Source organism: Galleria mellonella, unplaced genomic scaffold (genome assembly GCF_026898425.1).
Source record: "Galleria mellonella isolate WM207_F2 unplaced genomic scaffold, CSIRO_AGI_GalMel_v1 utg36, whole genome shotgun sequence".
In the NCBI taxonomy this organism is placed as follows: Eukaryota; Metazoa; Arthropoda; class Insecta; order Lepidoptera; family Pyralidae; genus Galleria; species Galleria mellonella.
Window position 1 is genome coordinate 4,080,710 of NW_026442086.1, and position 238,143 is coordinate 4,318,852.

Sequence of the window (238,143 nt, forward strand, 5' to 3'; positions counted from 1 at the left end):
ATAGAAAGCGACCTAATAGTGGCTTTATACTGTGAATACAGCCTTATTAATATTTAAAAAATGTTTTAATATAGCTACATAATATACAGAGACTCATGTAAATGTATATTACGTCCTATCGACATATTTTCTTTTTTTTTTTATTTGATTTGTAACAAATGACGACAAATCAAAAAACGAAAAAGTGGATATAATTAATTAAATTAGATAAAATGAAATAAGTTTTGTCCATATGGCAATGTTCCCAAGATGTTGGCGGTATTACCTACCTTATTTTTAAAAAGTTATAATTTAATTATAATTATAGGTAGATACTTATATGAGGACATGGTAGTCATTAAGTAGATTAATGAGGTAAAAGTATTTATGCCAACACTAACCTATCGCCCTATAATCACGTGTAAATATTTGATCGTTTGAACAGTTATTTTTAATGTAAAAATACAATTTATATTGACGTGAACATCAACAAACCGTCCTTGGTTGTAAAGGGGTCCTATTAAACGGTGAGACATATTATTATTTTAAATAGGGCGCTTTATATTATTTTTTATATAAAGACAGTGGTGATTGAGTATATGTAGGATCTGCCAGCGTCTATAGCAGAATGGCCAGATAATATTTTTTATTCTTACCAAAATGTCAATTTTTGTGTCTCCAAATTGATCCAATTTCGTTCACTTTTACCTAATCATAAACTTATGTCGGTTTTCACTACCCTTTGCTATGTAACCACTACGCAAATAACGAAAAAACACTCCTCATGTTGCTAGCTTCATTAGCACATCCTATTGAATATAATATATACTGCTATTTAGTTTGAAAAAATTTGGATAATTTTTTTTAATTTCCCATTAAATTTTTCCAATAATTTCTCGAAGAAAAATATATTATTTAAAATTACAATAAAATACCTAATTTGGCAAAGCTGATCGCAAACAGCCTATGAACGCTTGCAGCACTTGAATTACTAGTGCCGCATTTTTTTTTGATGGGTGAAAATGGAATGCGCTAACGGGATATGCTGGCGGAGCACCAGTGAAGGGTGATTGATGAGAATGTAAACAGGCCCGTTAGCTCATCATGATGAATTCATCAGGAATTAACCATGATAGTTTTCAGGGGGAACCGCGAGGAGGTCAACTTGGTTGGGTATATTGCTAGCAATGGGATTCTCAGTCTCCATTACTAACAGTCCCTTTCCCCCCAAAATACTAGTGCCGCATTGACCATTACCACTATTTGTTGAGCATGGGATTTATCCTATGAAAGAAAAATATTTATTATTACTATGTCTTTCAAGTGAATTGGACAGTATTATTACGAGTTTTCCACCTCTTGCACTTCTATATCCGTCGCTTCTTACAATATCCTGAGGGGGGGGGGAGGGACGGCATTGTAAGTAATTTAACTTTAGACATACATCATCAGTAGAAATAATGAAAATATTCAAACAACTTAATAATAAAAAAACAGAGGATCTATGGGGTATATCTGTTAAAATACTGGATAGTATAATGGAAATTATTGCGCCCTCTCTTGCTTTTATTTTCAATAAATGTATAGATGAAGGTAAATTTCCTAACATAATGAAAATTAGTAAAATCATACCGCTTTTTAAATCTGGAGATAGGAGTGACCCAATATATTATAGACCTATATCCATACTCCCAGCACTCAGTAAAATTTTTGAAAAAATAATCCTTATGCAACTTGTCAGTTATTTCAATTTAAATAATTTAATCCACAATAGTCAATTCGGTTTTTCCAAAGGTCGTTCAACTACAGACGCAGGTGCAGAGTTGCTTAGACACGTATTTGCTGCATGGGAAACTAAAATGGATGTGATAGGTGTTTTTTGTGACCTTTCTAAGGCTTTTGATTGCGTTGATCATAATACATTGCTAAAAAAACTTGCTTTTTATGGCGTCAAAGACAATGCTTTAAATTTAATAAAATCTTATCTATCTGATAGAATACAGAAAGTGAAGATTAGCAACGCTACGTCTGACGGGTCACTTGTGCAAATGGGTGTACCTCAAGGATCTATTCTCGGTCCATTTTTATTCCTAGTTTACATTAATGATCTCCCATATGCCATGCAGGATAGATGCGGCATAGTATTGTTTGCAGACGATACTTCATTGATTTTTAAAGTTAATAGAATGACTAATAATTATGACGATGTAAATAGTGCTTTGCGGCGTCTCCTGCACTGGTTTACAACTAACAATCTTATGTTAAACGCTAAAAAAACAAAATGTGTTAATTTCTCTCTATCTAAAAGTTTTAATACTAATTGCAATATTAAATTAAATGACGAATCTCTCGAATTTATAGAATCTACTGTCTTTCTAGGAATCACACTAGATAATAAAACACAATGGGGTGCACAAATTCAAAGCCTTGCAGCGAAACTAAGTTCAGCAGCTTTTGCCGTGCGTAAAGTTAGACAGTACACTGATACTGATACTGCTAGATTAGTCTATTTTAGTTATTTTCATAGTTTACTCTCTTATGGAATATTACTATGGGGAAAAGCGGCAGATATTAAGAATATATTCATATTACAAAAACGTGCCGTTCGAGCGATCTACTGTATGAAGAGTCGTGACTCATTAAGAGAGAAATTCAAAGAGGCAAATATTCTCACCGTTGCTTCTCAATTTATATATTCAAATATTCTATATGTTCATAAAAATCTTGACTTATTTCCAAAAAACAGCAATATTCATAATATTAATACTAGATTTAAAGACAAACTTGCTGTCCCCAAGTATCGTTTAGAAAAAGTTAATAGGTCTTTTATGGGAATAGGTATAAAAATTTACAATAAGATACCAAAGGATATGTTGGAATTACCCTTAAATAAATTCAAAACATCTGTTAAATCATATTTACTGAGCAAAGCCTATTACTCACTAAACGATTACTTGAATGACGAGTGTGCATGGCAATAGTTGTTCATGCACTGAATTTTCATTTAATGTTAGACATAGACACCTATATAAATATACATTGTAAATAAACTGGCTTTAAAAAAAAAAGTAATTCAATTGAGTTTCTTGCCAGTTCTTCTCAATTGGATCTATATACCGAACTGGACGGTAGGGTAAATATAAAATTATAATGTAAAAATTTGACGTTCATAAGCGGCTAAAATGTCCTACATGAATAAATGATTTTTGAATTTGAATTTGAATGGGGATCTAAAAACGTCATTGTTAGTAGTATACTCTATTAGATCAACTTCCACTCATCTCCCCCTGACAACAATCTTGATTAACTCTTGTGGAATTCGCACGATATGTTAAGTGACCTGTTCTCATCATCACCTATCATAGCGCCCTGCCAGTGTATATCGATAGCGTCGGCGATGATATCATTCCATTATCACTTATTAAAAAAATCTTGCGATTTAGTGACGTTTTAAAAGGGTTTTACGAGTACTCGCTACATTTAGCAGGCGAGAAGGCAACCCTGAGTTAGGCTTTAGTGATATTTTAAAAGGGACAACGCAGCTTATCTCTGGACCATCAAACTCTCTTACTACATCCACGGGGAAGGAAAGGATGAAGGTTATAAGTGAATATTAAATTTACTTATAACTTGCAACTTTACACTTATGACACGAACGGATCATTAATAACTGCTTAAAGCAGTTTCACACAAACTATGTCTGATATCATTCCTGTACTGTGTATTTTGGATACATTTGTATTCATTATTATCCATTCAGTCTTTAACTGTCAACTGCTGAACATAAGCTTCCCCCTTTGGGGGTGTCTTCCAGCAGTTGCTACCCTTGACAGGGGGATTGGCAACCGCAGTTAGGCTTTAGAGATGTTTTAAGAGGGACGTTGCTGCCCTTCCCTTGCCCTCTCTTAGTTGCCTCTTATGACACTCACGGTAAAGGAAGGAGTGGCCTATTCCATGCTGGGACCACACGGCAATAATTTTGTATAAAATAAATTAATAAATAGATAATTAATTGGAAATAGAAAAATCTGTTCATAAATGAAAATATGTCTATTTTGTCAACAATGATATCCTTATTTATTTCATTCTTAAATACATCGTGCCTCTTAGGCGTGTAAATGTAATATGATATGTATGTAATGAAAAAGTGGTACGGGTGAAATAATTTTCAGACCAAAAGACGTGCAAATACTTACTACAACGAGTACTGAAACTCATTACAATAGTAGCAAATTAATTGGAGTTAGAAACCGTTATTTTTTATGTAGTTTTGAATAGCAATCAAGCCGATGGTTGTAAATAGGGTACATTGGGGGGAAAGGGATTGTTAGTAATGAAGTTTGATAGCCCCATTGTTAGAAATATGCCCTATTAGGTCGACCTCCACGTGGTTCCCCCTGGAAACCATCGTGAACAATTCTTGTTGAATTCGTCACGATGGGCTAACTGACCTACTTCATCCTCATTTATCATCCTTCACTGGTGCCCCGCCGGTGTATACCGATAGTACGGGTGGGGTTACCATTCCATTTTCATCCATGAAAAAAAAACAGGGTACATTTCTTAGGTAGTACTGAGGACTAATTTATACAAATCAATTTTTTTTTATTTAAGAGTTACTTCTTGTCAAAACAAGTAATTTGTGAACTCTTCTCCATTTGGCTCTATCCGAAGCTTCTTGACCTCCCTATACGATATAACACATAGCTTTTCTTTTGTTTCATGTAGTTATTCCATAGTCTTCTTCTTCTTTTGCCATCTCTTTTTCTTTTTAAAATGTTTCTTATGAAGTTTTTATATAAAGGTATTTACAATGTATACAATATCTACATAATATTATAACGTGAATGAATAGATTTGTAAATAATGTTTCTTTGTCCGATAAACTATTATCAGTCAATTGAAAATTAATGGAAATTGTAAAATGTGCGAGTAAATATAATAAAATCTGTTTCAATAGAACTAAATAGTTTTATTGAAATTATTAAAGAAAAGCATTCTAAAAGAGATTAATTAAAGATCAAAATATTCAATCAAAAGATTTTTTATTTGAACTTCTATTGGATATCAGCAGACCTTATTTATGATAGACTCATTTCTTTATTTGATTAATTCGATAAGATTTACGCTCAGCTCTAACAAAGCATCAGTACAATTTATTTATTTACTTACTTATTTACTATAAATAAATAAATTATTTATACATTTATCACAGAAAATTTACAATGTGAGTACATTGGACCCCGCACTAGGCGAAGCTTTATCGCGGGAGTCCATAAGAGATTACCAAGACACGGTGATTTACAAATATAGATCAGTGAGCCAATTTTACGGAAACAAACTTGTTATAATGACATCGTTAACTAATGTAAAAGCGCTTCGTGAAGACATACGCATAAAACCGAAAATTGTATCAATAATAATAATAAATAATTGTAAATTTATTATTTATTATAATAAAAGAATAACATTAATAGAATTAAAATACCATACAAACACACAACAACAGAAAATAACATAGAAACAACATTTATATCTTGAATATCTTAACATGAACACTCTGTCGTCATTTGATGAACTTCCAGCAAGTTGGAGGCAAATACGTCTAATAGTGAATACTAGCTCAAAGCATCATTAAGTAGTTTCAATGCAAGAGAGAGGAGAGAGCTTGCTTATGCAACTCTGTTCTCCTTAACGTCAAATAAGTGTTCTCTACGTGTTCGCACTTTAATGCGATAATGAAATTAATGAATTAAAGTCCCGTGGGAATAAGACACCTTTTTTCATATATAAATGTGTGTTTATTTCACACTGTATATACTCGTATACGTTTCTAAATATAATAATATCTATTTATATTCGTACATACATAGTTTTGATTCTGTAACAAGATAAATATCTACCTAATCTTAAAATCTTTGTTTTACTAGGGATAAAGTAGGTAGATAAAAATTCAACACGGATAGCTCAAATGATCACTGTTTTTTTTTTGTTTTTACGGATGATAATGAACATGGTAACTCCGCCTGCGTTAACGGTATACGCTAGCGGGGCACCAGTGAGGGATGATAGATGAGGATGATAAAGCAGGTCAGTTAGCTCATCGTGATGAATACACCTGGAATTTAGAATGATTTCCAGGGGGGGGGGGCGCTACTTGAAGGTCGACCTGACAAGTTATATTGCTAGTAATGGGGCTGATAGTCCATATTACTAACAATTCCTTGGCCCCAGTGATCACTGTTATGTGGCTATAACTCGACTCAACTAACTATCTACATTTCCGTATCAGTTTCCTTATAAGATAGGTAAAAAGTACACAATTGGGGGGAAAGGGATTGTTAGTAATGGAGTCTAAGAATCCCATTGCTAGCAATATACCCAACCAGGTCGACCTCCTCGCGGTTTCCCCTGGAAACTATCATGGTTAATTCCTGATGAATTCATCATGATGGGCTAACTGACCTGTTTTCATTCTCATCGATCACCCTTCACTGGTGTCCCGCCAGCGTATCCCGCTAGCGCAGACAGGGTAACCATTCCATTTTCACACATAAAAAAAGCAGTATACAATAGTATCAGGGAGTAACAACTATCCTCACATACATTCACCTTTTTAAGTAATCCTTTTATAACTCGTCGTTCAATATAGAATATCGCTTATTGATTAATTGCAGACTCCATTTAAAGAAGGGCCTAGGTAATTTAACTACGATGGGGAAGAAGGGATTGTTAGTAATGTCGAATAAGGCTCCATTGCTAGCAATATATCCTGTCAGGTCGACCTCCACGCGGTTCCCCCTGGAAACCATCGTGGTTTATCCTAATGAACTCTTTACGATGGACCATCTGATCTGCTATCATCCTTACCTGTCATTTATTATCGGTGTTCTGTCAGCGTATACTGATAGCGCTGGCGAGGTTATCGTTTCAATATCATACAGTAGAAAAAACCTATTTACGAAACTGAAATATGTAGTTGGATTCCATAGGTAATGTTTCAATTTCATTCGAGAAAATTCCCTCGGGAATGTCGAAAATCGGGGACTAAACAGGTTCTATAGAGACGAATTCACAGGCATTATTTAAATATATGTTACGTGTTTTATATCTTTATTTCATAATGATAAAATTATCTTATTTAAATAAGTCTTCATAAGCCCGTAGTTGAGATTTATAGACGAGTACTAATGCAATACTTACATACATTTCAATGTAACAATAAATATTAAAACACATTGACAACTAGTTGTGCAACAATAATGTAATTTTAAAATTAAAAAATATGTAATATGTATATATAAAGCAAATTTTCCTTGTGAAAATTTATTAGTGATAAGTATGTCAAACAATCGTGTCTACCTTTCGTATAATAGTAATTAGTGTCAACAGTGAATTGAGAAGATTCAGTGAAATAATTAAAGAAGCAAACAAGCAAGCAGAGAAATTAAGTTCAAGATTGTATTGATTGGTAAAAAGGATAAAAAATATTTAAACAAAAAAATGGGCAAGTAAGTTATAAATAATTGTAACTTTTATCGATTGAAATATTAATATTTTATAACTACAGATAATAGAATTAATAATTTCTTTGTTTCGAACGACTTGTAAAAATTATACGTAATTAAAGTACCCTTTGTATTTTAATTATAATTTTCAATAGTCTCCTGTATTTTTTAAGATTATTTACAATTATCTTTACGTAAATAACGGTACTTCATGCCATTGCTTTGTGTATCAACTAACTGTTACGCGTGACTTTATGTGGTTACGTGTTTCTCTTTTAATTTAAATTTTTAATAATCCTTCCTTAGACAATGCTTGCGTTATAAAATAAATGTATATATCAAATCTCAGATTTCTAGACATATTTATGGCTGTGTATCGATAGTTAGGATAATCGGTTTTATAAGTATCTTATTTTACTAATATAATAAAATTGTAACTTGACGATATCGGTATATGGGAGATATTTAAGAAAAAATAATATGAAAGATTCTAATAAAATCAATACCTCCTAAAACAATAATTTTTGTAAAAATTATCTGTCTAATAAACTTACAACTATTGCATCAGATTGGAGCTGCTTTTCTGAAAATTTTACTTAAAATTTAGTGCATATTTTATTTTGATACACCATCTAAAAGCGATTTATTTAATTGATTTTTACGTAGGATATAGCGAGTAAGAAGCTAGTGTATAACAAAACTTCAAATTAACTAAAAGTTGAAGTAAAATAATGGCTATAGAAACATTTTATTAAACGAGTTATTCTTAGTTTATAATTAAAAAGTTTTGTGAAAAATATTCTTATGATTTCTAAAGAAAAAAATTGTGCTTGTTTGGTGTGTTCGTTCATCACTTAAGTTAATTACCAAAATTGCTTTTTTAAAACTATAATTACATAATAACTTATTTTAAGTAATTAAGACCTAATTACTAATAAGCAATAAATTTATTTTAGAAAACATGATGACGTGGAAGCGGAAGTGTCAAGTATATCTTTTTTTACCTTGGTAAGTACTCGTATATGAGACGATTTAGAGATTGTATTGTATGTAGCAATAGAGACTAGCATATTCACAATCTCTTCCCTCTTATTATAAAGATTAGTATGATTTAGTTATAAAAATGCAGATTTTTTATATAACTCGTATAAATTGAAATTAAATTATCCTTTAGTAATAATAACAATCTAGTATATTATGATTTATTTTTGAACCAAACTTCCTAGGTTAGGTATCTACACTACTACATTGGAATATCTAAATGTATTTAGATAGTTTCAAGTTTAATTACTAGGACATAAAACATTTTTCTCAAGGGTAACAAGATAAATGGTAGAGGCTTGAGAGTTTTATAATTATTGCTGATATAAGTGTTTATCAATATTTACGCATTCGAGCAAATATTTATATAATGCTTAAACGTTTATTGGCACAATTGTTTTTTTTTTTTAAATAAAGAATTGTTAAAGTAATAGCTATCCATGTTGCAGTAGTCTATTACTGTATATTCTAATTGTAATACTTTTTAGCGAGTTCAAAAATAGAATATTCTCATTAATTGTTTTTTGTGTATACTCGTATTACTTCTTCCATCTTTGCCTATTCTAAAGTGGTGTTATTTTTTTTTTTTTATAAATACATTAATATTTAAACTTAAAGCCTGAATTGGTTTTGTTAAATTTGTCACATAGGTATTAGTAATTTACAACCCTAAAAGGCTAACACAGACTTCTATGTCCTTTTTCATCTTAAATACCAGCTACTGCTATGTATATTTTTCATAATAATCGGTTGAAGATAAGAGGTACAAAACAAACTTTCAAGAATGTTTTAACCTTTAATATCTAAAAGGTAGATAAGTAACAAGATATATATATTCCCATCGTATCTGGGGGGGACAAATTTCTCATCGACGGCGATGCGTTATGCCACGGGTCACGTCATGTCTCCCCTGTATCCCCAAATGGCAAAAAGAGGGCAAAGGAATGCCAAATTGCAACGATGAATGTTTGTGGAGGTATGGATAGTAAAATAGACGAAGTATGTGAGATGATGAGTGAAAGAAGAATTGATGTATTAGGAGTAAGTGAAACAAAAAAGAAAGGCTGCTCTATTACTACTTATGACCGATATACTGGGTACTGGTCCGGAGTTAATGACTCTGAAAGAAGCAGCCAAGGAGTGGGAGTTATTTTGTCAGAGAGAATGAATGCATCTGTTAAAGAATTTGAATTTGTAAGTCCTAGACTCCTCTGGATACGACTGAAAGTTGGTTTGACCCGTATTTTTCTCCTTTGCGCTTATGCCCCGGATATGTCCAAGCCACCAAAGGTCAGGGAGGATTTCTGGGATAGTGTAAGGGAGATTATGACTAAATGTAAGGAGAATGAAAGAATTATTTTGATAGGTGATTTTAATGGCTGGGTGGGAATCCGTCGCGATGGATATGAAAGGAACTTAGGAATGTTTGGAGATAAAAGAGTGAATGAAAATGGTGAAAGTTTATTAGAAGTATGCCTGGAGAGAAATCTGGTGGTGACTAATACTTTGTTTAGTCACAAACTGATTCATATGTATACATGGCAAAGGCAAACCGAGAGAAGTATGATTGATTTTGTAATTGTGGATGAACGATTGAGAGCGAAAGTGAAGGATACAAGAGTCTATCGTGGTACGAATGTCGGAACTGATCACTTTTTGGTGATATCGAGAATAGGTGGCTTATTCAATAAATGGCGACATCGTCCACGTGTTCGTATGTCAGAAATAGAAAGAGTAAGAGTAGAGAGACTGACAGAAGAACAGGTTCGAAATCAGTATCAAGAAAGATTGAATGAAAGATTTAGAGAGCTACTGAAGAAAGATAACTATGAGATAGAAGAATTTTGGAAGGAATTTAAATGCGGAATCTTTGATATAGCTACTCAAGTTTGTGGTGTAAGTAAGAGGAAGGATGTTAAGATGAGAATGAATGTATGGTGGGATGGCGAAGTGAAAGAAATGGTGGCTCTAAAGAAAAAGGCATGGATGGATTTGTTAGCTACCAGAGCTAATAAGAGAATGCAAGGTAATGTAAGTGACATTGAAAAAATTGCAAAAGAGAAGTATGATGTAATGAAAAAGAAAGTTAAAGAATTAGTAAGCAAAAAGAAAGAGGAATGTAAGGATGAGTATGAAAGGAAATTCTCTAGAAATTTTCGAGCTAATCAAAAGCTTTTCTGGCATTTAGTTCGAACAGCTAGAGGTAAAAAGAGAGATCCGAAAATGGGCGTGATAAGGGATATGGATGGTAATGTTATCACGGAACAAAAGGAAGTCTTAGATCATTGGAAGAGATATTTTGAAAGTTTATTTGAACGTGGAAGTGAAAGAAAGAATGTTGAAAATGAAATAATGGACGAAGAAGTTGACAGTGAAAGTGATATAAGTATGGATGAAGTAATGAATGCAATGAAGATTATGAAATTTGGTAAAGCAGCGGGATTCGATAGAATATCTGCCGAAATGCTTAAAGAAGGTGGAGAAATCATTGTAAACCTGCTGTGTCTGCTGTTCAATAAATGTTGGCGGTCCGGTTGTGTTCCAGGTGACTGGAGCAAAGCTGTTATTGTGCCACTATATAAAGGCAGCGGGTCACAGCAGGAGTGCAAAAATTTCCGCGGAATAAGCCTTCTTAGTGTTGTAGGCAAATTGTATGCTAGGATTTTGATTAAAAGAGTGATGAATGAGATGGAAAGTAAAATTTGGGATGTGCAAGCAGGGTTTCGAAAGGGTATGGGATGTACGGATCAAGTCTTTTCCTTAAGGTGCATAACAGAGAAAACCTTAGCTCAACATCAGAAGGTTTTCTGCGCCTTCATTGACCTTGAAAAGGCTTATGATAGAGTGGAGAGGAATGAACTGTGGTCAACACTGGCAATGTATGGGGTGAGCAGCCATTTGATACGGGCATTCAAATCTTTATATAAGGATTCAAATGCCTGTGTCAGAATAAATGGAGTCTATACAGACTGGTTTGGCATTGAACGCGGTGTTAGACAGGGCTGTGTAGCGTCTCCTTGGCTGTTCAACCTATTTATGGACAGTTGCTTGACCGATTTGAAAGGATCTAATTGTGGATTCAGGATGAATGAGTCTCTGTTTAAGACTCTTTTATACGCCGACGACCAAGTACTTTTTGCATCGTCGGAGTATGAATTACAACAAATGGTGACTATAATGAATGAAGCGTATGCAAGAAAAGGTATGAAAATAAATGCGAAGAAGACGAAGGTAATGGTTTTTGAGAGGAATGAAAGTTTAACGGCATGCCAGATTATGATAGGAGATGAAAAAGTGGAGCAAGTGAGTGAGTTTCTATATTTAGGTTCTTTGTTTACGAGGGATGGGAAGTGTGAAAGAGATATTGAGAGGAGAGTTAAAGCGGGAAACAGTGTTAACGGTGCACTGCTCTCGATTATGTCAAGTAAAAATGTATCGAGCAAAGCTCGCCTTGCTATAATTCAAGGAGTACTGACACCAACACTCATGTATGGAAGCGAATCGTGGGTATGGCAGAAGAAGCATGAAAGTAAGATAAATGCTGTACAGATGAGAGCTTTGAGAAGTATGTGTGGTATTACTTTAAAAGATAGAGTAAGAAACAGTGTGATTAGAGAGAAGTGTGGACTGAAAGTCGATGTAGTGACCAAAATCGAAAAAGGAATGTTGCGTTGGTTTGGTCATTTGGAGAGGATGGATGAAAGAAGAATTACGAAAGAGATTTATCGAGCAAGAATGAATGGAGATGTCGGTAGGGGCCGCCCTAGACGGACGTATGTCGACCAAATAGGCGACGTGCTGAAGAAGGGCCAAATTAAAAGTACCCGTAACCGACGAGCGTGTATGACAAGATTGATGAATGTGGAAGAAGCGAAAGAGGTTTGTTTGAATCGAAGCATTTGGCGTTCCATTGTTTCTGCCTACCCTAATGGGAGACAGGCGTGACAGATATGTATATGTATGTATATATATATATATTTAATTTACTTACAGTACAGATTCGCAGGCACTAAAGATATCATTTACATAGTAACAGCACTATTATGTTCAGTTGCAAGCGGGTGTATGATGCCAGTTACCATGATCTTGTTCTCAAATCTATCTCAAAATATGGTGGACTACGGAATTTCTTTGAAAAATGGATCACCAGAAGATGATGTATTCTTGGAAGGACTACGATTCTTTGCGACAAGAATATCTATTGTGGGCGTTGTAGTTATTATTTTATCCTATGTTTCGACAGTTTTAATGAATGTAGCAGCACATAATCAAGTGAGTGAATGTTCATATAAATAAAGAACAATATTTTAAATTATTGATTTATTTATGCACAATAGGTGCAATGAATAAAACCTTAGAAATATAATGAACCATTAATTGATAAATAAATACCAAATAATAGATGGACAGAATATTATAAGTTATATACCTATAAAAATGTTGCATCCGAAAGATGCATCCTTTAGACCAGAGGGAGACTTTGTACAAAAGTCGATTGCTTGGGTACCTCTGTCCCATTCGTGTTTCAACCGTGAAGCAGTTGTGTTTGCATAGCTGTGTTTCGTTTTGAAGGGTAGAATATGGCGTGAATTTACTGGGTACAGAGGGATAACACCCGAGTCCTCAGGTATGGCAACGCATGGGGGGTATCATGGGCGAAACAGTATACTCTGTTATGTCCATGATACTGCTCATTTCTATAGGCTACGGTTACCCGTTTCCATCAGGTGGGCCGTCAGCTTGTTTACCATTCTAAGTTGTATAAAAAAAAAGTATATTAAAAAAAAACTGGCTGGCAAGCTACTTATTATCAATAATTCCATCCCATTGTGTACCACATCCACAGCAAATAAATATCATTTTATTTATTTTCATATCGGATCATTATATTATATGTTTTATTTTGTTTCGTTTCATTTCGTTTCAATATTTTGATTATTATAGATAATTTCATAGTTACAAAATTTAGTAATTTCTCAAAATCTAAGTATGTATTCTATTTTTATAGATGCAAATATCAGACTCCATTTCTATAAACGTAATATTTTACACAAAGTTAGAGACATCCGAGTCGATAGGTAATTATTAGTTTTCAGCAACTTGCCTATTTATCAGCATTTTCCAGACGTTAAAAAATAAAAAAAAGGTACTATGGGTACTCACTTAATTTTGTAACTTAATTAATACTCTATAGTGAATAATTCCATTATGACTTTCTGTAACATTTTAAAGATTGTGGCTGCACATGTAGTGGAATGTCACCGTAAGACATATTTTTTCTTTAGGTTACCATCCATTACTTTATAATACCACATACACTCTCCATAGATAAATCTTTATAATGCAATGCTTTGGGAATCTTATGGTGAGATCACAGATTAACAGGCTCTGTTTTCAGGTGTATTTTAAATATTACGTTTTTAAAATGTTGCTTAGGAACTCTAGTTTGATTTTTTTTTACAACACAGGGGGCAAACGAGCATGCGGCTCACCTGATGCTAAGTGACTACCGCCGCCCATGGTCACCCACAACACCTACGGCATTGCAGGTGTGCTGCCGGCCTTTTAAAAAGGAAAATATGCTCTTTTCTTGAAGGTTATGTTGTCGTATCGGTTCGGAAATATTGCTGCTGGAAGTTGATACCAGAGAGTCGATATCGTCCTATATTTAGTAGTAATAATAACCTTGTGTTATTTTGTACATGTTGACAGGTATATAAGATAAGAGAGGAATATCTAAAAACAGCACTAAATCAAGATTTCGGCTATGTTGATACACATCAGATGGGCGACTTCGCTGCAAAAATGAGCAGGTACAGATAGTATTATCCGTGGTACCAATATAAATGATTGGTACAGTTTTAACATGAATTATAATGGTTTCAACAATATCGCCACGTAAAGTCTATAAAAGATAATAATGAAACAACTAATTACTAATGTATGTATTAAGCAATTGCTTTTAAAAGCTTCTAAGGAACTTTTGCAATTGATAAGAATTTTTGACATCATGTATTATGTAATGACCTGAAGAATATTAGGCGATAATAACTTTCCTTTACATCTATACTATCTATCTATCTATAATTTCAGCGTATGGTTTATTTACTTGTTCTTTGTATAGCCAGCGGCCAAGTGTGGGGGCTAGAATACCGTAACATAGGGTTTCCTAGTCCATCCACTTCCAATGGCAGTTTATATATATTTTATTTTGTAAAATGTATAAATAAAGTGCGATGGTGATAGAAATAAAATAAACACAAGCGCTTATTTGCTACAATTTTTTTCTCGTGAGGTTACAAAGTAAGATTACAATATGAGTATAAGATGAGTAGGGGAACAAAGCACTCTATCATAATACAAAAGAAGGATAAGTTGACTCAGATTTTGTTAATATAAAAAGATACTATAATAATAGTATCTTTTTATATATCAATTTCATTTAGAGCAGAGAAATTAGTAACAAATCTAAATATTTATTACATCAATTAGTCGATTTTTATTTGTACTACCATTGAACATAAGTAGACTATCTTATGTTCGTGTTAACTATTAGTTTGTTTTTTGTTTTTTTTTATATTGTAGTTACAATATCTATATACTGATCCAATAACGAAAATATTAAGTCTGTTATATAAAAAATAATATTGGATTATGGACTTTTAACATATTTGAAAATAGATACTGAAATGGATGATGAGCTTTTTCCCGCCATAAATGTCGAGAACAAACCGATACATAGATATCGGATTGGTGTCTATATTATATAGACATGGGGCCTACCTTGTATATATTTTCATTAATTTTAATTTCTGTTCCAGTGATATTATAAAGCTGGAAGATGGTATCGGTGAAAAATTAGCGACCGCTGTCTTCTATTTAACAGTTACCGTCAGTTCAATTGTTACAGCTCTGGGATTAGGATGGAAACTAGCATTATTATGTCTAATATCATTTCCTATTACATTTGGTCTACTTGGACTAGCAGGATGGGTAATATTTTAAACTAGTAATTACAGTAATATTTAAATCCTATCAAATTACCTACTCTAAATAATAATAATATGTCTCACAATCTAGCAAAATAAACAACGACACTCTGAGGCGAACCTCAACACATCCAAATTCTGGAGAATTTAGGACATTATTTTTGGCTCGACGAGAAACGAATTCGGCATCTAAATTGTGCAGAGCGATCACCGTAACGCTAGCGAATCATATATTTTATATACTTAGAATTTTGATAAAATTTAAAGAACACATTGTTAGATATCAGCATAGTCACTGTACACCTGAATAGTTACTAAAGTGTATTTTCTTAAGATGGACTGTGAGAGTTTATCGACTCTTGAATTTGGTATCATTTTTATGTAACATGGTAAAGTAGCAGCTAATGGCTTTTTTGAGATAACTTTTCTGCAAAATCTTCCTATGGCCTACCTGAAAATAGTACATATTATTTTGCAGTTGAGCTCGAGACTCTCTACGAAAGAAGCTGAAGCATCAGGCAAAGCCGGAGCGGTAGCTGATGAAGTTATATCGGCAATTCGCACTGTATATGCTTTTAGTGGGCAACAAAAAGAAATAGAAAGATATGAAAGTCATTTGAGAGATATACGAAAAGTTAATATAAAAAAAGGTAAAACCAAAGTTAAGTAAAGGTAGTTAGGGAATTATTTTCTTATTTTTATTATGTTATCTTAAGAAATTAAGTCGTATTTGTCATCTGCAGTTTCAATTAATAGCAATAAAATAAAATCGCTAATAAAACATCACATTTCAGGCTTCTACAACGGTTTATCTATGGGAATATTATTTTTCTGTATCTTTGGTTCATATGCTCTCTCTTTTTGGTTTGGATACAAGTTAACGGTAGATGAACCTGAAATATACAATGTAGCTACCATTCTCGCTGTAAGTATTAGTAAATTATTTAAAATTAACTATTAAATCTACTTACGTACTATCACATGAGTTTTAAATATCTTTTAATTACATTTGAAACGCATAAATGTTTACGACTCGCCTGATGAAAGATCATCATTTCCAAGAAATATGTAGAAGTAGAAATGGATAATATATCAATATGTATATATTGTAATCACATTATTTATATATTGGCTCAATAAAAGATATGTTAAATTTCGGTTGTCCAAAGTTACGCAAGCACAGAAATATGAGTAGGGTAGAGGAGATTTGTTTAGAAAATTAACTATTAAGTTAGTTATTTCGATGAGTTTTTATGTAAGCTTATCAATAAAATTATTATATAAATTAAATTTATTCTCATGTTTTAGGTGTTCGTAAATGTTATGACCGGTTCGGAACATTTCGGTATGTTGTCGAGTCTTGTGGAGGTGTTCGGTGTCGCATGCGGTGCTGGTGCACAGATTTTCAGTTTGATCGACAACGTGCCGACTATCGACTCGTTACTAAACAAGGGCGCGGTGCCCAAACATATCGATGGGAATATTGAACTGAAAAATGTCGTGTTCCACTATCCTTCAAAACCCGACGTGCCAGTATGTAAACATTAAAATTTTTAATGTGCTTTTAAATCAGTAATGTTAATTAATCAATGATACTGAATTATAATATATATATATATATATATATATATATATATATATATATATATATATATATATATATATGTATATGTATATATATATATATATATATATACATGAGGAATATTTGAAAACAACTGACGTAAGGGGTCTTAATAAGAACTATAAAAGTCAAAACAATAATTATTAAAAATTTCATCTGTGTGTCTTTCTGTTTGTATGTTTGTTCGGCATCATTCAAAAACTACTAAAAACATTAATCTTCTCAGCATCATAAGATTTTCATACTCGTATATCAGAAGGTCTAATTTTAAATGTAGTAGATATATGTTTTATCTTGATACACAATCTAAAAGTATAGTTATACTCCATTGTTTATCCTTCTGAAATATACGCGTGTGAGGTGGCGAGCAAAAAGCTAATTTGCAATAAAAATTAAAAAGTTTTTTCTTTTCTTCTATAATCTCTATAATGGAGACCTATTTTAGGAAGAAGTAATAATAATAATTATGTTTTTGCAGGCGACTGCATCTTTTTAATTCCAAGATTTTCTGTTTCGTTAACTTTATATAAAAATAGTTTTACGTCATCTATTTATCAGATTTAAGGACATGAAAATAGCCAGACTATTAGCTTCCTTTCCCGTGGGTGTCGTAAGAGGCGACTAAAGGAACTTAATGATCGAAAGATGGGCAGCAGCGTTTATATATCTTCAAATATCATCAAAGCCTAACTGTAATTGCCAGGGGGAAAGGGATTGTTAGTTATGCGGACTAATGGCCCCATTTCTAGGAAACCCCGTCAGGTCGACCTCCACGCGAAAACCATCGTGATTAATACTTGTTGCATTCGTCACGATGGGCTAACTGACCTGCTTTCGTGCTCACCTATCATCCCTCACTGGAGCCCCGCCAGTGTATACCGATAGTGCAAGCGAGGTTACCATTCCATTATTTTTCATTAAAAAAACTGCGATGACCAACCTGCCCGCCAAGCGTGGTAAAACCTCTCTTATATGGGAGGCCTATGTTTAGCAATGGATCTTCTTATCTTATTTTTCGCAGATGGGGTCAGCTAAGCCGATGCACGTCGACCCATACGGATCTTTTATGCTTCCCCCTGCCTTATACCATCATATCATAAATCTTATGTGTTACCCTAACGATATCTCGCAGTTTTTAGCAGTGGATAGTTTACGGCTGATATGATGATGATGGAAATAGCCAGATTTTATGAGATGATGATTCAGAGATTATATGAATTTAGTAATTATAATATACTACAACAATTTTTAAATTCGCAATATAGGTACTGAAAGGTGTGAGCCTGAGTGTGAAACGCGGTCAGTCAGTAGCGCTAGTGGGACACTCTGGATGCGGCAAGTCAACCATCATACAGCTAATATCACGCTACTACGACGTTATAGACGGAAGCGTGAGTACTAAACATCTATTGTATTATTAAAATTAACATCACACTGTAATTACAAATGTTAACATTAACTAAATATCTGTTATACTATAGGTTTTTAATTCGATGTTTTTTTTATACTACTTAGAATGGCAAACAAGCTGACGATCCACCTGATGGAAAGTGGTAACCGTCGCCTATAAACATGAACAGTATTGCCATTCCTGAGGACTCAGATGTTATTCCTCTGTACCCGGTAAATTCACTTTGTAAATTTAAAACACACAATGTGTTTTAAATAAGTTTCCAACACATGGTAAATGCCATGGGAATGGCTGTGCACTCTGTTATGTTTATGGCGCTATTCATGTTTATAGGTGACGATTCCTACTTCCTATTTTTTTATTATAATAAATAAAAACTCAAAAAAACACTTAACTGATATTAAAATTTTTTTCATTTGTAGAAAGCTGCATTATTAACAAATAATATGGGTTGTTTTTATTTAAAATTAAAACGTGCAAAGTTGGTGCGTGTCGCTAGTTTTTGACAACAAATGAACAAATTCTTAAGTAAGTTCTTAAGCAGATTCTTGTAAAGATGTGCAAATTACAAACAATCTGTAGGTTTGTGTGGACGACACTGATGTCCGTGAGTTATCCGTTCGATGGCTGCGCGATCAGATTGGCCTGGTGGGCCAGGAGCCAGTGCTGTTCAACACGACCATCAGGGAGAACATCCGCTACGGACGGGAGGACGCCACCGATTTTGAAATCGAAGCCTGCGCCAAACAGGCTAATGCGCACATTTTCATAACGAAATTACCTGCGGTAAAATTTAATTTTACAATTCTAAAAAAATATACTTTTTTTTACTATACATATTTCTCTATAAAGATTATTCATTTACTTACTGTTATTATTTTATGATATGAATAGTAAATTATAAAGTAGTATGGACCATAGTTATAGGTAAAAAAGAAAGAAAAGAAAATGTTGCCAGAAATAGTTTGTGAAATAGTTTTCCTTTAAGAGACATTACGAGAATACCCCGAATGTAGCTAGTAATACTTTTGATTGTACAATTAGAATGTAGCTTGAAAAAGAACACTAATCCAGTTATAAAGATCGAGTCCAGAATTTAAACCTAAGCCCCTTTTTTTTAATTACAAAGAATCTTGTTTCAATGACATTATATTATTAATTTAAATATCAGGTATATTTAAATTAATAAAATAATGTCATTGAAACTTATGAAATATACCTGTTATGGTTCTATTATATATTCTGTAATTTTATGATCAGTAGTTAGTAGGAGTCAGTATGGCATAGTAACCATATTTACCAAAAAATTTAGTTTTTCTTCAATTATAGTACATAAAATCGTTGTCTGGTAAGTCATTTTAAAGACCTTTTTGTATGACGACGTTCGTCTGAAAATTCTTGACGCTACAGAATGACACCCTTAAACTAGAAGTAGAAATACCAATACACTATTCCAGGGTTACGACACACTAGTGGGTGAAAGAGGCGCATCTCTGTCAGGCGGACAGAAACAGCGTATCGCTATAGCACGTGCGTTAGTACGAAATCCACATATCCTACTCCTTGACGAAGCTACCAGTGCACTTGATACAGAATCTGAAGCAAAAGTGCAAAAAGCGCTGGATAAGGTAATTGTATCAGTAAAAAGACGCATTCAATTCTGTCTGACCAGAAAGCTATATAGATAGAGAGCTATTTTCAGAATTTTATTGCGTGGTAGAATCCAAAATTAAAATTTGTTCAGAAGAACCAAAGTAATCAATGAGTTAAAATGGTAATGAGTACAATTACATAACTAAATACAATACTCCAAATGCATATATGTACGCATAAATTTATCTTTATCCAAAATTACAATTCGTATTCTACTGTAATTCTAATTTTACCAGAGAAAGACTTTGTACACAAGTCGTTTGCTTGGGCACCTCTGTCCCATTCGTGTTTCAAGCGTGAAGCAGTTGTGTTTGCAGGCCGTTTTTCGGTTTGAAGGGTGGGGATATAGCAGTGAAATTACAGAGTACAGAGGAATATCACCTGAGTCCTCAGGAATGGCAACGTATGGGGAATATCATGGTCGAAACAGTATACTTTGTTATGTATATGGTACTGCTCATGCCTATAAGCGACGGTTACCACTTTCCATTAGGTAGGCCGTCAGCTTGTTTGCCATTCTAAGTTGCGTAAACAATACTGAAAAATTAAATAACAAACCTCTTTTTTATAGATTTCTTAGAATTTCCTCACATTTAAAAACATGCACCTAAATACTAACATACGTTCTGCGGCGTATGCTGTATGCAGGATTAAACGGCATAATAATATTGAAACTGTCGGATTAATTTCTTTTAGTTTCTTTCATAGTATACTGTCCTATTGAATTTTATTATGGGGTAAGACAACCGACATCCAAAGCATATTTGTATTATAAAAAAGTATAATTTATTCTTTGGAAAGTCGAGAAATTTGAAATTTTACGCAGGAATCCTCAACTGCTTCTTAAAAACAACGATCTTAGTTATCTTAATACTAGATATAAATTCAAACTTGCTGTTCCAAAGTATCTTTTAGAAAAAGGTAATAAATAGGTCTTTTATCAGAATGGGCATTAAATACTATAATAAGATATCGAAGGAGATTTTAAATCTGCCTTTTAATAAATTTCAAAGTTATTAAAAGTTTGAATTTCTTGTGGTCTCTTTAAAAAGATATCAACTTCCCGAACTGTACATTTATAAAAAAATACGATTAAAAGTGCTTGTAAATAAGTCTATTTGAATAAGGATGATTTTAATTTGAATTTATAGGAATGGGCATTAAATGTTATAATCAGATACCGAAAGATAATTTGAAACTACTTTTAATAAATTTAAAACTGCTTAAACTAAGAGTATTTTTAGATGATTATTGTATACAAATATTTATTATGTATTTGTTTAGGCACAAGAAGGCCGCACGACTATTATAGTAGCACATAGATTGTCAACCATAAGAAATGTTGATATGATATACGTATTTAAAAGTGGAGAAATAATTGAATCTGGCAATCATGATGAATTAATGGAGAAAAAAGGGCATTATTACGATATGGTGATGATACAAACACCTCCTGAAACTGAAGGAATCTCAGGTAAGATGTTAACATAATATTCATTTGTGATTAATTTTAAATATATTATTTAATAATTAGCCATTTTTCTTTATAGAAAAACCAAACAATACTCGTAAATTATCCATAATGAGTGAAAAAGATGATGATGAAAGCATGCAATCAAAGTCTACAGTGAGTATATGTTGTACCTATTATAAAACAAGGAAGAACTAGGCACTTCTCATTATCATTCTAAATAACCTTCTGTTGAAAGCAGGTCCTGACTGAAGTCGATATAATATAAAATATCCAAAACGGTTTTTGTATGAAAGAAATATTTGTTTATGTTTATTAATATCATTGTGACATCGTTCTTTTATTCTTGCCTGACAATTATTATTATTTATTTAAGTATATTTAAAATTAGAATGTGATGACGATTAATTGTATAAAATTGACTTTGTACAATTAATCGTCATCACATAATGTATAATTTTGGACTGGCTGTGTAACTACATATTTTTGTATACCGTACAGGCTAAACATGTTGAACGAAATTGTATTGTTAACATCTGCATGTATTTACAAATAAATATTCTTGAATCTTGAATTCTGTCTTCTAAATTTATCTCTGCAAGTTGATCTGTATTCAATAATTGGAATTGTTAGTTTATCAGCATTTTTATTTATTGCGTAATTAATACAAACAATAAATAGCGATATTTTTATCATGATTATTTACAGGAAAGTATACAAGTAGAAGAAACGATTCAGGACGTATCCTTCTTTGAGGTGGTAAAATTAAATTCTCCAGAATGGAAACCTATTATTGTTGCCAGTGTTTGTTCTTTATTGAGCGGGTTTGCTATGCCAATTATCGGTGCTATATTCGGGGATTTTGTAGGGGTAAGAAGTTTGTAACAGTCTTTTTGATAAACTATGTTCATGTATTTTATTATTACTTATTAAATTATTTTTTTCAGGTGTTCTCTAATTTTGATAAGGATGAAGTTATATCTGAAATACATAAATTTGTAATCATATTTATTGTCGTGGGTATACTTGCTGGAATTACAAATTTTATTACAGTAGGTGTTATCTTTATTATATAAACAGACATTTACATATACTATTTTAGAAAATCCTTTCATTTATCATTGTTTTTAAAAGGTATATTTGTACGGAGTAGCTGGGGAATACTTGACTGAGAGACTACGGAAAATTATGTTCGAGAAACTTCTGCAACAAGAGATCGCATATTATGATGACAAGAATAATTCCACAGGTGCATTGTGTGCGCGGTTAGCTGGTGAAGCTGCGGCGGTGCAGGGAGTTAGTTGATCTTACATTATTTACGTTTTGCAAATACAGAACGGATCTGTTTATATTTATAACTAGCTTTTGCTTATAATTTTCTCATAATTTTCATAAGCGTGGAGACAAGTAACATCGTCAGAAATAAAACTGTAAAAGTTACATCCAATTTGGTGTAGAAGTTTTTGCGTAGTGCCGAAAAAAAAATTATAAATATTATTATTTTGGTTTATATTGCTCTTATTATAGAGATAGCTCTCGTATAGGGAGATAAAGGATATGGCCTGGGATAGAGCTGGCTGGAGGAAGATGCATGAATTAGTTGCACCGACAAGAGGAAACTCTTAAATGAAAATTAAAATGCTCTTATTAACACTTCCGATATCAGTATTTTATTTAAAGATATTGTCTATGATATATTAAAAAAATAAAATTTTAATAATGTTCTACATTTTTAGGCTACAGGACAAAGAATTGGAACAGTTTTGCAGGCAATAGGAAGTTTAATTCTAGCTCAGATTCTTTCACTTTATTATGAATGGCGAGTGGGCTTGATCGCATGTGCTTTTGTACCATTTATGGCTGTAATAGTTTATAAAGAAGGACGAATGTTGAACGCCGAATCTTTTGGAAATGCTAAGATTATGGAATCCAGTTCTAAGGTACGCTAACATTATTATTTTCTTTTCTTTAATTTCCTACTTACCTGGGTTCCCATGTTGTTTTTATCATATCCTTAATTTTTCTTTATTGCGATGAAACATTTTATTATAATCTTTAGTAATACTCAAAGTAAAACAGAAAGTTTGTTTATGTGTTTGAACGTGCTCTTGTCAGCTTTGACTAATTCTTTTTGCATATCATAGCTCATTTCTTAAAGAAAGTAAATATAGGTTATTGAACGTCATAACTTTTTAATAATAAAAATATTATTGTATTATGTATAACCTATAAATTACATAAAAGAAAAATATATCATTTATAATATCTGCCTCATGAGATATCGTCATCGTCTTCATTTAAGCTTTTATCTATCTACACTACTTTTATCTATATCAGTGATTCTCAACCACTGTGCCGCGGCACTTTTGTGTGCCGCCAAATTTTAAAAGTGTGCCGCCAAATTTTGCATATATTTAAAAATTTTGTCATAAACTATTTATGCAGTGTGTTGTAGTAAGTAAATAATTTTTATCTTTTTCTTTGTGTGCCGCCAAATTTTGAAATCGTTAAATATGTGCCGCAACAAAAAAAAGGTTGAGAATCACTGATCTATATACTACTGGATATCAGCCTTCCCCAATACCTTGCAATGTGCTATCCTCTGCTCTTCATACTGGGGGTCATAGACTGTTTGTCCTTTTCATCGGAGAGTTTATGCATATTATCACCACCACGCTGGGCAAGAAGGTTGATGACGGGAAATTTTGGAAGAATTTTTGAGTAGATTTTTGAAAGGGTTTTTAAAGAAGTTTAGGGGATGGGATGTGATGTCACTGTGATGTGGGATATATAAAGAATATTTTTCGTAATTTATATTTTTTTTGTGTAGCTGGCCGTTGAAGCAGTATCAAATCTACGTACCGTTGCGTCACTTGGCAAAGAGAAAATGTTCTTGAATAGTTATTCTCTGCTACTTCGCCCGGGTTTGGAACTCGCTAAACGAACAGCACATTGGCGAGGAATTGTCTTTGGTCTATCACGAGGCTTCTTCAACTTCATTTATGCAGCAGCTCTATACTATGGCGGAATACTCATTATAACAGAGCATATAGAATACGCAACAGTTTTAAAGTAAGCTAAATGCCTAGATAGCGGAATAAACAAAATGTTATATTTTTAATCAATTATCCAGTATTATGAACTTACTAAATACCTAATTCAGTAACATATTACCTTTGTCGATTATAGATCAGCTGACTCACTTTTAATAGGCGCGGCGACAGCAGCGCAAGCTTTCGCTTTTGCTCCAAATTTTCATAAGGGAATAAAAGCAGCTGGACGTGTTATAGTCTTGCTTAGATTGCAATCTAAAATAACGGATCCTTTACAACCTATAAAAGAATTTGTAAGTATTTATTATACTAGGTATTAATATCTAAGTACCTATCCACGGAAGAACATGAAAAGTGGATATTTTTAATAAATAAATAAATTAATGTTTGTTAAGTTGATAGATATATTCAATTATGCTTAAAAATAACTGAATGTGTGAAATTTAGTAAATAGATAAGTCTTAGATGTAGTATAACGTAATGTGCTTCATAATCTAAGAGATAAACCATGTATCTCACCTTGTATATATTAAATTGTAATTATAATATTTTTTAGAAAGGAAATGGTGCAGCATGTCTCCAGGGAGTATATTTCAAATACCCAACTCGACCAAATGTTCAAGTTCTTAAAGACATGAACCTGAAAATAGACCAGGGTCAAACAATAGCATTGGTCGGCGCAAGCGGCTGCGGTAAAAGCACAGTTATACAACTACTCTTGAGATACTATGATCCTGATGTAGGAATTGTGGTAAGTTTCTTATAATTAGATATTTCCACATAAAAGGCCGGCAGCATACCTGCAATGCCTATGATGTTGCGGGTGTTCATGGGCGACGCATGCTTCTTTCTCCCCTATGTTATAAAATAAAAATAATAATAGATATCATTTGGATTTCGACAAAATGTGTTAGAATTACGGTAGCGGTTAGTTATTAGCGAGGCTCCATTTATCATCAGACGGGCTGTATGCTTGTGTGCCACCATAGTAGTATAAAAAAAGAGTGTAATCCAACACTATTTTATTATTATTTTTATAATATGAATATCTACTCGTATTATTCAAAGGTTAATGTTTGGACTGATCCATTCTCCACTACTGATGATGACCTATCTTGTATCTCCACAAAGTACGTGCCATTTGTGTAATTCTCTCAATATTATGTACTCGTTTCATCAGGCTCAAGATGGTGTACCCATAAAACATCTAAACTTAGCAGATGCTAGAAGAACAATAGGCTTCGTCCAACAAGAACCGATATTGTTTGACCGAACCATCGGCGAAAACATTGCGTACGGGGACAATTCGCGGCAACCAAGTATGGATGAAATCATAGAAGCTGCCAAACAAGCGAATATACACAACTTCATTATATCATTGCCTTTGGTAAGTAAATTAAATTAAATATTGGTATAAAACCAAAATTTATATTAATTTGGATTTTAATTCAATATACATACCAAAAACATTATTGACAACGTAATATTAAATCATATCGACCATAATTCTTTTTTTATGAAAATCAAAATGGCAATCAAGCTGGCGAACTATACAATGGGATACGGTAACTGTCGCCTATAGACATAACTAATACTATGGAGATCATAGAATACACTTTGATACCTATGGTACCCCTCCTCCGTTCTGTATCTCTGTATCATATAATTTCACTGCCATATTTCAATCTCCAAACTCGAAATATAGCTATAGGTCGTCACAACCACTTCACGACACGATCACGAGTGGGACAGAAGTATCCAAACAAATAACTTTTGCACTGTCCTACTGTTATCATCATCATCATTAACTTTCCACTGCTAAACATAGACCTTCCCATTTGCTGGTTCTGCCAATAATTGCCACGTTTGGCGGGCGGGTTGACAACCGCAGTTAGGCTTTTGGTGACATTTTAAGAGGACCATAAATCCTTTAGTCGCTTCTTATGACACCCACGGAAGAGGTGGCTTATCCTATTTTTAAATACCTATTAAGATTGATTTTCGAGTTGGCATGTAGTGTGACTAAAATGTTTTAAAAACAAAATTTCTATGTTATAAGGGATACAATACAAACATCGGTTCAAAAGGTGCGCAGTTATCCGGTGGACAAAAACAGCGTGTAGCCATAGCCAGGGCATTACTAAGACGTCCACAAATATTACTACTTGACGAGGCCACTAGTGCCCTCGATACCGAGAGTGAAAAGGTAATATTTATTCAATATTTTTTTCTATATTAATGTCAATAGCTTGTGGGGTAGCCAGAGGGAACCGCTTCCAAAGTCCCTTTATACAGCTCTCATGATACATCCAATTTTACAGCTAGTTTCATGCATATGCACGCGCAGGTTTTGTTAAGTCATAAAAATTTTAATCTCTTTCTATAGAGTTCACAGCAACCATAATACCTATGTATGAATCGAAACTGAGGAACACTATTTAGTTAAATAGATGTTCGTACAAGTTGCATGGAAAGAAGTATATTACTTGCTTGGTCTTGGTCGAATTTTGCAATGCAAAAGCCTTCGCATCGAAAAAAAATTTTATAGAATTTATAACTCGCTCCATAAAAAAATTACGATGTAAGCTCACATATTATAGTTGTTTTCTCCCATTAGATACAATCGATTATTTTAATTTTTGTTGTACCTAAAGGTAGTGCAGGATGCGCTATCGGCGGCGAGCGCGGGCCGCACATGCGTGACGATCGCGCACCGGCTGAGCACCGTGCGCGACGCGCACCGCATCTGCGTGCTCGGCGACGGACGCGTACTCGAAGCCGGCACGCACGACCACCTCATGCGGCTCAAGGGGCTCTACTACAATCTTAATAGATCGGGCAATAGTTAACATGATGCAAAATTAAATGTTACTTTATCTACTTACGTACTGATCGTGGACTGTATATCAGCTTAACTCGAGAACATACCAGCCTGGCGTTTTACAGAGTTATATTTAATATTATTAAGTATGTAAATAAAGAATCAATTTCATAAAGAAATATAATTAAATAAGATTAATTGAATTATGTGTCAAGGAGAACTTATTTTTAAATATTTTTTATTTAAATCTATCCTTCTGTCCAGGTACTATCCTTAATCTATATCCTTGCTTATCACTTCTATTGTTTAAATTGAAGAGTGATCCCTAAGAGTGATTCTTATAATAACAGTTGGGGTTAAGCGAAAATTGCACGATATTTTTTATATGTTTTATATATTATCATTGACAATGTAAGTAATTTTAATGTACCGGTTTGTAATAACTTCTGAAACTAGCTTTTTTAAATGTAATTGCACCTAAGTTAAACCAGTTATTACATTAACATATAATGTGTACTTACAAAACTTAATAATAAAATATAAATATTAGTACAAAATATTACTTAAAAGATACTAATGAGCTAACGTTAATACAATTATGAAATTTATATTTATATCGTAAATAAATAAATAAAAAATCTTAATACTATGCTCAATGACCTCGATGGTGTTTCTCAATAGGTAAGTCTTAAGATGAACATGGACAAGACTAAAACGTCATGGACGTTAGACATGATTTTCACATCAATACCGGTTATGATTAAGAACACTAAGCTCGAAGTTGTTGATGAATATGTATACCTGGGACAAATTGTCAAAATGGGTAAGTCCAACTTCGACCGAGAGGTAAACCAACGAATCCAACTCGGCTGTGCAACGTTCGGGAAACTACGCTACATCTTTCCATCCAAATTACCTCAGAATTTGAAGACGAAGGTTTTTAACCAGTGCGTGTTGCCAGTGATGACTTATGAAACCGAAACATGGTCCTACACGATTGCCCGTATACAAAAGCTTCAGGTTACTCAATGGATCATGGAGAGGGCTATGCTCGGAGTCTCTTTGCGTGATGGAATCTGAAACGAGGATATCTGCAAAAGAACCAAAATAACCGGCATAGCCCGAAGAATAACCAAGCTGAAGTAGCAATGGGCTGGTCACTTAGCTCGAAGAACCGACTACCGATTTGGAAGAAAGGTTCTTGAGTGGTGACCGCGTACGGGCAAATGCAGTGTAGGACGACACCCTACTAAATGGAGTGACGACCTGAAATGCATTGCAGGGAGTCAGTGGATGCAGGTGGCTCAGGACCGTTCTTTATGTCAGTCTATGGGGGAGGTTAATGTCCAGCAGTGGAATGATGTGAGTGGAAATGATGATGATGATGATCGTAAATAACGCTTGTTACCTATCGGAGGAAAAGAATATCGTTCACGCAGTATTCGTTTTTTAAGGACTAGTGGCCCGTCCCGGCTTCGCACAGGTAGACATTTTTACATTTTAAAAAGTGGCCATTAAGGCTGTATACGAAACGGAACCTGCCCAGCAGTATGAAGAATAATTGTACCAAGTTTCGTTAAAATCCGTCGAGTAGTTTTTGTTTCTATAATGAACATACAGACAGACAGACAAAAATTTTACTGGTTGCATTTTTGGCATCAGTATAGATCACTAATCAACTCCTTATAATTATTTTGGAAATATAATTCATGACAGAATTAACCTCTTTACAGATTTATTATAAGTATAGATAATCTTAAATTTACTTGTCATTGTCAAGTGTCCTGTCAATTAATTGTCAACATAGTGATATAACCTAAAATATTGTTTTTCCAATTCCTATATTTTTAATTTCTTTTTTTTAATCAAGAAAACAAATATTTTTATTCAAGTTGATTTTATTTAATGCAATAATTCCGATTGTATTACATATATTTAGGTAATGTTAAAGTTGTGGTGTAAAAAATGTATCCCGGTTCTTCATTCATATTAAAGAACATAGTATAAATATGTAAATTATTTCTGTTATTGTCTGTTCAGTCGAAGGACGATTCATTCTTTTCATTCCACTTCAGTTTAGTACAGTTCCATAAACAAATAGTATTTTTATCATTCACTTTTATTGCATAAAAATTTGATAACATTCAACCTTTGGACCTCATTAGAATGTGTAACATCTCATATGGTGTATCGTTTGCTGTACTGTTGTTTTCAGTTATTGTCTCATATATTTTTGTGATGAATCTGAAACAAACAGGTAGGTTTTGTAGTTAAAAAAGTGTTTATTACTTTACATTTTAGGTCTAAGCTTATTTAATATAGTGTATAAATTTTAAAAGTAATTAGGATATATCTATAACTATTATAAGAATTATAGTAGGTAAAGTGAAGGACTAGATTGATAGAGTATGTAATGGAGAATTAAATATATTTAATAAACTGAATAAAGTATTTTTTTAAGATATCTATATTGCTGGATAATTGATTAGAATTATTTTGTTTCATTCCACTATTATTAAGTTATGGACAAATAAGCAGAATAAATAATGTTGAAATGTATTAAATAAGGAGTTAAGTTGGATAATTTTTCCTCAATAAAATAGCCTTTATAACAATAATAATAAAACCTATATTGCTTACATAGTTACATATAATAGTTTACATTTATTAATGCTATGAATTATTTATATTTGGTCTAGAAATTAATTTTAAATATTGAGAGTTTAGATTAAGTGTTAGTTGAAATATTATTGAAAAGAGATATGAGTATGATAAGGATACTGAAGTATATACAAAGGTGAATTAAGTAGTATTAGAAGAAAGTGCTTCAATTCTGTAATGCTGTAAATTTTTTTTTTAAATATTCAAGTTATTCTTTTAAAGGTGTATAGTTTTTTTATGATATTTAAATGATACTGATGGCAAGTACCAATCATTGCCTACTGACATTCATTAAAAATTCCAGGGCTTTAATATCTTTATTGGTAAAATTTTATCATGACGATGAATTTGGCAATAGTTGATCACATTTATTGTATATTCTCTATTTGAGAAGTCATAAGTATGTTTGTCAGATAAACTATAAACTTTGAAAAAGCAAACACTCAATTTTCTCTGCCTACTCAATAATGTATCGGCAATGAAGATGTTACATATATTTAAAATTTATATAAAAGATATAAAACTTCATACATAAAATTTTTGAAACAGTAAAAATATTAATTGGTTATCCCATTATTTAGTCATATGTAAATCAATAATCAAAAATATAATCATAGTATTTTTGATTCAATATTTGTGTTTTTTAATTAAAGTTTTTCTTATCAATTTTTACAGAACTCATGGCGAAAACTGGATTAATTTTTTTATCCAATGTTACCAAAATAAATGACATTTGTTTGAAAGCTTCAAAATATGTTAAGAATAGATTATATATTAAAATAAATGGTAAACCTGACAATATGTTGCCAGTTGTCAGTAAGCAAATTGTGGATTTATATTCACAGGTAATAATATTTTATAATATGTATTTTTATAACGTATAAGAGGTACTATAGGATTTACAGTGTATTCTGTGATATATATTTTAAAATATTTATAAGCAGTATACAACTATATATCTGTATTTATTATCTAAATTGAATTCTGCATATGCTCAGAACATGTAAATAGCATATAATTGACATTGGCTACTTTTTACTTCAAAAAAATGTTTGCTGTGAATGATGGTATAAATTAATATCTGGGTAATTGAACAGTCTATAAATTAAAACTGATAAGGAGTTCATAATGTATTCATTAATCATCATTTAATTAACATAATTACTATTAATTTGATTGTATTTAGAAATCATTAATAATTCTATTGCTTCAATATAAAATACTCAAAAGGCATATATTTTCATGCATGCCAAAGTATTGACAAGAAATTTGAATGTATTTAAATTTAATTTTATATTATAAATGTAGTAATGAGTTGAGACATTTGTTACCGACTTTAAAGAAGTAAGTAACAAATGCCTAAAGAACTATTATAGTTGAATTTAGGATACTTTTTATCCTAGTCGATCAATATGTTCTCATCCACAACTAATATCTATAGGACTGAAATCTAATATTTAGTTTTAAAGAATATGCACATAACTATAATTCCTAATGAAGTAATCAAGACATTTGATCACTATTCCTCATTGTGGTGAACATAATATTGAATGTGTCAATAAATGTCGTATTGTAAACAATCAAGCCATTTGTCTGACCTTTAAAATATTCTTTTGTTTTCCAAAAACTGTATGACTGATGAGAATTGAATTCTTATATATTTAATAATTTTCAGGCCACATCTAAATGTAACAATTTAGATGTAAGATTATTATTAAAGTCTACAGAATCGAAAAATATCAAAACAAACTACCCAATTGATCTAATACTGTATGACAGTCATTTAACAAAGGATATTAATAGTTTGCAACAATCAGTACTATCTCTAAATAGTGGAAGTAAAGTACATAGTATAGGTAAGTAAGGATTATTATTATGTTCATTTAAATCAATTCTCAATACACCTATAAATAAAGTTAAAAACTTAATAGGCAACATATATATATTTTTTATACCACTGAGGTGGCAAACAAGCATACGGCCCACCTGATGGTAAGTGGTTACCGTAGCCTATGAACGCCTGTAATACCAGAGGTATTACGCGTGCGTTACCGACCCTGCAGACACCCTTTAGGGTGACAACAACTTGAAAACCACCCTTTTTTACAAATTAAAAATATTGTGTTTAAAAAAAACAAATTAAGATAAAACCAGTTCCTTTAAGTTAAAAACTAAACTACTGAACCAATTTTGATAAAATTTGTAATCCAATCTGTAATTATATTTGTATAGATAAGAATTATCCAAATTGGCTTAGAACTGACGAAGTTATGAAGTAACAAACAGAAAAAATTACAACCAAGTTGAGGACCTCTCTACTTGTGATGTCGGTTGAAAAAATCAGGTCCCTATGGGATAGACTGAACCATGTTTTAAATTCTTTCTCCTCTTAAATATGAAGGAGAACTTGAATCACTAATGTGTATTTGGAATGTATATTGTAATTTATGTATGTAATTTAATAATTTCTTTTTTAGAATTAAAATTAAATGATTTTGGAAAAACTAATGAAGAGCCTGTAAAAACGTATGAGTATGTGGCTCTTGGCGGTACCTTCGACCGTCTACACAATGGACACAAGATCCTGCTCTCGCAGGCAGCGCTCCGTGCCACCAAGCATGTCACGGTGGGAGTTACTGATGTTAATATGATTCAGTGTAAGGAACGCATTTGGAAATGATGTTTTTTACTTATATACATATGCACTTTCTTTAAAAACACTGTTTAGTCTAATATGAAGCTTAGTTTAAACTGGAAAAGTTTACCGACACCTTTGTGAGATGAAAATCTTGTGTCCAATTATTTCACTATCATTACTATTATTAGTTTTTTTTTCTATACGCTGATCGTATACCAGTGATAGATGATAGGTGAGGATGAAAGCAAGTCAGTCCCTTTTAGTATCCATTGTGACAAATTCCACAAGAACTAACCACGATGTTTTCCAGAGGGAACCGCGTGGAGGTTAACCTGATAGGATAATTGCTAGCAATAGGATTGGTAGATTCCATTACTAACAATCCCTTGCCCCATCGCTATCAAGCTTACCATTCATATCGCAACATAGCATGCGAACAAGTGCATAGTGGTCGAAATAATAGATGAGTTTAATTACGAAAAAGTTTAATATTTATAATCTGGTCACGCTTTCCTAAACTTAAATAGGCATCTACATATATTTATATTACCGAAAACAACAGGAAAAATCAAATTCACCAGATAATCAACATTACTTGTTAAAATTTTATAAATGTAAGGTACTATGAGTGTCCCTGTGATGCCCATAGTTTTGTTTTGTCATATATCAGCTTCTTTGCTATTTCAAGCCACATAAAATCACCTTTGCATTAATTATCAATATTTTGTAAATGTAATTATGAACTAGCCTACTTATTCATAAAAACAAAAATGTTCAACAAATTTCTTAAAGTTTTTGTCACTGTTTATCAAATTAAGAAATTACTGCAAAAGAAAAGAACAAAACACTTCAATGGATAAAATGGGTTTATGTGAGGTTTTACATTTTTTTTCGATAGGGGGTAGATTTACAACAATAGTGTATTTATTATTTTTAAATAAAATATTTACTTTGCAGCTAAGAAGTTATGGGAATTGATAGAACCTATTGAAAACAGAATAAAGGCTGTTGTGGATTTTCTCACTGACATAAATCCAGATTTGGAGTACAATGTAGTTCCAATAAGAGACTTATATGGGCCAACAAAAGACGATCCCAGATACCAGGTATTTGATGGAAAATTATATTATTATTTGATGTACTCAACTAATTAAGAAAAAAAGAGGTGGGCTTAATGAACTGTATGATTTTTATATTTCAATTTGCGAAATTAATCATTTTACTGATTAATATTGCAAATTGACTGTTTACACCCATCTTAGTTTCATATAAATTCCGTCACTATTGAAATTGTTATTTATGCAATAAAATTAAAAAACTCGTGAATATTGTAAATGTTAAAGTTTATAAAGAGATTTGTAGGTTTGTTTCTCAGTCACACGTAAATGATTGAATGGATGTAAATGAAACATTAATTCATAAATAGAACATATTTCTGACTAACCTAACACATCTTATTTTAGTTCACTCAGGCAAAGCCCATCTTTGTCGGAGGTCCTTACATGAGGTAACATTAACATTTCTTAATAATTGAATTGCAGTTAATAGTAGTTAGTGAAGAAACGGCCCGCGGCGCAGTGAAAATAAATGAAAAACGAAAAGAGAATGGTTTGCAGCCATTAGAGACATATGTGATCAAGTTGGCTCAGGATTTACATCCTGAACGCTCTCATGAGGAAGAGGAGAAAGTCAGTTCGTCCAATCATAGAATGAGACTGCTTGGCACCATTTTAAAACCACCAGTGGTAAGATTTTATATTTATATAAGAAAAGAATTAAGCATATAGTTATCCCAATAAAACATCGGCTAAGCAGTTGTTTCTTAGCCGATGTTTTGTTGGGACGGGGTGTTCAAAATCACTGGCAGAACACTCCCTACGATACAGAGTGTAATCTAAAACCTACCACTTACATCCTGCAATGACCTGTGCCACTGCAGCCTACGCTAGCATCACAAATGGAATCGCTTGCATTTTACCGGCGTAAAGATCTTTACTTTCGTTTCATTACTCAATCTCATAAAATCAAACATAGTTTTGGCAAAAGCATGATGAGACAGAGGTAACCAATTGGTGATAATGAAATAGTTACCTCGCTACGCTATCGGTGTACACTAGCAGGGCACCAAGTGAGTGGTGACAGATAAGAATGAAATCAGGTCAGAATTAAATACTATAGTTCCAAAGGGTAACCGCGTGGAGGTCGACCTGACAGAGTAAAGCAGAGAAAAAAAGACAAGAGTATTTTGGGGGGAAAAGGATTGTCAATAATGAGATCTAACTGCCCCATTGCTAGCAATATACCATACCAAGTCCACCTCCTCGCGGTTTCCCTTGGAAACCATCGTGATTGATTTATTATTAAATTCGTCATGATGGGTCAACTGACCTGCTTCATTTTCACCTATCATCACTCAATGGTACCCCGCCAGTATATACCGATAGCGCAGGTGGGGTTATTAAACCATTCATTTTTATCAAAAAAAAATAGAGTAAAGCTAGCAATAGGATTTAACATCCTAATTATTAACGATCCCTCTTGTCCAATGAGACAAAGGTGTCCAAAGGTTTCTTTTTCTTTCTAGCCTAATCCTAATATTCCTGACTGGCCATACGTAATAGGATTAGCTGGCGGGATTGCAAGTGGAAAGAGCAATATAGCAGAAAAACTAAAGTAAGTTGTCTATGTTTTCGGATTTTCTAAGACGTTTTTGTTTTCTGATTTCGTCTATAAACAATCAATATTCCCTCATGCTCGCTGCTCTCGCCTGCAACTCTAGTCATCGAAGAGTCGCTCATAATTTGTAGACAAATCAACACAAGATTGTATATATTAGCAGACACTAAAATCACTGGCAATATAAGCTGTGAGACTCAACACCAAAAAAAATTTGTAATCCGTTGAGTTTTTGTTTACATCCATTACAGATGATCCATATACAGATGAAGAATTAGGTGTTATTTTGCGGAAGTCAATATCACTGGTTAATTGATTAGAATGAATTTTGTTTAATTCCGCTACCTAGTGTTCGTATTCGCAGTATGGATGCCAAACGGTCGACAATAAGCTTCGAGCAGTGACCTATTAATTTGCACGAAGATACCTCATTTAGAGATGCTAAACGTGTCGCAACACGTGCATAGACTAAATAACGGTCAGAGGTTGATGACTAATAGGGAAAGTTGTAGAATTTTCACTAATAATAATTGTAGCCAATCCTTAAATGTTGGCAGTCATACGCATATTAATTGTAGCGAAATTTACCAGAGGGGGACTTTGTATAAAAGTTGTTTGCTTGCTTGGAATTAACCGATTATGTACTCTACGTGAAACAAATTCAATTCTTCGAAAAATTTTTGCTGTATTAAAGCAACGCAGCGCAACTTTACCAGAGGGAGATTTTGTATAAAAGTCGTTTGCTTGGGCACCTCTATCCATTCGTGTTCTTACCGTGAAGCAATTGTGTTTGCATGGCTGTGCTTCAGTTTGAAGGGTGGGATATGGTAGTGAATTTACAAGGTACAGAGAAATAACACCTGAGTCCTCAGGAATGGCAAAGCATGGGTGTATCATGTGCGAAACAGTATACTCTGTTATGTCCATGGTACTGCTCATGTTTATAGGTGGCGGTTACCACTTGCGTTCAGGTGGGCCATCAGCATGTTTGCCATTCTAAGTTGCATAATAAAAAAAAGAAATTAAACAAAATAATTCTATCTAATTAACCAGTAATAAAATATTTACAGCAGTGGACGGATAATAGCAAAATGATGATGATGACGATGATGAAAATATTTACAGGGCCAAAGGAGCTGCCATCATCAACTGTGATATCATTGCACACGATTTGTACAAACCAGGGTTGCCGCTTAACAGCACACTGTCTGAGACATTCGGGCAAAATATAATAACTGAAACTGGAGAAGTGGACAGGAGGAAACTCGGCACGATTGTGTTTAGTGACAAGGTATCTAAAGGTTACATAAAGTTAAGACCAATAGATGCCAAAGCAATAATTTTTAAAAATTGTATCTGTCTATCTGTCTGTATGTTAATTCTGGTGGTGATACCGGATTCTTGTGCGAAACCTACTGCAATTGGTTGCGGTTTTCATAGTTGTATTCCTGAACAATATTTCCCGTGTCAGCTAAGCAGTTTTAATTCCATATAACTTACGTCTGTCATTATTGAACAATTAGGAACAACTGGAGAAACTGAACTCGATCGTGTGGCCAGCGGTCATCGAGGAAGCTCAACGGCGCGTGAGAGCCCTCGGCGAGGAAGGGCACAAGGTGGTTGTAATGGAAGCAGCAGTCATGGTACGCGCCAAGTGGTACACACACTGCCACCAGCTGTGGTCCGTCATTATACCGCCAGAGGAGGTGAGAGTTGTTTATTTCTCAAATGTAAAACTATCATCATAGGATCAAATTTCTATAGTACATTTTTGTTTAATGAAAATGTAAATAAATTAATAATAATAAATAGTCTAGCCATTGATAACCTGCTGATCTTCAAATCGACTAATTGATTTACTATTTTAAATTTGATTTAGAAAGTTTCTTTGTAACAGTTTCAACAAAACTTTTTATTATTATTCATTAAATTTCACTGAAACAACTATAAGTATTTAGAATGGCAATAAAGTGACAGTTCACTTCATAAAAAGTAAGGATAATGGGATAGATTGTGTCTCTATACCCTGTAATTTAAGTGCCATATTCCACTAACTAACAAAAATACAACTGTTCAATCAAAGCAAAATATACGACATATTTCCTTTTCAGGCTGTCAAACGACTTCAAAAACGCAACGGTTTATCTGAAGAGGAAGCTAAGCAGCGGATATCATCGCAACCATCCAATCTAGAGCAAGTTGCGAACGCTAACATCGTATTTAGCCCGTACTGGAGCTATGAATACACTCAATCGCAAATCGATCGAGCCTGGAGCCATTTACAGGAGTACCTTCGTAGTAGAAAATGAATTTAATTACATAATACTAGACTTTATACGATTCATTTTAGTATTTGCTTTGCATAACCCGTCGAGTTAAATGAACCTCTCGTCCTTAGTAACATTAACAGGTTAGTACTGTACACTTACAACGACAGATTATACAAAATAAATCCTATTACGATATGGGCTCTTTCATCGAATTTCACTATTTATATATGTTAATGATACAGCTAATAATAGCCCATTGTTGAACATTGGCCTCCACCTTGGGAGGTTTTTCTAGTAGTTGCCACTTTTGGCAGACTGGTTGGCAACCACAGGTTTTTATTGCTGTCCCTTAATCGTTAAGTCCTAGACCTGTATCTATATCTGTTCACCGATAGCTAAATTCTAGAAGTCAATAAGTTTACAAATTGGAATGGCAATGCATGGGAATATCATGGGCGAAACAGTACACTCTGTTATGTCTATAGTACTGCTCATGTCTGTAAGCGACATTTACCACTTTCCATTAGGTGGGCCGTCAGCTTGTTTGCCATTCTAAGTTGTATAAAAAAAAATCATTATAAGCATGATAAAAAAATATAGCTGTATACGTAAATACCTTATGGCCATTTCAGTATGTAATTAATACCAGTAGATCTAGGTAGTATGTCCTATAGGATTAAGAGTGTAAGGTGAGTGTAAATAATATAAACTATCTAATATACCCTATATTCTTAATCTGAGTTACGCTTCATTAGATAGTTTATATTATTTATAAGCGGAAAATTTCTAAAAAGAATGTGATCGATTTTGTTACATATAGCATATTTTATGCCCTAGAAAAGTGTTTCCGTAATTGCAATAAAATAAGAATTTAACCAGAACAAAGTCATAGGCACAGCTAAAGTGTCCTTTTTATGCATAAAGGTGATGTTAAAAAATGCAACCGCTAATGTTTTTTATTAGATGTTTCGATACTTTTATAAAGTATGAGGAGACTGTTACCTCTGCATTGCTTTCTTTTCATTCATTATTAAAGAGGAAATGTACGTTAATCTTAATTAATGTTCTTATTGGTACTGAAAATTTGTGAAAAATGTATTCGAAAAATTCGGAAGCAAATTATGAGCAGGTGCAAATTTTTAGTGATTGGATTAATATATAGCGTGTTCTACGATTGTTAATTTTAAATAATTTATCAGAAACATTGTAAATATTCAATTATTATGAAAATCGACAGGTCATTGCAATGTTGCCTTGCTTCGGTGATCTAAAGTTATAAACGCTCTTAATTCTATCGGGGAAGTTATTTAAGATAATTTGGTCTTATGGCTCTATAAAGTTGCCTGTATTGTTTATCCCTGTCTATGATTTAAACACAGTTCGCCGCAAACAATTTGTATATAACTATAAACATTGAAGTTTGCAATGTATATTTATAATTCTATTACAGATCACGTAATACAAAATAGAATTTATTTGTTGGCAATATAAATATAAAAAAAGCATATGTATTATTGCATACCTATCGAGCTTAGATTGTAAAAATATTCATATAACGAACTATCGGTGGCCCATAGATATGATTTTATTAATTTTGATATTATACCTCGTTTTACTGTAAATTACTAATAAAGTAATAATTTAAGAAATTGTTGCACAAAAAACACACTTCTGTCTTCAATAAATATAATTAAAATAGGTTCATAAAAGGACAGATACATATAAAAAAAATACAGTTGATTTTGATGTTGATTGGGATCCTTTGCTTTTTTTAATTCAGCTGCAACTTTTTACATAGATAGATAGATAGATACTCTTGTTTCCTTCATAAGATTATAATAGTAAACTTATTATAAATACATAATATGCTACTTAAACTTGTTATAAATACATATATAAACTCTCAGACTATATATCTACTTCACAGCAGCATATTGAAAGTATATTATATTTAATTTATATGTATTTTGTTTTAGTTGGATACTTTACAATACCGAAGTTTTGCGTTGTGTTCATAATGATGTTTTAAAATTACCTAAATGTAATATTAAAAATATTTAATAAATCTTTAACGACAATAACCACTACAATTTATATAATATGTGTAAAATGTACAAATATGTAATGTACAATATGAATAGGTAACATGTTGAATAGGATATTTTTGTAAATATAAAGAAAAAAAGATTTTATAAGATTACATTCTTTTAATTTTTTTTGTGTATATAAGTATGTGCACCTATAGAGTTTAGATAGAATGTCAGAATAAATTATGTACCTCTACGTAATTAATTTCTTTGACTGATCAGTCAAAGAAATTAATTACACAGCATGTAATAAAAAGCAAGGTGTTTTATGTAAGTAATTGTAAATAATTACGTTACAATGCGATTCTGTTATTTATTTATTATCAGGGTTAATTGAAATGTTATTAAAAGAAAATGGCATTTAATTAGGTATTTTTATTATATTTTAACATTTAAAAATATTACATGTAATATATATAACATACAAATAACATATAACATAAAATCCTTTCTTTTGTCAGCCACGAAATATTGTCCGTTATACAATGTAATTTTATGTTTTATCTTTTGACTCCTGTTACTACATATATCTACATTTATAATTTTTTTTTTCTGTTTTGTAAACTTCTTTAAATTCTGGCCTAAAAATAAAAGTCTGCTCCAGCTCGCAAGTAAATGTCATTTTTTACTCAACCAAAGATTCATAATGAATACTTAGCCCAATTTAGACTAACCATACTGAAAAAAAAAAATGTACTAGGCAAGTTTAGCAACTTTAAAAGTTTGTGTTTTTTTAATAAGGATTCCACAATGGTATGGCACTTGCTAAATTATTTCTTTTCCAAATATAAACTAGTTTCAAACAAATTATTCTTACTTAAAAATTATATGTACACGCGGTTTTTCTTGTGGCTATAACTTTAAAAATTCCAGTTAGAGAGAGACAGACAATGACATTTTAGGAAGTGCGGCGAGATAGATAGTGACGCTATCGTGATGAAGACTTCTTGTGGCTGTAACTTTAAAAATTCCAGTTAGAGAAAGACAGACAATGACATTTTAGGAAGTGCGGCGAGACAGATAGTGACGCTGTCGTGATAAAGACGGCGAAATTCATTTTACAAAATGTGAGCGAGACAGTGATGCTAGTTATTTGCTATTGCATACACAACTGAAAAAATATAAAAGTAAATATCTGTAGTAACAGCAGTGAAGACACACAGTATGTTGATTTTCTCGATTTTATTTCTAAATGTCTATAATTTTTAAAATATGTAACTTAGATGTTTTATTTTTCTAATAACTATTATGAATTATCTTGTTACCAGATTTCGGCTTGACGTTGACTACTGGGACACCCTGTATAGGTAATAAAATTTGAAAACTGAAAAACTAATCCCCAAAAAGATTTCTAAACAAATTCATGGGACGATATGAACATAAGTTTACAAATAAATCTTCCGTTCATACAATACATATTTACAATGTAATTACTTCGATCATGTATATTTACTACATTACTTATGCATTTCCAATAACATTAATCGCATTATCTCATAACATTGAATAATTTATAAATATGTACCTATAAGCTTCCAAATTGATCAGATAAAGGTAATGATTCAAATAATTATTTATACTTATACGGTAGTATTGAATTACAATTCAATTGACCAATTAGGTCTAAATTACTCTTAAATCTACTGTAATATTATTATGTTCGGCCGACAAGTGTGATCCGATGTTTTGTGTATTAAAACTTTTAATCACATATTAATAAAGAATTCAGATAACAGTGGAATTGACACCAGGCTTTGAGAGCGGGGATTAATTGCTTATAATGAAGTCAAGGCCTCATTGACAATATACTCTGTCAAATGTTCTCCACGCGTTCCCACTTGGAAACCATCGTAGTTAATTTCGGGTGAATATGTCACAATGGGCCAAGTGATCTGATCAGTCATCCCTCATTAGTACTCCGCCAGCGTCAGTATTAATAGAGCGGGCGGGTTTACGATTAATCTCATAATAAACCTGTCATTTGAATGTTGAAATCTTTACAAATATCAGATCCGATAAGATTTGGACCCAAGAATGTTACCAAAATTATTTTGCTTCAATCACAAAGAGGTATTATTGGTGACAGCGTGTTAATGCTGTATAACCAATAACTAGCTGACCTGGTAAAGTTTTTTTTATATATCCTAACATCATTTACTACGTCCATTTTTCTGTTGAGATAAAACTGTCCCACCTCTGAAGTTGATGCAAACAATACCCATTTACATTTCATTAACAAAAAGTCGGCTAAGCGGATTTGGAGATTAGAGTGAATGAATCTTATCATCATCATATCAGCCGTTATCTGACAACCGCTGAACATAGGCCTCCCCCTTAGACTGCTATAAAGATCGGTTCACTGACTTCCTGCAATACAATTGAGTCCGTCACTCCATCCAGTGGAGAGTAGTCTTACACTGCGTTTGCCCGTGTCGGACCCATGGGGTCGCCACTCACGAACTATTCTTCTCCATCGGTTGTCGATTTTTCGAGCTATGTGACCAGCCCATTGCCACTTCAATTTGTTTATCTTTCAGGGTATGACAGTCTGATTCTTTTGCGGATATCCTCATTTCGGATCCTGTCACGCAAAAATACTTCAAGCTTACCCCTCTCGATAGCTCGCTGAGTAACTTGAAGCTTTTGCATACGGTAAATCGTGGAGAACCATATTTCGGTTCCATAGGTTATCACTGGCAACATGCTCTGGTTAATCGACCTTTGTTTTTAAACTTTGAAGTATTTTGGACGAATGAATGCCATGTCATATTAGTGACATGATATTTTTCTTTTTTCATTTAAGAGTTTATTCTTGACGGTGCAACTGATTCATGCATTTTCTTCCAGCCAGCTCTGTCCCATGCCATTTGTCCCATACCTTTGACCTCCCTATTATATTTTTGTTAGATATAAATTATGCTTTTAATGTAAAAACTTTAATAAAATTACCTATTGTTACAATATTATTTTGGTCATTATGTACAGCATACGGAATTCTAAAACTGCTAGTAGCAATATTTTGTTGAGGTGTTGTCAGATATAATTGATGAATTAAACATATTGGTCGTATTGTTGAAATGTGGAATTACTGTAAACTATTTTTGTTGCTATTTTTTCCAAATTTTATATTTGGAAATATACAATTGATAGATATAAATAAGGAAGAGGAGCAAACTAAATTTATAGTAAGTTAAACTATCGTTAGTGACCGTGATCTCGTTTTTTTTTTACTTCTATGCAACTTGGCTGATGGCCTAATGGAAAGTGGTAACTGTCATCTATAGACATGAACGACACAAAATAGTTTCTACTCAGTGACGCGCATAGTACCCCAGCATGTGTTGCAATTCCCGAAGGTATTTTTATAATGAGTGGAAGTGAAGTGGTAAAACCCTGCCTGCGCTTTCGGTATTCGCTGGAGGAGCACCAGTGACAGATAAAAGCCGCTTAGGGATTTCTAGAGAAACCGCATGGAGGATGATCTGATATTGCTAGCAATGGGACTGTTAGACCACATTGACAATCCCTTTCCCCCCTTTCTCGAGGACTATGGTATTATGTCTACGTGGTCTATAATTACATATATGGGGAGTAAACTCTATTAATTACAGTTTTAATAAAACTAATATAATTTAAAGATGGGTTGTGAGAAAATATTTAAAGTCTTAAAGCTATTATAAAAAAAAATCTTGTTATATATTAACGCTTAAACTGAGTAATATTAAAACGCCGGTTCGATGCTGAAACTAGAATGATCTCGTACACATGTGATTTATATTTTACTACACATTATTTTACGAATATGCTTTTCTACTGTTTTTGTCCATCAGTGCTCCGATAACAATAAAATTGCCTATGTAATATAACGACGATTTTTTGTGTGGTGCCTTTGCCAATTCACAAAAAAAAAATGTGCATGTCCTTTTCTGGACAATAGGACATGGTCGGGTATTTTTTATTGTTACAATAATACACACAGATAGTTTGGGGTTTCCGTACCTGAAGATAAACAAAACGTTTTTAAATTTGTCGTGCACGCCTGTTCTGACGATCGTCAATACTTCTTTTTAATTAAGAAACTATGGCAACTAAATTATCCTGGTCACCTATTTTATTTTCCCACTATAATAAGAGAGGTACCTTAGGTACGTAAACAAATAACTCCGGCAATGTTATTAATTCAAATTCATTTATTAATAAAATTATCTAGACTGAGTGTCATCTAGATGTTGTTTAGCCTAAATAAATTATAGACGTGAGTAAATATTGAACTTAGGTATTACTTTTTCTACAATAATATAATAAGTACTCTATATATGCTGTAGATATATTAGTTAACCTCAGGTATCTCACGATTCTTAAAAATCAGTTTTGATTTTGTTCTTTGTTTTAAAATATAAATATTGAAATGGACGATTTTAGCAATACAATCAATCTTTCGGACTCGAGAAGCATAATAAAGAACACTCCCCAAACATTTTACCTGAGCTCGAAAGTAGATAAGAACGCAAATCCTTTCTCGTAAAAGCACGAATTATTCAAATAGATAACCAGCAAGTTTTAAAATACAGGCTTCGACATCGTTACCGACGTCGACCTTATCCAAATATCAGGAGTTAATGAAAAAAAAAAATTTTTTTTTTTAATCATGCAAATCTTGTTCTGACAATTACAAACAAAAACAATTAGCGAAATAGGTGCAGCGGTCTTAGAGTGATGCGCTTACATATATTTGGCAATTGATTTACAAATTCGGCCATTGCTTATGTAAGCAATGGCCGAATTTGTAATGACTTTGAATGTATCTTCTGTCGAATATATGTATATTCGACAGAAGATACATTCAAAGTCACATGTTCGTAACTGGCCGATACTAAATTTCTATAATTTTTTTATCAATTTACATAATCTTCTAACTTCTTTGTAATGAAAAACACTAATAACAAACCCATTTAATCCGAGTGACGGCGATATATTCGCCCCTTGCCGCGATTCTAGTATGCTCGGGGAGGTCGAGTAGGTATTATGTTTACCAAAACCATAACAGCTGACAAATTTCTAATTACCGCATTAGATGATAGAATCGAACTCACGATTATGATTACTAAACCTTTTTGTTTTAAATGATAACGACAAGTCCACAACTCTCTGTCTTATACTATACTACTCAGTCTATTATATGCAAGCTCTATTTAATCTAAAACTTTTTAAGAACTTAATCCAAGTTTTATTTGTTAGAAATCTAATAGAGCCTTTTTTTATTTATCTAATTTTGATTTTTCAGTTGGAATTAATTACATTAGCAAGAAGCAGTAATGACAGAAACAACTTTGTATTGTTCGGTAATTTACCAAACACATTATATAAAAGTATTGAAGACATGCCGTTTACGTTTGTTGTGATGAACATGGCTAAGAACAATTACGAAATAGATATAGAGGTGCCTTATAAATCCCATACCATATTAATGAAATCTTTCGATTTTGACGATTTTGAACCTAATTTTCTAAAGGTATATGGATCGCGATATTGGCACCCACATGCTAATTTGATTTTATATTTTGAAAAAGAATTCACGAAAATTAAAATGGCTACAATTTATTTCATTTTATGGTACTACAAAATGTCTAATGCAGTCATAGTTTACTATAATTGTACGAAAGAATCCTTTCTTGTATCTTACTATAATCCATATGTAAGTGCAAAATACAGACTTCAAAACAATTTCGGATGTTGGACAGCGAAAAAAATTGGCTTACCTATTAAAGAGTTTAAGGATAATTTTGTTTGCGTTAATGAATGCCAAAACGTTACACAGCATTCAAAGCTTCGCGCTAACAATCTTGGCACTTGTATTGGTTTTGATATATATGAAATACAATACAATGACAGAAAATCTTTACGTAAACTAAACTTATTTGAGGACAAAGGAAAAAATATGCATGGTTACATGCTCAGATCATACATCACCGAAGTGAAACCATTCATGGCCATAGAAGATCATCATAATGGAACATACATACTAAAAGGCAGAGACGGTTTGATATGGACCACAATAACAAAACTTATGAATTTTACTATTGATCTTTCTCCAAGTACAGCAATTATGAAAAGTCCGTTTAATTACGAATTAAACATTCAACAGATATTCTCATTTGCTAACAGGAAAGGGGATTTATTTCTTATTCCTATATATCAAATAGATCTTATTATTGTTGAGGTAGACATTACATTTCCTTATAAAGAAAGCGGTCTTTGCCTAGCATCTTATCGAGCAGGTTTTGAAACTAGTCTCTTCGACATTACACTTATGGTTAAAAACTATAAACTTACAATCGAATTCTTATTTTGCTTTTTAGGCATCTGGTTCATTTTCTTTTTATTTAATGCTGTAGAAAAAGGAGAAGTTAGCTACGATCAAGCTGGTAAGGATTTAGTTAATGCCTTTAGGAATATTCTATCTATTAGCCTTTACAAGGGACCAAAAAGCAATTTATTTCGAATTTTCATGACTACCTCAATTTGGAGTTTTTTCCTCTTAAACTTTTTCACTCAGGCAGCGATTATTTCATTTTTTAGTTCATTTAAAAGAGGAAAAGAGATGAACACATTCGAAGATATACTTGCTACAGGATACAATATATATGGTATGGCGTCTCCAGATGCTGTGCTACCAGAAACCGAGGAACGATTTTCTAAAATAAATCAGAAACTGGTACCTATTCAGAACATAATCGGCTGCGTCACTGAGTTAATAAATGACACACATCGCTTTTGCCTTATAGACTGTGCATTGGGCCGATATTATGAACGCAATAAATTAAACAATGACGGAGAACAATATTTACACATTATGCAAGACAAGATACACAGCCATTATTTAAATGTAATATTACCTAAGCATTCACCCATGACTAAACAGTTTAATAAGTACGTTATTTGGCTTTTTGAAGCAGGTCTGATAAAGAAGTGGGAGGAATACCGATACGAAGAAATTAAAGATGAAAATCAAATAAAACCCCTGAGATTAGATGATTTGCTTGGAATTTTTAAATGTTACTGTCTTTTGTTGATTTTCAGTACTTTTATATTTTTAATAGAGGTCGTAATGGGTATATTACATAAAATAAGACAATACTTAAAAGCAAAAAAAGAAATGAAAAATAACGTCCATTCTTAAATATAATATTTCAGTATGTTTATGAGTTTTAATGTAAAAACTACTGGTTTAACTTACGTGTAATTAGATCAAAAAACTTGACTAGTTTCGGAATCAATTCGTGATCCTTAGTCATGAGCGACTGTGACTAGACCACAAGCTTGACATTAAAATATAATGTATGCTCACGAAACTTGTAACAATAAAATGTTTATAAGTTGTTTATATTCTACTTATTCAAGGTGAATTATTTTGAAAGAAATTTGGTACACGAATATTTTATATGCTGATTCATGCTGGTAAAGCCGCTTGTATGGAATACGTTATAAATCTATTTCATAGTGTTTCATTTGGCTGTAATTGATAACAGTAAGAATTTATGCAACAGCCAACAAAATGTCATGTAAAATAAAATAAAAAAAAAAAAACAATAATACGATATAAGAATTAATGTTATGTTAAATATCATTATTAAAGTTTTAATTATGCATTGAACAAAAATAAAGATTTTTTAAATTTAGCGCACTTAATTCAATTGACAACCGCTAACTCCATTTCATACTCTCTTACTACTGTAGCGCCATTTTGGAGAGATTTGGAACTGTTATTTAAAGCTAGTCACTTTTGCTATTGTTCTCCCATCTGAGATAGTTCTCCTTACCTTTACCTTAGTGGTAAGTAACTAGTTTTGAGGGTGACAAGGACATATATACGTTCACTGACAAAGGTAACTTAATTTAGATTAAATAACCTTCGTCAGTGAAATTCTAACAGTGCGGAAGTCAAAAAAGTCTACGTTAAAGCAAAAAATTCGCTAAAATTAAAGTTTGAGGTATATAATAAAATATTTGAGGTATACAATATTTAGAAATAGTATTTGAAATCAACTTATTGAATATATAAAAGACGATTTATTTCAACTTTTGCTAATAGGATATTATCGTGATTTTTCAGAATCTAGTTCATTCAAAATTATTTACACTTAGGTCAACAACAACACATTTTTCAATACATCAGAGGGGGGGGGGGGGTGCTTATATTTTAGTTGTATGTTTTTGCTTGTTACCTCGGTACTCCGTCGTTTACAAACCAATTTGGCAAATTCTATATGTACATATCTGAAAATATGTAATTTCAAAATGGTTTTATAGAAATTTCATCAAAATCAGTTTAATAGTTTGTTTTTAAAATCAACTGGTTTAGCCACGATTAAAGATGGTGTTTTTCTTTTTTGTGGAACAAAATCTACTTGTTTAAGCATTTTTATTAATATACTTACAACAATGAAAAACAATAACAATGTAACAGGAACATTATTAAAATAATCAAAATAAACATATTTTATTTACTTAATAAACATTCTTTTACTAATTCACATTAAATAATTTATTTCATAAACAGAAATTTTTGACTCAATAGCTCTATTGCTGCAGGTTTGTTGATATCTAACCTTTAGTGGCTAGTTTATATAGCGAAGAGTAAGGCACTCTTTAAATTTTGACACATGAAGGTGTATATATAATTTGCAAGTTCTTCGTTTAAAACTTAAGCCGCAGCTATTTTAACAATATGTAAGAACGGAAATTTAAGTTGGATATGAATGGGCAAGTTATTGATATCTATATTTTCTTATTTAACTAAAATAGGTGTTATCTTGCGGAAGTGCATATCTCTGTTATTTCCTAGAATTATTTTGTAATTCCGCTACCATTAGTATGTGTGTGACTGCCAACATTCGAAGTGCCGAATTTGGGTAAAGATGCCTTGTCTAAAGATAAAACACGTGTCGCAAAACGTGCGTGGAAAAAATGTCAGTCGGGAATTGAAGGCTAGTATGAAAGGTTGTAGAACTTCTGGTAGTAATGATGGTAGTCAATCTTTGAGTGATAGCAGTCACACATACTAATGGTAGCGGATTTAAATAAAATAATTTTATATTATTATATAAATTAATAACAAAATAACAAGTTATATTTTATATTCTAAATAAAAAAAAAACTTATTATTGACTTAGCACTTAATAACGTAAATAATTACCTTTCCTATAAATCAATCTGATAAGATTTTGCAGGTTACAAAACTATATGCCGACTATCTGATTTACGTTGTTTTGGCTTTGTAGTTTACTTATGTCGTGTCAGTTTTATTTAAATATACGACATCACTGGTTATCTTGTTTCAGAATATTAGTAACATAAACACATGGTTAAAATATATATAATGATTGATAATTAACATTTAACCAGTTACTTGGACTAGATATTTAAATTAATTAATAATAACTTTCTATGTTTTGAGCAAAATCGTTACTGGCAGAATTAGTGTTAGATTTTCAATATCGTGATCTTAATATCACTACTAATTTAAATATACTTGGTATAACTACCACAATACAACACTATGAGTTCACTGAGAAACCCTCCAATGGTCCGACGCACAGATGAGAGAGCAATTCGACGACAGCAAGCAATATATATGCATTTGTTGCGAACAAACGCAGGTAGGAGTAGGGCATTGGCGGGAATATTCATTGCCACGTCCTCTATTTCAGGATGTAGTGTACAAGAAACTGTAGGTAGGCGATAACAAGAATAATTGTAAAAAGCACATTATCTAACGAATGGTACCAAAATGTTAAATGTGCCAAAAAATACTTACGCACTGTTAGAACTTCACTGATGCTGTGTGTAAATATTAATTACAATAACGCCTATATTTAGTATTAAGTTCTAGCTTCAACTCAGGTTTCCCATTCTTTCAAATTAAGACAGAGTTTTAAATACTGTCGCAGAAATCATTAACACACAAGTAATGGAAATTTTGGTTTATATTAATTTTGAATTATTGCGTTATAAATTAATTGGTATAAACAAACTATTATAATAGGTACCTACAGCATTCTATGATTGAATATAACTTCCGCTTCCGCCTAGTTCTATTGTTGTTTTAATGTTGGTGTGATAGTAAATATTTTTGTCTATGGTATTTTGTATCCCTTCAAATTTCTCTAAATCTTTTATTGGAGTTTAACAGGTAAGATTATCATTTCATTCTAAACTATCAAAAAAATTTTTTTCATCTTTTGATTTTCGTCTGCAGTATTTCCAGAGCCTATAAAGTAAAGAAAAAGACTGTGATATCGTAAGCATATCGTAACGGTATCTGTACATGGTCACAGATAGAAATATGAATATCGTAGAACGCTTATGGGGTGAATAGATTGTCATTTAGGGTTATAAAAAATCTTTTTACCAATTTAATAAGGTTAATTTATATAATTATGTTATTAAACACGTGAGAAAATAATTTTGTTTATAATTTTTTATGTTAGTTACGACACATCAAGCTTGTTTACATATATTTAATGCCTAATATAATATTAATAAATAAGAGCACTTACTTAAGTATTTAAATTTATTTTACAAAAGTGACAATACATCTATTTTCCTCAATTTTGAGGTATATAGAAAATAAACACATTTTGAAAGATTTCAAGAAAATTAGACGTATTAGTTGTGAATGACGTCAAATTTTAAGGAATCCTAAATCGTATAAAAAAATTGAATGAAGTTTCTAATTCGATCATTCGGGCCAATAATACAAGAAAAAATGGTTTTATCTCTGTCCTCTTATGAATTATTTTTACCTTACGCGAATAAATAAATTGTTGTAAGTTGCCAAGAAATCTTAACCATGTATGGATACCATTAGAAGCATAAATATATAGAATAATTATTTATCTGTGTAACTTGACCGTATATCTGTACCCAATTACTCATTGTTTATGGGTCGTTTATGGTTTGGAAGATGGTATAATATTTTTATTTAATAATGAAAATATAATATTATCGGCATGAAAAGGACATGATATTTTAATTTAATGGGTAATTCGCACAACAAGAGCAACAATTACAGAAATTTCAAGCAATCCACAACTTCGGAGCGTGATAGACAATCCTACAATAGCCAGGTAAATCCGAAGAAATTATACGAAAACTTGCTAATGTCATCCCCAGCTGAATTCACGTAATAAACATTTTCTTACGTACATAATAGAGGCGCGGTTCTTTGTCTAATATCGGCCTATTCAGTGTACGTCTTTGTATTAAGTATGACTAGTAAGCTGATATTTGCTAATGATATTTTGACAGTTCTTTGTTACCTTTTGAAGTGAGCATATCTTTTTTTTTGTGTACAGTTCAGTTTGTCCCATTTCGTCGGTAACCTCAGCGGACGCTCCTTCCAGAGCGTTACCAGTAACCAGTCTGTTTATAGCGCATCGCGTCCTTGGTCTCGGGTCTCCAGAAGAGGGCAAGTCTCTATTTTAATTTTTTTTAAGACCTATTTGTGTTGTTTGCACACAGAAATTTAATATCTATTATCTATAGAAAGATGCTTTATTACTACAATTACATTCCATGTGTTATTTTTGCTAATTTTTCTGTTGTATTACATACCTCACCTAGAATTATTATATATAATTATATATCTAATAAATTTTGACAAGGTTACTAATGCAAACATTAATTTATGAACTATACAAATTATAAATAAATATTATTATAAACAAATAAACAACCACTAGCATATCTAATCTATTATTCTAATAAAATATTTTTACTTGTTATATTAACTTTTTATATATTTTAAACTTAGAGTGGCAATAGTGTATTGTGTCGTCAGTAAGTATATATATACTATATATACATAAATACATAGTATTGTTATTATATAATAATAATATCATTACCTATTTTTTGATAAATACATTTTAAATTATTATTGGACTATATATTTCAGTTATATGATTGATAATGGAACATGCCCTCCATCTTCACTTATATCTGTGTAGTCACTGAATGAATTAGGATGAATAAATAATAACTATTATTTCATTTGATCTAATATTACATTGTCAATTATATAATTATAGATAAAATATAATAATATATATTAATGTTTTTGAAAATGTAAATATTTAATGTCTTGTTGAAACTTTTTTAAAGTTTTTACAATAAATATTTTACTAACCTAATGCCCACCTAGATGCACATTACATAGAGGAAATATATTATTAATGGTATAGGGATAGCATTAAGATATTACAAATTTTACTATAGTCTCTGTGTTAATCTTAAGGAACAATGGTCTAAAAACTACTACCAAGATATAGTTGAATTTATAAACTCAGTATAGTAGTAATATTATATATATTTTTTTATACAACTTAGAATGGCAAACAAGCTGACGGCCCACCTGATGGAAAGTGGTAACCGTCGTCTATAGACATGAGCAGTACCATGGACATAATACAGTATTTTTCTTTTCTTATATAAATGTAATTTGTAGTAGATACATGTTGTGTTGTATATGTATAATAAAGGAAAGCTTTTATATTATTTTTCACATATTATGTAGAAAATATGTATTATATACTATATTACTATTAGATAATGTAGCTTTCTATAAGAAAAGAGTTTTTAAAATTAGTTGAATAGTTTTTGAGTTTATCCATTATAAATAAACAATTAAATCTTTCCTTTAATAATATTAGCTTTAATGGCATGTGACTACATAATCATGGAGTGAACACAGAAGAGAGAAAATTAAGTTTCAAATTTTTAATACTTAATTTAAACTTACTTTGATGTTGTGGTTAAGTTAGTATAATTAAAAGATTAAGGAATTAATTATTTAGTTCTTTTAATATATAATATCATTGTTTTAGGTGGAATGAGGCAACACTGAGGAATCCACTTGAAGCAAGTAAAACAGCTTGGCCAGTTGCTCATAAAGAATCCATCTTCCTGCCTGAGTTTCCCATCACCACTGATTTACTGCAACAAGACTTTCATATTGAGGAAACTATAGCCAAAGGTGCTTTTGGTCAAGTCTACAAGGTGAAGAAAGTGAGTGAAGATAAAGAATACGCTCTGAAAGTGCTCAGCAAGGCACAGGTAAGATTATCAGTCTAATATTATAAAGATGGAAAATTTCATTTTTTGTATGTAACAGATAAATGTAAAACAAATCTTAACTGATTTTTAAAAGTCTTTTACATATAAAAAGCTACTTTATCAGAGAGTGAGTTGTTATTTTTATAAAATTTATAATTTTACTTCTATATTATGAATTGGGAGTTGATTATTTTCATTTTCATGAAAAATTTGGGGAGCTTGTTTCCTAATAATTCCTCTTGTGTAATTTTCCATGTTTCCTATAGATCTAGAAGTACATTCATTTAGCTATTGACCTAGCAAAGGCCATTGCATTTTACAAGGCTTCTATTACTACTACTTAAAATTTGTCACAATTTAATATTTTGTTCCATAAAATAAAAACAACTTTAATCTTGACAATATAGCTTAGTATGAAACCAAAACAAAATTAAATGCTAGTGATTGCAAAAAGAATAATTATTATTATATAATCATAATTAAAAATATGAACCTCCACTTTTATGTTAAAAGAAGACCCTATGCATCCTTAAAAGAAGATCCTTTGCATTACAAGTTCCACACCAACGCATTTGATTATGTTCACAGAGGATTATTCTGTGATAGTATATCACTAACGCGTTTTGCGACACACAATCGCAGTTCATCCCAAACGCAGTTCGTTACAAACGCAATTTATCACAGGCGGTGTTCGTTTCATCGCCATATGTATACAAACATATCATCGCTACTCATTTCTTAAACAAACTGAACGGATTTTAAACTAGTTTTTTTTAATGGGTAAAAATGGAATGGTAACTCCGCTTGCGCTATCGGTATACGCTAGCGTCGCATCAAGGGGGGCACCACGTGGAGGTCGACATGTTAGGGTATATTGTTAGCAACAGGGCCGCTCATCTCCTTTACTAACAATACCTTTCTCCACACCACGTGGAGATTAACCTCATGAGTATATGGCTAGTTATGTTCCCATTACTAAGAATCTCTTATATCACATTTCGTGGAGAAATACGCATATGACGAGCTACGAATATGACAGATTGCGTAAATAACAAGCTACGATTATGACAAACTAGGTAAATGATAAGCTACGTTTATGAAAAACTGCCTAAATAACTATATATACTTGCGTAAATCTTACGCTACTGACCTAATGTGTGTCAATTTGGCCAAATCCTTGTTTGTCAAGGGGCATTTATCCCATGTTTTTTAAAGTGGTTAAAATATGTTTAATATCTTGATCAGTTTATTGAACTTACTAAGACATTTCTATTAGATATTTCTGATTGACGTTATCAACCCTATCGTTCGTGTACTTTATCACTTATTCAGAGCTTATCTTACTGACCTATATACCTAATTTGTTATTAATTCCAAAGTAAGACTTACATTCATTTGATAACCACACACATTTGTTTGATATTTGCATAATTTTGTCGATATATAGCTGAATTTAAATTTATGCATTTACTCAATTTTCAACTTTATTTAGAAAGTACGAGGTTCTCATTTTGTCTACAATTCTTCGTGTGCATGCATATATGTGATATCTTTTCTAACTGTGAACGAATTTTGATAAATATTTTTGCATTCAATAGGGTTTACTATTTTTCTATTACATTTAAAATCTATCATGATTGATTTTTTTTCGTGAAGCAATATCTTAAACTACTGTCTCTCTCGTGAATGCGTGAGTTTTGGGTACGTTTTGTCTAATGTGTCTAGTTTTGTCTTTTATACATTATAAGTTTTAGCCGTTAATTCACTATTTAAAAGTCGTGATTCGTTCAAGATGCTTTACTTCTCAGTACGGCACAAGTCTAACTTTTTCCTTAATCTGCCTAATGTAACTATGCCAAAAATATATAATAATCCGCCATTTTGTGGTAGCGGCTTGTGAGTTTTAATTTTTTTCGATGTATTCTGTTAGCTGAGCTCTTTGATGTTAATATGAAATCAGTAAATTTTTAGCCGGTGGCCATTTTAGATTTACAATAATATTGAATATACGTAATTGCATTGTTATTGGAATGAATGTTTTGTATCAAATTTTAGATCAATAGGTCAATTGGAAAAATATAGTAAGCCAAATAAAACAAATTTAAAAATAGCTACGAGGATTCGATTAGGCACATAAGCTTATTCAGGAAATTTAATTGCCTGCAAACGATTAGTAATGAGAGCTGACTCTTTTCAGATCGTAAATCAAAACGCCATACGCCAAGTGAAAGAAGAGGCCCGAATCCAGACAGCGTGTGGTCACCATTCCTTTATAGCAGGGGCTGTGTCGCGGTGGCAGACAAAGAAAAGACTTTATATTGGTAAATATAATTACTTCCATACTTTTTTATGTTTTTTTTTTTTTTATAAAATTACATTCTTAAAAAATATTCGATTTTGTCTGGTAATAATAGAAATATTATCCACATGTCATGTTATGCCCATTTAGTCTCGGCATAGACTAAGCCACCCTTTTCTTTTCCGTGAGTGTCGTAAAAAGCGACTAAGGGAGGGCGAGGGATGGGCAATAGCATCCCTTTTAAAACATCTCTAAAGCTTGACTTCGATTACCAATCCGCCTGCCAAGCGTGGCAACTACTGGCAAATTCCCCCAAGGGGAGGTTTATGTTCAGCAATGGACAGTTTTTTTTATGGTGATAATGGAATGGTAACCCCGCTCGCGCTATCGGTGTACACCGGCGAGGCACCAGTGAGGGATGATAGGTGAGGATAAAGCAGGTCAGTTAGCCCATCGTGACGAATTCAACAAGAATTGTTCGCGATGGTTTCCAGGTGGAACCACGTAGAGGTCGACCTGATAGGGTGTATTGTTAGCAATGGGTTCATTAGACCCCATTACTAACAATTCATTTCCCCCCTAACAATGGACTGTTAAAGGCTGATATGATGATGACTATGATTCCACGTGTATTATTATCGTATCGTGTAGTAATACCAGAATTAGTATTATATTAATTTTATCAATGTATAAAAATGGTAATTTTTATTAAAGAGTGTCGAAAATTCAAAAGAGACAGATTTGATGTCAGTTGAGTAGGCTTTATATTTTTTGTCTTTTACGACTTATGTTTCTTAGAGAGAATGTTTAGTATCACTGGTAGAGAATTCTTTCTAAAAAAGATGCGAATGATTTTTATATTTCATCCTGTAGTAATAACTATTATTAAAACAGATTTGTTTACAATCTCTTTTCAATAGTTATTTTTTACGATTCTACTGTTGGGTACGGAATTTCACTAAGAAGAACCCGCAAGAAATTCAATAGTAATCCCCTTATTCATAAAAACGACAAACCTCTCATAAACCCATTTTTACTATTGAAGTGTTTTGTTTATGTTGCACTTATTTCTCAATTTGTAAGACAGTGGCAAAACAATTAATAGGTAAAATAGGTTTAAAGGTTGTTTTCTTTTTTAAAAATAAGGGGTTGCTCTTTTCAATTTATTTATGTACGTTATGTTGGAAATAGATAGTTATAAAATATAAGAAATTGGTACTTTTGCAGTAGTCATGGCAACTATCTAAGTAAAATTGAAAAGGCTTTGCTATTTCCTTATGGGTTGAATTATGTAGCGAGGCTGTCTACCTAGATACATGGATGTACACCTGTGTAATGAATTGTCAATAAATACATTTTACAAAAACAAAGGCTCTCGCTATATCTGTATATAAAGTGTATAAAAACGCGCCTCTTTCGAAAACGATCCACTTTTGTTCCAATTTTGAACTACTTTTGTAATCGTTGTCAATTCGTCTCTGTTTTTTCTATGTGCCTGTATAACGCGATCTCTTTGCTCGCTGTACACCAATTTTAATGATTATGTGTAATGAATGATAAAACGAAATTTATGTATACAAACAAATATACCAAGCAAGTAAAAGCAAATTTATATATCTCTTGCTTCGATAATTTGCCACATGCATATACACTGATAACTTATCACACTAATATCATAATAATGACTAATGAATTATATAAAAGTATGGTCTGCTGACCCTTAAATCCTGTTGCAAATTGCATTATCTGACAATTGTAAGAGACTTTTGATAGTCACTTGTGCAGCTGACGCTTATCTTTACTCTAAATATATTTGTTAAAGGAAGTCATGGCCGTTGACTCAAATACAGGAGTTCATTGCGCGTCGTTTAATCCTCATTTACACGGATGGCAGTTTGGAGTGACCTTCCTTTGCCTGTTTACGACAATAATTTACTCATTTCATAGTCACACGCCAATAAATGAACTCTGTTGTGCTACAATAAAGATTGATTATTTTGAATTGTGTATATCGAATTACTCTAGGAAATTTAAATCTGGTATGTGACAATCATGTATCTGAATTGTTAATGGACTAGGCATTTTGTTCTCAAGTAAGTAATAAAATATTTAAAACAAAATAAGTATAAAATGTGTATCCTTATCAGTACATTATTGTATTTCTTTTTTTCTCTCGTATTTGAAACTCTTTTTGTCCAAGGTATTTGAATTGATAATGCATTTTCAACTAGTTTTTATGAAACGGTAATTTCTAATCGTGATTTCTAATTCACCCTTAATGATTTTGTTACTCTGTCCACAACTTTTAATAATACGGTTTTTATATACGAAAACGGTCATTAGTTGTAAATTGATAAATAAGGTCACACATTATGTTATTATTATTGTATTTTTCAAGATAAAGTTCAATGTGTATATGCATAATCAATTGTCAATTTTAATGATAAGGAATAATTATAGTTAGTATAGGTTAGGATTATGTTATCTTTTATAGGCTAGACGTCCAGTGGACGAGGTCAACACGCTTGTGTCACCTAATGTCGCTATATTATTTGACGTACGTAAATTGATTTTTAGAAATAATTTATTTCAATAAATATTTTTTGTACTGTACTGTATTAGCTGTTAACTGCCCATTTCTGGACATAGGCGTCGGCTATAAGGGGGTTCTGCAAATAGTTGCCACGCTTGGCAGGCAGGTTCCCAACTGCAGTTAGGCTTTGGTATTGTTTTAAGAGGGACACTGCTGTCCATTCCTTGACCATTAAATTTCCTTAGCAGCCTCTTACGACACCCACAGGATAGTATGGGATGACCCATTCTATGCTGAGCTTACACAGACAATAAATAATACATTCCCTAAAAACAAGCGATTCAACCCATCTACGCACGTGTAAATAGAATTTTCAATAATAATATATAGCCTATATTACTTGCTGATAATGTATTTTTACTTACTCTGTATACGTGAAAGAATTTTTTAAATCTGTTGAGTAGTTTTTGATTTTATCAGTTATAAACAAACAAACAATAAAATCTTTCCTCTTTATAATATTAGTATAGATAAATTAATATATATTTACACATTATCTGCAGTGCCCGATTTAACTGTTTTGGCTCTCTGGACAAAAGTATTTTCCGCCCTTAATAATATTTAATTATGTTAACCTACAATATTTTCCTGTTCTTGGGCACTTGCCCGGCTGGCGCCTCCCTAAATCGGCCTGATTGCCTGAACTTCGTCTAGGAAATTAGGTAATGGACATGTAAATGGGGTACTCAGAACACCCAGACCCAGCCAACTCATAAAAGTCCGTTTGATTAACTACCTAAAATAAAGTAATTTAAGATTGTGTTTCATGAAAACCCCAACTTAAAATTAGTTTTCAAATAAAAATCGTGTCATTTTTATTTGAAAACTAATTTTGTTAAAATTTCTATGGAATCAATTTGATAGTGTATCCTTTCACATAAAAAAATAGTTTTCAAAATCGTTTTACCAAATGTAAAACAATGACACCCGAATTGAGAACCTCCTTTTTGGAAGTCGATTGATAAGATATCTTAAATTAAAGGCAACACGTAAATAATACGTATAAAAGGCAAACCGTCTAATGTCTAATGACGTCACACACGTTGATAAGATGAAGTTGCATTCAAATCTATTAAATAATTTTTCAACCATGAAGAAGGTAACGGACAGACAATTATGCGCGCGTGTAAACACGCAAATGAATAGATAACATGAAAATATTTTTTATTTTCTCGGAGTACCGTACAAAGTAAAAGTGCAAATGTAGATTGGTACTTGGGAAGATCTAGATTGATCTACTATCACAATCAAATGTATTTGATTTCCAAGATTCTCTATGAGGAACAAGTCACTAATCATTGTTATTGAAATACAGGGCATACAAGTTATGTATTAGAAGTTGTTTTGAAATTGGAAGTAATAAAAAGTGCTATGAGGATTGTGAGGTATTTGAGACAGTTGTCTTTGTGTCTACTTCATATACTAGTCAAAACACAAACGCGTCGAGTTCGCCGCACTATAATTTGTAGATAAGGGATTTACTTTTACTTAGATTAAAAGAGAGCCAATGTCATGACATAGAGCGATATATATAACTCATTATTAACTACTTAATGTACCTTAATTGCAATTATCATACGAGCACATTAAAAATACATTAAGACTAATAGTCGTAATGAACTTTAATTTGTTGTTTTACAAGAATATTATCAATATATCGTCTTCATTAAAAATGCATAAATAACAACATTAAATACTGGTTTGAATTAGGCGCTTGCATTATTTTTCGGTTTTGAAATTTTATTATTTAATACTGGCTGGCTAGGCAAACACCTACTGCCATCTACTTGATACATTTTTGTCTTTCAAGTTGGAGCATCGAAGACACATTTACATAATTTATTAATATCGTTATTAATAGTTTCGGAGATAAACGCGAATGAGCATCCTGACACAGAATTATTATATAGCCCCATATTTAAAATAAGCTTGCAATAATTTAGGTATGGAATATACAAAAAATGAAAAGATTTGTATGATGTATGTTCATGTATTCATTATACCGACTACTTACGACATATGTACTATTATTGTATATTTATTTTTAAAGAATTATGTAGTAAATAATTAGACATTCACAGAATTATGTTAATTTCGCTTTAAAAATATTATTATGTATATATATTCTATGAATAGAAAACATACTTTTATTGTGTAATTCTTTGGTATATCCCCGCATAAAAAATGTTAAGGATTTCCGCGTTTTGAGAACATTTTATGTACATAATTATAATTTTATATAAATCTCTTTAGACGTGGATCGCTTCAAGCTGCTTGATTTATATCAATCAATCGCACTATACTTAATACAAATTTACTTCACTTGTTGTGTACATTCTTAAATTAATATCCTCTGAAAGACTTTAATTTTTAATTGGAAATGATAAACAATGTAGTATCCCATTTTTAATAAGAATAAAAAAAAATTATCTGAAGAAATGAAATATCTATAGGAGACAGTAACCACTTTTCATTATTTGAGCCGTCAGCTTGTATGCTATTTATTCCCAGTAGCATAAATATAATAACGGATTTACGGCTAAAATATAATTTGTAAACAGAACAGTTTATAATTTCCTTTTTTTTTTTTAGTTTCAGAATACATTCCTGGCGGTGAACTATTAAGTCTACTAGATAAATACGGAAAGTTACCAGAGGAGCTTGTGAAGATATTCGTCGCCGAGATCGCTATTGCTTTAGGTAAGACCATATGCTAATAAATCGTGTTTATTAATAAACGTTATCAATTTCGGTATCGTTGTTGATAAATAAATTTTCCAACATCAAATCAATTCACACATAAACATTTGTATGTAAGTAAAACTTTATTTATGAATCTTACTTTTAGCTACCATCAATCGTGACATATGACAATGACATAGGTACTGCATACATTGCACACACTGAAAAAAAAAACAGTCAAAAACAAAACATATTTTACTTTTGGATTTTCTAATTTTAAAATAGATAATATTGCTACACAAGGAAACTATGCAGTTTCCTTACATACATACATATACGCACAAACCCAGAGAGAGAGAGAAAGCGAGAGAGAGAGAGAGAGAGAGACCTATAATCGAGTAGATATTTGTTACATTATCTACCAAATCTATCTATAATAAATCTATCTACCAAAATATTTCTATCGGTCATTGCATAAATACAATATTTAGATTAAAATTATTTAATCTACACCCATATCATTGCAATACAAGGCGAGCATTGCATCACGTAATTTTTATATCTATTATACACGACTAGCTGTAATTATCGCCTGTGTCTGCGTGAACGAGGATAAGTTTCCTCTATGTTAATCGAGGTTATGGTCCACCTATGTAACAAACTTCTGTCAAAACAGTTTACAAATTTTCACATAGATACAGTTTTACGAACTTTTTTTAAAATGATAAATTTCTTATTCTAATTCGAATTTTTAATTTCTTTATATGCTCTTTTTATACTAGAATACGTAAATACACACTACAAGATATTACGCAGATAATAATACAATTAAAAACGAATAAGTTTTTTTGTCCAACATGATGTGTAACTGGGTCATGTTATTTAGAAAAGCTTATTTAACGACGTCCATTGACAACTGAAAACAGAAAGACAGACGCGCACTTTGGACCTTTAATTATACTATCATCATTATTTTAGCCATCTTATCGTTTCTTTAATGATAAATTTTATGGTAAGTATGTACATATATGTATATAAATGTAATATAGTTTTTGTGCACCAGAAGCGAATATTAGAGGTATCATAATTGTTTATATTGCCCTATTTATGTACCACAAAGGTTATGTGTTAATTTTTAATCACTTAACATTACGTATACTCGTATGTAGATTAATTTTAATCTGTCATAATCATAAGTATGTACAAGAAAACCAATAAGGAAAATAAAACAATATGAGCGAAAAAAGTGCGTGAACAAAACGGCAGTTGGACATTGATAGCTAATATGCAAGGTTGTAGAAAGTCTGGTAGTAACAGTGGTGGTTAATCTTCGAGTGTTGTAGATACATATACTAATGGTAGCGGAATTAATTTTTTTTTTTTTTAATTAAATCAAATAACCAGTGATATAGACTTCCGCAAGATAACACCTAGTTCAGTAAAATATTTGTAATAAAGAACAATTAATCTCTTTGAGTTGTAGCATAATGCGGGAGATAGGTCATTAAAACTATAAAAAAAAAAAAAAAACTATGTGCAACATTTAGATACTTTGAAACACTTTTTCGTGGGACAATATGAGTTATGATTTATTACACAAATTTTAACTCCAAAAGTGTCACTACATTCGCATTCCTTTTTTCAAAACAATGTCGGTATCAAACATATGCTAAAAATGCCACTCAAACATCGTTCACAGTACAAAATAAATAATACAAAAAAGTATAACGTTTTAAAAATAGTGTCGTTGTTAATAGGTAATTTTTTAACCTGCTAATAAATTTAGTACAACCTATTTTAACATGAAAGATAAGATCAGATATCTCTGTTGCGTTTATCAAAGTTTAAAAATAGCTATAAAAACAATAGCTGAACTTTAGTAACTAAACATCACGTAATTTGCTAATTTTATATAGGTACTTTGCGTTTCACGTTTTAATAAATTATTAAAAAATTGATAGTTGAAGTAGTAACTGTAAAGATTTGCGCTATACATAATTATATCGTGAAATAGCATTATTTACGATTACGTCTCCAAGTTGGGGTTAAACTTAATAATATCTCAAAACAAGACTTGTGCACTTTTCACTTCATAATATTGTTATTTTTACTTATCGCCTATTGTCTACATTATTATTATATTTATTTACTATATTATTTATGTTAATAATGTATTATGTAATTTTACAAAAGGACTCGACGGTTTTTGTAGCATATGTCGTCGCATGTAATATTCTTAGGTGGCAAAGATTTGCTTCTTGATCAGACTATACTGATATATATATATATATATATATATATATATATATATATATATATATATATATATATATATATATAGAAGTTATATCTATCAAACTTTATTGTACGTGGTGGCTCCAGATAACATTGTGTATTGTAGTGGGGGGGGGGGGGGGAGTCTTTAACGGCTCTTTATCCGCTCTATCGTGGCACCAATGAGGTTTGATAGGTGAGAATGAAAAGGCAGGTTAGTTAGCCCATCGTAATGAATACATCTGGAATTCAACACGATTATTTTCAGGTGGAATTCGACCTGACGTAGTATAAAAATGGGACTGGTAGTCCTTACAGAATGTATAATATAAATCAATTGAATCATATTTTATTTTTCTTAATGTCTACAGATTTCCTCCACAACGCCGGAGTTATATATCGTGATTTGAAGCCGGAGAATATCCTGCTCGACTCCGACTATCACATTCAGTTGGTTGACTTCGGACTCTCCAAGTGGTTGTCCATAGGCTCGCGGACATCTACACTCTGCGGTACTCTAAAGTATATGGGTAAGTTCTAGTAACCATTGTATTTATGTGTCTAATATTGTACTATCACTTAGTAATTGTTAGAGTAGGTATTGTTGTCCAATAGCATCAACTAACTTCTAGTGCACAAGGGATCAGTCTATTAGAATAATATACACTTTGTTATTTAATTTTGAACAATTTTGCTATATCAGGATATCTCTTGCTCTTTGATATCTGCAACATCCTGTTTTTGATAAGTAAATTCTGGGATATTTACACGGATGTACGCTATTTAGTTGCAACTGTGTTAGTACTTTTATTTTTGTCAATACACTGTCAAGCGGCATACTGTAATTAAAACGGTCATTTTCCATTTCAGTGTGGGACTTGACCCGTTACCTATTTTAAGTGTGAAATGGCTCAGTGCAACACTCGCTTCTTCTTTGTATCGGACGTGAAAAGCTTCGGGTGCGCGTAATCGGGTGATCTTAAGTGATTATGTCAATAGTATCAGGGGAAGCGCTCGCGACGGGCCAGTGACCCCGGCACCATGAACGCCCGCACGATAACCTTTGAGCTGTCGATGGAGGGTCGGCAAGTCGACGAGGTGGTTGCTAGCATCTTCCACACGGTCCTCTTTCACCGCTCTAGCGGCAAATTCACGTACAACAGCGAGGAGAGTTATTCCATACGCACAGTCAGTTACGTGGACGTGGACTGCGATTTCATTGACTTCACCTACGTGTGCTGCGAGTCGGACCTCCTTGGGCGGAACGTGAAGCGGGAGATATCGGAGTTCTCGGACCTTCTCCGGGCGGTCGACGCCACCTCTTCGCCTCCTAGGGGGTCCATAAGTCTCGAGTTCTTCCAGAAACGTCGCAACCGTTGGCCTTTCCAGCCCGAATGCGTGCCGTGGGAGGTGTGGACCGTGTTCTGTGAGCTTACGGAGTCGCGCAGTGAACATGAGATGCACAGTAAGCACGAGAGTGTTGTGGAAATGCTACAAGATAAAATAGTGTTCATTACAGAGATAATTAACCGGCACGAATACGTGCCAAAGATGCCGAGTCGCTCGGACGCCGATCTCATCTTCGATACTTCATATTCGGACATACAGCCGTATCTTTTCAAAATCCATTACAACTTGTCCGGCACGCCGCCGGTATCGGTCGGTAACACGGTCCGCAAACTGATACGTGACACGCTGTCCTTGTGATGCATATTGTCTTTCTATTGTCTGTTGTAATTTTACAATGGGTTTTATAAATATTACTACCACTGTTTTTGTGGTTTTTGCTAAATCAAAATTAAAAAAATCGGAGACAATTATCAATTTTGAAGCCTATCTCTTATATAAAAGAGGTGTCAATCTGTTCATAATTTTACAAATGTCTAATATTTACCAGTAAAATTGTCTGTAATTATATGCGACAATAAATAAAGTTTTTCTATGTAAAAATATGGTTATATTCATTGTATGATAAATTATGCAGAATAGCTTTACTATGGTCTTAAATCCAATGAACATTTTATTTAATAGAGAGCCATTTACAATTTGTTTTTTTGCCACATATGTGTTTATTTTATGAGATCGTCAAAAGAGGCATGTGTGACAGAGATGGATGCAGTACAATAGTGGCATAATGCATATTATCCAATAAGATGAAATAGGTCCCTTACTGATATGTATTGATGAGATCCACCTATACAGATGACGTCGGCTTTTCCGTCATCTTATTTTTATTTTACTATACTTATAAATGTTTTAAAAAATCTATTATTTTAATTTCATATTTGTGTAAATAATTATGTAAAAATATAAACAATTGTTTGTTGTGATTAATAATATAGTTAGTTTCATTTCGTACTGATTGATGTAATAATGCAACATTTCCTAATCCTATATATTAGTTGCAATTGTGTTGTTTGTACTTACCAACGCTTTGTTAATTGCACAAAATGTTTATGCATGAGGAATTACGCTTTACCGTTTAAGTTCACTGTTGCGGTTGATATCCTGCAATCCACTCAACTCCAGCTTTATTTTAACACCCTAACGACTGCTAGTTTTATTATGTATTCGTTTATAGATGGTTGTACTTTTAAATAACATAAAATAAATTTTTCGCCTATTGTAATATTAGTCATTATAGTTTAGTTGTAATAGTTTCGGAGCTATGACTCAGATGGCTGGTTGATGTGTCCACTCTTATATGATTTATTTAGGAATTCAAGTTGGTCTGTTGTTTGCGTACTCTTAAGTTTATATAAATAAATGCAAACTTAGACAGGGTTAAGGTTTTAACGATACGTATTGTATAGATAAGTTTTAGGCTTAAAATTAGTTACCTAATAAATGTTGCCCTATAATTTAGTTTTATCTAGTATCTAGCTAGACTTGGTTTTTATCTAAGGTCACCATAGCGATCAGTGTTTTATTATATACCTATTAGGTGGCACGAATATTTATGTATTGTGTGAAAATGATATTGCAGTGTTTATTACTTTATTGATTGCTATGATGAATGTGTGGAATATTGTTCATGCGGCCGATGAATTAAATGCCGTGAATTCCTGTATATCACACTCAGTGTATATAATATAGTATAGTTTGACTATTTGGTATGTTTTTTTTTTTTATTATATTAAAATAATCGCTTTGTGATATTGCTGGCGAAAATTGACAAGTGTGAATAATTATAAATTATGATTTTATTATGAATGTAGAATTATATAGCTATTGAGCCATTAATGAAACTTAGGAATCTAACGACTTAGTTATACATTGAATTGTGTATAGAAAATAATAATGTACAGTATAATTATATGTTTTTCTCATATTTTAATTGATAATTCGAATAATGCATGTGATTGGATTATTGAGAGCTTTATCGAAGTAAATATTCAGCTAGTACAGCATAGTTTGTTAGTGAGATCGTTCTACATAACGTATATGTATGTAATGTTTGTTAGAGTAGCGATGGATTATGCGTGGAGTCTTGTAGTGTATAAGTTACCCTATAAAAGTGACTAGTGCCCTAAATTCTGGTGCGTGTAGCGATTCAGATACGTTTAAAACCTAACCTTAATACTTTCTCATCAGGTTTAGTTTTATTTGGTATCATACTAATTGCAATCGTACGCACAAGAATTCGGCACAGTTCATATTGTTATTACTCTTTTCGTGTTTATATTGGCGGTATAGGCCGCGTTATAGTATTCGCTCATTGGTTCGCTAACCATCTGTTAACCTTGAATCTGTATGTTTCTATTTATATAATGTAAAAAATAAACATTTTAAACTATCTGCAGTCGCAGTATCTACTACGCCGTACTTCGTAAAACCTGGTAGGTATTGTATATTTTTGGAAATGTCTATCTGCAACAGTACTTGTAGTTTCTCATTCATAAAATAATTGAAACGCTTTTAGGTTATTATTTAGGGACGTTAAATTGAGTCCATCCATGATTAACTTCTTATTGTTTACTATCCTACCTCAGTTTGTGACTATAGCTTTAGGGATTTGCATCTTGATCGAAAGATAAAACTCATTATTTGTATCTTACGATGCACAGAATAGAAAAATTAGTTGAAATGATCTCGTAACTTTTATATTACATCTGTTGTCTAGGGCACAGTTACAAAATAATATTTCTCATAATACAATAGCGTCAGGCGTCACAAAATTAAACGTGAGGACTGTGCAATAAATATTTTTTTACAGTAATTAATGCTTTATTTCATAGTGATAAAGATGAATTTTAAACGCTGAAGTTTCTTATATGGAAAAATTTTAACATTTATTTTAAATCTCGTATATTACAATATTTACGCAATATGGGTATCATTATTATAAACTATTTTTAACAAAATGGAACTATTTACAATAATTCTTACGACGATATTAATGAAGTTGATAATTCTTTACTATTATGAATTGATTAAATAGAACAAAAAAAAAAAGCGTTCCTTGCATTTCTTCTGTTTTTCTCTTCTGTGCTATGATTGTTTTCGGATCGGGATTTTATATGATGGCTATTATTATTTCAGAAATATTTATATTGTATCGGAACTCGTGTACTCCGGTTCGAAGCCAATCACTACTTGTACCTACGATAGTACCTATAAGAAATGAATTTCGTCACCAAAGACAAGGCTGTCCCCAGCCCATTATATCTAATGCACTTCAATATTTTGTCCACTGTTCGTATGTTGTTACTATTTATTTATATCCACTCGTAATTCCCATATCATTGAGTACCTAATTGTATATTGTTTTAAAATGTTTACATAAATCTGGTGATGAGACAATATAACTATATATATATATATCTATATTTAATTCTATTCTAATACCTTGATTGTGTGCCTGTTTCTCAAAGTGTGGGGCTATTCTGCACGTTGAAATAAAATGTATTAATTATTATATTACTGCACACAACTTGCTATGGCCTTATTTGACAGATGGTTTAAGATAAAACGTCGTGAAGCATGAACGGCTGTTACAGAGTTTATAATGATACAGAATGTATATGTTGTGATGTATAAGTTCAAAAATTCTGAAAAAAATTTTAGTCTTGTGATAATTTATATTAATAATATGTGAATAAATGATGAAGTATTACTTAAATAGTTTTATTTGATAATAACGTAAAATTAAAATGTTGCAGCAAATGCACAGCAACGAAAAATTCAAATTTGCCGACTAATGGATGTTTTCCCTTTAAAAATGCTAAGGATATATTACTATGAACACTACAGTTTGTTATCATGACGAATAAAAATGTTATAACTGTTTTCTTACTAAAGACTAATCATCGGGTGGATCGTGCTGTCCCCTAAATTGTCTGATACCCATTCTAGTATTAGAAGCGAATCTTTTAGCTATGGGCAGACGTCTAAGAATATGTTTTACTATTTTACCTATTTTAAGAGGTCAAGCCTCTTATAAAAAAATTCAAACGTCGAATAAATTTATTTTAGCTACTGAATTGTTTTGTCTTTCATTTGCGTTTTTCAGTATAAAAGAAAGTGACAAAATACTTGAATAGTTAAAATTGACTTGACTCATGAGCAAAATCATAGATAAAATATACATATCTGGCAATACTTTTTCTATAGGTATTACTCTATTGGCTGTAGAGTATCACATTCAAACTTTGCATACTTAAGCTATACTTCAAATTACAAAACCTACCCAATAATATGTCCCTGGTTAAAATCCGAATCGATAAGACCAATTTGGTACATATATAAAAAGAACAAAATTATACTAGTACTTATCAAAGAAGGTTATTGCACATTCGCTAGAGGGAGAATTTATGCAAAAATCGTCTATATCTCTGTCCTACGCGTGTTTCTACAATTAAACAGCTGTACTTGTTTGGTTGTGTTTCAATTTAAATGGTGGTATAAGATAATGAAATTACAGGCTACCGTGGCACCTTACCGTACGTAATACCTTAGTTCTCAAGAATAGTTACACAAAGGATGCCATAGGATAGCTGAGCCATCAATTTATTTGCTGTTCCATCTTATATAAAAAGTACAAACATATATTTCTTTTAAAATTAAGAGCGTTTTAATGAAGTATAGCAACGCCGCAATTATATGTCAATTAATTTTTTTTTAATGTTTTTGATTAACGAATTGGAACGTAAATCATGTAATATTCTTAGTACACTGATACTGAAAATTTTGATTTTTATATTAAACATTTATTTTAAAGATTTCAAAGGATTTATATTCTATGATTAAAGTTTACATCACTAGTAGAGCTCTTTTTAAATAATCAGTCAGAAACATTGAAAAATATAAATTTTAAAATTTGGCATATAATAATAGCGACGTTGCCACATTTTGGTAAACAAAAACGAACTTTTAAGACTATCTGTAAGGTTTCACAGTGCTTCTTGCAACACAATTCAGTAGTGGAAAGTTGCGAAGAGGACTTCGTGTGCTACACGACATCAAGATGTTCCTTCCATCGAAAGTAAATATCCATATAATTTTTAACATAATTTATTATTTTTAAATTTAAAGTATGAATGGAGGAATGCTAGGTGCGTAGAGCACATGAAGCGTGAATGCTTTGCTTTCGAATAAATATTATTATAAATACTTACATTTTTAAATATATAAAGTAACTATTTTATGTTTTTATTTGTCGATAGCTCCAGAAGTGCTGAGCCGGGAGCCATATGGGCATGCTGTAGATTGGTGGTCCTTGGGAGTTATTGTATGCCGCATGCTGACAAATGAGGTAAATTAAATATTTATTATTTTAACATTTGTCTAAATACAAAATATGATATCTTCGATTCAGTAGTTGACCGTGTATTGACCTACTAGTGAGGATTTTGAATTCTCAATTTTGATGTAACAATCTCTAAATCTATCTTAAAAATTAAAATTTTTATGTTATAGATTAGCAAAACCATTACGTTATGGAGTATTTAGAACTAAATTTAACGAAGTTTTATTTAACATCTTTACTAATATTACAATAATTTGTATATTGTAATAATTAGTATTTTATGTTAATAGGCAAATTTTTGATATTTTGGGTTATATTATTTTAATTTTAGAAGTGATCTCTAATTTTGCCCTCTATAGGGGGTTTTTTTTAAATCAGTTGAATATGTAGTTAATCCATTACAAATATACACACAAAAATCAAGTCCTTCCTCATTATAATATAGATAATTTTCGTAAAATAAGAAAATGTGTTATATTAAAAAAAAAAACTCATTTTCTTGCTTCCCAACAGAAATAGGTATAATAATAACATTACTTTCTATGCCTTACTTATGTATTTGATATGAAACTGGAATTGATATAAAGCTGATTTATTATTAGGATCTTTTATTTACTTTCCGAATTGAAAATTGTTTGATATGGTCTATTGACATAATCTCACTATGGATGCATTGCATACTTATTTTTATTGACAGTTGAAATTTTCAGCAATTGTTTATTTTGTCTATTTCTTTTGTTTCACTAAACGAGTACCTAGCTTTTATTATATATTAGCGGCCCGTCCCGGCTTCGAACGGGTGGACATTTTTACATTTTAAAAAGTGGCCATTAAGGCTGTACACGTGACGGAAGCTTAAAAATAGAGTAACTTCTCCCGTTTTCCCAACATTTCCCTTTACTGCTCTGCTCCTATTGATCGTAGCGTGATGAAAAGTATACTATAACCTGCCCAGGAGTATGAAGAATAATTGTATTAAGTTTCATTAAAATCCGTCGAGTAGTTTTTGTTTCTATAACGAACATACAGACAGACAGACAAAAATTTTACTGATTGCATTTTTGGCATCAGTATCGATCACTAATCACCCCCTGATAGTTATTTTGGAAATATATTTCATGTACAGAATTGACTTCTCTACAGATTTATTATAAGTATAGATTTCCTTATATTTAAAAACGAATCCTTCTTTAATATGTTTATTATTGTTGCTTTAAAGGAAGACTGGTTGCTAGATGGTGGCTGTTATATTTACGATTTGAAATTACTAACTTTCCACCTTGAAAAGGACAAATAGACGTAAGTTTGCTTCAAATTGACCAAATTTGGATCAGTTTGATCACTTACATCGAGTTTCGTATAGTTCAAAGATTTTGGTTCAATTTGGTGAAGTTTCGCCAAATATGACCAACTTTGGTCTAGTAACTCTGCTTCAATGGAAGTTGGTTGAAAATAAATGTGACAACAACTTGAAAAACCTTGCCAAACTGATATAAATATATCCAGAATTTACTCAAAATTTAATCAAATTTAATCAAAATCAAAAAATGCCATCATTTTATAAATCAGCAAATCGAAATTAATCATAAATGATACCGAGAATTAAATGTAAATACACTATTCATACAATGCTATACATATAATATATATAACCAAATTTGATGATCAAAAATATCTAAAATAGTAAAAAAAAAATAGTTAATAAAACAAATTTAACTAAGAACGATTTTGAGAACAAGAAATTACACATTTTACAATTAGTAATTAAACATGCATGACAAGTATTCAACAAAACCGACTTAAATTGTGGCAAAACCAGTCATTTTGATTGAACTACAACAAACTACTGCACCGATTTTGATAAAAAAATTTTGGGACCAATCTGTAAATTAATCCATTCAGATAAAAAAGAATTTTCCAAATCGGTTTGCAACTAACGAAGTTATAAGGTAACAAAAACAAACACAATACAACCGAACTGAGAACTTTCTTTTTGAAGTCGGTTGAAAAGCTATGCATGCATTTAGTCTTTTACAGGTACCGAACAAATGTATGGTAGTTCGTTACAGTCAGTGAATACAGTTATAAGAGCTCTTACTTGGTGACAAAAAAGTATATGAATCAGATTTAGCTATTTAGGAACTCAGGACCCTATTAAGAGTTCATAATTTTCGTTGATAGTTTATTGTAAATTATATGTTATTATTATATGTTCTAAAGCTCGAAATAATATTTTAGATTACTAATATTTTCTATATATCGCAACAATTTATTTATTTATTTAAATGCCACTTATATGTGCGGGAAAATGAAAAACCACATTATTACAAAACATATTTTATTACTTATAGTACCTACCGGAAATTCGATAATTTAATTTCAGAAATAATAATTACAATGCAGGTAATTTTTCGATTTGGCTATTTAAATAAGTCTCTAGGTCTTCTAGTAAACAGTCGGAATGATTCACGCGAACGCGACAGTGCGACTGTCACAGTCACCACTCACACTCACTTGGGGCACGCATCACATACACGTGGGTTGGCGCAGGTAGCAGGCGACAGGCGGCAGCGATGCTACAGGCGGGGGGCGCGTGTCGAGGGCCGTCGACACACGCCCGCCGCTTTGCGCTACTATTTCATATTATTTTATGGCTTCTCTGAGCTTTCTTCAGACGAGTTCGAATCAGTGTCGTCCTTCTTTTCACCACTTTCGTTGCTTTCCTCGGAGCTGTCTTTGGATTCACGGGCATTCTCTGTTACGTCTTCAGGTTTGGCATCAGATTTAGCATCAGGTTTTGGGGCGTCGGCCTGTTCAGCAGGCTCCGCTGGGGCTGGTGCATCTTTGGAGGGTTCGCTGGTTTTTTCTGGTTTGCTTTCTTTAGCCTCTTCAGTTTTAGGAGGCTCACTGGAGTTTTCTTTTTCAGGAGACTTTTCTTTTGAAGTTTCTGTGTCTTTAGGAGCATCAGCTTTTTCTTTGGCCTCGGCTTCCTTTGGTGCTTTGGGTGCCTCTTCTACCTTAGGTTTATCATCAACTGTGTCACGGACAACACGAAGCTTGTCATCGACTGGAGTAGAAGCAGCGTCAGCTGCCTTGGCTTCAGATGCGGGTTTGGAATCATCAGTTTTAGCATCAGACTTTACTTCTGCAGGTGGGTTTTCTGGCGCTGAAGCTGCATCAGCAGCAACTGGAGTGGCGGGAGCGTCTCCCTTCTTTTCTTGTGGAACAGGGTCTGCGCTTTTAGCTGGCAAATCAATTTTCTTTTCTGGAGTGGGAATTATTGCAGCTGAAACATCAGCAGCGTCTGCAGATTTAGCTTTATTGTCGGTGACCTGTTTTACAGTTGCTTGCTCAGTTGGTTTAGATTCAGGTTCATCACGTTTCTCTTCTGGTTTAGCTACATCCGCGTCTTTCTTTTCCGATTCTGCTGGTGCCGGTTTATCTTCCGAAGCTTTTTCCTCTGATTTCTTTTCAGGTGCAGCAGCAGATTTATCTTCCGCCGGTTTCGGCTCTTCCGGTGGACTATCAGCTTTAGCATCTAAAGATTTAGTCTCATCTTTTGCTTCTACTGCTTCTGGTTTCTTTTCTTCTGGGGCAGCAGCAGCAGCAGCAGCAGTTACTTCATCAGCCTTAGGTGAAGCAACAGTTGCTGAAGCTTCAGGGGTATCTGGTTTCTCTTCAGCCACTGGCATAGCGAGACTTATAGCCGCAAAGGCCAAACATAATAATAGGACCTTCATCCTGAAAACAAAAAATGTGCAATTAGTGGTTTGACAAGACAATTATTGCGAAAATTGTTAGAATCTGAATGCACGTCTACAAGTCGTGAGTGTGGTAAGGCCAATGTTACGCGTCAATGGGCTTTAATGTTTCGCAGCAATTTTCCAATTAAGATGAATCATCTTAAGGGTCTGATATGATGGTGAATAATAAATACCTATAGATAATTCTAGACGCTTCGAGCTGTTAAATAGGATGTAAACTATTTGTAAAAGAGGGATATTAAGTGGATTAATTTATGCATACAAACCAACTTATATTTGTACACTTTCCTGTGAAACACAAATAGATTATGAATGCTTGGTATATTATTAACCGGTTTCTATAAAACGCTTTTTGCAGTATACCTCGAGAACTACTCATCTATTTTCCATTAGCTAGCAAGGTCGTGGACCCCTACATATTCTATTTATAGTTTAGACTAGAAGGTAGGGCATTAAGACGATGTATCTAGTCCTGCTGGAATGCAGTCTGGCGCCACTGTAAATACATCACACCCTTTCGTGGTGGAATAATATTCTTAAAATAACTTTTAATAGATTGTGTAGTCGTAGTTCGTAACTTTGTCGTTACTAGTAATTATAAACTACCCAATTGAAATTAAACCGTGATAATGAAAAAAATTCAATTTATTGCAGTGTACATTGCACCAGCTTTGGCGAAATATTACATAGATTTATTTGTTGGAAAATGATGGACACTTCCTACTCCGTGTTAGAGTCAGGCAGGATGCGAAATGCGCGCTAGAAATATGGATGATCCGGCCAGACGTCGACAACGCATTATTTGAATTTTAATTGTCTCATTGAATTGAATCGGCATCTGTAATGCAGTACGCATCAGCACATGAATGATTCACATTTTGTTGTTCATGTTCTTCGACGTATACATGCAAATAACTAATTCGTCCTACCTACTTCTATTTGTTTAAGGAATATACTTTTTGGGCGAAATATTGTCCAGAAACTTGTCATTTCTTAAAAGGCATGATCGTTTTCAGTTTTTATTTTTATAAATATGTCATTGCGTCGATCTCGGCGAATGATCAAGTTCAGCTCGTAATGAGAGCCGGTTTCATAACTCGCCTGTGCGTCTCGGCAGTTACCATTTATTACGTTCGACCAGTTCTTACTTCATATTACAGATGCATTTTTGCTTTAATGGCGTTTATTATATCTACAATGTTCTCTGTTTGGTATAATTATTTTTTATGTAATAAGTATCTGAAAAGTGGTAATTAATGTTTCTTTCTACTCTGGATTTGCTAGAAGAGAACTCTTATTATACATCTTTGTCCAAAATAATTTCTAATTAAAAATTATTTTCTGCATTAAAGTATTAATAAAATAAATGAACAGTGATAACATTTGTAAATTGTTTATTTGTATATAACACTCAAAGGTTACTTTGAAATATTTTACAGTGATCTTGCGTAATTTTACATAATTACTTATAGAGAAACAAAAATAATGAAACAGAAAAGTTTTTCGAAACAGGTTCTTCCCATGACCGATGCTTTTTATCAGACTGCAACTTCGTGCGTTGTGCGTTGCGCGTTGCGATTATTTTGATTACGTATAATTTTACGTGTCCAATCGTGAACAAGTTTTACTCTTACAAGATTTTTTAATGAGTATTAACATCTCTACCTGTGCTACATGCGGGGTCATTGTCTCTTACTTCATTGGCTGTTACGTTGCATTTTACTCAATATAATTTACAAATAATAACAGCTGTACAATAAATAAATTAGCTTTCAATAAACAAACCTAATATTATAGTGGCAATAGACATTTTTAATTATATAGTTAGTAGACATTTCTACGTATCTAAAGTATATAGAGATATGATTATTGTAATGGCGATTTACTCAAAATGGCACATTCGGCGTTAGCAAAGGAAATCGTGTTGACCATTCATCAATAGTAACTACTAACCTAATTATAAATTGAATAGAAATTGATAAATTAATTTTATAGAATATTCTGAAAAAAAAAACAAATCACATCTCCATATACTTGCATAAAGAAACAGTAAAGAAAAGTATTCTTTACAGGTCAATAAGTTGAATAACAGTGTTCATTTTTCCATTTGTAACATTTGATTATCTCGTCGACTTGGGCGCGTTATTTTCTGGAAGGATATCCTCAGGCTGAGGGCAACGATTGTCGCCTTCCCACACGCCGGTACAGCAATCTTCCAATTGAAGCCCAGCGCATGCCGGCTCATTGCGCCAATGAAAAAATTTGCCGGCTACCGACCGTTACTGTTATCCAGTGTTGGACTGTGCATAGGGCTTACAATCGAATAATTGCAAGCCCTATTTTAATTTATATTGTTGTGAGATAGTGCAGTCGAAAAAATATGTATTTTCATTCGTATTTGGTACTCGAGTTCATTCATCATCATTTCAGACAAAATATCGAATGAGTTTTAAGTATATTTTCTTTAATATTAATTCTCTAAGGCGTATAGTCTATTAGTCGAGAGAGCCTTATGTTACTTTTAGATCTGTCTGTCGATCTATTTATATTTCGATAAATGCATATACATAATTATTATTTAGTTTATCTTCTACTTTCTACAATAGATTTCTATTACTTAATGATTTTCTTTCAATAAGCAAGTGTCAATGTCATAATATATACTATGGACGGAATCATAACTTTATCGACGGTAGTTCCACCAATCTGAGAGGTCATTTTCATAAGCTTATCTGTCATTCCCATCAATAATAGTTATAAAAAATTATTAAATACTGAAATTGTTCAGACTGCCACCAAGGACCTTGTAAATTTAGTCGATCTATATTAAAGAATCGGTTGCGACATTGCACACCGTCACGGTTGACCTGCCACTATTACAAAATACACATATTTTGTTAGAGATCACCCTTACTCGACCGTAACCGAAGTCGTTTGTGTCAAAGGATACGTTATTAGCGAACAGAATTTACTATTAAACACAAAGACATTTTAAATATTATTTTCTGTTAATTTGAAGATATTTAAAAAAAATCAAAAGGATTAATTCTAAATCATATTATGCAAAATATTTGTTATTTTATCTTAGATATGTTTATAAAATAAAACGTTTAACAAATTACTTTGAACTATTATTAAATAATTATAAACTTTATAATTAATATTATATGAATGTTAATTTTAAATTAAACAGATATAAAATGGCTTTACTGTAATTAGTTAACACTGTTCAAGAAAGAATACTATATAATTTGATTAAGCAAATAACTATAAAAAGCATAATAAAAAAGTAAAACCATAAATTGTTAAACCATAGACAATATTAACTTACTATGTGATTCAAAGATTTCCCACGTACGCGCCGATATGTTACAAGGACTCAATAATGTACTTCGCAATTATTTATACACCATAATCACTCGGTTTTGCTTATCTACCATACCATCGCATGTGGTTATATGAATAAAACCATCAAATTCTCTATAATTATCTTGGGAATTCGATATGCATACAAACAAAGGTGTTTACGTTGTATTTATCAAATTCAATGATGGTTAAGAACGTATTTGCCACGGTTCCGTAGGCATCATCATTAATTTTTTATAACAATTTATTATTTAATTTCGTTTTCAACCGACTTAAAAAAGAAGGAGGTTCTCAATATTTTTTTGTTTGTTACCTCATAACTCTGTCAGTTATAAACCGATTTGCAAATTTTTTTTTCATCTAAAGAGATATACTTGCAGGTTGATTACATAGAAATTTTATGGAAATCGGTGCAATAGTTTAGTTTCTAAATCAAAATAACTGGTATTGCCATAATTGAAGCCGATTTTTTTGGAGGGCACTGTGTCTCGTCACTATAGAAGTGTATAGTCGAATCGTTTATATATATAAATGATTCGATTACGTTTTGAAAATAATATATGTATTTAAAAATTAAATTTATCTATTTAGGTAAATAAAGGGCTTTGAGTCTGTGATATATAAATCAGTTAGTAAATAAAAAACTTGAATAAGAATAAACTAAAAATAATTTTATTGATTTATAAATATCATACTAATGTTATGAATGTGTAAGTGAGTTTATTTATTGCCTTAACGGCTGAACCAATCACTATGAAATTTGGTGCACACCTACTATATGAGATGAAGAAGGGAAAAAGTAGCCTATATACTTTTTATCCCAGTCAGTAAACATATCCCGGTCACGTGACGAAATCGCTTGTAAAAGTTAGCTATATAAATAATTATTAAATTAATTTGCAACATAATCATTATCTAATTATTTTATGTATGTGTATTGTATGTACTATGTGACAATTGTGTCATTGATAAATGAAATATCAGTGTCTATCTGTGAGAAACTGACAAAAGTCACTACACTTTGTTATTTTGAAAATGTAACAATAGTGTTTTGACCTTACGTATTACAATTTCAACATAATTTTATATAAGTATTTGATTGAGTAAATTCAATATTACAATCTAGGTTACTTTATGATTTTGTACGATTGCTTGAATATGTACAATAGTAGTAATCTAAAATAAATATTAAGTATAGAAAAAAAGTAATAAAAATGTATAAAAAAAATAGTTTTAGTAGCACGATTCATAAAAGATTTTTACAAAAATGCCTTTATATATGCAAAAATTTAATTATCATTTAGACTAAGGAAATTGAAAATTTATGACAAAAATAAATTTTTGTGTAGCTATTTCAAATAAAAAATTATATGTAAATACTTTTTAATTAACAAAATAATCATTAACATGGGTTCACAATTGCGAAGGTTCGCGTAAAAAAAATCAGTTGGTTTTTTTAAATTGGTTCAAGCGACGTTTTACTGCTTACTGGTTTTCTTATTCAGTATTAATATCGACGTATGTTTTATCTTAGCACATTAGCAATATGAAATGTCCATTCAGGAGTTGTTTTACTGCTTATCGCGTTCCTTGTTCAGACTTACTATCCATGTATAATTATCTTTGCAAAAAAAATTCAGTCGGAACTTTTTTTATTGTTTAGATATGGAATGACATATCAGGCGATGTTTTGTTTATCGCTTTCCTTGTTTATTGCATTACTGTCGAAGTATGTTTATCCTTTCAGATTAGTTCAAACTTTAGGACGTTATTTCCTTAGATTTATAAGGCGACTATAAATCTAGTTATTAGTAATCAATATTAGCAATGAACATCGGAATGTCTTTATGAACCTGCTTGAACATAAATGTTTATAAATGCGTATTTTAAATTGGTGAGGAATGTAAACTTCGTTATAGCTGTTGGGTCATTTGATACTGCGACATTACTTCTATCTACTACTATCCCTACAATATATTGGATATAAAACAATTTCAAAATTCTCAAACAGGTTTTGCTTTCTCCATCCGCGTAGTAACACTTGGGAAACTTAATGGAATTAATTTACATTTTATACCTACATTAGGTGGGTATACCTGTATATTCTTGCATCATAAGTATCTATATACATATAAACACTGTTTATTACAAAGATATTACATTAAAATAGATATCTGATGCTGTTTGTAAAACACTTAAGCGGGAATGGAATGCGTACCAGCTACGTGCCCATTCAAGTATTAGACGTCTAAGAATACGACCCAGACTTTTTTTAGGTTTACGCTTTTCGCTTTCTCTACAAAAAACGACCTGGCGTTCTAGTTCTTGTCTATGCTACCTACTTTCTACTGATCTAATTTTGGCGCGCAATACCTAATCATAGGGTTTATCGAGTGTCGTGAAAATGTTAACCGTAAAACCTAGTTCACACTCTATTAGTAATTTAGTCGAGTGGCAAGTAATTTAGCAGCATCGTTTGTTTGAACCATAAAGTTTTAGATGACTTTAGTAAGTATATGATTATAAAAGAAAAGAATAATAATTTCGCGTATTTGTAATAGTATAATAATATGTGAGCAAGTACCATTGTTTCTTTGGTAAAACGTGTAACCTAAGTAGTTTAATAAATAGAGTGTTAACTTTATGCAAATTGGAACGTAAAGACGTTGACAACTCACCTGATGGAAAGGAGTAAACATCCCCTACAGACATAGACATTATTGACGTCACAGAATACATAGTGACGCCTCTTATAATTCCAATGCGTTGTTCTTCCTGACAACTAGAAGTAGAGAGTTGGAAGATGCATTTTTATTATGGACTTTACGAAGATACAAAATAAATGTTTCAGCCATAAACTTAAAAAAATTATTAACGTTCATTGAGTTTGTATTGTGGTCACGTCTCTTTATTGCTAAATCACTGGGCACTCGACTAAATAAATAAAACAGTCTGATCAGTCTGAAGGTTTGGTATATTGACAACCCGAAGCTTTGAGAGATACGGAGTATATATTTTATTAAAATACTTATTACTCGACTAAATAACTAAAAAAGTGTCAACTTGGCTTAACGAAAGATGTGGATTCCTCTGTTAAGTACTTTGACAACTCGAAACTCTGTGAGACGAACTCGTACATGTTACTAAGTTAGTCGCTACTTATCTAAATAACTAAAGCATTCTGAACCAGGTTTAACGGAGGAGGTGGATAACTATAGGTTTAGTACGTTGACAAGCCGAAGCTCTGTGAGGTGTGCTTGCATTGGTGTCGTAACCCGCTATTCGAGTGGGCTGATTGTGCAACGTCCGACCCACGGTTCATTGTCGACACATTGGGAGTATTGGGACCACGGTTCGATCCCATTATACGATTTCATTCAATATCATCTCACGCTTCATGTATCAAACTGTCAATGTAATGACAGGTTTCCGTGATATAATTTAGCAGTGAAAGACCGCGATCATTTCTTGTTATTGCGTCCCTATTTCTAATCCTGTCGTTATTGTAAGCTAGCAAGTTATTGCAGTTAATGCGGTTGTAAATCGACTCTATTACTTGAATAGCTCAGCCATATGTGAACCTACATATGAACGTCACTACTTATTAGTAACTACAGAAAAGTACTGGTTTGATTTCATAATAGAACGTTTTAATAATTGATTTATGTCTTGCTTTAATATAAAAATAATGCGTAATGTAATAAAATTATAATCTTCCAAAATTTCACTATATTTCAATAAATTCTACCCTGCATCACTACTTTTTATCCTCAAGAAGTTGTAAGAGGTGGTTCGACTAATGTTTAAAATATAAGTGTAAAAAAAATTAAGTTATAAATAAACATGACGATAAAAAAAATTCAATATATCTATACTTTCAAACTCAAAACAAAAAGGCAAAGAAAAAAGATTTAGATTAGCAAACACAAAATATACCTACCTAATTCGGCTTATGTTTTGGAGTGGCTTAGGTCAATGGCGGCGGAAGTCACGCTTCCCAATCGATGTAACGGCACATCCAACGGCTTTGGATAGTGTGAAATACAAACAAAACTACTGAACCTTCATTGTGGTATTGTAAATTCAAATAGTAAATACACAGCCAAATATAACAATATATTATTTCAAAATTATCCGTACGACATTACGTGAAACAAGATACATTCTATTTTTAAAATGACAAGCACAGAGGCTTCTTAATATTTTCTATATATGTCGGCTGTGATGACCAGCATTATATTTAAACATATAGTCAATACTGCTATTTAATTTAACACTATAAATCCTACTAAAGGTATTAAAATACCTAACTTGTTCAGTGATATAGCACTCCATTTACTGGTATCTGGGATATTATTAACTGTCATATCAGTAACCATAAAAATTTCGGTCTCGATAGAATTGTTTTCTTTACAATTCACCTCTATTTGTAATTAGCAACAATCATGCAGTCAGTCGCTGCTGGTCATATCATCATTTACTTTATCGTCTTGGTCTTAGCTGTCCTTATAACCATCGGTACATAGTACTTGTAGGTCTTTCTCTAATTTACATTGTTTTTAATAATTTTTCGTTGGAACAAAACGATAATTTATTTATTGTTATTACTCTTTAATATTAATAAAAATTGCACAACTGTCACATTCAACATACATTATACTCACTTGAACTTTAGCGCAATTTACAGAAGGTTAACCTTTCATAATTTGAACATTCTTTATATTATTATTTACATGTGCTATTATATCTGAATATCGTTGAATAATCAAAAAGCTAGAAATTATATATTTATTAGATGCGACAAGGCCAAAAATATTATAATATGGATTATGAAATATAATTTAGCATCTATTGTTCGTAGGGGCTAGGTTATACGGTTACTTAAGCTTTTCTAGTTCGAAACTATTATGTATGTTCATATCCAGGATTTATTTATCTAGTTGAGTATAAATATTTATTTTTGTAAACTTTTATAAGGAAATCAGAAAAAATTGTAATTTTTTCAATTTATATTGACAAACTTTTTCGTGGGCAATATATTTTTCTATTAAGATTGTAAACATACTCATCATATTAATTGGAATTACGAGTAGATAAACATTTTAATATTTATTCAATCAGCTTTTTTTATAGGAAAAGTCTACTTCTTTCATCACAAAATTTTACCACTATGAATTCGAAAATGTGGAACAATGCTTTAATAGCCAAATATACTGTATGTATAATTGTGTATATATAATTACGTTTTCACAGATTCGGTAAATAATATCACCTGAAACCTTCCGGTCGTTTACTTTATTTATTAACACTTAACACGAGATAAGATTGTCCGTGGCCTTGCTTGTCCGAAAATAATTATGGCCGTCTTTCAGCTATTGTTGTGACTAAATATTCATGATCCATGGAAATCGTTATCATTGTGTTAGATAATTGACGCGTCAAGTTACCTTGACAAACCATTCTTATGAAGCTCTAAGCTTTATTACAAACTGTAAACAAATACTGTGAGACTTGTGTTGATAATTTTCTTTTTGTTTCATTTTTTGACATTACATCGTCGCTATTGAAGTGTTTAGATATGCAAATCTGACATGCTATGGTTTTAAATATATCAGCAAGAGTGTTACTGGAATATTAAATAGTCTCTTGCAATAATCCACTTCAAAGGACTAATCTCCGATTAAATCTAAATTTGTATTAGCACAATCAATAACTTAAATACTTAGACACAGTATGACGCAGTACTTAGTAGTAGTTAATACAGTTTATGTTATGATTTTATAACCAACAACACGTGCCATGGAAATGTACTGTTCAAATAATTGTATTTGTGTCTTATGACTTGATCTTTCGTGACTAGAATTTAACTTGGCAAAAAGATGGATTTGTTAGAATCTGAAATAACTGTGATATGAATGTTAAACTAAAGTTGTCTTAGATGAATCTAGTTAAGTGTATTGTTTCATCATAACTTTGTATTTTAGAATAATACAAAATTAATTACATCCGTTTCTTATTATTCTCAAATCAGATACATCAGGGTTGAGTCATGAGCGCAATTGGTTTTTCTTGGCGTCACGTGTGCGTCGCTTGGCCGGCAGGAGAGCGATTGGGTGCTTTTTATCGTAGTTTTGTTTCGCTTCAGTCGGCAAGCGGGGTCATTAGCTACTACGTTTTGTTGTGCGTCCATTTTATTTGCATCGTTGCACATTACAAGCTCTTAATCCTTTAATTATTGCCCGTAATAACAACTATCTAATATATACATTTTACCAAACAATTAATTATTCATTTTAATTGCGTAGCCACAGCTTTACCGGACTATTCGACCTCCGTAGTCATAATCTATTGTGTTTGGTTTAAATTTTAAATATTTCAAAGTAATATTTGCCCAGTAAAATTTTTATTTAAAGTGGTTTATTACCACATTCCTGAGCTACTAAAGAGGTATGAAGTACGTTACATCACTACTTCTTTTTTAAATCCTAACTACTTTCTTAAATATGACTACCTATTGTATATCTGAGCGATAACTTCATTAAGCATGTATGTATTTCATTTCCTCTCATTGTAATCTTATCATACCTACGTATTTCAATATGCCTGTGGTAGCTTCGCTTGAAATCACATTGATCAAGAATCGATTAATCACGCATTAGTCTCGCCTGCTGTACGTTACTCGCTAGACATTTGAGAAGAATTACCTTATATAATTAATAAGGAAACGCCATGGTATTGTTTTGTCTTCTAAATACTGTTTATCATGTTGTGAATATGTTCGGAAAATATTCTCAGAATTTCTCGAATAACAAGACATTTTATGTAAAGAGCAATGAGTATTATTGAGTAAGTATTAAATGGCAAAGACTTTATTTGGTATACAAAATTAATTTACGCACAAGGTGATAAAAGCGGAGTTTATTTAAGTTATTGTTATGTTTGTTGCAGTAAGAAACAGGTTTCAGCTCAGCAAAAGCTTCTGCGATAAATAAAACGCTATTATTGTGTTAAACCTGTACGTGAAAGTATTTTGAAAGTTTTGTAAAAGAATATATTTAGTAATTGCGCCTTAAAAAAAATGTACGAAAAATTAAAATATTTAAAAAAGATAGAAAAGTGTATGATGTTATAATATTAAAGAATTAAAGGAACATTTCTTTTTTACAACAATCTTTTTTCTTATAATAATATTTTAATTAAATTCTATTTCATTATTTCGATTTTTTAAAATATATCATTAATAGTCACAGAAATAAGAATACTAGAATACATTAAATAAAATGCACAAAAAGAGAAAGCAATCGCATAAGTTAGTATTTAAAAATATGGCTATATCAAACTTAAGGACAAATTAACAATTTAATACCCGTTAAGAAATTTATGTGTATTTCTCCATCGTTTTGTGAAATATTATTTGTGAGGCCATTACGATTAAGATAATAAAAATTAAGTTGGAATTATTTTTATATTATCGAACAAGTAATTTATTTATTTTTATAGATTTATTAAAAAATCTCTACCAGGCACCTATGGCTTTTTAATCACTTACAATACCTTAACTTTTTATAGTTTCTAATTTAAACTTTTAAATTCGTAAAATGCGGTTGAATTCAACATAAGTATCTGCAAGCTACTATCATATTGTATTTATTTTTTATAATGTGAGAATATTATCCTAAAATTAAAAATTAAAAATTAAAAATAATTTATTTATCATTTAAATTTAATTATTACTGAGTTAAATTTAAATGGTACGCTAAATCCAAAACCAGTAATAGTATTAAAGAAATTGTACAATATTCTCTAAGAAACAAATTTATTTATAGTATATGAAAATATAATTTAAATGTAATTTGCAAGTACAATAAAAAATAAAGAAAACAATTTTGAAACCTTACAAAGGTTTATAAAACTGCACGGTCAAGTGTACTTCACCGTATAATTCAGCGTGGATTAGTCAAAATTTATTAGAGAAAATAAAGATATGTTTCGTTTAATATAATTTTTCCAATTAGGTAATCCTGTAGAATCCAGTAGTTCTATTAATAAACTATAATTACTTTAATGCAGAATTCCTTTACGTTTATGTGTAAATACGATTGTTGCAGTGTAAGTGCAAATTACTAATCTCCTGTGGTAGCTGCCAAGATGTCTTGGCAGCTATATATCTAACCACCTTATGGACATCTCCACTTAAAGGTTGTTCGAAATTATGTGGTTATGGTGGATTACGAGATTGTTGTACCAACCACTGTGTCATAAAGTAGACACTTGTAATATTCTTACATATTTTTGGATTGGATTTTGTACTTTCAAATTTTGGGTGTATTTTTAAGTTCATAAATTTTTATTAGCTTAAAAAATGCACTAAGTGCATTTTTTTTGACAAAATTAATTCATGTTTTATAAATTTGAGTTTTATATAATATTTAGGCAATGTAGTGTGTAAATACAAGATGGGTATGAGTTACATTTTTAATTTATACTTACTTGAAGTTTAAGTCCTGTGACGTCAGGAGTTACAAACAACCTAACCACTGACACAACTAAAAAAATAGTATTCCAAGTTTGATTTTTAAGATTGTGCGAGCGCTCTGACTGCCGGCAATGTATTGGTCGTGAATTGATAATGCCGATGCTTATATACGCCGCATTGACAGACAGTGCAAGTTCGCTGCGTATGACCATCTCCGCGATTCGGAGCTTTAGCGTTTCTGTAGCCCTGTTTTTCTATATATCCTATTAATATTATCAATGGGAAAGTCTATATGGATGGATGGATTGAAGGATGTTTGTCACACTTTTACACAAAAACTACTGAATGGATTGGAATTAAATTTGGTACACGTATATGTTATATTCTTACTAAGCATATAGGATAGATTATATAGTAATTCATGCGAGAGAAGCTACAGGATACTTCTAGTTCTAAAAAACAGAATGGTATTGCATTCTTTTAAAAGAGTGTTCTACCAATGAAATCGAAGACTTCACTTAAAGAAACATGCGTCGAAAAACGACAAAAATTTTTGGGCCTCCCATACCAGTATTATAAAAATAAATAGTCCTTATTTATATGCTAGTACCACAGAGTAAAATGATGTTAATACGATGCGTCCAATTGTTGCATTGCTTCCCTGCTATATTAGCAGGGAAGCTCTATACTTAATATTATTTCTTTCATATATTAATATCATGTTTCTTTGAGGACATTGTTTGGTAGTTCACTACTAGATTGCTCCTATGTATAAAAGGACATCAATGATTTGTTTTTCACTATGTATATAATTTTTTTTTCATTTTATGTTATGGCAGTGTCTAATTTATTAATTCACAGTTAATGACTTGAAAAAGGAGATTGGTAAAGTGTGTTGATATTGCTACGTCATAAATATAATTGTAACACGTTTTGACTTATTTTTTTTGGGAAGTGGTAACCGTCACTTATAGACATGAGCAGTACCATAGACATACGTGTAACAGAGTCTACTGTTTTGTCCATAGAACTCCCAATGCGTTGCTATTCCTGAGGACTCAGAAGTTATTCTTCTGAAACAAGGCGGACCTAGTGCCTGATGTCATTTTCTATCAGTTAACCATTACGCTAAACAAAGAGAGTAAATGACAGTACATTCATTTGACACAAACAATTTATAAATTAAATAAATATTTTTTACAAAAATTATACATAAATTACATAAAATGCAATAGGTACATATATAAATAAATATACATATTAATATAATAAATATATAAGCCATGGCTAATTATATAATAATATATGGTAGATTGAAGCTCTTCATTGTTGTATTAATTTGAAGTAATTGTAGGAACTTTTTGAAGGAAAATTTGATTAGGGACTTTTTAATATCAATAGGCGGTGCATTCCAAAGGTTAATGGTTGAGATGGTAAAAGATTAAAAGGTGAAGTTTGATAAATAAGTATCTAGATATACGAGTATAGTGCTAACATTCTTGCTGACAAGTATATAAGCGATATTTAATTAACATTAATACTTTTTTCAATCATCGATTTAATAAAAATTCTCTATACACATCAAATTAAATAATATTAAAATGTCGAAATAATAATCAAAATAAGTTGATTACTTACTACTTTTAACTTAACCTTGGCCATTACCATATTTAATGTGAAAGTAACATAACTTTAGAGATTCCAGCCTTTTATCATTCTAAGTAATGTTGCATATTATCACTTGGCCCATGTTAGACTATAAAAACCCACCCATCGCTCGGGCCCGACACCAAGCACACCATAAATTAGGGACCTTTAATTTTACATTAAGTTTATTAATGTGGTAGTTATTACAAAATCTCGAGATACTGATGTTTATAATGAATTTTATTTAAGTAATAAAACAGCGATGTCTGACGACCGTTTGTCAACATTATTAGAATTACGACGGTTAATTTTTATAGCACTTTTGCATCATAAAACCTGAAGTTGAATATACAGTGTGAATATAGTTGATAGAATATTTTTTAAAACGATGTAGATTGATATATATACTGATAATCCATCTGATAAACAGTATGCCTGATGTCTGATCGAATGTCTGGCTACTACTTATAAATGGTGCCATAGGAATTACAGGATATAAATATTGTGACACTCATGGCTGATCCTTCATGTGTTTGTATTCTTGAAGATAAATGCTTCCTAACCAGCAATTTCATTGTCAAATCTCATCATACAAACTATTATCATCATCATCATCATTTCAGCTATTAACTGTCCACTGTTGAACATAGGCCTCCCCCATAGACTACCATAAAGAACGGTCCTGAGTCACCTGCATACACTGACTCCCTGCAATGCATTTGAGCTCGTCACTTCATCTAGTGGAGGGTTGTCCTACACTGCGTTTGCCCGTACGTGGTTGCCACTCAAGAACCTTTCTTCTCCAACGGTTGTCGGTTCTTCGAGCTATGTGACTAGCCCACTGCCTCTTCAGTTTGTTCATCCTTTGGGCTATATCGGTGGCTTTGGTTCTGTTGCGGATCTCCTCATTTCAGAGGACAAATCGTTATAACAAAGTGCAATATATGAATACAAATATATACAAAATATGAAAGTAGAAAAATCCAGATACTTGGAAAGATTTGGAACAATACATCTGTCATTATTTGTTAGACTATTCTCCTCAGACGATCCTACGTCCTGGCAGGAGCCATGACCCTACAAAATTGGCATATACTCGTATAACTAAGAGATATGCAGAGGTAACTGCAAAATGCTTCTGTCTAATTCTATCGTAATTCGTTCTATGCATGTCAAAATACCCACACTATACATATAGTATAAGAAATAAAAAAGGCTTTTTACATGTACTTATGTATTACACACACATATACATATATATATCTAATTAGGTGTATAGGCATATAGGCGAATAATGATAAGATTGATATGTGTAAAGTAAAAAAGTAGAGATAAAATGTATTGAAAAAAACTTGATTAAAATATCTTCCTACAATCAACAAAAAATATTTACCTACGCAATGCAATTTGTAATTTGTAGGTTTGAATTACGAAAATAATACGCAATGTATTAAAAACACAAGAAATATTCTATTATAATGATTACATTATCGTAGATATGTATTGCAGTCATAAAAATCGCCAATGGCATTGTTCAATAATATACCTTGTTATTGCACACTTCAATTATTATGATAAATCTCTTTTACGTTACGCCTACGTAGAATCAGTTTTGTCCTGAAATGATACAAAATTAACGTTTTCCTGACATTTTACGATTGTCATTTTAACATTTATTGTTGTTAATTTTGATGCACCGTTAACGAAGAATTAGGTAGATTTATTATACTAATCAGCATTTGTCATTCGAAATGTTAAGTTTATTTTTATCACAATGGAATAATTCCTTACTTTTGTTTCTATGCGATCTATGGAGGAAATAGAGCATATTTTTATGAATAATATTTTTATGAATCTTTCTTATCTTTTTTATAGAATGATTATATCTACTGTAGATTAAAGATAGATCTACCTGCAGATGTGTACTTTTTTCAGCAAAATTAGCAACGAAGCAGCATATGAAAAAATCTACGTATCGGACAAAAATACTGTTTGAACTGCTAGCAATATCGTGTTGCCTTTTTGTTCTAAATTGGTGCATCGCAGTTGATTTGTTTTCATTTTTGTTTCTTAATTTAGAGTGACCAACAAGCGGATAGAAAGTGATAATCTTCCTCTATAATCATGAATATAATTATATAATACAGTGCCGATCCTTTACTCCTATTGTCATTCCTTAGGTTTAAGGTTTCATTCGTTTTTCAATACAATATGTGGGGTATGACCTTTAAAACCACAAGTATTGATTTCTTACCTATAACTTATGGCAAATGCAACCTGGTATAATTTTTCTACATTAGCACTGATTAGTTTTAAAATCCTTTAAACAGTAGTATTTATTGCACAAATGTCCTCATTTTCATTGCACTCATTAGACGAGCCGTGGAAAATAGTGGCCTCACTTTTGGTCATTTGTCTGGCACATCTTCCGTATTGTCCGTGAGTTAGATGCATGATTTATTGTATTTCATTAGAACAACGATCTCTATGTGTTTGCTCTTACGAACCATATTACAATGCACTTGAATAAATTTTAAAGAATTCACTGCTAGCTACTAATTCCACTAAAATTGTAAACAAGCTAATGTATGCCTTCATCTACACGGTTTGCAAATTGTTCCCGGATACGCAGTGCCTTTTAAATAAATATGTTCTATGCTTAAGTGTAAGTTAAGGTTAAAATAGAATCTACATCACATACAGAGAGATTTTTTTTTCCAGTAAAATATTTTGAATCAATCTTTCTTTCTCTTTAATATAAATTTTAGCGTAAGAATTTTAGCGGATTGGTGAACATAGTTTCCAAAAAGTTATATTGCTCACAAATACACTTATAGTTATAACTAATATTTTTTCTACTGTTACCGGTATGTTTATTTGTCAACAGCAACTGCTGATCGAGATGCAATTACGTCAATGTTTGTTGTAGATTGGTTATTAAGTGTTTTATGAGGAAAATATCTTTTACAGAGGACTTAGTGACGGTACCGAGATCCAAGCCATTAATATAAATGTAAATCTTTGTATTATAAATTATCCAAGTTTAAAATAAATGCATTATAGTTAGGTATTTTAATAGAACTGAAGCTTTAACTGAACATGTTATCACATAACAAGAATTACATTAGCTTATATTTAAATCTATTGTATTTTTTGTATTATGTACATATATTTCCAGATATTTACTTGATTTGTGCAAAAAATATTAAGTAGCTAAGCATCTACCATCTTGAAGTAGAGTTTAAAGTAGGGGAGTGGACAGAAATTAATGAATCAGACATCAAATAAACGACTAAGCAACTAGTCAACTACGATGCCGTCCAGACGGGTCGTTAGCCCTGTTAATCTTATCGTGCTTTAAATCGATGATGGTTACGCTTATAAACTTAACCACCCTATAAATTAGCTTGCAATTTGCATGCATCCCATAACGTTCGTGTACGATTCATTTATTCAAACCTATATGGACATTGCCATTCAAATTACGTCAATGGTCCATCATACGTAATTATTTTATGTGCCTGTGCGGTGGCGAAGTCTCGCACCTGTATCTTACAATGTTATTGATACAATGTTAAAGTAGTTTATACTGAAGAAGGAAAGAGCGAAGAATAAGAGGTAAGAAATATAACCGGATAGGCAGCGTTGATTTTTTTCGTTATTCAGAATAAAAAGTTGGCTGTTGGGGAAATTTTAAAGAAATGCAAAATTTGAATATATTTTAGTGATAAGTGTCATGAAGAGTTTTGTGTAAATTATTTTATATTTTAAAACGATTTAAGCAGTACACAATTAAAAAGGGGGGAGAGGGGAGATGCTTTTCTGATTTATTTCATTGTCCGTATAGGTAAAGAAGATAGTATCATTTTGGAGAAAAATAATTGAAAATTTGATAAGAAACAAAAAATTGCATCTGGCAACTCTGCTAATAATATATTTAGACTAAAAAAAGAATAATACAAGATCATTTACATTGCATGTACATGTAATGCGTCGGAATTGAAAGTGGGTAACGAGATCGAAGAAAGAGTGGAATCGTTCTTTCTTTTTATGTTACTGATGTTAATTTAAAACTTCTGTAATTTCGTGATGTTTCTAGTTGCTTTGAAATCTTTTAAACTATTCTTATATACTATATTATTAAAGGAAAAAAATTGCTTATTTAATTGAATTATTCAATTTACATTTATTGAAACATCATAAAAAACGGAAAACGTTCGTTATTAGTTATTATATCTTTATGATGTTTCAATATAAAATTTTAATTTTATATTCCTTTAATAGTTAAATTAACTGCTTCTTTACAAAATAAACGCCTTCACGAACACCTTCAATTACTTAATTGATATTTATGTCTTTATTTAAATATACATTTATATTAAAAAAAATGTTATTCAAGCGCATTGGTTACGGCTGGATTAGTGAGTCATAGAGATCGTTTATTTAAACAAACTTTGCGTAAAGTTGAAACCTTGTATACTTAGTTTAGACATCCAAAGTGTCATTCTTGATGAGGATATTGCGGTGACAGATCATGGACCGTGAATGATATTTTTTTGGTGTTGCGATAATCGGAAAATTTTAGAAAACGTTATTAATATAACACCTCAGGCCTCCGGAATGACAACCTATGAGGGGCCCATAGAGGCAAAGCTTATATATTTTAGCATATATTGATTGTTGTTTATGTCTCGCACTAGACTTTACCTGAAACTTCGTATATGCTTTATTTGGTCGGGATATATTTACTGACCAGGATAAAAAGGATATATCCTTCTCCATCCCATATAGTACATGTATATCAAAATTCATAGTGATTAATTAAGCCGTTAAGGCGCTAAGAGGTAACTGAAAACAAATAAACTCATTTTTACATTTATACATAATATTAGCAAGGATATAGTTGATGGTGACACTATCAACTATATCCTGACTATTAGTAATGGAATCTAGAGGTTCCATGGCCTAAAACACCTAACATATAACTATATGTTTATATGACAGGTCGACTGCGTGCCTATACCAACAACACAAATGGGGTTACCGATCCGTCTTTATAAAATGAACATAACTGATCCACCCTTCTATACATAGGATTTGTGTCGTCGAGATAGCAACGTCTGACATCTTGTTCTTTCTTAAGTGTGCGCTAACGAAAACGTGTCTATCGATACATTTAGATTGTCATTTACCTAGGGAAGCTGATTTTGGATGATCTAATAGATATAGAATATGCTAATTGTTATATGTAAACATTAGAGAATAATTATAGTTATATCAATAATTATAAACGAAACCAACAATTTTTTGTATAGCTTAATGGGATCAATGTGAAATAAATAACATTTTTTGTATACGAGCTAAACGTAATAAAATCTCTTTAATAATTTATTTATGTGTATTATACACTGTTATTTCGAAAAGAAAAACACCCGAATATTCATTAATTATACCAAATATAAAAAAATAAACACGATTCACGCATTTTTATGACTTTTTTTATAACTCTTTTAGATACTTGATATCTTTATTTCTTTTAATATTCAATATTTATAGTAGTAAAAATAATATTAATATTTAAACTAAATAACAATTCCCTGAATATGGGTAAACAAGATCGTTCTTACAGTTAAGTGTTTCCATAACAAATACTCTCGACAATACCGACGGAGACATACCTACAATCATAACGTGATGCATTAACTCACTGTATATGTAAGTAATTACCATACTTAAGAGAATGTACTTATTTGTATTATTCCCCGAAAGTGAATTTGAATAGATACCTACTGTTCATAGACGACTACGTCATAACCGATTTCAGTTTTAATGCCACGTGCAAATGTGTATCTGAAATAAGGTTTTTTAGCAATTAATTTTTTAGAACTAGCTAATTAAAATTGAATTATAAATATTTTATATTAAACTTCATGTTTAATTGCATAATCAGATACTATTATTAATTTATATTGTATTGTGTGTATACACACAATAAAATTGTAAGTATCTGTACATAGGAAATATTTAATGACATATTTATGTGAGAGGTCTTAATAACAGTAATAAAATCCAAAACAATATTTTTTGAGTTCTGCCTGTCAGTTATCTATCTGTTTCTCCGTGTGTGTTTTTTTCCCTGACATCTCACAAAGACTATGCACTAAATTGGATGCAATTTTTACAGTTCTATTCTTGAAGGTCAAATTTAAAAAAATTAAAGGAACTTAAAATGTTGTGTACATTTTATCTTCATACGCCATTAAGAAGAGGTCGTTTATTTTCACTTCAAAAATCTACATGTATGAAGTCACTAGATCAAGCTAGTCTATGATAAGTCTATTTTTTTATAGGCAATAATAAACAAATATTGCATCTATAGTTCTAAACTAAATACCTAACTCTAAATAATAACCGAAAGCGAATAAATACACGTGTTAGTTCTTCGGTGTCTATTGAATAATTTTAGGAATAATAGCAATAATTGATTAGTTCCATTCCATATCTTGGCCTAATGTTATTTTCCTGAATACGTGATATTTGTCAGTTAGTTTTAAGAATACGTAACGTTGAATATTTACTGAAAATTTTCGATTGCCTTCGTATAATTATATATGGATATGGGCATGTGAATTAACCTTGTAAATTATATATAAATAAGTCCTTTTAAATTGTCTTATTGATTTTCCTATTTACTTACCTTTATAATTTACACTTATGTAATTTTTAAACATCACACGCGTGTAAATGTACAAAAGTTATTCCCGACACTGGAGGAGGAACGAGTGTGCCAGAAGCCAATATACAATACGAAAATACTTTAGACTAAGTATTATTCCTAGACGTACCCAATGATCTTGTTAGTATAAACAGCAAGTTCTAGGAAATATTGAGTAAATAAAAACATTAAAATGTTAGTTTTTACATAGAAAGAACTAGTTATTTACCGTGGGTTTGACTGCGCGACTTTTGTCTGCAGTCACAAACGTTGGCATTCTACATTAAGCAGATAGCATGACCATTGCAATTTTAAAAAAAAATTATAAATACAAATAATGTGGAGTTTGGAAAGCTATTTAGATGAATATGATAGAATATTATTAATCACTCTACGCTGACACCACATTGTTTCTACATTGCACCCATGCGAAGCAATGGCGGTTTGCTAGTAGTTAATATACTTTCTATTCTGTAACTTGTCTCTGTGTGGAATATACAATTAATTAAATTAAAAATTTAATTTAACTTCATACTTTTATTGTACTGCGTTTTAAAGGATAGGTAAGTAGCCATAACGTTATTACTTATACTAAACAAATCAGATTCTAAATTACTGAAAACGTTTTAACTGTTTGTGTATTTTTTTTTTTTGTAATGGACGATAATAACGTGTGGTAACTCCGCCTGTGCTGACGATATACGCTGGTGGGACTCTCAATAAGGTGTTTATGGACGTAGATGGCTCGCCCTATAATCAATAATTAACAATTTTAACGGCTAAAATGCTGATAGTAATGAAATATTATATACTTTGGCAGTCGAAAAAAAAAACTTTTGTGATATTTGAAACCTTGCATTTAGTGACGATAATAAAATTTAAGCCCCTGCTCATTTTTAATTATACTAAACACGAAAGGTCATAATTCCAAGCAGAAATTACAGAGTGCCATCCATTAAACGGTTATGTACAAGGCAGATGTATTTGAAACCTATATGAATAGGACTCTATTTTCCGCGCTTAGTGTATTTGATACCTATATTAAATTAGGGTGATTTGTGAGATCACGTAATCTGTTTTTATTCCAGCAATAACGTCTGAATTTCTAGAAATGTCTGTCATTCTTAATATTTGCACCACAATATAATTGCAAATATGAATCTAAATATTTGTTAAAAGTTTGCGAGTTGCATTCTACTAATGACATTGTACATTTGGTAGTGGCAATATATATTTTTTTATGTAAAACATGTTCATCCATCTATTTTCTGATGACTTCTAGGAGGAGTTCTTAATTCGTCGACTTGTTTACGTTATGAAATTACATTGCTTTTTTTTACACTACCATTTTTTTAATTATTAAGGTTTTCACCTGTATTGGTTTCGTTTTAATTTTGTAATTTTAATTTTGTTTAAAATACTTCTTTTGTTTAAAAATTACAGGCCCCTTAAATTCGCATTCAATTCAGGGCAGACTATTTTGTAATTATTGTTTAATTACAATTAAAGTTTTTAGCATTAAATATATGAAATAAAGGCAGGTTAAATGGTATATTCATTGTTTTTCCTCTTCCTTCGCTGCCAGCTTAACCTTCAATAACTTATTGCTAGAAGCTTGTTGTTAACGAGTTTGTTCGTAGATAGGTGCATTTATTGATTTCCTTACTATAAGCCTTATAATAATATTCTTGTTAAAAGAAACTGAATACAACATTTAAAATATTTACAGCTAAAATTTTTTTTATGTCTGAAATAAATACCTACATATTTCCTTCAGCGTACATACATGTTTTTAGTCGTGTTCTCCCGGTAGAGAATGCCATTTCTTTCCTGTGGGTGTCGTAAGAGATTAAGGGAATTTAATAGTCGAGAGATGGACAGCAGCATACCTCTTAAAACATCACCAAACTCTAATTGCGGTTGCCAACCTGCCAGTATAATAAAATAAAACAATAAAATATGTATATATATGTAATTATAATAAAGACTGTTGTCTAAATGAACTTGCAGCCTTCGGGTATTCAACTAAACTAGAGTATTGATTCTAACCGCCCTTCAATAACTGTGAGTATTCACTTATAGGTAATAATATAATTTCCCGCACGCTCTTACCACGACATTGATGATTGCTGTAATAGTTCTTGCAATTTTCTTGTCTATGGATAATATACTGGCTAAAATGAATACAAGTATGTGTACTATGATATACTATACTAAAGTGTATTAGTCTGCTCCTAGTTTCTTAAATGTTTTTTTTTTAAACGACTTCAAAAAGCATGTCTTAATTCTCGTATATTTTTGTTTTGTTATAGTAATACAGCTATCTAAATACTTCTGAGATTGTTTTTAGATAGCTGATTCTAATTCAGATTTTATAATTTGGCAATTCATACTTACTATTTATTCTCTTAGTGGTTTCGTATTACTTTTGTCACTCTATTGAAATCGCTGGCTTTTCAAATAGTTATAACTATAGACAAAGAATAGTGGTCTAGTCTTCACTTAGTTTAGAAACTCTGGAAAACTATCTAAGGTCTGTCATAAAAAACCATACCGCCGCGACATATTGTTATGTTTTATTAAAATTAAGAGTACATATTATAGTAATTGATCTAAGACGAATATTGTCCTTAATCATATGCAAGGATGAACGCATATATACGCAAGTTTCTATTTTCCTTGACCATTTGTTATTCATTATTATCATTTAAACTATTTCAATATTTTAAGTATGATTGTACTGTTAGTATATAAAGTTATCATATGAATTTAATCTATACAATAAAAAAATAATTAGTAATAAAAATTCTCAAAAAACAGTAGTTAAAATGGCCGCCCTTAATCCTCCTATTGTATTGACACGTTTTATACAATTTATAACAACGACATTACATATTGAAGTGTTATTTTTTTATTGAAATTTTAATATATAAATTACAACATACAGATCTTTGTGAAGACTGCTTAAGAATGCCGCAAGCAATTATTTTACCGTACGTTCAGACCAAGGGCTAACGTTCTAGCATTAAACTGTATGAATTAAAGGCAAAGTTAAACAACGTGGAGACATTAACTTTGAAAGTAATTATTTACTGTGTTCCGGTTTGTCCGTTAGCTGTCTGTTGCACCGTTAACATATGGCTTAATAGCTTTAGCTTAAAAGACTAATAAGCCATTCGATCATAATCATTATGGTACAACGAACAATATAGATGAAGACGTAGTTACGGTTAATGTAGATTTTGACGCCGCTTTTGTGTGGGGCCACTATATCAATAGACTATATTTTTTAAGTATATCATTATATTTCGAAAAGTAAAAGAATTTTTATAATCATTTTAGTATTTATGGAATTATTTACACAAACAAATTTTACCTATTTACTGTTTTTAATTATAGTAAATAAGAAGCTAATTGGTTTATGACTGCACAGCTTAACCTTTGAAGCTAAAAGCACTACACTATACTACACTGTACAGTAGTACTCTAAAAAAGTAAAAAAAAATTGACAGTAACGGGAAATGCTTCTGAGAAAGATTTTCAAGAAATTTCAACAAGAATAAGAGATAACATGTTCAGGATTCGACAAAAAACTTACTCATACATACAATTACTAATAATCAATAAAACAAAATTCTGCACTGTATGATAGAATAAAAAATGAGGATATCTACAGAAGATACAAAATACTTCATAACAGTAGTACTTGATAGCATCAATATGCTTAATAACTCGACGAACCAACAACTAATTACAAAAGGTTTGGTTACTTTCGTATTGTCCCAAATAAAGAGTAATTAGTAGTATATTTTAGAAGATAGAAAGATAAGAGACATAACGCCGTAAGTAGCTAAAGTAAATGAAAGTCCAGAACACTTAATGCCAGGAGGCATAATCTTCCTATGGATAATAGAGTTTACTTACTGAATATAGGTAAGTATTACCAAGTATTATATTGTCTGTGGTATTACATATATGGTAGATAGAGTTACAACATTTATCTTCATTGTATAAGTACCTGATATCATGCGTGCAAATTATTAAGGTAAACTTCATGTAGTAAATAAATAATGTGTAGTACGACATTTTACGGACTAAATTCGACCTTTATGTCCATATCTAACTTAGGTACGACTTCCTGCAAATCTTAGAAGAGCCATTAAAGTAATCACGATGAACAGCGCTTCACAGTCTCAGCATGTGATTGTTGCGTACCTACTTATTCTGTAAATACCTGCTTATTAGTCTGTGTTTACAGGGTAGGTGATCCAAAACACCAATTAAATGTAATTTATTGATCAGGTTGTGTGCGGTTAGGCACATAAACGGCGCTATTTGCATCGTCCTCTCTGCCGTGATGCCGTCTCGTCACCGGCGCCAGCGCTTCGGTAATGGCAATGAATTCATTCCCTAATGGCCTTTACTTAGTACTAACAGTTCTCGTGGGAAGGTGAAGGATGTTCGAGAAATTTCGTTTGGGAACATATTAATTTTCAAGTGTAGTTGTGAGATATAAATTTTGTTTGTAAAATAGAATGTGTTTTTTTTTTTTATCTCAGATAGGAGCGTCAGTGAATAGGTCGATTGCTATTTTTTTTTAATTAATGATAATAAAATGGTTACCCTGTTCGGGCTATCGGTATATGACCAGACTGACCAGTGAGGGATGATAAGTGGGAATGAAGTCAGGTCAGTTGGTCCATTGCGACGAATTTGACAATAATCACGATAGTTTCCAGGAGGAACTGTGTGGAGGTCGACCAGGATATTGTTAGCAATGGGGATTTATGTCCCCATGGTCCTTTGTTACTGTTGAGATATATCACCAACATTCAAATTATATCTAACAAGGGACGTGAATTTACTGGGTACAGAGGAATAACACCTAAGTCCTCAGGAATGGCAACGCATGGGGGTATCATGGGCGAAACAGTATACTCTGTTATGTCCATGTTACTGCTCGTGTCTATAGGCGACGGTTACCACTTTTCATCAGGTGGACCGTCAGCTTATTTGCCATTCTAAGTTGTATAAAAAAAATAAAAAAAAGTGTTAATTGTCATTCGTTTAACAAAATTTTATTTTCTCCCAATTTAAAATTTATGCTTTTTACTGCTTAAGAAAAACGGGAAATAATTGTGCAATAAATATGATATTTTAAGTATGTATGGTAAATTTGGATCTTCATTGCAAGCGGACCGCCTGTGCTTTCTCTGTGCGAGTACTTATCGTGACAAACCTTAGTTGCACCGAGCGAAATCTAAAAATAACTGTCTCGTCGGCTTAACTAGATGCAAATACAAACTTAACCAGACCAGTTGGTTGCTACTTGGGAGAACCGCACGTATTAAACTTAATCGTTCGTTGGACTAACGATATGTAATAACAGGAAGGTTATTTCCGCATCGTTAGAATTATTTCCAGCAAAAAACAAATATAGTTTTGTATCCGAATATTCCCTATTTACTTTAGTCATGGTGTTTGCTAATTTACTCAGTTGTTTAATTATTATTACTGAGAACTGAGTTGCTGACAATAATTAGTAAATTAATAAGTTGTCAAAGCTGTTTCCATCCTTCTTTTGTGGAGATGAAGTTCAAGAACTTGCTCCCTACGGAATATTTCAGAGTGCCGACCATGACATCCCTCATGCATAGACATATTTGGGGGTCGATAGTTTTAAAAATTCTGAACTTTATATTAAAAAAAAAAAAAAAACATATTCATAACAAAATCGTATCTGAAGTAGAACAGTGAATTTTCGTTCAATGTTAATCTTCCCACGAAGATTCTGACTAAACAAACAAAATTGAGTCATATTTGATAGTTTCTTTCGTGTTTTAACGGTTCTATAATTTAGATTAATTCCATGGTAGGTTTTGTATCAGAGCTGTTCATCATCACCATCATATCGGCCATTAATTGTTCAGTACTGAATATCGGTCTCCCCTATAAGGAGATTTTGCTAATAGTTGCTACGCTTAACAGGCGAGTTGACAACCCAACCAGGCTTTGGAGATGTTTAAAGAGAGACTCTACTGCCCATCCCCCGTCCATTAAGCTCCTTTTAGTCGCCTCCTACGAGACGCACGGGAAAGGAAGGGGTGGCTCATTTAATGCCGACTGTCTGATCTGCCGATTGTTAAACTATCAGAGCTGTTGTTACAAATATATATTTACTTATTGATTAATTTATTTATACTCATTCGACATTGACAGTTACCTTTATGGATTTTATTTAACACAATTTTTTTGTTCACACATTTACACAACTCTCATACTTCCCAGAACCATGATCAAGTCTTGATATGAATATGGTTCTTAATATGATTTACTTCTCAGTTAACATTAAGACGTTAACTCAGAAGTAATATATTCTGAACATATCTAATAACAATTGTTTTGTTGTTTTTAAATATACCTAATTTGTGAGTAGATAACAAAAGTTACTGCCTGAATTTTGACATTACATTTAGAATTCATTTAAAGTTCTGTAAGATGATTATCTTGTTCTTTTTATCAGATAGATACCGGCTAATAAACATCCTGAGGACAAAATCCCAAATATCTCTTACTCTACTATTAATATTTATAACAATAGCTAAAGTAGATATGTACATATTTTTATATAATAATAATTAAAGATCATGTTCCACAAAATCGACTTCAATTGCGTAAAAACTGGTATTTTGAGTTAAAAATTGAACTACTTAACCGATTTTGATAAAATTTCTATGGGGCTAATCTGTAACTGTATGTATACTTTCGTTAAAAAAATAATGTTTCAAATCGATTTAACTGATAGAGTTATGAGGTAATAAACATAAAAAAAAACACAACCTAATTGAGAAATTCCTTTTTGAAGTCGAATGAAAAGTAGAATTAATTGCATTTACTGATTCTTCTATATTAAAAACTGATCGACTAAAGAATAATTACAATAATAAGTACACAATAACACAATCATATGATCATTAAACTAGGATACCTTGTGTTATGAACCATCATAGTCCTTATTAATATTATAGATGTGAAAGTATGTTTGTTTGTTACCTTATAGCACCTTAATGGCTTAACGAATCACTATGAAATGTAGGTTTATGAATTTAATTTCTCATAAAGATATAATGTTCACTTAAAATGCATAATTAATATAGGTAGTTATTAAACTAATTATTACATTATCTCGTCTATCCCTGATGTTAAAGCTATATATGTACCTACTATACACAATTTTTTAACGTTTATACACAGCTATGTTATTGCATTCATTTAAATCATTTAGTAATTTATTATACAGCAGAACCCCTTCCAATAATATAGTCTTTTTACCATAATTTACTATACACGTACTACGGGATGGAGACAGATATAGGCTATATCACAGACAGAAAACATAGCTTGGTCATACGGGCGAAGTCATATTTAAAAGCTAATTAATAAATAAATATTGTAATAAATAAACAATGAATAATTACTTTTTCAATATTTACAAAGTATATAATATATTTACTAGGTGTATAATGTTATAAAAGAATTTTTGGATAATGAAGTCATAATATTTCGTATAAAAAATATCATAAAATAATACATAGATAGGCAAATAAAAAAAATACAATAACCTTAATAGTGCAGTTCTGAAGGAATAAGTCTGCACTTTATATAAGTCACAATTAAATTTAAAATTAAAAATGCATTATTAGGAAAATCATCATCCAGTTATTATTATTGTATTTCATAATCAAGCATCATTATGCTCGATTATAATTTTAGAGATAAGCAGATTAAACATATTGTTAGAATTAATGTGCACACCAGGAAATGTTTAAAATTAATCTTCAAGTATTTAAAATGCATAATTCAAGTGACCTCCGTTGTTAAACAAAAATAAATTTAATGATGAATAATTGTGTAATCATTTTACTATATTTAAAATGTATAGTTATCTCGATAATTTTTAAAGATTTAATAAATTCGAAATATTTAACAGACAGATATTTGTTAAATTATAGATGCAGTACAGCATTCTCTGTCTAAGTGTTAAAGATATCAAACTCATTGGATCACTATTTAACTAACAGTTTTCGAAAAAAAGAAATCATTCAATCAAATTTACCATTATCATCGTTTCTGTTTGACCAGTTTTGATCATTTTTTTATACCACTGAAATGACGGTAAAAGGTTACTGTAGCCTATGAATGCCTGCAGCAATACCAGAGGCATTACGCGTTGCCGACCCTGAAGAAAACTTCTTAATTTCTTTTTGATCATAAACCTCCTCCACCCATATAGGTTGTCATAATTTAGGTACGGTTCTTGTTTTGATATAGGCAAAAAAAATTAAGTACAAAAACAAATGAGCTGATCTGAAGATAAAATTATCTTCACGCCAGGTCTCTTATTGGGTAGGCAAAGAGAATTCAGTGCAAGAGCTATCCTTTATCTCTTTCTCGGAGGGCACGTAAAAATTATTGTTTTAACTTTTGTTGTATGTAACTTTTGATAGATTTTCGTCTAGACTTAATTGCTACAATAGAGGGAAAAGGAATTGTTGGTAATGGAGTTGGATGGTTGACCACATGGTGTCCTTTGTAAATTGTAAAATTCATCATGAAGAGTCAACTGACCTGCTTTAATCTCACCTATAATCTTTTAATGGTATTCCGCCAGTGTAGTTAATATTTCCGATGGCGCAGGCGTAGTTAATATTTCATTTCCACACATTAAAAATCTACTGCGCTAAAAATACGTACCTATCACACGTAAACATACATAACAAATACAATGTCAAGGCCGTTGACCGGCCATCTTAACCCGACGGTACCGCCAGCAGCTTGCTGATAATTATCTCCGCACACTTTCGTCTTATAGATATTAGGTAGGTATATAACAAGTATGCGATCGCTTCACCTCTATACCGCTTTCATTGTACCCCAAACAAAGCGAGCTGTGTACATCATTACAGGCATCCCGCCGCCCATATCAATTTATCGGAACCATACCTATACAACTATATGTTACTTCTACCCAAGAAAAAACTATACTGCTGAAACTTTTTAATTGATTTAAAAAAGAAAGAGATTCTCGTTTCGGTTGTATTTTTCATATTTATTGCCTCATAACTCCATCATTTATAAAACGTGTGCGTGACGCCCCTGGTGTTACAGGCGTTCATGGGCTACGGTAACCCCGTTTACCGGGGGGAAAGGGATTGTTAGTAATAGAGACTGAGAATCCTATTGCTAGCAATATACCCAACCAGGTCGACCTCCTCGCGGTTCTCCCTGGATACTATCATGGTAAATTCCTGATGAATTCATCATGATGGGCTAACTGGCCTGTTTCCATTCTCATCTATCACCCTTCACTGGTGCTCCGCCAGCGTATCCCGTTAGCGCTGGCGGGGTTACCATTCCATTTTCACCCATTGAAAAAAAACCCCCGTTTACCATCAGACAAGTCATATGCTTGTTTGCCACCATAGTAGTATAAAAAAACTTATTTGTTTCTTTTTATCTCAAAAATAAACTTTCAGATTGGTCGTATAGAAGTTTTATCAAAATCGGTTCAGTGTTTTTTAATATAAATATCTCGTTTTGTCACAATTGAAATCGATGCTCTTTTTTGTGTAACAAAATCTTATTTTGAAGATAAAGTCAATTGCAACTATGTTTATTTATAATTACAATATGTACGAGTATATATGTGTACTACCATATAAATAATTTTGTCAGAATTGAAAGAGATTTTATCAAAATACTTTTATTTCATTTTTTTTTTGATAATTAAAACGGTAAAAAAGCTGACGGTCCTACTGATGAAAATTAGTAACCGTCGCCTGTTACCAATTTTCATTAGTTTATTAAGCATTATAAAGAAAATTGCATAAAGTAATTCGAATTGTTCAAAATAAATTATAATTTTGACATATTTTTAATAAGATTTTAATGAAAACCGTGGCAAAATTCAGCATTCTAGAAACTGAATGGGATAACGTTAGCGTCATGAAACCGTTAATTATTTAATTTTATTATTACTATCAGGAATATATTTTAGCCGTGTAGATAGCTGCTTGCAAACAGATAGAGTTGAAATTATTTATTGGAATTATAAACATTTTGCATTTATACATTATAGAACGAATGAACATTTTCACCATATTCCCACGTCACTGATGATGTCTGAAAAAAATATCTGATGCCCATACAAATTGCATTGCTTTAATTTTGGTATTTTAAAGAAAATTTTCTAAAATACCTACGTATATATATATTGTATTTATTCTCGCTAATATTATGAATGTAAAGATATTAGTCAATTATTTTTAAATGGCTGAACTAATTTGAATGACTCCACATAATGTCCACGTCCTAAATTGTCATATCTTTACTAATATTATAAATGTTACAGTGAGTTTGTTTATTACCTGTTCATTTATTACTTGATGGCGTCTCAACGGCTTAACCAGTCGTCATGAAAAATTTGGTGCACACGTACTATTTGAAAAGAGGAAGAATATAGGCTACTAATTCATTTCGGTCGATCAATATATCTTGGTTCCCATTGCTAGCAATATATCCAACCAGGTCGACGTCCTCGCGGTTCCCCCTGGAAACTATCATGATTAATTCCTGATGAATTCATCATGATGGGCTAACTGGCCTGTTTTCATCCTCATCGATCACCCTTCACTGGTGTCCCGCCAGCGTATCCCATTAGCGCAGGCGGGGTTACCATACCATTTTCACCCATCAAAAAAAAATCTTGGTTACGCGGACGAAGTCACGGTTAAAATCTAATCAGTTTATATTTTTCCTTAAAAAATTTAATGTGTTAATATTTAGAATACTATTTATTCTAGATATATTTATTATGTTCATGTGTACAAAGCCACAAATCAAGATTAGTTCAATAATAACTCTATTAGCAACATCCTTGGAGCATCCAAATGATTCACGCAGTTCTTAATTGAACTAGATGTAAAGCGCCCTTAACGTCTACAATAATCGCAGAGACACGTTTTAGATATTGAATTATGCATGAATAACTTGTGCGCTGTCATATTCAATGAACACGAAGTTCAATAAGAAGTTAAATACAAAAAGACCTGATAGTAGGGCTTTTTATACTAAAAAAAAAAAACAAACTAGAGAGAAATCCTGTGGTTCCACAAGAGTAATTCGAAGCCGCTATCTCCTGTTTCAGACAGTGTTTGTAGAGAAGTATTTTATAGTGGACGCCTAAGTTACCTAGAAATCTGTATGCAAAATTCTAATGTTCTAGATACAGTTTAGGTTTAGATTTAGATTGACCACATGTATATATACAATCTATACAAATTCCAAAAACAAAATAAATGGTCGCATAGAGTCCTGTTAGATAGATATATAATTCATTTGCATTACTTACAGCAAACAAATAACAACAGATATAGATAGATATACATAAATAAAAAGAAATAAAAAAATACGTATAAAAAAAGACATAAGGAAATTAAAAATAAAAGAAGTAACATAATTTTTCATTTGATGAGTGTGCCACAGTAACACAAAATGGTGACAATGCAGTTTATTGCTTTGCCCTTAAAAGAAAAAAAAATACTGATATTATGTTGTAGCCAAAAGCAATTTCAGAAGAGTATCCTCACTCGAACGCTGATACGTATCGTCAGATCTTAAATTGAAATCATATAAACCGATTATAAGAGTACTACTTGGAAGGAAACCCACTAGACGGAGTGATGGCCTTAAATGCATTGCAGGGAATCAGTCGATGCAGGTGGCTCTGGACCGTTTCTTATGGCGATTTATTGGGGAGGCCTATGATCAGCAATGGACAGTTAGCAGTTGAAACGATCATGATAATGAAGAACCTGTGTGATAAAATTGGCTTTCTAACACTTTGTACTAAATAAAATTAAATTTCGATAAATAATATTATTCCAATAACACAACAATGACGCTGATGTTATGTGTTTACTATGAGTACATATATAGCAATGTACTATGACATAAACATTTCTGCCAAATCAAGAACCCAAACCGCAAACCTTGTATGGAAAGTCATCATTTAACCGCTAGGGTCGTCGCACTTCAAGAAAACAAATGTTAATTAACCATACCCTACAATACGTTACCTATACATAATATGGCAATACGTTTTCAACATGAAAAATATCTGCAATTATATTTTTCTTTGAAATTCGCGTCTCATGTGGAAATTTTGTTTTCACGTGTACTATATTAGAGTTTCTTTAGTTAAGAAGTATGTTTCCATGACGCAAATTGTGTTAAATCTCACATAAGTCATTGGCAGTCTTTGTTATGCATATGGCGCCATCATATTCAAATGGTTTAATTAGTGTTACAGCATTCGACTATATATATATATATTTTAGCTGTAATACAAGTATGTTTGTGTGTTCTATTAATATTTTTTAAAACTACTGACAGTACACTTTTTATTAAAAGAGTATTTTGAGGACTTCGATCCTGTCCAACATCGTGACATTGAAAATTGAACATAACTTAAATTTTCAATCGTGTGATGAATATGAAAACGTAGAAAATACTGGCAGTTATACAAATTCACCGTCTAATGACTAGTTTGCTATTTTGTTTTTCATTTATTTATATAATTAGAAGTATCTAATCTTACTTCTTACTATTATAATAAAATTGCAACTAAGGTGATATCTGTAATGACAGATGAAAGAAGATGACATGGGAAATATTTAAGAAAAAATAATATGAGGGGTCTAATAAAATCAATAGATGCATAAAAACATTTTTAATGCTACTGATTGAGTGGATTTTTGCCTTTCTGATAAAAATAAGGCGATTAATATTTTATAGAACTAAGTTTCTGTTAAATATAGAATATTTTCGTAATGATTCGGAATACGTATTAAATATCAAATAATAATAATTTAAAAAATCTTTGAAAAGAGTTTAGGAGGAATTTTAAAGATTTTATTACCATAAGACTTGCTTTATTTATCACTTCACCCTAAATTATTTACGGTATTATTTATTACTTTTAAATTATGCAATAAAGTATAAATAATAATTTTATGAACAAAATATGTCGTATTAAGTAAGTTCTCTTTAGGAGTTCAAGTTTTACCGCATTTCTCCCGGCTCAAGCCCGCAACGGTGATTCAAGTTATTTATCGATATTTACATAGCTATCTGCTATAATTACGTACTTCAGTGGCTATAAAAAGACCGTGGTTAATAATAAATTTATGAATGGGAGACAGATCATATCTTCACCATAGATATTTCTGAATAATTAACATCTATCGTCATTCTTCATTTGTGATCTTCATACTATCACACTGGATCATCGAGGTAGACAGAGATAAACGAGTTCCGACATATTTTATCATTTATATTAATTTATATGTTAATTTTATAATAAACTAGCTTTTCGGCCGCTACTTTGTACGCGTGGATTTCAAAGTAGGAAAACCATTTAAATAGACCACTTTTAAATCAAGATGAAACATACAACAGATATTAGACCTTCATGAACACAACAATGAAAATCGCATCTAATTTGGTACAGTAGTTTATTGCGTGATGCTAGAACAAACATATAAACATACAATTTCTTTAAAAATTTAAGTTTCGACATCTCCTAGTCCTATTAAGATATATCATAATAATTTTTCTTAAATCTTCTATGTACAGATATCGTCAAGTTACAATTTTATTATATTTGTAAAATTATCAAGTCAGCCGTTAACTGTCCACTGCTGAACGTAGGCGTGCCCCTAATGGGGGGCTTTAGTAGTGTGTACGCTTGGCCGGATTGGCAACCGTTGTTGGACTTCGGTGATGTTCTAAGAGGGACGCTGCTGCTCATCCCTCGATTGTTAAGTTCCTTTAGTTGCCTCTTACGACACTCATGAGAAAGGAGGGTGGCCCATTCTATGCCGCAACCACACGATTACCTAAAAAGTTCAACAAAATTAATAATCGATATACATTTATAGTGTATCCCTTATTAATTTTATTTAAGTATATTTTATTTTGGGTGTATTTAGGGTGTACTCAGAGATTTATTATGAGATAGACGTCGATATAATTTGTATGATTATTCTATTATCTTATTATATTCTATTAAATGAAATTAATATATTAATTATATATGAAAAATAATATTAACCGGAACCAGAGGGATCTGTCCCATTCGTGTTTCTGCCGTGAAGCAGTCGTGTTTGCATGGCTGTGTTTCGATTTGAAGGGTGGGATATGGCGTGAATTTACAGGGTACAGAGGAATAACACCTAAGTCCTCAGGAATGGCAACGCATGGGGGGTATCATGGACGGAACAGTATAATCTGTTATGTCCATGGTACTGCACATGTCTATAGGCGACGGTTACCACTTTCCATCAGGTGGGCCGTCAGCTTGTTTGCCATTCTAAGTTGTATAAAAAAATTTTATAATATTAAAATTGAAGTTTGCTTTTCTATTATCATAATTATCATAATTTTATATGTATAACTAAATAATAATAATCCTCTTCAAAAAGTAACACAATGTAGTTTTTATTTTAGAAATTAATAGGTATGTATATTCTGCAATATTGAATACAAGGTATATATCATACATAACAATTTATGAGAACATATAGGCTGAATTTGAAAATTGATGAAAATGAACTTAATCAAAAATTGCACAATGTAAGTTTGTGCAGGCAATGGGCATCTATCACACATCACATACAACGAACAAGCCAAGGCCAAGACGAGACAATAGTAACGAAATACACCCGTTATTATACAATCAGACACGCAACATACGTTAAATAGCTTTTTAATTAACTGTCATTGTGTTCAAATTACGACACTTTCATATAAAAGTGATCTTCGAACGTTTGTGATTGATCTGAAGGTTGGAGCAAAGAATCATTCATAAACTTTCCATGTACCAAGGTCAGATGGACACAGTTGACGTTATGTTATATCCGTCAAATGCATTCAAGAAATATAAAGAATGTAACTATGCATAAGTTATGAATTATTTGTAATTTGTTTTATTTAATAGGCATTAACACGGTTTAAAAAACTCGCTGTTGTTTTTATGCTGTGGTATTGGTAAACAATGTAGATACTTAGTTTACATATTTATCTGTATAAATAGATCGAAGTATATGGTTAACTGTAGTGATATAAGAAGAATAATAGATACACAAGATAAGTCTAAGAACTCGATTTTTTTTATTTGTGATATATTTTATTGTCCCAGTTACATATTGTAGCAAAGTTTGGAAAAACATAATTCTATTTCTTTTGTTAGTCTCTATTTCATGGGTGGTCGTTTGTCTAAGAATAGATTATTAATTCTTATACCTTTAGATCTTAGAACATGATTCACTACAGTTGTCATTCACACGTCAGCTTGACTATTATTACATGCTTGAGACATCTTGAATTATTTATATTTTTAATTTAAATGCACTTTTAAAACTGGGATATTTTTTATTATAGTAAATTTTAAAATTTATGCCTTACTAGCGACCCGCCCCGGCTTCGCACGGGTGCAATGCTGATACTAAATAGCGCCGCCGCCCTCCCTCCCATTACATTACGACATTACATTAGAAACCTCTAAAATTTCAGTGTTCCTCTACTATGCAATACATATAAACCTTCCTATTGAATTACTCTATCTATTAAAAAAAACGCTTCAAAATCCGATGCGTAGTTTTAAAGATTTCAGCATACATAGGGGCGGATAGACAGCGACAGTGACTCTGTTTTATACAATGTAGTGATTTTCACTTATAAGAAAAATATATATATGTGGTAGTGTTATTTTAAAGCTAGTAGACTATCACACGGTATCTAAAGTCTTAAAATCAGACGTATGGTCTCAGTGTTGCTTTTATTTAAATTAGATATTATATCAAAAATTTACCGTGCTAAAAGTATAATCTTTAAAACATCTGCTAAATCTAGATTAAACAAAAATCGAAATAGTGCATTATATATTAATAGTGCATTATATATTAATAGTGAATTAGTGCAGATAGTTCTCTATGCTGGGCTGTTTTGACTAAGGTTGAAGAAGTGGCCGCCCATATAAATCCTAAAATACGTAGCCGAGGCTTTCTAATATGTTTAAATGAGGGAAAAAGTATTATTAGTAGTGGAGCCTAACAGCTAACAATATATCCTATCAGGTTGAGCTCCACGGGATTTTTCTTAGACCATTTACCATCGTGGTTAATTCTTGTGTATAACGTCACGATGGTTCAACTGATCAACTCTTACTGGTGTTCCGCCAGCATATAGCGATAGCGCAGGCAGGGTTACCATTCCATTCTTACCTATTAAACAAAAACATGTTTAGATCTTAAAACAGTGTGGTCGGTTCACGAATATAAGAGAACATTTTTGCGCTTCCGAGCGAAGCTAGATTGACAACGGTAACAACAGCTCTTACTCATTACATCTGAAATAATGTTAATAGCGAATGGAATCTTAGTTACAGTTAAGTACGTGTATTTCATCATTATCATCATCGTCATCATCATATCAGCCTTTAACTGCTCATTGCTGAAAATAAGCCTCCCCATAGGGGCGTTATGGCAATAGTTGCCACACTTGGCATGCCGGATTGGTAACACCACAGTTGGGCTTTGAAGATATTTTAAGAGGGACGCTGCTGCTCATTCCTCGCCATCCCTTAGTTGCCTCTTATGACACTCACATAATTTGGTCAAAATCATAGTTAATGAAACTCACATAGTACCTAGATACCAACAATAACAACAACTAGATACCAACAATAATAACAACTAGATACTTACATGTTAATTTTTTATTAATATATTAATATATAAATAAAGTCCTTACTCTTATATAAATAGGTATATATACTCTTCTAATACTGAAATTCAACATCTAACGTTATTATTTTGACTTGCTCCATCAAATTTGACAGATGACAACGTCATGTTTGGCGCCAAATCTGTATGCTGAACATTTCTACTTTATAAGATAAAAGAATAAGCCTAGCAGGGGTCTGCAAGTCCGGTTGTGCAAACGCGTCGAGGTGAACGATCTCCGCGTCATCCATCACCACGGCAATCATCTCCCGAGACTTGCGCCCGAGCAATAACCGCGAAATGGACATGCGACGCCGCTTAAAAAAGAGCCTTTATTTGATTTTGATGATAAAGATTGATTTTTATACAAAAAATATTCGTACCAAGAAAACACCAACTACAAATGCATATGCAATTTACTTTAATAAAGCCTGTGTGTTTCTACAACATAAACAACAAATAATATGGCAGTAATCCCTTTTATAAATGACTTTTGCTTTTAAATAGTATAAAAGTAATGAAGAACAAAAAAAAAACTGATTACATCAATAGATGCATTCGGATCATTTCGGAAATTGTGATTTTTAGAAAAATTCTAATTATTACCAAACACAATAATACATATATTTTACTCCAACGCCATTCAATTGAGCGATTATAGTACGAGTATTTCATCCAATATGTCATTTTCTATTCTAACGTATTCCTTGATTCAGATTAATTGTAAATTATCCTAAATCACATTTCTGCAAACTCATGTTCAAATTACCTACTTATATAAAAATTGTTGACTGATAGAAATTTTGTCCAAACATACAGTCTATAGGACTGTATAATTAGTTAATAAGTATCATTAGTAGGACTCAGAAAAAAGGTAAATTAAATATTTTAACTATATTAAATGTTAATAGTATTATGACACTTTTTGAAATACAGCTAAGTTCCTAGTTTAATTTTATATAAAATTCTCATATTTATTTATTGAAATAATAATCGGAAGAATTTAGTTAATTTTTTTTAAGTAAATAGTATAGAGCTTTCCCTTCTTCTGATAGAAATTAATAGATCAACGTTAAAATCAGAAGACTTGTTAGCTGATTTGGTAAATATAATTCACAATACAATCTTACAGAATGGAAACACTAAAATAAAAAAAAATAATGAAAGTACTTTAAAAACGATAGTATAATAAAAACCTTTATATTGGCATTTCTAAATGTCAAGCAGCCGTTGTGAAGAAACAAATAAATAATGTTCATTAGATTCTATCTACTTTACATGTGTAGAGTGTTGTGTGTCCACACAACGGTGTAGAAATATGCTCATGTATTTCTCAGACGAGAGATAAGCTTCTAGTTATTAGTTTAAACAACTACATATAATTACAAAGCAAATAAGATGTATGTAATGTAATAAATATAAATAATAATATATTTTTTATCAGAAAACAATCATGAGGAACTTTATCTGTTTGTGACCAGTTGGTTGCTAGTTTACAGAAAAAAAAACAATTTCTCCAATGACATTTAACCTAACCTAATTAATTTAATTATTATAAAAAAATTATTGGATTGCTATATATAAATATGTAAGATTTTCTTGGGTTCAAAGATACCTATTGATTATGCCAAACAGCAAAAAATAAAATAAAAACTTAAACCACAGACTACCTCATTTGGGATTATAATTCTTGAGTATATATCTTTTTACTTAAAAAAAAAAACAATATTTTTTATAAGGTTTATTAAAAAAATATCTTGAATATTATTCTTAATTTTGAACGTATTCTATGTTACTGCAAGGAAATGCGATTCTGCGATCCACATTATAGTAATTGTATTGGAATTGAATGTGTCAATTGAATCATTGATATGTTCGTGATCTTTCTGTGTGATCATTGATGCATTAATCTTTTTTACAATATGCTAAATACGTTATATTAATAGGTATTAAATATTATAATCCGTGTTTTATCAAAATCTAATCTTTTATTTTTGCACACAATAATTTAAAATAAAAAAAATTATAAAACTTTTTTAATCTTCTAGTTTCCTAACATTACGCTACTAATATCTTGTTAATAAACATTTCTATATCATTCTTAAAATCGAATCATTTTGGTCATTATTAAAACTGCAAGGTCAGGTAATAAGAATTCCTTTTTATAATGTTTAATTTATTGCTCTTTTTATTAAAAATTATATAATACTTTTCCTATTCACAAATTTTAATTATATAACTATGTAAAGTGTATTACAATTACTTAATATTTGGGTATTTACCAACCGATTTTAAAAAGCAGTTTCTCAATTCGATTGTATTCTTTTATATTTGTTACCTCATAACTTTGTTAGTTGTAAACCGATTTGTAAAATTATTTTTTATTTGAAAAGATATACTTACAGATTGATCCCATAGAAATTTTATCAAAATCAGTTCTGTAGTTTAATTTTTAGGCCAAAATAACTGATTCTGTCACAATTGAAGTCATTTTTTATCAGGCACAACCTTTAATTATGTGTATTAACAATTACTGTAATTATTATTGATTATCGATTAAGGAAGTTACATTTGATAAATAAAAGACGACCTTATCATTCATAGATCGACTTTATTAATACAACAAAAAGCATTTTTTTTACCTTTTTTTTTGGCTACATTTAACAAGGTTAGTTGTGCGAGAAGATGCAACCTTTTTTAATGTTTATCTATTTATATTAAGGTAATAACATTGCAATTTTATTATCTATTAATAAATCTTATAACGGAATTTTAATAGCTAGATTTTTATTTTATTTTAAGCGACTTCATAAAGAAGGACGATTTCAATTTACCTGTATTTTTTGTCGTATGAATGTTACGCCATATTTTCACCAACACAAAATTTATGTTGATTATTTTTGCAAATGATATATGGTTTTCTAATGTTTAGTTTTGTAAACTTACTAGCTGTGAGAATAGACTACTCTGTGACTGTAGATATACACAAACTGCAGAAAATACCTAAATAACTCGGACATGCTTATGAATGTTTGTACTGTGCGGAAATTGGACCCGCTATCGAAAATGAGGCGCACTCAATTATTTATTTATTTATTCAATTTAAAAGCGTAGTTATAATTAATAAACAATATATAAAAAATGCCGTGTGGTCCCGGCATAGAATAGTCCATTACTTTCTTTTCCGTGGGTGTTGAAAGAAGACCTAAGGGAACTTAATGGTCGATGAATGGGCTGTAGCGTCAATTTGAAAAGAAGGAAAGAAATATTCTTCTTCAAATAAACATATTTAAGCTATTTGTAGCCATTTTTTTCATTACCGCCCATTCGGAATAAAATTTCAGTCAGGAAACACGGACATGAAACTAAGCTGTTGCTTTTATAAAAAAAAATTATATAAATAATGTTTTTGTGTGAATACAAATTACTAAGCAGTATCAGATCATAACATTTAAAATATGTAGTTTATAATTATAATGAATCATTTGCAATAGTTGTTATAGTACTAGTTGATGGAATTATCACTAAAGCCTAACTGCGTTTACTAAACCGCCTGCCAAGCGTGGCAACTACTGGCATTATCCTCGTTATAGGGGATATGATGATAATATAAAAAATAAAATAATAGAGTTATAACTTTCTACAATAACATTTGACAGAAAATATCCACCCACTCAAGATCACAACGGACTAACTCAATATTTTAATCGAAGCATTTTTTTTAATTATAAATAAATACAATTATTGAGCTATTGAGGTGGCAAGAGGTAATATACGTACTTACTTTCACCTTTATAATATTATTAGTAAAGATTATCTAGTAGTAAGTATGACGATATATCAACAAAATGTTAACAACCAGTACTATTCCCACCACATATCTGTTTCACAAGTTTTAAGCACACAAAACCCGCTACTTGAATTTATAATACACGTATATAACTGCATATACAGGTAGGTACATACAAGTGGTGACAGCTGACAAATATGTTTGTATAGTAAGATGACAAAACTGGTATCCCGTCTCATTTCTAATTCACCGTTATACCAACCGACTTCATATTTTGGGGGCTTTATCTAGGTGATAGCGGTCATCACTAATGACTTGGGTTAAACCTAGAAATGTAATAAATAGGTTTTTATTATCTAATTAAAATTATTTAGCACTATTCTGCTATAACAAGCTATACTAAACTTGGCTCAGAAACAACAGCACTGTTAAAAATTGAAAAAAAAAAAACTCATAGACGTAATTTTTTTGTAAAGTTAATTATTTTAACCGTCCACTGTTGAACATAAGCCTTCCCTATAAGGCGAGTTTTGCCAATAGTTGCCACGCTTGGCAAGCGGGTTGACAACCTCAGTGAGGTTTTTAGAGATATTTTAAGAGGACGTTGCTGCCCATGCCTCTACCATTAGGTTCCCTTAGTCGCCTCTTACGACACCCACAGAAAAGGCAAGGGTGGCCTATTCTATTCCGTAACAACACGGTGAAAACGTTAAAAAATCATTTTAAATTATTTAAAAATATTTTATCGTGTTTAATAAAAATTTTAAACAGGTAGGTTTATGGATCACGAAAAAAGTTTTTAAGATTGAATGTCACTGTTTTAAACAAGATATGTAAACTGATTTAAGTTTTTAACTAGTCGATACAGGCGACTTCATTTACGTGGAACTGAATTTTATATTGCCTATTTTAGAAATGATGGATTCCTCATTTTCATCCTCTATTTTATCTTCTTCTTTGCTTTATTTTTGCGGCATAAATTAGCTTATATCTTTCTCTAAAGACGAATTTATCTCTATATTAAAATTCATAAAAATTTGTCTAGTGGTTTAGGCGCAAAAAGTTAACAAACAGACCGCCAGAATTACTTTCACATTAATTTATAACATTAGTACGGATTTTGAATCATAGACAAAACTCCTACCATAGGAAAATCTTAGTTTACTTGATAGAGAATTGTTAGACAGTTCCACTGGTCCCTACCAACGGAATGTTCCTCCTTAGGAGGAAAAGTGATGATAGTGAAATCTGTTGATATGAACAGTTTGTATTATATAATTTTAGATATACTGCTCCCAGTTCCAGGGCTACCAGTCCCATTGCTAGCAACATATTCTGTTAAGTCGACCTCCACGTGGTTCCCCCTGGAAACCATCGTGCTAAATTCTAGATGTATTCATTATGATGGGCTAACTGATCTGTTTTTTTATTCTTACCTATCATCTCTCACTGGTGCCTTCCGAGCATATACCATTTACACAGGCGAGATTACCATTCCATTAACAACCACTAAAAAAAAGATGATACCATAAGTTAATTTTCACACAGAATCAACATAACCTCTGATTGGAATTGTAGTCGTGAGCCAGTGTCGTAACTATACTATTTGGGGCCTGTGGCAAATTCTTTTGATTGGGCCCTATCAGTAAAAAAAAAATACTTTTCACGTAAAATAAAGTACTCAGGTACAATGCAAAAAAAATCTGAGGTCGCGGGCTCTTGAGCCGGGGCACTTTTGGGTCGGGGGCCCGTGGTATTCTGCCAGCCCTGCCACCCTATTGTTACGCCACTGTCGTGAGCATACTTAACTCATTTTTAACTCTACTATTAAAATACAGAACCCTATAAAAATATTTCCAATAAAAGTCTTAAATTAATTGCTGTCCCTGATTAAAATATGTGACACATGTTCATAGTATTTGCTAAAACAAGTTATTTAATTTATTGTTATTAAAACTTATGTTGATTTTAACAGCTATCCGCTTCAAATTCTTTGTATAAATTATAGTAGAAGTAAATGGTATTAATTAATTATAATATCTATTTCATTTAGTCCCTTTAGATAAATATTTAATATTTATAAATGTATATATTATTTATTGCACTTGTAAGTTACATATAAAATAATGTTACAAAAATATAATAATCATTTTCCAATAATTGTAGAATGATTAAAAACTTTCGAAGCAGGCAGAAGAAAATAAATTTGTTATTGTTATGACTATTTTATACTTAAATATTCTCATGACTATAACCTCAAACGGGGTAAGCTGAGGTGTTTTGATGACTGTTGTCATTATAACTGCAATGTAGTTATGGTGTTTTCACGTCAATCGTAACAAAACGTATAATAGACCAACACGCGAATAAAACCTTTAAAAAGAATTATCAAAATCGGTTTATAGAATTATCGAAGACATCACGTAACGTTCTCAAAATTCTGTGCCAATTAAGAATGTTGAAAAACAAAATACGAACCAATTTTATTATTTTGAAAAAAAAAGAAAGGAAAAGTTTTCTATTCATCTTATGGTACGTATCGTATGATACGGATATCAGTATTATACCATCATACATTCTTCTTTTTAAAGGAATATGTTCTATTAATAATATTATTCCCAAAGATACGTGGGTCAAAAAACTACAAATAATGTAGTTTCCCATACTGTTGAGATAATAAAAATATGACATCAGAGGGATACTTTGTATAAAAGTCATCTGCTTGGGTATCTTTGTCCCATTCGTGTTTCTGATGTAAAATAGTTGTGTTTTCATGACTGTTTCGGTTTGAAGGGTAGTAAATGATAGTGAAATTATAGAATACAGAGACATACGAGTAACACCTTAATTCTATAGCAATGCATGAAGGGTATCATAGGCGTTACAGTATACTTCATTATGCCCTGTTACTGTTCATGTCATGTCTATAGGCGACGGTTACCACTTCCCATTAGGCAAGCCATCAGCTTGTTTAACATATTAAATTGCCTAAAAATAGAACAAAAACATACTGATGAAAACGTGAAAATTATTACAAAAACATTCAGTTAATTCATTGAGTTTTTATTTGTGTTACTACTGGACATCAGCAGATTGTCTTATGGTCTGGTGAATTTTCATCAAACAGTTTGTTTCGTTACACAAACGTTAACTTCACTGCTGTGTCTAGTTATTATAGTTAGTATGGGGTATGGAGGCTCAAAATTTTTGCTTATGTAGATCTTTTTTATAAATATTTATCTGATTACATCTATTGATTTAGTACTTAATAGTCATACAGAATAGCGTGTTTCCAACGCTACTAAAATAGAGGAAAAATAAATGTACCTTCTTCTTAAGGCGGAGATAAACCAATTAATCGAATTACTTCTCGTTTTTTTTATACAACTTAGAATGGCAAACAAGCTGACGGCCCACCTGATGGAAAGTGGTAACTGTCGCCTATATACATGAGCAGTACCATGGACATAACAGAGTACACTGTTTCGCCCATGATACCCCCATGCGTTGCCATTTCTTAGGACCTAGTAAATTCACGCCATATCCCACCCTTCAAACCGAAACACAGCCATGCAAACACAACTGCTTCACGGTTGAAACACGAATGGGACAGAGATACTCAAGCAATCGACTTTTGTACAAAGTTTCCCTGATTTTTATTTATTCGTTCAATTTGTGTTTAGTGCTATTAGCATTTTGCAAGCATTTAAGAGATAGTTACTCTTAATAGATAAATAATGACAATACTGTTTATGGTACATTTTATACTATATAGATTACGAGCCTAGTTTTATTCGCCACTTTGTCTGCGTAGCCGGGATATTTTTATATTACATGTATACCAAATTTATCAGTAAGGATAAATTTTTACTAATATTATAAATGCGAAAGTGAGTTTGTTTGTTACCTTTTAGCGCCTTATCGGCTTAACTTATTATTACGTTTAGTATACATATACTCTATGGGATAAAGAAGACTATAGGCTACTTTTTATCCCGGTCAAGTGAACGAAATTGCGGATAAAAGTTATTACTGTAAAGAGTATTTATTTATTACTTAGAATGCTCGCATTTAATTTTAATTATTGTTGTCTCCAAAATTTAATAGACTACTGATCAAAGTCAAAAGTTATAAGAAATGACCAGATTGCACAAAGAAAAAATGAGCTGCCTTATCTGTAATTATAAACAGTTTGGTTTTGTTTTGTTGTTTGAATGCATTTGTAAATAATCTAATACGAAATAACAAGTTGAAAATTTACCTTTCGATAGTATCATCAGATGGCAAATTTTAACCACTTTATACTTTTTTTTAGAAGGTAAAGTTTTCAATCCATTGTGTACTCGTATTTTGGATTCTGAAGTCATATTAAAATATTTTATAATAATTTTATATGATGTTCTTGCATTGTTGTTCCGGTCTAAATAATTTTTCCAATCTGGTTCTAATGTCCCTAATTATTGATGTGTGCAATTTTTTTTTGATATTATTATAATCTAGCTTCCTCTTTATATTAACTGATTATTCTACATTTATATAAATTTATCTAAGTATTACTTGCAAGTATTTTATTTACGTCACGATGGCTGATCTGACTTTATTCTCATCTATTATCCCTCATTGGTACTTTGCCAGCGTAAAGCTAGCGTTAGGGTTATTATTTAGTTCTAAGACAATCTTATTTTGTCATATATAAATAGTTAAATAGGTATATTACAACATATTTATTATAGAGGGAAAAGGACTGTTAGTGATGGGCTCTAAAAGTCCCTTTGCTAGCAATATCCTTTTAGGTCGACTTCCACGCGGTTCCCCCTGGAAACCATCATGGTTTATTCTTGTCGATTTCATCATGATATACTAACTGACCTGCTTTCATCCTCATCTATCATTCACTGATTGGTGCCCCGCCAGCGATACTGATAGCGCAGGTGGGGTTACCATTTCATTATCATCACAATTTTTTTTTATTATTGTATTTAATACAGAATAATATTATAAATATACATATATATTTATAATATTATTCTGTACGATATTTATTATTATGTTAATGTATATTAATAGGTTAATTTTTTTTTATGTAATGTATTTTCGCCACCACTGTCCTCATACATTTTTGTCATACGGTATTAAGCTCGCCATTTGTACAAATTTTATTATATCTATAATAGAAAATGAATAACTAAATATAATCGAAATAATGACCGTCCGTCACAGTCCGATTTCTAAAAATCGGTGCATAGTGCATACTACCTGATTAAAACTAGGTAACCCGACTAGGTAGGTAGGTAATCAAATATCTTGCGCCTACTCCGTATTCACAAATGCGGTCGAATCGTGACCAGACAAGCAACGTAAACATTAATTTTAAACCTACTTGCGCGGGTCGATTTGATAAAGATAAGAATTGATCGACTCTCGACTAAGCAACAACTAACGGTTCTTTGTTCCTAATTACCGATTGAGTGACAGCCAAATGGGGAGCAAAATAAAATTGATCTCGTGCTTGCACTAATTATTATTTAATATGTAGGTATATAAACAATAGTATATAAACATATCTAGATTTCGTATTTGAAAGTCGTCTGCTTGGTTTTTTTTATGCAATTTAGAATGGTAAACAAACTGACGGCCCACCTAATGGAAAGTGGTAACCGTCGCCTATAGACATGAGCAGTACCATGGACATAACAAAGTATATTGTTTCATCCATGATACCCTCCATGCGTTGCCATTCCTGAGAAATAAGGTGTTATGCCTCTGTACCCTGTAAATTTACAACCATATCCCACCCATCAAACCGAAACACAGCCATGCAAGCACAGTGGCTTCACGGTTGAAACACGTATGGGACAAAGGTACCCAAGCAAACAAATACTTCTATTCCACTCGTATTTCGTTTAAATATGGCTGTATTTCGGCATCATAGTGTATGGTGTCTATTATAAAAAAAAAAAAAATGATGCATTATAAAAAATTATAATAATATTGTTTGTAGTTCGTATTCCTTATTAGCGAACAAAAGTGGTTTTTTGAATGGATGAAATGGAATGGTAACTCCGCCTGCGCTATTGATATACGCTGGCTGGACACCAAATACGGTATAATGAATAACATTAAATAATAACAATAAATAATACTAAACTATCTACTTCAGTTTATGTCAAGAACGTTGGGTAACTGTGTATATTAGCGGCGATCTCATTTATTCCAAAGTCTATTTTGTTAAGCTGTATATGTGATTAAAAAATCTGTGACCAGGGGGAATAAAAAACTCGACTAACACAAATTACAGTACGATTCATTTTGTATAACTCATCAATGAAACTATACTAATCAGCGCGAAAAACCTATTAAATTTTGATGATGTGAATCCCATTCGCCTCAGGACATATAAGACTTATACAAAAGTGTAAAATTATCGGATTAAAAATTTGCAAGCGGAAACTGTGTGGTTATTTAGAGATAACTTAGTCCTGTCTAATTTATTCATAAAAACATAGTCAATAATTTAAAATATGAGAATAATTTCAATCCGTCCCATGCCAATTGTTTTCCTTCTATATCTACACCTTATTAATGTGCATTATCTCGATGAACTTGCAATCATTAGGGCGCGCAGTAAATTCCAGGTATACGATTAAGGGGCAGGCTACAGGCTTCCTATTTTTAGCTGGACAAGTGAAGTTATCTTTTTTCTCTCCGTGCCCGGGGATGGGTGCTGGTTTCTCGGGATCACCTTAGCTCTTATGTGGTTTATACAAGTATACGTTATGCTTTTTTTATTCGCTTAAATGTGTGCGTACGCGAGTTCAATTGCATTACAATTGATACGTCTGATTTTAATGCGCTATTTAATAACAGAAAATTATATACTTAAATATTAACGGCTTAATGCAGCTATCGTTGGATTTTTACAGCTTTTTATAAGTACTTAAATAAAATTTATCGTGGAAATGAACATAAAAGTTTAATTATGTTACATTTTAATGTAAGTACACACCTCAAACTGTGATGCAGATATGTTTTATTTTTATTGTTTATGAACTCAGTTTTTTTTTTTAATACATTTTGACACTTGAATTCACACTTTGTTATGCATAATACACCGTATTACGGTGCCTATTTTTTTTTAAATCTACATAACTTTTATCCTATACTGTGAGCCAAGACATTTTTGTACTTAAGTATATAAATGTGAATTCACCCATCTCTTCATAATTTTCCTTTGTTTGTTCATCTACATGCAGATTCGAATGTCTGCGTAGATAACATCCTGTATTAGATACTTACTACTAGTTGATAATTTTTACCTAATATTATATCATCTCATTTCATCATTCATTTATATTATATTACAGTAGACGGATAATAGCTGAAATGATGATGATTCTATTATGGGTTCTGTGCACTACACATAAATTATACTACAGTATTTGATTTATTGTAGTGGTATTTTTTAATAATTGCCAAATTTTAATGAATGTTTATCGTTGTAATAAGTTATTATTTGACTTTTTTATTGCAACAGAAACAAAAATGTACAATAATAATATTCATATATATATATATATATCCATATATCAACGCACAGCCGAAACCGCTAAATCAAGAATTTTGAAATTTTGCAGACAGGTTTTTTATATAGCACAGGTGAAGAAAGGAATTTTAAATAACCCCTAAGGGAGCAAAGCTACCAAAATACAGGCATACGAATTCGCGAACAAAAGCTATTATCTTATAAAATGGAGGTCATATTGTTATTAGATTTCTCAGAACTTGTTCCATAAAATCTCCAACCATTCTAGACCAATGCAGGTACCTTTGAGACCTAGTTGAATTGTTGTTCTGTAAATACCAGACGTTATTATTTTCCATGATGAACATTAATATAACTTGAAACTTTGAATATTTACTACTGATAACGACAATAAAGCTGCTGATCGTCTCCATGTGATAGAGAGTGGTAATAGTCGTGTATCATGACATCACCATATTAAAGAATATAGTAAGTAGTTTAGGTGTTTAGTTTTTAGACTTAATTAGTTAATATGTTTCATTGCAGTACCCAACGCCTGCAGTAGTGCGAAGAGCAACGGAATTTGATGCAGAAAATGAACCGAAGGAGAACAATCCTGAAGAATCCTTAATAATTACAAAGTGAGATGTTTGTTTATTTAGTAGTTAGACTACAGTTTCAAACACACTGTAAGGAACAAAGTTACACTGTGCCAATAACATATACTTACCTCAGTTACCAATTTACATGAAGTAAAATAGATATTATAGATAAAAAGCGGTACAACTGATCTTGTAAAGATTGCGCCTGTAATATTTTTTTTTTTCTACAATAGCAAACAAATTTTTTATTGATCAACATCTTTATTTAATTTTTCAGAAATAATTTGGAGAAACAGTCTCCACAATGTCGACCTCCAGGTACGCTCCCAGAGAGTGCAGCGATTTTGACGAATGCATCTCGCGGATTACTTCTACGTTTATTAGAAACCGATCCTCGGGTCCGTATGAGAAATCTACGACAACTACAACAAAGCGCGTTTTACATGGGATTCAATTTTGAACATGTAAAAGCTAGAAAGGTTTGTATTTGCCTATTAAAAGTAATCTAAGTAGGTATCTAAGTCTTTAATCCATAAGTGGCTTAAATAGATAGGTGCCAAACGAACTCTGAACCTAAGGGATCTAACCTACTCATTTGATTTTCCTGCAAACAATTTTAATTTTGTGTTTATTTCTATGCAACCATACAAATTATTGGCGGGAAAATTTAAACAAGTAGAATCACACAACTGTATAATTTTGAGTGTAATTGAATGAAAGAAATCGCTTATAATTAATTTAATACATTAAACGTTGTTCAGTTTTCTGCTTTCAACAAAGTTTGCGAAGTTAATTATTTGATTATAACATAAGATTATAACATTTAATACTGAACAAAGTATACCTATACAAAAAAAAAATTGTTAATGTGCTATTGTATTTTCAGGTGCCACCTAAAAGTATTTTCAAGCGTCATTTACTCGACGAACTTCCTGAAACATCAGGAGAGAATGTTAAAGAAATGTTTGCATCATTTGATCAAGTGAAAATTGTATAGTATGTACAAACTATAGCTTAGACATAATATTATGTGTAACTATTCCATTTATGACATAATGACAGAGTTTTTTGTAATACCATTTGTCAAACAAAAATGTCTATATAGAGCAATGCGTTCCGAAACCAAAGGGTCACGCCAAAGACGTCGATCGATCGATTCGTCGTCGTCAAAAGTCGTAGAAGTTGTTTCTTATACTATGGTATAACTACACTCTTAAAAATAAAAATCATGTAGTATAATATGTATAGTAAATATGATATAGGTGCCATTTTATCTACTTAACGAATATTTAGTATCAAAGTAAGTTAAAGTTATATTCTAACTATTAAAGTCATGTAGACAAGTAGGTATGTAAATCTAATAAAACAAAAAAGCAACATGTGATTTATTTTGAGACATTCCAAATATTGAAATTATTTTTAAAAGTAATTTGTTACATAAATAAAGAGTCTACAGTTACCAAATTAGGCGGCATGCAATGGACGCACGCACTGCATTAAATGCATCTTGCATAGAAAACGGTATTAAAATGAATTTCACTAAAGCTAAAAGCACAAACTATGTAAATTAAAAATAGGTAAAATAGGTAAAGGCAGTATAAAGAATACTCGTACATACTTGTAATTAATTGAATCTCAAATCAATTTTTGTTTACGGCAGGAATTTTAACAATAATAATTAAAAATTCTTTAAAACTATTTGTTTTATTTTAATTAAATTGATATATCTACCTACTTATTAAATTACCTTATAATTCTTTCGCCAAAAACAGGTAAACTTTTTTATCTATTCTACGTAAATAGGGTTAACTTTAGACAATGTACATTATGTAAACCTATAATTAACATAATGTACATTTACTATATCAGTATTGGGAGAAATTATATTGTAAGGTTAAATAGAAAATAATATAAAAAATATTACGAATATATTTGAAAAAATAAGGTAAACAGTACATAATGATTTGTATGAATGTAAACATCATTAATAGATTAATAATTTTTTTTTTTTTTAGTACGTTTGTTCCGTTTGGAACAGGCTAAGGTCGGAGACCATGCTGCCTAGTCTTCAAAAAGATAATTTGTCTGGAATTTTATTTTTCTAATGTCGCTTCAATTATTGTCATAATCTTCAATATTTCATTTGTCAAATCCGGTAAGTACATTTTCATAAATATCTTTTCTTGAGTTTTCTTAAACCAGTGGATTTATCAAATTAAAAATAAATAATTATAAAAAATCATTGTCTTGCAATTCAATAAAAGTATTCTTATAGCTCCTTGAATGTTGTAGTAATATAAGTGAAAATAGCTTTGAAACAAGAAGGAAATCTTAAGAGAAGCGGGATTGAGTGCGGGATATTTTCGGGTTTTTTGAAGATAATCCTAAGTTCGTCAAACATAATGTGTCTTTGAATGACAAATTCAGAGCAATCAAAAAAAAGGTGATGTAGAGATTGGGCTGTATTTGAGTTACACCATGTGCATGATGGGGAAGCGATCATGCCCATTCGGTGCAGGTGTTCGTTGAAATGTCCGTGGCCGATTCGTAATCTACAAATATTGGTGTAAAATTTTCTGTTTGTGTCCTTTCCTTTGCAGAACCACGGTTTTCCAATACGCCAATTAATTTTGCGGTACCATTTGCCTTTAGTCTGTAATATTTGAGTCCAATGCTCCTCCCATTTAGTTGTAACGATTTTATGTATTCCAATACTACAATCTGAGTAACAAAGGGGTAAATCTTGAACACGAGCAGCACTTGAATTAATAATTTTAGCCAAAGTGTCTACTTGTTCATTCCCAAACACTCCAATATGTGAAGGGGTCCAGATGAAGATAATATCTTTTCCATATATAGTACAGAGATGATAATATTTATTACGAATTTCTTGAATTAAGTAGTTTGATGATGAAATGAATGTGTTATTTTTTAATGCCATAAGAACACTCATACTATCTGTAATTATAATCCATTTCGAATATAGTACCTGTTTTTCTATGTATTCTAATGCTAAAAATATAGCTTTTGCTTCTGCTGTGTAAATACTAGCCAAAGTTGAAATTTTATAACCGTGACCAAATCTATTTGACAAATCGTAAAAAGCCACTGAAGTGCTAAGTGCATTTTTGGAACCATCTGTATATATCTGCCTGTAGTCAATAAATTCTGATAAAGTCTCATACATATCGTGCTTTTCTTTTATGTCTTTACGTATAACAATTTTGATCTTACAGAACTTACTCTCATAAAGGCCATTATAACAAGGAAGTATCTTACTACTATAGATGTTATATTCATCTCGTAAATTCAAATCATTGACAATAGTTTTATTCAAAAACATAGAAATGGGGCAATTTAATAATTTGAGTATGAGTGGGTTATTGGAAACTGAAAAAACTTTGAAGAGAAATTTGAGTTTTAGGTATTCGAAACGAAGAAGAATAGGAGGCAAATTACATTCTACTTGCATTGAGATAATTGGAGAAGTATACATAGCACCTAAAATAAGTCTTAAATTCATATTTTGAATTTTTTCGAGTTTTTCTACTAATTTATGTTCTGAGGCATAACAAAAGAAAGCGTAATCAAAATTACTTCTAACAAGAGATTTGTAAAGTAAAAGGATAATTTTAGGATCAGCTCCCCAGTTACGACCAATTACAGATCTTATTATATTAGTGGCTCTTAAAGCACGATCTACTAAGCAATCAACGTATAGATCCCATTTTAAATTTTGATGAAAAATTACCCCAGAAATTTAACGCTACAGTCTGTTGGAAGAGTTTGATTATTATATATAATATTCATTAATGGAACATATTTATGAACTTGATGAAAAACAACTACTTTACTTTTGGTTAAACTAATATCGAGGGAAAGAAGAGAAAAATATTTCTCAAGTCTTTTTAATGACTCATTTAACACTAATTGCATATCAATAATATTCTTTCCTTTTATATAAATTAATAAATCATCGGCAAATTGCAAGTTGTTCACACTGTTTCCTAAAATTGAATTAAGTTTATAGATATATAAAATATATAGTAGCGGGCTTAGAATACCACCTTGACATACTCCTTTAGAGCTTAACCTAGGTCCTATTAATTTACTATTTACTTTAACATACACTTCTCTATTACTAAGAAAATTATAAATCCATTCGATAAGTTTCATTGGAAGAAATGAGGATAAAATCGAAGATAGAACTGTTAAATTTACATTGTTAAAAGCTCCTACGACATCTAAAAAAACAGATAGAACATATTCATCGTTATTCAAAGCAGTACTAAGGTCGACATAGAAGTTCGCTAAACTTTCGCGCGCTGAATATCCACGGCGAAAACCAAATTGATTCGATGGTAATATACTATTACTTTCAATAAAGAACTCTAAACGCTGTTTAATTAATTGTTCGAATAATTTGCCTGCACAGGACGTCAATGTTATAGGTCTATAGGAGTCGAAATTTGTAGGATCTTTACCGGGTTTAATTACTGGAATCAAACAATCCATTTTCCATTCTGGTGGGATAATACAGTCCTTCCATAAATCGTTAAAAATTTGTAAGAGTTTAGTAAGGTTTATTTTATTCAGCAATCGAAACATATTGTATGTTAAGCGATCAAGGCCACTAGCTGTATCTTTTCTAGATTTTACTGCACTGGATATTTCATCAATTGAGAATGGGTCAGTGAGAAATTTTGGGCATGAATTAACAGAATTAAACTGTTTGTCATCAAAAGGTGAGTGTACAAAATCAGGAGTATATTTGCGTAAAAAATCATTGACCCATGATATATCTTTAAAATGATTTTGACGATGTTTTGAATTTAGTTTTCTCATATTTTGCCAAACAGTGGAAATTGGTGTTAATCTATTAAATTTGGAACAAAATTCCTGCCACCCCTGTTGTCTTACTTGCTTAATTACTAACTTTTTAACAGCTTGAACTCTTTTAAAATTTATGTAATTATCGAGAGTTGGATTTTGTTTAAACCTAAGGTAAGCCGCTTTACTATCATTGACAGCTGTCGCACACCTGTTATTCCACCAAGGTACTGCAATATGTTTGTGCCTCTTTGAAGTATTTGCACCGCTATTTGATAAGTTCCTACGTGGAACGGAACGTTCCACAGCTGTCAAAATAATTTTACCGAACCTATTGTAATTGTTTAAGGGTTCATTGACATCATACTCGAAATCCAAAAGTAATTGATTAACAGTTTCAGAATAAAGATCCCAATTAACGAGACGTAGGTTTATACGATTTAACAAAAGTTTATTAACTTCATCTATAGGAGCATGTTGTTCACCTGACGGAGTTGATGAAGAGTTCTTTGTGTTTATTTTAGTAAAAGTCGGCAGGTGATAACTTCCTAACGGATCATCATGAACCGACCACTCGCATTTTAATGATATGGATGGGGATACCATAGTTAAATCAAGGCCATTGGGTCTCCAAATATGAGAGCCAACAGTAGTAACTTGCTTATCATTTAATAGTACCAAATTACATTCATCTAAACAATCAAGAATGTCTTTACCTCTTGTATTAGTGGAGGTACAACCCCACATAGTATGATGTGCATTTAAATCTCCAGATATGATAGTGGGTTTAGGAAGAGACTCCAAAAAGAACTTAAATTTGGCTTTAGTAAAACTAGGTGTACTATTGGTAGGACAGTAAATACTGGCAACTGAATACCAAGAATTATTAACTTCAATACTAATAGCTATAGTTTGCAAAGAATTGTCGAAAAAAGAGTGAAGTTTTTTATATCTAATACTATTATGTATAATAATCGCTACTCCATTGTGGTTATTACCACAATCATTTCGTTCTATACAATAATCTTTAATTTTTAATTTGTAATGTGGTTTTAGCCAAGTTTCTGAGATGAGAGCAATGTGAATATGATGTTCATTTAAAAATTGTGTAAAAATAAGTCGATTGCTCAGTAGGCTCTGAGCGTTCCACTGTATGATAGTTAATTGGTCTCGATTGAATTTTGTGAAATAGGTGTATTACCAAAAGTATCATATAACACATTCAAAACACTTTTAGTGTTAATAGATGTGTTCTTTGTGTTATGTAGTGAAATAAGTTTGATTATGCTTTCTATTAAAAGTGATAAACTCTTGTTATCAGAATTTAGAATTGAAATTAGGTCTACATTTTTTTTAGGTTTGTTACCCAGTTTAGGAAATATTTCAGTGCTAAGTATATCTCCAAAAGAAGCAGGTCTGAATTTAGATCTATTTTCAGCAATTTTCTTTTGTTTAACAGGGCATTGCGGTGATACACTTGTGTGATTTCCATTGCAGTGTACACAAATAGCGTTTTCCATTCCAGTTGTACAAGTTTTATAATTATGCTCACCTTTGCAGATGCTGCAACGCTCAGAATTCTTACAGAATTTAGCTAAATGTCCATACCTCAAGCACCGGTAGCATTGTTTAACTGGTGGTATATATGGAGTGACATTGTGGCGCCAACCTCCAATATCCAGATATTCAGGTAATACAGATGCAGCAAAAGTAATTGTCACGGTTAGAGTTGGCTGTAACACATATCCATGAGTCAAGGTATTTTTTCTTAAAATTCTTTTAATAGCAATAATTTTCTTAGAACTCGATATCATAGTATATATTTTTTTATTAGATATATTTGTAGGTACATTTCTAATAACGCCTGTAACTTCTGTTGAAGAAGCAGGAATACTGGCCTTAAAATGGTAGTCATTTAAAAAAGTTTTATTATTTAAAAAAGCATTGGCTAAGTCTGGCTTTTGAAAGTATACTCCGATTTTGAATTTATTTATAGATCTAAGATAAGTTACCCCTTTATTAAAACGTTTTAAACAGGAGGAGAGTGAGAGCAAGTCTCTGGATCCAATGGTTTTCTGACTATCTGAGGATTCTACAAAGACAACAAATTCTGTCCCAGGGGATTCCTCGGGATATCTTCTAATATAATCTGTGACGTAGTAAGGTTTATACTTATCGGCCTTATCAATTTCAGATTCTGAGTCAGTAGAAGTATCTTCCGAATATATATCCTTGTCATTACAAGGTTCATGGTCTACATCACCTGAATCGTCATCTTTTTTTTTCCTTTTTCTACAACTGCGCTTCCCCATGAATGCTAATTATATTACTGTCGCTGAATTTAGTGAAAATATAATATTTTATTCAATAATAAGAATTGATAGAGATAGTTTTAATAAATTAATAAAAAAAATTTAAAAAACCCGCTTGTTCTTATTCGAGTTTCCCGCCTTTTTTTCTAGATTAATAATTAGAATTATAAATATAGAAAAATAATTAGATAGGTCTTTGGGTCTCAGTATAGACAAAATATGTTTTCGTTTTAAATCATTAAAAATATTTGCCATTTTAATTAACATATGTACGTACGTATTTATATGATCGTTTAGAAAAAGTCAATAGGCCTTTTATAGGAACGGGCATTAAATGTTATAATGAGATAACTTGATATTTTGGATCTACCTTTTAATAAATTTAAAACTGTTATTAAAAATCACTTATTGAACAAAGCCATTACACTCTAAACAATTACTTAAATGACAAGGGTGCATGGTGTTAGTTGATCATGCACGGGCTTTTTAATGACTATGTAATTTTACACATAGTACATTTGAATAATTATACATAATGTTAACAGAGATTTAAAAGAGTAACTGTTGAGTTTTTTTGCGGGCTCTTCTCAACAGATAACAACTTTCCGAACCCTGCAATAGATTAAAAAAAAATTACGATTTAAAAGTGCTTGTAAACAAGTCTATTCAAATAAACATGATTTGAATTTGAATATATCAGATAAAAATTGTCCAAATATAAATGAATCGACCTAAATGGGATTTTTATTCTAATTACATACAACACTGGAAACAAAGCGTTTTGTTTCGATTTAAAAAATAGTAACTAAAATTAAGCTATAAATTTAATCAAAAAGGTTTTGTTTAAGGTTCATCTATGCACGAAAGGTATAGCCACAGACATATAACACACAGTCATTGTCTGTGACATAGCTATAATCTGTGGTAAGTGCACAGTTTTTTAAAGTTAGTTTTAGTTGTCATTCAGTGTCACAATATTTTGACGTTGACAGTTAATTTTATTGATGATCGAATTCCAGACAAATTATCTTTTTGAAGACTAGGCAGCATGGTCTCCGACCTTAGCCTGTTCCAAACGGAACAAACGTACTAAAAAAAAAAAAAATTATTGATGATCGAGTGTCAAGTCCATTCTAGAGCTGATTTTATTGAGTACTATAGTTTTCTCGCTAAATATTCGAATTAAGAACATTTAAAAATGACCTCCATCCTGCAGCGGGCTGCCATCTCCTACCTCAGGAATAATGCTCGTTCTTCCCATGCAGCTACAGCTGGTGGACATGGAGGTACGAACCCATTAAAATTATGTAATCGTATAACCTCATCCACGGATCTTATCACCACCATCTTAAATAATAATATTTGATTTCTAATAAAAATATTATAAAAATATACAAGGTTAGTAATTATAGATATACCAAACCAAAATGCAGTGATAGAGTAACTGTAGGCCGTGTCTTTATCCACGTTATTTATTATAAAATGTCCTGTCTTAATATTGAGTTATGTGAGTTAAATATATATATCATAGTTAACCAAATCTCATTCAAATCCATTCAGAGTATAATTAAGTAAAAATCATCTGAATTAAACATTTACCTATTTTGATATTATTTTTTTATATAACATCTTTATTATTCATATATATTAAAATGCTAATTAACATTCTCTACTAGACATCCTTAGGGAGAAACAGAAATATTGGTTATTACTGTAGCATATAATTTGTATGAAATACATTTTTTAATGATCTATTACAGGCGGATGGCAACTGTGGAAGCGGCTGTCTTTCTTCGTAGCATTCCCCGCAGTGGGTCTTGGTATGCTGAATGCATACCTGGCACATCAGGAGGAGCATCATGAGCCACCACCATTTGTTGCCTATGAACACTTGCGTGTTCGTACTAAGGTGATTATTGCAAATGGAGACTTTAGAATGAATTCATTTAAGTCAATAAATTTGAACATTATTACATAGTACTATTAGAAAAATATTTTATGATCAAGGGATAGGCAACAAATTCCCTCTTTAAACATCACCCAAAGCCTAACTGTGATCGGCCTAGTTTTGCCATCCCCACTACCTATTTTTAGCAGTTAACAGTTAATAGCTGATATGATGATGATTAAAAAGACTTAGGTATACTAAAATATTTTGTTAAATACCTATAATGTGTAATAGGATCTTTTCTTGTACAGTTACAGTCCATTCAGAATAATAATTTTATTCTTATTATACAAATGCAATTAGGAAAAATTATTTTTACATTTAAAAATTATTGCAATTTTCAAAAGTATATCTCTGATATGAGCTGTAAAATATATGAATTTAAAGTAACATAACATTATAATAAGGCTTATTTTCTTATAGTTTATAAAATATTGTATTTTTATATTTAAAAAAACTATGACATTGTATTGCTTCAGTAGCTGATTCTGAACAATATTCATGTTATATTACACACAAAAAAGACTTAGTTGTAGTAATTATATTGTGTAGAGATTTAATCACCAAATATTGACTTTATTTGCTATTACCCACGAAAGTCATCATATATTATATTCACTTAGGGTTTATCAGAATTTTTAGTAGGACTTCATAAAAATACTTTATATTTTCATATAAATGCAAAATCTCCATAAAATTTAACTTTCAGCTACTAACAAATAATCATCAATTCTGTACAATTCAATATTCTATTGCATACATCTTTTTTATTTCAGCGTTTTCCTTGGGGTGAAGGTCAGAAAACTTTCTTCCACAACCCCCATGTCAATGCCCTTCCCAGCGGTTATGAACATTAATGGACAACATCACTAATTATTGTAATTTGTCTATGCTTTTGTTAGTGTATGTGCAGGCGCGCGCCTCTAGACTACAAATTATATTGTGATAAGTAATAAAATAAATTAAAAGTTAATGTAGTAATGTGATTTTATTTTGTACAACAATAGCAGACTGACATATAATGTTCCTAACTAAGATCCTAGTCCAAACAACAACCACTAAAAATGAGGTTTAAGCTCTCATATTTTTGGGCTGTTAAATAAAATGAGATTTTAGACATCTATGCCATGCTTTTTTTACAAATGTTAAGTATTCAAAAGCAATCTTTATTAAATAAATTGTTTATCGTTTATTTTAATAAATGGCATTAGGTCTACAATCGGGATTAAATAGAAATGCTTATATTCTGTCGCTTATGACGGAATAACAGCAATGGACTAGATCTTCCCTTAAATAGCAAAGTTGACAGTCGTAGAAAGAGAATTATCTACTATCCTTAATCTATGTTGGCGACCGAATAGCCAGATCAGTATTGCTAAAGTAACAAAACAAAAACTACCTATTTAATTATAGAGTGTAGACGTCAATGAACAGGAGAACCATTTCTGTGTATGAAAAAGTGTCCGTCAAAGTTACGGTGATGGTACAGTACCAAGTAAGCAAATTGTAAATGAAACTAAAAAGGAAAGCAAAACCTCCGCTTATTAATAGAGCACTTTTCAAAAATAAAACCTGAAATAGAAACACATTGACATAATATATACAATAATTATTAGTAGGGTTTAATTATTGAATAATAAGTAACCAAACGATTGTTTATTAACCAACAATAATTAGATTGAATCTGGCCACACTGTTTCTTGCTGTCAAATGTTTCAATCTGTCATTGCATGAATATATTCAAAAATTTTTAAAATAATATAATTAATTTAATAACCTATGTATTAACAGCAATGTGAAAAAAATTTATCACCCATTCCGAAAATACCATCTATTAACTTAAATTCAGGGTCATTGTGAAAAATATTGTAAAGCACAAAAAATATGTTAACTTCTGTAAAAGAATTCAGCAGGGCCTGGTGGTCAGAAGTTTACAATCGTATTATTGGTGCTGCTGTCTACCTTGATGACGCTAGTGCAGAGTGTTTACACTGGGATGGTGGGTTATTTAATCTTCTTACGGGAGGAGCAATTACCATTAAAAGTTTGTCGCCATTTGAGGTAACAATATTTAAATGTTTACTTGGCTATTACAAATCTCTATGTAGTCGTTCGTTTTTTTAGTATTATTCCATTTTAATGCAATAGTTTATCATAAATTAACTTTTCATAGTTATTTATTTTTATAAACTTATTAAATATGTAAACATGCTCAAAACATTACAGTTTTCAAATAAAGAACATAAGAAAGCTGTTTTCATCACTCAAACAACAGCAACACAACTACGGACAATATCTGAAATTATCCATAACAGTGAGTTTACACACTGCATTCTGATATCCTGTGTTAGTCTGGACACAGTTTATTTGGAGTTAAACGAAGGGAAAGATTTAGGAGATGTTATAGCTGCAGGAAAGGGCCCTGCAGAGGCCACTAAACTTTTGGAAGCATTATTACTTGATGCCATTGGGAAATCGGTAAGAAATTTTTATTAATAAAATATTTATTTAATATTATAAATATGAATGTTGATATAGATATATCTAATATGTATATCGGGTATACTGATGGATTATACTTTTAGTTAACAAATGGAAGTAGGTACTGGTTAGGCTATTTGACACATGTAAAAATATACTGTAATTCACACACCTAGTTTATTCTTTCAATTTAGTGAATATGATGTCTATAGTGTATTAGTAGATATAAAATTTATTTCTATTTGTATTTTTTCAGCAATGTATTGTGGAGGTAGTTCATATACCCATTTTCACCATATCATTAACAAATGTTGTGTTTTTAACACCACCTTATCAGAAAGTATTCCCAATGTATGATGACAAGTTGATACCTGACACTACTTCCCTAGATCTATACACATTGACCAGTGATCAAAGGTCTCAAGTGAGGAGATTGGCGAGTGGACTTAATGCTATGCTTGACTCAATGAATCTGAAAGAAGATATCTTCTATATGGGAACATACAGCTCCTTAGTAGCTGGAGTGCTGGAAAATTCACCAGTGTGCTTGGCAAGGAGGAAGGTTAATGTCAAATTTTAATAATATTTACAATTATAATTATTACAACATTATTTTTTGGATTTCATTATAAAAATATAAATTCATATTATTATTAATTAACAATAATATAATTTAATTAATTATACATCTTTTAATATAGTAATTAATTTAAATATATATATTAATTATTATATATATATATATATATATATATATATATATATATATATATATATATATATATATATATATATATATATAGTAAAAAAGTACACAATCATAATATCTTAGTTTTTAGGAATATTTATGCATGAGAATTGCTAAAGGTCATTTTGTGATGAGAAAAATTAATATTACATTCTTCTTATTTTTGCAGAACTGCTCTAATCCTGCTTCCCTTATAATAGTAGACCGCACATTAGACCTATGTGGTGTAACTAGCCACTCCATGGAGTCTGTCCTCGATACTGTGATGGCTGTGTTGCCAAGATTCCCTGGCCACTCTAATGAGGTAGCTGTAGATATGTCATCACTTTGTGAGGCTAATAGGTGAGGATTTTATCATTATTAGATAATGAATAAGTTTTAAAATTAATAATTAAATTACTCATATCCCTTATAATCTAATTTGAATAATTGAATATTGAATAATTTTAAAATATGAGTTCTTATGATTTTGGACTTGTGATTAAGAAGCTGCAATTTTTTATGGACCAAGAAATCTTGATATGAACTGATGAGGATGTTTATATATAATATTTAGCAGCCATATGAAGATGATGCCATTTTTTATTTAACTCACCCTCACATGTTATAACATGATCGGCAGGTCAAAACTTCTCTTCAAAAAATGTAATTTGTGTATGATTCCTTTCTAATTATATAAGTCATTCTTTAATGTTCCTATTATGCTCCAATGAAGCTCTAAAGATAATCTTGTTATAGTATCAATCACCCTGAAGATTTGCAAATCAGTCCAGGCTGTCTATACCATGCAAACGATGAGGCGTGCATACAAACATTTGATCACATGATTAATAAAACCCAGAAAGAAATAATGTTTGATTTATACAACAAATTGTCTAAGATCGACGTTCAAAAGTCACCGAGCCCTAAAACATTACTAAAAGTAACACCTCAAAGTGTGGAGAAGATTGTAGCTGCTACTAAAGGTAAATGTGTTTTAGAGATTTTTTTATAGCATAAATGACAATATTATAATAACAGCTAGCTTGAAATACACAATTGTAGATATGAGAAGGTAAGATAATCAGTATATTAAATTTTTTGTACAATTTAAAATAGCAAACAAGCTGACAACTGATTTCATGAAAAGTGGAAACCATCCCCTAAAGGCATAAACAGTACCTTGAACATCACTGAATATACTGTGATGCCCATTGTGGAAAATGTGGAGTACATTTGCTCTCTGTCGTAAAAATTATTGAATTGTGTTCTATAATATTCCTTCATACTAAAATACAGCCATGTAAACAGAGTTGCTTCATGGCAGAAACACAGGCGGGGTAGAGTTACTCAAGCAGAAAACTTATGTGTCCCTTTATGTATATAGTATAAAGTATTGCACTAAAACATACAGTAATAATAACAATTAGAAACAAATAAACAAAATATGTGATTAATTCGGAAAAATATTAAATTTTGTGTAATCAATTTCAAAGGTAACTATGACATAATTGAAAACAATCTGGGCGTACTCCAACAAGCAGTTGCCGTGGTGCAAACTTTGAAGTCACCAAAGCGCGTACAGATTGAGCTACTGATGGGTCTCGAAAGGCAGGTGCTGCAGAACCTTGCTGCCAGCCGAGACTCCACAAGTGTTTTGCATCAGGTAATAAAGCGGTTATCAAATTTTATTGTTACATAACTGCTATGAGTTTTAAAGAGTTACATGTAAAGTGGAAAAAAAAAACAGAATCTTCATACCAGTATCATTACTAAGATAATTAATACAATAATACTATTTTAATTTAAAAAAATAGCCTTACAGTATTTCCTACAGTCAATTTTCAGAATATTAAATTTGTATCTCTCGTAAATATATATACTACCAAGACACAAAGATATTGGACATTCTTTCACCATAAACAATTAACCTTATTTTTAAAAGTAAATTTTAATACGTTACAGATGAGCCATCTCATAAAAAATCGGAAAGAACGAAATCTTTCACTAGATAGCTTACTCGCACTGATTGTTTATATCTATTCCCTTACGGGGACAGAGGTGTCGTTTTCAAAACAGCATGAGGATAGCTTGACTGAGACTCTCAGTGTTGCCATATTCGAAGATCACAAACATTTATTCACTAGTGAAGAGGGTGGGCGTATGGTAACGCCAGAAGAGTGCGATGATATATCAAAGAAAATCATGGGACGATTGAAAGATATTGCGCAAATGAGAAAAATACTCCAAAAGTAAGTACAAATAACTATAATATTGATATGCAAAATTTTTATTACAAAATAAAGTATATTTTAAATACACAATCTGGATTTAACGCAATAAACTTTTGCAAGTAAATAGTACCTACATACTTGCTACTTTATTGCCGACGTTTTGATATTGATTGCACCATGTCGTGGTCACGACAGGAAATCAATGGTGGAAATAATTCGAATGGTGCAATCCACGTCGAAACGTAGGTAATAAAGAAGCAGGTATGTATTTACTATTTATCTGCAAAGTGTTTTTCATCGCTTTAAGTCACGATTGTGTATTTAAAATATGTGTAAACAATGTGAAAGTTTAAAATAAAGCATAACAGTAGATGACTGATATGCTAGATTTATCATAAAATTTGTAATTATATAAAATCAGCTAGTGTGTATTCACAAATAATTTTGTGATAGGTACAACTCTGTACTGAAGCCGTGTGAAACTGGCGTTGGACACGAGTACCGTGGGGTTCTGCAACAGTTGGTGGATGACTTGGTGGATACTGAGCGTCCAGAACTGACAGACTTGAGGCATAGGAATGAAGGGATCAAAGACTTACTTCGGAGCGGACTCAAGTAAGTTTACTAATAAGTGTAATAGATTATATTTTTTTAGATAAATAAGATAATGAGCAAGAATATAATATAATGCTAAAATTTTATTGTAATAATCTGAATAAATGCTAATAAATAAATAAATAAAAGTTATATACTGCAGTTACACTTATTAGTTGTGTGAGTTAGGGTTAAAATTAGGTTCAAGTTCTGCTCTGTAATAGATATCAATAAAATTTATTCTGCTGTTTAAACTTGAGTAACAAATATTCAAGCGCACGCCAAAGAAATGTGAAATTTATCATAATTAATAAGAAAAATTTGATACACAAATCTTGTACTTGATTTATAAATAGGTGTTAAAGCATTAATAATATGGCACAAATATTCATCACTCCTGCGTATAATGAAGCGTTTTCAGTGGTAAAGCCAATGCTAAGTTATTAATAGACAATCACATACAACATCAACCAGTCACAAGAGTCGCTCATCACGACATCGCGAGAACGCCAATCATAATGCAGGAGAAATTTACATGACCTTTCAGGTTTCAAATTGTAACTTACTTGCAAAATAAAACTTCAACGCATTACATCAAATTTATATTACATCAACGCTTCAAAATTCTTTTATTTACCCTAGTTAAACCGCTTCAAATACTAGGTGTATTTATTCATCATCATCATCATCATATCATCCGTTCATCATCAAAACGCAAACGTACATCATTAACAATAGGATACATTAACGTTTGTTGGATTTTATAAATATTAATATATAAAAATTACCTGCTACGATCTTCGTTCAAGCTGTTCATGAAAACCGCTCATCCGATTTCCTAAATGTCTTATTGTTTGCTCGATAGAAACGAAATAGATTTTATCCCGATAAGGAAAATCTAGTCAGCAAGTAGTAGTAGAAGGGAAAAGCAACATTTGTTGCATCAACTAGTTTACATGTAAACAAAAGCTAGTATCATAACAAAATCTCTACGATTTCCAGCATTTTAACAAGTAAGAAAGCTCGCAGCGCCAAACATCCATTGGATAATCAGACGGTGATCTTGTTCGTGATTGGCGGCATCACCGCAGAGGAGTGCAAGCGGCTGCACCGTAGCATCATCACTAGCGGGGTCGACAACACGGTGCTTATCGGCTCCACCAAGCTGGTCACACCCGTTGAAGCCATGAGGGATGTGCTGCAGTTATAGCGGTGTCGGGTTCGTTAAATCTACTTCAATCAACATAATTGAATCTACTTACCGTTTGGCTATGACGTATGTGCCTAACAGCGTTGCCAGATACGGTTTCAAAAATACCCAAATGGATTTTTTTTTCTCCAAATTGATACGATTTACTTCACTTTTACTCAATCACAAACTTATGTTGGTTATCACTATTTTTTTACCATTTAACCACTACGCAAATGACGAAAAATATACGCTTCAGCGTAGCGTCACATTTTGATATATTTTATGCCTTCGCCTAAAATCGGGGTAAAAATACCCAATCTGGCAACACTGCTGTAGATGAATCCCTTATTTATACAAATTAAAACCTACGTGCCTATTGTAATGAACTATTTAGGCTTGATGGAAAAAGTTTCGAGAGTTGATGAAAAGAGGATTTTGATGGTATTTTTGCGAGGCTTATATGCGAGAGTAGGTTTATTTGTTGATAACGTTAATAAGTACTTTTGTAACATAAGCAAGATACCTACGGCATCTCTCTCTACTTATATTTCATGTTTTGCACTATATCAATAAGTAGTTATTAGTTTTTAAATAAATAAATAAATATATTATTATGTAGAGTAAATCGCTGAGCATTCCAATTATTAGATAATTGTCGAAATAGCAATATAACTTTCGCATAGCGTGTAGGATATAAAATTGTATTTCTTTAAATTGATTTTAATGAAAGTTATATTCGATACAATAAATGTTACCATTACCTTTATTGGTATAATCATATTTCTATATAACAACTATTAGTATTGTAAACACTTGTATTAGGATCTTTTTTGTTTGAAATTAACCATTTTTGTATCTTGTCACATTAACCATGTTTAGTATTGTTAATAATACTACTGTGATAAAGTATGGAAATGTTTAAATATTTTTTTTTTACTTTTATTTTTATGTAGAAGCCCAAGGCACAAAAAACAATCAAATACAATTAAAATTGTTCTGACATATATTTACATGATTTTTAATTATTGAAATAATTATATATCTACATTAATTATAAATTATAATTAATGTAGATATTTTTCAATTTTGAATTAATTTTACCATAAAAATATAGTGTGGTATTTTATAAATCTGTGATTATCATTAGTTATTAAGTGTATAATGAATTTGTGATACGATATACTGATGCTTTTAACTGCTTAATGATTTAAAGTGCTATAGCTGTATGCAATGCAATTACAATGCAGATAAGTTACGTGTTGTGTATATATGTATTTTTAATTCATGTTATTTATTCATTAAATATAATAATAAGATTGTGGTCGATTCTGAGGCGCCATTGCTCTAAATTATTGTTTTTCAACTATTTTTATGTCGCGACCCACGAAACACTAAAAGTAAAAAGTCTTGTGACTTCGTCACTATAATATTATAAGAATATTTTAACTAGTAGTTTATTTATTAGATTAAGAATGAGTTTACTAACTAGTTACCAAAAAAAAAGTCTACATTCATTTTCAATATATATACTATTAATTAATGACTAAAAATTTACTTTACTACGTAATTTTCTTATAAATATTGAAAATTGTTAATTTTTACTAAATATTATAAAATACATTGACAACACTCTTAGACTATTAAAAAAAAAGGATGATCCAGCAATCGGGTCGACTCGGCTATGTTCGTGCCAATTCGTACGTGTACAACTATTATTGAATGATTTTAGCGTAAGCATTACAGTGAATAAAATTAGTAGTCGTATGAAAATCATTCGAATAATCCGAATAAATTGCTCAGTCGAATTAGTATTCTAATTAGTAAAGTTGTGCATCGTTATGTTAAACGAATCTTTTGAGGTCTTATTATTTTTCAATAGACTGCATCCCTTTTTAATAACAAACGCGAACTCCTTAAGGGTCGCGACCCCCCGGTTGAGAAACTATGCTCAAACCTATCTCTCAATATTTTAATTTGACAGTTTCCCAAAATTACTGTTTTGTGGAACGTCATGCACTAAATTTATAATAATTTTTACTTAAATTTATTAAAAATTTTGTTCATATTGTTCTTTAGTATAAAGCACAGATAATATGGTATAAAGATATTGCTGTGGTTTAAAATTAAATATTTAATTTTAGTGATAGGTTTAGGGATGTGACGCCTCAGAATTGACCTTCATAGTTTCCAATGTATATGGAATTTAAGTAGACGTCATAATTATATCGACGAGAATGTGTATATTCGTGCAATAAAATTCACGCTAAAAAAATAGTGTTTTAATTCACTTCCTTATTTATTACTATGAGAATACTAGAACATTATTGGCAATATACAGACCTTGAGGTTTTTATGCAGCTTAGAATGGCAAACAAGCTGACAGCACACTTGATGGCAAGTGGTAATCGTCAATTATAGACATGAACAGTATCATGAACATAACTGAGTATACTGTGTCGCGCATAATACCTTTTATAAGTTGCCATTTCTAAGAAGTAAGATATTCTTCCGCAGTACCTTTCTGCCACATCCTACTCTTCAAACCAAAACAGCCATTTAAACAACTTCTTCACGGTAGAAACATAAAAGGTACAGAGGTGCCCATGCAGAATATTTTTACTATATCTCAGTCTGGTACATATTTTAGTGTAGATGGAGGGGTACTTTTACTACAATTTGCGGTAAGCTTAACGTTAAAAGTTGCCTGTTGACAAATATGTAAGGGCCATTTAAAGTTCTATATTCGCAGATGAAGATTAAAATTGATTTTGTTTAGTTTGCGTCACTTCCTTGTTAAGTAACAAATATATATACGACATCTGTTTTGTTGTCTATGGTAGCAGTAACAAACTCAAACTGCTTCACGAAATCTTAGTAAAATTCACGACTATGTCATTATATCGGCTATTATCTGTCCACTAATGAACATAGGCCTTACAATTCAAATATAATTTAAATATTAATTATAGAGGTACCTTTTTATTAGAAAAGATGTTTTAAAACTATATTCAATATTAATAAAGCGGAAGAGTTGTTGATTTGAGATTTGTTGATAAGAATTTTTTAAAAATATTTTTTTATACAACTTAGAATGGCAAACGAGCTGACGGCCCACCTGATGGAAAGTGGTAACCGTCGCCTATAGACATGAGCAGTACCATGGACATAACAGAGTATACTGTTTCTCCCATGATACCCCCCATGCGTTGCCCTTCCCGAGGACTCAGGTGTTATTCCTCCGTACCCAGTAAATTCACGCCATATCCCACCCTTCAAACCGAAACACAGCTATGCAAACACAACTGCTTTACGGTTGAAACACGAATGGGACAGAGGTTGGGTACCTCTGCAATCAACTTTTCTACAAAGTCTCCCTCTGGTAAAATTTAATTGTTTTGAAATAATTTGATAAATTCTTTTTGCATTTAATGGTAAATTTTTTTAAGGAACATTAGACTATTTAACATTACAATATAACCATGAGCGAAGCCACGGGAGCTGATATTGTATATGTAAGTTTTTAAAAAAATATTGTGTGTAAACTCAGTTTGAAATGGGATTGCATGACACTACTTACATATATAAGATATGTTTGCTCTAATTTGCATTCTATACTTAAATATTTACAATGTGGCCAATATAACAGGCATGTCACCACCCGTGTCAAATATCGAGGACGGGATGCCTGAACAAATGCAACTCCAACTAAAAAAACACTACTTTTATATAATTAACTAGCTGACCCCGTAAACGTTGTTTTACCACTTATTGCGAAATATATAAATCGCGATTAAAATACAGGGGTTGATCGTAAAACGATGAAAATTTAAAGTTGTATGTATTTTTCAATGCTAAATCATATTTTAATAAAAATAAAAAAAAATTGTCAAAAAAATAAAAATAAAATTTAGGCATGGGTCATCCTTATCAGTGATGGGTATAAAAAATAGATGTTGGCCGATTCTCAGACCTACCGAATATGCACACAAAATTTTATGAAAATCGGTAAAGCCGTTTCGGAGGAGTTTGGTAACAAACACCGTGACACGAGAATTTTATATATTAGATTATTCACTTTGTTTGTAATATTGTAAATCCTTATCATTCTGTATCAATTACTGAAATCATTCTTTGAAGGGAACAATAAAGAATTTTTATTAATTCGTTTATTCATGTGACGTATCCAAGACCAGGAGCTATTATTATTATTGGATATGTAAAACAGCAAACATAAAATATATTGTTTATTAGGAGTATTATATTGGCCGTAATCATAGAAAGTATACGGACCACTACAAAAAATGTCACGTCAACAATAGTACTATTCTTTTTCTAGTAAATTCTAGATAAGGTAACATTATACTTACCTGAAAACAACCAGCTTACAAATAACAAATACAATAAATATAAATTTATTTAATTCAATTATTTATTTATTCATTAATTTCAAATTTAACAACCATAGGCTGTCATTAAATCATTTATGTATAGTACATATACAAACATTAAGTAATAGGAAATAAATTAAATGTATATTTTTTTGTGACAGAATCTTCTTGTAATGTTTATAAATAAAGTAAAAAGTAAATTTAGTAATTTTTATTTTACTATCCTAACTATAAATTATTGGCCATTGGATATATTTCGCACATTTCTAGATATCTCTTTCATCACCCAGCTCAAATATATTCTGTTAATAATAAATAGTATATACGAGTAGTTGGAAATTATTGCATAATTAAATAATCATACGAATTCTTCTGGTCGTCTATAAATTTGTTAAACAATTAAATTTTGTTGTAACTACCTAATACATCTAAGCCTAATTACATATCTATTAATATTAAACATGATCTAGTTACAAATTTTTAAACAATTTTAGGTAGCAAGAAATAAAAGTTTTTATATCGACGGTGATCAGATCAGATTGTAATTAGGTAGTTGGATAAGTTCTCGGAAGAAAATGTGTAATTTAGTCGATGCCATAATTATAGATCCAAACAAAGTTCAATTTTTATAACAATATTTTGTGAAATTTATAAATTGAATCTTAATTAAACGTCGCTGCAAGCGATGCTTTAATTATTAACATGACCGTTGTTATATTGTATTAAAATTTTAGACCATAATGACTTAGTAAAAGATTTTTTATTAAGACTGTCGATAAACTCCGGTGAAAGTCTGAGTTTACAAACCTATCCACTAGAGGCGTAGCTACGTAAATGGAAACGCCGTAGTGACATAAATCCATATAACTGTATTGAAACTTGCAGGTCTTATGAGGAATGACTTTACGTACTTTGTGTGTCTATGTACAATGTTATAATTACTGTTATTATTTTTTTTATTTATTTTAATCTTAGTACAATATAGGTGAAACTGGTAAATAACAATTTTTATTGGCTTACTACACATTATTTGTAATGGAAAACAGACAATATTCATTTTTCAATATTAAATAATGTTTTGAATCGATACTAATCGAGCATACTTCATAAAAATACACGCAAGTTGATCCGTTTATTCTTACAGTTATGAAGTGTAGGTATTTAATAGGCTTTTTAAGTTTTTCCAATCAGTAAATAACATATTTTTCTAATATGAGTAAAGTATTCATGTACATTACATTGTTTGCTGCTGTAATCACATACTTCGTGATATTTTATTCGGTAACAGTTTCGGTATAGACGCTCTGCATGAATTGCATGCAGAAGTATGTATCCACATATTCTTTACTGTCGCTAAACACTCATAAGTTAGTAAAAAGTAAGTAATTAAAATAACAATATGTACGTGGGTACATTGAGATTCAATTAAGTTAGACTTAAATTCAACAGCACATCTCATAGTAAAATTTATTCGTATTCTATCTAATACTATCACATTTGAATTTGTAATTTTAATTTATTCACAATAAATAGACATTTCATAGCCTAATTTTATATTTATTGCCAATCACTATAGTCAAGAGATAAAAAGATCACGATTTTCAAATCGCTAGTAAATATAATAATATTGTGGAGGTATTAGGTATTAAAAAATATATATTGAAAGTATACCGTGCGTTTAAAACATTTATAGAAGGAACATGATTATTATTATCTGTGGATAATTTAGGAACTGTTTTTTTTTTTTATTTTGATTTGAGAATACAATTCAATATGCCATAAATAATTTCACTTATTTTTTTTGTTTATGTAATTATGCTGTCAACTATGTCGACATTTATATCCATTTTATGCTGTTAGCTATTCCTTTTGATGTATAATTCCTTAACTTCCTTTATTTTTCATTAACATCAAATTATAACTATCAGTAATACCAAAATCCTTACCGTTCATTTTTAATATATTTAGTTTCTTGTTTGTTAGTGTCATAACAGGCAACACTAGCCCTTTGCCAATATTAAAAGAAAAATATTGTAATACGATGTAATAGCAAACGTTAAAAAGTGTTTCGTCATAAAACTAAAAAAAAAATATAATTACACATCAAAGGTTCAATCAAAACTTATTTTGACTGAAATAGATGAACAATAAAATGTTTTTTTCCTTCTTTAGCCTAAGTATTTACCACATTGAGCAGCAATAAGTTAAAATTAAACCATGGCAGTTCACATGTGCTGTTTTAGTTTATTTTATATGAAACAAGATCTGTCGCTAAGCGTTTCACGACGATAGGATATTTTCGTTTTAAACTAAATATTCTTTGCTCTGAGAACTAATGCTTTCAGCTGTCAATTTAACATTATGGGACTAAAACATTATTTTGCCATTGGTTAGTTGATTAGAATTATTTTGTTTAATTTACTATTTTTATTTGCATTTGTATTTGCGTCTCTTTTTGGCAATTATTAACTCACAATTCTTTAGGAAAGTTCAGATTCACCGGTAGATTTAGTAAAATAATTTTACCCTGTATAAATAAATATGACAAAAATTTGTCACATGGTCCGGGATGATGGTGAGAGGAATTGGATAGCACTGATGGCACAAACATACGTTAAAGTATGCTCTATATGCTCGGGAAGGTTCGGAGACGTCTAACACAAAGCTATGTTTATACAAGCAACTTTTCCCCCATTTGACATGCTGACGAGTCTGGACCCAAAGCTTTTGTGAATAGCACTTTATGCTTTACTTACGTAGATCTTGTAGTCGATTTTTAAAATCTAAAATGTCAGACAAAAGCCTGATTTACGCTTACATCTAAATCATGTCATATCAAATCAGTTCTCTAATCCATACCGGCAACATCACCGCCTTTTCTAAAGTCGGCGTTTGCATAAATCCCCGTTCTGTTTCTGTAGAGGCCGCAGACGATTGACCCTCTACCTCTGTAGCGAACCATACCGTGGCCTTTTTTCCGTAATCCTTCCAATATGTCCTGAAAATAGAGATTTTATGATTTCACAATTTTAAAGGCCTTTGACTAGCACAGAAGGTTTCAAAAATGTATCATTGGCATTGAAACTACAGGGTACAGAGGCAACACTATTACACTTATGGCAGCACATGAAGGAACCATGGGTATCACAGAGCATTCGTAGAAATCATAATTTAATATATTCACAATACCGAATCAAAAATGAAATAATTGAAGAGAGTAGAAGTATGCGTGATCTAGGTGTATTATACGATCAACCATTAACGTTTGATCCTCACCTAAATAACATTATTAATAAAGCTTCAAGGATGCTTGGTTTTGTTATAAGAACCTGTAAAGTATTTCATAATAGTAACATTAAAATTATACTTTATAACAGCCTGGTGCGGAGTGTCTTGGAGTATTGCAGCGTGGTCTGGCGCCCACATTTTGCTACACATATATTGCGTATGGAACGTATCCAGAAGCTATTCCTATGGCACTTGGCATTTTCCACTGGTATTGCCAAAAAAATTTAATCCTACAAGGCCAGGCTGCAGTACTTTAGGATGATGTCATTAGAAAAACGCAGGAGTCTCTGACGCCATATTTATGTATAAACTTATAACATATAAATTACATTGTCCTCAGTTATTAAGCCTTGTAAAATTGCGAGTCCCTTCTAGATTACCTCGTGGACCCATAACTCCGCTAATACCTCCATTTAGAAGAACTGTTCTGGGTAGTAATTCTCCAATAGTAAGGTTCTGTAAGATTATAAATAGCTGCAGTGACCAGGTCGATATTAATTTTGATACTCCAATTGTTTTTGTACGAAATATCTATAAATATATAAAATGAGTCGTGCTGCTGGATCTGCTTATGGATATGGTGGCTTTAGTTGTTAGTTGTTAAGTATTTAATAATAGATGTAAGCTATATATATTTCTCTGTACTTATTGTTATACATGTATCAATATATGCTGTGTTTGCCTATAAAAAATTGTTACACTTAGTTCTAAGCTCCATAATTGTATATATATTTACATTATTTTGTGGAAACAATTGTTGGTAAACCTAAATAAATAAATATTCTATAATGTCCAAGGTGCCACGGTTAACGCTTTGCATCAGTTTGGGCATCAGCTTGTTTGCCATTCTAAGGAACATAAAAAAATATTTATATTCCCCATAACCCAATAAACTAGATATATTTTTAAGATAACCTTTTTATTCTGGAAATTTCGTGATTATTAGACAACAAATGTTATCAATTTATCAGTCATGTTTGTGTTAACAAAATAAGAACATAAAAAAAGACTACGACTGATTTGATAAATGGGACAGATTTAATCTATTATTCAGTACGTGATAACAGATATTATTAGACATGGATTAAGTGGTTTGCACATATAGATTGACTGTTATCGTAAATAAAATTGTTTTTATTTTTAAATGCAATTGGATAAAGTAAAGTAGCTATATATCTAGTATGAAATAATTAAAACGATTGTACATCACCAGTATACATATAAAGTGTAGGCGATGTTACTATTCCATTTTCTCTTAAAATAACTGGGTATCGATTTTCTCTTTTGTGATCTTTTTTTAAGAATGTTTAATTTGGCGTTTCTGTTTTTTTTTTTTTACTTGTCCTTCCCATAATATTTAAACAGGTTATCTACTACTTACTAATTCACTTAAGCACAAGGTAATTTTGACAGTAGAAGCATACATTTTTTATGAAGTCGATTGAGAACTTACCTCAGTAATGCCGTATTCGTACTCTGCTATCATTGGGAATATCTGGTGATGTATCCTCGCCTCGTCTACCGCCTGTTTTATCGTCTGGCCAAACCAGAGTTTACGCATCGTAACCTGAAATTAAATAAACAGTATCTACGTACAATCTACGACAAATTTTCAAGAAAGATATGCAAATATACAGAATTTTAATATGTGATTTTTGAACATTCTGATTGAAATTCTTATTAATCTTTATTATGTCTATTTTATAGTAGCCATGTGGTCCCAGCATAGAATAGGCCACGCTTTCCTATTCCGTGGGTGTCGTAAGAGCCGACACAGGGAATAAGAGGTATGGGCAGCAGCGTCTCTCTTAAAACATCTCTAAATACTTACTGCGGTTGCCAATCCGCCTGCTAAGCGTGCAAAGTCTCCCTTTACCAGAGGGAGACTTTGTACAAAAGTCGATTGCTTGGGTACCTCTGTCCTATTCGTGTTTCAACCGTGAAGCAACTGTGTTTGCATGGCTGTGTTTCGGTTTGGAGGGTGGGATATGGCGTGAATTTACTGGGTACAGAAGAATAACACCTGAGTCCTCAGGAATGGCAACGCATGAGGGGTATCATGGGCGAAACAGTATACTCTGTTATGTCCATGGTACTGCTCATGTCTATAGGCGACGGTTACCACTTTCCATCAGGTGGACCGTCAGCTTGTTTATCATTCTAAGTTGTATAAAAAAAAAAAAACTACTGGCAAACCCCCTCCAAGGGGGAGGCTTACGTTCAACAGTGAACAGTTAAAGGCTGATATGATGATGATACCTCTTTCATTACTAACCTCACTAATTAAACGACAAACGAATCAATAATATATAAGTTTTTGCTGTCAAATTCATGAGCTAAACCAGCAACTTTTGGCTTTTTTTTTGTCACGCGTAAGATAACGGAACAACTAGATTCGTTTGTAACTTGTTTAAGCAGTTCGGTCTTTATATACACTTTCACAATTCGATTCGGGCTTATGAACGCATCGGTTCTTAAGATTTTTCTCCTCATTACTGACTGATTACTAAAGAAACTACATTGGCTGCATTATTAGCGAGGAATATATATGTAAGATGTAAGGGTTGTATTTTATTAAAAAAAAAAATACAGACTTCTGTCTATCTCTGTGCGAAGCTGAGGCGGATCGTTAGTAAAAAAATATTTTCAAAGTAACTAGCAACTTACCAAAGCGACGGCCGTTGTAATCTTAGTGCCACCGGAGGCGCCGATCACCATCTTGGCATTGCCATTTTGATCTGTTATTATACTAGGACTCATGGACGAGAGCGGTCTCTTGCCAGGCGCTATGAAGTTGGCAGGAGACGGCTGCAGCCCGAAGTAGTTGGTGATCCCCGGTGAAGAGAAGTCGTCCATCACGTTGTTCATCACGATACCCGTGGTGTGGGTTGTGAAGCCGGCGCCGTAACTATAAAACAAAATAATAAAAATAAAATTCCCAATTTTCTCGCAAATTGCTTCATTATAATACGACAATGGACCGTTTTCGGGCCATAATGTAATAATTGGTATGCAGGTAATTCACAATACGACAATAATGAAAATTGCTCGACTGCCGAAATAGCTGTCATAGTTTTTGAGTACTTGATGCAAAACATTAATCTAAATTAATTCGGTGAGGGCGGTAGATAGGCTCGCTTCAAGCTTCGTTGAATTCTAATACCCTTGGCGAATTATAATATATATGTATTAAGTAAGATTGATACTCGTGAGTGTATTTTTGTTTATATTTGTGTTCTGCGATAAAGTTTGTTGACAAGATAACCATACCATTATTATATTAATATCTATACTAAATATCTGTAATACCTATCCGCTACTACTATTAGGTATTTCAAGTATTTTTATCTGTGTTGATATATCAGTTTGTTATTTTTATTGTAAATAAAAGAGAAATTATATAACGTTCTGATATGTTAAAGATTCAAGGATTCGCTCGCTTGGCGAAGAAGTAAATAAACAGATATGATATCTTGTTTAAATTAAAAATTATATAAATAATAACAGATAAATTGTAAATAAATAGGTGAAAGACACAATACGTAATATATAATATTCATAAATTATTACAAATAAATGTTATCTAAAATAATATTGGACTGATGCAACTTTGAATGCTTATTACGTTATAATTGTGAACATTAATACCTATACAAATAAAATCGCGTAATAAAAAGTCTGTAAATTAGCTAGGAAGGTAAATAAACATTTGAACATTGGTAATTTTTAGAACTAACATCTGTCTATTTGCTATGTTATTATGAGAAAATATGTAAATATGTTTAAACAAATATTACAGTATAATAGGTATTAGATGAAGCAATAAATGTACTTATTGCAAGATAGCATATGACTTAGGACCGCCCCTTATAGCGGTCTATGGAGGAGGTCCATTATATTGAGCAATGGACGATATAGCATTTAAAATTCTGGTATTCATATGACCCTTGGGTTGCAATTTTGATACCGTCTTTGTCTACGATTAGCTTCTTTAGCCTATAAACTGACTAGTCTAATTAATAGGCTTAATTTTAACTTCGAAAATTAACCCCGTCATACCGGCATAGAATGGGCAATCCCTTTCTTTATTATGAGCGTCTTAAGAGACGACTAAAGGAACTTAATTAAGTAGAGGGATGGGCAGCAGCGTCGCTTTTAAAACATAAACAAAAGCATAACTGTGGTTGACAATTCGTCTTGCCAAGAGTGACAACTACTGACATAACTCCCCAATAGAAGACGCCTATGTTCAGCAATCGACGATTAACGGCTGATATGATGACAACATTAATGTACTCATATCCTTTTTTGATGAGTTTGGTCTTGTATCGAATTACAATATTTAGAACAAGGTCAGACAACCTTATGAGACGGAGCGCTCCAAAATTCATTATATTATTACTGTATCGTTACATTTATAGTCTTGCTTATTCCCTATATTGTATAATGCAAATAAAGTATTTTTTTACAGCACAGGGGGCAAACGAGCATGCAGCTCACCTGATGGTAAATGACTATCGCCACCCATGATCACCCACAACACCAGCAGCACTGCAGGTGTGCTGCCAGCCTTTTAAAAAGGAATATACTCTTTTCTCGAAGGCTATGTTGTCGTATCGGTTCGGAAATACTTCTTCAAATAATTCAATCATTCATTACGTCATTCATCGTCGTTCATCATTGTCATCATTCACGTCATCGTCATCATCATATCAGCCTTAAACTGTCCGCTGCTGAATATAAGCCTCCCCTTTAGGAGGTTTTGCCAGTAATTACCACTCTTGACAGGCGTTTTGGGAATCGCAGTTAGGTTTTAGAAATGTTAGACGCTGCTGCCCATCTCTTGCCTTATCCTTAGCCGCTTCTTACGACAACCACGGGAAAGAAAGAGGTGACCTATCCTATGCCGGGACCACACAGGCACATTCCTTACTTACTAGAAGTTAATAGAGCTGGTAACAGATACAGCGTCTCCGTTGATGCCTATGATGGAGATGTGTGCAGTGCCAGCGTCAGGCTTGTTGTACTGGGTGGCGCCGTACGTGTCTGTATTGTTACTGGTGGCAGTATCGTTGATGCGAAGCCGTATCGACGCGCCGTACTCGGAACTTGTTACGTTCTGGATCAACTGGAATGAGATAGCGGTACGTTGTACTCGAAGTAATCTTAATATATAAAGATACTGTGTCACGATGTTCGTTCAAACTAATCTACGAGTACGTTATCGTTCGACTGTTTTTAATTAAATTTTGTAAATTAATATTGTTTTTAACCGATTTTTTTATGAGTGAAAATAGTATGATATCTCCGCCTACGCTAATGATGAATTCATCAGGAATTAACCATTATAGTTTCCAGGGAGAACCGCGAGGAGGTCGACCTGATTGGGTGTATTGCTAGCAATGGGATTCTCAGTCTCCATTACTAACAATCCCTTTCCCATCTGTGTATATGTAGGTTAGGTATTTAAAGGTCATTACGATTACAAATTAAATTAATTAATTCTTTTACTTCATTCACTTTCATAATTCGTTTCATCCTACAGATCGGCTCCAGAGGCTTCTGTTACTTCTGTCGGATAGCACATTAAGTATTTCTATATTAGCCTTTCTTATACTTATATCCTTTCAATTTCGCATTATACAACTTTCGCCACCTTACCATCTTGTTTTTTGGACATGAAAACAATGAAATTATGGGGTACAGAAACTTGTATCAGCACTGTGATGTATTGTACTATTTTTTATCTACAGGTGACAGTTCCATTTCTCATCAGATGAACCTTTAGCTTGTTAGGTAAATACAAAAAAACTAAAATGCATCTCATTCTATAATATTAAAGTTTATTTTACCTCTTTTAAATCCAGAAAAAGTGGATCTCCCAATTTAGTTCTTGTCGCGTAGGAATATTTGAAGGCCTCTAATATCCTATGGTAAGTGAGTATCTTGTCATCTGTTGTGTTGATACTCTTGGAGGTGAAGTTGTATCCCTGGAGTATGTTGAGTATGTTCACGAGTATGACGCCGCTGCTCGGCGGCGGCGGTGCGTGGAGAATGTCGCCGTTTCCGAGATGCACAACGAGTGGCTCCACAATTTTTGCCCTGTCAAGTATAATAGAAAATTTCCATGAGAAATTTAATTTAATATATATTATAAAATTATTATCCTTATTAATATTATAAATATGAAAGTAATGTGAAAGTTGCAGTGCAATTGCCAAGTAAATCCATATTTATTGTAGAAATAATTTTCCCATGAGACTACTACAGCATGGGGTTCTTCAAAAGAGATTTCTTCAGGGTCGGCAATGCGCGCGTAATACTTTTAGTATTGCAGGGGTTCATAGGATACGGTAATCGCTTACCATCAGGTCGGCCGTATGCTTGTTTGCCACCTCAGTGGTAAAATAAAATAAAGATGTCTAATATTGATATGGTCATTATAAATATTAATAGGTAATTGATTAGATAATAATTTATAACAAAGTTATCTAGTCTATGGAAGCACTTATTCAACAATAAGTGCTTCCATAGACACTAACTAAAATGATTGACTAGGTTTTTTTTTAATTTCAATTCTTGGAACTCCATACTGTTTTTGTTAACGGGTTACAAAAACAACCTGAAACTGAGTTCTATGGAGAGATAGTTCTGAATGTGTCGTTGGCTGAACTGGTTTTTATTCCCGACGTTATTATTTGGTTGACTAGGTTTACCCATCAACAACGACATGCCCTTCATGATAAAAACACCTGGTTTTCAGCACGATGGTTTCTAGGGGTGCCACGTGAAGGTCGACCTGACAGGGTAGCAATCTTACTTGTATTATGAAAAAGTGATTTGCTGAGCATAATATAATATTTAACATAATCAGATTTTAGTAGTTAGTTGTTTGGTACAATTTATAGAATTATTTACTAATTATTTACCTATTTACTTTACAAATGAGTAGGAATAATACAATAATATTGTATTGTATTGACAATACATTGTTCTCAAGGCGATCAAATCAGTAAAGCGACCTTCATAATCTGTTTATTTCACATTAGATATATACCTACAGTCTTACCTAATGACATTGAATTTAAAATGAAGAAAAGATACCTATTTTGTGTTAAATACCTATATTATAAAGAATAAACAAGCGTTTCTGATATATATATATATATATATATATATATATATATATATATATATATATATATATATATATATATATATATATATATATATATATATAACATATTCTTTAAAAATAGTGTTAGTGTTTATTAATAGGGTCAAAAAATAAAAATAAAAAATGTTACCTAAAAGAAAAAAGAAAAACAAAAGGCTTTTTTAATGGATGATAATAATATGGCAATTTCGCCCGCGCCATGGGTACACACTAGCGGGGCACAAGTGAGGGATGAAAAGGCAGGTCAGTCTTTTGTGACGAATTCAATGATAAATTAGTCACGATAGTTTCCAGGGGGCACCGCGTGGAGCTCGACCTGATAGGGTATATTGATAACAATGGGGTTGGTCCCATTACTAATAATCCCTTCCTCTGTACCAACGGCATTAGACAGTATAAGGTGTGTACATACCTATTATTATGTATTGCCGCTGATACAGATAACACTAGCTTTAGGAAATGAATTACATTAATTAACATACTGTATAACATACTAGGCCTATGTTCATCTGTGGACGGACAATGGCTGAGGTGATGATGATGATGATGATAACATACTATGTATACAAACAAACAGCTGATGCGAGTACAAAATAATTCGTATCATAGATTCGTGGATTATCTTGAAAAGCCTTTAATATTTATAATATTAAATGCTATATCTAATGTTTAAGAATATAATAACTGATAAGATATAAAATGTACGTATTTTATTGTGAAACAATAAATATCATCATATTTGTAAGAAATGAGAAATCATACGAATACGTAATCAAATTATCATCTCGCGTGATTAATTTATGACGAAATAAATTATTCATCAAATTCAATTCGAAACTAGATAGTCACTCAACTGTTTTATGTGTTATAAACATATTTTTATATTTGTTTATATCTGTATGTTGTTTATTATTTTCTAAATTTTTTATCTTGGGTACGTTATGTGAAAATTAGTTAAGATATTTGTTTTCAAATAGGCAGCCATTCATGCTGACCAGATTTATTTTAATTTTATTACATAAAATAGACAAAGCCAAGGACCAAAACCAATTTTAAATATACTAAAAAAAGTATCTAAATACTCTTTTTTTTAAACAACTTAGAATGGCAAACAAGCTGACGGCCCACCTGATGGAAAGTGGTAACCGTTGCCTATAGACATGAGCAGTACCATAGACATAAAAGAGTATACTGTTTCGCCCATGACACCCCCCCATGCCATTCCTGAGGACTCAGGTGTTATTCCTCTGTACCCAGTAAATTCACGCTATATCCCACCCTTCAAACCGAAACACAGTCATGCAAACACAACTGCTTCACGGTTGAAACACGAATGGAAATTCCAAGTATAAATGTACCTAGGTACATTTATACTTGGGATTCTATGTGAATTTGTAACAAAATTCTCCAAAATGCGACCACTAGTGAATTAAAAACGAGAAAATTAATGAAAAAAAAAGTTGATGAAACACTCTCTAAATGACAGTGAATAAAACGTTGAAATATTTATTAAATTAATCGGTTTTATATTATACTATTATTGAAAATAATTATCAACAAAAAGGAAATTTCTCCCGCAAACGCTCAAGCTATAGGATATATAGGGTTTTTCAAAAATAATATATTAGATATTACCTCTAGTGTTGCAGGTGTCCTTAGGCTACTGTAATCTTTTATTTTCAAACGGGCTGTATGCTTATTTTCCACCTTCGTAGTATAAAAAAAATAAACAATTAACAGACAGTTTTTGAGTGGGTCAATTATTTTATCATAAATTTTTATTGAAACGGACTATAGATATATTTTCAATATTATTCAATAATAATACCTTAACCTAATAAACCTTGTACCTACTTCCATCGACATCTTTCAGGGTTAACAAGTACCTACCTCTTTATGCTTCAGCGATGAAATGTAATCGACTAATGTGTACGTGATTAAACGCAGTTACGCTGTATAATTATCACGGCATTATTATAAAGAAAAATACACTAAATTGGTAAGTAAGGATATTTATCCTGTACAGGTAGTAATACTTAAAAGATATTGTTAGAATAAGAAAAAAGGATATATACTGTATCTCACTTGAATTGTTTAATTGTCATTGTATATTTTTATTTATGATGCAATAAAGAGTTAAATAAATAAATATACTTATTGTGCCCAATACCTACCGCCTTTTTTTTCTCTACAGATTTTATAAGGATGGAGGAAGTTGGATAGTTTTTCACGTAAAAACGATTTAACAAATCTGAATGAAATTTGGTACACGAGTAGATTGTTTCCTAATTTAGTACATAGGATAATTTATATACTAATTCAGGCGAGTGAGGTCGCAGAATACAGCCAGACAACAATAATATTAAGACTATATTTTCGTTATGAATTTATATACAACGCATTTACGTTAAAAACAATAAACACTACTTACTCTATTTACCTACTTCATTATAAATGAATCGACAATAATTTTTTTTTTTTTTTTTTTTTTTTATTTATTTATTTAACAAAGTATGTTTGTATTAGCACAGAATTTATCATTATAAATGAATCGACAATAATTTCACAATAATATTAACTGTATAAAAAATTGTTTTATTTAAAAATACACATGTATAAATAAGTATTATGAATGAGTGTGTGTGCATGTGTGTGTGGTTGTTGTGTGTGTGTGTGTGTGTGTGTGTGTGTGTGTGTGTGTGTGTGTGTGTGTGTGTGTGTGTGTGAGTCAGTATCATTTATGTATAATCAAAACGTTTACTCAGGTGTTAAGAAAAGAAGGTGACATCATTGCATTGTTAATAACAAACCTTCACAATTTTTTTTTATACGTATATTAAAAGCCTGGACAGACGGTGGACACTTATTTTAAAATATTTAACCTTGCGTTTGGGATTTTTTTTATAAACATTCTGCTCGCGGATTAAATTTTATCTATGTAAGCCGTGCAAGCATACATAATATGTTGTAGCTGTAGCGTACAAGTTTAGGAATTTTATGACTAGATTAAAGTTTACATATAAAATTGTCTCCTGTCTCAAAAACCTGAGAGAGCAAGGCAAATACCTTTTGACGGAGCGAGAAGGATTGTCAGTAATGGGAATGCTAGTAATATACTCTGTTAGGTCGATCTCCACGCGGTTGTTCATCAATCATCGCGGTTGGAAGTCATCGTGATTAATTATTGTCAGAGTTATCGTGATGGACTAAATGACCTGACTTTATCCTCACCTTCATCCCTTACTGGTACCCTGCCAGTGTACACCGATAGCGCGGACAGGATTACCATTTCATTATCATCCAATAAAAAAATACCGTTTGCCGACTTCGTGACGTCGTGGTGGACACGTTACTGAGTGTAAATGAGGTTCCGAGTTGGGTTTTCGATCGGGCTAATTTAAAAAAGCGATCAGTTCTATATTAGTTCGGATCTAGGTGTTCTGAGTAATGTCCTCAGATATTCGTTACCCGGTTTCTCATAAGTTATGATATTTTGTATTATAAGTCCTAATACAAAACATCTTAGTTTAAAGATATAGAACAGCGATGTGATTTTGTTGAGCTCTTAAAAAAAAAAGGAGATTGTGTCCAAGCATAAGCTGTTCCCCGTCTGCGCAGGCTAATAAGCTAAACGTTAAAACACTTGCAACAGAAAAACGTTATCGGCAAAGAATTTTAATGAAGCGTAGTTTGTTGTTGTAGTACTTGATTAAATTCTAGAACGTCAAATCATTATGTATGCTGTATGAATAGCAGCTATTTTATGACTCCATTGTTTTTGTAGAGTAGTATTATTGTATTTTAGAATTCGCTTTCTAACCTTAAGGATACGAGTGTAACAAGTGCCATCGGCTCATTTTATTAATAGCACAGTCCCATCATTACATTCAATATTAAGCGACAAAATGTGAATAAACCGTTATACAAAAATATTTTTGGTGACCCATATTTTTTTAATGAAAACAAAGCGCGTCATTTTTGAACCCGCTTCGAAAAAAGGAGGTCAATTCGGTTGTATATTCTTGTCTGTTACTTCATAACTCCGTCATTTCTAAATCGATTTGGAAAATTATTTTTTTATCTGAAAGGACATATTAATACATTGGTCCTATAGAAATTTTAGCAAAATCGGTTTATTAATTCAGTTATTAACTCAAAATAACTGGTTCTGTCACAATTAAATTCAGTATTTTTTTGTGGGACATAATTTTTAATTATCAATCGGAGAATTTCTAATTGAATAATGATGAAAAATTCCTGAGGTCAGACGAATTTTTCAATTTAAATTGAAAGCAACCTAGTTCTAATTAGAATTCTAGAGACATGACAAGCCAGAAAAAGGCAACTTACAATAAATTTAGGACTCAGGACGAGAAAATAATTACATAGCTCAATCGTGGTCCAACGTGAACGTGACAACAAATAATTTAAAAAGTACAATTAAAACAAAAAAATAATTAATTATTAAAACGACTTACTCATAATTTCTCAAGTCATCCGCGGTAATGATACTGCCAACCCTGTTCAAGTCTTCCACGAAGTCATTCGCCAGGCTCCCGTTGTAAAGTTCATCGCCGCCTTTCTCAGCGATCCGATGCAATGTATTGCATAGTGCCTCGCTTGGCTTCACCGTCGTGCCTGGCCGGTGGAACTGTCCTTTGGCCGGGTTGTAATATTGTTTACTATAAAAATATTACATTTAAACTTATTTATATACGTACAACTGATAATGGAAATCTGTAAAATTTTATTGACAAATATGTCTTTATATAACAATTTTTTACGGCACTGGTCTAATTTATATTTTTTTTATAAATTGTATTTAAAACTTTTATTAAATTGTATAAATTAACCATAAGTTATTATACATAATTATTATAATCAAGTTAAACAAGAAAATATTACCAAAATAAAAAAAAAATCAATTACTTTTTAAATAAATATTACAACGATGAAGTTTAGAGTTGAAGTTCATCTTCTGAAGTTAAGAATTTCATAATTACATGAAAATTTATTCAATTTTTTTAATCCACATCAAATATACATTAGATATATATACCATAGATAGATATATATACCATAGATAGATAGACAGAATATATATACCTACATACAAGGCGGACTTAAGCAACTTTGGGAAGTTACGAGTATTGGAAAAAGTTACAATTTTTCATATGGTTTACTTCTTTTTTTTTTAAGTACTGACCCCTAAAAAGCAATTACAATATAGGCGTCTACAAATATTGTTAATAGGAAGGAAACACCAACCCACTACCGGCAACAACATTAAAGAAGGTGACTTCCTCTTTCCTACCTCAGTTGAGGATCGTTCTTGATGAACGGAGCGCTTTCCAGGCCGTCGTACATCGCTTTCGACATTACGAAGCCGTTATTGCAAATCTCCAACGTTGGGGCCAGCAGGCTCTCCCATGGTAACTTGCCCCAGCGTTTATATGCCGTCCATAGTCCACGGAGTTCACCAGGGACTCCTACTGATAGTGGACCTGTGGAATATTATATGAGTAATAATTATATTTTAAATTAAATTAATTATTAATTATTAATTTAAAAATTCATTGAATTATTTTTATATCTATAGTTTCTATTTACTTCTATATATATGATATATATAGAAGTAAATACATGTAAGGGATATAAATTGTATATAGGGATATATATATATATATATATATATATATATATATATATATATATATATATATATATATATATATATATATATATATATATATATATATATAAGTTGTTGTCTGTTTATTGATCTTCGTAAATTCCGTCGATACTTATCATTAAATTTAATGTGAGTGTTACGAAATTGAAACTCTGGTAATGTACGTAGGTAGTGCATGTTCATAAACAATAAAATGTTTTAAGATAACGCATTTCATTAGCACTTTTTATTATTGCAATCAAAAGAGCTTCGCTTTCACATTTTTGCATAACGAAAATTAATTCACTTGTATATCATAGCGTGAAACGATGATACTATTACGAGTACATATATTTATTTATAATAATAAATATATAAATTTATACTTAAGTATATAAGCGTTTGCCCTGACTGACTATTAATACATAGCCAAAACTACCAAGTCTAGAAGGTTGACATTTGGAATATTTGTTTATTTTATAACGTCAGTAACAATTAAAATGGATTATTAGTAATTTCAACTTATTAAAGGTAAACATGATACTATGAGTGCAAGGCAGCGAGTAACAGTTGGTTCATTAATAAGAGATAAAATGCATTGATAACTTAATTAGAAACATACGATGTGTCATAATGATTCTATCAATTAGATGTAACACCTTCAGATGAGAGAGTAAATACTATAAATATATAGATAGCTATTATGTATATACACTTAATACGCATAGATAGGGTGGAAGAGATTGTTTGTAATGTGGACCACTAGTCCCATTTCTAGTAAATCAATTTTTTTAATTTATTTTACTGGAGAAAGCTACTGTACACTCTTTACAAAAAACAAAAATCATAAAAGGTATTGAACCGTAACTCGGATTGAAAAACATAAGGTATATATATATATATATATATATATATATATATATATATATATATATATATATATATATATATATATATATGCAATATCATAAATAATATATTATCAAACACAATACCAACTTTGCCTGAAGGCAATTAATACAATACATTGAAAAGTTGACAGTGCGTACTAACTTCTAGTTCAGAACTCGAACCTGGCTGAACCAGATATAAGAGAAAGCTTTGGAGAAATTTTGCACGAACATATCTTAGTCTCGATTGCGAGGTTTAAATTTTGGAAACTACATTATACCTGTATATGTTTTAGTTTCTTCCTTATTTATTTTGACAATAATGTGGAACACACACACACACACATATATATATATATATATATATATATATATATATATATATATATATATATATATATATATTATCACAGTTGATTGAACTGTCCCTACTAGATGGTACGATAACCTTAAATATCTGAGGAGGATGCCCAGTAGTTTTTTACTATTTTGTATTACAAGCCAGCATATAGTAATTCATCATACTATAAGTTTTTGCATTACAATACAATAACATCGTATTATGTTTACCTATGGAGGTGACATATTCAAATAAGAATAAACTCCCTTAAATAAAGAAAAAAAAGTTTGTGGTCATACTTAAATACGGGAATCTTCTGATTAGGATAATTATGTAATTAAGTTTATTTAATTCGTTAGTCATTTTGTCTGCGTTCATATTGTTAATCTTTATAATCTGTATCATTCCTTGAAGGGAATAATAGAGAGTTTTCATCCATTCATATTCGTGTTTCAATAGAACGAAAAAGTAACCCAGTTTTGTTGAAAATATTAGAGAAACAATCTCTAATCTAAATGAAATTAATAACAAAACGAAACGCTCAATCAATTAATTGATTTTATATTTGTACTACTATTGAATATCGGCAAAACGTTTTTTGATTGGGTAACTTCTATTAAAATAGACTATATGTGTGAAACCAAAGAATAACTCTAGGAATGAACAACAATGTTTGTAAGTGCACGAGGCCAAACTAGCGGGAATTGTACAGCTATCAATAAATTATGTCAATAGCTCGATAAAGTTGATCGTCACATAAATGTGAGACTTCGACAGACTAGGGTTGCTGCAAGATCAAGCAAACGTACCTAAATTAGTTTTTCTAATATTGTTATTTGTAATTTGAATCTAACATTCGAAATAATTGTAATTATTTTTAGCTATCTACTAAAGTGTTATAAACAAATAGTTATGTACAAGTCATAATAAATGGAATCTCAATACTTAGGTATAGGTAGGTATTTAGATATTATTTTTTAAACCATAAAAACAACTTCTTTCTAAAATTAGGTATAGGTATATAGTGATAAACCCACAATAAATTGATATTTTTTATAAGTATTTTAATATGTGATAAGAAAGCAGGTCGATTGAGTCTTAGTTCCATAAACAATTTGAAACGCTTCTTTTCCTATCTATTCGTATGTATAACAAACAGATAATCTCTACTGTATTTATTATATTATAACAGCATTAATTCTTCGATATACAACTAATATATACTTATATTTCTCGAATAATATCAAGATATTTGGTCAAAACACAACAAAACATAATACATAAAAACACCAACTTCAGTCAAAGCAAAAACAGTTATTTTTATTTAAAAACTAAACTACTAAACCAATTTTGATAAAACTTCTACAAAATCAATTTGAAAGAATATTCTTTTAAATGAAAAAAGACTTCATAATTAGTTTGCAAATGATGGAGTTATGAGGTAACAAACTTAAAATGTTCAACAGAATTGATAAACTCCTCCTTTCTTCGTAGTCGGTTGATAAAAAAAAACATAAAAAGTTTTCTACAAGCAATTTATAATACTATAAATAGACATAAAACATTTCTTAATATTTTACTTTGTTTAATACATTTCGTAAGTAGGTAGATACTTTATAAAATTTCCATTGAGCACATTTGATAAACTAGAATACATATTGAACACAAAATGATAACAATATAATAATACAGACACATACACAAGGAAATTAAAATAAATGTATAAAATGAAATGAACTCAGTTCACAGTCCTCAATTCCTACAATATTAAAGTTGCATATAAGAACAATAAAGGAAATCTTTGTTTGAAATTATAAATTATATCTATGTATATATCTATAGCTGTGTGATCCCGGCTTAGAATGGGCTACCCTTCCTATTCCGGGAATGTCGAAAGAGGTAACTAAAGGAATTTAATGGTTAAAGAATGGGTAGCAAAGTCTCTTTTAAAACATTACCAAAGCCTAACTGCGGTTGCCAACTTGCCTGCAAAGCGTGGCATCTACTGGCGAAATCCTTCTTATGGAAAAGGCCTATGTTCAGCAATGGACAGTTAATGATTGATATAATAAATATGTGTATGATATGTGTATGGTTTATGACCATACACATACCATACACATTATATACAGTATATACGAGTATTACTAAAATCTAGATAAAGCATCTTTCTACAAACGCTTCGCCAATAATGATCTACAATTCGTACTTTATTTTTGTTTCGTGAATTTCTATCATGTAAACGTTTGCATATACTGAGAATGACAAGTAAACTCACAAACCACCACCATCACCAGAGGGAGACTTTGTATAAAAGTCGTTTGCTTGGGTACCTCTGTCCCATTCGTGTTTCAACCGTAAAGCAGCTGTGTTTGCATGGCTGTATTTCGGTTTGAAGGGTGGGATATGGCGTGAATTTACAGGGTACAGAGGAATAATACCTGAGTTCTCAGGAACGTCAACGCATGGGGTAAATCATAGGCGAAACAGTATACTCTGTTATGTCCATGGTACTGCTCATGTCTATAGGCGACAGTTACCACGTTCCATCAGGTGGGCCGTCAGCTTATTTGCCATTTTAAGTTGTATAAAAAAAAACCACCTGATGTAAAATAATAACCGTTATACACTCTGATGCTTGTTATCCTTTATGCATTGCCATTTCTGAGGATTATGGTATTATGCCTATTTACTTTGTAATTTTATTGCTATTCGCCCTTCAAATCGAAATACAGCCATGCAAATACGGTGTTACAGTACAAACATGTGTGGTACAGAAGTAATCCAGCAAACAACTTTTGCACAAAGTCTCCCTCTGGTGAAACTTTCGTGAATCATCGGTGTGTGCTATAATATGCACGTTACGGATTACCCTATTAATATTATAAATGTTACACTATAATGCCGGTCATGATTCATTTTCGGTTTGCTTTCAATTCAAACTGTACAAAGCCCGTTAAACGGTTGAATGAATTTGTATGAAAATTAAAGACTCGTGAAACAGCTAATTATAATAATACTGGTAAAAAAACCCTTAGTTTTGTTTTAATAAGAAATATGCGCTGACCAAAAATTGTACGACAGTTTTGCGAGACGTTTTTTTAAAAACGTCGCTCCATCTAAACGAATGCGATCTACGGGATATATGGTTACCTACAATAGCACTTACAACCAAACTTACATACAGAATAATAATTTTGTTCATAAATTCTTTATTCACAATAATATTTGAACAATTGTTTTAAACAAGTCAACGCGAGAACAATTGCAATTAGTGTCGAAATACACCATCGACACATCCAGAATATTATGAATAAAGTAAAATAAATACGCGTAAAATATTCCGTGTTTATCTTTATGGATCATCGTTGTGGCATGTTGCTATTAAGTCACGTAAGTGATTCCGAAATGCGCAATACATCGAGCAATACTTTATTCATTCATTTAGTTAGGTTTTGTTGTCTACGATTTTATTTTTAGAATAAAATGTTCATAAAAGGTTACCACTTGGTTACCACTCTGTGTCCCAATTCTGTTTCAGCCGCTATGTGGCTGTGCGTATGTCGGGGACGGCAATGCATCAGTGGTTGGACAACACAGTGTTTCTATGATGCCTACAGTATTGTTCATGTCTATAAGTGACTGATGACTATTTTCAGCCGACTTGAAAAAAGAATGAGTTTCTCAATTTGATTACTTTATTATGTTTATTATCTCGTAACTCCGTCATTTATAAACCGATTTGGAAATATCTATTTTTATCTGAAAGCATATACTTTCAGATTGGTCCCATAGAGAATGTATCAAAATCGGTACAGTAATTTAGTCGTTAAATAAAAATAACTGGAGTTGGTTTCATTGTGGACAACAATCTTAAATTATGTATTACGTAGGTGGACCGTCAGCTTGTGTATATGTATGTCGCATAAAAATATACATATAAAACAAAGTCTAAAATTACATTAACGTCAAGTACTAATCAGCACTTATTAACAAGCCAGGTCAGTATATGCTCTAGATTACACAAATTTAAAATTCTCTACAAATTAATAAAAGATTGTATTTCAAAAGGAAAACACCATCAATTGTGATAAAACTAATTATTTTGATATTAAAAATTTAACTATTGAGTCGATTTTCAAATAAAAAAAAAAGAATTTGCCAAATCGGTTCAGAAGTTACGGAGTTATGAGGTTACAAACATAACAAAATACAACTTAATTGAGAACCTTCCTCTTTTTGAAGTCGGTTTAAAACAAAATTGATTATAGTTAAAAGCATACCTTTGGAAGCTTTATGGTAGTTTCCATGGAACATGTCTTCGGTGGCAGCGGCCGGTGCTGTCTCCCTAGCGTTCACAGTGTATGCCTTCTCTTCACTTTTGATGTATACCGTCATGAAAAATCCACCTCCCAATCCCATGCTCTGTTGGTTGAGCAATCCGTTGCAAAACATGGCAGCTATCGCAGCGTCCACAGCTGAGCCATTTTTCAACAGTATTTCTCTGAAAGTAATACGTAAGTTTAACGTAATAATACTGAGGTACTTTAATATATTTCAATGTAATTTTTTACTAGTGAAACAAAGCATATTTTCCAAAGAAATCATCATCATTTCAGCTATTAACTGTCCACTGTTGAACATAAGCCTCCCCTAAAATGGGGTATTCCCAAATTCTTTTGGGTTAACAACTACATGGGATTGGCAGTTAGGCTTTTGGTGACGTTTTAAGACGTATGCAGCTGTCTATCTTTCAACCATTAAGTTTCTTTAGTCGCCTCTTATGACACCTACGAGAAAGAAAGGAATGGCCCATTCTATGCCGGGATCACACGCCAAAGAAATATGAGTTCAAAATTGATCAAAATACGTACAAAATGATTATTGGACGTACCATATTAGTAATAGGGACTCAGTTTTTTTTATCAACCTTAAGAAGAAAGTTCTCAATTCGGTTGTATTTTTTTTATGTTTATTACCTCATAAACCCGTCAGTTGTAAACCGATTTGAAAAAATCTTTCTTTTATCTGTAAGTATATAATTACAAATTAGTCCCATAGAAATTTTATTAAAATCGGTTCGGTAGTTTAGATTTTAAACCAAAATAATAAGTTTTGCCACTATTGGAATCAGTTTTTTTCGTGGAACACAATTTAATTATGGTATTTCGACTCATTATTTTAGAAAAATATTTAGTTTCATTGGTGTAATAGGAAAAAAGGATGCTCAAAATATGGAGTCTGGCTTGTATAAACTATGAAATTTCCATCAATATATTACCTAGCTACCAATTGTTAATTTCAATATATTAGAGATTTATTATTAATTAGAGCTATTTGAGTATGAAAATTTAAATCCTTTACTTTTATACTGTAAAACTGTAAAAACAGACCATTGTTAGCCTTGTGAATTAAACCACAAACACATGCAGCACTAAGTGCATTGTCCCCAAGAGAACAATATATGTATTATGGATACTATACCTTGGACACAACGATAGACTATTTACCTTATACCTGATAGACCTTTATTGTGCAATTTCATAACCGAGTTAATTATAAGCCGTTCGGTTGAATAGCCTTAAACATTTAAATTGCAAGGAAAACAAAATAATTAGAACGGTTTACAAGTGGAAAAAAAAATGTTGTTTGCTTTCAAAAATATTGCTGAATTGAGAAATTTGGATACAATAATATTTTCTACTATTTGAAAGTATTCATTAATCATCATGTCAGTTGTTGTCTACTGCTGAATAAGCCTTCTCCATAAGAAGCCAGAGTTGCCACATTTGGCAGGCGGGTTGGTAACTGCAGTAATACTTTGGGAATGTTTTAAGAGGGATGCTGCTGTCCATCCTTCGACAATTAAATTCCCTTAGTCGTCTCTTATGACGCTCATAGAAAAGGATGGAGTGACCCATACCATACAAAAAGTATTTTTTCTTGGTGTGTCAAAGTGCATTTATAGTTGTAGTTTACACCTAAAAATCTAAACTGTACTCAAGTCTCCAAATCTTATTGTAATTAAATTGTAACTAGAAAATGTCTGTAAATAGGAGATATTTAAAAAAAATGTGAAAACTACCAGTCCTATTGCTAACATATACCCTGTCCGGTCGACCTCCACGTGGCCCCCCATAGAAACCATCATCACCGTGTATTCATCACGATAGGCTAACTGATCTGCCTTTTCATTCTCGCCTATCATCTTTCACTGGTGCCCCGCCAGCGTATACCGTTAGGACAGGCGGGGTCGCCATTTCATTATCATCCATTAAAAACTATATAAGAGAATGATATAAGCCAAAATATAAATTTTTAGAAACACTGTCCTTTTGTCTATACGTTAGCTTTGGTGTCATGTAAAAACAACTGCACCATATTGGATGCTGATGTCATAGTTATATATTCCTAAAAGTATAACTTAAAATATGTATTTTTTAATTTTGATTCGCTACCTAGAAGAGGAGAATTTAATAAGTTTTTTTTTGATGGGTGAAAGTGATATGGTAACCCCTGGGGAAAGTGGTATGGCCTACACTAACGGGATACGCTGACAGAGTACCAGTGAAGGGTGATTGATGAGAATGTAAACAGGCCCGTTATCCCATCATGATGAATTCCTTAGGAATTAACCATGATAGTTTCCAGGGGGAACCGCGAGGAGGTCGATCTGGTTGGGTATATTGCTAGTAATGGGATTCTCAGTCTCCATTACTAACAATCCCTTTCCCCCCAATTTAATTAGTTTGTCTACTTCTGAGATCTATGCGTACGACTACTATTTTTGTTTATAATATGTCATTAATGTAATTTAAGCAAAAATTTTAGGTTAAAACATGTTTACCGACAATATAAACAGTGCCATGGAATAGTGCCAGTTTAATTTGGGAAATAGTAAACTAGAACGTATGGTAGACGCGGTTTATGTTGTTTGTTAGGTATATATTGGACCAGACATACTCATTAGCTATGCTGTAATACTGAAATGTTTTTGTTATTTCTACAACTAACATGGTGTTTTTTTATTATTATTTCAAAAGTAAGTATCCACTGCTGAACATATGCCTTTCTCATAAGGGGAGTTTTGCCAGTAGTTGCCACGTTTAGCAGGCGGGTTGGCAATCGCAGTTTTTTTTTATAGGTGATAATGAAATAGTTCCCCACCCGCGCTATCGGTATACACTGGCGGGGCACCAGTGAAGGATAATAGATGTGGATGAAACAGGTCAGTTAGCCCATCGTAACGAATTCAACAAGAATTGTTCACGATGGTTTCCAGGGGGAATCACGTGGAGGTTGACCTGATAGGGCATATTGCTAGCAATGGGGCTGTCATACTCCATTGCTAACAATCTCTTCCCCCCTTCTAACCGAAGTTAGGCGTTTAGAAGTGTTTTAAGAAGGACGATGCTGTCCATCCTTGGCCCTCGCTTAGTCGCCTCTTACGACACCCACGGGAAAGGAAGGGGTGACGTATAATATGCCAGGACCCATACGGAGAAGTTGGTTTTACTCCGCAAAAAACAACGTACATATGTAGGTTAATGAAGAAATGTTTAGTAGACACTTTAGACACTAGACACCGGGACTTTTTATCCCGGTCAATTAAATTATTCCGGTCACTATTATTTAATATTAACTTTTACCGGCAACTTCGTCCGTGACCGGGATATGTTTACTGACTGGTATAAAAAGTAACCTATATCCTTCTTCATCCCATATAGTACGTGTATACCAATTTTCATAGTGATTGGTTAATTCATTAAGGCGCTATAAAGTAAGAAACAACCCTACTTAAACATTTATAATATTCGATGTACGGGAAATTAATGAGCTCATTGTGTTTTAATCCTTTCCAATAATTGTTTCCACTTCATCGGGAAGTCTTTTTTAGGGCGTGTTTGGCGTTTTGATGACAAAAATACAGTGTGTTAATTAATTTCTCATATGTATATAGACTAGTGTCCGACCGAAACAAGTTTTACAGCCGAAACCGAAACCGAACTTTCGACCTTGGTCTCAGTTTCGGCAGAAACTAAAACTTCTGTTCTATATTGAAATTTAGTGTAGGTATTATTTACACAAACACACATATAGTTAAAGGGTAATAATATACACTACTTACAGTATGTAACAAATATGTCATACATATTTATATGTAAAAACATGTAAAAATTATGACTTACTCTTGGAAGTAAACTTAAAAAAATAACAACTTTCAGTTAGACACACACATAACACAAACACACATACAAAGTTTCGGCGCGGCCGAAAGTTTCGGCCAATTTTCGACCGAAACTGAAACTAAGGCCAAAAGTTGAATTTCTGGACGAAACTAGCCGAAACCGAAACCGAAAATTCGGTCGGACAATAATATAGACATCGAATAAAAAATGAGGGGTAAATTTTAAAAATAATATTTGTAATATTAGTAAGGATGATCATCATGATGATTTTAGCTCTTAACTGTTCAATGCTATACATGAATATAGAGGAGATTATCGGAGAGACCTATTGCTAACAATATACTCGTCAGGTCGACCTCTATGCGATCCAGGGTTGCCAGATCTGTTATTTAATTTTTAACTAAATGTAAAAAAATATTACTTCAAATTGATATGATTTCGTTCACTTTTACATAATTTTAAACTTGTGTCGGTTTTCACTATGTTTCGCCATGTAACTGCCATGTGAACGATCAAAAAAGATTTTACATAAAATTGTGAAATAAATACCTAATTTGACAATGCTGATGCGGCCCCCTTAGAAAGCGTCGTAGACAATAGCTGGCCCTCACTGGCACCCCGCCAGTATAAATCAATAGCATAGGATACGGTATCCTTATATTTTAAGTATTTGGCGATGAGATACGAGTATATATGTATGTACTAATAATTTCACTAATGTAATAAAATTGTAATTATACAATGTCTGTATTATACATAGGAGATATTAAATAAAAAATAATGTAAGAGTCCTTAATAAATAGATGCCAAAATAATATTTTTTAAGTATTTTGTCTGTCTGTTTGTATGTATTTTTCCGGCATCACGCAAAAACTACATTATCAAATTGGATGATATTTTCATAATTATGTTTTTGAAGGTCTAACTTAAAATCTGGTATAGGTTTTACCAGAGGGAGTCTTTGTACAGAAGTTGTTTGCTTGGGTACCTCTGTCCCATTCGTGTTTCAACCGTAAAGCAGCTGTGTTAGCGTGGCTGTGTTTCGGTTTGAAGGATGGGATATGGCGTGAATTTATAGGGTACAGAGGAATAACACCTGAGTCCTCAGGAATGGCAACGCATGGGGGGTATCATGGGCAATATACTCTGTTATGTCCATGATACTGCTCAGCCGTGCAGCCGTCAACCGAGCAGGTGGGGCGTCAGCTTGTTTGCCATTCTAAGTTGTATAAAAAAATGTCATCTAGAAGCAGTCAATTTTATTGGTTTTCCTACTTCTAATTTTTCTATCCACGGGTTCGAACTGGCGAGCAAAAAAAAAAAAAACTAGTACATAATACAGTCTTTTTATTTGGCGATTCCTAAATACTGTTACAATGCCTTCCCAAATGTAGAAAATGCTTAATTGCAGTATCTAACCCAACATCTCTGTCACCATTAGTGTAGTTACAAGGGTGCTAGCTAATATATTGCGCAATAGATTGTCATATCCAGCAATTTAACGCAGAATAACGTTTAGCATTCTTGGCACCACTCCCAACAGACAAGACCTCTTTGACCTTTCCACGAAAGGCTTGTAAATAGGCTTGTTTTTTATTACCATATTTGTAGTTTATTTAAATTATCCAGTTATTACAAATAAGGTATCATTGCAATAAACAAAATATATTTAAATATAGACACATTGTTTGAATGTAACGTCGCAGAAAACTTACATGTAAGAATGTTCGAAAATGATAAAATTTGGTGTATGTTTATATTAGTCTAATTATATGTTTATATTATATGAATATATCAAGTATTGTTTTATTTTTCCTCTACGCAATAATGATTGCCCAATGGTTGACTGGTAGAGAACATTGTCCAGTGTTAAGTTTGCCAAATATATATAGAATTTTACGGTACATTAAAGTTTAAATACATAAATAAACCGATAAATTTAATACATTTTATTAAAATGTCTTTTACCTTCATTAAAATATATTTATCAAGTAGCTTACTAAAGAATAAGGTTATCAAATCGTCTCTAATTTTTGCGGCAATGTAATGCAATTACGTTTTCAATACTGAACCGATTTTGTTAACTTGTTTATGTAAACGACAGAGTTTCCTCATATGTTGGCCTTATATTAATTTTGTGAAGATTGAATTGATTTGACTGCGACGTAAAATATATTTATTGTAAACACAATGTTCTAAAATAAAATATTTTTAGTCCAATGTGTTTACAAAAGATTTTGAGATACATCGGTTGTTTGTTTTATTTGAAGTTAATATTTTTTTGTGGAGTAATTACAGTTTAAAACATATTTTTTTGTACCTAGTTTTATGTAGAGTACCTATACGCAACTCTACATAATAAATTTAAATATTTAGTGTAATCAATATTAAGCAATTAAATATTTGTATCTCCAAAACACCAGGGCTTTGACCTTTTTCCGTGTGCTGATGAGCAAAAAACTGTTAGCAAACATACCGTTAGCAATATCCAGATGCTGGAACACATTTTGAGATGAACGCAGGTGATATCCATAATTAGTTGTAAGAATAGTAGATTTACAAATTTGAATTCTACTCCATACTAATAAGGAATATAGTTTCCTGTCTATTTTCTATCTTTACTGATACAAGAGATGTGCATACAAGTTACATCGGTTCGCTCGCCGCGTAGGTCCGTGCAATACGTGTAGACATAAATGTTGGAATGGATGATAGGTTCCTAATGTATTAAATACATTAAAACAATAACTATTTATTATGATAATGTTCCATACTATCATATAAGAATACTAGCTGATGCCCGCGACTTTGTCCGCGTGGTATTTGTTATTCCTATTTAGTATGTATCGATGTATGTGCCTACCTTATTATTATATCTGGGAATATTGGACCAAAATTAATATTCTCAATGGTCAATCTCAATGATCAAATTAAGTTATCAGAATATTTTAATAATTCATTATTTATTGTTAAATACTAATACAGTGTCTATTATGTTATCTGTGGCTAAATTTATCCATTATCACTTAACAAAATTAAATTGTTGATTTTGGATTAATTAATATGGATCTAGTTAAGGCAAAATAAAGTAAGCTCTCTAGTAGCAGCAATCATTGCTGAGGTACCCCGCATAGTGGAAAATAAATAGACGTCCGAATTTTTATTTTTTACGTATTTTTCTGATAATTCGAATAAGTAACAAAAAATTAAAATATGTATATGTTTTCATGTAGTTAGATATTTTGTACTTCCAGCAGCATACCTGTATTAAAAGATTACAAGAATCAAGGTAAGTAATGTATCCATTATTTTTTGCGATGTTTAATTTTATTTTTTGTCTTTTATTGTTAGATTAGATAGTCGTGGAAATGTTATCCGCTAAACAAAATGTAAATTTAATCTTGTTCTCTATACTAGTGCTAAACTAGTTGCGATAGTAACGAGCTCATTTGAGACGAGTGCAACAATGAAATTACCTAGAAACAAAACAATGGCCATTGCGCAATCTTAACTGTAGGTTTTAACAGGTAGGTATTTAAGCTTTACATTTACAGTTTCTAAATGCCTAGAAATTTATATATATTTTTTTTACGACGCAAAATATGAAGTAAGCATAATATACAGCGTAAACTGATAATAAGATTAACAAGGCTAGCTACCTCACGAGTGGTTTCAAGGTTGTTTTTGTGTATAAACATGTCGAACGCGTAGGCGTACGAGTATGACGGTCTGACTGGGTAGGTGCTAACACAATATTATCGCTAACAATACATGACCACGGAGGGGCTTGGAGCCAAAAATATTTACTATTACTCAATAAAACGAATTATTAAATAGTTACTAAGTATATTTATTGCCTTAAATTATTATTACAGTCCTTTGTGTACCCCGTGAAAGATACAAAATTAACGTATAATAATCTAACTAGGAATTAATAACACAGCAAATTTGAGCTTTACAACAAGCCCAGTTTGAGATGAGATCAGTCGCATGGAACGATGTTATGTCCAAAATAGAATTCACTGGTGTGCACTCATAGTTTCGCAATCACTTCCCGGTTCAATTCTGCGTGGCCTCGGTCTTGCTTCCTGTGGCTATAGTATGCGGAGTGGAATCTCTGCATCAGCAGGAACCGCATTGGATGTTCCATTGATCTCTGAGAAGCAGCGGCCCAAATTTCTCGGGCATCTGCCACAACGACCTCCTTTCGCTCGGCAAATCGTATGTCCGTACACAAGCCATTGTCTTATTATTTTGCATACTTATCTAATTCTTGTTGCTTGCTTTCTTATTATTCTGCGTGTTCACCATTTTAGTGACGATCTTTCTGGAATGGCCAGACGGATCGAAGTGGTTTGTGTGTTCGCTTACCTCCTTCTTCGTGCGCTGTTTGCCGCTGTGTCCAGAGAAGATGTGTTTGTCATGGTCGAAATTGTAGTAATCGTACTCGTCGAAGAAAGTCTCGGACATTGTTACGATGAATTTAGATTTATAAATAAAAACACAAGAGTTTGTCGCAGTGACAACGTTACTAGCGGTTTGATTTTATGATTTGTTCGCGGCGACGTTCGTTCGCGTTTATATAGCCAGCCAGAGACACGTCACTGACCGCATGCGCGTCGATAATATTCTCGAATCGTGATTGGACGAGGGCACGTCTATGGTGCAGTATTTGTTTATTTACAGATTTGTTGGTGTGCGAAGCCGGTTTGTTGTGCCTGATTAAAATTGTAAAATACCTATTAATGTATTTTTAGTTCGTTTAATTTCCTTTATGAAGCAGTAAAGCTTCATATCTGTGAATAGAGGTCTTTGGCACTTACTTGATAACTACATAGGTACCTATTTTGCCTCTGTCTCGTAGACAAAATGTGAATATTAATTTATGACATCAGGTAGTATAACGTAAGTAATTATTATAAACTTACGGCTTATAATAGACTTCCGGTTTCAATAGATATGCTTGATTAAACTTTTTGTCTATTATTTTATCAATCACTGAGTATAATAAATTAATAAGAAATCATTCAATTTTATTTTTGTCCCTTAAAAATTGAGATAATTTTACTTTGTACCCAGATATTGATTAATTTGAGCTATGAAATTTAGTATCTTTCTTTTTCTAAAATAACTATGTCGTCAGTGTAGGTAAAGATCTAGATAATTGAATTTTCATAAAAATGGAAGGATGAAAAAGTATCAAATTAAGATTATTTGGAATTTACATAAATTTTGTTCCTTAGTTTTTGATCTAGGCGGTGATTTATAGACTGTGTTCGTAAAATTGTAGGCTTATTGTAAATTATAAGTCAGAACTTAAGAAGTATGATATAAATATAAATAATAATAAATATATATAAATAATCATGAGGTAACAAAAAAGACTTACGCAAATATTATAAATTCCCACAAATATTAGGCGTTAGGGTTTCTTATTAACATATAATAATAATTTCTAAACGATGAGACGAAAAACGATAATGTTATAATTGCAATTTTTTATGCAAATTAGAATGGTAAACAAACTAATGGTCTATCTAATAGAAAGTAGTTACATTGAACGACGAACGTCACAATGCGCCAACTGATTTGCTTCATCCTCACCTATCATCCCTTACTAGTGCTCCCTCAGTGTATACCGATAGCGCAGGCGAGACCACCATTCCATTAGTATCCATTAAAAAAAATTTGTAAAGCAAGATTTACCTCAATTACGAGTAAAAGTTTACATAAGGCAACACTATTTTATCATCAATGTGTGTATTAAGCTGAAGTTTACTCGTTTCGATAATGTTACTTTTTCCATGAAATACGAAGTGAATATTAACAAGCTTTAATATAAAAAAAGTGTTTATTTACAAAGATATAAACAGAAATCATAATGTAATAAATCAAAGGCGAAAAATATATTCTAAAACACGTCTGCACCTACTACTGCCATCTGTTATCGAGTCATTACAATTTAAAGTAAAAATGCTCCTCCATTAATTTTCTTGGCCGCGTTCGTCTAGTAATTATATTAATTTTATTTTTAAGACAGAAAAAATATATTTTCTCTATTACTAGTCGTTGCATGCGTCTGCCTTTCATATTCAGTAAATTCCTTCTATTATTCCCTGAAAATAATCCCTATTGCTCACCTATCTAATTTCAAGTTGTTTTTATATAATTTTATGTTTCAATATAGGATTTGTTTTTGCGTAGTGTTTACCAAACATGAATTTCAACTATTAGTAATACTATTGCGTTAAATATGTAATACTATAATAGTAATTTAATTTTATTTTTCTTAGTTTAAATAGGTTGGTAATTAAAGTACACAAAATTTTTATATATAATATTAATAAAACATATATATTAATACATATAGTATAGGTAGTAAGTAGGTATATATATATACATCCATCATACAAAAAGATGTGCAAGTAATACAGATAATAAATTTGCTTAGAATTTTTTCATAGGCGTTTATGCGTTTTTTTCATTACATTTTAAGCGTCTTCAAAATTAAAAAAGTTTTTAAACCGCCGGTATTTTTTGTAGGTATGGTTACGTGATATATTTGATATCTTCGTTGATTCTGACCCGATGTTGTTAATTCTTTTTGTAATTAATATTCTATTTATTAGTGCCGTATTTAATCACGATTGCTTCGCCATTTTTTATTTTCTTTGTAAACCAAAATATTTTTTTACATATAAATTATATATAATCGTGACTTTAAGTACCAGCAGTAGTTGTATTTGTCATTATTATTTGACAAATATGATATATATGTATAAAAGTAGTAAACTGCGTTTTTGTTTGTCAAAAAAGTACATAAAATTCTATTGTAGAGTGATTATACTCGTTACAATTATTATTTTATTAACAATTGAATTAAAGGATGTGAAAGCCCTTAGATTAAGTAAAATATTGTTATAATTGACTGAACTTAACCAATTCAGTCTGAACTACCCTTTATCACTAAAAGAGTTTTTCAGTACACAGTAAAGAATTGTAGTAGTATTCTTGTAGAGAATGCCATACAGTATCAAGCTTGCCATTTGTACAAATTTTATTGTGCAATAATAAATATATAATTTATTAAATGACTTACCTTCCTATTTGTGAACACTGAGGCGAATCTGTGCATACTGCAGCCTTCTGGAAGACATGTAGCTTGGACGGTGATGGTAACAATGGTACCAAAGGATCTGGTGGCTCTGAAGCTTTCCATGATTTATAGTCTCCACTGCCAATGATGTAACCACTGAGTGCTGACAGAAACACCAAGATAACTAGTGCTGCGATGATTAGCTTAGTCCTCAGTTTATATGGCCTGCAAAATAAATAAAATTATTTTAAGCGCCATCTTTTGTTACAATTATGAACTTAATATATTTTAATTATAATTTAATATGAAATTAATGTATTAAAAAAAAGGATTTTTAGATAGTCATATTTAATATTATGGTACGATTTATGTAATTATATTTTATCTATTGATACAATATTAATTTACTAATTAATACTGAAGAAAACTGTAAATAAGATAATAAAAATAATTTAAATAGTAATCATGAATAAAAAAATGCTTACAGATATAGGTAGATGTAGTGTATTAGATTGTATTTATTTATGCTAAACTTATTTCTCTGTTTTAAATGATTATTTTTCTCTATTATGTAAGCATATATTACATCAGTGAATGTACTTGTGTAATAAATTAAACATATATGAATATGTTTTTCTGTGCATGTTTTAGTAAACAAATAAATAGACATTTCCAATACTAACACTAGGTATTCATAATTGATGTAATGTTTATTTACTGAATTTACATAACAGTGAGTTGAGGTAAATAATAATAATTCGTGAAGAAATCCAAGAACTCACTTCTCAGGGTAGTCGTCATCATCACTACTAAAGTTTCCTTGGAATATAGCGAATCTATTAATAGGTGAAACTAAACGTATGGTATCCATTGGAATATCGTCCGCATGAGTGCTTATAAAATGTCTTCGGTGTAACCCGGTCGAATGTTCCATTGTTTATTTATAAATATTACCCCACTAAATCGTCAAGTTCAGTCAGATACAGTTTCACAGACACATGACAACATAACCTAAACACAAGTCTGCGTTGTAACAAAGCTTGACTGTCAGAAATCTAGCACATTCTAAACTGTAATTTTTGTTTGTAGGTTATATCGAGTCCAGGCACTGCTGGTAATGATAACTGTCACTTACAGGTGATACGCAGTGAACTTGTTTGCGGGTATTCTGAAAATCGATAATTTGCGTGGAGGCTTTGTGATTACGCCGGCTGGGTTTGTGTTGGGTTTATTTTGATTTATAGCTTACTCATGTCGTCAATAGATGGAGGTAAACGTACTACCACTTTTCAACTCTCAAACTTTTAAGATCACGGGTATCTAAATTCCTTTTTTACCCTAAATTATAAGAAATATTATTTAGAGTTACTTAGGAATAATAATTATATGTAGAAATATGAAATAGGTTTTAATTAGAGCCAGCTGCCAAGCAAAAATGCTTACATGTTTACGTACTAAAGCATGCTCAAGTATCTAAATAATATTATGAATAATTCCTGTGTTAAATTCATCACTTGCAATGGCAAGAATCCTGATAATCAACTAGGTTTTTACCTAGTTGATTATCAGGATTCTTGCCAAATCTATGAAATTTTTTTCATAGATTTGGTTGTGGAATGACCTTTCTGTCGAGGTTTTTTCTAGAGATGGGATTCATATAAAAGGCTGTAATAAAGCGCGTGAACGCGTCCCTTGTATTACAAGCATCCATAAGCTACGATAATCTCATTTACCATCCGACGGGCCGTATGCTTGTTTGCCACCATAATAGTATAAAAAAAACGTATAATATTAGATGCTATGTTGCGTATAAAATACTTAAACGTCGCAGTATAGGAATATGATAATCCTTTTAAAATATAATTAGAACTTAATTAAGTGGATACCTTTGTTTCACTCGTATTCTGCCGCGAGGTAACTGTTCTTGCACGATTATGTTTTCATTTAATGGATGGTGTATGTCAGTAAAATTACAGGGTATGCCAGACCACAGATAATATAATACTAGCCAGACATAATATTTTAGTTCTCATAAAGGGCAACGCAAGAGGTAGGGGGGAAAGGGATTGTTAGTAATGGAGACTGAGAATCCTATTGCTCGCAATATTGCTGGGTATATACCCAACCAGGTCGACCTCCTCGCGGTTCTCCCTGGAAACTGTCATGGTTAATTCCTGATGAATTCATCATGATGGGCTAACTGGCCTATTTTCATTCTCATCTATCAGCCTTCACTGGTGCTCCACCAGCGTATCCCGTTAGCGCAGGCGGAGTTATCATACCATTTTCACCCATCAAAAAAAAAACGCAAGAGGTATATTGTATTATGGGGTTCACAGTCTAGTCAGTGATGGCCATAGTGCTGTTCATGTCTGTAGGCGACAAATACCATTTGAAGTACCTATGTTGTTAGCTTGTTTCCCATTATGAACTTATTTTAATAACAAAAAAGGACAAGATTTTTTTTAAATAAGCTTTGGTAAGATTTTTGGCAGATTCCAAATCCATTTCAAATGTAAGTAAAGCACGCACCTACATGTGTTCAAGTGGATGGAGTTTCGACACCGATCGCCTATATAATAAAAAATATAATAAATAATATATTTTACCGAAGACGAAGTAGATTTTATATAATGTTATATAATTGAAAACGAATGTCTGCAATATTATTTATTGCTGTGACGTGGAAATTATTTGTTGCGGATAAACACATATTGCGCGTACCAACAAGACATAAATAAACGACATAAAATATATATATATATATATGTATGTATATAGTACCTAATAAATAATTATCAAAACTATGTATTGTAAAGAGCAATAGATAAAATACGTGTGTAATACACGTAAAGGACATTCCTTGAGACTTTACGTGGTCAACTAATTCAACTACCAATAGACGCATTTTGTCAAACACGCAGAATGCCAATAAAGTGAATAGCTAGGGTAATAGGTAATAACTTTAGTAATAACGTAATAAAAAAAATTATGGTACTCATAAAAAATATCCTCACGTCCATAATGTGTTATGGGGTATTCAGAAGTGTTTACTGTCAACGTTGAGGAAGTACTACTGATTTATCTGTGGTTATGGTGACAATAGATTTGATCGAAAATTTAAATTGTTTACAAAGTTTTTGATACCGTTTGGAGTTTATAAGTTGGTGTAGTTTACCACTAAGAATATAATGGAATAGAAATATTCTTGGTGTGATGGTGTAGCGATTTGACATTTCGCTTCAGCTTCTGACGGTTGTGAGTTCGATCCTAGCACATCACATTTGTATTCATGAATATATTTGTTTCTTTTTTATACCACAAAGGCGGAAAACAAGCATATAGTCCGTCTACTGGTAAATGGTCACTGTAGCCTATGGACGCCTAAGACACTAGGGGTGTCACGTGCACGTTATGGACCCTGACGAAATCTTAATATACCCTTATTGAAGAATCCCATACTGTAGTTTCTAGGGAAAACCTGGGCAGGGAGCTTATTCCAGTCTGAGGGTTCGCGGAAAAAAAATCACGAAAAAATAAATCGCGTAAAATAAGTAGGACAGAAACTATAATACATACCATGTATATATTAATTATTCTATACAAGTAACTATACAAGTATAACTATACAAGTTATAAACTTCATTTTATACAAAACTGTAAACAATTTATCATCACAATCATTGTTATTGTAATTTTTATAAAAAGGTGAACTCAGTGTTAATAAATACAAGTATACTGAGTGCATATAGACTATGTTTCAGACTTCAATCACACACATACAATCACATACATACAAAAATAATTAATGAACTGAAAATTGTTTAGTAATAGCTAGTATAGTATTATACTATCTATAAGAGGGATTAGCAACTCTCTTAACAGCTATAAACGAATAGGTCAGGCCGACCTCCACGTAGTTCTCCTTGAAAACCACACATTAAATCCTGATGATTTCGTCACAATGAGTCACTTAGGTTCATGAGCAGTGATAGCTCAGTTGGATACTGTTTTACCGCATTCATGTATAGAACACCAATTCGATCTTAAGATCCTTAGAATTAGGTGGCCCATTGTGATAAAAGTCTAAATTTATAAACTTTAAAATTTATAAAATGATAGTCACTTGTTTCATGCTTCAGAAGGCACGCAGAGGTGTCGTCTGGTAAATCACGTTAAATATTTTAGTTTATAATAAAAACAGCCTAGTAACTTTTGACAACAGAGGGCGACATCATCTCTTACAGAAAAATCAACTTCATCTGTGACAAAATGATCATAGAATCAACACTATCTATTTAATTAAAAACGAATCATTAACTGTGTTGCTAAGCACATAACTCGAGGACAGTTGAATTAATTTGACTATTTAATAACCTTTAAACAGTACATTTAAATATATATATATATATATATATATATATATCTTATAATACATGTTATATACTATAATACATATTTATAATACATATATGTTAACAGAGATTTAAAAGAGTAACTGTTGAGTTTCTTGCGGGCTCTTCTCAATAGATAACAACTCAACAAACTCGAAAGTATAATTAAAATTGTATTCTACAAAAAAAGACCAGCTTAAATTAGTAAAAAAAACCTGTTATTTTGATTTAAAAACTAAACTACTTAACTCATATTAATAATTTTTTTTAGGATCAATCTGTAAGTATATCTTTTTAGATAAAAAAATAGAATTTTCCAATTTACAGTTGACAGAGTTATGACAACGAATATAAAATATTATACCCGAATTGATTATCTCCTTCTTTTTTAAGTCAGCTGAAAAGTATAAAAAAAAAATCCCAGAAAGACGTAAAAATCAAATCTTTCTTTTTTCTATAAAAACTGGTCCTAGCTGCCAATTCAAACATATAAAATGTTTGAATTGGCAGCTAGGACCAGTTTGTAAGGGAGTGTCATAATATTCGTTCACACTAATCTCTGAAACGGCTTAACTGATTTTATAAATATTTTGTAAATTTGTACTCATATTATTTATTCCAATTTGAAAGATAGAAACTTGAGTTTTTACTCGATAATAATATTTAAGACTATGTTTCACAAAAAACCGACTTTGATTGTGACAACTCTAGTCATTTTGATTTAAAAACATACAGAGTTAGATAGAGTGTTGGGAGGAACCCAATGGGGCATCTAGTTATCAGACCAGCTCCTAGATATACTGGCTTACTGTGTAGAAATGGTAGAAGTCCATTTCCAAAGTCAAGTCAGTTGAAAAAAATATATTCGGTAAATGGCTGTATGAGGCGAAACGACATTAACCGAATCAGCTGTTTAAATAAATACTATGAGACTATAAATATGACTACGCACCTGTTTCTTTCATTATGTGGAATTGATATCGACACATGTCTGTTCTTCCTCCTCACTTGTCCAGGTTTGTTTGTTTTCTTCAAAGAGCTCTCCCTTAACAATTGTCTATCACACATATTTGCACACCTTATTTTTAGACTTTAGTACCACTGAGTTACGTGTATATTAACACCACTTGAGGTTATGCCGAGACTGCTCGCATGAATATTAGGAAATGTAATTGGTATTACATAGTACCTACTTGCGAACACGTTACTCTAGATGACCTTGGGTGACATAATAGATGTGTGTTACTAATTATTTTTGACGATATACGGAGGTCGTTATATCGTTCTATATGTGTCATTTATTATACTCTGTGTAAAAATGGAGATCTCTATTGATTTTCGATAGAAACACTTGCGAATTTAACTTTTCTAAATTGGTTTAATATAATACATAAAATGATTGTGATTATATAATTGATGTTGATAGAAATATAGTCAGAGGGAAAGAGAGGTTATGTATCAATCATATTAATATGGAGTTTGCTTTTAGACAATTGGACAGGTTCAAATGGTGGATGTTGGGTTATTCTAGAGAGTAATCATCAGGAGATGTTCCTTACCACTCAGAATTTGCTGAAAGAGAACTCATACAGAATTAAGGTCGCCGGTTGTATACCTTTGATCATAATAATATAATACAAAGAATATTATATATAATATTCTTTGTATGCAATAAAGTATTAAGGTATAAAAACTTTCTCTATTATACTGTAGTTATTCATTTAGATTGCATCAATTGTCAACAAAAGCCTCAAAAAGCTGTCAACTATTGACTGCTACGTTTTTTTTGTTACTGATTCTTTAATTCCTTATACGAATGTCTTAAAATGTAATATGAATAATATAGCAAAAACATTTACGTGATGAAATTCGCCAATTACAAGATTAATAAGATTTTAAAAGTCATTTTAAAAAAAAGAAGTAATTTATTTGTGTTGAATCAACTATAAGAAAACGCTTTAGATATTTTTTATCTATAGTCGAGTAAATTCCTAAGTTAGATATAATTTTAGTAATAATTTCTAGTCGATTTATTTCTTAAATATTTTTTAATCTTTAATTTTGCAATTTTGCTTTGTGATTGAAATTTAAAGCATGTATTAACACTAAATTAAAATACCTCGGTATTGATAATTTGCGTATCACATTATAATAAGATTAAAAAATATTTTAAACTTTTTTTAAAGCCGGTGTCGTCTTTTGTTGAAACCGTCGCCTATAGTCATAGACAGTATCATGGACATAAAAGAGTATACTGTGTCGCCCATGTTATTTTGTTTATCGATACTTGAAGATAAGGAAGACAGTGAGACAGACTGCAGGTCAGCCAGTTTTTATAATTATTTGATATGAAAAAATTAATTATGTAATATTATATATAGTACTTTGTATATTTGAACTTGTAAATCTGCTTCCACGTGGCAAATATTTTATATTTTAACATCATTGTAAAAGCTAAAAGCATTGGCTTCTAATTTAACCTTTAATTTAGTCATAATCTTATATCATTTGTATCTAATAGCGAAAATGGGTCGCCCACAAGTATAAAAAAAGTTATAACCATATTCTAGTTCAAAGTATGTAGTAGTAAATAGAAGATATGTATTATATAATATAAAAGAGCCATATTAGGTACCTATATTGTTTTCTGGTTAATAAATAATTATATTTCTTTCATTTTATGGGCAGTCACGTGCAATGTGTCTACTTTGTACTTTATCGCTTATTACTATACCATAAAATAGTGGATATTATTGGAAAAATCCATCAATGAGAAACGTTCTAAATGAAATATAGCATTAAAGTGTTTACTTTATAAGAATTCACGTATAAGTACACAAATATGAAAATCTTGTGCAATGGAAATTTATATTTCCAAGAAACATTGATTCATAAATTGAACTCTATTCGGCAGGTGTATTTTAGGGTTGTCAACTAATTACGACCGATGTCCAAAATTGGGACAGACAGTTAACAATTTTTTTAAAGAATTTTTTATAATAAAAAATAATAATGATTTTTTTATGTACATTTTGCACATAATAATTTGTTATGACATCAAAAGAATTAATATTATATTGAAACTGGTATTCGTTAGCTAGTTTATATTCTAAATTCAAAAGTTTATGAGTAGGATGGATGGATAAATGGATGTACGGATGAAAGTTTGTTACTCTATCACGTAAAAACTACTGAACGGCTTTGAAATAAAATATGATACACAAGTAGGTTATATCCTAACTTAGCACATAGAATATTTTATACATATATTGATTGACGCGAGTTAAAGCAAAGAATACAGCCAGTATATAATAAAGTATGGGTGGTAACCCTAGACTACGCTCTTATTCAGGGTAACACTTTCTATCAAATGAGAGCATAATAACTTGATTGCAAACAATTACGGTATTATTGATCGTTAATGGTGCAATAGTGTAGTAAGGCATTTTGATTTGTGTAAATGAAGACCTAGTTTTGATTTTCGGTCGAGGCAATATAAAGAACAAGTACTTGATAAGATTGTTCGGTTCAATAAGTTTTGCTAGAATAGTGAACGTAACACTAGATTTGTCAACTACGAACTTGTCTCGGAATTTTTGACGAAGTAGTCAATATCATCATATCTTTGATTAGTTATATTTAACTGTAATAAATTTGATTTATGCAGTAACATTATATAGGCAATGGAGTGACGATCTCAAGTGCATTGCAGGGAGTCAGCGATGTAGGTGGTTCAGGGTCATTCCTTATGACCGTCTATGGGGGAGGCATATGTTCAGCAGTGGACGAATAATGGCTGAGATGATGATGATGATAATGATGATAGACTGGGAAAAATATTATAAAATAGAGAACATCCAATTTTAGTACTTAATACCCACTAACGCACGCGCGCAAATGTACACGCACACGCATATGTAAACGCGCGCACACACACACACACACACACACACACACACACACACACACACACACACACACACACACACACACACACACACATGCATACACACACACACACACACATGTACGCACTCACGCACGCACGCACGCTCGCACAGACGCACTCACACTTAACACGCACGCACGCACGCACACACACGCGTGTGTGTGTATATAAACAATAACCAACTATTAAAACTATGTAGGTATTTATTAAAATAATATATTATGTAACAATAAACACGACCTTTGCCTGTTGCCATTTATTGAATCTTTATATTAATAGAATTTACAGGATTCGAGTAACTTCCATTCGTTTGAGACCGGTTTTATTACGTTTTGCATCAAATTAATATCAACAACTCATTTGAATAACAAAAAAACAAAAACAAATATCTGATAGTGAATTGGTTTACTATTTTTGAATCATGAAAAACTAGTCACAATTGATCTTGATCGACACGTTAATGTTAATTTTAATTTTAGGAGCTATATTAACATATTTTTTTCACTAAATCGTCGATTTCAATTGTATCTTAATTTTAGGTTATATTATTTTAGCAATATCTTAAAGTTTTTTCCTTGGTCGTTTCTTTAGGAATATATTTAGTTTCGTTTATATAAAACACTGAATTAAATTTCACTCGGTAGTTTAAATTTAATTAAAATATTTGACATGTGGATTTAAGTTAGGAAAAACCTTAAAATAATAATAAGGATAATAACAGGCTATTGCCCTTTAAACAAAACACACTTGTACAAAATAGGGGCCACAGACCCTGTCCATATAATTCTACTAACTCCTACTCTCCTAGTATCTTTTTTTAGTAGATGATAATGGAATGGTTACCCCGCCTGCGCTATCGGTATACACTGGCGGGCCACTTGTGACTCTCCTAGTAATGTACCCAATTAGGTCGAACTCCTTGTTCCTCCTGGAAGTTATTGTGAATTCCTGAATTCGTCACGACGGGCTAACTGACCGGCTTTCATTCTCATCTACCATCTCTCACGGGTGCCTCGCTAGCGCATACCGATAGCGCAGGCGGGGTTACCAAGCTATCGTCACCCATAAAAATAGAAAAATAACCGTTATTAGACAGTCACACGCTATATTTCATCCTAATCAATATATTATCGAGTATTAAAAAAAAAAAAAAAAAAAAACATTTGTAGTTACATTAGCGAGGCCGTGGGCTTTTATAAATTACTTCGATATAACAACGAGCTTATCTGGTTTTCCCGACATCGAACCATCCAGAACATCGAAGATAGTAACTTAAAATTAATGAATAGTTCATTTTGGATAAAACTGTTTGTCTTTTTCGCGTTTAGTAAAGTCTTTTATAAATCGTTTTAACAAATCCAGCTATAAAATAAAATAGCAGCATTTTACGATCTCTTATAAAATACTGGCATTGTTTAACAATTTAAGCATTTTTTTTTATCGAAATTACTAATTGAAAAATAATACACACAAGCAACAGTGATCAGTACAAAGTGTAAACATTTATGTACTTTATTTTAAATGATTCATACTTTTATGCACTGTTAGTTAATCGTGGCATCTTTATTATCTTAAAATAAAATTGCGGGGGGGGGGGGGGAAGGGATTGTTAGCAATGGAGTTCGACATTGTTAGCAATATGCCCTATCAGGTCGACCTCCACGTAGTTCCCCCTGGAAACCATCGTGAACATTTCTTGTTAAATTCGTCACGATGGGCTAACTGACCTGTTTCATCCTCATCTATCTATATCCTACCTATTTAGCGCGGGTAGGGTTACCATTCCATTATCACCCATTAAAAAAAAATATAAAGATGCCACGATTGACTGCTAAATGTATCAGTAAGTGATTACAAAACTCTATCTTAAAATTTATTGAAATATTTGAAAGAATGATGATGAATGAATAAATCGATATCTAATATGAAAGTGGAAGCATATAGATATAGAAAGAGGTCTAGACTTGACTACTATGACCAGATAGATAGAACGCAACTAACCGAGTCTTGACTACGTTCAAACCGGTTCCTAACAATTTAAGACTCTAGGGGAGAGACAATTGTTAGTAATGGAATATAGCAGTCACACTGTTACTAAAGTACCAATATAACTTGTCAGATCGACCTCCACGTGGCTTCCTCTGGATATCATCATATTTAATGACCTGACATCAACTGCATCTGTCATTGCTCATTGGTACACGTCTTGTCTTGACTAGTAACGCAGACGGGATGATCATTCTATTTTTTTTATTATATCATGACATGTAATCACACTATATGACGACGAGACGACGTGGTCCATCAATACGACCAACCGAAAAGAGAACGTTCCATTTTCAACGGATAATAATCTTATATTCTAATTTTATCTTCTTACATAATTGTAAGAAGTTCTGCTTTTTATGAATGAAACCATATATATATATATATATATATATATATATATATATATATATATATATATATATATATATATATATGAATGTGATATAGATATGGGATATGTATGTCCAAGAATAGGGACTTTGTTTCTCTCTGCCCACTAAGTAAAGTATCCAGCATGATGGAAATATATATTTATATTTTGTAGAAGAGTGCATGGACAAGGAAATAACTTTTTTATCGCATCAATCAATACGTATCGATTACGCGGACATAATTAATATCAACATCGTATCAGCCGTTTACTGTACACTGCTCAACATAGGCCTCATAAGGTGGAGTTTTGCCAATAGTTGCCACACTTGGCAAGCGGGTTGGCAAGTGTAGTTAGACTTGGTGATGTTTTAAAAGGGACGCTGCTGCCTATCCTTCAACCAAAAAGTCCCTTTAGTTGCCTCTTATAACATCCTTGGGAAAGGAAAGGGTAGCTCATTGTATGCCAAGACCACATGTCAGATATTTTAAATACCTATCTAACCTAAATGTAAAAGTATGTTTGTTTGTTTGTTTGTTACCTCTTCGTGTTATAACAACTCAACCTAATCATGTTCTTGAACTATTCATTGAGACAAAATCGCGAGTGAAACTAGTTTCTTAGAATATGTTACAGTATTATACGACACTGTGATACGTTACGTAGTATTAAAAAAAAATATAAGAGCAAAAAAGAAGCAAATTGTATACTTATCGTAAATATACCAAAACAAGAGTTCCGGAAGTTAAAATTATTTGAATATGCTAATTATTTATACCTAATAATGATAGTACTATTGACCTTTGTTCATTGACAAGATATAAAAATAAAAATTATACAAACGTGTAAAATTTTCCTTTATATAACAGGTAACACCTAAACTAAGGCTGACGTATAAAATAACAAATTACTTATATTTCCTTTTATAATAATATATTTACATGTAGTAAAAGATTATAATTTTTTTTTATTTATTTAAATTTCACAAAATCAGTTGTAATTTGTTCTTTTATTTTATTATTTATTTCTTACAAAACGAGAAAATTTTATTCATAGGAATAAACAACTATCATAGAAAGTTTTAGAGGAAACTGGGCGTGTTTGTACTAGACCGCTGTCTAGAAACTGTATCAGTTTTCACTCAAATATATTTAGAAATGCTTAAATATTACAAAAAAAAAAAAAACTACAAAAGTTCAATGTCGTCTTGTTTTATATAATATTGAGAATATAGCTTTACAAAATACCTACGATTTTCATAAAAATTTTAATTATGTATTGTGATGCAATTCTATCAATAGTGAAGTAATAAAATTTGACCTGAATTTTTTTATGCAACTCTGAATGGCAAACAAGCTGACGGCCCACCTGATGGAAAGTGGTAACCGTCGCCTATAGACATGAGCAGTACCATGGACATGACAGAGTATACTGTTTCGCCCATGATACCCCCCATGCGTAGCCATTCCTGAGGATTGCATTTATCGATGAGTTACCACATTTATTATGAACATTATTACAAAAAGTCAATAATTTTAATTATTATTCAGCATCATCATATCAGCTTTTATCTGTCCACTGTTGAACGTAAGCCGTCCGCTAGGGGATTTTGCCAGTAGTTGCCACGCTTGGCAGGCGGATTGGCAACTGCAGTTAGGCTTTGGAGATGTTTTAAGAGGGACGCTGCTGCCTTTCCCTCGCCCGTGTGGCCCCGGCATAGACAAGGTCGCCTCTTCCTTTCCTGTTGGTGTTGTAAACAAGCTGACGGCCCACCTGATGGAAAGTGGTAACGGTCACCTATAGACATGAGCAGTACCATGGACATAACAGAGTATACTGTTTCGTCCATGATACCCCCCATGCGTTGCCATTCCTGAGGACTCAGGTGTTATTCCTCTGTACCCAGTAATTTCACGCCATATCCCACCCTTCAAACCGAAACACATCCATGCAAACACAACTGCTTCACGGTTGAAACACGAATGGGACAGAGGTGCCCAAGCAATCGACTTTTGTACAAAGTCTCCCTCTGGTCTTATCTTCAGTATATTATATATCTTTAGATATCTTCCAATCAACTTTGAGAATATTTCGTTTTAAAACTGGACACAAAATTAAAAGTGATAATTTAAACAATTCAGAAGAATATAATACTAACCTACATATAAATTACGAGGTATTTTCGCTTTAAACCGTAAGCAAAAATTGTGCTTACTTTTAAAAAATAAAGCAACTTGTTAAATAATAATTCTTGTATTTATTAATGTGCATAATTAAATCAAAGACGTGAAAAGAATTAGCTATATGAAGTAAGCAGTTTATAGATGTAAAATGCGGTGAAGACGATGAGGCATCACAGATAATATTTTATTAAACTAGGTGTCATTTTGTTAAAGTCCATATTACTGGTTATTTAATTTAGTTAAACAAAATAATTCTAATGAAATAACCAGAGATAGAGAAGGAAAATTCAACACAAAACCCTTTACCACACCTTCTGGTCAACGTAATAATAGAACGCCAATCTCGTCATTTAATACGGAAAGGCCGGTGCCCAATATTTTTTTATTGATGGATGAAAATGGCATGGTAACCCCGTCTGCGCTAACGTGATACGCTGGCGGAGCACCAGTGAACGGTGATCGATGAGAATGAAAAGGCCAATTAGCCCATAATGCTGAATTCTTCAGGAATTAACCATGATAGTTTCCAGGGAGAACTGCGAGGAGGTCGACCTGGTTGGGTATATTGCTAGCAATAGGATTCTCAGTCTCCATTACTAACAATCCCTTTCCCCCCGGTGCCCAATATTGGCACTTAATGAGTTATTACGCACTGTCTTAATAGTTGAAACTATGGTACATACTAGCTGTATCGCGCGGTTTCGCTCGCAGTCGTATTGTAATGTTTATATAGCATAAATGTTTATATATTGTAATATAATATATTATAGAGCCTATAACTTTCTTTAAGAAATGGGCTATCAAATGTTAAAATAATTTTTCAAATCCAATTGGTCGTTTGTGGGGGAAAAGAGATTGTTAGTAATGGAGACTGAAAATCCTATTGCTAGCAATATACCCAACCAGGTCGACCTCCTCGCGGTTCTCCCTGGAAACTATCATGGTTAATTCCTGATGAATTCATCATGATGGGCTAACTGGCCTGTTTTCATTCTCATCTATCGCTCTTCACTGGTGCTCCGCCAGCGTATCCCGTTAGCGCGGGCGGGGTTACCATACCATTTTTACCCATAAAAAAAAAAATTGGTCGTTGGTTCGTTAGCACATTCAAACAAACTCGTCCGGTTCATTATATGTATGAATTTAGATTTAACTTGGTTGAACGATACGATATATGAAAGCTGAAAGAGCACAATTATGATAATTGTGCTCTTTCAACTAATTGATATAAACCTTCAAAAACTGTACACTGCTTGTTGAAGGTAATATTCACTTGTTTTATATTTACGTAAGATAGGCAACGCGTAAGAACGCAAGAGGTAACTGGTAGGTGAAAAAAATATAACCGAATTTAGAACCTCCTTTTAGGAAATTGGTGGAAAATTATATAAAAAGACAAATATTTGCGTAATTTTACGCGTATCAACACGTATAGTAAAATCGTAACTGGTCGCTGCCTGTACATGGAAAATATATAAGAAAAACTATTAAAAGAAGGCTTTATGAACGCAATAGAACCCAAAACAATGGTTTTTAGAATTTTTATCTGTTTTGTCTGTATGTCTGTATGTCTGTACGTTTGTGCAAGCTAATTTCAGAAAGGACTTAACCTTAACTTATGATTATTGACTTATGATTTGAATGCGGTTTTCACTAATACATTTCGGTTTGCTTCACTGAACATTTAGTGCTTATTTTATTTCAATCGATTCATAAATAAAAAAATTATATTAATCTAAAAAATCACATATAAAATGCTATAAAATAACCAATCAGTTGAATTGACTGAAACTTTTTTTATTATAATACATATAATAAAAAAAGTTTCAGCCGATTTTCAAAAATTCTGTCTACGTGCGAAGCTGGGTCGAATCGCTAGTATTTACTGTACCTAATATTATGAGTATTTTATATTATAAACCTTGATGGATATGCCTACACGCAAGCGTTAAAAGCCTCTTCAAAAATTTTACCTAATGTATTTTTTTTTTATATAATTTTGTTATTATAATTACCAGGTAAATAATTAACAAGTAAAACACTTACTTATACGTAATAATATAAAATATTAGTAAGTACTTAGTAATACCAAAATTGTCACTTCTCGTGAAACTTAAGGGATTTGAACACCATGCGGCAAATTATTAATTTAAACGCAAAATTTTAATTATTATGTGAACCGTAACACACAGGTAGGTCATACATCACAATGAACCCATTCACAACAGATAAACCATAACTTCCGGTGGTTATGACACTTATATGAATAAAAATCGCGCGCAATTTCGGTTGCCAGGCGACGACTTTACGTATATATGGCCAGATCTGTACTAACTGACGTGTGCATTTCCAGATAGCGCCGTACGGCCGTGAAAATAAGCGGATATATTTATTATACAAATCAAAAACACGTGAAACTGTTATCCTTACTAATATTATAAATGTGAAAGTGAGGTTTTCGACAAACAATTGTTGCTTTAGAGTGTCTCAACGGCTTAACCAATCACTATGAAATTTGGTTTACATATACTATATGGGATGGAGAAAGATCTAGGTTACTATTTATCCCAAACAGTAAATATATTTCGGTCACACGGACGAAATCTCGCTTAAAAGATAGTTGTAATATATATGTGAATATTTTCGAATTTAGTAGATGGGCGACATATGATACTTTTGATTTTTGCAAACCGCACAAAACCGGTTTTTGGCCTCAATCTTTTCCGCAATAAGCTATTTTTTCTATGTAATATTATTTGTTATTACTAATGAAATTTTTATTACTTTTATGACCTTAATGATAAAATGTTTACTTTATTGTTGCTAAAGTTTATTTTCTTTTTATATATATTTTTAAAATTTAATTTATAAAATATTTTTATAAGATCCATCTATGTTAAGTACAAAAATATGGGGAATGAAACTATTCCATTAATGAACATTTACCAAAATTAATCAAAATCGATGACAAATTATGGAAAAAAACATACAGAAAATACAGGGTAGATTTGAAAATGTCTTTTCTTTATAGTCACAGATTAACAAAATTGTCTATTACTACTAGAAATTGCTTACTATATCAACCTATATTCGAGTCTAAATGCCAATACCTAAGATTATTCAATTAACTAAACCTAAAAACATCATCATAAATCATTCCTTGGTGATTAATAGTTAGTGACGGCGGTAAAGCTAGGCTTCATATTTTTTACACAACAATAGTCAGGCACCAATAACCTCCGACTTCTGTCAGAGATAAAAAAATGTCCAAGTTCAAATAAACCGCTTAAGCCTACTTAGGATCATAGTTCTGCATCTATTTATCACTTTATAAGGCTTTATTCTCGGGACTTCGCTGCCTAGACAATGACTGGAATGAATAATAAGCAGTCTCTTTCTATCTCAAATATTACGAAAAAATCAAAATAGTGTTAAGTTAAGAGCGAATAACTGACACTTGAATTATACGATATTTAATTAAAACCACGTTGATGATACCGATTTATTATTCCATCATCACACGAATAAGAAGGAAACAAAGAATTTTTGTACACATAAACTTAAATTTTTTAATAGTAATTTTTTTATGAATCTTCTACTCAATTCGGAATGCAAAAAAAAAAATGTGCAAAAAATACAGCGATGCACAGTTAACGTTTGGTATAATGATAATGGTGAGTAAAATAAACCAGTTGCACTGATCAAAGCAGACCTGTCTGTACAATCAGCGCCCGTTCACGAGTATGACAGATGATATATGATGATACGACGCTGTTACCCTAGTAACCAATAATTGTCATCATTATACCTATGTGTGTAAGCATAATATTTATTATTGTGATTATATCGTATTCTGATAAAACGAATGATGTAATATGACCTTAATAAATATAATAAACAGGCACCAAATCTGCGTGTTTATTATGTTTTCGTATTTTTTTTTTCTCAATATGAACACTTCATCTAAGTATTAAGGAAATTTTCCTTGTTTGCGAAATAACTTGCGAAAAATTTCCACTTAGTCATAGTTTTAGTAATATAATCGAGATTGTTATCATGTTTTTAATATATGTACTAGGAAATGTAAATTTTCTTATATAAATATATCCTTATATTATTTATGTAAATGTGAAAGTGATTTAGTTTGTTTGTTACCTTATAGCGCCTTAACGGCTTAGCCGATTACTATGAAATTTGGTATATACGTACTATAGGTGATAGAGAATGATATAGACTACTTCTTATTTCGGTCAGTAAATGAAGTCGGTTAAAGTTGGTTTTTAAATAATTATATCATTAAAATATAAAGGACAATATATATGAGACTCTATTTTGACGTATCAAGAAATAATAGTATTTATTATATTTACCAGGAAATTGAATAGCCTGAAATCGAAACAATTAGCAACATGGTGTGTTGTATTATACTAGTATAATTGGAATATTTTCATGTATAATTCATGAGAACGAGAGGCGTTTGTCCTCCGAGTCCTATACTTTTATTACCATATCCCATTTCTCAAACCTATCGACTCCTTAATTAAAAAATAAATCAATAGATTTGTATAAATAATTTATACTGTAAAGTACATTATAGTGACAGTATCACTTTCTCATACTTAATAATAGTAGCTACCTGGTCAACATACTATAATAATAACAAGATGCGTCCAACTTTTAAGTATCTATGGGAGGATGGTAAGATACAGCCCCTTAAAAGGTTGTTTTAGATTTTTTTTTTTTATTTTGAAAAAGGACTAGTGTTGCCTATTTTTTGTTTAATGAATAATAATGGAATGGTAACCCCACCCGCGTCGTCGGTATACACTGGCGGGGCACCAGTGAGAGATGATTGGTGAGGATGAAAAGGCAGGTCAGCTAGCCCATCGTGACGAATTTAACGATAAAATTAGTCACAATGGTTTCCATGGGGAACCGCGTGGAAGTCGACCTGATAAGGTATATTGATAGATATGGGGACTAACCCCCCACTACTAACAATCCCTTCCCCCCAGTATTGCCTACTATGCTACTAACCATAGAATAATAGGAAGCTAAAGAGCAGGTCAGGAGGTCAGGATGAACTAAAAGACATAAAATGGATGCAGGAAAAGAAGTTTTTAATACAGTAATATATAAGGAACAGGAAATGAAAATATGGTTTAGTCGCCTAAATCTTTACCACAGTCACAGAAGTTATTTTCTACTATATGACTTAAATTTCAGCCTTTATAAGTGTACCACGACCACGAAATTTTGTATCTACTCTATGTAACAGAGTTAGTACCTATTTAAGTAATATTATCTCCTCTACTTGTCACCATAGAATAACTTGCCTTTATAGGTATAACAGGATAACGTTGTGGCGTGGAAGGCTGTTGAAAAATATTTCAATGTTTTTACCTATTTGGTTACAGTAGTTTTAAAATAGTTTTTTTTCTTAATTATTATTATACTGTAATTAAAACTTTACATACTGTGTTCAGTTGTCATATTTATGTGAAAATCATTACTCAGATATTTCTAGTTATTTTTGCTTATTGTTCATTTTGATGTCTAATTACAATAACAATTTATGTTCACAGATACAATATAAATATCATCATCTATGATGATGATCAGGCGTTGACTGTCCACTGCTGAACATAGGCCTCCCCCTACTGAGGGATTCTTCCAGTTAGTTGGCACGCTTGGCAGGCGAGTTGGCAATCGAAGTTGGGTTTTAGTGATGTATATGAATGATGCAGGTAAATATAAATATGATATTCATTAATTAACTGACTATTCAAAATAAATATATCTAAATAATGCTTACGCCGACCCTCAGCGCACGGTACTGTGAATTGTGTACTACTCTTAGATTATATAGATGGAGTGTCTCCATACAAATGCTTCTAGAAAAACGGGTCTACTTTTTCATACAATTTTCTGTGATAAATATGTAGTTATAAGTGATTCCTTTAAACTTTTATATTTATTTTGTCTTATAAATTTTGCAGCTTTTTAATGCGCAAGAACTCATTTATTAAATATAGATAAGTTAAGGTACATTGTGTGTGCAACTATATAGAATACTAATAAAAAAATGAGTTTGGCAATTAACTGATAAAGATTTTTCAGGCTCGATGCTCTATCTACATAATCTAAGGTACTACTACTCTTCTCTAACTACTGCTTCATTGATATGTATGGTCAAGTATAACCATTTCTCAACTCCCATGTATCATAGTAACGTATTCGACTCTAAAATGACATCATTCTTCAGTAACTTTAGCGTGGAAACTCTAAAAATTACGTCTTTTTAAAGTAACAATCTCCATTATGCTGTACAGGTTGTATATTTGGTATTTGACATTTATCACTATCTATTCTTATACTAGTTTTTGTCATAAAAACTAGTGAATCATCGAAGTGTGCAATGATACAGCAATAAAATGTGATCAATAGCTCTGTTTAGGCAAACACTTCAAACCTGCGAATAAAATTGTAGCACAATACAAAGAAGGCACTTACAGACAGTAATCGATGTATGGTATATAACTATAGAAGCGATGGCCTTGAACGTTAATTTCTACTGTACTACTAAATAGAGGAGGTTTTAAATTCGTCTGTATTTTTTAGTCGCTACAAATATGTACTCGTATATTATAAAATATTTGCGTCAATTGTGAACTAATTTTGATGATTATTTTGTAATCAAGAGTTTATATCTATGTTCAGCCTCATATTGTCAAGATGGGAATTGATTTTAAGGGATGAAAAAAAAATTATACAAATTTTTATGCAACTTAAAATGACAAACAAGCTGATGCAATCCACCTGATGGAAAATGGTAACCGAGTAGTTATATACTGTGTCGCCCATGATACTCTTGATGACTTGAGGACTAAGGTGTTATGACCTTGTACCCTGTAATTTCATTGCCTTATCCCACTCTTGAAACCGAGAAACCGAAACACAGTCTTGCAAACATAATAATTTTATGGTAGAAACACTAATGGGACAAAAATAGCTAAGCAGACGATTTGACAAAACTTATAACTAATAGTTCATAGATTATTATTAGGGTTAGACAATAGTAAAGATTTTAATTCCTGAGACTTTCATTGTGAAATTTACGAGTAGGATAACACTCTATGTTAATTTATTTACGACGACGTCGATCTCTGTATAACATTTTATTGAAATCCATTCAAACATTTAAACATCAAACAACAAATATCCTAATCGTTTTCCTTGAATAATTATTTATATATTAAATTTAAGCACATTATATGCAGGAGACGAATACTACTTAGTTGTTGCAATTTATTCATTTAATAGTTAAGTCTTGAAGTACCTATTTTACGGGATTACGATTAAAATAAATAATCCATAAATAATAATTAACCTTATAATTGGAATTGGGTGAAACTGAAAAATAAATTGATAAAAGCATCTAGGAATATCAACTACAATAAAGTAAACGAATGTAAATAATGTTGTAAAATGATTTATATACATACCTTTGCTGAAATGTTCAAAACAATGATACCAATACTTGTATATAGAAGTATCTATCACAGATACCTACCTGTTATAGATGTCTAAGCTTAAGCCTAGCAATTAGCTAGGCTTAAGTTTAGACTATGTATTAATATTATAATATGTAACAGTTTCGAATTGAATGAACTGGTTGTATAGATTTTTGTTCGAAGTGACGAAGACGTATTTACCAAAATTTTTACCAATATCCATGTCAGACTATTTTTATGTAACGAAAGTTGCGGCATACAATCATACGAATTAATGGAACATGACGTACGTATGCAAGATAATTACTGCAACCTATGACTACGACAGTTTCGTGATTTCTCGATCCTTGTGGAATGATGTTGAATTTCAATACTCAGTAATTTCACTACAAACTGGAACACACAGCTATGAAAGTATATCTAGCTGCTTGTTCAAAGAAACAGGTGAGAGTTTTATTTTAAACTTAGTATATAAGTAGGTATATAATCTATAGTAATAGTAATTATAATTATGACATAAAGACTCATCAGAATACTAAACAAAAATAAACTTGTCTATAGTTTTTGTCTACCTGTAGAAAAAAGGTGCGTAATCATTAAAGACTATGGTAAACAGAGCCATCTATTACAAAACCATGTAATTAAATTTGTTACAATTTTTGTTCTTTAATGTTTTATGACTTAGTATTTATACCTAGTCATTTGAAAGACTTTTAACAAATAAGTAATCATTATAATTACATGATTAACCTCTATTTAAAGTCTTTATTGCAATTTTATTTACTATATATACTTTAATTAAGCATCATGATGAGTATGCTTTTTCAAATAGACGCTTAAATTATACATAATAATCGCTAGGTGGCGCTTTTTATATTTTCTTTAAAACAATGTGATGATCTTAGGTAAAGATACTACATAAACTACTGAAGCGATAAAATTTCTATGAGACCAATCTGAAAATATAGATGAGAAAAAAATTCAAAATTGGTTTAAAAATGACGGAGTTATGCAGTGACAAACATAAAAAATACAATCTAATTGAGAACCTGTTTAAACCTTCCTTCTTTTTTTAACTCGGTTGGATGCAAAACAGAATTACCTATATTAGACTTGTTAAATATACGAAAGTGGCAAATAAGAAGGCCTTAAAACAAAATTTTGAATTCGTACAAAGTCTCTACTTTAATTAAAAGTTTGCTTTATTAGTAATAATAGGTAGGGATGAATCAATTTTAATTGGATTTAAAAGGATTCGGTAATATATACAGTGAAATTATAATTGTTAACCTTATATTAGGACAGATATATTTCATTAATCAAAAATTTAAAGAGTGTATTAAGGTATCTTCAGGGTCGGTAATGGGCATGTGATACCCCTAGTGTCACAGCAGCAGCAGACTATCAGTCGCATTGCTAGCAATATACCCTATTTTTTATAGATGATAATGGAATAGTATTCCGCTTGCGCTAACGGTATACGCTGGCAAAGTACCAGTGAGGGATGATAGGTGAGAATGAAAATACAAGTCAGTTAACCCACCGTGATGAATACACCTGGAATTCAGCACGTTACCTTACCTATACCTATATCCTGTTAGACTGACCTCCACATGGTCGCCCTTGAAAACCATCGTACCTAATAATTAATAGATTATGGGACCAACACAAAAATGAAACCCCTTTGATAAAAAAGACCTCCATTTTTGGAAGATAATTAACATCAACAAAGTAAGCCCCTTCAATTAAAAAATAATTATATCCGGGCTGTAAAGTCTATGAGAATTCGGTCCAAAAAATATACGCGTCGGTATGGCTTCCTTTTTTTTTATGTTAGGGTAGAAATAGGAATAGGGTCGGAATTAACGAAATTATGTCGCAATACGCAAAGCAATAAAAAAAGTCGATATTATAGTCAGTTCATCACTTGAAAAGAGTAGAATTTAAAATCATAGTCAGATGAAATTAAGTCTATGTACCTAAATAAAAGTCAGGTGGCTCAGGATCGTTTTTTATAGTAGTCTATGGGGGAGACTTATGTTTTTTTTTATACAATTTAGAATGGCAAACAAACTGACGACCCACCTGATGGAAAGTGGTAACCGTCGCCTATAGACATGAGCAGTACCATGGACATAACAGAGTATACTGTTTCGGCCATGATACCCCCAATGCGTTGCAATTCCTGAAGACTCAGATGTTATTCCTCTGTACCCAGTAAATTCACGCCATATCCCACCCTTCTAACCGAAACACAGCCATGCAAACACAACTGCTTCACGGTTGAAACACGAATGGGACAGAGGTACCCAAGCAATCGACTATTGTACAAAGTCTCCCTCTGGTGATCCATTATGCCCAGTAGTGGATGGATAATGGCTGAAATGATGATGATAATGAAATAAAAATCAATTACCGAATAAGTATGTAAGCGCATCTCTTTAAAACGACTGTACTTAATAACTAATTATTTATTTGTTGTATTTATAATTGTCAAGACAATGTTTGTATAAAAAAAATGTTAGAATAATCAAAGAGAAAAATGAAATATTACACCTGTACGAAACCAGGTGATTTACCATGAAAGGAAATTCCCAATTTTTGGAATTCTTAATTTCGTGTTTTTGTTCATACCGAAGTCGGACCAGTAAATAGAGCTTAACATATTGTTCTTCATAAGTCCTACCATAAGAGTCTAAAGAAACGATATTTTAACATTTTTAATATTGTTAAACGGTATGTATTATGTAAATAGATCATGAAATTTATGTGTGGCGGCCAGCTAGTAATTAAAAAAGAAACAAACATACCCTTTACAGCAACTGTCGGTGGTAGCATCACGAGCATCGGTGACTGACATACTTCGAATGGTCATTTTGAATAGTTATCTTGGCTGTAACAACAAAAACTTTGACGTAAGTTTAAAAGTATTTTAATTATAATTATAACTAGCTCTTAACCGCGACTTTATCCGTGTATGTCCGAATATGTTTATTGATCGAGATAAATCGAGTCTATATCGTACCTCATTCCATATAGTATGTGTATACAAAATTTCGTAGTGATTGGTGAAGCCGTTAAGGCGCTATAAGGTAACAAACAAACAAATTCACTTTCACATACATTTAGTTAAGAACGGAGTTCAAATTATCACCATATTCAATAATTATGTATTAAAAACATCTAAAGATATATTTTTTGTACATAGCAAGTTTATTGTTATCCAGAGAATTTATATAAATAAAATGCATTATTCCACGTGGTCGCGCCAAAATAAAATTATTCAATACCTACAAAGTCCTGTCTTCATCCTTTAGCTTACATCTTTACTACACGGTTTTACACGGTCCTATTTTAGTAAATTTTGCTATATAGTCTTAACCCATGAACTACGTGTAATACTTATTTAACTAATGAAGTTTTCCCAAAGCTATTAATTATCAATTACCTAAGAAATATTAGGTAATGCAATAAATGCATTTGTAAATTGTTAGAATAAAGTACACTTGATAATAAATTTTATTGGAGTTGAATTAATGTAGAAAACTTATATATGTGATCTGATTCTGATAAAATTATAATTATTTTTAGATCGCTTTTTCAGAAACTTTCTGCGCCTGTACTTGATAATTATAGGTTTAAGCCTTATGCCTATGCCTTATGCATATATATATATATATATATATATATATATATATATATATATAGTTTCATGAGTACGTCTAATAGTTTAATTATTAAATAATATTCTGTTTAAAATACATTGGTAAAATTTTATTACTTATAGCATTATTCAGATTCGGATTCACCTAAATTAATCATTATATAAAGTATCCTATGTGTTAAGTTAGGATATATATATATAGCCTGTGTATCAAATTTAATTCAAATCCATTCTGTAATTTTTGCGTGAAAGAATTACAAACACTCATCGTTGCAACTTTCGTATTTATAACATTAATAGTATTTCATGCAAGCGCCACTGTTTTATTTACATTCTTGGTTAGCGCAAAAGAAGAACATTTTATCTGTGGGCAATAATCCTAGGGTATGGATTATTGTCGTTTCGCTTACTTTTAAATCCGACGACAGATATTCTTTGATGTTCATTTTAATTCGGTCTTAAAACTGCATGTCGCAATAATAAGTGTAAAGGTTAAAAAAAATTTGAAATTTAAACAAGACGTCTGTTTGATTAGGTAATGCTATTAATATTATAAATGTAAAAATTTGTAAACATGTTTAGATGGTTGTTATTGAATTACGCTTAAACGGCTGAAAGAATTTGATTGCAATTTCGTTTACAGGTTACTTAACACACAGAATACTTTTTTACTTAATACTTTCTTTGTTATGCACATGGACAAAGTCGCAGGTAACAGTTAATCTAAATTAAAATTAATAAAAAGGAAATATTTGACTTTTTGTGTAATAGATAATTTAAAAAAAATACTTAATTGATTTTAAAGATGTTTCACCTACTTATAAAAAAACTGCTTTATTAGCGAATAACATGGACTGTATTTTATTTAAATAAAACCTATTCGAAATCGGAGCGAATTGTAAATAGATGTCAAGTTTCCAGATACTAGTTACAGTATAACGCCATAAGAATATTTATTTATTTTTATGTCAATACCACAACAAAAGTATCTGCTACAAAAGAACAGGGTGGCCCATTTTCCTTATTTGATGGGTATCCATATTACTTTTTCCGTTAATATTACGCATCCTTACTTTTTGCAGGCATACATTCTTATAGCACTATCTCACCAATCATATATAACTAGCTGTATTTTTCAGATTTGCTTGCATAAATTTGTTATTTTAAAATATCTTATTTTATCTGTAATTAAGTAATATCCAAATATCTTTACAAATTTTTACATTTTTAATCTTATAAAGAATTGCAAAGGTAGGAGAACAAGGAGTTGCTACAACACTAGAAAGTCCTATCTTACTTAAACTATTTTTCAGTACGAACAAAAACCTTCATATATAAACTATTTTATTATTATAAAATACTTTTTGTTTTTCTTTTGTTTCGTTAAATGTTCTTTTGTTCTTTTCACAATACATGCACTTTAATATATATTTTCATTTAATTTTATTATTCTAGATTCAATTTCTTGCCAAATTTATCAATAATAAAAACCAGCAAGGAGCTGAACAATTACAGAAATCCCTCATAATAACATAACCGCATCATCACGAATTGTTGAATTAAGAATATGGTGCATGTACAAAGCTTAATACAAACTTCAATCTTACAATGTCTAAATACAGTTTTATCCATAATAAACATTCAAACTTTCAATCCTAAAATCTAGAAATAAAATATATTGATCCTTACAAGCACCTATATTTGTACGAGTAACTAAGATAGTTTTAATTTACTCTTTATTGTTTTCTCTAGAAGATTACAATAGTAAACTTAATATAAACACAAACAATTACAGAAAAAGATCAGACTGAGAAAACTATTTTTAAATATTTTTTAAACGGCTGCCTATAAAAAGGAATGTTATGTTATCGGGGTCTACGTATGTGTTTCTTTAATCCACCATAACTCCTAATTGTTTGAAGACATTTTTTTTACGTGTAGTAGTGTTTTTTTTAGTACGTTTATTCCGTTGTGGAACGGGCTAAGGTCGAAGACCATGCTGCCTAGTCTTCAATATGATAATTTGTCTGGAGTGTAGTAGTGTTTTTTATCTGTCAGCAAAATGTATTTTTTTTTTATTTCTTGATGTTGTATCACAGACAAAGGTAAGGATTATAAGATAAAATAAGATATTTCTTCTTCTTCATTATCGTCATGTGTTACAATTCATGAGGCCATCATGTCTAGTAACTTAGATTATAAAATATAGTGCGTTATATTAACTCTACATATATGCCTAGTATTAAGTTACTGCTATGTATATATCATTCCATTGGAACCTAGCCATGCAAACATAGCTTGGCAGCTGAAACACGAATGGATTAGAGGTATCTATGCGAATGGCTTGTACAAAATCTCCTTCTGTAATTATTTAGTTTATTCATTATAAACAAAAAAAAAATAGTCTTTTCGTTTTATAATATTATAGATTATATTCACAAAGGCAAAGTATATCTATATATAGTGGCAACTATAATTCAAATCAGTTGAGTATAATAAGTATAACCAATGAAAGATAAAGAGAGCATTCACTTGTTCGTTCAGCAAATTCTTATTAAATGACCAATTGAATGTTTCCTGCCAAGTGCGAACCGCGAGGGAGCATTATCTACATTCGCGATAAACGGTTTTTATTGCTTACATACCAATCGTATATTTCTTACATATACGCTATAGGTAGATACGTAATACGTATGTGTGATAGAAAATTAAAAAAATATTCTAATTTATTGCACTGAAAAATGTACTACGTAACAAGTATAATATATACTAATATTGCAATACAATAATCGGAATCTGTCGGTAATCGAATCGAATAATTTAAACTTTGTTATGTCCATAGTACTGCACATGTCTATAGGCGACGGTTACAACTTTCCATCAGGTGTGCCATCAGCTTGTTTGCCATTCTAAGTTGTATAAAATAATAAATAAAAATCTGCTTATTAATAAGCTATTAAGTTATAAGTTAGAAAATGAGATCCATTTTCTATAGATATAAACAATATAACATGACTGAATATGTTGTGCCTCTTCCAAAACCTGCATTAGTAAACATTTTTGAGAACTTAGATGTTAAATATGCTTATTTCAATATTATATGTTTAAATATTTAAAACAAATCTTACCAAAAACAGCTTTTACACACCTTTATAAGAATGTCACGTCTCCACTATATATTTATATTTTCAACTAAACTATTTTTGATTAAATGGAAGTATTATTATAAAAGTAACTTCTTTTTTCCCATAGACGGCCTTAACACGAAGCACATTTATAAAATTAAGGTTTTTTTTCTTCGTAGTTGGCCTTTACAGCTTCGTTGGACATAACGGGAATGAGTACACATGATATTTCAATGCCGTGGATGGTTTTACAGTGACACTGAAGGTCAACCCCTCTTTGAGGTGGGAGGGGAGAAGAAGGGATCGTTAGTAACGCATACTATTCTCATTTCTGGCAATATACCCTGTTAGGTCGAACTTCACGTGGTAAACTCCCACATTTTCTTGGAAACCATCGTACTGAATTCCAGGTGTATTCATCATGATGGGCTAACTGACCTGCCTTTTCATTCTCACCTATAATCTCTCACCGATACTCTGCTAGCGAATATCGATAGCGTAAGCGAGGTTACCATTCCTATATCACCCATTAAAAAAAATCTAGACAACTACGCTAGTTTGAGGCATTATTACTAGAGATTCAAATTTCGATACAGGCCTAGGGGCAGACTATCATACTTTCAACGGGACAATTTATTGGCTGCTTTTTTTTTATAGATAACATTGTATGATAACTCCACTTGGTTTATGATGACGGGCTATAAGTGAAAGATGATATATAAAGATGAAATTAAGTTAGTCCATCATGATGAATTTACCATTAATTCACCAAGATTGTTTCCAGGGATCTGTCCATCTGTTTGAAAGTCAATTTGATCAGTTACATCACTAGCAATGGAGCTGCTATTATTACTAACAATCTCGTCCATCGTCAGTCATCGAGAACATACCTCAGGTGACGTTTTCCGACCACGTAATATGTTTATATATTCTATTATCGGGGTTAGTTAAATAAGTTTTCCTTCGATCCAGATAATTACAATGCTATTACCTTCAAACAATAATCCAGCGAACGAGAAGTCCATTCAAATCACACAAAACTATTGTCAGTAAATAATTTAATGAATGACCTAATAAAAATTTGAACAAAAGAATGAAATAATCTAGTTCCCACGAGACGATGACGAAACTACACCGAAACGAATCAATTGATTCGCGTTAGCAAATTTGCAATTGATCTCACTCAATGAAAAAACTGGCATATAGCATACCTGTTGTATGGTTTGTAGGTACGGCTTAAGATTTTCATTTTGTAAGTCTATAGAAAAAAGAATGCAAATAGTAAATATGTTACTAAACGGATATGTCGCAGCTTCCTTGGAAAGAGAAAAATTCTAGCAACCCACGTTATCGTACTGCTGGATATTCATTGAAGATACCAATTTATGCGAAATGGAGACGCGCTGCACCGACCTTCAGCGAGCTACATTTCGCAAATTGGGTTATATCGGATTTGTCGATTTTTTAGCTCACTTAGGTTTAGGTTAGGTTAGGATTCAGTTTCATCCCGGAGTATAGTATATATAGTATGTGATATCATTAATACATAAAGTAACATATTGTTTCATTAGGAATGAGCAACTTCACTTACTCTCAAGTTGAAATTATGGCTTTGTAAATAGAGCGTTAAGCGGGGCTAAAGGTGTAAAATACTGGTGCAAAATTTTAAATATGTCCTGGGTTTTGACTGATTTTTTAATGTAACAATAATAGTCAGTAGTTTAAGGAGAACAGATTATATTCACGTAATTTTGACTATGAGTAACATCATTACGGTTTTTCCTATAACCATTATGTGCCGGAGTTTCCTTGTTCACCTTGCGATGCGACCAGTTTCGTAATTATAACCTTGGTAGTTTTGCAATCAGTAAAGGAATGTACGCTTGTCTCACCCATCAGCCCATTAACGCCCTACTGCTGCGTAGGGGAACCCATAAAACCCACAAAATGAAGCATTCTGCTAAGCTGACCAGATGTCTTGGTGTAAGGTTTAATATGGTTTTATTAATAGTTTTTTCTTTGATTAAACCTCTATACTGTTGTGTTCTCTTAGTAGCTATTTAGCATGAGCATAGAATACCTACCTAGTACTATATTAAGGTATAATATCTATTCTGTGCCATTATAATGAAAAGGAGCATTGACATATTGTATTCTTACTACGGATCTATCACCACTTGGATAATTGTAGTCTTAACAAACAAAAGAAGAAGCAAAGAACTATTTTATTGTTTGTTACCGAAGTAAGGTAGATACAATGTGTATACGTAACTCGAGTATTTCAAGATAGATTGTCGCAAACGTGACGTGTCAGTACGCGACAGATTGGATAATTTACTCCTATAAATTCGTGATTTTTCATAATTCAAAGAATTAGGATGTTCAAATCGTTATAATAGAGAGCATCCTGGAGTTAATGGTTTACTATAAACTCGACACAAACATATTTCAGTAATCGTGTGCTCAAACGAGTTGAATAGTAAATTTTGTATGCCAATCATTTTAAACTTTCATTTTCCGTAGATACCACAAAGAATGGTTTTGTAAGTTTATCATTCACTGATTTACTGTAATATTTATCTACTAGAGAATTATTATTCCCTATCACTTGTCAGCTAGATTCTAATATGCTAGTATTCCAACTACATTAAGTTCATTATCATTTCAGTCTTTCTAGTTCTTCTTCGGATAATTTTGTTTCGTATTCAATCTAGAATGCAACTAAACTTTGAGCATAAACCTCTTCATAACTTTTATATTGAAATCGCCGATACGTTTAATTTTATCCACATTTCATATCTTTTATATTGGTTTAAAGACAATCATTATTATTGAAAATATTTCAAAGTTAATAACCAATATAAAATATTAATGTACAACGTTATCATTCGGAATACGTCAAGGAATTATGGTCATTCACGATTTGTGGTAGTTAAGTTAAATAAAAATATTCTAGAAAACTCCTTTTTACTACCTATCAATTGTCCAACGGACGCGTCTAGACAGAGCAATATGTTCCAAATGCCAATTATTTTTTTTTTAAGGGTGAAAACGGTATGGTAACCCCGCCTGCGCTAACGGGATACGCTGGCGGAGCACCGGTGAAGGGTGATAGATGAGAATGAAAACAGGCCAGTTAGCCCATCATGATGAATTCATCAGGAATTAACCATGATAGTTTCCAGGAGGAACCGCCAGGAGGTCGACCTGGTTGGGTATATTACTAGCAATGGGATTCTCAGTCTCCATTCCTAACAATCCCTTTTCTCCCATGCCACCTATTTAACAAACACTACGTGGTCACTTCATAATTGATTGGTAATTTTTAATAATAATAATATAGTCTGTCAATAGTATATAATGAAAATATAACGAATAACCGACTTAACAATAGGGTTTGCTAATGTCCAATAGTAATAGAAATCAAGATCGATTAATTGGTTGAATATTTCTATTTGTTACTAAATTTCTTTAGACAGTGTTTTGTTCTCATTATGTTCTATTATAGACTAATTACACGTCTATTAAGCATAATTGCTTCCCAATCGGTTGGTTAGATGTTCTTCTGCGATAAACAGCGTTACCACAGGCGCTACTGCGAGTTTGCGATTGATTGGCAATAGATTTATATACATAATTATTCATAATAGGTAAAACATTGTAGTTTCTTAATTATAATACAAAATATATTAATAATAAAGATTGACAGCAAATATTGAGCAATTGTTGGCCATCGCAAATTGTCTACAAGATACATAATCAGGGTTTAAAATGTTATAAATGCTTTGAACTACTGTTTGTATCTTATACTATGCTGTATATCTAAGGTGAATACATAGAATTAATAATTTTTAAACTATAGGAAATTTTGTTTATATTTAATTCTTTTTAATTTTATTTAGGAAAATTAATACTAGCTGTGCCCACGATTTTGACTGTAGGTATGACCATATTTTCATGAATGGGATAAAAAACAGTACCTAGGTATAGTCATCTCTACTCTAAATACTAGTTATACCTATGCTAAATTGGAGGATTAGTTGAATAGTTAAGAGCTATGACAAGCAAACTTACAGATGATACAAGAAGTCACAATATTTTATATATAATTTATATATTATAATTTATATATAAATAAGCTATTCGTGAAATCAGTACTCGAAGACTCATTAAACTATAATTATGAATGTTGGAGGTATCTTTAATTTACAAACAATACAGATGCCTTTTGAATATCTAAATATATAATTCGCGCTCAAATAATCAAGACTTCACATCTGAGAATATCTAAGATGAGGTGTATTTGTTTATGAAAACCAATTTATTATTATTATTTGTACATTTATTTAAGTAAACACTTGGCAATTATTAATTAAAAATTGTTTAAATCTAGTTATATTATTAATATAATAAAATCTATGGTAATATTTATTGTGAGATTAAAAATATTTACTCATAAACTGAAATCCATGTGCTTAAATTAACAGGTAACAAGTGAATAGCTACATATGTAAACAAAAACAGAAAATTCTTTATTTTCATACTTTAATATGGACAACATAAAACTCACTTTTTCCTTTTACTGTAAAAACCACTGTAGGCCTTTATATCATAGGTCTTTATTTCAAACGTAAATACAATTCAGCACTTGACAGTGTTAAATCACAACTTTCACTTTACACATGTAGATAATATGTTTACAGTCACATTTCTTTATCATACAACATGAATAACATTCCAAAATTCAAATACAATTTTGTAACGCACACAGTAACTATGAACATTATAATTTATCAAATAAGTAAAATACTGCACTTTTTAATTTTTCGATAAACTGGTTTTATGTAATGCCCGGCCAGCCGGCGAGGTGCGCGCGCGCAGCGGAGCGCGTGTGATGAGTCGGAACCGGCGAGCCGACGGAGTCCACAGCTATGGTCATGTTTTTATGCTCTCATCCTTTTAGGGTTCAGCAGGACAGGTGCGGGTATAAAAAATTTCTGCGCAAACCAGTCGGTCCAACTTTCAGATTTATGTTCACTTTTTTGGGGTCAGTAGAACGGGAGCGGAATAAAAAGTTTTCAATGGATACTAGATAGCTGGACATTTTAATTAATGTTCCTAAGGTTTAATGGAATTATGGAATAAGAAAGTATCGTGCGAAAACTAGTTGATCGATCATTGCGATTGATCTTCTCAAGGTCGACCTGAGTCTACCTGGCACTCTTGAGCAAATTTTTATGACAATATATTAGTAGTAAATCTTTATATCCTTTCAGAAGTCAGCAAAGTAGGTGTGGATGTAAACTTCACAAACCAATTGCCGGATTTTCTGATTCATTTATTTTTAAGGTTCATTAATCTGATTTTTTTTCTGTACTATGCAATATGTGTGGAATAAAATGAACTGTGCAAGTTAATTGGATGCAGTTTTTGATTTATGCATCCAAATTTTAGGGTTTTTTTAGGATAAATGTAAAATAAATATATTTCACATTTAAACTTGTTGATTAATGTATTCTGTAGTGTAAAAAAAACGAGTAAATACTATTAAAACCAGTTGATTAGTTACCTACATATGACATTATTGTATCACATTTTTAGCAATAAAATTCAATCATTCATTCATACATAATTAGTGTCTATAAAAATTATTATTCTATAGTGTTCACGAGTAAACCATATTACAACTTGCTATTAGCATATTCTTGGAACGGATTTTTAAAGTTCTAAGATGATGAAATAGTTTGTAAGAGGAAATAATAGTTACTTAATTAAATCATACATTAATTTATAATATTAATTAATTACGCCACTATTGAACTGCTGAACCAATATTATCTTTGATATAGTTTTAGATAAAATGATGTTGTAGAATAATTGACAAGGCATAAGAACAGTTGATAAATAGTTTATTTACAGTTTATCTCAATAATGTTAATGAAAATTACTACTGGTCACATATCAATTAAAATAAAATTAAAAAGTACTTTGTTAAATCCATCATCATTATTGTTGTTACAGTCGTTATTGTGCACTGGTTAACAATTACCTTTTCCATAGACAAAAAGAAAAGAAACAATTCGTTCGAATAGTTTTTTTTTACCATATTTTTGATGTTTGAAGTAGAAGAAGGGGAAGTTGTCCTACATTACATTTGTGTGTATGTGGTTGGTGCGAATCACCATGCAGTTGTCAAAAAATATTTTTCCCCGTCAATTGCCGGTTCTTGGCTTAGAAGTACGCTACTTCATCTTGCTTACCTCTCCTTGAAATCATATCAGTAACTTTAGTACTATTACGGATTTCCTCATTTAAGTTTCTATTATGCATGCAATAAAACTTTATATATAGCCTTCTACGTAATTTGGTGAGCAATTTAGAACTTCCTCATACTGTTAATAGTGTAGAACCAATCACCAACCAAGTAACAATCTGTTTAAATTAAATTATCTAAATTAATATAGATATGTAAAGAATTTGTAATTTGATTGTAATGAATAAACTGTAAAAATAAATAACCGATTTTCGAAATGTTTTTACCTATAGAAAATTATATTATCAGCGAGAAACATAGACTGTACTTTATTTAAAAAAAAGGAACCGGAGCTGATAGCCACCAAATTTTATTGCAAATTGTGGATTTTAATATCATGTATGTAGTGTTTCTTGTGTGGTTCCGGTATAGAATACGCCACCCCTTCTTTTCCCGTTGGTGTCGTAAGAAGCGACTTAGGGAAGGCGAGGGATGGGCAGCAGTGTATCTTTGTGCATCTCCGAAGCATAACTACGGTTGCCAATTCGCCTGCCAAACGTAGCAAATACTGGCAAAACCTTCCTAGGAGATGGTTTTGTTCAGCAGTGGACAGTTAAAAGTTGATATGATGATATTCTGTATATTTTTTATATTTCTATAATAAAACTTTAAGAAGTATTTGTCTGTGCATGCACATCTCAAAAATTAATAAACGAACTTTGTTAATAATATACTCAGATAAGATATTTATTACAGCAGTGAAATGTCCCATTTTTATGGTAAAATAAAAAAAAAATTGTCATGCAAGTGACGCTGTAAATGCAGCTAGTGTAAAAGGTTACGACCTCGTTTGTGTCAAATTTATTTTACTACAAGCTATGCTCGCGACTTTGCGTGACCGGAATAAAAAATAGCCTAAGTCTTTCTCTATAACAAGTACTATGTAATTCCTACTCGAATTGTGCAAAATTTTCTATCTGTTAAGTCATTAAAGGGCCAACTGGTTTACCAACAAACTCACTTTCACATTTATAATATCAGCAAGGATTATTTCAATATTGTCCGAGTGTCAATAAATTTGCAACAATCAGATTCAATGACAATCAGTACGATCATAACGTTCAATGTCATAGCAAAACTACTGAATTAATTTTGGTAAAATACGACTTCATTTAATGGTATTTTGGCTTTAGAAACTGAAAAAAAAATCCAGCCATAAATATAGTCCTACTTTAAATAGAAAAAGATTTAATTAGTATTATTTATTCTTTTTTTTATACAACTTAGAATGCCAAACAAGCTAATGGACCACGTGATGGAAAGTGGTAACTGTCGCCTATAGACATAAGTAGTACCACGGACATAACAGAGTATACTGTTTCGCCCATGATGCCCTCCATGTGTTGCCATTCCTGAGGACTCAGGTGTTATTCCTCCGTATCCAGTAAATTCACGCCATATCCCACCCTTCAAACCGAAACACAGCCATGCAAACACATAATATATATAATATTCAAAACATTTTTAGTTCCGAATTCAATTTTACAACATTTACGCTTGACTCGCTTTTGTTTGGTCTCGACTGACCATTGTTCTGTATTATGAAGAGGCAGCCGGAGTACTTACATTGCCATCAGCGATTAGTTCGCGGAAAATCAACATCAAATAAAACCAGTTTTATATGAACTCAATATGATTGCGTCATTGCATAGGCAGTTTACTGATGCAAAAAAGTCTATAGAGATAAACTTTTTATCTACTCGTCGCGGAGGACACGACTAGGTAGTACTATAGTAGGTTGTATAAAAGATAGTAGTGTAGTTACGGTATAGGTCTCCCCTTCCTTTCCTGTGGTGACGTAAGACGCGACTAAGGAAACTTAATGGTTAAGGGATGGGCAGCAGCGTCCCTCTTAAAACATTTCCAAGGCCTAAATGCATTTGTTAACACGCCTGCCAAGCATGGCAACTACTGGCAAAACCCTCCAATAGAAGGAGGCCTAGCTTCATTAGTGGACTATTAACGGCTGATACGGTATAGAAGGTTATTGTACGGTGATAGTACTGGCCAACCTTGAATCAAGTAAAACCCCATTGTGCTCCAAATTTTCACCATAGTACCGAGGTCATGGGCTTGGTTTCACACATTCATCTACAACCGTAGACGTATTAAGCTTATATTAGGGGCATGCCCATCCCAGAATATGTTATGCCTTTTTTAAAGTGTCAGGTCCATTCTAGAAAATAATTTTAAATACACTATTGACTATAACCTTCATATCTTTCTCAGACTCCTTATTGCATAGAGGGGGTAAACCACGTCCATGAGGGTAAAAAAAAAACTCATAAGTACGCTCTAATAATTCTCACATTATTTTGTTTTTATATAAGTTACAAATAAACATAAGTATAAACATAAGTTCTTATTCTAATTCTTCAAATCAACTGGTAAGTAGATAAAAAACATTGTGGGAGTAAGGACCTATATGACGTAATTGTGTTTAAAAAAAATTGTTTTGTTCTGTGTTGAAATTATAGGTAGGTTACCTCATCATTTAAAACATAAAAACTGAACCTTGTGTTTACGCATAAATTAGTGCTAATTTATAACACTAGTCTGAAGATATGTGTATTTTAAAGTTTTCACTAAAGATATGGGTTTAAGTACATTTGCCACCCAAATAATATGATTATATATCAGTTTTAGGCCAAAATTAAGATAATTATGCACTTTACATTTATTAATTGAATAGAGTTTAGTTTACTTAATATCGATTAAGAACTCCTACAAGTAAATGTCAAAAATATATAGTTCAGAACTTCAGACTACAAATAATAATATTAATAGATTTGTAAATAGTATCCTTGTGTATTTTTTTTAATGTATGATAATGGAATGGTAGCCCCATCTGCGCTATCGGTATACGCTGGCGGGACACCAGTGAGGGGTGATAGGTGAGGATAAAGCAGGTCAGTTACCCTACCGTGACCAATCTAACAATAAAACAATTACGATGGTTTCCAGGGGGAACCACGAGGAGGTCGTCCTGACAGGGTATATTACTAGCAATGGAGCTACTAATCTCTATTACATACAATCCCTTCTCCCCCCCCCCCCATCTTTGTGTATTAGTCAAGCCGAAAAAATCGGCCAACAGACTGTAATAAGTATAATACAGTAGGCTTCAAGATATCTATATAGATATATAATCCCTCGGCTTTAACCGCTTGAATCAGTATATAAAGTAACCTATGTATTAAGTCAGGTTGTAACCTACACGTCTATCAAATTTCATTCAAATTTGTTCAGTCATTTAAACGTGTTTGAGTGACAAACATACGCAACTTTATAAACTTACACATTTATAACATTAGTGGGATAATTAAAAAGTGTGGTATAAATATTAATTTATTATTAATAGAAAACAAACTGAGGACCCAACTGACGGATTTAAATAAAGGGTCAATTCCCTAGTGTATAATAAAGGGTAATCCCCAATACCATATAATTAGTGTGAACAAACAGTTTTGTTTAACGTAGAACGGATGTGAAAACAAATTTTTTTTTTATACAACTTAGAATGGTAAACAAGCTGACGGCCCACCTGATGGAAAGTGGTAACCGTCGCCTATAGACATGAGCAGTACCATGGACATAACAGAGTATACTGTTTTGCCTATGATACCCCCCATGCGTTGTCATTCCTGAGGACTCAGGTGTTATTCCTCTGTACCCAGTAAATTCACGCCATATCCCACCCTTCAAACCGAAACACAACCATGCAAACACAACTGCTTCACGGTTGAAACATAAATGGGACAGAGGTACCCAAGCAATCGACTTTTGTACAAAGTCTCCCTCTGGTAAAGTCCTTTTTGCGTAATTTATTCTTTAACAAATACCTCTTATTAATATAATTGTAACTAAACGATGTTTGTACCGACATAGGAGATAATCATCATCATCACGTCCACTGCTGAACATTGGCCTGCACCCATAGGCTGCTATAAGAAACAGCCCTGAGCCACCTGCATCTGCTGACTCCCTGCAATGCATTTGAGATCGTCACTCCATCTAGTGGAGGGTCGTCCTACATTGCATTAAACATAGAAAATATGTATATGATCTTTAACAAGAGCGATAGACCCCAAAACAATTTTTTTTACCTGTCTGTCTATTTGTACGTTTGTTCCGATAACACACAAAAAATACTGCTTCAAATTAAACACGTTTTTCTCATACGTGTTTCTATAGGTCTCATTTAAAATTTTGTGTATGTTTAATTGTAATGCGTCATTTGAGTGTGCTTATCAAAATCCACGCGTATAAAATTACTGGTAAAAGTTAATGTATTACAAATAGGTACAATGTAAATAAAAAAATAGAGGAAACATAGCTTACCTACCTAAATTGATAAATTAAAGTGAAACTTAAGTCGTCTACACGAAATATTATCTCTCAATTATTTTGATTGAAGGCAATAAATGGAATCTCAAAATGGTGGTCGAATTGAATGACTCATCCTCTTATCTTAGTTCGCCTGTGACCAATTGGTTAAGTAACTCCCGGAGTACACTGGAATTAATTAATATTGATTTAGATCAAACATTTAGAATCTATCTACCGCCGGTCACATAGTCCGTCGTTTATCTATTATTAATAATTATATCATAAAGCCTGCTCTTTCAAAAATTCAAAAAGGAAATAGCCGACTGCATCGGAGATTTAATATTTAGATAGGTCTAAAGGGTGTCAAATAAAATAATAATTAACTTTGTAATATTTAAGATTTTTAATATTTGAAAAAAAGAGTATATATAGGTACCTATACACTTGTTTTATAACATATTATTTACTTCAAACCATCTTCAAAAAAAGGAAGTTTCCAATTCAAGCGGACTAAACTGCAGGTTAAAGCTAATTTTATTTTTAAATAAATAGGAGAAGTAGATGGGTTTTAATTGAAATGCGACAAAAATCTCTACGCTTGTATTTATATTTATATAATTCTGTACAAGTATAGACAATGAAAACTATGTTGCGTGACAAATATAATAGAAACAGCCAAAGACAATTGGCACCGTAAAGGAGGCGGTATTACAAAAAGTGTCTCTCAATATCCTTGAAATGATTTTAAGTCGACAAAAACAGGAGTCACGTGTAACTAATGCGGATTTGTTGTAACAATAGTATGATGCCATATTGTTACTACTATTCTTATGTGTATGAACCTGTTTCGTGTGATTTGATTCGTTCATCCGGCTGTTACATTGTAATTATCATAGTAACCGGTAAAACTATCGACTTAAAATATGAAATTGTTGGGGGGAAAGGGATTGTTAGTAATGGAGACTGAGAATCCCATTGCTAGTAATATACCCAACCAGGTCGACCTCCTCACGGTTTCCCCTGGAAACTATCATAATTAATTCCAGATGAATTCATCATGATGGGCTAACTGGCCTGTTTTCATCCATCGATCACCATTCACTGGTGCCCCGCCAGCGTATCCCGTTAGCGCAGGCGGGGTTACCATACCAATAAAAAAAAATGAAATTGTTTAGATATTATTGTCCGATTGTTAATGCAAACGAAATAATTGAAAAAAGTATTTTCACATTCTTTATAAGGTCTACCAAAGTGGTAAATAGTATAAGAAATTTCAAAATTGAAGCCACATTGTACCAGGCATTACTCATAGCTTGAAGAACTAGTTATCATTGACGGTAAAAGAGTAACGGTATATCGAGTGGGATTCTTGCACAGGACAACGTTATATAAGCTGAACTCAATACTTAATAATGCGAAATAATAAGTTCGTAATCACGGAATGTACCATGAAATAATATTCCGAATTTTCGGACTCAATTTCGTGTTTTTATTCATACCGAAATCGGCCCGTTAAATAGAGCTTAACATTTCGTTCATCATAAATCTTACCATATATAAATATCCAAATATTTTAGCATTTTTAATATTATTAAACGATATGTATCATGCCATTTTAATATCAAATTTGCGTTTCGTTCGGACGCGAAATTTCGGAAAACATTTCATGGTAGGCCCTTTAATTATATGCAGTATTCCTAAGATTACTGTTAAATTAACAACACAGTACATATACTCTGTTATGTCCATGATATTGTTTATATCGCGTATATATATGCGTATGAACCATCAGTTGTAAGTTTCAGCCAAGTCGTGTGCTTGGCTACCTCTGTCTCACTACTACTGTCTGAATCAATTGTGTTTGCATGGCTGTATTTAGGTTGAATAATACATAATACCTTAGTCCTCAAGAATGACAACACATGAGGGGTATCATGGGTACATATATTCTGTTATGTCCATGATACTGTTTCTGTCTATAGGCGACAGTTATCACTTTCCATCAGGTGAGCTTTCAGCTTGTTTGGCATTCTAAGTTGCTTAAAAAAATCAGTACGCTAAAGCTAAAGAACTAAACTAAAGTACGGTAAGCTAAAGTCATAAATTCGCGCCACTGCAATGAACGTCCTTATCTTTGCACATAACGTGCACACATTTGAGAGAACTGCAGCTTTTAAAGGGAGCATTCGGCTGTGTATTTTTAAATTTATTTTTGGGATGTATTATGCTATTATCCGATTTTGATCATTTTATTTGATTATTCTATTTACAGTCTATAGAATTAGCTTCCACATTGGTTGCTTATTTTGTCAATCTTATCCTTACTTTCTTATTCCATACTAATATTTTCCATGGCTGAGTGGTCCCGCCATAGAGTAGGCCACCCCTTCCTTTTCCGTGGGTGACGTAAGAGTCGACTAAGGGAAGGCGATGTATGAGCAGCAGCGTCCCTCTTAAAATATCTCTAAAGTCTGACTGCGGTTGCACATCCGCCTGTCAAGCATGACAATTACTGGCAAACTCCCCAAGAGGCTTATGTTTAGAAATGGCCAGTTAAAGGCTGATATGATGATGATGATTATGAAAGCGAGCGTTTTATTGTAACCTCATGGAGCTTTAACGGCTTTACCAATTACTGTGAAATTTAATATACAGTTGGCATTTGGGATGGAGGAGGACAGGTTACTTTTTATCCCGGTCAGTGAACATGTCACTCTCTGTCACGCGGACGCAGTCACGGGTAAAACTAGTGATTGAATAATTTTCTTTTTTGTGAAGCTTAATTTGAAATTAACTACTAGAGACTTTTATTAAAGTACTAGTTAACTTTGTCCTTATGATAAGTGTAAAAAGTAGCCCAATCTTCTCCATTCAGATACTACTTTTGTGCCAAATCCCTGACGATTGGTTCAGCCTTTACATTTAAAATATTAGTAAATCATGTATTTATGTATAAATGAAAACTCTTTATTGTCCTCTTCATGAATGATAAAAATTAACAAAATGTACACAATAAAAAAATAATTACAAAAAACTTAATTTCATAAAAGCAAGATAAAGAGGCAACAATGTAGTTAAATAAATATATATTATTATTGCGTTTTTATTATTAATCTAAACTTGATGATTAACTTATATTACTTACTTTTTAAGAACTTCCGACATTTCCTTTTCTAAAATAGTATAGTCCAACATATTGTGGAAATTTAATAAAGTATATTATTTAAAAAATCTAAAATAAAAAAATGTTATTGGGCAAAAATTATATAGCTTATACAATATGTAATAAGTATGACATGTGATAATATGTCTGCACTGCTGTCAAAAGTTTTTTTGCACTAAAACTAGTTATAAAACTTATTTCATACAATAACAAATTACAAAATTGACACAGATTGTTTTATATTTTTAAAACTATAATGTAGTTTTTATAAATTCTAAGAATTCATATTATTAGACTCATATTTATGATTATAATTTATATAATTAGATCTTAGAATTAGCATATTTTAATATACTAAAAAAATTCATAAAAGTACATCGATTGATAGATGCAGAATAATATCTACATGCATTCTCTGATTGATACAATTCATATCTGATTGATACAATTTTACAACTATTATGATGTCATAATTTATTTCGTTTTTGATATAGATTTTTTTGTTATTCTTTATTTATTTTGTTTTTGATACGGACTTTTATTATTTTAATTTTGTATTATTTTATTATATGAATAATTAAATCATATTTTAATTCAAAATGTGTTGCTGTGGATGTAGCGGAGGCGGTTGTTCAGCATTAGATATGTGCTTTTCCAATATATTTTACATATTTGAAAGGTACAAGTATTCTCTATGAATATATTTGAGTTAAAATTTGTTATACTTTAAAAATGTGCATTATACATATTATAGCGGACAACATTTTGTTTCTATAATTTTTGCTTCCTAGAAAAGTATCAGGTTAACATCTCTTTGAGGGCATTTTAATTAGCAATTAGTATGTTTAAATACAAATAATATTATGTGTGTAATGTGAATTCTTGGTATTTAAAATTAGAATTATTTTTTATATAAATTGCCAAATACAAATTCAACTTTAAAAGCAAGAAAACATATATTTGCTACTTATTATTTACCTACCTATTTATTATACATATTACAATTACAGTATATTATATTATTATTATACACTTTCAAAAATGTTGAATTTTTTCCTAAAACAAATCTGATTTTTTCATACCACAAAGGTGACAGACAAAAATACAGGCCATCTGATTTAAACAATCACGTAGTCTATGCACGACGTGCATAGACTACATGATTTATTTAAATCATGTAGTCTATGCATTGCAGGACACCTGCAACTTCAATGATGAAATTTTTTAGCTTCCTCTATTGAGATTTGATCTACAGATCTATGATACTTACGATGACTAATGATTACTGATGATATAAACTATTACTTGTAATTACGTTTTCTAATGTAATACTTTGAAAAAAATAGGGGTAACTATAAAGAACATCTATTTATTTATCTATGTGTAGATTGGCTGCATGCTGCGCTTTCACAGCAGTTGTCACATGCATCGTTCTTACCCTCACGGTGATGCTTGGTATGGGCGTCGGCCTAGGATACAACTACTGCTTTGTCGACATCAAAACGAATGACTCTTTTGATAAAGGTTATTTTTTTATTTACTTCCAATTCTTGCATCATTTTGCTAAATATCTGAAGCGATTTCAACCGTTTCACAAAAGAAGAAGTTTGTCAATTCGGTTGTATTTTTTTTTTATGTTTTTACCTCTGTTGATGTTAATGATTTGAAAATGTTTTTTTCTGAAAGGATATATTTTCATATTGGATAATATGAAAATAGAAATATTATCAAAATCAGTTCAGTAATTTAGTTTTTAACTTTTACTGCCACAGTTGGAGTTTTGTGAAACATAATCTTAAATTACAAATTTGAGACTCATTTAGTTTTAAATTAAAAATGGCATTGTATGATTTGTCTAATAATATTGTTATCTTACTAATATAATATATAATATTTAAAAAAAAAATGATACGAGGAGTCCTAATAAGCATAATAGAAGCCAAAAAATCATATTTAGAAGTTTTGTCTATTTGTCTGTATGTTTGTTCCGGCGTCATATAAAAAATACTGTACTAAATGGGATGCAGTATTCGCAGTTGCGTTCTTGAAGGGCTTTATATGCCATCTAGAAGTAGTCTAATGCATTCGTTTTCCTACTTCTGTAATCCACAAGTACGAAATTACAGACAAAAAGAAGTTAGTTATAAGTAAAATTAATATTTTATTTATTCAGGAACCACTAGCAGTAGTGAAGATAATAATAAAGACACAATTTCATCTATTACCACTACTTCTACTACGGAACCAACAACAATAACATACGAAACATCATTAGAATCAGAATCATTAAATATTCTAACGTCGTCAGAATCTACAGATAATTTAATACCAGCGCAGCGGCATAGGAAAAAAGTGACTAGATTATATTTTCTACCAAAATCTACTATAGTAATGCCGCTGTACACTAAATTGGATTTATTGGCACTAATAAAAAAGTTTAGAGAAGAAAAGAGAAATTTAACATTAGAGCTAATATCGTTATAGTATTCTTTTTAATCGTGGTTACATGTTTGACTTTTTATTTATTTACACGTGTATTAAAATAATTAAAATCAAAACTGGTATTATTTTATATATATTTTAGTTTTTTAATGGTTTCCAAATCGACTCTATCGTACACAATCATTAGAAATGACTAAATATAATAGATACGCCGTGTGGTATCGACATAGAATGGGCAACCTCTTCCTTTCCCATGGGTGTTGTAAGAGGCAACTAACGGAACTTAATGGCCGAAAGATGGGCAGCATACCTCTTAAAATATCACCAAAAGCCTAACATAACACAATTTTTTTTTATTTCTGTTTATTTAAACTTTAATGCACAGTAAAATTCTATGTACATTTGGCGGACTTAACACCGGATAGTGTTCTCTACCAGTCATCCATTGGGCAAATCGAAAATACGTAGGAGGTGCATTTAGAGGAATTAATAGAGGAAAAATAAAGCAATTGTTTATAGGTGTGTCCTATGCTTCGCGAGCGCTGCTCTAGTTTCATGAATGGTTTGCACCATTTTGATAATTTTATGCCTGGGCATTGGTCTCGGTTACAATTACTGCTTCGTTGATATTAAATCGAAACAAATATGGTAAGATAATGTTCTAAAGTAAAAATAAAATTATTATCTCATATAATATTATCCTTTGATGTTTTTTTTATACAACTTAGAATGGCAAACAAGCTGACGGCTCACCTGATGGAAAGTGGTAACCGTCGCCTATAGACATGAGCAGTACCATGTCGGTGATTATGGGTGGCGGTAGTCACTTACCATTAAATGAGTCGCTCGTTCGTCCGCTGTGTTATAAAAAATAAATGAATGAATGAATAAGTTCTTTCTAATAACAATTATTGGTGTTCTCATAAATTTTCAACTTTCGGCCTTGATGTTATGTAATAAAATTAATTTTACAATTTGCCTTAAAATTATATTACAATTTAAGAGGGTTCATACTGAAACTTACTGAAGCGTAGCAATGTCGGAGATATCTATTAATTTTCAATATAATAATAATAATTGAATAATTTTCATTATTTCTGACTAATTTATTTAAAAATCTTTGGTTTGCAAATATTATATATTCTCAAAATCTAAGTTTTCCATTACAGTTTTATAAGAATATGTTTTTATAATGTAAATAACTTTTTGAATAATGAACTAAAAAATATTGATAATTTTTTAATTATGAATTAATTACTGGATCACAGGTTAACTCGAATCAACGGGATAATCTACAATCTGAATTCTAAGTATTTATTTAAAAAAATACTACTCAGAATTCAGAGAGGTATCTGTTTTTAATTTTCTAAAGACCAAAAATGTTTTACGAAGAAAAATTAGACCAGCAATAATATTAAAAAAAAAATCTAATTACCTAAGGGAAGAGTGGGATATGGCGTGAATTTACAGGGTACAGAGGAATAACACCTGAGTCCTCAGGATTATTTGTCCATTATTATGTCCATGGTACTGCTCGTGTCTATAGGCGATGGTTACCACTTTCCATCAGGTGGGCCGTCAGCTTGTTTGCCATTCTGAGTCATATAAAAAAAAAAAAAAAAAAACAAAGGATTGAGAGTTTTTGTTCATTGTTAAGAATACATAATAGTAATTTACTCGTATCTGGGGTATCTACATAAAACGATGTATTTATCCTTTATCTATGGGTATGATCAGAAGAATTACGGTAGAATATATTATTTCACAAACATAAGTGCGCAGATACTATCCTTTACGTATTTACGATTCCGATGAATGTTTATTTCCAAGGAGGTTGGCCTAACTATCACATAATATACTCTATATTACTAACAATGGTATCTGACTTTCCCATTATTAATAATTCCTCTCCTCCCCTAAAAAGTAATTTAGGTACCTATTCCCTTAACTAAATTGTACATTGTAATAATTCTAATTTTGAAACTACACATAGATTAAGGACTTGAGAGTAGTACCTCTTTCTAAGAAATTGCAGTATTTCAAAGAGTACAATAAACATAGAGGAATATTAATGATAGTAGTTCATGTGAGGTTGTACCTACCGCTGACAGACAATGAGTTTTTTTTAATTAAATTTTAACATTTTTTATAAATATATTGAAATAGCGATGGTCTCCAGTCGATTTGTGTTCGAAATTAAAATTGTTAACTTTTAAATCTAAATTGAAATAAATTGCAATGAAAAGGCAGGCAGTTCCGAGGCGTTTTCTAAACAATGTGGCAAGTATTTCAATATATATTTGTTGTTAGAGTTATTTTAAAATCGTTATATCCTGAGTACCAAAATCTTATGAATGAAAGATAAGTCGAGAGAGTGTATAATTTTAAGAAATAACATTTTATTTTCAATTAAATTTATTATTATATTAATATTCTAGATTTTTATTTCTCTCGAAGGAATTTTTCTATAAGCAATAAAATTTTCGAGTAATAATATAAGAATTTGCAATACTGTAACAAATCCAGGAGTTGTTTTTGTAGGGTTTCAATTGTGAAAAAAATATAAGAGCCCAAAGCGGGAGTAAATCCTGCATATTAAAAGATTAAAGTTGTATCTGCATTAGCGAAAACTGTAGTATTATGTGATATATATATATATGTATATATATAATTTTTGCGGTCGCTTACAAATTACGGAGTATTTTGAACGCATGACTATAAAGATGTAAAGACGTATTTATATCATTGGTATTAAAAAAATTGGGGTGGTACTTTGATGCAATTTATGTAATATTTATATACTTATTTTATACCAAGTGAAAATCAGCAGCAGGTATCAATCCAAAAAATTCCTTAGAGCGCTCCCTATGATAAATTCGGTAGAATACAATTTACTTATACATGTATATATGTAATTAAAAAAATAAATTTGTAAATGAAATGAATCAACAATTTATGTAAATTTATAATTTTTAAATTATTAAAGTTACTCAATATTGTCAAAGCTTGAGGCAGACAGAGGCGGTAATAGAATAATTAATTGACACTAAGAAAATATATCTGTAAGCTTAAGATCATGAGAGATGAAGGAATGTGTGGGTTCTTTGCTCCAGGCCATTTATGAATGAGTGACTTGTATTCTCATTATACAACATAGGAAATAAAAAATATCAAACAATAATTATATTTATACACAAGTATAATAACGCGATCTTATTATTAAAAATATTTTTTTCAAGACAACCTTTAAACTGTACATACCAATTGACACGAGTTGTAAACGTATTCGGGTCAGCTTGGACCTGGAAAATGTTGTTTTACCCCATGCCGTCACCTATCGAGTCTATTTTTTTGTTATTTATAAAAACTATCCTGTCTCGCAAGTTATAGTAAGCAATACATATTTTCAAAATTTCATTAAAATCGGTTGAACGGTTTCAGAAATAAGCGTGGACGAACATTACAACATGGAATTCTTATATACTCATCTATACATATAAATAAAATTGGAGTGTCTGTTTGTAATATTGAAATAACCGTTTTTTACTACATGTGTATGAATATATATACGGTACATAAATCAAAATAATTTTTTTTACAATTTTTGTCTGTCTGTTTGTTGCGGCTAATCTTTGAAATGGCTGGACCGATTTTGACGGGACTTTTATTGGCAGGTAGCTGATGTAACAAGGAGTAACTTAGGCTACGTTTATTTTAGAAAAATAAAGTAATGTTGCAATGTCCAAATACTGTCCAGTACCGCGCGCAGCTTAAAAATAAAATGAAATTAAGTAGGTATCATAATAAAAAATAACTAAAAAATTAAAGAATCGACTGTCAGGCGGAACCAAGTTCGCCGGGTCAGCTAGTATTAATATATATTTTTAGTAAAATGTGCTTTTTCACGCTTCTCAGTTTCCGCAACGTCATCATTGGCGGTGGTGACAGTGGGTGTTGCTGCATTCCCATCCCAAATCCTTGTGCTTGTTGTTGCAAGTGCTGTGTGCAACTGTTTTTAAAACTTATATGTTGCCTGTTGATCATTGCTGTAATCCTTGTAGCATTATTTTTCCTCGCCGAAGCAATATTTTGTAAGTTCTGTTTTACTTTTTAAATATAAAGTTCAGTCCACTTTTGGTAACTTTATCTTTATCCATTCATTATCATCAGAAACATGACTATCTTTTAAAACTCATAATGATCCTGAGTTTTTATTTTGTTATAATCTATTTTAAAGATTTTTATTTATTTTAAGAGCACTACTCTTATCGGTGAAGTACTTGTTGGCGACTTACTTTGATACGACATGTCTTTTTTTTTATACAACTTAGAATGGCAAACAAGCTGACGGCCCACCTGATGGAAAGTGGTAACCGTCGTCTATGGACATGAGCAGTACCATGGACATAACAGTGTATACTGTTTCGCCCATGATATCCCCCATGCGTTGCCATTCCTGAGGACTCAGATGTTATTCATCTGTACCCAGTAAATTCACGCCACCCTTCAAACCGAAACACAGCCATGCAAACACAACTGCTTTACGGTTGAAACACGAATGGGACAGAGGTACCGAAGCAATCGACTTTTGTACAATGTCTCCAACTTTTACTTTTCCCTCCCCTCCTTTATTCTATCTGACCCTTTATTATAATGTTCATTAATATTTTATATCCTGTATCTAAGAAATCAATTGTACAACATCTAATACTGGGGGAGAAAGGGTTTTGTTAGTAATAAGGTCTAATAGTCCCATGGCTAGCAATATACCCTCTCAGGTCGACCTCCACGCGGTTTCCCCCTGGAAACCATCATGGTTATTTCTTGTCGAATGCATCATAGTGGGCCAACTGACCTGCATTCATTCTCACCTATCATTTTCCACTGGTGCCTCGTCGGTATATACCGATAGCGCGGGCGGGGTTACCATACCATTTTTACTCATTAAATAAAACATAATAAAAGTACTAATACTATTTAAAAGAAACTTCGTATTACAGATGTTTATTTTGTAAAAATTATAAGCTCTTTACCAGAGCTTTGATAACGAACTATGATTTAAGGTAAAACTGGAACTAGTTTCTTATTTTTAAGCCTATTTTTACGGCATGTAAGGATATAAGACAAAATACTATAATGACTAATAAAATCTTTGCAAGTAATCAATTTTGAAAGTTTATTACTGGATATTTATTATCATACTTCTCTAAATTAAAACATGGTATAGACCATATCGCTGATTAAAGATGATTGCAAAATAATTTTTATCCTAATTTCCCCTTATTTTGCAACTATATATCGTTTGCAGGTCCTGATAAGGAAAAGAATGTGGGGTCGGATGCAGGGTCGGAGAACAATACTGGGAAAGAGACAGAAACAGTGATAGAAAATAAATCCGATAAACTCTACCGTCAATACAAAAAAGGACCGCCAAAAAATGACGTATCGCAAATTAAAAGACGACATAGATACAACTACCACTGAGGTACTTACTATTCTTAATCTTTGAACCATAGTAATCCCTGACAACAAATGTCAAGCCATATGTCATTATGTATTCAGTGATAACAATTTGTTATATACCTAGGGTATATACAAGAAACATTTTTTTTTTAATATGTAACTGCATACAATTGGTGATGTGGTAGGTGTAATTTACATACTAACACTATATTAAATGACTAGCGATCCAGCCTGGCTTTGCACGGGCAGATAGAATTCTCGAAAATAATATATAGCCTATGTTAATCGCTGATAATGTAGCTTTCTATAGGTGAAAGAATATTTAAAATCAGTAGAACAGTTTTTGAGTTTATCCATTACAAACAATCAATAAAATAATTCCTCTTTATGATTTTGTAGTATAGATAAATTTGGTGAGGTGACATAGGACCGTTCCTTGTCTTTAGAGAAGGTCTTTATTCAATAGCGGATAATTAATAGCTAAAATGATGATGAGTAATGGTCCTTAGTCTCAACCCTATTGTTTTCTCGAATTCGATATTTTTTGACTTAATTTCTTACTTATTAATTCAACTGAAGTTTTTAAATTCATTATTGAAACTTAACCTTCAACTAAGGTTTGTTTTATTAATGAATTTAATTTATTACTCTCTCCATTACTAGATTGAGTTTTACATAAATTGAAAACTATAGAGTTAGAATTCACTTAGGTATTTACTCGAATAAGGTACATTTACGAAAAATAATTACTGCTACAATATAATATTCCAGCGTAGTTTTTTTTATCTAAATTGAAAAGTGGTAAGCATCGTCCATAGATATGATGCATATAAGCCTGACAGTAATGTTTATGGTATCTCTCATACTGCTGTTCCTGAGGACAAAGGTGTTATGCCTCCATACCTTATAATTACTGTACCATTTTTCACTCTTCAAACAGAATCCTTAAAAATAGATACTAGGTTTATTATTGTTATAAAAATCTATATTATATATTCTTATATCGAAACAGAACCATGTAGGCTCACCTACTTAGCCACGGCTACACAATTACGACATAGGTACCCGATATAGGTCTGATAATTTCTTTGCAAAAGTATCTGATTCAAAAAGTAGTTTTTTGTGTCTTTATTTCTAGTATTATGTTGTCTTAGATTATATAGATAGAGCATCGAGTCACAAAAACGGGTCAACTTTTTGTCAGCTAATTGTCAAATTAGCTGTTTTGTCGTTTTTTTTATGTGTTCTGTATACTTACGCATATAATGTATCTTGAGGTATCTATATTTAATTATTTAATAAGCAATACGAGTATTTACCTATTAAAATGATGCAAAAATTATAAAATAAAATAAATATAAAAGTTATAAAGAAATCACTCATGACTGTTTATCATGCAAAATTGTATGAAAAAGTTGACCCGCTTTTCTCGAAGCATTTGTATCGAGACACTCTATCTATATAATCTAAATGTTGTATATATTTCAGCTGGGGAAATGTCTACGTGAGTTCGGACGCGTTGAACACCGCTGCTCAAGTCCTCATATGCATGGTGCTATGTGTAGTTGCCTTCATCGTTATAGTATTCTTGCTTGCATCAGATATTATTTGTAAGTATTTTTTACGTAACACTTTTCTGATTGTACACAAGATAATGTTTCAACATTAGCATCCTTTAAATGAAATTTTATGTTTGTTCTACCTTTACTTTTACCACTTAAACTGTCCCGCAAAGAAATGACTAAAATGGAATCCTTATTCAAAAAATTCAAAATATTTATAAATTTTCCACAATATTGTGTGAACAAACTATTTACTTAAAAATACTCAGTGTATGTATTGTGGAGACTGATGGCAGAACTAGGAAAACCTGTGCTAGAGCCACTTATTACCTCTATATTGAAATTTATTCAGAGTTCTATCTAGGAGGAAGGTGGACATTCGGAACCTACAGTGGCAAAATGAGTTCGCTGAAATATTTATTTTTGCTTAAAGCGGCAAAATAGATCGGTCCCTGATTTAATTGTTAATCATAGTCACCAAGATATTATAAAGAAAAATAGAAAATAATTGTTCTTAAGCGAGTATGATTAACATCCTAAAACTTTAAATGAATTAATTTGAAAAATTCAAGAGTTACGGCTAAGATTCCATGTTGGGATTCCCGGGCCGAATTCAGCGTTCCAGTGACTGAGCTTTATTTTAATTATTTGTCATACTGGGAACTGAAACACGTTAACATTGTGAAGGAAAATAGAACCGTAATTGAATCTGATTTGCGAATAAATATATAATAATTCTTACTAACATTTTGCTTCCAAAAATACTTGAAATGCTTTAATCTATGATTATATAAGATCTATATCTGTATAATATGAATCAATATAAATTTAATATATTTACTTTAATTTATAGTAAACATGTGAATGTACCATTTTTTTTTGTATAATAGAAAAGAAAAAAAAACATCTCGTTATACCAAGTGTTTGTCTTTACAAACCGCGTACGGTTTTTATTTAAATAAAATCAGCCCATGTTACTTACTGATAATGCAGCTTTCAATGGGCGAAAATTTTTTAACGTCACTTTATTTTTATTAAATCTATCGATTACAAACAAAAGAAAAAAAAAAAACAAAAGTTTAGATATTATTTAACATCATCGTTATATCAGCCGTTAACTCTCTACTGTTAAACAAAGGCGGATTTTGTCAGTAGCAGCCACGCTTGGCAAGCAGGTTGGCAACCGCAGTTAGGTTTTTTTTTTATAGAAGATAATGGAATATAAGCCCCGTTTTGCGCCAACGGTATACGCTGGCGGAATACCAGTGAGAAATGATAGGTGAGAATGAAAAGACAGGTCAGTTAGCCTATCGTGATAAATACATTTCAACATGATGGTTTCCAGGGGGACCACGTGGAGGTCGACCTGACAGGTTATATACCGCAGTTTAGTTGGTAATGATGTTTTAACAGGGACGCTACTGCACATTTTTCAACCATTTAATTCTCTTATTCGCCTCTTACGACGCCCACGGGAAAGGAAGGGGCCTATTCTATACCAGGAGCACACGTAATTTTTTTCATTTACTATTATTAATATTAGATACTATTATATTATATTAATCAAAATAACTTTATTGTTTTCTTTAGGAATACGTCTGGCTCGAAACTACCGAGAGGAGAACGAATGGACAATAAAAATTATGTTTGTGAATCATGGGCGCGTTTATGGGTTATAAGATATAATGATGATTTGTTAAGTGATTGTTTAATTTATTTTATCACGGTGGAAAAATATTTGTATGTTGACACAATAAAATTAATTATGCAACAGAGTTCTCAATGTATTTACAATTATGTACATCTTAATATTATTTATACTAATTTTTTTAATAATTCAAAGGTTAGATCTAATTTCAATGAAGTCTATTACTAGTTAGTTGAAGTTTTGATTAATTTCTAGCACCATACAACTATATAAGTATCATAATGCATCCAACATTTACATTGCTATAATACGAGTACAATTTGGGGGAAAGGGATTGTTAGTAATGGAGACTGAGAATCTCATTGCTAGCAATATACCCAACCAGGTCGACCTCCTCGCGGTTTCCCCTGGAAACTATCATGATTAATTCCTGATGAATTCATCATGATGGGCTAACTGGCCTGTTTTCATTCTCATCTATCACCCTTCACTGGTGCTCCACCAGCGCATCCCGTTAGCGCAGGTGGGGCTACCATTCCATTTTCACCCATCAAAAAAAAATATGAGTACATTTGCGATCATCCCTCCATATTGGAGATTTGCTCTACGATGGGGACTGCGTGTGCATGTACGAGGTCACCACTCCTATAGAATATAGATATTATTATTACTAAACTACTTAGTTATACAGTAATGTCTTAAATTAACATCTATCGTCCACGAAACGTTTTCTATGTTCATTGAACATTCTTACTAAAGAATGTTAATTTGTACTATTTTTAATTTTTATTAAAAGTCAACTTTGAATTTATTGTTGACTGTATGCTAAAGTTACATGATATGGCACGTAAATTATTAATTCTATTTATAAAATACACGCAATTGCAGCCCTTTGCTTTCTGTCATTATGATTTGTAACTTCAAAAATAGTTTTTATTTATTTAAATTTTATTAACCAATAAAAAGTAGCACAAAAATTGGACTTAATGCTATAGAGTGATTAATATAATAGTGATAGAGAAGAACTATAATTTCTTGCTTCTCTATTTTTCTTTTATTTCTCATTTTACTTTTTATTTTACAAAACTATATATTAGTAAAATGTGCTATCAAATCATTTACTCATCCCATGTCTCTATGTATTCTTCGCTACAGATTAAATAACTATTGTGCTCCTGAGTACTATTTATAATATATATGCCCCTATAACTACGGTATTTTGCCCTTAGATTTATCCTATTCCGGTAAGCTGAAAGATTAAAAAGTAAACATGTAATTAAGCCCGTAATTTTTGTATAATTTAACATAATGATTTCTATAAACGATGGCTATATAAAGACAAACAAAATTTTATACTTGACTGCACACAAGCTAAAATAAAACGAGCGAGCTGCAATTCAAAGATCTTACGTGAATTATTCAAGCATATTTTTGCAAGCAAAAGTTATTTTTAACTGATTGTGAGTTTAAAACGGAGGAGATTTATCTCAATTGTAATTCTGCATGTGTATTTATTTCACTAATTTCACTACAATACCGATCAATTAATGTTCAGCTGAAGCCAAATTTCTTTTGTATAAAATGTTCTTTTATACTTATTTAACGAAAATATATTCATGCCTATCTTATTTATAAACTAACGGCCCGGTACGTGCTTCGCTAAGTATAAAGTGAAATAATAAAATAAATAATTTTAACATTAATATCGCTGACAAATTGCTTTAATCGAAGCACATCCAAAATTAAATGACCGCATAAATGACATAACAACATACTTGTACTGTCAACACTGAAAAAAGCTTCAATTTGACAGCACAATGCCCATCTTAAAAAAAGTTTGAATTTGACACAAAAATCCCCATTAACAAAATGATCCGCCATTTATTGAATTCATTTGTTACAAAAAATGTGATAAATGAAGAACCGCTCAACCGATTTTGTGCAAACTTTACATAAATCATCTACTTAATAGTCCGAACAAAGCCTAAATATTTGGTTTGGATAGGATAGCCTGTGTGTGAAATAATACAATAAAGAATTATTTCCGTACCAACGTATATTCGATACAAATTTTAGACAACTGAAAAACAATAGAAGAACTGTATTCGAATTTCTTTTTCAGCCTGTTCTTAAAATATAAAATTACAACGAACAGTGGCATTAAGTTATATATATAGATAAGGTAAGTACAAACGACTTAGATGAATAAATATACGCTTAAATTCATTGTTTTTATTTAAATTATATACGAGTATAAATATTTTTTTACGTATATTGACTTATTGTCATTTAAATTACATGAGGTGTTCACAATATATAATTATATTTATATTTACAAACATATTGTTATGAAGGAAAAATTATAATTGAAGGTTTACGATATTATTTAAAATGCTATAATGTGGTAATATAAACACATTATTATGTTTTAATCATTTATTTTTATTGGCATTTAATATATTTACTCTTATATGATATATTTATTACGAGTAAATTAGATTCGAATATTATTGTGTAACAATACCTCGTGGTTATAATTTGATTATGATATCCATAGATTAAGCATAGTAACTTAGATGATATCATTGTTTCTTGAAAGTTCTCGTCTTTGATACTAAGTTTCTGAAATTATCTGGGTATTTCCAGTCTACTAATATTCAATAATGGTATAAATAAAAAAATATTTTACTGATTTAATATTTCTATTTATCACTCATTTCATGTAGAAAGTACTTCTATGATAAATTCTATAAAACTTTATTGCCTTTTTATTAAATTCCACTGAAACCAACTAGGTATAGGTAAAATATCCATATTTTTTTGTTTGAGTTGTTGTTTATTTAATTTATGTAGGTTACTCTGTTTTATCATACCTCTAATAATTGCTATTGTAGTTACTATAATATTATAGCTTTATAAAAAAAATTTCGATGGACTGCCATGATTATCAGATCCTAATCTCTAGGGTAATGTTTCGCACACTATAAATATTGTATGGAGCGTTAGGATAGAAGCTTTTAGCGCTCGATCTTTTCTGCATAACTTATAAGGAACAAAAATATTCTATTAAATTTGTTTTAATAGAAGTATTAAATTTACTATTTATTCATTTTAAATAGTTTAGTCATAAAAAACACACACATAAAAATGCCTTTCTTGTTTCAAAAATATCAATGCCTTTATTAGTATTTAACGAAAAAACAAATAGTTATAGTTAATTTTATTTTATTGAATCATATTATTTTAAATGCTTTTTAATGTATTTACAATTATAACTCTATTGTGTGTACTTATTTCTATTTATTATATTACCTCATTTCATAACCACATAATATGTCAACCTTAGTAATTACTCGTATCTTATATTTATTTCAATTTCCTATTAATTCTTTATTGACGACAACTGCCATTAAGAATTAAATCTTAATTTGTAAGACAATGTTTTCTCCCTCTTATCAAATATCTTCATACTACATTCCTTACGGGATAGAAACCCATGTGTCATCTCTGATGACAAACGATCAGTCAGTCTAGTACAATACTTTTTACTTTATTATTGTTTACATAATAAATTGAAAACACTTATTTCATAATATTTTCAAAAGTCGATAATAAAAAAGTAATAATAATTACTTAATTAATTTAAATTTCATTCACAAATTAAAATTTTAATTATTTGAACATAATAAAATAAAATTAAATATGACCTTATTACCTATGCTTTGTTCTGAAAGTTATTTTCGTTCATTTTGCAGCTGCAATACCTATTGTAATTTCAATTTATAAAATACGCTGGGAAAATATGTTATAAATTAGATATACTATAAATTTATTATAATTATTTGATAATAATCAATTATTAATAATAAATAAATTATACTACTTATTATTCCTACATAATTTTTAAATAATATTATTATTTTTATCCTTAGGTATTGTTACTGTTGTTTTGTTAAATTTCTGCTCAAATATGAATTAAATTAGGTAGAAATATGCAGTAATAAATAATTACATATTTATTATAGCCAAAATAATAAAGTATCATCTAATCGAGGTTAAGAGGATTATAAAGAGGATCAAAGATATCACTCTGCGTATTATATATATACGATTCAATATCAATATTATCTGTATATATATATATGCAAGCACCTATTTCCGTAATCATGTCATGAACCCTGTACCCTTCTGGATATAAAGGGGAAGGAGAAACCACTCAAACCACGTGGCTCTTATGAAGATATAAATCTTCTGGAGAAAGATATGTATAGCAGAAATAAAAGGCGCCGAGTAACGAACTCGAATTCTGAAGCCATAAAAAATATTCAACGGAAGCTTTAATTTTGATAAAAGAACTACACTAGAAGTAAATTTAAAAAAAAGACACATTTTGTATCACACACTTAACCAATACCAAGTGTCGCTTATAAAGTTTAATCTTTCTAAGGTAATGCCAAAGGGCAAACTAAAGTATGAGCTTGTTTTTTGAACAAAATATAATTTTATTTTACTACATATCTGATGGAGGAGTACCTTTTCACATGTTTCAGCTGTCTTCGGCATTATTATGTGAAAACAGTGCTGAAATACGGTATAATGGAAATATACGGGAATGTAAAATAGTATTTTCTTAAAATAGGTCTTTTTTTTACAGAATTTGATCTATTAGGTGTAATAATAATATTGACTGAGTTTTTTTCCAAACTAATGGGTCCCATGCTCGGCTAAGAAAAGTAATCTTTAAAAATCGAATTCCCTTTTTTATGTTTAAGTTCAGTTTTTAAGTTTTTTTATAATCCACTCCGATATTCCTTATCACAAATTATCGCTTATCAGTAATTTCGTATAATGAAGTTAAATACATCACCTGGTCAAATAAAAGCTAAATATAATCTGGAATAGCAAATGATATTTACATACAAGTATCATGGATTAGATAAATATACATTAATTAGCTGTCCCGATAAATAATATTCCAGTCTTAATTAAAATGTACTTAGCTATTTTAACAAAGAACTTAAAAATATTCCTTATTTTTATCTAATGATTTGTCTATAAACATTTTTATTATTAAACGACAATTCGTAGAATCGCAGATAATAGGAACTCAAATAGTCTATTTCAAGAAACTTATAAAACACCTGATACTACTTTTTACTTTTAAAATGATATCTACAAAAAATAAACGGAGGTGCAAAAACATGTCATCCGTACGTGCATTGTATGCTTAAAACCGAATGGAAGGGAAAAATTGAATTCTCTTGTAGCGTAAAATAGTGGCAAAGATTCAGACAGCGAGTCTGCCGCCGCCTGAGAGGAAAGTATCTAGGCTACTGGGTTAATCCAATATCTAATTCAGTTTTAAAATATTTGAAACAATGAATTCCGTTGTGAAACGTTACAATTTATTTAAAAATGAAATCGATTATAATGATCATATTGTCACTGATAACATATGACCTACTCATATTGTTTTATAATACTGAGGTGGCAAACAAACATACGGCCCACATGATGGTAAGCAGTTACCGTACCCAACTTGAGATGGCATGAATATCGAACACTTTTATATTATCTAGTCTTTCATATTAATTAAGTATTTATATTTACAACCAATTGGATATTAATTAAAAAAATTACATATTACTTGAATTTAAATATTCCATACAAATCGCGTAATCGTTTAACAAAATATTTAAGAAGAATATATATTACCTCTTCATTGCACAAATAAAATAATAAACAATTTTGGACATTTACAATACATCTTGACTTCTACACAGTTTCCTCTGGAAACCATCTTGATTAATTCTTTATGAATTCGTCACTATAGGCTAACTGAGCTGTTTCTTCTTCGCCTGTCATCTTTCACTGTTGCCTCACCAGCGTATACCGATAGCAGAAACAGGATTACCATTCCATTATCACTTATAAAAAAATCACACTAAATGTAAACCAAATTAAACTAAGCATGTACTCGTATATCACTTTCTCTTTCATAGGATTTCTTGGAAAAAATAGTGCAGTGGATTCCCCTTGTCTTCTGCACCAGTCATTTTTCGAGATATTTAGCCTTGTAGGGTCGCTGTAGCCTCGTCGACCCTGAGCAGACCAGGGTAGGTGAATAGTTATTCCGCCATTTGCTCAGTCGTCAGAGCACTATCCGTTATCTAACAGGAGGCACCACGGAGCTAACCGCCGCCATTACGCGCGAGCAGGTGAGGTTGACATTTGGGCTGAATTCAACGATTTTATCCTAGTCCCCTTACCTCCCAATGGAATAACATCATAAGAGAGGCTACAGACACTTTTCAACGACACGACCTTCAGTAATGAAGAGGACGAAGAGAGAGAGAGAGAGTACTCGTATACTACAGATAATAAATAATAACAGACATAGATAAATAATATAATAATATACATACATTTAATACATACCAACACTAAGTCACAAATACAAAATATTTGTATGGTGTCTTTAGGGTCAACAACTGAATTGTAACCAAGTACTAGTATCATTTATAATTACGTAGCGTGATTAATGCCTAGAAATTATTGTTAGTGGATTTCCCTCAATATATAGCAATTCCAATCAAAGTTCCGACAAAAATACGGACTAATTTCTCTTGAGAGGAAACCTCGTCATTCTCCCGGGGACTGCTCCAATCGCATCGCTTCTATAAATATTCAGTTACGAACGTTTCCTTTTTTGATGTGAATTTGTCTCTACTGGTATAGAAAGGTTATACTTATAAAAGACATATAATCCGTTTCCGTAGAACTTAATAAAAATGTAAACAAACCAATAATTGACCCGACCGTAAACAATAACCAAATAAAAAATCTTATAATTTATTCAATGATTCGTTTCAACAAAACTAGGTTACTTTTTCATTAAACCTATTGAAGCCGACTATTCGTGGTCTAGGGAATAAACCAAAGAGTTCCAAGGTCTATTAATTTACATGTAATAATAATTTACATGCAAAGCTGCGGTATGTAGTTTGAACTCACACTTATTTTTTTACGAACTATATTCTGCGGCTTTGCCCGCATGATTTGGTAAGTACATAAAGTACTTTATGTGCTATATTAGGATATAATCTACCGGTGCACCAAATTTCATTTAAATTCATTCAGTAGTTTTTGTGTGAAAGAGACTTCCATCCGTCTATTGTTACAAACTTATTTTTAACCGACTATAAAAAGAAGGAGTTTCTCAAATCGATTTTTTTTCGTTTCTTACCTCATAACTTTGTCACTTGTAAATCGATTTGGAAAATTATTTTTTTATCTGAAAGGGTATATACTTTATATATTTACAGAACAATCCGATAGAACTTTTATCAAAATCAATTCAATTGTTTAGTTTTTAAATCAAAATAAATAGTTTTGCCACAATTGAAGTTGGTTTATTTTGTGGAAGACAATTTAATTATTAATTATTGTAATTATACTGGATTTATTATTATAGATTTAATATTTCTGCATTAGAGATTCATGTTTAGTTAAATAATGATGGTTAGAGATTTTTTTCAATGGATGATAATGGAATGGCAACCCCGCCGCGCTGGCGGAGCACCAGTGAGGGGGTGATAAGTGAGGATGAAAGTGCAGGTCAATTAGCACATCATGATGGATACACCTGGAATTTAGCACGATAGTTTCCTGAGGGACCACGTGAAGGTCGACCTGATAGAGTATATTGCTAGCAATGGAACTGATAGTCTACATTACTAACACGCCCTTCCCCCCAGACAATAAGAATTTGTTGTTTCTTATAGTATTGTAACAAACAGCGTTAAGAATATACCGCCTGAATGTATTGTATTAGCAAAATTGCAGTTTTATCTGATATTTAATTAAATATATTGGTACCCACCAGATATAAATACTTTTTGTCCAAATATTCTCTGCTTACGTATCTTTGTCCTACTTGTGTTTCTATTATAAACTAACTATGCTTGCATAGCTATAATTTTTTTATTATGGATAATAATGGAATGGTAATCCTGCCTGCGCTATCGGTATATACTGGCGGGGTACCACTGAGAGATGATAGGTGAGGATGAAAGCAGGCCAGTTACCTCATTGTGCCCTTGAATTCAACTAGACTTAATCACAATGGTTTCCAGGAGGAATTGCATGGAGAAACTGCTGAATATAAGCCTCCCCTATTAGGAGGATTCTGCCAATAGTTGCCACGCTTAACAGGCGGATTGGCAACCGCAATTAGACGTTTGATGTTTTAAAAGGGACGCTGCTGCTCATCTTTCGTCGCTTCTAACACTCACGGGTAAGGATGGGCAGCCCATTCTATGTCGGAACCACACGAGAGAGAGAGAGGGATATAACTGAAATTACAGGATACGGCAGCATAACATCATAGGCCTGTGAATGACAATGTATAAGGTATCACAGAGTGTTCTGTGATGTTATGAATGACAATGTATAAAGTATCAGAGTGTTCTGTGAGAGAGAGAGTGTGATGTTATGAATGACAATGTATAAGGTATCACAGAGTGGTCTGTGATGTCATAAACGGCAATGCATGAAGTATCACACAGCGTTTTGTGATGTCAATAGCACTGTTCATATTTATTGACTACGGTTATCACTTTCTGTCGACTTGAATGATATTCTAAATTGTTTAAAAAAATAAGAACACTCAATTCGAACTCATGGAGTTTAGGATATATTATTCGAGCAGGAAACTACTAAATCCTAATGCTCTTCGATGTATGCAAAGTAATTCTTTATTATTACAAAACAATTATTAGCGCTCTTTGTAAGGTGGATTATTTGTAAGATTTGCCGCCATTGCATTTTAAGAATCTCTTCACATATATAAAAGGAAGATATTAGCCCACTGTTACCGCTCACCAAGTGGCTTAATGTAGGATTTTGTTACGAGTTATCTTTTCGTCAATTGGTGTATTATGTTGTTTCTTTGTTTTCTCTTACGATGCCTCTTATGATATTTTTATCTCTCAAATCGATCTCCAAATGACTCCTCCTGGAAGCTATCATAATTAATTACTAATGAATTTGTAACAATGAACAGCAAACTATATATATACACCTAATAACTGTAAAACTAGTCACGCCGTGTGTGAGCCAGCATAGACTAGTCAACCCTTCCTTTCCCGTGGGTGTCATAAGGGAGGGCGAGTGATGGGCAGCAACGTCCCTTTTAAAACATCTCTAAAAGGCTAACTGCGGTTGCCAACCTGCCAACCGTGGCAATTACTGGTAAAACTCCCTTTATGGCTTATGTCCAACGGTGGACAGTTAACGGCTGAAATAATAACGCATAATGCTTGGCGCTTATGTAGGAGCGAATTGACCGACCTTTGCGCGAATTGATTACTACATGCCTGTCATTTCTATAAAATGTCAGATGGCGCTGTTAGCCGCGATAACAATAGCTCCATATAGAAAATTGTAAATAAAATATTTTTCATACTCTTTTATCACTTATATACCATTATAAGAAGAAAGAAACTAGTGACAAATATAGTGAAAGTGTTAGTTAAAAAAAAAAAGAACAAAGATAATAGAAAATGCATAAAACTGAATAAAACCATTTAGTACTATAAGTGCCCAACATTTGTGACGAATATACATATAAAGTGTCGAATAAACATTTAAATATACGGATTATAAAACCTGCTTAAAAAAAAAGATAATTAAGTGATATGTGAAGTGAAATATATTACAATATTTTAATTATCAATATCTTCTACACAATAATAACTTGTAGGTACCATACTGTTTAAATGAATTACAATACAAATTCAAATTTTGAATAACGACGGTTTGATTAAATTGAACACAAGGAATTAATAATTTGAACAGATTTGATCGTACTGTAGTGGTTCAGAGGAAAAGACTCCTATATTTTTTCAAAGTCAACCTGCGTTCGAGTTCGGACTAAGGTACTCTTTTTGTAAGAATTTTTTGACAAACTATACTTTGTTATTGGATTTCAGCCTTGTTGGCTATACTATTAATACTTTTTTTTATCGATATTTTTTTAAAAATGGAATGCACGCCAAGAACTAATGTAACACAGAGGAAGAATATTAGAAGATCGATGTCTTTTTTTGATCTATCTACTCAAAAATCTGGTTTCGATATTGATCACACGACACTCCAAGACACCACCATAAAAAGTTTGCGTGATGTGACACTAGACGAGAGTCAAATCGTAACCTTAAAAATGCAAATAGAGGAACTACAACTTGAGCTTAAATCTGCTCACCAAGAAATTGAAAATTTAAATGGAGAAAATGTAT

The 238,143-nt window shown here is 31.7% G+C and overlaps 11 protein-coding genes and 1 long non-coding RNA gene across 24 annotated transcripts; 8 read left to right on the top strand and 4 right to left on the bottom strand.

Moving 5' to 3' along the window:
- Nucleotides 1-7,153: 7,153 nt before the first annotated feature.
- LOC113520845 (ATP-dependent translocase ABCB1-like) lies at nt 7,154-27,774 on the top strand. 2 transcript variants are annotated; one of them, XM_052897219.1, is made up of 23 exons: nt 7,154-7,490; nt 8,444-8,495; nt 12,522-12,800; nt 14,241-14,341; nt 15,350-15,521; nt 15,996-16,167; nt 16,312-16,442; nt 16,826-17,050; nt 18,407-18,532; nt 19,135-19,338; nt 20,010-20,180; nt 21,490-21,679; nt 21,756-21,832; nt 22,385-22,546; nt 22,624-22,728; nt 22,811-22,972; nt 23,413-23,616; nt 24,507-24,748; nt 24,866-25,022; nt 25,286-25,480; nt 25,910-26,116; nt 26,789-26,935; nt 27,384-27,774. In XM_052897219.1, the coding sequence occupies exons 1-23, from the start codon at nt 7,483-7,485 to the stop codon at nt 27,576-27,578; spliced, it is 3,684 nt and encodes a 1,227-aa protein (XP_052753179.1). In that variant the 5' UTR covers nt 7,154-7,482; the 3' UTR covers nt 27,579-27,774. The 2 variants fall into 2 exon arrangements, with proteins under 2 accessions (XP_052753179.1, XP_052753180.1); XM_052897220.1 differs by having other exon boundaries at nt 7,155-7,490; nt 12,580-12,800.
- Nucleotides 27,775-29,335: 1,561 nt separating this feature from the next.
- LOC113520635 (bifunctional coenzyme A synthase) lies at nt 29,336-41,294 on the top strand. Of its 2 annotated transcripts, none has more exons than XM_031910121.2 (10): nt 29,336-29,489; nt 30,887-31,056; nt 31,887-32,067; nt 32,689-32,868; nt 33,807-33,955; nt 34,391-34,594; nt 35,434-35,522; nt 36,651-36,816; nt 37,049-37,231; nt 37,637-41,294. In XM_031910121.2, the coding sequence occupies exons 2-10, from the start codon at nt 30,892-30,894 to the stop codon at nt 37,832-37,834; spliced, it is 1,515 nt and encodes a 504-aa protein (XP_031765981.1). In that variant the 5' UTR covers nt 29,336-29,489; nt 30,887-30,891; the 3' UTR covers nt 37,835-41,294. The 2 variants fall into 2 exon arrangements, with proteins under 2 accessions (XP_031765981.1, XP_026761829.1); XM_026906028.3 differs by lacking the exon at nt 29,336-29,489 and adding an exon at nt 29,667-29,807.
- Nucleotides 29,431-49,937, bottom strand: LOC128201168 (uncharacterized). Its single transcript, XR_008253097.1, has 2 exons — nt 49,700-49,937; nt 29,431-29,794 (listed from the first exon to the last, which is right to left on the bottom strand). It is a non-coding gene; the product is annotated as an uncharacterized LOC128201168 (long non-coding RNA).
- LOC113520636 (uncharacterized) lies at nt 41,959-47,561 on the top strand. 2 transcript variants are annotated; one of them, XM_031910120.2, is made up of 2 exons: nt 41,959-42,420; nt 45,167-47,561. In XM_031910120.2, exon 2 carries the CDS (start codon nt 45,263-45,265, stop codon nt 47,060-47,062), a length of 1,800 nt encoding a protein of 599 aa, XP_031765980.2. In that variant the 5' UTR covers nt 41,959-42,420; nt 45,167-45,262; the 3' UTR covers nt 47,063-47,561. The 2 variants fall into 2 exon arrangements, with proteins under 2 accessions (XP_031765980.2, XP_052753181.1); XM_052897221.1 differs by lacking the exon at nt 41,959-42,420 and having other exon boundaries at nt 43,902-46,307; nt 46,462-46,639.
- Nucleotides 49,938-50,806: 869 nt separating the features above from the next.
- On the top strand, nt 50,807-123,986 carry LOC113520604 (serine/threonine-protein kinase S6KL). Its single transcript, XM_026905985.3, has 10 exons — nt 50,807-51,011; nt 51,240-51,352; nt 52,770-52,998; nt 55,196-55,319; nt 60,483-60,590; nt 63,218-63,376; nt 69,512-69,600; nt 122,265-122,359; nt 122,598-122,799; nt 123,207-123,986. The coding sequence occupies exons 1-10, from the start codon at nt 50,922-50,924 to the stop codon at nt 123,315-123,317; spliced, it is 1,320 nt and encodes a 439-aa protein (XP_026761786.1). The 5' UTR covers nt 50,807-50,921; the 3' UTR covers nt 123,318-123,986.
- On the top strand, nt 63,748-67,962 carry LOC113520606 (autophagy-related protein 101). Its single transcript, XM_052897232.1, has one exon. The coding sequence runs from the start codon at nt 63,888-63,890 to the stop codon at nt 64,551-64,553; it is 666 nt and encodes a 221-aa protein (XP_052753192.1). The 5' UTR covers nt 63,748-63,887; the 3' UTR covers nt 64,554-67,962.
- On the bottom strand, nt 71,916-93,683 carry LOC113520605 (nucleolar protein dao-5). Of its 2 annotated transcripts, none has more exons than XM_026905987.3 (2): nt 93,545-93,683; nt 71,916-73,335 (listed from the first exon to the last, which is right to left on the bottom strand). In XM_026905987.3, exon 2 carries the CDS (start codon nt 73,332-73,334, stop codon nt 72,243-72,245), a length of 1,092 nt encoding a protein of 363 aa, XP_026761788.2. In that variant the 5' UTR covers nt 73,335; nt 93,545-93,683; the 3' UTR covers nt 71,916-72,242. The 2 variants fall into 2 exon arrangements, with proteins under 2 accessions (XP_026761788.2, XP_026761787.2); XM_026905986.3 differs by lacking the exon at nt 93,545-93,683 and adding an exon at nt 85,215-85,372.
- Nucleotides 123,987-130,567: 6,581 nt separating the features above from the next.
- On the top strand, nt 130,568-132,387 carry LOC113520639 (cytochrome c oxidase subunit 6A1, mitochondrial-like). Its single transcript, XM_026906032.3, has 3 exons — nt 130,568-130,748; nt 131,223-131,371; nt 132,187-132,387. Exons 1-3 carry the CDS (start codon nt 130,661-130,663, stop codon nt 132,265-132,267), a joined length of 318 nt encoding a protein of 105 aa, XP_026761833.1. The 5' UTR covers nt 130,568-130,660; the 3' UTR covers nt 132,268-132,387.
- A 714-nt stretch (nt 132,388-133,101) lies between these two features.
- On the top strand, nt 133,102-140,910 carry LOC113520557 (sec1 family domain-containing protein 2-like). Its single transcript, XM_026905921.3, has 9 exons — nt 133,102-133,471; nt 133,637-133,888; nt 134,148-134,453; nt 134,809-134,981; nt 135,378-135,604; nt 136,115-136,284; nt 136,584-136,870; nt 137,306-137,467; nt 138,449-140,910. The coding sequence occupies exons 1-9, from the start codon at nt 133,295-133,297 to the stop codon at nt 138,654-138,656; spliced, it is 1,962 nt and encodes a 653-aa protein (XP_026761722.2). The 5' UTR covers nt 133,102-133,294; the 3' UTR covers nt 138,657-140,910.
- Nucleotides 140,911-143,045: 2,135 nt separating this feature from the next.
- On the bottom strand, nt 143,046-207,755 carry LOC113520000 (glutathione hydrolase 1 proenzyme-like). 9 transcript variants are annotated; one of them, XM_052897230.1, is made up of 11 exons: nt 207,496-207,755; nt 198,947-199,029; nt 175,681-175,902; nt 164,676-164,896; nt 158,806-158,995; nt 157,970-158,173; nt 152,167-152,416; nt 151,252-151,442; nt 148,982-149,222; nt 147,768-147,881; nt 143,046-146,024 (listed from the first exon to the last, which is right to left on the bottom strand). In XM_052897230.1, exons 2-11 carry the CDS (start codon nt 199,009-199,011, stop codon nt 145,875-145,877), a joined length of 1,848 nt encoding a protein of 615 aa, XP_052753190.1. In that variant the 5' UTR covers nt 199,012-199,029; nt 207,496-207,755; the 3' UTR covers nt 143,046-145,874. The 9 variants fall into 9 exon arrangements, with proteins under 9 accessions (XP_052753190.1, XP_052753189.1, XP_052753184.1 ...); XM_052897229.1 differs by lacking the exons at nt 198,947-199,029; nt 207,496-207,755 and adding exons at nt 181,024-181,215; nt 190,826-190,939; XM_052897224.1 differs by lacking the exons at nt 198,947-199,029; nt 207,496-207,755 and adding exons at nt 181,024-181,215; nt 190,712-190,939.
- Nucleotides 172,408-173,149, bottom strand: LOC113522101 (nuclear protein 1). The gene has a single exon (XM_026907781.3). It carries the CDS (start codon nt 173,049-173,051, stop codon nt 172,848-172,850), a length of 204 nt encoding a protein of 67 aa, XP_026763582.1. The 5' UTR covers nt 173,052-173,149; the 3' UTR covers nt 172,408-172,847.
- A 9,359-nt stretch (nt 207,756-217,114) lies between the features above and the next one.
- Nucleotides 217,115-219,261, top strand: LOC116413106 (uncharacterized). Its single transcript, XM_031910236.2, has 3 exons — nt 217,115-217,409; nt 218,118-218,254; nt 218,904-219,261. The coding sequence occupies exons 1-3, from the start codon at nt 217,330-217,332 to the stop codon at nt 219,212-219,214; spliced, it is 528 nt and encodes a 175-aa protein (XP_031766096.1). The 5' UTR covers nt 217,115-217,329; the 3' UTR covers nt 219,215-219,261.
- Nucleotides 219,262-238,143: the final 18,882 nt, after the last annotated feature.

Coding starts and splice junctions, on each gene's coding strand:
- LOC113520845 (XM_052897219.1), top strand. Junction 16,168..16,311: donor AAAAGTTAATATAAAAAAAG/GTAAAACCAAAG, acceptor ATCACATTTCAG/GCTTCTACAACGGTTTATCT. Junction 24,749..24,865: donor GAATACGCAACAGTTTTAAA/GTAAGCTAAATG, acceptor TGTCGATTATAG/ATCAGCTGACTCACTTTTAA.
- LOC113520635 (XM_026906028.3), top strand. CDS start 29,717: ATGTGTAACATCTCATATGGTGTATCGTTTGCTGTACTGTTGTTTTCA. Junction 31,057..31,886: donor TTGTGGATTTATATTCACAG/GTAATAATATTT, acceptor AATAATTTTCAG/GCCACATCTAAATGTAACAA. Junction 33,956..34,390: donor AAGACGATCCCAGATACCAG/GTATTTGATGGA, acceptor ATTGAATTGCAG/TTAATAGTAGTTAGTGAAGA.
- LOC113520636 (XM_031910120.2), top strand. CDS start 45,263: ATGCCGTTTACGTTTGTTGTGATGAACATGGCTAAGAACAATTACGAA.
- LOC113520604 (XM_026905985.3), top strand. CDS start 50,922: ATGGGTAATTCGCACAACAAGAGCAACAATTACAGAAATTTCAAGCAA. Junction 51,012..51,239: donor GACAATCCTACAATAGCCAG/GTAAATCCGAAG, acceptor TTTTGTGTACAG/TTCAGTTTGTCCCATTTCGT. Junction 63,377..69,511: donor CGGTACTCTAAAGTATATGG/GTAAGTTCTAGT, acceptor ATTTGTCGATAG/CTCCAGAAGTGCTGAGCCGG.
- LOC113520606 (XM_052897232.1), top strand. CDS start 63,888: ATGAACGCCCGCACGATAACCTTTGAGCTGTCGATGGAGGGTCGGCAA.
- LOC113520605 (XM_026905987.3), bottom strand. CDS start 73,334: ATGAAGGTCCTATTATTATGTTTGGCCTTTGCGGCTATAAGTCTCGCT.
- LOC113520639 (XM_026906032.3), top strand. CDS start 130,661: ATGACCTCCATCCTGCAGCGGGCTGCCATCTCCTACCTCAGGAATAAT. Junction 130,749..131,222: donor TACAGCTGGTGGACATGGAG/GTACGAACCCAT, acceptor GATCTATTACAG/GCGGATGGCAACTGTGGAAG. Junction 131,372..132,186: donor ACTTGCGTGTTCGTACTAAG/GTGATTATTGCA, acceptor TTTTTATTTCAG/CGTTTTCCTTGGGGTGAAGG.
- LOC113520557 (XM_026905921.3), top strand. CDS start 133,295: ATGTTAACTTCTGTAAAAGAATTCAGCAGGGCCTGGTGGTCAGAAGTT. Junction 136,285..136,583: donor CCACAAGTGTTTTGCATCAG/GTAATAAAGCGG, acceptor AATACGTTACAG/ATGAGCCATCTCATAAAAAA. Junction 137,468..138,448: donor TTACTTCGGAGCGGACTCAA/GTAAGTTTACTA, acceptor TACGATTTCCAG/CATTTTAACAAGTAAGAAAG.
- LOC113522101 (XM_026907781.3), bottom strand. CDS start 173,051: ATGTCCGAGACTTTCTTCGACGAGTACGATTACTACAATTTCGACCAT.
- LOC113520000 (XM_052897222.1), bottom strand. CDS start 176,611: ATGGAACATTCGACCGGGTTACACCGAAGACATTTTATAAGCACTCAT. Junction 151,443..152,166: donor TTTTTCTGGATTTAAAAGAG/GTAAAATAAACT, acceptor ATCTCATTCCAG/TTGATCCAGAACGTAACAAG. Junction 147,882..148,981: donor TTACAACGGCCGTCGCTTTG/GTAAGTTGCTAG, acceptor ATTTAATTTCAG/GTTACGATGCGTAAACTCTG.
- LOC116413106 (XM_031910236.2), top strand. CDS start 217,330: ATGTGTTGCTGTGGATGTAGCGGAGGCGGTTGTTCAGCATTAGATATG. Junction 217,410..218,117: donor ATATTTTACATATTTGAAAG/GTACAAGTATTC, acceptor ATCTATGTGTAG/ATTGGCTGCATGCTGCGCTT. Junction 218,255..218,903: donor GAATGACTCTTTTGATAAAG/GTTATTTTTTTA, acceptor TTATTTATTCAG/GAACCACTAGCAGTAGTGAA.